This window comes from Engystomops pustulosus, chromosome 1, assembly GCF_040894005.1.
Source record: "Engystomops pustulosus chromosome 1, aEngPut4.maternal, whole genome shotgun sequence".
Classification (NCBI taxonomy): domain Eukaryota; kingdom Metazoa; phylum Chordata; class Amphibia; order Anura; family Leptodactylidae; genus Engystomops; species Engystomops pustulosus.
Window position 1 is genome coordinate 108,404,514 of NC_092411.1, and position 288,358 is coordinate 108,692,871.

The 288,358-nt window shown below is 40.6% G+C and overlaps 1 protein-coding gene across 2 annotated transcripts; it reads right to left on the reverse strand.

Annotated features, from left to right (window-relative positions):
* Positions 1–35,735: 35,735 nt before the first annotated feature.
* Positions 35,736–169,794, reverse strand: ERCC6L2 (ERCC excision repair 6 like 2). Of its 2 annotated transcripts, XM_072150832.1 has the most exons (19): positions 169,536–169,794; positions 162,998–163,419; positions 158,278–158,400; positions 126,096–126,289; positions 124,728–124,889; positions 121,383–121,590; positions 117,150–117,290; positions 110,713–110,829; positions 108,541–108,660; positions 88,543–88,614; positions 85,245–85,390; positions 84,602–84,697; positions 84,399–84,498; positions 76,938–77,090; positions 72,187–72,267; positions 65,032–65,926; positions 63,847–64,001; positions 44,206–44,363; positions 35,736–37,955 (listed from the first exon to the last, which is right to left on the reverse strand). In XM_072150832.1, the coding sequence occupies exons 1-19, from the start codon at positions 169,573–169,575 to the stop codon at positions 37,097–37,099; spliced, it is 4,242 nt and encodes a 1,413-aa protein (XP_072006933.1). In that variant the 5' UTR covers positions 169,576–169,794; the 3' UTR covers positions 35,736–37,096. The 2 variants fall into 2 exon arrangements, with proteins under 2 accessions (XP_072006933.1, XP_072006934.1); XM_072150833.1 differs by lacking the exons at positions 162,998–163,419; positions 169,536–169,794 and adding an exon at positions 161,941–162,009.
* Between the last annotated feature and the right edge of the window lie 118,564 nt (positions 169,795–288,358).

A 288,358-nucleotide genomic window follows, 5' to 3' on the forward strand; every position in this document is an offset into this window, starting at 1 on the left:
AAATGGGGGACAGAATGACAGGACTAGGGTTCTCTCATCTCTAATTCTGACAGTATACTTCCCCCATCTGGTCAGCAGCTACTAGGACAAATCTGTTTATTTGTATAAATGTATATATCGATGCATAAATGTGTGAGTATACAAATATGTATATTTTCTGAGGGAGTTGGGGGCCCCGTTCATAAGTCTGTTTTGGGGCCCTGCCTGTCCTAGTTATGACCCTGGTCAAGACAACTATAAAACTTGAGTATGTCTGGCCTTTACTTACCTTATTACATCCAGAGTTAGATTCACTAAGTCAACAACATACTTTACTTTTTATACCTCAAACTAATGAAAATGAAGAGTGGAATCTACTTACCTTAGTAGATCTAGAGGTAAATTCCCCATGTCAACTACATACTTTACTTTTCATACATCAAACTAATGTAAATTGAAGAATCGTATGGTATACTGTAATGTGATTCTATTACAATACTGCTCCTTCTGCTGCATTACTACTACATGTATTGAGCGTATTATCGGTCCATGGTTATATTTGCAACACCTTACACCTCTTTGCTTTATTAAAATAGTATTTGATTTCATTATTACCAATTACAAAACACTTCAATTTCTGAATGCATTTACATACCTCCCTAAACTTTTGTACAGTACTGTATGAAGCATTATATTTTTTGTGAAATATGCAAAAATAGTGCCTGGCATGCCTACATTCAATATGTAATGGCTCGGCAAAGCAAGGGAACTTTGCTGGTGAACTTCCTGGTGAGCTGGAGTGTATTATAACCATCTCATTGATCTCACCATCTCTCTTTTTCTATGTGTCACTTACTAGTAAAATGTTCAGAAGCTGTAGATAAACCATGTGCCCTGCTAATCTAAGCACTTTGTCAGCACACAGCATCTCAATCACTAGATGAATGATTAGAGTCCCTGCCCACACTCTGGGATCTTACACTGACCATTACTGAGTGATAAGAGCTAAAACAGCAATAAAACTGACTAATATTGTATAGTAAGGGGGTTAAAAAGGATCATTATTGTGTAAACATCACTAGGGGATTAAAATTTGAGAACTTTGTTTCAAGGCCAAATCCCTTTAAGCATTGATCAGACACTGCTGTGATTTAACAGATTAATACCTGTTGCAATTGCACTGTAGAGTGGTCACTTTGTAAGGGGGCATATTTACCAACTAGATTGTGATCTGTATACTAGTGTTGAGCATGTCCGTATTGACAAAACTAGGAAATTCCTTTGGGGTGTAAATATTGAAAATGCTGTATCAAGGCCTGTGCAACACCCCTGCCAATTCATAGGCAGGGTGGTTGTTGTGAATAGGGCCCTCTCCTTGTCAGAATCTATCTGTTGAGCCTGCAAAACTTATCCAGAAGCTATTGCTAGGTAAACTTAGTAATTGCAGCTGTAGCCACTGCCTGGTAAGGCAAGATTTGACACAGTGAAATGTTTTTGTCCAATGATATGTCCTGTGATACTGTTAAGCAAACTGGAAGATAACTGGAGATTGCTACCACCGGAACAAGGGAGCATTAAAACCCCTGGTAGGCGTGAGCACATGGTCTTGGATTGTAGTCAGTAGATAGAGAAGCAGGTCCAGTGTGCAGCTCCTGCCGAGCTGCCATCCAGACCCGCTGCCTGATACCTTAGGGCAAGTCAGGAGACCTAAGCCCCAGAGCAGAGGTTCCCCATCTGAACTCAGCTCCATCTCTATCAGCCCAGCCTGAAGCTACTACCAGGCTATGAACAACCTTCCTGTGGACCAGCTATCTCCCACCAGCTCACCAGCCTGGTGAATCTGCTGCTACCGTTTAGCCATTGCCTGCTGCTTAAAGTTGAATAAAGAACTGTAAGTTGATTTTCACAATGTTGCCTCCGTCTAATTCCTGGATCAGGCTCTATCACCTTCATGGGTCCATCCTCCAGGGATTCATCCTATATACACCTCAGGGGTTGCCCCAGGGAGAAACCATTGCATCAGCCTCTCCCACCATATTTATTGCACACACCTCCTGCTGGAGATTTGCCAGGCTGTATGCCCGTCCTCCGGTCCCAATACCAAGCACCGTGACCGTAGCGTGCCCACGGCCGCATAAGCCAGCCACTCCAATATTTTGGGCCCGGGCTGTCTACAGCCAATGAAGAAAAGGCTAGGCCCCAGTGGGGGATGTTGCAACAGGAAGCCTGTTTTTATTTTCTTTACAGATTTTTAATAAAATATATTTAGAAAATCATTTCTTATGGGATTAAAATACAGAGGTTTCCAGTGATTTTTGGTACTTTTTAATAATAATAATCTTTATTTATATAGCACCATCATGTTCCGTAGCACTTTACAAAAAAATCATAGAGAACATATACAAATAAAATACTACATTACAGGGTACAAACAGTCATATGGAACAATAGGAGTGAGGGCCCTGCCCACAACAGTTTGTGGGGATAAAGATAACTGGGATACCACAATATTTGTTATGTATTGAAATGAACTAACTATACTACATCAGACTGAAATCCTGTGGAAATCATTACAGTTCTTCTCAGTGCTAGTGGACTCTCTTTGTCTGTCTTCTTGCAGTGTTCTTGATCACATACTTGTGAAATGTAATCAGGGCTCACATCTTTTTTTATTTAAACGTGTTTAACAAACGCCCCGAGTTCAATGATTCATTGATTACATTTTCCAAAAGACCTAAAGACTGAAGTTAAAACAATAAATAAAGTTTGATTCTGTTGATGCAACTTTCAGAGCATATGTCATTTTCCCTCCTTCCTTGTTTACATACTGGTTTCCTATGTCCCATATGCCGACATCATGAGCGGAGAAGCTTAAACATCTAAAATATACATTCACAGCAAGTTAAACATAAAAATAAAAAGGAAAAACCTAACCAGCAACAATCAGTTTAATCATGATGTCAAGAACAATATTGCTTTTAGACTTCAAATAAATTTATATATTGCTAATACTAATATGGTATAATAAAAGTATATAAATTAAAAATTAGAGGTGAACTTTATCCTTGGCAACCTCCTAAAAATTAATTGGGGGATATAAACAAAGCAAAATGTGTCACAGTGGACTAAAGTATGACATATAGGGGGGAATGCCTGTAATGACTTGTATACATATTTTGAGGAAGACGCGGCATGTAAAAAGCCCCATTTTTTACTATTTTGTTGGAATTAACCCGCATACCTCTTTGGGGTGTGACCAGACCTGGTCTAAACTATTCTGACCCTGCAGAGATGGCTTCTGGATATACTAATAGGCCAGGCTCTTAGTCTATCAGACATACAGAGCTTCAGTGGGCAGGAATATTAAGACTAGACAGTCTGCCATGAACTACGGTACATTTAACTAGGTAAGGTTATACTAGACAGTCGTAAACTAACACAAATTTATCTTTCAATATTAGACACTTTGATACATCTGATGCAGTATATTTGACAGTATACAATACAATACACTCCTCAAAAAATAAAGTGAACACTAAAATACCACATCTTAGAGCTCAGTAAACAAAATATTCCACTTGTAATTTATTATTCATTAGATATAAAAATCAAAATGAATATATCATTGAGGTTTGAAAATCTAAATCTAAAAATCGCTGAATGACTGAAAATCAAAGTGGAAAATTATATTTTAGACTCATCCAACATCATTGGAAATGGCTCAAGAAAAGCAAAAGATACTCAAAAGTGTGTGTGGCCTCTACATGTTTGTATGACCTCTCTACAGGCGGCAGATGTTGTCCTAAGGGATCTCTTCTCCACTGGGTAAAACCACTGTCATATGTGTGGTATGTAAACCTGCTCTCAACCGTTAAGAACCCAATGTCTGTTGTTGGGCTGTTGTTTGGGGTGTCGGATAGTGTGCACTGGTTGGGCCAACATGGTGTCTGGTGGGTACTTGTGAGCCTATTGTGTTTGATCTTTTTTTGATGGTTTGAGGTACATATTTGTGATATTGGGATTCACTATTGGAATACAGTGATTTGTAGTGGCGTTTTTCTTCTGAATTTACAGCTTCAGTACCCTGAGTAGAAACACCAGCGCCCAATTCTTATACATCTTTGTTTACCTCCGATATCCACTAGTGTCCTGACACCGCAATGGAAGGGAAGGAGGTCAGCGCGCATCGGGGGAACGATGGAAAGTGCGTATAATTTTATTCTTTTATTTAGGACTGTGTATAGTTATTATAGAGGGATTGTATACATTTATTAAGGGAGAGTGTATATAGCTATAATAGGAGTCTGCATATACTTATTTATTATAGGGGGACTGTATGAAGCTAATTCTTATAGGGAGGCTGTATATAGTTATTATAGGGGGTGCATATAGTTATTATAGGAGGACTGTATATGTTAATTTAGGGGACTGTATATAGTTATTATAGGAGATGTCATGGATGCCCTTGTGATCCATGTCTCGGGTCACAGGCGCACCTGTGTACCACCGTGTGGCCCACTGTTCCCTCTGCCTCACTCATCTTGCAGGGTTCCAGCGGCGTCTCCTGCAGCTCATCACGCAGCTCCCCTCTCCTAGGACTGGCTCTGTAAAATTTAAAGGGCCAGCATGCCGATAATTGGCACTGGCCAGCTGTCTTCCCTGATAAATTCCCAGCCCCTTCCTGTGTCCCCTGCTGGATCTTTGTGCTCTATGCCTGCGAGAAAGCTTTGTTCCATGCCCTTTGCGATTATCCTAATTTCCCATTGTGAGCTCGATTCCGTTCCGCCTGTCCTGACCTACCACTACATCCCAACTCTGATCCTGTTCTGCCTGTCTTGACCTCCTGCCTGCCCCTGACCACTTAGACTACAGTCCCAGGTATCGGCTTACGTCATCATCCGCGGTGGTCCAGAGGATCCACTACCACCGAACCTGACAGGAGGGCTGTATGTAGTTATTATAGAGGGGTGTATATAGTTATTATAGGGGGGCTGTATATAGTTATTATAGGGTGGTGTATATAGGTATTATACTGGGACTGTATATATTCACTATAAGGGGACTGTATATACTTATAGGGAGGCTGTATATAGTTATAGTGGGTGTATATAGTTGTTATAGGGGGCTGTATATAGTTATTATAGGGGGACTGTATGTAGTTATAAGGGACTGTATATAGTTATTATAGGAGGTGTATATAGTTGTTATAGGGGGACTGTATATAGTTATTATATGGGGACTGTATATAGTTATTATAGGGAGGCTGTAAGTTATAAGTGTCCGTATATAGTCATAGGGGGTGTATACAGTTATTTTAGGGGTCTATATATCATTGTAGGGAGGCTATAGATAGTTATTATAGGGGGCTGTATATAGTTAATGCTGTGGGACTGTATATAGGTAATGTTGGGGGCTATATATAGTTATTGCTGGTGGTTAGTATACAAGTATATAGCGATTGCTGGTCCCTGTCTGGACTACATTCAATGGGGGTCCCCAACAGATTTTGTGCCCAGGGGCATGTTGAAAAGCATGTTGCTGTCGTAACATACAAGAAGGATTTGCATGATAGATAGTATGTGATTTCATTTTACAAGGTTATGTCCGAACTCTTGTTAGCTCTTAATAAATCTATGTTCTATGCCTAAAAGAAATGGAGAAATCAAAGGAACATAAAAAGATAAAAAAAAAGATTAAACAGAACAAGTAAAAGCAGCTATTAAGCCTGTTATCCATCAAAATTACTGACTAACCGCTTACAGCACAAATCACAAACACTGAGTATTCAGATTTTGACTGTTCTATCTTCCTAATTTTTAGGGTGTTACTACACAGAACCAACAATAATAGCACAGAATAATATCCATTAAAATGATTTAAATAAATATATTTGAAAACACCTCTCTCTCTATATCATTATCAATATTTTTCTTTGAATCACCATCATGTGTTTTACTCTATTACCCAGGGCTTTTCAGGGGCATAAACTTCCTGTTATCACCAGGACAAAAATACACATATTTTACTTGGGAGAGTAAAATTCAAAGTCACAAATAAAAAATATGAAATCAATCAAATCACTTATATGGCAAGTTATATCCTTTCCAAGAAGAACTTTAACCCCACATCATGTCATTAGACTTCCTGAAAGTCATGTTTGATGGTAAGGGGGTTCCCTTACAAGGTAGCAAAAGAGGCATTTTTTTCCTTGTCCCAGCCTGGAAAACGTATTTGCATATTTCCGACAATCCCCTAGTAGAGTATAAATGGCTATAAGTCTGCACAAGCATGCAAGGTGGCCTAAATTGGCAAATGAGAGCTCTTACTTCCCAAACCTAGTCAAAAACCTCTCACTCAGCTAAACCGGTTCCCTACACTGTACTGAAGATGAGATGCAGCTTTGTCAAAACAGTGCTGTCTGCAGGTGGGAATCTGTTCCTTCTGTAATAGATATACTGGTTTTGCTTTAATCTTACATCATGTTATTAGGCTGCCTTACAAGGTAGCAAAATAGGTAATGTTTCCTTTTCCCCATCCTCGAAAACTTATTTGGATATTTCCAGCAAGAACATAAAATTAAGCGACTAAGTAGAAACACTTAGTAAGAGATATCTCCCCTACATATAATGTATACTGTAGCCTTTCCTGGTTTGATAACCTTTAGAGCAGAAAGGCAATAGACCTGAATTTGCTCTTAATGCAATCAACACAGCAAATCCTAAAAAAAGCCCCATTGCTTTCTTGCCAACTGCATAACTCAGACTCTATGACATTGCTAATATGCTAGTCATCAGAAAGCAAGACTAACTCATTACATATAATGATTAGTTTGAACTAACCTATAAAACAACAAAATAATATTCAGGAGATTCACGTGTACCATTAGAAGCAATTTTAAACTCCTTTTTACTATATTTTGAGCTAAATTGATAAACAAAAAAATCACGTTAGATACATTTTGTTACAATTTGTTCCTATGTATTTGGACTTGTCTGATGCCGGCACTCAGCAACAGCACTTCCCTGTTAAATCTGAAAAATGCCATCAAAGCCTCTACCATAAGTTGCATTACGTATTGCACAGAATATTTATTATAAAGCAAATGGGGCAGATTTATCATTGGGCAGGTCTCCTATACCAGTTTATTGGGGTGTCACATGAGGTGTTAATGTTTGTCATGGATTTGTTTGGCACACATTGGCTGATGAGACGATTTGGAGACATTTTGAAGACAGAAAACTGATGTAACTGCAATAATAAGTCAGTGCTGTGTGTGAATACACACCAAACGAACCTGCTCAAAACTCCAGGTGCACGATCCTCTGAGAGAACTTCTCTTCTCACAAGCAAACATAAACTTTGGAACAAATGAGGTCGGAACTTTTTGAATTATCGGAAATCTTGAATCCTTTATTCATACATGGTGACACAGCAAGTTAAAGGTATTAACACATAAGTGCATGAAAAAGCATCATCTTACGCATTTCTGATCGATAGGGTTTCTATGACTAAGGACCCTAACGGTCAAAAATGCGTAAGAAGGTTGTTTTTCCCTCCACTTATGTGTTAATACCTGTAACCTGCTGTGTCACCATGTATGAATAAAGGATTCAAGATTTCCAGTGAATCAAAAAGTGCCGACCTAATTTGTTCTGAAGTTTATAACTGCAATAATACATCCCCATTCTATACAACAGATCCCATGTATTACTACTCACCAAATATTTGCTAATAGCAGGCTGACTTTCAGATTCACACTGAAGTGCAGTAGAGAAAAAATAGATGAAAAATAATTGGGACCATTCTTTTCCTGCTAGTTCTTCATTTCTCTAGTAGTTATAGTAGGAACACGTTCATTAATTGCAGAATAGAGCAAACTTTAGCTACACAGTGCATTTTTTTTTAACTTGCTTTATTGATAAATTTAAAAAAAAACATACTTTTAAAGTACACATGGATTAATTTGAAATCATCACATTTCATAAGCAAGAAACATTTATGCACTTCAAAGGAAAAACAAAAGGGAGACTGTGCACATCTTACAGTAAATGGTTTTAGAGGGTTCAATTACAGACTCCAACATTTGCATCAGTAATCTCTACATGGTGAGCTATATATCAGGAAGCATCACTGCTTCCCCACCATATAATTCAGCTTTCAGCCATGTGGTGCAATGTGTGGAGAAAAGCCAACCCTGAATACACCATAGAGCAAGCTGCTTACATCGACGCAGGATAACCTGCTAGAGGCGGCACAAGTCTTCACATTGCACAGTATAAAACCCTAAACAAAGAGACAAAGCCATAATGGAGTGGTGTAATGCATATTCATGTGTTAAAATGACCCTGTCAAAAACATTCACCAACCAATCAGACCAAACTAGAACTACTTGGCTGGTAAAAATGCCAATGCCTATATGTGCAAAGCTGGAAGTGACATAGTCCAATGGACCTGCATCTGTTATTGCAGCTATCGCTGGATGTACAATGTAGCGGGACTGAATACATATGCTCAACAAACTTTTACATTTTTTTTAGTTAGCAAAATCGTTTTCTTTACCCAGCACAAATTCTTGGTACTTTGAGTTCTGCTAACACATATGAAATAAAAGAACCACAACCCAGTTTGCGGCGGCAGCATTTAAAAACTAGGTTCAAGAGATATGAATATTTAAATCCCGTTGATATGTTGTTTCTACTGTACTTTCATGTAGAATTTCTCCTCCTTGTTTTCATGCTTGCAATATGATTGTGATAGGTTTAAGCTTTGAAATAGAACAAAAAAGCGAAGCACAACTCCTCGCAGTTCTCTGTTGTGTAGGGTAGTGTGTCTAATTTTTTGCAGGTGTACCTGTCATTCATTGATACCCTTTAGGGAAAACCTAATGACTTGATTTATTAATTTTTTTAAGTGTGGTGAAATGACATTCAAGCATTTTTTCTTACAATATGGGCTAAATACTTTGGAATTCCAAGCCTTTTGGAATGTCAGGATACACCTTGGGATACATTTCTCAGAGCTTTTTCACCTGAAAATTGGCTAATTTTGAAATTGTAAGTAACCAGAAATAGTGACACTGAAAAGTACAACAAAAAACTGGAGCCCACAACCCACATTAATCAGCCCCACATATGCTTTGTCCTCTTCTGCTCATGGCTGCAAAAAATTTTTTTTCCATATATGTAGCATGAGATTGTGAATTGAAGTGCATATACGGTACTTGTTTACAATATGCATATATTTGGGGCAACAGAAATAAATATTTAGACAGTATGAAATGTTTTGACAGAGCAAACTTTTATTGGCTTAATTAGTAAACTCAACTGTGGAATTCTTAAGTATATGGAAAATATAGGGAAAATGTGAAAAATATTAGGCTGGTGTCCACCTTCCTGTTTATAAATGTAACACTGCATGTTTAAACCAGTTGTGAACATATAATGTACAATGATGGAGAATACATCTGCTAATAGTGTCTCATTGCATTCCGATCATGACGATATATATTCCCGTAGTGTAAACACATGATTTAAACTTATCATACAGAATTCAATGACAACAGAAACCATGATACATACTATAAATATACACAAAAACATATAAGCTTGCAAACAGCAGAAAGGAATCTACACTAACATAAGCAGTAAGGATGTTTTGCAGCTGTTGCCTTAATTATGGACTGCAACTTATTAGTTGCCACAAATCCTAAGCAAGAATAGCAAAACCTGGTAACTAACTTCCAAAGTCCCCTCTCTAGACCAAGGCAACCAGTAAAAAGTAATTGGGACTAATGCCAGGAGCTCAAGTACTGCTGAGGAAGAAGGTTCAGTTAAATTAAAAAGGCTTTTGTGATAAGGACTTTCAGGCCCAGACAATGCTCTTCTACTGGTACCCCAGCAATATCCGGAATCTAGCAATACTTTACCCTTCTAACACTCCAGCCATTTAACATATTTGTGTTTCCATTTTTTTACTCCCTGCATTCCAAAAGGAATAACCTTTTTATTTTTTAGTGGAATGAAGTCTAAGTCTAAGCATATTACCACCATTTAATATTCCGTGCCAGTTAGCCAGCTGAAGAAATTCCTTTTGCTTTTGATAGGTCAAATAATAATGTTCTTCAAATTGTTATACCTTTAAATGGCTAACTAAAATAGAAGATATTGCAACCTAGGCTTTGGGACTAAGGCATGATAAAGGGCCTGATGAAGTGACCTTGGCACACCCAAAGCCTTGGTTGTAATATCTTCGCTTTCAATTAGCCTTTTAAAGCTATCACAAGTTTTAAGAACGTTATTTCATTTGACCTATCAAAAGCATATATTGAATACATGCAATGCACTGGGAAACTGAGACATATTAAAATCTAGTGAGACTGATAAACACATTCAGCTGTGCCATATTATTACAGGCTTTATTTTTATGGCTTTCACTGTTATGTCCAATTTAAATATCCCATTTATTCATTGAGTTGGCATGAGCACAGAGATTCAATTGACATTATTTTATTACCTCTAAAAAAATGTAATCTTTTTAATAAAAATGTATTTGTGGTGCCACGTTCCATAACCTCTTTATTCTTCAGTGTATGAAGCTCTATTAGGTGTCATAGTCTTACTGCTCTATCTGTGAAGAATCATTTTATATGAAATAGTGAAAACATGTTTCCTTTATACAAAGAGGATGCAATTGTTACAGGTATAAGTGGCATGAGGGTCGGAAGACATGACAAAGTTGCAATTGCCTGGCTATATATCAGGAATTGTGACATTTTCATGTTTTATACACTAGAAAACTGACATAAAAATTGTCAAAAAATTCCCTACTTTTATGGCTATACTGCTGCAACATTTTTATGTGTAATCAACGTTTATTAGAAAGAAAAAATAGCAAAAAGAAATCTATCCAAAGGCACAATACAGCTGATCATGCAGCATCAAGGAACTTATCAAGTAGGCAAACATCTTGGAAGAAGGTGCATTAATACACAACATGAAGTATAGACTTAATAGGCCTTAAAAATGACCGTAACAGCATGTCAATGGATTAACGAAAGCATCTAAGATAGAAAAAGACAGAGGGGAGAGAGACTTGTGGAGCGGTGACCACTAATTATAAAAGGAAGAGGTCTTGGAATTCCTGGGGACATTGATATGTGTCCCATGTGGTAATCATTTTACCCGGGTCAGCAGAATCATCAAGCATCATCTCCTCCATTCTACAGATGAAACTTAATTTTTGAAGCCACTCTACTACCGTAGGGGGCTGCAGGCCCTTCCAATGTCTTGGGATCACAGTATGTTGCGCAGCTAGGAAGGGGCGGATGAGGCCATTTTTGATAGAGGAGATGGAGCCAGGTAGAATTGACAGTAAAGCTATGTGAGGGGATAAGATTACCCCTTTACCGATAACCTGATGGTAAATATCAAAGACTATATTCCAAAAGGGCTGGAGTAGTGTACAGCTCCACCAAATGAGACACATCAGAGATGATCCTATGAAGTTGAGAGGGCCATCTATACCATCTGGACAATATTTTATAATTCTTTTCCTGGATACTATAGGGAAGAGGCATCTTTCCCAGGCTGCTGCCACATTTTTAAAAAGGTAACCTCAATGTTTCTCTGTCAGACTATTTTTGTATTGTCTTTTAAGGTAGTTTAAGAGAACATTCTGGTGACATTACAATAATTCTGAGCTTAATGTAACCTTTATACTTGTGGTCAAAATTCTTGACTATCATTTAATCAATAATGTTCATTCCTTTTTTACTTAGTCCTCCTTCTAGCACTTGAAACCATAGTCCTATCTTGACAATGTAGGCATGAAATGCTGAAATGGACCCCTCTGTTCAGAATTTGTATTGAAGGCACAGCTGTAATCTTACAATTCTTTCAAAGCTACTAATGTGGGTTCCTGTGCAACCAGAGCACCTCTACCTGGGTGAATTTTTTGTTATAGAAACACTCAACAACCCATACTAGGCTATTATAGGAATACCTCTGTAATTTCAAAATTGGTATGGTCCTTAGAAGGGCTTATTACCACTGCAACCAGCTTTCAGCTCTATAGCAGTCACAACCATGCCTGATTTGAGCAAGCCAAGCAAGACATGTGACACTTTTATACTACTGAATAATAGCTGATTGTTAAAAATGGCTCATTGTGGGCATCATTGTGACAGTTGGAGGCAACACTGTAACTACTGTGAACAGGCACTGGTGATACTGGGGATAAGCTGGATATTGGGGGCAGGCTCTGTGTTTACTGGCTACAAGGAGTATCACTGTGACCTCCAGGGGTGGATGGGCCATAGATTTTGCTGGGAGGATTGCCGGTGGGCTGCAGCTCTTAAACAGCAGCATAAAACAGCTAATTTAGCGACATGTTTTTTTGTGTGGGTATAACAGCTAAGTGTGAGGCCTAAGTTCACATATTGGCCTCAGTACACATTATATGTTTTCTGCATGCAAATAACAGATTAAAATGGTCTTACCTACACCATTTCTTTGTTTTTTTTCCAGTTACCAATGGGTCCAGCACACATAGCACTTTCATTTAATAAATACATCTGCTACAACTATAGTAGCAACATATCACAACACAAAATATACTTACAACATAGTGGTGGAGGACATCTCCCACCAGTGACATCATGAATAAACATGAGCAAGGACATTACATCTCCTTAAGTGCCCACTGGGTTAATGTAGTGGTGGCTGGGCGCCAGTGCTAGCAGTTTTAGCAAAACCATGGGGAAACAGCAGCAGGAGTGAATGGAAGGGTTTGTGGTTTCCATTGCCTCTTTTAATGCTATCACAATAACTCCAAATCCAAAGGACCTTTTACCTCAATGACATTAACAACATTTATTTTTCATAATTTTTAAAAATGTTTCTTTTTTTGTGTTATGTTATTATTTTAATTACTGCTCTGTTCCTACCCCCATTTCTCAGTCCTCTCCCACTTACTACCTCCGTTTAACAGCCATTTTTGGGTTTTATAATTCAGTTCATTGATTGATTAAGTGCCATGTATGGGGCTTGTGTTCTGGGTCAAGTTTGGGGTCAAACTGATTCTTTTTCCCTACGTTTGACCGTACTCGTCGACCCAAAATTTCGACAAATCCGCCAACACTAATTTCAGTATATTATATGATGAGTTCTTAAAGAAAGAAGTCCTTCTATCCTATTGGAGGTTCAGTATCGCACAGAAAAAGAACTGCAAAGACATGGGAAAAGGCTAAAAAGTGCAATTTAACTGCAGTAGATTTAAATCTTAAAATTCCCTTTTTATTTTATTGTTGAAATTTCAGATTATTTCAACCTAACTATGCTCATTGCATTGGGTTTTGTTCTCTACCAAAGGGAAACTGCTCAGATTATTGTTTAGTTATAATGGTATGAGGAATTTCACAAATAAGAGTAATTGAAGCTGACAAAAACTGTCTTACTAATCAATGTAGTTTTTTGCATAAAGTCCTGCAGAGGCCAGCAGAGGATCAGCAGAGTAAGCCTCATTTTAAAGGGAATCTTTGTGAAAAAAAATCGTGTTATTATAATAAAAGTCCAGACAAAAATGCAATTCTTAAACATTACTTTAACTTAAAAGGAAAATTAAAGATTTGATCAGATGCTTCGAAAAATTTACTGAATAATTTGATTTAATGAACTTCACATAAAATCTGTAATTTTTCTTTTTTAACTATTTGTTTCTTAGAAATATGGACAAATATTTTATGAAAGTTACTCAACATGTATTGAACATGATAATTGTAAAGTAGAATTAATTGTAATTCAATATAAACACAACAATTGTGTATGACATTCTGTTTTAGCAAATGGTCTGCAAAAAAGTGTCTCTAAGATGTGTTGTTAATATTGAGCTCCATTATTTACTGTATTTTTTTAACTATAAGATTGTGACATAAAAAGGAAAATATATTTGCCGCCAATTAAAAATTTCCTTGTGGTCACACACACACCTGTGCAATATAAACAGTACTGCTGCATGAGTACACATGCGTAACTCTGCTACATATACATGCACACATAGACAGCTCTGCTACATGTCCACATAGACAGGTACACACAGACAGCACTGGTACATGCACTACCCACACACCATAAACCCTCAACCCCTAATAATTTCTAATCCTTCCTCATCCCATCTGTATAATATCTTTCCCAGCTCCTTATCCCCTCTGTATGACCAGTCTCCCAGTCTCCTCCAGCACCCTCCAGCTCTCTAGCCTGCAGCCACACTGCTCCCCACACTCTCCATGTAGTTGAAGAGAACAGACAACTCATTCTGTGTAACCAGAGCCTGCCATGTTGCCAGATTATATCATTAGGTCCTTCTCCATGGAATTTAGCAACTGTTCCTATACGAGGTAAAAGCCCAAAACTAAAACTTTGTGTCATGTTGGGACAGGTATGGAGAGAGTGGTGCAGAGGTACTGCTCTGTTGGTGATCAGGTAAAACACTGTCAGGGCTTCACCCGATCTTCAGAACATTGGTTGGAATGGTCAAATACTACTAGATTAATAATAATTTCTTTACTTATATAGCGAACACAGATTACGCAGCGCTACACTGAGTTTGCCAAATCAGTCTCTGCCCCTCCCAATCTAATCAACCTACCAGTATGTTTTGGAGTGTGGGAGGAAACCAGAAAAAATGAACGCAAAGAGAGCATACAAACTCTTTTCAGATGTTGACCTGGATGGAACTTGAACCCAGGACCCCAGTGCTGCAACCACTGAGCCACCGTGCTGCCCATAACTGAATCGTCATGACTTTGGGCTACAAGATGCAGGCACTTTTTAGCAAGACCTTTTATTTTTCTTTGCAAGGAATCTCATCATGGCCCTACAGATGTTGATGAATCTCAAACAATAATTGTAAAAGTCCACATATATCGAAGGCTTCAACCACAGGAGATAAAATTTCCCAAATTCCCAAATATATTGTCCAAATCAGTTCCACAAGTTTTCTATTGTAGGAGTTGATAAACATCCATGCAGATTTCACAGTTATGCTGTGTTATTCCACTCCAAGGCAGCCTTTCCCATCAAGTTCTCCCTTCATCGGGTAATTGCTATCAAGAACGTTAAAAACCCAATACTGTTAGATAACAATTCACACACTTTTATATTTACTACCTACAAGTAGGTTGAAAAAAAATCTTAAAATCAATGTCTTGCATGTTTGCTTTCAAGTCCTTGCCCGATCCTGGTTTTGCCCTTGTTTACTGCTTCTTCCATAAGTGTAACATCTCTTAAATGTTGTATTTTTCTCTCAGTTCTTCTTTTGTAACCTCGCCTGCTTAAGGGCCCTATATGCCCTGAAAATATACAGTACAAATATAAATTTTCTGGTTAGTCAATAAAAGTATAATTTCTTAATGGATATCTACCATCAAATCAAGCATGATAAACCAGAGGCACATAGATCCAGGCACCATGACTGTGGTAATCTTCTTATATTTGTTATCCATGGGCACTTTCCTTCTAAAATCAATGTTTAAAATTATGCTGTGATCCGGACGGGCTTGGTAGATTGTTACCAGAGGGAGGGGAAGTGCTAACTATGACTACAGCCACACTTCCTGGATTTATGAATAAGTGAATTGGTTTATCATGCTTTATTTTGATGGTAGATTTCTTTTAAGCAGTTTTGTATTTTTTACACAAAAGCATATAACATCCTAGAATAGTTTTTATTTTAGCTTCAAAGTGGAACTCAATGTTAGGTACAATAAAGCTGCAATATATATATTAAATATTTATTGTCAAATGGCACAAATGGCTCAAATAAAATGTACTATTACAATAACTTTTAACTAATTTAATTAGTAAGGCCAATAATTGATTTTCCTTTTTATTTTGCAACTGTTTGTGTATGTGTCATATGTATATTCCTATTAACCTTTTTTACATTACAATTGTATGCTTTTTATGTATGCACTGTACTTTTTGTATCCTAAATTTCAAAACTTAATAAGAACCTACATTTCTGAATAGGTAGTGTTATCAGGATTAATTTTTAGTGATTGTATATAGAATTGTGTTATTTCTAATCTGTAATTTAGGTTTCTAAATTGTTGTGGCAAGTAGTCAGGTGCCTATTTGCCTTATAAATATTAATTATTAATTTTTCACAGGTAGGAAGAGCTTTATGTACTAAAGTTGAGACTATCTAGTGTAGGTGCACCCTGTGACAGCACTCGAGAGTGGGAGTTTGGTCACAGGAGATATTTGTGGTTTCAATCACACTAGGCGATAATTCTAAAAGCAAGTGGTTAACATAGACATAAGTTATAAAATGGTTTCCCATTGAAAAGCTTTGATACATTTGATACATTATGGTTGAGTGCAAGAACAATAGTTTTTCCTGCACAGAAATGTTTACAGGATCTTTTTATACAATGCCTAAGGACAAAAAGAAATTTTGCACCTCTTTGCTATGTTTGCCAGGGCAGGGGTAGAATAAAAAAAATCAAGTTACTTTCCTAATTCCGGCTATTTACTCTGTCTAAAATCCCACCTGAGATGAAGTTCTAAGGCTCTCATGACCTCTGTAGCCAATTACTAGGCTCGGTGGTCACATGAGAAAGAATGGTGACATCAACACTGAATGACAAGCCCAGAAACCTCCTATAATGTGTTGCTGTAAAGCTATTGAAAAACAACTGTTGCAAAGTAGAGCTAAATGTTTTGTGCAATAATGCTGCAATTTCTTGTAGGACTAAAACAAGCAATGACATATTTAGGTGTTGTAATATGACTGAGTGATGAATAGAGTCTTATAGAATGTAAACGAATGCATTTTTCCCAAGGCAGACTAAGAAAATATTTTATTAATATGAACTCCATCACTTAGAGTATCTGTTGAAAAGAATGTGCATTTTCTTAACTTACCCTCAACTCGAAAATGTTTGCTTTATGATAGCATATGTTTAAGGAAGCAAGCTACAATGTTATTTGCAAATTGCATTTGACAGCCTACTAGGACTGCATTATGAGCTGCAATTCACACAAAGATCTCATTTTTAAGGTACATTTAGGTTTTGGCCAAATTGCAGAAAACATTTGTGTTGATTTTTAGGGAAATTTACAGATATAATGACTCGCTGTTTACTTTAACGGTTCATTAACACACATAAATATTTATATACACACTATTTACCTTAGAGACAGATGACGTCTATATTAGCATTTGGAAATAAATATTTCTGAACTGCTGACTTATATGATTCAATAAATTTCTTAGGACAGAAGGAGATTGGATTTAATTTAATAAAATGCAAGTTATACAAAATATGTTTCCACAAAATTTTACATCAATCTGCTCAGCTCAGCTGCAATATCAAAGTCAGGTGGACTCCTTTACCCTAACAGGTTGTAGAAATATTCTGTTTTAGCGTTTCCGTTGTTCACTTCCTGTAATTCACCATTTCTTCCCCATAATTATTGTTTTTTTTACAGCCTTACCTACTCTGTTTCATTAGTTTTTTTTCTAGTGATAACCTGTAATGATTTAACACAGTAGACATTTCCAGTTTTTGCGATTCAGCATTTTAACAGGACATATCTTTTATTTATTTTCCAGTTTAAAGAGATGTATGAAAACTTGTATACTAAAGGACAACTTTCCTAGTGGCGCCTTTTGAAGCATAACTAAATATTTAACAAAAATGTATGAATCAAGACGGCAAGATCTTAAATATTAGCTTCCTTTTTTTTGTACTTTATAGTCCAGTGAAACCTGTACTTTGTATGTTATTTGACGTGTTCTGTAATTACTGGGAGAGTGAACTGGATTAAGAATTAAAAAATAGGTCTCTTAATAGTAAATTAAAAAAATAGTCAAGTAAACTTATTCTGACTTACCACATAACCACTCATCCAGGGGTGCACCAGCCATTTGGCGAGTTAAGCCTCTTAGTTCAGGTCGCACCACCTGCAGCAAGGCTGGGGACAATATCAAGGGCACAGTCACCTTCTACACAGCAGGACCTGACACTTTAAAATAGCGTTTCTTCACATCCAATGTCAGCAAAGATGTGAGACGCTGCATGTAGAACCCACTTACTAAAAAAACCCACCTCATATATTACTACTGGATGGGAAAAAGGGTGTGCCATTGTATAGCTCACTTCAGGCAGCAAAATTTTTTGCTTACACCTGTACTCACCACTCCTGTTTAGGTCAGCCATGTCAAAATACAGCAATTGGTTGGACATAATGGGTAGTCTAGCGTGCCGATCAATTTGATTAATTGTACAGACAGAGGACCTGTCCCCAAGTACAACATGGTAAAAAGCACGTCTATGTTAACTTCTCCTATGCCCTGGTTTAATTCAGAGTTACATTTTTTCAATTTGTAATTTTTATTCAGCTTAGCACACATACACACCCTCCAGAGAAAAGTAAAGGTTACCACCTATTGGGCTATTAATTCTAATTCATAATTCATATTTACGATATAATATTTGAACAGTTCCTAGGAGTTATAAAAAAAACAACACCAACTTGATTAGGAGGACATTGGAAATCCAATAAGGAATAAATATAAAACAGATCTTTATATAGCGCACCATAAGAATAATAATCTTTATTTATATAGCGCCAACATTTTCCGTAGCGCTTTACTAATCATAGGGGACATATACCAATAAAATACTACATTAGATGGAGACCCCAAATTTTACCACCAAAAACGATTGGTAAAACTCGACTCGAGTATAAGCCTAGGGTGGGAAATGCATTGGTCACAGCACCCCCAGTATATAGCTAGCCAGCCCTGTAGTATATAGGCTGCCAGCCCCCAGTGTTATACAATCAGCCAGCCCCATGTAATATACAAACAGACAGCCCCCAGTAGTATACACCCAGCCAGCCCCCAGTAGTATACAGCCAGCCCCATGTAATATACAACCAGCAAGCCCCCAGTAGTTTACAGACAGCCCCCAGTAGTATACATCCAGCCAGCCCCATGTAGTATACAGCCAGCCCCATGGAGTATACAGCCAGCCACATGTAGTATACAGCCAGCCACATGTAGTATACAGCCAGCCAGCCCCAGTAGTATCTAGCCAGCCAGCCCCCAGTAGTATACATCCAGCCCTCAGTAGTATACAGCCAGCCCTCAGTAGTATACAGCCAGCCAGCCCCCAGTAGTATACAGCCTGCCAGCCCCATGTAGTATACAGCCAGCCAGCCCCCAGTGGTATACAGCCAGCCAGATGAGCACATAAAAAAATTTAACTTACATACTTACCAGTCCCGATGCCCGGCAAAGCTCCCCGAAGTTCCGATCCCCGCGCCTTCTCTTTTTTTTTTCTTTGTCCCAGCCGGCAGAGACATGTCCATGTGATCTGCCAGCCGGCGCACACTATGATGCGCTGGTGTCGCCCATGATGATGTCTAATCATCATAACAGCATATAGAAGAGGAGCCCCGCAGAGGAGCCCCGCAGAGCATTGCGAGCCGTGGCGAGCATCGGGTACACCAGAGGGTGAGTATGTAAGTTTATTTAATTTTACTGACTCGTTTATAAGCCAAGGCGAGGTTTTTCAGCACATTTTTTGTGCTGAAACACTCGGTTTATACATGAGTATATATTGTATATCGAACGATATGCTTACAGTCTATGAGATATGTAATTCTGTTTTTAATAGGTAGAGGCAAGTTCACTTTTAGCCTCAGCCTTTATGTCACTGTGAAAAAGCGGAATGACACTAGGTGATCCTAGTGTCAAGGGAACTGACAGCTAATCAGTCCAAGGTCATGTCTTAAGGTCAGGAATAATATTCCAGAAAAGCTGCTTAAAATAAATTTTCACATTGATAAATATCAATATGAAAAGTAAACCTGTTTCCATGATATTAACATTTATAAATAGATGTTCTACATTACTAATTGCTACCTCGAGCTCCACTTAAAGACACCCTGCAATACAATTCTTCTTCAGAAGTTAGACACAGGATATGAATATTGCATATTTATCTTTCCTTGTCAGCCAAAACTGCTCAAGTTTTCCACTTCGATTATTTTGTTTAACTATTAAAACAGCCTAACTAAATAAGCAGTTTTCTGCTGATAGTAGAAGTCTGCCCACAGAAAGCTGGATCTTATGCTGCTATAGACAGTGGATAAGGAGATCTTTCAATGATGAAAAAACTCATTCTCTCCTTAAGATTAGAACCTCAGACCACACACAGTGCTGCATCATGATTGCAGCTTCCTCTTTTTCTCACACCGACATAGTATGGTCACCTCCCGAAACATGCACATGATGACAGACATTGTTAAACTATTTAAGCCTAGAGTAAAAAGTACTGATTGAAAACATTGCCATTTTAAAGAGAACCCGTCAGGCAAAATAACCCACCTAAACTAAATATATATTCATAAACTGCCATTAGAGAGCATTGTCTCTATCCCTTCATTGTCCTGCTACATGCCTGTAAACCTAAGCAATGAGGTCCTAAAGCTGTATGCAAATGACCTGTGAGATGTACAATGAGTCATTAGCACATTCAAGCTGTTCAGCTTATTCATGAGTGGGAGGCACAGCCACACCCACAGTGCATGACTGACAGCATGTATAATGATGTGAGGCTGTATAATGATGTGCTTCCTGGTGCTGGTGGCCCCTGCAGCCTGTGTGTGTATAGGAGAGATACAACAGCTCCAGGCAGCCATGCTATAGCATAACATGTCTCTGTGTATTGGGAGGATGCAGCATGACAGCAGATACAGCACACACACTAGCAATGCTTTACTATACATTACACACAGACATGAGCAGGGGGAGGAGAGGGGAGGGGTAAGAGGGGTGACATCACTGCCTCTGACCATGTGACCAGCCTCATTTACATAATAAAGAAATGATGATTTTACAATGATTAATGTATGAATTGACTAGATAAAGGCTGTGATGGATCCTTGTGAGCTGCTCCAACAGGTAGTGGTGACAGAAATAGTGACAGAGACCTGATGACAGGTGTCCTTTAAAGTGTGCAAGTGTATTACACCAAGAATTCACATAAAAATCAAATGAATATTCTCCTACCCACCTCCACTTGATTCCTTTCTTTACATCACATAAATAGTGTACAGTGGCGGTGCTGCAGTCCAGCCAGCAGATGGTAAGTCGTTGCATCATATTTTGTTATAATGCAAAGACTCCCCTTCTGTACAAGGTATGCAGTCCATGGGCCTCAGACACAGGCCCTTGTGCATGGGTTGAACATGATTGAGTGAAGGAAGCAAACATTGGATATAATTTTTGCTACAGATAACCATGAACCTTTTAACCCCTTTAGAACTTGGCTCTTTCTCACTTTTTGTTTTCATTTTTTGCTCCCCGCCTTAAATTTAATATTCCATGCTGTGTACTGGAAAAAATTTTCTAATGTGGTATAATTGAAAAAAAAACATGTTTGCGCCACTTTCTTGTAGACTCTGCATTTATGGCTTTCACTTTTTGTTAAATTTATTCCTTGGGTTTGTACGATCAAGTGAATACCAAATTTATATAACTTTTAATATAGTTTAATGGATTTTACAAAATGAAAACCTTTAGTATAAAAAAAATTTGCCATCTTCTGATGCTAATAACTTTTTCATACTACAGCATAAAGATATGCGGATGGTCTTATTTTTTGCAGGATGAGATGATGTTTTCATTGGTACTGTTTGGGGGACTGCCCAACCTTTAAATCACTTTTTATTACATTTTCTATGAGATGTGAAATGGAGAAAAAGTGGTGATTTGGACATTTGAGCGCTATTTTATGTTACAGGGTTCAACACTGAGAATGACAGTTTTTATATTTTGGTAGTTTGGCATTTAGGGATACCAACCATGTTGATGATTTTTTGTTTATTTTATATACGTTCTAGGGAAATGGGGGTGATTTGAACTTTTAGGTTTTATTAATTATTATTAATAAATTATTTTTTCCAATTTCTTTTCACTTTTTGTTATTATTATTTACTATTTTTTAGACCTTGAACCCTTGGGTGCGAGTATTGCAGTATATGGCAATAAGTCGGGCGGACGGCACTCAGTTGGTGTGGAGCACGTGGACGAGCGACTAAACGCTAAAGCAATCCACAAAGAAATTGTCCCGGCACACAACAGGATCTTCTTGCTCAAATAAAGATCCATTAGCACAAAGCCATATACAATGTATCAGAACGCATTTTGGCTTACACCTAAGCCTTTGTCAACTGAATAGTGAACTAACAATGATGCAAACAAAATAGACAAAAAATCGTGTCTCCTACTATTGACGTCACACCACCGGCACCTTGCAGTCGAGGTGTGATGCCATCACGGAGTTAACGACTGACGAAAGCATAATTCATTTCTGACTTTTCTAGAATTAAGGGAAAGGTAGGAAAATTAGTTACATGTAACAAAAAGCAATTAATTATGCCTTCAATGAATTACATCCTATCTCATACATGGATTACATACTGAGTCAAAACACATAAATTATCTAGTATATGAAGTCATTTTTGTTATGTCAAATTCATTATAAATGCGTAATGTTATATTCACCGTTTAACCCCAAGTTCCAAAGTATTGAGAGTATGGATCCAGAACGCCTCACAGCGTAGAAGAAGTTGTTTGGTGTTACCTCCTCATCTCGGTAACTTGACTTTTTAAGTAACCATAAATTTTATTTGGGCTATGATATGGCCATGTTTATAAAAGTGTTGAGGTATTGGTTGGAATAACTCTTTGCTTCTAATAGCAGACTTGTGTATCCCGATCCTTTCACGGACCTGCTGTATCATTTCCCCAATGTAAAATAGACCACATGGACACTTAATCAAATATATTACATTGGTTGATTCACAAGTGAAAAAAACAGTCACTTTAAAGGGGCATCCAGAGTAGGAATGGTAGAATGTGTCCCCCTGAATGATATTTGAACACTGGGAACAATTCAGACACGGGTATGTACCGTTACATATTTGATTACGTGTCTGTGTTCATGGCATCACTCCCCCATTAATCAGACAGCATGGTATATTGTCACTGTTTGTCACATGTGGGGGAGCAACTAGTTTCTGAAGAGTGGGAAGATGAGCTCTTGTACCCATCTTGTGCCTTCTAATTTTTTGCCCAAGCAGTGACTTAGGGAGACCTCTCTGATTTCTGCGTACATTGCCGCATGCCGCAGTATTTCTGGAAGCGAGGCACTTGAATAGTGTAGTGCTGGTGTAGTAAGTGTCCAGGTGGAGGTGGTAACCCTGGTCCAGCAGTGGGTGCACCAAAGAATTTAGCTGATGGGAGTGCTGTAGGTTCAACAACCACAATACAAGTCACTAGATGGGTCATTTATTGATGCCAGTTCTATAGCAGAAAATATGATTCTCCTCAGTATTTTTTGTGTGCATGAACTGTGACTAGATTGCTGCTGTTTGGGACAGATTGAACTAGATCCAGCGTCTATGCAGCCCAGCCCTGTCCAGCAAGGGTTACTAAAATTGTGCAAAACCAGTCCAGTCAGCTGCTCTAAGCGACGTCCAGGAACTCCTTAAAAATACATGCCCAGTTTGATTACACCTTCCTGGTTCTAGTAGTCTTCTCATACCTTTTCCTGACCACAGCATGTTTTTACTTTGCTGTGGTGTGTATCCAACCTCTGCTGTGTTTACTGGACCTCTCTCTAGTAATTCGACTCTTTGATTCATCACCATTTTGATGTTCCTGTTGTTTGTTTCTCTGTGTCCTTGTATGCATACTGGATTATAGCTGGCTTCATCTTACCCATCTGCTCCACCATCCAGCAGCTGCCAGATGAAGTATATTTTCCCTATCACCTTGCAGGGTCTCTCAGGGTCTGTTTGCAGGTTCCTGATAGGGTGAGGGTGAGTTGGCTATCGCTTGCCCAGCCTGCACCAAAAGTCGGCTAGTTTTTGCTGCAGAAATCCTTTGCATGCTCACATATTTCAACCGTTGCATTCATAAGAATTTGCAGTCAATTTGTGCTGGAGTTTTTTTAATGGAGCATGTAGATGTCATCCCCTATGCTGCAACAGTAAATCACTATAAGTTGGCTGACAGCAAATTTGCAGTGGCTAATCAGTAGCTTGATGCTTTATGCAGTCTTAATGTTTTTAAGCCATTAAGTTTAGATTCCTGTTTTTCAAAAAGTGGCATTAAGGTGAAAATTATAGACAACAGCTCATCAAATCAATCATCAGGATTTCTGTTTTCAGGAAGTTTCCGTGATTTAGGCATCCATTTTTTCAAGTATGGTAATCAATATATTTTACAACTTTTTAGACATTTCCTTTATCAATTTCTGGGAATTTTAAGAAAATATGTACCTTATATACTCGAGTATATGCCTAGTTTTTCAGCACAAAAAATGTGCTGAAAAACCCAAACTCGACTTATACTCGAGTCAAAAATAAATCAAAACTCACCTTTCCGGCGGCCCCCGTAGATCTTCTGTGCTATCCATCCGCTGCAATGGTATTGTTGTGCTGCACAACAGAGGGGGTGGGTTATATACACTGGGGCAGGGGCTGGCAGGCTATATACTGGGGAGGCTGTGACCAATGCATTTCCCACCCCCGGCTTATACTCGAGTCAATAGATTTTCCCATTTTTTTTCTGGAAAAATTAGGGGCCTCGGCTTATACTCGAGTATATACGGTATGTATATGTAATATGTCTGCAATGTATGAACTCGAAAAGTTAAATACAGGGTTTAATAAAACGTTTTAAGGAGGAATGACACAATCTCCTAGCCTTTGACCACCCATTTAACAGTAGTAACTTACCTTAACAAATTAGGTACTAAAACATTACTAATTTGTTTCTCTATTGTCAGATAAGTGGTCCTGGGCTGGAGCATACAACCTAGCTGTGTCCATCTGATAGTAGATCAGAACATAAGAACATTTTTACATTATTACTCAGGAACCAATGGGAATAATTCACTGACTACTTATACATGATAGGGATTCCGTCAAAAACTCAAATACATATCACTGATATAAACGGAAAGGACAGATAAAACTTAATATTTATTAGGTGTACTTTGATAAAAAAAAAAAGGAAGGGGGAGGGATATTTCTGGTATCAGTGAATTGTCACCCTAGATCAGTGGTGGCGAACCTATGGCACGGGTGCCAGAGGTGGCACTCAGAGCCATTTCTGTGGGCACTCAGGCCATTGCCCCAGGACAGAGTTCACCAAATAGGACCAAATCTTCCTGCAGTCCCAGGCAACTTAAGCGACACTTCATCAACTGTTTGGAAAAGTGAGAAGGTGTTGACAAAACTGCATTATCTTTGGAATCCATCCGCTGGACCCACCATTCTTCCTCTACAGAGAGACCCTGGAGAGACGCTACAACGAGAGTCTGAATTTTCCCTTCTTCTTTCAACTGTATTGTATTTATTGGGAGTTACTATGATTTCAGTTATATTTAATAATTTAGGTGACATGTGGTGCACAATATCCTAAGATGTATGGTAGCAAAAGGTGTGTATTTGTTCAAGATTCTTATTGCTTATTTCAAGTGTACAGTGGTTACATATCTTTCAATTATCTGCGCAGCATCAGGTACTTGGGCACTTTGGTACTATGTAATATTTAATTGAAATTTATGAAAACCTAAGATGAAAACCGGTCCTAAAACAATTTTGTTTTAAAAGAAAGGTTGGTAAAAAATACAATATGCTGCAAAAAACTGTATTGGTTTAATAAAAATATTTAAATGAACTTTTGCTTAAATTTTTTTTTTAAAAAACCATAAAATACATTATGCTCCCAGTAATAGGAAAATAGTTGTCTCACTTTCCTACCACATTTGCTTATTTTCCCCTGTGGTGAGACTGCAGGAAATTTTAACATTTACTATTAGGTTTCCCCAAAGCTGATTGCTGGATGTCTGCTTTTTGTAACTATTTTACAGTGGAGAACCCTTTTAACGGGTGTACAATTATTATCTTTCTACGGGGGACATGTGTCTATTACTAAGGGTCAAATTACTAGAACCCCAAGCAATCATGATAGTATGGGCCTATAAATGTCCATACTCATAAAGCATGCCATTCACTTCCATGGGACTTTAGGGTTAGCTTTCTTTGGTAGTCCCATCATAGTGGAACAGTTGCAGACCCCTCTTTTTGTGGTTTTGTGGTTCCTGTGGGTCAGACACATATATGCAATCACAACAAATGCTGTGTCGTTTAAAGTGGATAAACCATAAAAATGGGAATTTTTTAAATTTAACTTCAATCCATGTTAGCAGACATAAAATACATTAATGTTTTAATATTTAGACCAGTGCAGAGCAGAACCAGACAGCACCAATCAGGTGCAGTATAAGAATGGTGAGTCGTACTTTGCACCTCCTTTTAGTTGGTCTAGTTTGTTGCGCCACAATATTGAATTTTTTGGCACACAGACAGTCGGAAAACAGCCTAAAATTCATCTAAAACCTTTAGTAAATGTGGCGCACAGCATTTCAGGTGCAAATTACTCCAGTTGTCTAGAATAGACAGATTGATACATCTCCCATATTATACATTCAATACTTTATCTGACTTTAGGGACTCTGCTTTCACATAAATTTTGTACTGTCTTAGTTATTAAGACTTAAAGGGAACCTGTCACCAGGGACCTCATTTTTCACTAAAGACAGATTGTCAAAGCCCATGACACCTGCAGTGCAAATGCCTTTTCTAAGCATTTGCATTACAATATAATTGTGTGTTATAACTTACTCTTGCATCCTGACAAATTCCTTAGATTAGTCACAGGGGCTGGACTTTGGTTTGCATGCATTTCAAAAAAACAACAAGTGACCTGTTTGAGCTGCAGGCTGTCCTCCATCTTTGTGCTCCTGTACAACTTGTCCCTCCCCCACTGATTTCAGGTTGACCAGGCTGTGACCTCTGAGAAGAAGCAGTAGGTGGAGCTAGACAGGAGCACAAACGTGGGGGCCAAGCTCTGATGAGTGGGTAACAGACAAGCCACATGTTGTTTTTTGAAATGCATCCAAACCAAAGTCCAGCCCCTATGACTACCCCAGGACTTTGTCAGGGAGCAAGGTAAGTTATAGCTCACAATTATATTGTAATGCAGATGCTTAGAAAAGGCAGAAAGGAAGATTTGCACTGCTGGTGTGAAGGGCTTCTGCAACCTGTCTTTAGTGAAAATGAGGTCCCTGGTGACAGGTTTCCTTTAAAGGGAACCAGAAGGCCTTTTTTAGCTGAGGGTCGGTTACCACAGATATTGTAATGCAGACTTATAAATGTTTTATAATCAATCTTAGTGGTTCCAGAAAGATATAAAATCATGCCTTCTGGCGACAGGATCCCTTATTTAATTATATAGGATTAGCATTGTAACAAATATAGATAATCAACAACTGCTCTTGACATTACCTTATAATATAGGGAGTGAGCAAAGTGGTAGGAAGCAACCCCTATAAATCAGTCACTCACCATAATTGGTCATTTCCTTACCTTCATCCCCATAATAAATGACCATTACTTATGCTGAGCAAGAGTAAAATATAATATGGATGATATATAAAGTGTTGGAAAAATGTACAGAATTGAGTAATGATTTACCTGCTTTACGATTATGACTGTCAAACAAAGAGAAAGTTCAACCCAAAGTAATAAATGAACGTGGATTAGAGCCTCTATCTGCAGCTTAATTTGTTATGATAATATACTTGTGATTTGTGTGTTCTGCTCATAATGTAACCATAATATAATTCCTGACACAATTAGCTGTGACCCTGTCTCCCATCCACCACTAAGCCCCCAAAAATTCCAGCCTCTCTGTGGTTTGGATCTGTCTGTGGCGGTTTAAAGTATGGTTTACTCCCAAGGTTGCTGGCTGGGAATGAATGCAGTAATTATACTTCGCCAGTCACCCAAAGAAAATATATATTTATTCTGCATTAAACCAAGACATGCTGATAAAACAGTATATGTCAATGAATATTCAAGACAGAAACAAACTGATTTATACCTGTTGCCATGGCAGGATTTAAAAGAGCTTTTGTGAACATTCAAAGAATTCCGGTCTTTATCCAACCTATGTTATTGATAAAATACTCTTGGATTCTCCTACCAAAGCTAAAGACATTTCTACCTTTTAGGTAAAACAGATATCTAACAGACATCACAAATCTTTTCAGTTTTAATGAAAACTTTAGGAGAAGACTGTACTAAATAAAAAGTTAAACATTCATTACCATCTAGTTAAGATAAAGCATATGTATTTTTACCTTTACCAAAATTGATTACAATCTTACCTTGTTATTGTAACCATGGTCTAGACATGTGCAGCTGGTGACATTCTCAGCAGACGTTACAATGGTATGTCTATAGCGCTAAGTAAAGTACATGGCAGAGGGGGAGATTTATCAAACGGGGCTGAGGTAAAACTATTCTAGTTACCATTGGAAAACAATCGGAGCTAAGTTTTAATTTTATAAACAGCTTTGAGAAAATCAAAGCTGCCCTCGGAAACTAGAACAGTTTTGCTCTCAGACACTTCTGATAAACCCACCCTTTGTTTTTATGCCATTACTAATCATCAAGAAAGCCATCCATTCACCAAATATTATTTTTGTTCATGTACGCAACTAGGCTGGGCAGTTTTCATTCACATTATGTGTCCAGCTTTTCTTATGATAGACATTTGATTGCTACAGATTAGGAATTAAAACCTGTCAGGCCGATTTAATATAATAAATCCTTATAAACACGCGGACCCTCCCGGACAGTGGCAGAAACTCCACACCTCTACTATCGGGTAAGAGCTGACTATTATTCCCCCAAAGTCACAGATTGTGATACCTAGGCAAAGGGCAACTTACTCATCACATATCATATGCGCCAGAGTGGTCGGTTTTTATTACCACCACTCGGCTGATACAAACCCAAAATCCTTGCAGCAAACTGCCAATGTGTTTGGCGTATTGGTTCAGTCTCTTACCACGATATAAGTTATCTTCTCTATAATCTTGCCTTGTCCGGGTCGGCCCGTTCTTTCTTTATGTACTCCACCACCTATAATTTTAATGCATTTTTAATTCTGAGCATTGTTGTTACTAATAAAGATTTTGTTGTTCAATATGCATCCTTTTAGTCGATCCTTTTCTTTCCTCTCCTGTGAGAGGTAGCTTTTGTATTCAATATGATTATTGTGGATCAATATTGACTAAGTGTGGTACATTTAGGGTGACCGAACATTGAGCCATACATTCAGGCTCCGGTTTAATTTGGGGGTATGGTATCTAACCTCCCCATTACCCAATCTCCTGTATCCATTTTGTTTATTTAGATGAGGAATTGACCACATTAATGTGGATTTGAGGGGTGGATCATTTATGAAAGGATTACTCCAACTCGAAACAAGATAAATTTGGAAACTGAAAACTATGCGACCTTTAGGCTTCAATGTGTGTCTAATGTTCACATCTTATGACCAGGTATGTCCCACTTGATGTATTAGTTTCATATATTCATAGTTTATACGGTTGAATATATAAATTTATATGGAACTCACCGGCTGTGAGTCACACTAATTGAGTCTGCCTCCTTGTTTCTGATTGACAGGCTATGATATTCTGCTTTATGGAAAGCTCTGTTACATCATTGGGCACTTAAAGTCATGTGACCATGATGACATCATCAAAGGTCCTGTTACATCTGCAACATCTACCGCATGTATGTATCTGATCACATGACATCACAGCATACCTCAATGGAAGAATGGGATAAGTAGAAATCCATGGAGGCTTTTGTGATTTCATGTGATCAGATATATCCATGGTGTACAGTTTGCTAATTTTGAGAGGCTAAAGGATCTGTGGTGATATCGCTCTGGTCACATGAAATGCAGGGAAGAGGCAAGGTGTAGATGCGAGGGGCTGGCTGAGCAGGACATGCTGATGCCAGGGAATATAATATAAAATTGATTTATGTGGATGTAAGGGAAACAATTTTTAGCTAAAAGTAGGGTGTCAGTTAATAGAGCTCTATAGGAACCTGTCACTAGCTGTATATGTGAAAATGTGTCGACAGGCTCTCTTTAAACCACTTCAATGCCAACAAGTTAGGTCAGATGCACATGACCGTGTATTTTGGCTAGCAGGTTTTTGCAGCTCGCAGCCTCATTGGACTCTGTTGGACTTGGTCATGGGAGTCATTTTCTATTGGCATGGGGGGTACTACTAGGGCGTGGAGTAACCTGGCCGGGGGTAGAGGCTACTCCACATCCCATGGCCTCACACATTCCTATATACACTCACCGGCCACTATATTAGGTACACCTGTCCAACTCAGTGCATTTAGGCATGTAGGCATGGTAAAGACAATCTCCTGCAGTTCAAACCGAGCATCAGTATGGGGAAGAAAGGTGATTTGAGTGCCTTTGAAAGTGGCATGGTTGTTGGTGCCAGAAGGGCTGGTCTGAGTATTTCAGAAACTGCTGATCTACGGGGATTTTCACTCACAACCATCTCTAGGGTTTACAGAGAATGGTCCGAGAAAGAAAAAACATCCAGTGAGCGGCAGTTCTGTGGGCAGAAATGCCTTGTTGATGCCAGAGGTCAGAGGATAATGGGCAGACTGGTTCGAGTTGATAGAAAGGCAACAGTTACAACCAAGGTAGGCAGAAGAGCATCTCTGAACGCACAGTACGTCAAACTTTGAGGCAGATGGGCTACAGCAGCAGAAGACCACACCAGGTGCCACTCCTTTCAGCTAAGAACAGGAAACTGAGGCTACAATTTGCACAAGCTCATCGAAATGGGACAGTAGAAGATTGGAAAAACGTTGCCTGGTCTGATGAGTCTCGATTTCTGCTGCGACATTCGGATGGTAGGGTCAGAATTTGGCATCAACAACATGAAAGCATGGATCCATCCTGCCTTGTATCAACGGTTCAGGCTGGTGGTGGTGGTGTCATGGTGTGGGGAATATTTTCTTGGCACTCTTTGGGCCCCTTGGTACCAATTGAGCATCGTTGCAATGCCACAGCCTACCGATTGTTGCTGACCATGTCCATCCCTTTATGACCACAATCTACCCAACATCTGATGGCTACTTTCAGCAGGATAATGCGCCATGTCATAAAGCTGGAATCATCTCAGACTGGTTTCTTGAACATGACAATGAGTTCACTGTACTCAAATGGCCTCCACAGTCACCAGATCTCAATCCAATAGAGCATCTTTGGGATGTGGTGGAATGGGAAATTCGCATCATGGATGTGCAGCCGACAAATCTGCGGCAACTGTGTGATGCCATCATGTCAATATGGACCAAAATCTCTGAGGAATGCTTCCAGCACCTTGTTGAATCTATGCCACGAAGAATTGAAGCAGTTCTGAAGGCAAAAGGGGGTCCAACCCATTACTAGCATTGTGTACCTAATAAAGTGGCTGGTGAGTGTAAGTTGTTGGTAGCAGTGGCATAGACCAGGACAGGAGTTAAAGCTACGGTTTGTGTGCAGTAGCTCACACGTGCAAGTGGACGTAGCCTCTCCACGTATTACTTTTATAATTTTTTTTTAAAGTTACATTACTTTTATAAAGTTTTTTTTAAATCTACATTAGGTTTTAAGATTAGTAAAATAAAGACTAGGGCAGATGTAGTTAGGAGGAATCTACCATCAGATCTACTTCTGATGGCAGATTACTCATGGCAGGTTTTCTTTTAGACATTAGCCATTTGTTAATGTCTTGTAAATACTCAAATCAAAGTATGGCACATTGATATATTCTACTTAATAAGTACTTCTAGGTGCAGGTACAATGTGATAAATTACTTTTTCATGGAAACATTTAAGTAAAAATTTTGTGTTGCAATAAATTTATGTCATTTTTCCAGATAGCTTGAGTGAAGCTTGAGTAAACTTGCTATCCTTAATTTAAAATGTACATATCAGATTTGAGATGATTTTATTCTGGGCTTCATTCCAGACCACAAGATCTAGCACCACTTCATATAGACAAATGCTGTAGGTCTCCTCTGTCCAAAGTTCAAACATGTCAGAACATCGGAAAGACTGGTGTGTTTTTACAGAACACTTTCAACAGTAAATTATGATTTCTACTTGAATGAAGTTAACCCCATAGTTAAATATCCTGTACCCAGCCCACTGACACTGAAAAATTATTCTTTATGGCATAGTCAATAGCTGGCAAGGTCTGCTATTGTAGTAGGCCTTAAAACCAACAATGATCATAACATAATTATTTTTCTCTTAAACTGTAAAAAAAAACATGCAGGAAAATCAAAAACATTGAATTTTTAGATGCCTAATTTCTTGAGATTTAGGGCGGCACTGCAGAATATAACCTGGGATTAAGATACTGTCTCATGATTATATTAATGTTAAATGGGAGACATTCAAATCTATCCTGGGTCTTAATCTAAATTTATCAATTTAACAAGTACAGACGGGCTAGATTACACCACGTGTGGTTTACAGCTACAGTTAAAAGGGCAATAAATGATATAGAGAGGGCATTCAAAAAATATAAATCTGACGGGTCATCTGAAGTTTTCAAACATTACAAAATACTTACCAAAATCTGTAAGGAAATAAAATCATCCAAAATACAAAATGAGAGACAGGTGACCAAAGTTAGCAAAGCAGATCCCAAGAAATTCTTTAAGTATATCAATGCGAATAAAAACAGATCAGAGCTGACTGAGACCAAGAGAACCTCTGACGTGGGTGGTGCCAGTGCGGGTCATGCATCCTGTAATATACTAGACTGGCTGAATTCAATCTAAGATCAATAAATTAGTTATGTACAAGGCTCCTGAACTAGAGTTCTTAAAGAACTCAGTTCTGTTATTGCAGTTTAAAATCTACAGAGATTCCCTAATGACTGGTACATGCCTGGTAAAACTCTATTACATGACCGATGGCACAAAGATGGACCTACCAATATACCATTAACCCCTTGCCTTTTTGGAAAACAATGACATACAGTTAACTGTGATTTACATGTATTTATATAGAAATATGGTTGGACATTTAAACTATAACTGGTTAATTTTCTTTGTAAAGGAAAGTTCAGGTGAATTTAAAAAACTTATGTAATATTTATTTTTATAGAAAAATGCCACCATCCCCTGTTTTCAGTCTTCTCTTGCTTGCTTGCTTGACTGCTTTGTTCAGTGATCAGATCTTTTTTAAGTGAGCAGACTTTACTTACAACTTCTAAAGACAAATGAAGTAGAGGAGAAACACACACACAGAAATGTTGCAACAGAGTATAAATAGTGTTTATTAGAATTCCAGCAGTAGTATAGCACTAGTAAAGCTCTGGTGAGACAGACATTGTACAGTTATCTGCTCAGACACTTCCTTGTATGCACTTGCCATGCGTCATCAAATATACACACTGGAGTATATTTAGACATACAACAAATTTTAGCGAGTGCCCTGGCCATCACATAATATATTGGTATCACAGTCAAAGCTACCCTCATACACATCCGGCAATGTTGCGACCGTACACCGCGCACCCATGCCGGCTATTTCTCCACTAAGCCACACCTATTAGGGGTATTGCCATTACGAATCCTCCAATCATTATAGTCACTATCCCCAGTGACTCATCAATGGGCTTGTCTCTCATCCACCTATCGGAGCACCCCTAGGCGTCATCACAACATGTGAATATACTTTCAGGAGGATCTTATAGCGGTATATCATTATGGAGAGATATAGACAGACTGGAAAACTTACTTAAGGAAGAAACAGGTATGAATTAACCAAATGTGTTGGATACTAATCGTAGGCAAATTACAAATATCCACCACATATAAATATGCAAGCTGGTGTGCACATCAGCAGACACGCACACGCGTCTACATATTTCGGAACGGTTCAAGCACATCACTGCATTAAGGTGACCTTATGGAACTGCAATATAAATAGGACTATGGATCAGGCAGTCAGCCCAGATCCATTTATATTGCTATTCCACCTTAAGGTCACCTTAAAGCAGTTATGTGCGATCACTGCAGGATCCCGGCAATACGCGGCTGTTTAACCCTATAGATGCCGCGATAGTTGCCATAACAACCCTGAGGTCTGATAGGGACCACAGGGCTGCCTTAAGTAGCAACATGTTAGGATTGTGCTTATTCTGCAAAGCAGAATAGTATTGCAGCATATTACAATGAACATGTGATCAAATGATCACTTGTTCATGTCCTACCCTGGGACAAAATAAAACTGTGAAAAAAAGTAAAAAATGCAAATAAAAAAATTATTAAAAAAGAATAAAAGTCCCCTGAAGTCCCATCCCATGCAATAATCAAAAACATAAAAAAGTGAAATCACCCAAAAAAAACACAACATATTGGGTATCACAAAGTCCGTAACAACCCATACGGTGTAAAAAAAAAGCACAAAAATGCAGAAATTTTCAGATATGACCACATAAAAAGTGCATAAAAAGTGATCAAAAAGTACCATTTACTTCGACATGATACCAAGAAAAAGTACAGCTTGTCCCGCAAAAAATAAGCTCTAAAACAGCTCTGTAAACAAAAAAATATAAATGTTATGCCAATTGTTACATGGAGATGCAAAAACAAGAAAATTTGGCAAAAAATTCGTTCTATATTCTGCAAAACAGGTTAACCATAAAAAAACCTATATAAATGCAGTATTGCTGTAATCGTGATGATCCATAGTATAAAGATGACACATTATTTTTATGGTACTGTGAACGTCCAGAATACAGTATTTTTGTTACTGTATTCACAGCACAGGTTCAGTAATGATTTTATTGTACGGATTACAGATGCTGTGATATATTACATATTCTGTTTGTGTTGTGAGTTTCACTTTTTTAAACGTAGGAGTTCGGTCCGTTTTGGGGCATTTAGGGGACTTTTATTACTTTTTATTTAATTTTTGTATTGTAACTTTTATTTACATTTTTTTTACTGTCCCACTTTGGGACTTCAACAAGCAATCATTTGCTTGGTATTTGAAAGTAATACAGTACACTGTCATACTAATGTATGACAGTGTATTACAGCAGTCAGCCTTTGCATATGCATAGGTTGATATACACACTCCCAGATTCGGTCTCTAAAAGGACCTATCATTCTGCTGCTGAAGGCAGCTCTCGGGTCCTCATCTGGATGCATATCCAGGGATGTGTATATAGGGACAAGGTCGTTAAAGGGTTAAAGTTACACTTGAAGCCTGACTGAAGGCTGTATTTGGTGAAGCCTATATAATTTGGTATATACCACTGACGTATCTTCTGATTTATGTGTGGTGTGATATTCCTAATCCAAACTAAATAAAGTTGTGTATGAATCCAACGTGGCTTGAATAGTGCTACTATGAGAACTACACTTGTTAGGTCTTTTAGAACAAAGTGAAGGCGATTTTTGTTCAATCAAAGCAATCTCATAGATTATGAAGTCTCTGAACCCCACAGATGTAAGCCATTTTTCATATTCCTTGTCTTTTGTTTTCTTTAAAAAAAAAAAAAAAAACATATAATTTTTCAGATTTATACTTTATATAGGTTGTTTACATGCTACTGCCAAAGGTTAATTGCTGGATGTGACAGATGTCAGTCACATCAGTTGCCCAGTTAAACAAATCAATTTATTTAGATATTGATCTGATTGGACAGATATCTGTACGTGTAATTGCACCATTGATCTTTACTGCAACTAATTGTTTATTAGAATAACAAAGTAATAAAATTCTTGAGGCTGCATAATTTCCCATGTTGTCACACACATAAACTGAATGTTCTTTATTAAAAGATTCTAGGGTGTCACTTTGTATATACAACAAATATTTTTCAAATTAAAATATAAAACTAATTGATCCCTTAATGCCTTATAATTCCAAGAACATATGTGGTCACAGAAGAACATTGAAGCAGACTGTTTAAAATAATATAAAACTTGTGAGTTAACATTTTATTTTGGAGCTGCATATGTATGTCTGGTCAACAGACAAGTTCAAAACTGCAGCTGTACAAAGGCCTTGTCTAAATAACAATGTCTCAGGAATGTATATACATTTTTTTTCTTTTTTTATAAAAAAAAACAAAAAAACAAACAAAAACAGTAAAACAGCTTGAACATGCTTTCAGTCCTTTAAAGAAGTTTGCTCTTATATTAATAAAAAGGTTAAATACTTTACTAAAATACAAATAAAAACATTTGTTGGCTACTCTTGTGAAAAATTATGCTTTTGCATAAAATAAACCTAGGCAAACTTTGAAAACTCGAAATACTAATTTAGAAAGCAAAGTTATTTCTAGAGTACCACTGTTATCCCTCGATCAGGCACTGTAGCTCAGTCCTATTTAAAGGGAACCTGTCACCAGACAGGTTGCTATATACAAAGTACTGCATATGCCAAATATTTTTTAAAAAACTGTCTGTGTTATATGGTGTTTGAAATAAAGTGAAACTTTATCAGACTCTCTGACAGATGCCTCAGCTTCCCAGAGAGGAAAATTTAAAATGACAAGTTCCGTCGGCTCTATAATATATTCAATGCTCTCCAGGTCACTCATGGATCATGCCCCTTCCTCCCCCTACCAGGTCCACTTCTCTCCTTACACTGGGATGCTGGAGGGAGAGGGTGAGCAGTGAGCTGAAAATTCATCAGGGGAGGGAGGGGCAGGAGCTCCGAGTGACAAGGAGTGCAGTGAACATATTACAGAGCAGACAGATGTTGTCATTTGAAATCCTCCTCTCTGGAACTTGGCTGAGGCATCTGGCAGGGAGCCAGGTAAACTTTAACAAAATTTATTTTACACATCATATAACAGACATTTTTTAAAAATATAATTGACATATACAGTACTTTGTCTATAGCAAACTGTCCATTGATAAAAATAGCACTCTGTTGACATGGTCCCTTTAAGTTAAATGCACCACATGCCAGAAATGGCTTATAGACAAAAGTATCACTATTTCAGAGAAAGAAAAACATCCTTTTCTCTGTGTAATATGAAATACAGCATAATTTAATTTGTAAGACAAAATAATTAAACCACAGCAAGCTAGCAGTTAACTAGAGAAATACGAGGTCAGTCTGGTGCGTTTTCCTTTTTCTTCCACAAGAACTTGTCATTCTTTACCCAAAGTGAGTCATTCCAGCTGTCTGTTTTAGACACTGAAGGCAAAATTGAAGTCTCACAAGCTTTCTTAATAACAGAAAGGTCAGTGAGTCTGTTGATACTTTCATCATTCTGTTCACCAAGAATATCCCAGAAGTCTTTAGAACGGTGCTTTGGTTTGGTTGTTGTAGGTTCACACTGAGAAGGTACTGGCTGTTGATTTCTCTGAGAGGTAAAAAGGTCATCCAGTATAGATGTGTCACCAAGTAAGTCTGCAACAGAGTCTCTCTTCAAGATCTCTGGTGGATTTCTATGTTTTGACAAGGGATCTGCTGTTACAAGTTGGACTTCATTGGAAAAACTTGTACCAGGCTTTGGCTGTTCTATGTTTTCCCATTGAGGCTTTTTACTATCATGGTAGTTACTGTTTTTTTCCATGGACATACTTAAAGATGGTTCAGTATTTCTTGGGTCCTTGAGATGATCTTTTTTGGTTACAATAGCTTCATTTCTCCATTCACATTTATCCCTATTATTTAAATCACCAGATTCAGGTTTCTGATTCTTCAACTTAGGAAACGTAACCACACATTTCTTGCTTCTTTTCGTTTTGATCTCATTATTTTTGGTCTTAGATTTCTTTTCTTTCATCTCATTTGTATTTAAAGAAATTTGACTAGGGAAAAGATCTTCCACTTCACAATGTTTTTGAGTATAAAACTCTCTGAGCATAGCTTGTCTTTCATGTGCCTTCATGCTGACAAGATGGCGAGAAAGCTCCTCTGCAGAAGCCATTTTGAAATATGCTACCATTTGCTCAAAATGTCTCCTATAAAATAAATGAAAAAAAAAAAAGATTTCAATTCCAGTATATGAAAATATAAACAGTTTGTATTGTAAAATTAACTTGTGATCCATAAACCGTTTGCACTGGTTGGCTCCTCACTGTAATAGTCCAGCAATAATGTTTTCAAATGATTTAACCAGTGGTGTAACCAAAGTCCAGCAGGTGAAATGTGTTACAACTGTGAGAAATTGGCCATACAAAATGGTATTGGCCAAGATATACTTTCATTTTGGTTTATACATCCATTTTTAACCATGTCACGAACTTTTACATACTGTATGAGATGTTGGTTTATGAATGCATGGTATTTTTGGACTTCTGCTTTTGTTTGACCCTAATTAACCTCTCTACACTTGGGACATATATTTAGACAGCATAGTTAACCGTTTATGAACTGCCCTGTTTTCATTATACATACAGAAAATGATTCCAACTGGTACAGGACTTTCATACATACTGCAGATCAATATGTCTTTGTCTGGGCGCTGGCAGATCTTTGAAACAACATTAATCTTAAATGTGTGGTAACCATATATAGTAAAACAGAAGAACAAAAGAAAATATGTTATCAATAGATGTGTAAACTGACGTATAACCCAGGTTTTTTTTAAATTTGCAAACGTTTAGATATACTTTGTTGCGACGCCTTACTTTTCTCAAAGCGGTAATTACACAAAATGCCTCTCAATGTTAATCAAAAGCACATTTTTCTTGTGACATGCAAACAGTTTTCTGATCACATATAAGCAAAGTTTTGATTATGTTTAGAGTAAGAACAACCAGTGCCAACAAGGGCACATAAATATCCTTGCTTTTCTCCATGTTCCTTCACATTCAATGAAAAGTCCACAGCAGCAGCTCAAAACTTTCCAAACATTGATTTATATTCATATACATTTGTTGGACAGAGCCACTAACAAAGGAAGCACTCTATTGTGTGCACCATTTTGTAGAATAATGGTTAATAAAAAAGCTTTACATTTCAAAATAGTATAAACTACTGTAATAGCTTTGTAGTACACAAAATGAACAATATCAGCAAAGTGACTAATAAATTATAAATTGATTAAACGTAAAATTTAATAACTTACGGTATTTTTAAAACAAGCTCATAAGAAAAAAAACAATATTTTCTATAAAAACTTTGAGAAACGCACATACAAGGGTAGTTACAATATTTACAGCACCTCTCAGGCATAGAAGAGCAAAGTGACCAATAAACCATAAATTGATAAAGTGTAAAGTTTGATAACATATTTAAATCCAGGTTATAAGCCAAAAAACATTATTTTCAACCAAAAACTGTGAAAAACTCATATACAAGGGATGTTATATAAGGCACCTCTCAAGCCTAGTAAAGCAATACTGATATGTAAGGAAAATTGGGTTAATCTTACCAAAGTCTTGCAGTCATGTTGCTTGAGGGAGTACAATTATGATTCATTCAGGTGCCAATACAGTTAGTCGTGCCACGGCATGAGTTAGACTTTTCAGCTGTAGATGGGCCAAAGTCAGCTTTCTCTCAAAGTCAGCTGGGTACTTAACCCTGTCTATTCCTGACAATGACTGCACCCCTGAATAATCTGGCCACATTACCAGACGAAACGTGTAGGCTGGCATATGAGGAACGTCTGAGATAAAACTCAGTTGCAAACGTATAGTCCTTTGCCAACTTTCGAACCAAACACATTGGGGTTCATTTACTAAGGGCCTGACTCGCGTTTCCCCGAAGTGTTACCCGAATATTTCTGATTTGCACAGATTTTCCCTGAATTGCCCCGGGTTTTTTGGCGCACACGATCGGATTGTGGCGCATCGGCGCCAGCGTGCATGCGACGGAAATGGGGGGGGGGCGTAGCTGAACGAAAACCCGACGGATTCTTAGAAACCGCTGCATTTTAAAAAAAAAGTGTCGCTTACCTTGACCCAGCAATGGATCGTGAACTCTGGCGGACCTCGGCAGACTTCAGCACAGCAGCGACACCTGGTGGACGTCGGAGGAACTGCCTTAGTGAATCGCCGGAAGACCCGAATCCACTGCAAAGAACGCGCCGCTGGATCGCGAATGGACCGGGTAAGTAAATCTGCCCCATTGTACTCCTTCAAGCAACATGACTCCAAGTCTATGGTAAGATCCATTATTTCTTACATGTGAATATTGCTACAGTAGACCTAAGAGGTGCCGTAATAGACTACCCTTGTATGTGCGCTTTACACAGTTATATTGAAAATATAAATTTTTCACTTATGAGCTGGTTTAAAATATTAATATTTAAATGTTATTTTTTATCAATTTATGATTTATTGGTCACTGATAATGACGTTATGACTTTCAGGAGACCCGGATAGATGGTTTATTCCTTGTTTTGCTTTTTGAAAGGAAAATGATCATTTCCTATTTCATTAGAAGGGCAGATTTCCAATAAGCATATTTAACACATCATTTTGTGTACTTTTATGGTTCATATCATGGTTAAGCACTAATAAATATTTTCCAAGCTGCTGCACATTGTAAATGAATATCAAATAAATATTTAGGGTTTTTCTGGAGCTTAAGGAATCTTACAAATGAAGTACCCTTACTAAGCCATCAGTCTTACCCTTACAGTGTAACCATCTCTAAAATGTGCAAATGCTTTATTATCACTATATAAATGCAAAGTTGAGTATGTTGTTGTTAATGTGAGGTTTGGTAACACATTTTGTATTTCTGTTCATTAAAGTTGGTCATTATTAACATTTTAAAGACTTTCTAGATACTTCTATTTTAATTTTACATTCTTTAATATGCAATAACATAAATATCAAATGAAACCATTCAACATATAATTGTAAAACAAAAGTTAGAGTAAAGCTAAGATTTTTCAGAGACACGACCATTTTCCTATTTTATAGCAGAGCCTATTAGAGCATAAGAAAACTTTCAACAAAATTGCATAAATCACCACTGTCAATAATTATAAAAAATGTATAATACAGGCAATCCCCGATTTGAGGACACCCGACTTACAGACAACCCCTATTTACGGACGGACCACTCTTTCCACTATGACCTCTGGGGAAGCTCTCTGGATGCTGTACCTTAGTCGCATCAGCTGTAAGGAGTCTGTGATGAAACTATTGATAATGCTTGTTCCCATGACAGCACAAAATATTAAAAATCCAATTGTCAGAGGGACTAAAAATTTTTTTTGCCTGGAGTTAAAAAATATACCAGTTCTGACATACGAGTTCAACTTACCATATATACTTGAGTATACAGACAGTTGATTAAAAAAAAAAAATCAAAACTCACCTTTCTGGCTTCCCTGCAGGTCTTCTATGCGATCCGTCAGTCAGCGGCACGTCCATGTGGTGCACAGCTTTGGCGTCAGCCACTGCCACCACACGTTTTTCAGCACATTATTTGTGCTGAAAAACTCGGTTTATACTCGACTATATACGGTAAGTACAAAGCTAAAGAACCTAACTTTTACATAAACTGGGGGACTGCCTGTATAATTTATTAAAGAAATATGTTCATGTGTCCTCCTTCTTCTCCTCTAGTCTTTCTTGCTTATTAAAGCTTTCTGTTCCCATACTCCACATACATGACTTAAATCTTTACAGACAATCACTGTACAGTCTAATCATCTCAGAGATGAATTATTAAGGAAATATAACTTGTATTTTTAACCCCTGCAAGACCTTTTTTCTGTGCCATGTACTAGGAATCTGGAAAAAATTCCAAATGAGGTGGTGTTGCCAAAAAAGCAAAGTTGTGCCATATTATGAAGGGCACTATTTTTATGGAGAGGACACCTCTTCTATTCTCTGGATCATTACGATTGCAGAGAATATCAAAAATTGAGTTATGTCTTAATACCTTTACAAAATCTAAAATTCAAAAACCTTGCATTAAAAAAAGAAACTCCTTGCATCCCCATATACTGACACTTATAACTTTTTTTTTCAGTTAAAAGATTATTTTAAGGTTACAAGACCATCTCCAAGCAGCTTGATGTTAATGGGACTGCAGTTGCAGATATTATACAGAAATGTATCTATGGGACTGTGCCAAGTGCAATCTTCCTGTACTTGGCTGCAGGGGGAAAATTGATGACAAATAGAAGAGACAAATAAATCGAATGGTAACAAAAGCCCAGAAAATCTTTTAAAGAGATTAAAGGTGAACTTCAAGCTCAAGGAACATCAGTGTCAGAGAGCACCATCAATCATTGTTTGAGCCAAAGTGAACTTAAACCCTTCGCATTGCCGTGTTTTTTTCATTCAATTTCTCCACCTTCCATTTTTCCAGGTACAGAGGTGTGTGAGGGCTTAATTTCTGCGTGACAAATTTTGATTTGTTTTTGCATTTTGGAACGCGGCGATACCTTAAATGCCTGTGATTTTTTTCGGTTTACTCCCTGATGGCATCACGGGGAGCGGCGATCTCAACAAAGCTGCCGACAGATATCAGGGGGATAAAACTTGCGAACGGCGCAGAGCGTGAAGAGGTTAATTGGAGACGACCCAGGAGAATGTCCTATGGACAGATGAAACTTTTTGGCAAGGCACATCAGCTCTATGTTCATAAACAGAAAAATGAAGCATATATTGAAAAGAACAATACTGTGAAACATGGAGGCGGCTCCGTTATGTTCTGGGGCTGCCATGCTGCATCTGGCACTGGATGTCTTTAATCTGTGCAGAGTACAATGAAATCTCAAGACTATCAAGGGATTCTAAAGACAAATACGCTGCCCAGTGTCACAAATGTTAGTCTCAGTCGCAGGCCATGGGTCTTGCAATAGGATAATGACCCAAAACATATAGCTAAAAACACCCAAGAATGGCCAAGAGGAAAACCTTCGACTATTCCGAAGTGGCCTTTTATGAGCCCTGACACAAATACTACTAAGCATCTTTGAAAGGAGTTGAATTATGCCGTCTGGAAAAGGCAGCCTTTAAACCCCAGACAACTGGAGCAGTTTAATCATGAGGAATAGGCCAAAATACCTGTTGAAAGGTGCAGAAGTCTCATTGACAGTTACAGAAATTGTTTGATTGCATCAAAAGGCTGTTTTGTGAGTTTTATTTTATTTTTTAATTCTGTTGAAGTGTGGTTGAAAAGCAAAGTCTGCCTTTCATCTGTTCATTGAAAATTCTCTGAAATTTAATTCCATATTGATAAAGAATGCCTTATGAATAAATTCAACACAAATTCGGGATTAGTCCTCATGTACCTGAAAGTTGTTTTTGTCCGTAAGCTATCTGTAGTTTCATCTGATAGCATACAGTCAAATTCATTTATATGTGTTCATACATAGAAGTCTGGTTTCTACCGCTCTGTGTGCGATTTGACTGCTTGAGACACAAAACACAGAGTAGGTCCTAAACCTGCCCATGTTTGTGGCACAGGTAGTCTTCAATGCGTTCAATGGCAGGTGATTGGCAGTCATAAGGTTGCAAACAACGGATCCATGGCGTGTATGAGGGTTTACACAAAAACGGATCTTACGTATTAACTCCTTTGCGCACTAGAACATACTATAACTATGCACAACGTGTGTCAGCTCTATAATACAGCCAACACCCACCTACTATTCCCGCGATCGGTGCTGACACCGGCAGTTAACCTGTGAAATGACACAGTTGAACCTGACCACAGCACCTAACATTGCGGCCTATGGACACTGCCATTTTGGATGGCTAATCTCCGCCCCTGTGATGTCATTGGAGGGGGGTGATCAGTTTCCATGGCAGCCTACAGTCTCATAGAGACTAATAGGCTTGACATGTATAATGACCTCCAATAGCCAGTCAATAATCATCAGTAAAATAATAGAAATACTAGTATAAAATAAATGCGAAGAGAAAAAAAACTAAAAATTGACACCTTACATAAGTCTGTACACCAAAGTGTGAAAAAGTTATTGGCCTCAGAATTTTGCAGGATGAAAGCCATAAAATCAGAGCCCACTACCCACTAGAATATGCCACGAATGCGGAGGGGTACTAGGGGCGTTTCGGGGTTGTCAATTTCACTGCACATGGAATTTTTTTCCAGCTTTCTAGTACGGTATTAAATTTCTCCTGCAGGTAACAAGCCCTTACACATCTCTGTAAATGAAAAAGGGCTGAGTCCTCTAAGGGCTTGATGGGCAGATCATCAAATTTTCTTTAAAATAATTTTTTTCTTTTCTATGTATGAACTTTACATATTGTGGTTATGAATAGATATATTACTTACTTTCTTATTACTTTGGGTGTGTCACCAACCAAAAACATAGTATCCCCAACATGAAGAACTTTTTTCCCTTTGTGTACCACTGGACACATTGTAAAGCCTTCTGATGCTGTAGCTCCACTTTGCTGCAAAAATTCATCTTTGTTGGCCAAGTTACATTTCTATAATTAAGAATAAACATATATAAGTTATACTAACAGACCTGTGTTCTTCCTGTAATACAATCTTAAAGGACATCTACCACCATAATGAAGGACAGTACACCAAGCACCCTGAGATAAAGGTGAGCGCCCTCTCTGGCAGGATCTGCTCTTCTTTTAGCTTCTTATACCTTTGTTTTTAAGAAAAAAAAACGTTAACAATTATGCAAATGAGTCTAAGAGGATCCAGGCACCATTAACACCTATAAAGCCCGGAGACCCTCAGGCTCATTTAAATAATTTTTATTAAAAAAAAACGAGTATTAGAAGCTAAAAGAAGAGCGGATCCTGCCAGAGGGAGCACACATCAGTATGTCAGAGTGCTTGGTGTAGAGGAAAATTTTATGAAAAATAGTAGAAGCAGCAAGTACTGTACATATGCACTGGTGGTAGAAAAGCAATGGTTAAAGGACATCTACCATCAGATTACCCGATGGTAGATGACTATTACATATCTCCCACCTCCCGTCCCAGTGTGTCCCAAGCTTCATTTGTTATATCATTGCAAGGCCGCATTTCTGTAAAAAAATAAGTTCATAAGATATGCAAATTAGCCTGTAGTGCTGTGCAGAGCACCATCAGGTTCCACCGTAATATAATCCCAGCCATGTTCTGAGAGATGGTAATATCAGAATGCGCTGGCACAGCCCTGGTGAGAGAATAAATTAGATTACAGTGGAGCCTGATGGTGCTCTGCAAAGTACCATAGGCTAATTTGCATATCTTATAAACAGACTTTTTACATGAACGCGGCCATGCAAAGATATAAGAAATGAAGCTGGGTACACACGGGGATGGGACAGGAAGGTACATACTAGTCATTTGCCATCAGGTAATCTGATGGTGGATGTCCTTTAACGTCATTAGTCCTCTATTATGTCAGTTTGCTTTTACATCACTTTAACAGATCAGTTACACTCTTCAAGTAACATACAAAGACTATTTAACAATTCTTTATACAGCTTGTTAAAAGCGAGTCAGTGTCACCTAACAAAACACCACTGAGCAGCTTGCTTGAGCTAGGAGGTCTTAATGTTAAAAACAGTCCTCAAAATTATCTTTGGATTTCATATTAAGCTGCTGTATTTCACATTTTGCGACAATGATGGCAGGAAGAACACACCATCAACTCCAGCGTCATATATATTATATGTCAAGTTTTCTTCAAGTACTAAGAAAGCAAAGTTTTACTGTGTGTTAATATCCGACATTGACATTTCATTTTCCAATGAACCAATAATGCAGACTGCTAGACAAGAGCAGGAAATTAATTTTATGAATATGAAACCAACTACCTATAAAGGTAATTTTCTCAATAGAGTATAAAGTGAGAAGTATGGAGAAATTGAATATGTTATATTGATTATGAAGATGTATGACTAGAGCTTACATAAAGAAGTAGGTGAGAAGAATTTACTTACCTTAAAAGAAAGAAAAAATATCCTTCTATAGTTACCAAAACTTAGGTATGGTAAGATAGTGTTAGGGGGTTTCATTTCCTTTTTTGGATGAAAATGTATTTAATGATTTCAATTATAGATGAGGGTGAATGTATTTATATACAGGCGGCCCCCTACTTAAGAACACCTGACTTACATACGACCCCTAGTTACAAACGGACCTCTGGATTTTTGTAATTTGCTGTTCTTTGGTCCTAAGCTACAATAATCAGCTGTAACAGCTATCAGAGGTGTCTGTAATTAAGATTTATTGTTTATCCCAGTTCTAATGACAACCCAACATTTTTAAAATCCAATTGTCACAGAGACCAAAAAAATTTTGACTGGGTTAACAATAATAAAGTATACAGTTCCGACTTACATACAAACTCAACTTAAGAACAAACCTACAGAACCTATCTTGTACGTAACCCGGGGACTGCCTGTTTAGCAAGAGTTATGTGTAGGTTACTTCCCTACTAATAAACCATGCCAATTATTTACAATCTTCAATATACGTATCATAAGAGACCCCTATCTGTAATAAGACTCTTAACAGTGTAGTGTTATCAATCTATTTTTCTGTCCAGACCGTATACAACAATACAGATGCATTAAATTAGAAATCAAGGGTGAAGATAAATTATTAAAAAAAAAAAACAAGCAAAGATATATGTTACATAAATTAACCCCTTAATGACCGCCATATTTACAACTTTACAACTTTATTGACAACTTTACAACGGCCATTAAGGGTACTTATTCTGATGCACCACCTTTCTACGTTAGAAGATGGCAGGAAATCGGGTCACGCAAGTGCCAGGATGTGTCATCCAATCCCAGACCTGGGACTAACACCCGGGATCAGTAAAACTCCAGTGTTTTTAACCTCTTACACACCGCTGTCTTGGCAAGACTGTGGTGTGTAAGCGCTTTCCCCCTGTATTGGACCCCCTCAGTGATCCTACCGGGTAATCCTACGGCAGCCCCGGGGTCTGGCAAGCGTCCCAAGGCTGCCTGATGTTCTGTTCAAGTTTTCTCTGTACAATAAAAAATTAAATAAATATAAGTCCCCTAATCTCCACAGTTACATATAGAAACCAAATAAAGTATGAAAAACAGAAAAAAGTGTATATTTGGTATCGCCGTGTCCGTATTAATGTGTACAATAAATCTAAAGCAATATTGAATGTGCACGGTGAATGGCGTAAAAAGAAAACACAAAAAATTCCCTTAATATATAATTTTTCATCAAATACCCTCACAACAAATGTTGTAAAAAGTGATAAAAAAAGTTATGTTAAAATGATACTACTGAAACAAAACACCTCTTGGCGCAAAAAATAGGCCCTTAATCAGATCTGTCAACAGAAAAATACAGAAGTTAAAAAATGCCATTTTCTCCAATATTGGTTTTGCTCAGTAAAATTGAGAGAAGATAAGAAAAACTATATAAATGAGGTATCAACATAATCATAGTGAACCAGAGAATAAAGATAATATATTATTTTTATGTTACGGTGAGCAGACAAAAGGAATGCTAAAAACCCAAAATAAAAATTGATGATTTTGTTTGTGTCCCCCTTAAAATAGTTAATAAAATCTCATGAATAAGCTCTAGACCCCAAAAATGAATTATTTATACACATTGGGGGTCATTTACTAAGGGCCCGAATCGCGTTTTCCCGACGTGTTACCCGAATATTTCCGATTTGCGCCGATTGTACCTGAATTGCCCCGGGATTGTGTCGCACGTGATCGGATTGTGGCGCATCGGCGCCGGCATGCGCGCGACGGAAATCGGGGGGCGTGGCCGAACGAAAACCCGACGTATTCGGAAAAACCGCCGCATTTAAAAACCGAAAAAGTGTCGCTTGGGGACCGCTTACCTTCACCTGGTCCGAGGTGGTGCATTCCGGCGCGTGGAGATGATTTTCAGCGCAGCAGCGCCACCTGGACGGCGGAGGAACTGCCTTCATGAATCCCGGCCGGACCCGAATCCAGAGCAGAGAACGCGCCGCTGGATCGCGAATGGGCCGGGTAAGTAAATTTGCCCCATTGTATCTCATCCCGCAAGCCCTCATTACCAAAAAAAAAAAAACATTTTATAGCCTGTACAATGTAACATTCCATGGCCATGTGCCCATATATTAGTTTACCACCACATATGGGGTATCGATACACCCGGGAGAAATTGGGTACGCAAAGCATTTCATTATTTCATTCATTGTGAAAGTGTAAAAGAATGTATTTTCCCCCCCAAAATTTAAAGGTTCTACATCGCACTTCCATTTTGTTTAACCCCTTCCCAACATTTGACGTAATAATACTGCATGGCGGGAGGTGTGTTCCCGCAATTTGCAGTATTATTACGTCATGCTTCTGGTACCGGCTCCTGTCCGCGGCGTTTAGATCCTCCGCTGTCATCCCCGGGGTCTGCCAGTGCCCCGGGGATACGCAGTGCCCCGGGGACCCGGCTGTGACACACTGAGCATGCGCAGCATGCTTAGTTTGTCACATAATACAGTGTAATACATCGTAATACATCTGTATTACACTGTATTATATGAAGAAGAGCTTGAACAAGCGATCAGAGGATCGCTTTTTCAAGCCAACCTGTTAAAGTAAAAACACTTGATATATACATTTATTAATAAAAAGAATTAATTAAATAAAGTTAAAGTCCCCTAAACACAAACATTCCCTATACATATCTAATAAAGTAATAAAACACAAAATCACCAGAAAAACCCCACATATTTGGTATCGCCGTGTCCGTATCCATCTGTAACTCAGTAACATTACTGGACCCGCATGGTGAACGCCGTAAAAACAAAACGCGAAAAATGTCTGTTTTTCATAAAATCTCTTCACAAAAATGTTCTAAAAAGTGATCAAAAAAAGTTATGTACGCCAAAATGGTATCACTGAAAAGAACAACTCAACACGCAAAAAAATAAGCCCTAAACCAGCTCTGTCAACCGAAAAATATTAGCGTTATATCTCCGTAAAGATGGCGATGCAAAAACAAATGAGATTTCCTCTATATTAGTTTTTTTCCAGTAAAATTGTAAGAATAAATGAAAAACTATATAAATGAGGTATCACCGTAATCGTAGTGATCTGTAGAATAAAGATATTATAGTATTTTTAGTGTACGATGTAAAACCCCAAAAAAATACAAAAAGAAAATTGACAATTTTCTTTTCACCCATACATTCAAGAGTTAATAAAATCTCATCAATAAGCTAATGACACACTAAAATGAAGTATTTGTAAAGTGCATCTGATGTCTCAAAAAATAAGCCCTTATATGTCCAAATTGCCAAAAAAATAAACATTGTATAGCTAATAAAATGTGACAATGCATAATCTGCTCTGAATGGTGCAGCTTCCACTCCATGCCCTGGCGTGCGCCCGTACAGCAGGTTACCACCACATATGGGGTATTATTATACACGGGAAGGATTGGGTATCAAATTTTGTGGAGCGTTTGGTATTTTATCCACTGAGAATTTGTACATTTTTTGAAAAACACATAGATTTAGACCAAAAAAAATTACTTTCAAAATTGTATCCGATTTTGTTTTAACCCCTGTAAAACAATTAAAGGGTAAACAAACTTCATAAAAGTTGTTTTACATATGTTGAGGGGTGTAATTTCTATAATGGGGTAATTTATGGGGTTTTACTTTTATTTAGGCCTTTCAAGTGACTTGAAACCTGAGCAGGTCCCTGAATAGCAGGATTTTGGTTTTTTTATGAAAATGTGAAAAATTGCACCCAACGTTCAAAGGCCCATAACATCCTACAAATATAAGAGTATGCATAAAAACCATGGACACATAAAGTAGACATTTGGTGAATGTTAGTTATTAAGTTTTTTTGCTGTTATGACTATGTGTGGAAAAAGTAGAACATTTTGAAGTTCAAAAATCGAGAATTTTTCCAAATTTTCACCAAATATCTGATTTTCTCACAAATAAATGCAAAACATACCACCAAAATGTTTCATCTAACATGAAGTACGATGTATCACGAGAAAACAAATTTAAAATCACTTGGATATATAGCGTTTCAAAGTTATAACCACTTACAGTGACACAGGGCAGATTTGAAAAAATGGGCCGTGTCAGGAAGGTGAAAAGTGGCTTCAGCGTTAAGGGGTTAAACCCCTGTGAAATACTTAGAGGGTTAATAGACTTAATAGAAGTTTTTTTTACATACGTAGAGATGTGTAGTTTCTATAGGGGTAATTTATGAGGTTTTACTATTATTTAGGTTTCTCAAAGGCACTTGAAAGCTGAATGGTCCCTGACAATGAAAAATCACACCTAATATTCTAAGTCTCATAACATCCTAGAAAAATTAGAGGACACATAAATTCCATGTCATCATGAAGGAGACATTCCAGAAATGTTAGTTATCAAGCTATTTGGGTAGTCTTCCTGCCTGGAAAGTAGAACATTTCAAACTTTTTCCAACTTTTTTGTATTCAGAATGAAACGCAAAACTAAAATTTTACAACTAACATGAAGTAGAATGTATCATGATAGAACTATCTCAAAATCAACTGGATATGTTAAAACATTCTGAAGTAATAAACAATTACCGTGACACATGTCAGATTATAAAAATAGAGTCTGGTCATTAAGCTGAAAACAAGTGTCGGTGAGAAGAGGTTAATAAGGCAGGTGATAATAGTAAACTGCGTACTATACAAAAGGACACGGTTTCTGTGTCATATTTTACCTCTGCTCCCTCCTTGCAGGGAATAAGCTGAAAACAGGTGTGAAGTCCATTCATAGCAGATAGATAAGGACTAGGAGAACAAAGTTAATCTTCCTACAGAAGTATATAATATAAGTGCAGACAATGAGAAAGATTTACACAAAAATGTAGCATAAGAAAGTACAGAGCTTGACTAGTTAGTGCAGTGATGGCCAACCTATGACACGCGTGTCAGCACTGACACACGTAGCCATTTTCAGTGACACACGGCTGCTGGAGAAAAATTGCTGTAGTGCAGTTTCCTGGGGCCGGTGAGGCCGTCGGTCGGTGATGTGGTCCGCACCGAGCGGCTGCATCTCATTCAGAGAGATCGCAGCTGCTGCTCCCGTCCTCCAGTCCTGCTCTGCGGAGGCCGCGCAATGACTCCAGAGTGAAGCAGTCCCAGTTTGCAAAGAGGAAACCTATGCTCTGCCTCCCCGGGAACATCTACACAGGAGCTGAAGCGGCCTGAAGAGGAGTAACAGAGGTCCGTGGTGTCATTGGAGCCTGTGCCAGTTAGGTAAGTTGATTTATTGAGTTGATCTCTGCTGGGCTGGGCTGTGATGTACACTGCTTTGGGGGGCACTTCTCAGGACACAAATGTCCTTAAAACTAGCTGTTGCTGGACTGCCACAGGTTCGCCATCACTGGAATAATTCCCCATCACTTATCTTAGTTCATGGCACCCCACACAAGTTAAATAACAGCAAGACCAACAAAAGAAACCAACTGACCAATTAACAAAGAAGTCACTAAGCAGGTAAGTTAAATAACTATACATATTTGTTATTTAAACTCTAAATATCACAAAATAAGGCTTTTTTTTCTAAAGGTGACACACCACCCAAGTTATGGATGGTTTTTTGGCGAATTTTGACACACCAAGTTCAAAAGGTTGCCCATCACTGAGTTAGTCTTATGCTGCACCAGGTTTATCCATGTGTCTAATTCTGGATGATAAACGTGGCACAGTACAGGCGGTCCCCTACTTAAGAATACCTGACTTACAGACTACCCCTAGTTAAAAACTGACCTCTGGATTTTGGTAATTTACTCTACTTTAGTCCCAGGTTAAAATAAACAGCTATAACAGTTCTCAAATGTATCTGTAATTAAGCAATCAATAAAGATAATCCTGGTTCTTATGACAACTCTACATTTTTAAAACCCAATGGTCATCGAGACCAAAAAAAATTTTGCCTGGAGTTTATAATTATAAAGTATACAGTTCCGACTTACATACAAATTCAACTTAAGAACAAACCTGCAGAACCTATCTTGTACGTAACCCGGGGACTGCCTGTATAAGACTTTGCCCTCCTACTAGTTTCCTTAGTTTATGCAGAAAGCTGCAACAAAATTCTGTCACGTTAGCACAATTTTTGGCACACTTTCTTTTCGTGTGACATCACATCCTCTTTTCAAAGGTCATGCCCCCTTTGTCGTGATCTTTGTAAAGGTGCATGAAAACTGTATATAGCCCTTGATAAATGTGATACGGACACTTTTTTGGTGCAAATTATGACACAATTCTGTCAACAGATTGATAAATTGTCCCCAATATTTCTGTTGACTCTGTAAGTGGCAGTCTACCATGTTAGTAATAAGTTAAATAATAAGAAACGTTAACAAAATCTCTATATCCACCTGGTATGTGTAAGTATAGAAGGAAAACTAATTTAGATGCAGTGATAAGTTCAAAAAGAAAAATCATTTTTGTATAAAGAGAACTTGTAAGGTCGACTAAGGCAAATACAGGCAAGTTTAAATGAAATTGTGGTTCAAGGTTAAAACCTGGGGAAAAAGGGTGGGGCTTAGGGGAAGAAGTACAAAATAACAAAATAAGAGGGGGCATAGTATAGCGCAGTGATGGTGAACCCTTTAGAGACAGAGTGCCCAAACTACAACCAAAATCCACTTATTTACCATGAAGTGCCAACATAGCATTTCAAGCAGTAACTTATTGCTACCTGTTCTTCAACATCATTCAATTGTATTGGCTCTCCTAAGGCCACCAATGCAGTTGAAAGAAAGTGGGCAAATTCAGACCATCATTGTAGCTTCTCTCCAGGAAGAATGGTGGGTCGAGCAGGAGGACCTCCAAAGACAATGCAGTTTTGTCCACACCTTCTCACTTTTCCCGCAGTTCAAACAGACAATGAAATGTCGCTTTAAAATAGCTCTGAGAGCCGTATCTTTTAAGTTGCTTGGGACTGCAGGAAGATTTGGGGGATATGGTCTTGTTTGGTGACATTTGGACAATGGCCTGAGTGCCCACAGAAAGGGCACCAGTGGTTCACCACCACTGGTATAGGGGGATAGGAAGTAAAACATCATCAGTAACAATGGTAACCAATGGCTAAAACATAAAGTATAGTTTTATAGATTCACTAAATCCATTCTGCCTTTATTCAACACAGCATTATCTGGCATACATATTCCTATGCCATTTCATATAAAGTCATCTAAAATAGAAAAATAAAATGATAAAACATAAGGATGTTTTTCTCTCATATACAAGAACACATATTAAGCCTTCCTCAATATTTTCTCTACATGTTGATTGAATATTCCCGCAACTTAATACATTGATCAACATCAAGCAATTCAACAGCCTGGAATGGTTCAGAATTTACTGGTGTGTCAATTACATGAACTGGCATCAAAATTAGCAAACTGAGCCCATTTGGTATAATACTAGTGTGAAATTTCACAGGGTACAAAAGGTGCAATGTGATACTGATTGAAACCAGAAAAATTTGTTCTGTCATGTAACAAAATATGAATCTGAAATTTGAATGAAGTGATTACATTGTTTTAAACATCAGAATCATAATTGAGTTCTGTCAGCAATTCCTGGTAACTACTGCTCGGTACAGATATACAGTGGTAAATATTCAATTGAATAGTTACCTTTAAGTATTAGGAATTGTAATGCTTGATTCATTGCCGGTCTAGTCTTGCCAAAAAATGTTGTTTTTATTAGGCTTAAACTTTACTCCTTAAAAAAAAAGCTATAGTACATGAAGCAACAATGCAGTTTATTTACACATCTGTTCAAATAAAGGAGATGAAAACATACTTATTAGAATAACATCCAAATCCAATAAAATAAAAGTCACTCACTCACTTGTCTCTGCAAAGAAAAAAGAAAACCTGATGACTGTAAAAACATGCATTGTAAATAAGTCAACACAGATGGCATTCAGAACTCAAAAGAATATAAAAAAACTTTTAATTACATTTGTGAAAACATGTTAAGAAACTCTTGCTCTTTACAATTTAACTGGTCAAGGATTTTTGCCTGGGGATACAAAATGTAACAGTAAACATAATATTGTAAGGTTTAATGCTGGTGTAAGCCTCAGGCAACCATGAATTATCCTTGAATTGTCTTAAATCAGCATTCTGGGATCCATGCCAATCAGTTACAAGACCTACCGCAAACTCACACTGAAAGAGAGTTCATTTAACTGTCTGTTGTGTTCCCAGTGAAAGGAGATCTTTCTAATATCTTCATTTTCAGCAACCCATTTGACAATCTGTGGCTTGCTAGAGAAATCTAAGCACATTATTTCAGGGTATAAATGGCTCATGGACAAGGCTGATCATGCTAAACCGGTATCATTCATGACCCTTTTATTATTAGCTTCTTGTAGCAAAACAGAAAGATTATAATTTATTCCTTTGTTTTCAATAAAGTTCTCTATCAAGACATGGTTCTTCTTAAAAATAAAGATTTGTACATTTATAGTATATAATTTATTATTGATATCTGTGTAAGATACAACCCTTTATAAGTACATCTTTAGGAAAATCTTTTACTGCTGTGTTAATCAGTTAATTTGTTTTCCAATTTTTATAGCCAGGTAAAATAAAATTCTAGTTGCTAATTTAAAACAGTCAAAAAGCATGTTATTAGCATAATCTCCTTAATGACGAGGCCTAAATATACTTTAATAACCAGGCATTTTGTGGTTTAAGGGCCATAACTGCATTTTTTGTTGTACTACCTTAAAAATTTGTGTCACGTTTTTTTGCGACACAGAGGGTTAGTAAATATTATCAGGATTTAAAAAATCTTTATATTCTGTGTATCTCTTTTTTTAACTTTATAATGTCCAGATGACATCATAAAAGACCCCTGGAAGGCATTTTCCCTTTTTTTTTTTACAAGTATTCCACTGTAACTGAGCATTTCCAAGAGCTTCAGTTACAGGGGAAAACTATACTTGGTCTGCTAAGACCCAACAGCTCTGCTTAACTGTTTCACACACAGCAATCATGTGATCGCTGGGTTTATTCACTGGATAGTGCTCAATCGGTGCTATGTATTGAAAAAAGGAAAAGGCAAAAGTGGTAATAATCCGCTTCTACCTTCTATCGAGGGTCTAAAAGTATGTAACCATAGAAGCTTTCTATGAAAGGACAGCAAGCTGAGATCTAGAAAACAGTGAAGAATTGATACAAAAAGTATATTGGAAAATTGTATAAGTTTTCATCATACAAACAATAACATTAATTTGACAAAATAGGAATACCCCACGCATGATAAACTAGGGACACTGTGACTGTGGTAATCTTCTAATATTTTTATCAAAGGCCCATCCTTCTAAAAAAAAACTTTTACATTTATGCCTAGGAGTCAGAAGGGCTCTGGGGGGTGTTATCAAAGCCCCTTTGTGCTGCAGATTCACAGGCTGTTAGCGTGTGGAAGGAGGACTCCCCCCCCCCCCCCCAACTGTGCTGGAACTAACTCAGTTGCGGTGAGATTACATCAGACAGAGGAAGGAGGGAAGTGCTGAGGAAGCCCTTCAGGTTTATTAGCATCATTTTAAAAGTTTATTAACTTTCAAGTAAGGAGTTCATGGTTAACAAATATAAGGATTTTGTCACAGTCATGGTGCCTGGATCTATGAGTAAGTGAGCCTGGTTTATCAAGATTGATTCCTAGATTTCCTTTAAATTACTTCACCGATTATTTGTAATCCCATAATTGCATTTAATTAAAAAATGAATTTCACTATGGGTGTTAACCAGCAAACCTGTTCTGTTGTACAAACATATTTAATGTAATGACTCAATATCAATGTAAAAAGGTGCAGCACTTCAGATAAAATCCTGTGAAAAACAACTGAAGGGTTATTAGGCAATATCAGAGCAAGACTGCAGTTGCACAATGGGACTTTTCTAGTAGCAGGCTGCACTTGCTGGCGCCCACCACATATCTTTACATAAAGTGCCTACTGATCATTGTTAATGGCGTATTACACAGGTGTTACTGAATCAATAGTTCTTTTCCACCATTCAATAGCGTATAAATATTTTTTTTATTTTGGTAAATCGTTACATTTCATTATACATTTTTGGAACTTATACATCATTTGGTATATATTTTATACAACAAAATTCGCCATTATTGTGAATTACCTTGTAAATCCAATGTACCTTAAGACTGAAATGTTTTCAAGAAACATTTTGTCCAGTCTACGTTCCCTAGCATAGTACAAAAAAGTTGAGAAAAACAGAACTAGCTGAAATGAAATGATCATATCCATAAAAATTGGGGCGGAGCCATGCCACAGAGTGTAATGGCTTGATTTTAAAGCTCCGAGTGCCTCTCACCCAAACCTCAGCTAGAAAAGCAATTTAAGCCACACAGGCGGTGAAGTACAGGAACCCGAACATCCGCACCTGACGGGGCACAATAAACCTGCCGACAACAGCAGGAGCTACATAAATTCCTAAAAAGGAAGCTGCGAACGCCGTTGGTCAAATCACCCAAGATGGGGCTAACACTCATGCTGCAGGAAGACAAAAGCATGGGTGAGTGCTCTGACATGCAGGAAGAAAATTGTGTCAGCCGTGTCTCAAGAAATTTTATAAAAAGAACACTTTTCCAGGCACTCAACCCCATTGCCAAGGAGCGGGAAAGCGCCCAAACCACGTTCATACAATTTAATGAGGCGGTGCGTACCATCATTTTACAGCACAAAGTGCAGCTTAACACAGCACTCTTGTGGGTCGAAGACCAAGAGAACTGCAATAGGCGGAAGTACATGAGACTAAGAGGGGTCCATGAGAACATTATGCTATTATGCTATTATTTGTGGGCTGTTGAAATACACAGATGCAGCAGACACACTTAAGAAAGCCAATGAGCATAAAGACCTTATCTATAACTCCCAGCCCATTGCAACATATCAAGATCCGGCCCTGACAACTCTGGGGAAGCGAAGGATAATGAAGCCCCTGATAGATGACCTAAGGGCGAAGCAACTACTGTTTCACTGGCTGTTTCCTTTTGGACTCTCCATTACTAAAAATAGAAAGCAGATCATTATAAGAACAACAGGTGACCTGGAGACGGCGTGGAGCTACTAGAGATTTCCCCAAAGGAGATTCCCTCTTGGTTGCCGATTCCAGAAGAAGAAACCCTCCCTGAGCTTCCAGTGACTACGGTGGGCACTCCGAGGTCCAGCAAAAGGAAGAACATTCCTACCTGAGTTGCTACCTCTCAGGCCTTTGGGCCACTGGTTGAAATGGACACTTGAAAAATTCCTCTACTAGAGGTTTTGCTTCGTAATGGAATGGGAGAGGAGTTCTAGTCTCCACTAGACAGTTTGTTTTATCCCTTTTGCATGGGAGAACGTAGTGCAGATATTATTATTATTAAGGATTCTTAAAGGCAGCTGGGTCCAGGAGAAAGTACAGGTGGTCCCCTACTATTTGATTTGATGCATTATGAAGCAAACATACCTTGAGAATGCGGTAGCTACACTGATGTAGGATCATATCTTGGTTAAACCCTGAGCTGAGTGGTTTTGCTGAAAAAACAATTATAACATTAAGGACCTTGGGAAAGCGGAGTCTGGCTGGCTGCCTAGATCAACACATTAGAAACTGAGCTTGTAATTACAAATGGAGGTTAGTCAAGCATGAGTAACCAAACTAAGCTGGATCACTCATACACAGCAGCTGGGGGATGGTGCAGCAATTGATTATTCTGCCTTCAGCCACAAGCCAGGGATTACATAATCCTCTCCTGCAGAGAAAAACTTACATTCTAGTAGAAGCTCTTAAGGGACAGAGCTTAGTTATCATGTTATATCTGTTTTATCAGCAAAACCACTCAGCACAAAAGGGTGTTTCCCAATGGTTTCACAGCTCTTTTACCTCTGCGGCCAGAGGAGTTATAAACCAACATGTCCCCTCTAACCTGGTGGTAGAACTAAATGATCCAGAAGTTGCTATATTTTTTTGAAAGGTAGAATAGCCAATCAATCACGGTGGCAAATTTATATGCCCCAAATATGGCTTCTATGGCTTATTCAGGCCATCAAGACCCTGACAGACTTCAAGGAAGGCATTGACATCATAGGCGGAGATCTAAACTTGTTATTAGACCCCCTTCTAGACACTATGAAAGCTAAGCATCACTCCTCCAGGGAACTAGCTACTCTAAACTTGCTCAATGTAAAGTCAGCCAATTATCTAAATACAAGTTTTACATGCATGGTGACAGGGGAAATAAGTTAATGATCTACTGGTCAAGAAGCAGAGGGAGAAAGCCTATGTCCACTCTATCGCAACTCAGAAAGGTGAAACAACAGCAGATGGATGCAAGATAGCAGATGCTTTTTGGTCATTTTACTCCGACCTGTTCAACCTTGCACCAAACCGTGCACAAACCAATCATTCCATTACTAAATTCTTAACCTCATGCTACCCTCTTTGACGGTTTCAGAAAAAGCTTCTCTCCTACTTCCATTCACAGAGGAAAAACTTAAGAAGGTTTTAGAGACTAGCTAGCACTTGAGATTATTTGCCCCAATCTGCCACCTTCACGCCAGTGGGGCCGGCCAAGCGGAGGCCGCGGCTGACCGGGAGTGGGCCGGCATGGGATGTTACTACTGAAAAGTTGTGGGGTGTTTTTATTTCTGCGGCAGGCCCTGCTGGTGTAGGATAAACGCTGTGCGGCACCCTGCCTAATACAGTAAGAGGCGGTAGCTGCGAAAATGCAGCGGCGGGGTTATCATACGCTGGCACACAAGCCAGCGTATGATAAATATCCCCCATAGAGTGGAATTTATTTGCAATAATATACCTTAATTGATACTTCCACAATTTGAAACCATGTGGTTACTAAATTTTACCTCTTAACCCACCAGGCGCAAGTGGGTATATGCCAAGATTATTTCTAAACTTGTGGAATTACAAACAGACAGGGCCCCTTACTTATTTAGATAGATGCAAAGGGATTTAAATATCACCTTCACATTTAAGGAGATTAATCAGATTCTCCAAAATGCCCATGGGTTCTCTAGATGTATCAAAGTCCAAGAAAACTTGTATAAGTTACTCACTAGATGGTATAAAACTCCAAAGTTGCTACACACTATTGATAACGCTATTCCTGTGGAGTGCTGGGGAATGCGGGGTAGCAGAAGGAGACATTTACCACATATGGTGGACATGTGCCATAATATTGCCTTTTGGCCCTCAGTGATACCAACTGTCAATTTTTGTCAGTTTATGTGCGAAAACCATAGCGCTAGAACCTGCTGCAATATTACTCTGGAAGCCATCTGAGTTGTTTGAACCGAGAAAGCATGATTCCCCTACTAACCTGATAGCAGCAGAGAGTTTTAAAACAAACATATCCATACAGACTGATTTCTGTTTTTCACCTGGGTTCTCATGTTGCTACAGTCATGGCCAAAAGTTTTGAGAATGACACAAATATTATATTTTCACATGATCTGTTGCCCTCTGGTTTTTATGTGTGTTTGTCAGGTGTTTTTATCACATACAGAAATACAAGTGCAAACATATTATGAGTAACAAAAGCTTTTATTGACAATTAGAATGAGTTAATGCAGCAAGTCAATATTTGCAGTGCTGACCCTTCTTCATGACCTCTGCAATTCTCCATGGCAGCTAAACTTCTGGACGAAATCCTGACTGATAGCAGTCCACTCTGGCACAATCAATGCTTGCATTTTGTCACAATTTGTTGATTTTTGTTTGTCCACCTGTCTCTTGACGGGAGGCCATGGACCCAAAATCTCTATGTTTTGTTCCCTGAGCCATTTAGTTATCACCTTTGCTTTATGGCAAGGTGCTCCATCATGCACGAAAAGGCATTGTTGAACACCAAACCGCTCTTGGACGGTTGGGAGAAGTTGCTCTTGGAGGACATTCTGGTACCTTTCTTTATTCATGTATGTGTTTTTAGGAAAGACTGTGAGAGAGCCGATTCCCTTGGCTGAGAAGCAACCCCTCACATGGATGGTTGCAGGATGCTATGCAGTTGGCATGAGACAATACTGGTGGTATCGCTCACCTTGTCTTCTCCGAACAAGCTGTTTTCCAGATGTTCCAAACAATCGGAAAGGGGATTCATCAGAGAAAATGACTTTACCCCAGTCCTCTCCCTGTACCTTTTGCAGAATATTAGTCTGTCCCTGATGTTTTTTCTGGAGAGAAGTGGCTTCTTTGCTGCCCTCCTTGACACCAGGCCTTGCTCCCAGAGTCTCCGCCTCACAGTGCATGCAGATGCACTCACACCTGCCTGCTGCCATTCCTGAGCAAACTCTACACTGCTGGTAGCCCGATCCCAAAGCTGAAACACTTTTAAGAGACGGTCCTCGCACTTGCTGGTCCATCTTGGGTGCCTTGGAGCCTTTTTTGCAACAATGGAACCTCTCTCCTTGAATTCCATGATGATGCGATAGATTGTTGACTGTGGTGCAATCTTTGTAGCTGCAAAACTCTTCCCTGTTAGGCCAGTTTTGTGCAGTGCAATGATGACTGTACTTGCTTCTTTAGAGATAACCATGGTTAACAGAAGAGAAACAATGATGCCAAGCAACAGCCTCCTTTTAAAGTGTCCATTTGTGCGATTCTTACTTAATCATGACAGATTGATCTCCAGCCCTGTCCTCATCAACACCCACACCTGTGTTAATGGAGCGCTAACTGAAACTATGTTAGCGGCTCCTTTTAAGGCAGGCCTGCATTGAAGTTGAAATGTGTTTTCGGGGAAAAAGTTAATTTTCTAGGCAAATATTGACTTTGCAATTAATTGCTGTTAAGCTGATCACTGTTTATAACATTCTGGAATATATGCAAATTGCCATTATAAAACCTGATGCAGTACACATTGTAAAAATTAACATTTGTATCATTCTCAAAACTTTTGGCCATGACTGTACACGTATGCACTACACAGTAACTCTATGTAGATTCACAAAATGCAAAGCTCAGCTAAGATTCCTAAAGCAGCATTCTCACAAGGGTTTTAAAACATACAAACCAGCAACAGCAGAATTCTGAATTAAGCTCTGGGCTATAGTAAATGCACCATGTAACTCTACAGAAGTGAGGCCCTTAAAAGCTCATATCAAGAAAAAGGGTATAATCTTGGGATCACTCAGAGAATATATTTTTGGTGTCCAGGGAGTAATAAGCATATGTTTATTTCCTTTATCCTAAAACAGCACATCCTTATAAGTAGCATTATACATAATAGTTTCAGTCTTTCAAACTCTTTCATTCATGTTTAGACTGGATACATTTAGGAATATTCCACTGGAGAGATTAAAACAATTACTTATAGGCAAACACATAAACTCTGTATATACAGTTATCTGCAGTGGTCCGTATATAAATTGATGACAGCAGGCTTAGAGCTTTCATTACACCACACTGCAGTAACATAAAGAGAGGTTTACTAATAATCCAGCTTTTACTACAAAGTATCCTGCTATACGTTTGTCATACACAGAAAGTGAGCCAAGTGTCTGTCGTCCAGTATGAAGGATTAGGTCTTTTTTTATAGTGATACTTGTAGCAATTTATAAAAATATATAGATATGGTTTCTTAGTCCTCTGTTCCCTCTGTACTTTGGCTGAAGCGCTTACCACAGAGGTCACATGTGACAGCTGGTAGGAAACAGAGAGGACTGCAACCTTCCCCCATTTCACTCACCACACTTCAGTTGCTATAGTGATTAATCCAAAATTGAATGGTTGTCTTTGTACATTTTTTTCAGCAAAACTTTATGTAAACTTAAACGAAAATCATGCAACTGATTGAAAAAGCTTGTATTTAACAGTCGGGTACAGTTGTGAGGTTGTGACCAATAGACTTTGTATATTTAAGTAGTAATGTGATGCTAACTCAGGATAAACTCTTTTTCCATAATGCGCCCGTGGCTTATAACTGATTATTATAGAAGAACTTTGCAAGACATTCCAAAGATAGTCTGATCTTTTCTGTGTTGTAAAAACAAAAGTGAAAATGTAGATTGTAGATTTTTTTTTATAGGCAGTCCCTGGGTTATAGACAAGATACGGTTTGTAGGTTTGTTCTTAAGTTGAATTTGTATGTGAGTCGGAACTGTATACTTTATCATTGTAACCCCCAGCCAAATTTGTTTTGGTCTCTGTGACAATTGGATTTTAAAAATGTTGGATTGTCATTAGAACCAGGATTAACAATAGAGCTTCATTGTAGACACCAGTGATAACTGTTATAGCTGTTTATTGTAGTCTAAGGCTAAAGTACAGTAAATTGCCAACATCCAGAGGTCCGTTTGTCGCATGTAAGTCAGGTGTTCTTAAGTAGGGGACCTCCTTACACCTGGAGCCTTTCTCAAGCAAAGGTGCATACAACAATGTGGCAATTTAAATACAATACACAGGAAGTGACATCATTGCCAGGAAGTGTCAATGCACAGGAAGTGACATCATTGCCAGGAAGTGTCAATGCACAGGAAGTGACATCATTGCCAGAAAGTGTCAATGCACAGGAAGTGACATCATTGCCAGAAAGTGACAATGCACAGGAAGTGACATCATTGCCAGAAAGTGACAATGCACAGGAAGTGACATCATTGCCAGAAAGTGACAATGCACAGGAAGTGACATCATTATGTTAATAATGTGATCAAAGTAAACATTCATGTTACAAAATATACAAGAGCTTAGTTACATCGTTGGATCAAAGCTATAAAGTGCTTATAGATTAAAACGATCTCTCGCTTACCTAAGGATCAGTTCTGACCGGAGAGAGTGCCATCGGCATCCTGCCTTGGTCACTGCGCATGTATCCCGGTCATGTGACTAACTAACAAGAAAAAGGACGATCACGTGATCACTACAGCACGCACGCGTTAGGGTGCTGAAGCTCGCATCGCCATATTGTAGATGGGAAGACTGCAATGTGTCAGGTAAGCGAGTGCCATCAGCATCCTGCCTTGGTCACTGTATCCCGGTCATGTGACTAACTAACAAGAGAAAGGACGATCACGACGATCACGCGCTCGTGCCCGTTAGGGTGCTGAAGCTCGCGTCGCCATATTGTCTGAGTCTCGAGGCAACTCTGTTACGGCTGGGTTTTTTTGGCTCAAACCCAATCCTTAGCAACTCTTTTAGGGCTGAGACAAAGAAAACCCAGCCGTAACAGAGCTGCTGGTGTTACAGCACTTACTCCCTGGTCCCTCGAGACTCAGCACCTTATTCATTCATTAATTTTGGTCGGAAGTGGATTTTTTACACTTACCTGACACATTGCAGTCTTCCCATCTACAATATGGCGACGCGAGCTTCAGCACCCTAACGGGCACGAGCGCGTGATCGTCGTGATCGTCCTTTTTCTTGTTAGTTAGTCACATGACCGGGATACAGTGACCAAGGCAGGATGCTGATGGCACTCGCTCCGGTCAGAACTGATCCTTAGGTAAGCGAGAGATCGTTATTAATCTATAAGCACTTATGCACTTTATAGCTTTGATCCAACGATGCAACTAAGCTCTTATATATTTTGTAACATGAATGTTTACTTTGATCACATGATTAACATAATGATGTCACTTCCTGTGCATTGTCACTTCTTGGCAATGATGTCACTTAATGGCAATGATGTCACTTAATGCCCACATATTTATCTATGAGGCTATGAGTTCCTGCAAGCAGATGTACTACAGCAATGATATAATACTAAAGTCCCACAGGGAAGCATGGATAGATATCTATGCAGGAGCCCCTGGGGCAGCTTTCCGTCTGTGAAATAAACTTGGAATCCCGTTATGTGAAGAAGCCTTTTGGAATATGCTACAAAAACTGTAGCCGCAGGTGTAGAATAGGCACGCAGTATAACTGTTTAATTGCCAAGCTTTAATAATATAATTATGCAAAATGAAAAAATTTTATATATACGATTCACTCACCTCAACCTTTTGTGCTGTTATATTTGCAGGTAGCTGGGAAAACTGATTTAATTCAAAAACATCCTGCACTGCCCGATGGCTCATGTGATTCTCTGCTTTGCTTGATCCAACCACATTTTGATTTGAGTGAATAAAGGCAACTTCAGCAACCCCATCTAAATAATAAAATGAAAGAATAATAAAAAAGTTTTAGAAAAAACGTTTTCAATGCAATGAGGAAAATGCTCTTAAATTTAAGGGAAGTTCATCTTATAGTAAATCATCTTATTACATGTTTGATGTTCCCCTTCTGTGTCATGTGTCATGTTCCTTTGTTTTCTAACTAGAAAATCTTCAGATCTTTTCAACCTTCATGTATTAAGGTCATCACTACATTGCAACATGCCACAAGGCAAATTACTTTTTTGGTGGAAATTCATAATTGCTCCGTGTGTGAAAATGACAGATTTTGTGCCCAAAAAATAGTCTAAAATGCCATTTCTAAAGGTTAGTAGACCATTTTTTTGCCAGTTTTACGATTTGTCCGACAAAGGGAGCATGGCCTTGTGAAAGTGGGTGTGGTCATATTGAAATTAGTCTGTATGCTAAAAAATGAAGGAGAGTGTGCCAAAACAAGTAGAACAGATTCGTTATCACAATGATTAAGTTGGTGCAGCACAACACAAGTGGTGACCAGCTCTGTATTGCCGGAACCTGAGACACATTAATGAATTCCCACCAATGTGTTTGTACTTAACATTGAACCTTGAGAAACAAAAAATATTGACAAAGCTACAGCGATTTCCGCTTGCTTATACAATTCCTGTGTGTGCTGACTGAATGCATAACAGAGGAGTGGGAGAAGTGCTATTTGTCTTACATTATTCAAAATGGCAGCATCCCTTCCATATACATTCTAAAGGGACAACTGTAAAAACTGTAGGAAATGTAAATTCTTTCAAGATTTGTGGATTATTTGTAGATGGTTCTAACCCATAGCGACTGATCTGATCTTTTTTTAAGAAGGCTGTGTTGTTATTCCTATAATTTCTCCTAAATAAATTTGGCCACTATTGGTTCTCAATCTATAGGCATGTGTCCTGATAAAGTTGCCTGATTGTCAATATGTAGGAGGAATAACAAAGAAATAGCACAACACTAAAGCAAACATGGCACACAACTTTATTAATATTTTTTAATATTTACCTAAAATTTGGTCCAAAGTCCCCAAATTCCTTTGAACTTTATCTTCGCTAACATAATGTTCATGTTTTTTCCTAAATGATTTCAATTTCAAAACCTTATTCTTTTCTCTACTCTTTCTGGTTTTTAGTGTCTGTTTGTCATTATCAAAACGCATCTTCTTTCTCTCAAGCAGATCATTATCATCAGAGGAGGAAAATGCTTCTATTGTTTGAGAATTTTTGTCTTTATCTATATGGCCATGACCATGTTTACGACTAGGGTTTGTAAATTTTGCTTTATCTGTAGAAGATTTACTTGGTATTGGAAAGTCATCAGACTCGTCACTAATCCAGGCATTACTAGAGTCTGTTTCTACTTCAATATTTTTCTTTAAAAATGGAGATTTCGATTTTTCAGGCTTTGGAAGCGTTATTCTTCTGCTTTTAAGGTCTTGCGTAGGAAAGACAATGTCATCACTTTCATCTGAGGTACACCCAGTTTCCCTTACTATGTGCTTAACTCTAGGAAACTTTCCCTCACTCTTAATTGAGTCTGATTCTTCACCCGAGTCAGATGAAATGTTCCAGCCAAACATGTTGACTCCAAGGTCTTGCTCAGGGCTCTTTACACAGCTCTGAATAGTCAAAGTCTTTGTCCTTCTACTATCACTCAGTTTACTGGTGGAGGTTTCAGAATTTTCATGTGGAATCTTGGGGGCTTTCTGTAGAAATACTGAAAGTCCACATTGCTGTAGCGTAAGTTGTTTACCATGTTCAGCATTTACAGAGATTCTGTTATTTTTGTTCTTTGTTTCCCTAGGATCATCACTGTCACTACTAAAATCAAAAGCCTCTTTCTGAAAAGGTAAATTTAATTTCATGTTCATGCTTTTCTCTCTTTCATCACTATTTGCTTCCTGTAAAATAAATCATAATGTGTAAGCAATCTAAGTCATCACAAATGGCAAAATGTATGGAAATAAAATATATTTTCATCACAATCACAACTTAATTATTTCCAATTAACAAGCAACTTTAGATGTAGGGAAATATAGTAGTAAAAGATTTTGTTAGCTGCAAAAAAACTTTTCATCAACAGTAAAAAAATTGCAATGAAAACCAGATTTTTAAAATACTGTGAAACCTCTTCAAAAAGACCACCTCCCCAGATCTTTGTTTCGCCATAATTCCATCAACCTTTCTCCAAGTTCAGCTATATATGCAGAGGGTGCATTTCTGTAATTCTGCAAACATTAAGCCAATTCTTTCCTGCAGCTCCTTCTACATTTTGTGCATGTGAGAACCACTGTGGATGTATCTAGTATATATCCCTAACATATATACTATATATACTATAGACTCAAGACTTAGTTAGCTCAGGCCTTTAAACACAGACCTAGTTAGCTGTATGTTGACAGTCTACAGGGGAAATGCGAGTTAGGAGTGACTAGGTCTGATGGTCCCACTTCTGGTGACACTGGTCTGTCATTAAATACTCTCGGACCAGGAGAAACGCGTCATGTGTCTAAGCGAAGAGTGGCTCCTCTACCAACAAATGTAGGGGTGTAAACTAGACGTCCCAGAAGAGCAATACACTAAGTAACCGAGTTTGATTGCTGTGGCACGCAATACCATTGTACCCCCACTATTGATTGTGGGATTCACCTAGTAGGCTCAAGCATACCTCAGTGAGATTATCGGCCATTTCACCCCTCATTTATTTGTGTATTTAAACATATAGCAAGCTAACTGCTTATCTACACCTAACATGCTGCTATGTGTACAGGTGCCCTATACATTTTTTTAATTGTAAATAAAAGTTATATTTTAATATCCCTTCAAGTTCCTTCTAAATTCTGCCTTCGCCTAACAAGCTGGAGGGGGTAACAATTTAATATCTTCTGAACTCTGAACCACAATTTGGGTGTCATATTTAACAGGAGAATCTCCCCTTTAATATGATACTGCTTCATTCAAACAGAAATATACACTCTTAAAGTTGTAGTAAAATTTTTTGATTTTATATACAGCTTTCTATTTCCGAGTGTTCCAATATCTCTGGTTCTGTGAAGCATTCATACACAATTCTGATATCATATTAAAGGGGGGGATTCTCCTATTTAATATGACACCAAAGTTGTGTTTCTAGGTGTCGGGGTTTTAAATGTCCTTTCTGCACGGGGAATGTGCTAATAGGACGTATATAGCCGCATAGCAGTCGTGAAGGGATTAAAATACCAATTTTCTATGTAAAATTGGGAAGTCTGCTTAAAGAAGCTTCACTATACTAAATAAGAAAAAAAATGTTGCATTCAAATTGCTTGTTTTTAATTTGATATATATATATATATATATATATATATATATATATATATACTGTTCAACACAGTGAACAAGAAGAATAATTTTTAAAACACCTAAACTTAGACCAATACTGAAGCAGTGTCAACACCGAGTTTCAGAAAGCTCAAACATCTGAGAACGAAGTTCTTTTCACCCCGTCATGATCTCTGGCTAATAAGATGATTTAAAGAATAGAATCATTCATTTTAAATGCACTGTTACAACATTTTAGGTTATACAACTAAATAATGTTTCAAAGCCAAAACACTACATAATCAAGTCATTTGCAAGAAAAACATACAGCAGGGGTGGGCCAGAGCGACAGCAAAGTAGAAGCTAAACATAACGTGCTTTAAACAGTGAAAACAACCACATATAAGTAAAACAATTGTGGCAAAGGGCAGAACATTTCACCAACATATTGCAGGTTACTTGGTTATTGAAGTATTATAAAATGCCAGACAGATATATGAAATATATTCCCCAAACAATAATGTAACAACCTGAGTTAATAGGATTTTAACACAGTGTGTAATGTCCTTTGAGGCATTACATCACTTAAACTATTTTATACTTCACAATATAAAAACAATGGTTTGTTAAAAGGGTCTTGTATGTTAAGCTCCAATTTTTCTGTTAGTAGGTCTTTGTGCTTAAAACATAATACACACACCTAAAGATAATAATTTTACCTAAAACAAATGTATCAATTCTCTTTTCCTAAAAAAAAAGTAAATTTTAACTCAAGCACAAGAATCCGGTATCACAGTGAGGACTAGAGATGAGCGAACCTAACTGTTGGCTTTGGCCATCTGACCCAATCCGTCAAATTGACGCCAGATTGCAAAGGCTATGATTGGCCTGGGGACAACTAGCCATGGCTAGAGGCGTCAATTTGCCAGATTGGCTGTTCGACCATCAATTCAGCAATATGTCTCTAGTCAGGACCTATGAAGTTGTATAATATCAACAATTGTTACATGCCCCAATTGAGTCTTTGGTCAGATCCAGTTATCTGCCTCCACTTTAAGTTTGAAGCTATCCCTTATCCACAAGATAGGGATTACAAGGTGTCAGAGTGGCTCTGACTGCAATGCTCCAACCGATCAAGAAAACAAGACCCTCATGATGCAAAATGGGACCGGAGGGAAGGCCAAGCCTGTTCCCTGCCACTCTATTCTATTCTATTGGTGTGTCCGAGATAGCTGAGCTATGTGGATATTGTTTATGACTTATAAACTTGGGACAAACCCTTTTAGACAAATAAAAAAAATAAAATGAGAGATTTTCTGAGATTATCCACAATTAATGTTACTTTGAAAGAATGTTCCCTTCACAATTGTTTGCCCTTTGCCTGGTGTCACTTAAAATATATGAACATGTTTGGGCAACTGTAAATTGCAAAAAGGACATAGTGTTGATTTTCAAGCCTCTACTGGATCTACCACTCTTTCTGTAAAATGAGTTTTCCTGATACAGCTTTGCTTTATACATGTAAAATGTTGATCTAACTACAAACTTCAATTACCATTATGGGTTATTTTGCACTAGAGTATCCAATTTATTTTTTGCATTATATTAAAGAATTGCGATACATGATATGGAGTAATTATATGATTACTAGGGGTTAGAAAACTGGGGTGACAAGAATGGAGGGTCTGAAAGTCCCCAAAAGTGTTTCATGTCAATGGAGAGCAGGGACACCTGATCAACTTCCCTTTCACATGTCACACTTTACGGGACCTTGCCCCTTTGTTCATCACTAAGGTCCCAGCAGTCGGACACCACAATCAGACGCTTATTCCCAATCCTATTATAATGGCAAGTAATGCACTATGTTATGTTCACTAACACTAAATATTATTATAATCTAATGGCACATGCTAACTTTTACTTATTACTTGTATTTTAAAGGACACCTGTCACCAGGTCTCTGTCACTTGTCCTGTCACTACTACCTGTTGGAGCAGCTAACAAGGATCCCATCCCAGCCATTATCTAGTTATTTCATACATTATTCATTGTAAAATCATCTATTTTTTATCATGTAAATGAGCCTGGTCACATGATCAGAGGGAGTGATGTCACCCCTGTTCCCCCTCCCCTCTCCTCCCCCTGCTCATGTCTGTGTGTAATGTATAGTAAAGCATGGCTAGTGTGTGTGCTGCATCTGCTGACATGCTGCATCCAATATACAGGTGAGAGACACAGACATCAGCTACACATTAATCTGACATGTTCTGCTGTAACATGGCTGCATCCTGGAGCAGTTGTATCTCTCTTATACACACACATTCACACACAGGCTGCAGGGGGCGTGGCCTCCAGCACCAGGAAGCACATCATTATACAGCCTCACATCATTATACAGGCTGTCAGTCATGCACTGGGGGTGTGGCTGTACCTCCCACTCATGAATAAGGTGGACAGCTTGAATATGCTAATGCTTCAGTGGACATTTCACAGGTCATTTGCATACAGCTTTAGGACCTCATTGCTTAGGTTTACAGGCATGTAGAGGGACAATGAAGGGATAGAGGCAATGCTCTCTAATGGCAGTTTATGAAAATATATTTAGTTTAGGGGGGTTATTTTGCATGACGGGTTCTCTTTAACCCCTTAAGGACGCAGGGTTTTATCACTCATTTCTCGCTCTCCACCTTCAAAAATCCATAACTTTTTCATTTTCACGTGTACAGACCTGTATGAGGGCTTATTTTGTGCGTAACAAATGTTACTTTCCCGTAATGTTATTTATTTTAACATGCCATGTACTGCGAAGCTGAAAAAAAATTCCAAATGTGGAAAACATTTTTTTTAAAAACGTCACGTTCTTGTGGGCTCAGTTTTTACGACTTTGACTGTGCACTCAAAAAAACACCTCTACTTTATTCTTTGGTTCGGTGCGATCGCGGTGATACCAAATTTATATAGGTTTATTGTGTTTTAATACATTTTCAAAAATTAGACGAATGTGTACAAAAGAGAAAAAAAATTTTTTGCCATCTTCTGAAGCTAATAACTTTTTCATACTTTGGCGCACGGAGCTGTATGAGGTGTAATTTTTTGGCAAAATGCGCCGACGTTTGCATTGCTACCATTTTGAGGTCTGTGCGACATTTTGATAATTTTTTATTCCATTTTTTACGTGATGTAAAAAGGTGTAAAAGTCGCATTTCGGACATTTGGGCGCCATTTCCCGTCTCGGAGGTCACCGCTGGCCGTAACCGGGTTTATATTTTGATAGATCGGGCATTTTCGGCCGCGGTGATACCTAATGTGTCTGTGATTTTTACTGTTTATTAAGTTTTATATCAGTTCTAGCGAAAGGGGGGTAATTTGAATTTTTAATATTTTATTCATTTTGTTTATTTTATTTATTTATTTATTTTTTCACTATTTCTTAGACCATCTAGGGTACATTAACCCTAGATGGTCAGATCGCTCCTACCATATACTGCAATACTTTTGAATTGCAATATATGGCATTATTGCAGCTCATTCATTACAATGAGCCACTGGCTCATTGTAACGAATCTGCAGAAGCCAGATAGCCTCGGGTCAAACGAAGACCCGAGGCTACCATGGCAACCGATTCCCCCCTCCCCCCCTGATGACTTTCGGGGGCGCGGCGATCAGAATAACGGCGATCACCGATCGCGGCTATTAACCCTTTCATTGCCGCTGGCAAAGTCGCCGGCGGCATTTAAAGACGGCGGCGGGCGGGCGCCGCCATCTTTTAAATGCCGCCGGCGACTTTGCCAGCAGCAATGAAAGGGTTAATAGCCGCGATCGGTGCAAGCACCGACCGCGGTTATTAGCGGTGGGGATTTGCTGCAATATGCAACAACTCCCACCCTTGTATGAAGAGGATTCAGCCCGTGAGCCCTCTTCATACATTCCCTGTACCTCTGCGCCGTAGTGCTACGGCGCAGAGCGTTAAGTGGTTAAATAAAGCTTTGGTTATTGATAAGTTACTCAAAGGGCTTCAGATTGGAATCTCCTTTCAAAGTGTATTCCTATCTCAAGGACAGGGTTCACCTGATCCCTGTCTCGACCATCGCTCCTATATAGAGATAGAAGGATATAGATAGATATAAAATATTCTTTGCTAAATTCTATTTTGTAATAGCTAAGAGCAGTTATTTATTATCCCGGGCAACACCGGGAGCTACAGATATATATATATATATAGCCATTATATATATATGGAAGATGACAAACTTGTAGTTTCATTTCAATTTGTCCTTTACTACAGCTACATGATGATTGCTCGTGGCTTACAGTATTTATTCTATACCAGTGACTCACTAGGGTGAGGTGTTAAAACTTGGTATGTCCATATATCAAAGCTAGACAGAATATCGTTACACATCTGCAAATCTGGCAGAAAGTACATTTTTAGAAGGCAATACTGTCATCTATTTATATGTCTAGTGTGCTATATAAATGTGTGTATTTAGCTTGTGGCACAGACACATCGTAATGACCAGCAGGTGGTTAAATGGGAGACATGCTGTGAAAAGGAGATGAGAAAAACCATAAATACAAAGTTAAAAAAACCATATTAAAAACCAATAATACCATCCACCGAAGCATATATGGAAAGAAGGGTACAGAATGTTTCATGAATGTGTTAGGTGATAATACCTTTGAACTTTGCAAATACATTGGATTACTCATCAACTGCATGACAGCATGTATACACCTCAGAGCTTATTAAGCATAACGTACTGCACTGCAGTGCGGGAGCATTAATAGGCTTCTACAAGTGATATATATTTATATACACACACACAATACATTTATTTCCTTTTTTTCTTTTACAGCTTACCGTGTTGGTGTCACCTGAACTTGACTGCTGACTTAGATGCATAGTGGTACTTCTAATTCCAGCTTCTACTTGACCTTCACGCTGGGTCAGCATGTTTTTTTTATTTAAAAAGAAAAAAGGAAAGGTTTCAAAGTATAAATTAGTTTCTTACAATGTCTTTTCAGCATCCAAATAACTTCTATACTTTGGACCGTGTACAGTTAACCCTTTTACTTCCAGGCATTTAGGCCAACTTTGGTCAGAGCAATTTTTACAATTTTAATGTTTACAAATAAAAGCAAAGTTACAGCAAAAAGAATTACACCAAACCCCAACAAACCATATATACTAAAGAAAAGGTGTTCAAAATCGGGGGGGAGAACACTCATGATGTACACCACCTGAAAAGACTTATTATAGGATTAAGAAAGAGATTAATGGAAAGGGAAAGTTGCGAGTGTATGTAATTAAAATATAACCTTTATTAAATCATGTAAAATTATAAGAAAATCTCACACTAATCTGTGAAAAACTAGTATGGCATTATTAGTATTGCCATACTTTATTATAGTCACAACCTGTGATACCTCTGCAGGAAAGAGTCCCCTTATTAGTTGTTTAACCTTCCTATTACAATATAAAGTCCCCCTGAATGTGAATAATTTGGGGCAATGAGGAGACAGGCTGTATGGCACTATTCCCTCCAATAACAGACCATTAGAAGGGCAGCAGGCCATTGGAGAAAACAGTATTTCCCACATATACATGTGTATAGGCTGACACTGCTAATACCCTGAAATACATCAGTACATCAGATGATTGCTTGTTCATGTCCCATGGTGGAAACTGTGAAAAAGTATCTTATTCAATAAAAGATAAAGCAATAAATCAATAAAAATGCCCATAAGCCCCATAACATGTAAAGAGACATATAAAACAAAAAAAAGTCTAAATCGTAACACAAACCCCACGTGTATAGTATTAACGTGTCCGTAACAACATGTAGAATAAAAGTAAATCATTTTTGAACCTGCACGATGAACGCCGTAAAATAAACTGTAAAAAAACTGAAAATTTAGATTTTTACCTGTTGAATCCCACAAAAAATGCAATAAAAAGTGATTAAAAAAAACATATGTACTCCAGACTGATACCGTTGCAAAGTACAACATGTCCCGCAAAAACAAGCCATCAACCACCTCTGAGATAAAAAAAAAAAAGTAAAAATGTTTTGCCACTTGGAAGATGGCAATGCAAAAATTATAGATTTTTCCCTACATTAGGGTTTTATTTGTCAAATTTAGTAAAACGTAAGAATATTCAAGTACGGTATAAAGATATCATGATTATTAGGCTATACAGTGAACACGAAAAAAAGTAAAAAAACCAGTACAGACTATTCGTTCCCTCAAAAAAAAGTTCCTAAATTTTCAACAATAGGGGATGCCAACCCCAAAATGATAACACTAGAAAAAGCATCTCATCCCGCAAAAAAAATAACGAAAACAATAACGAAAAAGAGAAAATTTTATAACCTGAAAAATGCGCCAATGAGAAAAATAACATCCTAGCAGCTGCAGGGCACTTCTTCCCTTCTAAACCACGCTGTGCACCCATAAAACAATTAACGGCCACATGTGGGGAGAAATTGAATAACAAATATAAAAGGAGGGTTTTCTCTTTTAATATTTTGGAAATGTGTAAATTTTAGGGCTAAATGAATGAATCGACAAAATTTGTTGATTATATAGGGGTTTTTTTAGTTAAATTTGTAAAATTTTATTCAAAACCGTATTTATTCCCCAAATAGTGAATTCTGAAAATACGTAAAATCGCTATTCGATTTGTAAGCTGCGTGACATCAAAAGAATTATCCAGACATTTCAAAAATTATGAAAATGTAAAGTAGAGATATGGGAAATGTTATTCAGCAAGTTATTTAGGTGGTAAATTTAACTGCCTGAAAACGCAATGATTTTGAATTTCGAAAATGGCAAATTTTACAAAACAATTCATGATTTTTTCTTTTTTTTTGTAAATAAAACTCAAACCTTATCAGCCAAAATTTACCACTAAAAAGTAAGTACAATGTGGGCAAAAAACAATCTCGGAATCGTTTTAGACAAGTAACAGTGTTCAAAAGTTATAACCATATAAAGCGACACAAGTCAGAATACAAAAAATGGAGCTGAGCCTTAAGCTATAAATTGGCTGTGTCCTTAAGGGGTTAAGGTTACATAGAAAATGCTCCACTCTCGAAAAGTTCAAGGTGGGGCAATTGCCATGAAAGATCATCTCAGTCAAAGACATTATTCAGATCACTTGATTAAAAGAGCTTACAATGCAGCATACTGACGGAGCATTTTAAGAAACTCCGCAACTGTAACCCCAGAGGCCTCAAAGGATGGGCTATCACCCAAATAACCTTAGGGATTAGATGGAGGTGGAGATTTGGTCACTTTACTTCTCCAAAACTGAGAGTCATTGCATTTACAGGATGGGGAGTTTGAAACCTAATGGCCTAAATGACAATTTAGGCTTTGGCTGTTTCCTGTGACTATTTCTTTTTCACATAATGCACTTGTGAATTACTTTTCCCATAACTAAAAATCTGGAAGGGGGTCACACTTCAGAGGGCTATATCTTTGGCTCTGTGGCACCTAGAAACTCACTTCTTTTTTCCTAAGAAAGATGAGAATATTCTCATTTATATGAATCATTGTTGTGTTTCTAAGTTTCAGCAAACCGGGGATACCAACTGTCAGAGTGCCATTGGGAGGGATTCACATATAAAAATCGCTCCCGAAATTCTCACTTTAAAGGTGAATAGGTCTTTCATAGGTAAAAAGTGAGTTACTAGGTACCATAGAGCCAATATTATAGCCCTCTGAAGTGAGGACGTATCACATACTTCCTTGGCTATACTTATGCCACCCTGAGGACATACGAGATTGGCTCTGTGGCACCTTTCCCTGCCAAGGACCTATGTTATAGCCCTCTTTAGTGAGGACGTATCAGATACTTACTTGGCTATACATATGCCACCCTGTGAGGACCTATGAGTCCTTGGCAAGGAAAGTTTTTTTCCATTTTAGCAAATAAAGGCTACTTTTTGTATATCTTTTCATTATACAGTTTTACAATATACTTTCTGTATCACTGTCGCACTATCACTTTTACACTCACCAAATTTTGTACAGCTGCTCCTTGTGACTCAAGGAATGTCATAGACTAGGTTTTGAGTTGAAATTTTCTAGCAACCATTTACAGCTCAGTTTATTTTACCACAGCTCTGTGAATAGTTTCTATATGCAATGAGTATAAGACAGTTTATGTGTCAGGTATGTGAGGCCATATGTGAGGTTATATGTCAAGTAATATGTGAGGTAAGGTAATATGTGAGGTAATGTTTGAAATAACATGTGAGGTTATATGTGGAGTTATATGTGTAGTAATATGTGGGGTGATATGAGGTAATATGTGAGGTCTGACAAAACGAAAATTTAAATGTTTGACCATAATAACCAATAGTAACTTTTGTAGGAAAAAGGGGAAGCAGCATCAAGTTGTGGGGTTGTTTTGCTGCAGGACGGACTGGTGCACTTCACAAAATAGATGGAATAATGAGGTAGTTACAAGTAGTTACAAAATGGCTTAAAGGACATTAACCACCAGGATGAAGGATTGTAAACCAAGTACACTGACATACTGGTATGTTCGCCCTCTGGCCGGGTTCACTCTGCTTTAAGCTTCTCATGCCCTTGTTTTTTAAAATAAAAGGCTATACAAATAATGCAAATGAGCCTGAGGGACTGCAGGCTCCATTAAAACCTATGGAGCTCAGAGCCCCTCAGGCTCATTTGCATAATTCTAAAATCCTTTTTTTTGTAAAATCCATGGAGTAAGAAGCTAAAAGAAGAGCAGATCCTGCCAGAGGTGGCACACAACAGGGTGTCAGTATGCTTGGTTTATTAATCCTTTATACTGGTGGTAGTCAATGTCAAGTCAATGTTGCCTGAGCTCAATCCTATTTAAATGTATAGGCAAAGCAGAAAAGGCAGGTGAGAGCAAGGTGGCCTACAAACATGGCTTAGTTATACCAATTCTGTCAGGAAGAATGGGCCCAAATTCCTACCAACTATTGTCAGAAGCTTGTGGAAGGATATCCAAACTGTTTGACACAAGTAATACAGTTTACATAGAATGGTACCAAATACTAGTGAAATGTATATAATCTTTTGACTTTTATGACATAAAAATGCATTAAAATTCTCTCTCTGATTTTTGTAGCATTTGGTAATTATAAATAATTTTGGTAATTCTAACGGACCTAAAACTGGAAAGGTTTATTCTGATTTCATGTCAGATAGTGAGAAAAATATGCAAATGTGTCTTTTTATATAGTGTGTGCAAACTTCTGGTTTCAACTGTACCTCTAAGCTGATAACAAAATGTACAGACAATGCAGCAGTGAGGTCTGCAAAATGATTTTATAATAAAATACATTTCACTCAATAAGTATTAATGTAAATGACTTACACCAATAAAGTGTTCACACTGTACCCAGTGGTAAATAGCTAATTGTCGGGATTGCCAGGTGTTACGCCTCCCACAATTACATAACCCCCATCCCTAAGTAAAAGTGTGTTACTATACAGGGCTAGTAGTACTTTTTTGTCTGGCATTTTAAACAGAATCTGCTGCTGAAGCTCCTGTGCAGTTACCTGGACCTAACCTTAAAATATTACAAAAAGAAACAAACTTAAAATTACCTCTAATATTTCTCTTGTTAGGCAAGTTCCTTGGAATCTTAGTTTGAACAGATTGTGCACACCAAATAATTCTCCTTTATGCTCCTTTGATCCTTGCACAGCTTTGAAATAGCGCTTAGCATTTTCAGTTCCAATCGCAGCACAGTGAAGTTGCTGTGAAACACAAAACTCTATGTGACTTCAATGTATTTTATGTTGTAACACACAGCTGCAAAACATAGGAACTAACAAACCGTCTTCTACTAGTCTTCCAGTATTCAGTGCTGTGTATCTGCCAGGTGCTTATCACAGGAAGGATTAACCGACAAACAAAAACATCTGAAATTATTCTAGACTATGGGAAATAACTGTAAATACTTACCCATTGCCTGCCAGGCGTTTTTGGACATTTTTGGCGCATTACTGGCCAGTGCAATTTTTACAATTTTGATGAATACAAATAAAAAAAAAATTACAACATAAACATTATACTAAACCCCAAACCAAACTATTTTCTGAAAACAGATGTGTGCCCCATTTTCAAAATTGCAGTAAAAATTTTATAGACATAGGCACCTTCATGCAATTTTGATTGAACAAGTGAAATTGCTCAGACTGATTGCATTTGCATTTTCATCGAAACACATGGGGGCACATTTACTTAACCGGTTCTGTCGCGATCCCCGACGTGCGTTGTCCGGCGCAATTCACTAAGATCGTGTGCCCGATATCCTGCATGTGTCGCAGGTCCGCTGGAGTTCACCTTCTTCTTCCCGGTGTATTTGAGTGCATGTCTTGCGACACAATTTGAATTTTAAATCCTGCACTTAGTCCGAATTAGTTAGTTGTCCGACGGCCAAGCCCCCTATTTGTGTCGCACGAAAGTCGTGCCCCTGTTAAATGCGTCGAAATAGGAAATAGTCAGAAAAACCGACGGAAATGCAGTGTGCGGACCCTTAGTAAATGTGCCCCATGCAATCAGTAACGGTCAACCAGTGAGTTGCCAGGAGAAGCTTTAGTGTTTTATGACAGTGTAGTAAATGTATCCTGGTTAATATAAAATAGTATACCAAATAATATCATTTAGGGCTCATGTAGATGGATGTTTTTGGTGTCTGCATGCTATCCTTTTTTTGTGGATGGCGAACCCACTGTTTCCTATGAGTTTGTTCACATGTCCATTTTTTTCCTAGATGTGCAGACAGTGAGAAAAATTTGCAGCATGCATTATTTTGTCTTGCATGTGGACCATGTACATCCATAGAAGTCAACGGATCTGCCAAAAAATTGACGGCACATGCATGACATCCGTATGCAGAGTGTTATTTCTTCAAATGTTGCTGGGCAACCAATATGGACTGATCACAGACATCATGTCCACATTGTATGCAGATGAGCAGCAGCGCACGCCTCTCTGAATGAGCCCCTATTTTTTGTCTTATACATTTTTATTATTTTGACCATATTATTTGCTTACAATATAGTAATAATAATCATCTCCATAATAATAATCATCATAATAATCTCCGTGATAATAATAATATTAGAAGATTATTATTACTATGATGATTATTATTGATAATCTACATAATAATAATAATAATCTCCATAATAATAACAAATCTCAATAATTAACTTGTGTCATAGTGTAACAGTGAAGCTCTTAGTTACATAAACTCTTCCCATTGACAGCCAGTAAGCACATTGACAGCCTAGTGCAGTGGTGGAGTTCACCAGGCAGAATTCACTACCTCCTCCTGCAGTCCCAGGACATGCCACACGCTGCACCATTTTAAAGCAACACATCTTTAGCACCATTGGACCACAGGTGTGGATTGGGTGTGTGGAAAGGGCTGTATTATCATTACAGATCCTGCTCCAGACCCTACTATTCTTCATGTTCAGGAGACCATGGATGGACCATACAGTAACAATCCTTCTTTCTACTGTATTCATGTCCTTGGGATGCTGATAGGATTGAAAACTGTAACAGAGCAAGGAGCAATAATTTACAGCTTAAAATTATTTAATTTAATTAAATAGAGACTTGGTGTCTGGGGAAGTCCTGGGAGATGTAGAGACACCATATATGGACAGATGGTGATGTTTCCTTGATGATGCGGTCCCTGCTCTGCCGATAATCCGACACATCGCTTAAAAGGATTCTCGGCCCGATGTCTGTGGATGTCTTTCAGTACCGTTAGTAACAGAAACCTGGTACTGAACCATTCTGACTTTGAAAGTATTGTAGAAGATTTTGATGCATCGTGCAACTCTAGTATAAACCTGTACCCTGATAATCTAACCACAATGTCACAACACAGGACTTGAGGAATCATGAGGTGCCTGCCCACACTGACCACCACTAAGTGATAACCGCTAAAACAACACTAAAACTGATTAAAATTGTAAGGTAATGGGTTAAAAATGATCTTGTAAACATGATGAATTGTAACCATCACTAGTGGATTAAAATTTGAGAATTTTCTTTCAAGGGCAAACCAATTTAAGAAAGTCACAACCTGCAAACTATAGCAATAAAACAGATTAAAAAGTAAAGGCACCCATAAAACCTAACTACTGTTTGAAAGGGGACAATCTTTGTGACACACAAAAATTATTTTTTAAAAATGCATTGAAAATTCAATGAAAACCTATATATTTTTTAACATAAAACTGACATCAAAGCAGAGGTCTATGCACAAAAAAGGAATGAAAACAAGTACAATAACAAGTAAGCAGATTTAAAGATTTGAAAAATTTTAATATTTACACTCCCAAGAATGCTAAAACAAAAACAATGCAATATTTGGTTGCAATCTACAAATGTGTTTAAAAAATATACAACACACAAAATAAAAAAGCTGCTATTATGTGAAAATCATATTTTTTTCAGAAATCACTGCCTACCAGGTATATAAAAATAACTTGATTCATACACAATAATTCATACACAATAGCACCTACATGCAACTTTGCAGCAAACAGTGATAAAATGCAAACATCCAATTCATGCAAGTAGAGGTATTCCACACTAATAGCACATCTTCATACTCATCATGTCTTTTTATTTGAAGTTAAAACATAACAACATAAACCACACGTTTCGGCAATAGACAAGCGCCTTCGTCAGGTTGGTAAAGTAAAAGCAGTGAATGACAAACAATGCATGAGTGATGTCTTTTATGTTAGTACTTATTCTCAATTTGGGATGTGCGTCAGGATGGTGATAGTAGTATGATAGGAGAATTCATCTATCTATCAGCACCATCCAAACTGGTATACAGGAGATCATGAAACATGGGTTTCACAATATACTGATATTTCCCAAAATGTACATCTTGTGCATAATATATAAATATACCGTATACACCGGCGTATAAGACGACTTTTGAAGACAGAAAAATCTTCTGTCTTCTCTGGGGTCGTCTTATACGCCGGTAATCGTCTTATACGGCGGCGGTCGGGTCCTGGTGCATGGAGAGGGCTCACGGGCTGAGCCCTCTCCATAGCCGGTAAGTCTTTGCTGCATATTACAGCAAAGGCTTACCGGTAACACCCGCGATCGGTGCTAGCACCGATCGCGGGTGTTTGCACAGCGATGGCTGCCGGCAGCCTCAAAAAGCTGCCGGCAGCCTCAAAAAGACATCGGGCGCATACTCACCCTCCGTTGGCCCCGATGTCCGCATGGCTCGTCTTCCGCGCCATCTTCTGCTGGGCGCCGCCAAGCTTTTCCCTGGGGCGGCGCCTAGTATGACGTCAGCAGCGGCGTGTCATACTAGGCGCCAACCGGGGAAGATCAATGGCGGCGCCCGGCAGAAGAAAGAAGACGGCGCGGACATCGGGGGAGCAGCGCAGCACATCGGGGCCACCGGAGGGTGAGTATATAAGTTTTTTTTTTTTTTTAATGCTGGGCTGTGCTGTATACTACTGGGGGCTGTATACTACTGGGGGCAGTGCTGTATACTACTGGGGGCTGTGCTGTATACTACTGGGGGCTGTGCTGTATACTACTGGGGGCTGTGCTGTATACTACTGGGGGCAGTGCTGTATACTACTGGGGGCAGTGCTGTATACTACTGGGGGCTGTGCTGTATACTACTGGGGGCTGTGCTGTATACTACTGGGGGCTGTGCTGTAATGGTAATGTTGTTGTTGTATGCCTTATGTTTATGAGCGACAGTTTTCCTGCTATATACCTGCATGTCATAAGAATTTACATTAAAAAAAGGACCATGTTAAATTCAAATCAGTTTTTTATAAAATTTTTACCGGTGTTTTGTATGCGTTGGAAAAGGGGTAGTCTTATACGGCGAATATCTCTTAAACTCTATATTTTAAACAGGAAAGTAGGGGGGTCGTCTTATACACCAGGTCGTCTTATACGCCGGAATATACGGTACATAAGAATTATTAATGATAATAATAGTCTAATAACTTTAAAGAGAACCCGTCATGCAGAATAACCCCCCTAAACTAAATATATTTTCATAAACTGCCATTAGAGAGCATTGCCTCTATCCCTTCATTGTCCCTCTACATGCCTGTAAACCTAAGCAATGAGGTCCTAAAGCTGTATGCAAATGACCTGTGAAATGTCCAATGAAGCATTAGCATATTCAAGCTGTCCACTCTATTCATGAGTGGGAGGCACAGCCACAACCCCAGTGCATGACTGACAGCCTGTATAATGATGTGAGGCTGTATAATGATGTGCTTCCTGGTGCTGGTGGCCACGCCCCCTGCAGCCTGTGTGTGTGTGTTTAGGAGAGCTACAGCAGCTCCAGGCAGCCATGTTACAGCAGAACATGTCAGATTCATGTGTAGCTCATGTCTGTGTCTCTCACCTGTATATTAGGAGGATGCAGCATGTCAGCAGATGCAGCACACACTAGCAATGCTTTACTATACATTACACACAGACATGAGCAGGGGGAGGAGAGGGGAGGGGTAACAGGGGTGACATCACTGCCTCTGACCATGTGACCAGCCTCATTTACATGATAAAAAATAGATGATTTTACAATGAATAATGTATGAAATAACTAGATAAAGGCTGGGATGGGATCCTTGTGAGCTGCTCCAACAGGTAGTAGTGACAAGACTAGTGACACAGACCTGATGACAGGTGTCCTTTAAAGAAGAACTTTGGGACAAACAGTAAAATTTAAAATGGTATAATACAGTACCATAAGCTGCAACTAGCAAGTTGCGTTTATTAAAAAGTAACTAATAAGTGGCATCTATTAAAACCCTACAGGACTCAGCCCCTTTAACCTTAAGGACGCGGTCCCATTTTTCAGATCTGCCCTGTGTCACTATAAGTGGTTATAGCTTTGGAACAATATAAGATATCCAGGGGATTTTGAGATTGTTTTCTCGTGACACATTGTATTTCAAATTAGTTTAAAAATTTGAATGATATCTTTTGTGTTTAGTTATGAAAAATTGTTTAGTTAAAAAAAATGAAAAAGTTCTAAATTCTCTACTTTTGATGCAGATAGTCATAGCTCCCAAATAAATCCATAACTTGCATTTCCTAAATGTCTGCTTTATGTTGGCATGGCTTTTTAAGATTCCACATATTTTACTAGAATGTTATGAGGCTCAGAATTTGGGTGCCATTTTTTAAATTTAGATGGACCTGCTCAACTTCTAATTGACTGTGAGAGGCCTAAATAATAGCGAGACTCATAATTTACCCCATTATGGAAACTACACCCCTCACCATATGAAAAAGCACTTTTAAGAAGTTTGTTAACCCTTTAGGTGTTTTATAGGGGTTAAAACAAAATGGAGGTGTGGTCTACAAATTGTAATATTTTTTGACAATACACTTATTTTGGGTGGAAAATTAAACATTTGTAATGGATTAAATGAAAAAAGCCTCCACAAAGTTTGATACCCAATTCCGCCCAAGTACACTGATATCCCATATGTGGTGGTATCCTGCTGTATTGGCACACGGCCAGGCATAGAAGGGAAGGAGGCGCCATGCAGAGCAGATTTGCTATGTCACATTGTACAGGCTGTATTTTTTTTTGTCTTTTTATTGTGGACCTATAGGGGTTTATTTTTTTGCCACATGAGATGCACTTTTATGGTACATAATTTTGGGGCATCTATAGCTAATTAGTGAGATTTTATTAACTCTTTGTTGGTGGAGGAAATGAAAATCATCAATTTTTAGGAACATTTTTTGTGTTCACCATACTGTAAAACTAGTATATTATTTTTATTCTATGGGTCTCTACGATTAAAAAGACCTAATTTATATATTTTTTAAATTTTTTTCCCATTTTTACTGAATAGAAAGTAATTTGGCAAAAAAGCTAATTTTAGGATCACCGACTTTCATATGCATAACAGAAGAGTTGGTCTTTTTAGTGGTCTCATATTAGAGTGCGTAACATTTTTTTAATCACTTTTTAGAGCATTTTTTAAAGGTATTAATGAAAAATTATCTTTTTTCGAAACGTTTTTTGCATTTTTTTCCCTGGTGTTTACCGTGCAGGTCAGTAACGATTCCGTTTTATTATATAGATTGTTACGGATGCGGCAATACCAAATATGTGGCGTTTTTTTGTGTTTGTGTTTTTATAGTTTATTAAGTGTTTTTATGGGAAAGTGACATTTTAGGGGCTTATATTTTAATGTATTTATTTTTTATTTATTCTAATGTGTTTACTTTTGTGTTTTTCCCTTTTTTTTACTTATACATAGTTGAACTTGAACCAGCGATGCTCTGATCGCTGGTTCAAGTCCAATACACTGCTCTACAATACTATTTTATTGTAGAGTAGTGTAAACTGTCTGAGCATGCAGACTCGGACATCGTGCAGCCCCAGAGCACATGGCAGTCTTCGGGGCTGCCCAGAAGAGGATCGGATCCCCCGGTAAGCGACACGGGGGATCCGGTCCATTGCAGAAACATCCTTACACGAAGCGGTCATGCATGACCGCGGCGTGTAAGGGTTTAACACCCGCGATCGGAGCCAACTCCTGTTACAGCGCGGTGTCATCTGTGATCGACAGCTGACAGCCGCTGCTTCTGGTGCCGGCTCCATTCGTGAGCCGGTGCCAGAAGCAGGACGTTATATTGCGTCCTGGTGCGCTAAGCATCTAGCCACCGGGAGGTACTATAACGTCCAGGCTCCATAGATGTTAATGGAGCCTGGAGCCCCTCAGACTTATTTGCATAATTTTAGCAGCCCCTGCTAGCAGCCAAACGCCAGCAGATAGCGAAGTTTGAGAACTGCTTATTTTGCTTAGTGCAGAGTTAGGCAAAAGTTTTTATACCTTACAGTTGTACTTTAAATATAAAATTCAAGACTCATGTTTTAGACATGAGACTGGTGTAAGTTAATTATTTACTGTTCAAATCAGAGCTGAAGGGTGACAAATGTTACTGTATGGCTGTAGAAGCAACGTAGTTTTATGGCAGTTCTGGTAGTATTATAAATTGTTCACTAACAAATTTACCTGTTTGTAAACCTGTCTTAAATATATAATTTCCTCCACTGTGCCCAGAGATATTAGCCTTAAAACTTTGACATCTCTACACTGTCCAATTCGATAAGCTCTGTAAGATAAATAAACAATATTAAAATCTATGCTACAGATTATAAGAAAGCAAACCCCCTCCATAAAAAGGAAATGAAACGGTTTAAAATAAGTAATATTACCTGTCAATCGCCTGAAGATCATTGGCTGGATTCCATGTTGGATCAAAGATTACAACTACATTGGCTCCAACAAAATTAAGACCTAGTCCACCAGCCCTTTATGAAAAACCAAAATAAAAATTAATGGAAATTTAAGCATTATTTCATTCAACACTGCTCCAAGATATGTACATCTGTCATGAGCAAGGGCAACATTGTGCTTTAAGAATGATAAATAGCGTAGATCAAACTAATTGAACATTGGCAGTGATCACACAACATCTGTGGCAGGAGAACAGGTTTGTGTCCCCATTCCTGTGATGAGAGATAGCAGTTTAATCCTGTAGTAATCAGTTGTAGAGAGGAAAAAGTTTCCCTCTGGCAGATGACTGGCTCCTATACATCAATGTGATTTACAGGAGCTGGACAGCGGAGTAAAAGGAAAAGTTAAGTTATAGACCTCAGAATACGGAGAAACAAATACATAGGATTGCCTAAAAAAGAAACTCAATAAACTAATCAAAAAGAAATAAATAGATATGGCTCTTGAAATACAAGAAAAAAAATTACAAAAAATGCTTGGTAAAAAAAAACTAGGCCTGGTTGTAGACCAATCGACAGATATGCACTAAAATTTACATTCTGGAGAAATAAATGTACTCACATAGTAGAAACTAAGCAGATATTCACATCTTGCATATCATTAAATTCCTTCACTATTTTTACTCGATCCTCTGCCTTAGTGCCACCATCAAGCCTTCGATATTCAAGCCCTGAGGCCATGCAGTATCGCTCTAAAATATCAAGCAGCTGAAAAACATGTAAGACTGGAAAATAAGCTCAGCCTATACAGCACTTATTGGGTTCAATGTAGAAATCGTAACATTATTTTGTCCCTTTTTACATGCGTGTAATTCAAAGTTGTGTTCTCTAAGTGAACAACAATACTGTAGTCACATAAATCCCTTGACTTCCTATGGAGTATCTGTGAATATCATAAACGCCACACAAATGATTTTCACTGACTCATAGAATTACTGGCAGGAAAATTAAAACACAATAGACATAATAATATAAATTAACATCATTTGTCTTACCATTTCAGTTACTGGAGACAGACCTCAATTGACAATTGGGAGTAGACAGCAAGTTAGTTACAAGGGGGAACATCTGCAATCAGATCATTTGCAATTGACAAACACTTGGTTGAAACAACCCAAACCATTTAGAATCATGTTTTTTCTCTAATTATATTAAATATAAAAAAATATTATTAAATAGGAAAATTAACAGTGGCGATCAGACCTTGTATGGCATTTCACAAGACAACTGCGGAATAGAAGCTGCAGCAGTATGATTTTGATCGAGGATTGTAAACCAAACATATAGACATATTGGTATGTTCCCCCTCTGGCAGGATCTGCTGTTCTTTTAGCTTCTTATGCCCTTGTTTTTTAAGAAAAAGGGGCTTTAAAAACTATGCAAATGAGCCTGAGGGGCTCCAGGCTCCATTAACTCCTATGAAGCCTGAAGGGGGCCCATAACAGTATGTCAGTGTGCTTTAAACACAATGCTGATAATAGCAGCTTTTAGTTAGACAATCCCAATCAGTTATGAGTCCAAATACATATATACCAAATTGCTACAAAAGAGCTTAAAGAAATGGAAATATCACTATTTGCAAGACTTGTTATTTTCTTCTGGTCAATAAGAGAAAAATCCTAGTAATACTCACTTTATACAGCCTGAGGATTAACCGATTAAGCACAAAGCACATGTGTAACTGTCATTTTTAATGCTGTGTGTGGCGGGATGTGGTGAACATTTTTCTAATATACTTCAATTATTTTGCTTAGATTTAAAAAAAACAAAAATAAACAGCGGGTCCTACCATATGTGATAGGGTCGTCTCCGCCTGCGGCATCATCTTTTAAGTACATGATGTTAACTGGTCCGAAAATGTTAATACGGTGACTCATGGCAAGTGGAATTTTCAAAAATGTCTCTTGAAAATGCATACTGGTATTCATTACATTTATGTTATAATGTATTATTGTTGTGTGATAATAACCCAAAAAAATGTGTTTTAAAAAAAAAACAAAAACAAACAATGCTACCCCCTCCCATAGAGATCCGTATTTCAGCCTGTACAGTATATGTCTATAGAGGCTTCGTGATCTCACAACTAATCTGGTGAAGCAGCTCTGAGTTGGAAGGAGTAACCCTTTCACTTTCAGCTTGATCTTTAAAAATAATGCTCCTAGCATAAAACAGCCAGGGAGAGAGCCAGAAAGGTGAACACTCACTGCTGTGTAACAGGTCTCTATCCTGTAGACAGATTTTCCACAGCAATGCAGAAGTAACACTGTAACTAAGGGGCATTAAGCAGTCTGTTTCTGTACAAAATAATCAGAATTTCCTAATGAAGTAGAATATCAGAAAAATGGTCAACAACCCACCACCACCACGCACACAATATCAAAAATCTGAAATGGCGGATATACCGTATATTCCGGCCTATAAGACGACTTTTGAAGACAGAAAAATCTTCTGTCTTATCTGGGGTCGTCTTATACGCCGGTAATCGTCTTATACGGCGGCGGTCGGGTCGCACTGCATGGAGAGGGCTCACGGGCTGAGCCCTCTCCATAGCCGGTAAGTCTTTGCTGCATATTGCAGCAAAGACTTACCGGTAACACCCGCGATCGGTGCTAGCACCGATCGCGGGTGTTTTCACAGCATTGGCTGCCGGCAAAGCTGCCGGCAGCCTCAAACAGTGGCGTACCGAGGCCCGCACCTGACCCCTGTGCTGCGCTGATAACTCGGCCAGCACAGCGGGCAGATGTTTTGAATTGTGACAGCCGCGGGCCTTTCCCTTACAGCGCACGGACTTTTCTGCATCTGGTCCGTGCGCTGGATCAGGAGGGCCCGGAGCTGTCACAATTTAAAATTTGAACGGCCCCTGATCCGCCCCCGTCCCACCCACCTTCCCACCCACCTCATCCATCGACGCCGGCACAGGCTTAATGACGCGCCTGCCTGCGCCGGGTCTGCTGAGGTCTATGACCCGGCACCTGGCAGACGCATCATCAGCCGTCGCCTGCGCCGATCTTTAGAAGAGAGAGAGGGCGCGAAGAGGAGCGGAATAACTAGGTAAGTGTTATTTTTCATTTTGCTTAAATCTATGGGGCCCTGTTTCTATTTGGGGGGGGGAGGCATAGGTGAAAGTTAGGAAATGGCTATTTGGGGGGGGATATTACCTATGGGGGACATTAATCACGGCTACTGGTGGGGGGGACATTGATTATGGCTACTGCTAGGGGGGACATTAATCACGGCTACTGCTGGGGGTGGGGACATTGATTATAGCTACTGCTAGGGGGGACATTAATCACGGCTACTGCTGGGGGTGGGGACATTGGTTATGGTTACTGGTGGGGGGGGGACATTAATTATGGCTACTGGTAGATGGGGGGACATTAATTATGGCTACTGGTGAGGAGGTGTTGAATGTTTTTATGCATACCGATGGTAATGTTGTTGTTGTATGCCTTATGTGTATGAGCGACAGTTTTCCTGCTATATACCTGCATGTCATAAGAATTTAAATTAAAAAAAGGACCATGTTAAATTCAAATCAGTTTTTTTTTAAATTTTTACCGGTGTTTTGTATGCGTTGGAAAAGGGGTAGTCTTATACGGCGAATATATCTTAAACTCTATATTTTAAACAGGAAAGTAGGGGGGTCGTCTTATACACCAGATCGTCTTATACACCGGAATAAACGGTACTTTAATTCATTATGACTTAGATAAATAACAAAATCCAGGCAAGGATCATTATGTTTTTTAATGCGCCTTCACAAAATGTGCTGTACAGCTGTTGCAGGAAGATCATTTGCTTTATCAATCAGAAGTTATGGCCCAGGAAACCATCCATGGCAGGCATCATATGGTGCTCACCTTTGTGGAGAAGGAGAAAAGAAGAACTTTGTCCATGTTTTTCCTGCAATGATTTAGGAGCTGCTGAAGGACCTGTAAATGAACCACAGGACAGCAATGAACCAAATAATCCGAAAGTTACTGTGAATTCTTGAAAACATTTTACTGGAATATTGATGATATAAAATTGCGTTCTAAAGAAAATGCTACTTTCAGGATGCTTCAATAAAGCATCACTAATAGGGTCTAAGTGCAAAATGTAGGTTCATTTCTAACTCTAAAGTACTGAACAACTCATTAAGAGGGTTTTTTGGAAAGCAATGTTTTAAAGAAATATGCAATGTGAAGTGAAGGCAGTGTAGTATGTTATAGAGAAGGGATAACTTGTTTCTGGTGAATAATTTAAAAGTAACTGTAAAGTTACTTGACAAAAATAGTTTTAGCACAACTAGAGAGAGCCTTTGACAACAATTCTAACAATAACTTTATCATGCTGCTGGCTTCTTCCTATCCTGAGAGGCTATATGTGAGGCTATCTGTAATATCCTCTCAGCTTTTCCTGAAGTGGGCGGGACCTCCTGGTTGTGACATCAGCTATGGACATTGATACCAACAGGACATTCACGTGAACATGCACAAAAAGCTCCAGGACACAGAATCAGTGTTACAGCTTGTACAGAGATCTAGAGCAAGGCAGGGAAGACACAGAGCACAGGATCTCTGCATCACAAAGAAAAAGATTAGTGCTGTGTTCACATGTGGCATTAACACATGCGTTCTCAAACGCATCATAACAGCCAAGTAACATCTTACTATGCTTTTGCACTTTTATCCGCCAGGTGCCAAATTATAACACATTTATTTACCGTATGTTTGTGTAAAAAGCTACATAGGGTCCTGAAAAGAGTAACTAAACTGTGCAATTTCTCACAAAATAATACTATTACCAGATCAATTAGTTAAGTAGGTAGGTAATCAGTTAAAAAATACAAACTTTATTGAAAAATATTCTAAAATATATATATCAAAGTGATTGCTCACACTTGGGAAAAGACACGTCCCCAACCATCCTAGTGCATACATACACAATAGGATCTAGGCTCACTTATAGACAGTATTTTTGAAAAAAATTTATCTACTATCAACTGGAAAGAGGTGTATATCCCCTTAAGGACGCAGCCTGTTTGCAGGTTAAGGCTCGCAACTTTTTTTGGAAATTTGACCAGTGTCTCTTCCTGTGGTAATAACTTTTCAACGCTTTAAGATATCTCTGTGATTTTGAGATTGTTTTCTCGTGAGACATTGTAGTTTATGTTAGTAGTGTCATTTCAGTGATCCGTTCCTTTTTTGGGGGGTAAAAATTCAAAAATTTAGGAAAAATTTGAAAAAAATGACTATTTTCAAAGTTTCAAATGTTATAATTTTTAGACAAAAAGTGATACCACAAATTTTTTTTGATAGAAACCTTTTGCCATTGGTCTTCTTTTTATATCCATAATTTGTTTTACGTTTCCATTATTTTTATGGATGTGAGAAGGTTTGAAGTTTTAGTAGCAACTTCTCAGATTTTCTTGAAATTTGAAAAATGCGAACTTTTTGGTGATCAATTCAGTTTGGAAGTGCTCTATAAAGGCTTATGTACTATATACCCCCACAAGTAACACCAATTTATGAACCTAACATCTCAACCTATTCAAATCAGCATTTAAGAAGTCTGTTAACCCTTTAATTATTTTTCCGGAAGCATATGAAAATGGAGTGGAAATTTTGAAATTTCAATTTTTGATTTCAATCTTTCCAATTTAGCCCTAAAACGGATACATTCAGAAGGAATTTGAGGTAAATATATATTCCTAATTTCTTGCCCTGCTTCTTCCGAGTACGGCAATACCAGACATGTGGATGTCAGCTGCTGTTTCCCCGCACATCGATGTCCAGAACAGAGTTAGCGATACCGGGAATTTGGAAGGCCAATTTGGCTGCAAATATTTTGTGGTGCCACAGTGTAATTGAAGAGCCCCTGAAGTAAAAGTACAATAGAAAACCCCCCAAAATGTCACCATTTCGGAAACTAGACCCCTCAAAGAATTTATCGGTGGTTGTGGTGAGCATTTTAACCCCCGACACGCTGGTCAAAATTGAATGCAAAGTAAATGGTGCAGAGTAAAAATTGTGTTTTTATCTCAAAAATGTCATTTTAGTGCCTCATATACTGTGCCCAACCCATGCCACTTTAGACAAACACCCCAAAAATCATTCTGCGGGTTGTCCCGAGTACAGCAATACCACACATGTGCCAATAATTTACAGACTGGGCGCACAGAAGGGATGAGAACGGAAGGAGTGAAATTTTGATTTTCCAGCTCCGTTTTCACATGTTTGGATTTGGAGTGCCATGTCATGTTGGCAGGGCCCGTGAGGTGCCAGTGCAATAGAAACCCCCAATAAATGATACCATTACGGAAACTAGACCCCTCAAAGAATATATCGGTGGTTGTGGTGAGCATTTTAACCCCCGACACGCTGGTCAAAATTAAATGCAAAGTAAATGGTGCAGAGTAAAAATTGCGTTTTTATCTCAAAAATGTCATTTTAGTGCCTCATATACTGTGCCCAACCCATGCCACTTTAGACAAACACCCCAAAAATCATTCTGCAGGTTGTCCCGAGTACAGCAATACCACACATGTGCCAATAATTCACAGACTGGGCACACAGAAGGGATGAAAACGGAAGGAGTGAAATTTTGATTTTCCAGCTCCGTTTTCACATGTTTGGATTTGGAGTGCCATGTCATGTTGGCAGGGCCCGTGAGGTGCCAGTGCAATAGAAACCCCAATAAATGATACCATTACGGAAACTAGACCCCTCAAAGAATTTATCGGTGGTTGTGCTGAGCATTTTAACCCCCGACACGCTGGTCAAAATTAAATGCAAAGTAAATGGTGCAGAGTAAAAATTGCGTTTTTATCTCAAAAATGTCATTTTAGTGCCTCATATACTGTGCCCAACCCGTGCCACTTTAGACAAACACCCCAAAAATCATTCTGCAGGTTGTCCCGAGTACAGCAATACCACACATGTGCCAATAATTTACAGACTGGGCACACAGAAGGGATGAAAACAGAAGGAGTGAAATTTAGATTTTCCAGCTCCGTTTTCACATGTTTGGATTTGGAGTGCCATGTCATGTTGGCAGGGCCCGTGAGGTGCCAGTGCAATAGAAACCCCAATAAATGATACCATTACGGAAACTAGACCCCTCAAAGAATTTATCGGTGGTTGTGGTGAGCATTTTAACCCCCGACACGCTGGTCAAAATTAAATGCAAAGTAAATGGTGCAGAGTAAAAATTGCGTTTTTATCTCAAAAATGTCATTTTAGTGCCTCATATACTGTGCCCAACCCATGCCACTTTAGACAAACACCCCAAAAATCATTCTGCGGGTTGTCCTGAGTACAGCAATACCACACATGTGCCAATAATTTACAGACTGGGCACACAGAAGGGATGAAAACGGAAGGAGTGAAATTTTGATTTTCCAGCTCCGTTTTCACATGTTTGGATTTGGAGTGCCATGTCATGTTGGCAGGGCCCGTGAGGTGCCAGTGCAATAGAAACCCCAATAAATGATACCATTACGGAAACTAGACCCCTCAAAGAATTTATCGGTGGTTGTGGTGAGCATTTTAACCCCCGACACGCTGGTCAAAATTAAATGCAAAGTAAATGGTGCAGAGTAAAAATTGCGTTTTTATCTCAAAAATGTCATTTTAGTGCCTCATATACTGTGCCCAACCCATGCCACTTTAGACAAACACCCCAAAAATCATTCTGCGGGTTGTCCTGAGTACAGCAATACCACACATGTGCCAATAATTTACAGACTGGGCACACAGAAGGGATGAAAACGGAAGGAGTGAAATTTTGATTTTCCAGCTCCGTTTTCACATGTTTGGATTTGGAGTGCCATGTCATGTTGGCAGGGCCCGTGAGGTGCCAGTGCAATAGAAACCCCAATAAATGATACCATTACGGAAACTAGACCCCTCAAAGAATTTATCGGTGGTTGTGGTGAGCATTTTAACCCCCGACACGCTGGTCAAAATTAAATGCAAAGTAAATGGTGCAGAGTAAAAATTGCGTTTTTATCTCAAAAATGTCATTTTAGTGCCTCATATACTGTGCCCAACCCGTGCCACTTTAGACAAACACCGCAAAAATCATTCTGCGGGTTGTCCTGAGTACAGCAATACCACACATGTGCCAATAATTCACAGACTGGGCACACAAAAGGGATGAGAACGGAAGGAATGAAATTTTGATTTTCCAGCTCCGTTTTCACATGTTTGGATTTGGAGTGCCATGTCATGTTGGCAGGGCCCGTGAGGTGCCAGTGCAATAGAAACCCCCAATAAATGATACCATTACGGAAACTAGACCCCTCAAAGAATTTATCGGTGGTTGTGGTGAGCATTTTAACCCCCGACACGCTGGTCAAAATTAAATGCAAAGTAAATGGTGCAGAGTAAAAATTGCGTTTTTATCTCAAAAATGTCATTTTAGTGCCTCATATACTGTGCCCAACCCATGCCACTTTAGACAAACACCCCAAAAATCATTCTGCGGGTTGTCCTGAGTACAGCAATACCACACATGTGCCAATAATTTACAGACTGGGCACACAGAAGGGATGAAAACGGAAGGAGTGAAATTTAGATTTTCCAGCTCCGTTTTCACATGTTTGGATTTGGAGTGCCATGTCATGTTGGCAGGGCCCGTGAGGTGCCAGTGCAATAGTAACCCCCAATAAATGATACCATTACGGAAACTAGACCCCTCAAAGAATTTATCGGTGGTTGTGGTGAGCATTTTAACCCCCGACATGCTGGTCAAAATTAAATGCAAAGTAAATGGTGCAGAGTAAAAATTGCGTTTTTATCTCAAAAATGTCATTTTAGTGCCTCATGTACTGTGCCCAACCCATGCCACTTTAGACAAACACCCCAAAAATCATTCTGCGGGTTGTCCCGAGTACAGCAATACCACACATGTGCCAATAATTTACAGGCTGGGCACACGGCAGGGGTCAGGAATAAAGAAGCACAATTTAGGTTTTCAAGCTTCGTTTTCACTAGATTGGTAATGGGGGGTACCCCCGAGGTACCAGTACAATAGAAACCCCCAAGTAGTGAACCTATTTTGGAAAGGGCACCCCTCAAAGAATGTATGTAGGCTTGTATGAGCATTTTAACCCCCAACACGCTGGCCAAAATTGAGTGCAAAGTAAATGGTGCAGAGTAAAAATTGTGTTTTTATCTCAAAAATGTCATTTTAGTGCCTCATGTACTGTGCCCAACCCATGCCACTTTAGACAAACACCCCAAAAATCATTCTGCGGGTTGTCCCGAGTACAGCAATACCACACATGTGCCAATAATTTACAGGCTGGGCACACGGCAGGGGTCAGGAATAAAGAAGCACAATTTAGGTTTTCAAGCTTCGTTTTCACTAGATTGGTAATGGGGGGTACCCCCGAGGTACCAGTACAATAGAAACCCCCAAGTAGTGAACCTATTTTGGAAAGGGCACCCCTCAAAGAATGTATGTAGGCTTGTATGAGCATTTTAACCCCCAACACGCTGGCCAAAATTGAGTGCAAAGTAAATGGTGCAGAGTAAAAATTGTGTTTTTATCTCAAAAATGTCATTTTAGTGCCTCATGTACTGTGCCCAACCCATGCCACTTTAGACAAACACCCCAAAAATCATTCTGCGGGTTGTCCCGAGTACAGCAATACCACACATGTGCCAATAATTTACAGGCTGGGCACACGGCAGGGGTCAGGAATAAAGAAGCACAATTTAGGTTTTCAAGCTTCGTTTTCACTAGATTGGTAATGGGGGGTACCCCCGAGGTACCAGTACAATAGAAACCCCCAAGTAGTGAACCCATTTTGGAAAGGGCACCCCTCAAAGAATGTATGTAGGTTTGTATGAGCATTTTAACCACTAAGGTGCTGGCTCAAATGTAATACAAAGTGAGTAGTGCAGAGAAACAATTGTATTGCAATTTATCAAATATGCCATTGAAGTGACAAAAGTATTTTGCCCAACTCATGCCACTTTAGACAAACACCCCAAAAATCATTCTGCGGGTTACCCCGGTTAGGGCAATACCCCATAGGAGGCAATAATCTGTAGGATGGAGACACGACAGGGCTCAAAAGGGAATAACTTGTTGGAGCACAGACATTGTACTTTTTTTTTTCTTTTTGGCATCATGAAAGATTTGTAGATGGCAATAGGGGCCAGTACAGTAGAAACCCCTAAGAACTGACCCTATTTTGGAAACTACACCCCTCCATGAATTAATCTAGGGGTATAGTTAGCATTTTAACCCCACAGGTGGACCCCTGAAAAAGTGCATAATGGATAGTGCATAGTAAAAAATATCCATTATGTCATTTTGTGCCCAGCTGCTGCCACGGGAGACAAACACCCTAAAAATCATGATGCATGTTTTCCCGGGTAAAGCATACGGGACAGTAATCTACAGGCTGGGCACATGGCAGGGCTTAGAAGGGAAGATGCGGCATGCGGCATGATGTATAAGCTGTGCGTCAGGGTAACAACAGGGTACTCTAAAAATCCAGGGATGTATGATAAATTCGGAAGCAATCTTTCATACATAACCCTGGTTTTTCTGGGCATGTCTCACAGTGATGAATGGTGTCCTTCCTAATGCCATTTTTGGAGCACACCCTGCACCTCTTTTGTGACCTTCCCTTGCTGGCTGATTGGGGAACTACTCCTGGAAAGTGCTGCCCTGGTACAATACGTGATGTGGCCTCACTTCCAGATGTGCTAGCACTCTCCCCTTCCTGGTCTCCAAAAAGAAAGTACTTTATTACCACCTCTTGAAATTCCAGGAAAGTTCCCCTCTGGCCGGCATATCGATGCAGCACATAAGCATTATACAATGCCATCTGCATGATGTGCACGGCCAGCTTCTTGTACCACACCCTCGACTTCCGCATGGCATTGTACGGCTGAAGCACCTGGTCAGACAAGTCCACCCCTCCCATGTATTTATTATAATCTAAAATACAGTCTGGCTTGGGGGCTTCTGCACTGGCACCTCGTACTGGGACAGGGGTGGTGGTGTGCTCATGTATTGTGGTTAATACAAGGACCTCTCTCTTGTCCTTGTACTTAACACACAGTACAGAGTCGCTGCATAGTGCCCTGCTTTCGTGCCTTTTAAGTTTTTGCCCAAGCAGCGACTTAGGGAGACCTCTCTGATTTCTGCGTACAGTGCCGCATGCCGCAGTATTTCTGGAAGTGAGGCACTTGAACAGGGTGGTGCTGGTGTAGAAATTGTCCAGGTAGATGTGGTATCCCTGGTCCAGCAGTGGGTGCACTAAATCCCACACTATCTTCCCTGTAACACCCAGGAAGGGGGGGCATTCTGGGGGCACTATAGTGGAGTCCTTCCCTTCATATACCCTGAACTTGTATGTGTACCCTGATGAACTTTCGCACAGCTTATACATCTTCACACCATACCTTGCCCTCTTATTGGGCAGGTACTGGCGGAATTGAAGTCTCCCTTTGAATTGTACCAGGGACTCGTCTATGCTCACATGTTTGGCGGGAGTATATGCCTGGGCAAACTTGGCACTAAAATGATCTAATATGGGCCTGACCTTAAATAACCGATCATAACTGGGGTCACCTCTGGGTGGGCACTGTGTGTTGTCAGTGTAGTGCAAAAACTTATGGATGGCTTCAAAGCGCATCCTGCTCATTGCCATGCGGAACATGGGGGTGTGGTACAGTATGTCTGTGCTCCAGTAGTCCCTGATTGAAGGCTTCTTTACTATCCCCATAAGGAGTATTATGCCCCAATACTTGTGCATCTCTGCTGCAGTGACAGGGGTCCACCTGTAGGGTTGTGCATAAAAGGACGTGGGGTTTTGGGCAATATGTTGTGCAGCGTAGAGATTTGTCTGAAATATAATAATATTCAGCAGCGCCTCATCAAAAAAAAACTTAAAAAAGTCCACAGCTCTGAGCCCTGTCGTGTCAAAGTTAATTCCAGGATGGCCCGTAAAGTCAGGGACCTGAGGGGTATAATTATCTGGGGCTACCCATGTGGGGTCAGTGGAAGCCCCAGACGCTTCTCCTGCAGAAGTCCCAGAAACTTCTCCTGCAGAAGTCCCAGGCACCTCTCCTGCAGAAGTCCCAGGCACTTCTCCTGCAGAAGTCCCAGGCACTTCTCCTGCAGAAGTCCCAGGCACTTCTCCTGCAGAAGTCCCTGGAACCCTACGGCGCCTTCTTGGGGGTCCTTCCAGGTCACTAGAAGATGAGCAGGAGGATGATGATAAGTAAAAGGGACCATCATCCCCACTAGCTGACTCGGTGTCAGAGGCAAGCATGTTATATGCCTCCAACACGGTGTACGTCTTCTGAGACATTGCACACAAAAAAAATAGAGAACTAGAAAAATTAGATAATGTGCACCAAACTACACGGATAAACCGTCTAGCAGGCACACAAAAAAAAAAAAATATAATGCACACCAAACTACACGGACAAGCCGCACAGATAGCACACAAAAAAAATAATGTGCACTAAACTACACGGACAAGCCGCACAGATAGCACACAAAAAAAAAAAGAGAATGCACACCAAACCACACGGACAAGCCGCACAGATGGCACACAAAAAATAATGCGCACTAAACTACACGGACAAGCCGCACAGATAGCACACAAAAAAAATAATGTGCACTAAACTACACGGACAAGCCGCACAGATAGCACACAAAAAAAAAAAGAGAATGCACACCAAACCACACGGACAAGCCGCACAGATGGCACACAAAAAATAATGCGCACTAAACTACACGGACAAGCCGCACAGATAGCACACAAAAAAAATAATGTGCACTAAACTACACGGACAAGCCGCACAGATAGCACACAAAAAAAAAAAGAGAATGCACACCAAACCACACGGACAAGCCGCACAGATGGCACACAAAAAATAATGCGCACTAAACTACACGGACAAGCCGCACAGATAGCACACAAAAAAAATAATGTGCACTAAACTACACGGACAAGCCGCACAGATAGCACACAAAAAAAAAAAGAGAATGCACACCAAACCACACGGACAAGCCGCACAGATGGCACACAAAAAATAATGTGCACTAAACTACACGGACAAGCCGCACAGATAGCACACAAAAAAAAAAAGAGAATGCACACCAAACCACACGGACAAGCCGCACAGATGGCACACAAAAAATAATGCGCACTAAACTACACGGACAAGCCGCACAGATAGCACACAAAAAAAATAATGTGCACTAAACTACACGGACAAGCCGCACAGATAGCACACAAAAAAAAAAAGAGAATGCACACCAAACCACACGGACCAGCCGCACAGATGGCACACAAAAAATAATGCGCACTAAACTACACGGACAAGCCGCACAGATGGCACACAAAAAATAATGCGCACTAAACTACACGGACAAGCCGCACAGATAGCACACAAAAAAAATAATGCGCACTAAACTACACGGACAAGCCGCACAGATAGCACACACAAAAAAAGAGAATGCACACCAAACCACACGGACAAGCCGCACAGATGGCACACACAAAAAGTAGCTACGTACGGGTACACCTACGGCGCTCTGAAAAAAAATATTACCAGGCACCGAAAAAAAACCTATGTGCACCGCGCAAAAAGGCGCTACAAATGCACCTAGCTTGCCCTAAGACAAACTAACTACCGCTAAGACTGCTAAAGATTCTGTGCAGCGCTATTCACACGGCGCACTGAAAAGTGCGTCCAGTGCAGAACAACGCTAACACAGCGCACTGAAAAGTGCGTTTGGGTTCAGAAGGACAAGACAGGGAAAAACGGAAGACACGTGGGATCACACAAGGCGATCACACAGGGAACACACAGGACACAGGAAAAAACAGATAGGATGGGAATTTGTAGGGAACAATAGGGATCAGATAAGGATCAGAACACTATTTATAGTGTAAAAGTGTATTTTGGTGCACACAGTAACGCTCTTTCCTCTCTCCAGCGATACCAAACCAAAATGGTGCCGCTGGAGGAAGAGGAAGGGGCTAAAACCACGTTTTTCAGCCCAAAATCGCTGTAATTGGCCAGTCAGGTTTGACTGGCCAATCACGGCGATCGGCGGGCGGGACCGATTTGATTGGTCGGGTGACGGAGACAGGAACTCCTCCTGCCTCTGTCACCCAATTCTCGTCCCGATGTCACCACGTCGCGAGACGTGGTGACAATTCTAAAATCCTATGCGCTCGCGCCGTAGCTGTACTGCGCTGAGCGCTAATCGTCGGAAGCTGCGCAGTACAGCTACGGCGCGGAGCGCTAAGGTGATATACATATATAAGAGGGTGTACCTACCCCAGAAGTGATATATATCAAATCCAAGAAGGATCCCTCTTACCAATGTGCTTGTCCAATGCCAGTATATGCAGTAGGGCTGGAAGGGAGCCCTCTATTCCTGCCCTAAATGTAAAACTTATCCCGACCCCCATACAGACTCCCACCCTTACAAGTGCAGTCCCAAAACTCTGTCCCTTGTACTTAGTATGCGTCAGACCTCCCTGAAGCATTTCGACAGTAGTCTCACCAGAGGGAGTAGAAATATTCATAAGTAGCCCTGTAGGTAATGAACATAAAAAGACTTTCTTTTAGTCTCAAGCCATACACGATATGCCCACACTTCTCCCCAATTACGAGCCAGAACATGTTTACCGTGCATGGACTTATCAAGACATGAAGATGGTGATGTCACAAAGCGACACCAACCACATCCCAAGTATCCCGTAGGCATGGTAGAATGGAAAACGAGATACTTTTACCAAATCAGATCTAAGCACGATAGGTTCCAATTTGCATATAGTATTATTATTGGACCAAATGACCATATTGGAAGTCTACGTTATCTACAGGTCCATCTGTGACAAATCCAGTCTACCCAGGCCCGAATGCACTTATCATATGTATGGGGTACTGATGGTATCGCCCCCCCCCATGATGATAACAATCATATTTATTAGATAAAACAGGCATATTGCAACTGTACATTGAGACCACCAGGTGCCACAGTGTTCAGCAGGTATATCCACCTTGCCTCTCTCTGTAGCAACCTACGATCTCAGTCTCCTCCCCTTTGTGGGACCGATACCAATTCCATCCCTGTGAATTTCAGGGAGGAGGCTTGTCCATTATGCATTGCATGTATATGGCGTGCAATTGGGGTATCACCATCATTCTCAATATCCCCAAGTTGAGCCCTGATTCTTCTCCAGAACTCTTGAATGGTTTTACCCACATATTCCAGTCCACAAGTACAAGTTGCTTTATAGATAACCCCCTTCGACTTACAGTTAATGAAGTCCCTAATTACATAGGTTTTATTGGTGTTCTTTCCAACAAATGTTTTGCCTGTTTTAATATACAGACAAGCTATACATCCGCTGCATTTAAAACAGACGGTTGTTTTTCGATCCAGCCATATACCGGAGGGATTTGGAGCCCTGTAATGGCTATGCACCACTCTGTAACGTATAGACCTGCCCCATCTAAAAGTCACCAGTGGTCTCTCCCCTACTACATCTTCAAGATCGGGGTCCATACAGAGGATAAGCCAGTGTTTTGTCAGGACTTCCTTAGCTAGATCTGCCCTGTTATCAAAAGTGGCAATCATTCTTATCAATTTCTGGGGGTCACCCTGTCTGTCCGTTTTTGTGGTTAGTAGGTCCTGTCTCTCCTTCCCCGATGCATGCTGACAGGCTGTATGTTAACAGTGATCAGGATATCCCCTCTCTCTAAACCTATCCCCAAGATCATCTGCACATTTTAAACTCTTTGTTATTACTGCAGTTCCGTTTCATCCTTAGATATTATGCCTTAGGGATTCCTTCACGTAGGCACTTTGGGTGATTGCTCTCCCAACGTAGGAGGGCATTTGTCGAAAATGGTTTCCTATATACTGTAGTCTGTAGAAGGCCTGTGATGTCTTTTTTAATCATCACGTCCAGAATTAATTTCACAGGTGAATCTTAGCCCGATGTAGTTTTTATCCAATTTCTTGACAAAGGTCCAGAAAGATTCCATGTCGCCCCTCCATAAAACAAATCTCCAAAATACATGGTCTTCTCCCACCAGCCCAGGAGCAGGTTAGCATATGTGGTAGCACAAGGGCTCCCCATTGCAGTGCCCCTAAGCTGGTGGTCGAATTTTTTTTTTTTTTCGATAGCCTCTATCCCTTTGTTGTGAGGGATAAAGGAGTACAGGGCCTCAACGTCAATACTCCCGAGGCATGCCTCACTATCCACCTGGATACACTCCAATTGCCTAAGCAGGTCCGTGGTGTCCCTGATGTATGAGGGTAGTGCAAGACCAAACGGTCTCAAAATCTTATCGATGTACACCCCTATGTTCTGGCATAATGAGTTTACCCCAGACACTATGGGCTTGCCTCCCAATGGGTTTACACCCTTGTGAATTTTGGGTAAGGCATAGAACAGTGATGGCAAACCTTTTAGAGACAGAGTGCCCAAACTGCAAACCAAAATCCACCTAATTACTGTGATTACCAACATGGCATTTAAGCTGTAACTTATAGGCCATCAATACAGTTGAAAGAAAGCGGACAAATTCAGACTATCATTGTAGCTTCTCTCCAGGATCTCTCCGTAGAGGACGAATGAAGGGTCCAGCAGGATGGCCTCCAGATAAAGTGCAGTTATGTCAACACCTTCTCACTTTTCCCACAGTTACAAACAATCAATGAAATGTCGCTTTAAAACAGTGCTGAGAGCAGGATCTCTTAAGTTGCGTGAGACTGCAGGAAGATTCGGTGGATTTCGTCTTGTGCCATAGGTTCGCCACAAGGAGATAAGTGATCCGGGGAAAGGGGAATGCAGGCAGGCATATAGCTGTGAGACTGAGAACAGAGATGTAGCACAGCTGACTCTGTAATAGGCATCTAATTGATCTCTTCATCTCTAATCTGTCTCACCTCTAGCTATGTGTCAGTGTGTTAGTACAGTGTCAGGAGCCAGATGAAAGTACATATACACCTTGCACCCTGATAATCTAACCACATTGTCACCGCACAGAACTAGATGGATTATAATGTGTCTGCTAGAGAGTTCCCGCCCACACCCTGGGATTTTGCACTGAGCACCATAGAGAGTGAGAGGAGCTAAAACGGCAATAAAACTGAGTCAAATTGTAAATTAAGGGGTTAAAATGATATTTATTGTGTTAACATCACTAGGGGATCAAGGGTGCAGTCACACGGCGCGTTTAACGCATGCGGTTAAAACGCATTGCAACAGCTTAAGAGAAATTTGCCTAATTAAACAGCTGTTAACACTTGCTTTTAAAAAAAATGCATGTGTTAACGTGATATAAATACATGTGTTAACAATGCATTAACAGTCAGGCTTTGTAAACGCAAGTTTTAACAGCTGTTTAATTAGGCAAATTTCTCTTAAGCTGTTGCAATGCATTTTAAACGCATGCGTTAAACGTGACGTGTGACCGCACCCTTGATCCTGTTTGCTTGTCTAATTAAGCAAATCCCTCTTCAGCTGTTGCAACGCGTTCTAAAACTCATGCATTAAGCGCAACGTGTGACCGCACCCTGAAATGTGAAAATTCTCTTTCGTGGGAAAACCCCTTAAACTTATTTGCATTAGTAATTGTCAGAACAGGACAGGTGCAAGTCTTTCCACTGACAGCTCAGTAAAAGGCCACACGTGGCGTTTTGAACCTGTTTTTGGGCCGTCTTTAAGCAGTCCGGTAAAAAAGCATTAAACTATATCCGTTTTTGATCGGTTTTACCAATTATCTTAAAAAAAAAAAGGCATGTGTTTTTGACCCGTTCTAATTAACGGACTGCTCCTGTTGTGTTTTCGACCACACCTGGTTTTGGATCACAATAACTGATGCAAATAACTGAAAACATAACAGAGATGTGAATTTGGCCTTACACTAAATGTTACTTCTGAATGATATTAAAAACACACAAGTTATTTTTTTTTTTACCTACAAGAATCAATGATTGTTGGGTGTTTATACCTCACAAGCTTTGGGCTATATATTACATAACCACACACATTACAATGGTAAAACATAGTTTTCGAGGAGCAAGGCTTGATTAATATTAGATTAGATGTACACTCTCGACTAACGCTGTACTGTGTTTATATATGATGTTGACTTCTTGTACACTTGTCATACTTTAAGATGCCAACTGCCAGCCCTCACAAGATGTTCCTTTGTTGATGTGGGGAAGTATACAATGTGAATACTGTAATTTTTTTTGAAAAGCATGTCCACATCTGGCAATGAGAGTTTCATGTGACTTGTAGACGCAACGCTTTATGGGAAAGAGAAATTCTACTATGCTAGTAATGCTGGCTGTTCCCAGTGGGTCATAAATGTTTAAACCATTAGATTTATTCTGTTATAAATATTTACATCAAAGTTACCCGGTGGCAGAACTACAATTTGCACTTCTGCAATGCAGTTTAAATAATGGCTACAGGTGGGAAGGAAAATACTTAAACTGCTCTGTTATAACTACAGCTATATATGTAAGGAAAATTGAATACAGCCACCGTTCTTCCTTTTATAACCAGGCAATTTTAATTTCAGTGAGCGAACTTAAAGAGAACAATGCCATGCAACTTAACCCACCCAAAATAAATAATTAAAAACTATGATTTAAAAACATTGCCTTTATCGCTAAATGGTTCCTTTTAATGACTGCAATGTTAAAAAAATCAGTTTGTAAACGTATATGCAAATCACCTGATTTGAATCCAATGACACTGAGTCCAATGAACCCCTGCATACTCAGTGGCTACTGCGTTGCCCTGCCTCCTTGTTCCTGATTGACAGGCCTCACTGCTGGGACATGCTGCTGAGTGGCATTCATGTCATCTGACCAGGGTCATGTCATCTAAGTTCCTGTTACAGCCATGTATGTATCTGATCACATGAAATCACAGCATGCCTCCATGGAGGACGAGTCCATGGAGGCTGCTGTAACATTATGTGATCAGACACATACATGAAGTAGATATTGCAAATACAACAGGACCTTTAATTACATCAATCTGGTCTCATGACATGGGAAATGGGGAGGAGTAGATGGGAGGGGTAGGCAAAGCAGGACATGCCCCCTCTGATACCAGGTAATATAAGATAAAGTTGATTTATGAGGATGTAAGAGAAACAATTTTTAGCAAAAAGAAGGGTGTAAGTGAGTTCATATGGTTTTCTGGAAACCTGTCATTAGCTGTATTTGTGAAAATGTGGTGACAGGTACCCTACAAAGGAAATCTGCCATCAAATTCAAGCATGGATAAATCAGGGACTCTTACTCATAGAGACAGGCGCTGTGACTGTGGTAATCTTGTTATATTTGTTATTCATGACCTTCCTTCTAAAATCAACTTTTATAATTATACTAATGAGCCAGGTTTGTTACAAGATCCCCTACGTGCTGCAGCTTCTGGGGATGTTACATTGTACAGGAGCACTTCCCTCTCTCACTGTGTGCTGAAAATTCTTGTGCTGCAGTGAGGTTACATCAGGCAGAGGGAGTGGTGAAGTGCTGAGGGAAAAGAGAGGTAAGGGGAGACAGTCTGTGAAGCGGCAGCACTGGTGGGGTTCTAGTTAAGCTCCCCACAGCCCTTCAGACTCATTAGCATAATGTATAATTAATACTACCAGAATCAAACTATTCAATGACATGCCTGCTACTATATTTAAAAATACCTGTCACCAGGAATGTAATTTCTTACTGTTGACAAGTTCCAATAGTTTATGCTGTGCCGATTTTAAAAATACCTTTGGTATCATTCATTTCAGTACTTTAGAAAACTTTATTGCCTATTATCAGGCTCCCTGCCAGCACCATGTTGTGGGGGTGCAGCTGCAGCCTGTGACTTATTTTACTCCACACAATCCCCCTCTGCCCCCTGCTTGTTCAATGCACATGACAGGTGGTGGGGAAGGGGGAGAGATCTGGATGTGTGAGGAAGAGAGGAGACTGAGACACAGGCCGTAGCTTTTTTCCCCCAGACTCACCACACACTGCTGACAGGAAGCCATTTTATTTGAAAGAAAATGCTGAAATGATTTAGCTGGCTACCAAATGCATTTTTAAAATTAGCATAGCACAGGTCAGTGGTGGCGAACCTATGGCACGCGTGCCAGAGAGGGCATGCAGAGCCCTCTTTGCAGGCACGCATACCATCTCCCCAGTCTTATCAAAGTTACTCATTGTAGCTCCGGCCAAGATCTGTCCATTGCAGCCTGAAGCTGATCGGCTCTGCTCTCACTAGTTTTGCCTTAGTAAGACAGTAGCAGCAGATCAGTGCCCGCCCCTCCTCCTCTTCAGACAATTACAAAAACAAGACAAGTACAAACAGAACGAAGCCTACAGCATCAGAAGAAGATAAGAGATCAGGAGCTGCTGGGGCTGTTGTGTGTGGTTTTCACATCAGCAGTCAAGTGCTGGGAATGCCTAAAGAGGTTCTGTCAGGTGGCTTTGGTACACTAGACAAACTATAGATAACTGTGATTTAGTGTCCCGAATCGCCCCGTATGACAGCTGTCTGTTGCCACATGTATACTGGTCTGTGTCTGAAACGCTCATCACCTGCATAAAGCTGCCCACGAAGCCAGCATAGCTTCACAGCAAGCAGCACATGCACAATGTAACCAGGTGCTATGGTGCATCACTGTCCGCGCGGCGTATGTGATGAGCGCTGCAAACAGAGGCAAGTATATATGTGGCCACAGACAACTGTCATACGTGTGATTCCAAATCCACCTGTGCCCACACCTTCCAAAACATCAAAATACCACTTTTTAGCCATTTTGCAACATGTAATAAAAAGTGATCAAAAGTCTGTATGGTCCTCAAAATGGTAGCATTAAAAACATCAGGTCATCTCGGAAATAATTACACTACACACAGCTCCGTACACTGAAGTATGAAAAAGTTAGTGCCAAAAAAAAATTTGCCTAAAAAAAAATAGCAAAATATTTTTTTTCCCAGGTGGTTTAATTTATGTTAATTTATGAAAATATTATAAAACCTATAGAAGTTTAGTATCACCGTACCGACCCAAAGAATAAATGAGATATGTAATTTGGGGCGCACATTGATAGCTGTAAAATCCAAGCCCACAAGAAAATGACACAAAAAGCGCTTTTTCACCAATTTCACTGTATTAACCCCTTAACGCCGAAGCCACTTTTCACCTTCCTGACACGGCCCATTTTTTCAAATCTGCCCTGTGTCTCTATAAGTGGTTATAACTTTGAAACGCTTTAACATATCCAAGTGATTTTAAAATTGTTTTCTCGTGACACATCATACTTCATGTTAGTTGAAAAATTTTGGTGGTATGCTTTGCATTTATTTATGAGAAAATCAGATATTTGGTGAAAATTAGGAAAAATTCTCGATTTTCGAACTTCAAAATGTTCTACTTTTTCCACACATAGTCATAACAGCAAAAAAACGTAATAACTAACATTCACCAAATGTCTACTTTATGTGTCCATGGTTTTTATGCATACTCTTATATTTGTAGGATGTTAAGGGGCTTTGAACGTTAGGTACGATTTTTCACATTTTCATAAAAAACGCACAATCCTGCTATTGAGGGACCTGCTCAGGTTTCGAGTCACTTGAATGGCCTAAATAAAAGTAAAACCCCATAAATTACCCCATTATAGAAATTATACCCCTCAACATATGTAAAACAACTTTTATGAAGTTTGTTAACCCTTTAATTGTTTTACAGGGGTTAAAACAAAATCGGATACAATTTTGAAAGTACATTTTTTTGGGCTAAATTTATGTGTTTTTCAAAAAATTTACAAATTCTCAGTGGATAAAATACCAAAACGCTCCACAAAATTTGATACCCAATCCCTCCCGCGTATAACAATACCCCATATGTGGTGGTAACCTGCTGTACGGGCGCACGCCAGGGCATGGAGGGGAAGCTACACCATTCAGAGCAGATTATGCATTGTCACATTTTATTGGCTATACAATCTTTATTTTTTTAGCAATTCGGACATATAAGGGCTTATTTTTTGCGACATGAGATGCACTTTACAAATACTTCATTTTAATGGGTCATTAGCTTATTGATGAGATTTTATTAACTCTTGAATGTATGGGTGAAAAGAAAATTGTCAATTTTGGTTTCCTCTCTTTTTGTATTTTTTGGGGGTTTTACACCGTACAATAAAAATACTATAATATCTTTATTCTACAGATCACTACGATTACGGTGATACCTCATTTATATAGTTTTTCATTTATTTTTACAATTTTACTGGAAAAAAAACTAATATAGAGGAAATCTCATTTGTTTTTGCATCGCCATCTTTACGGAGATATAACGCAAATATTTTTCGGTTGACAGAGCTGGTTTAGGGCTTATTTTTTGCGTGTTGAGTTGTTCTTTTCAGTGATACCATTTTGGCGTACATAACTTTTTTTGATCACTTTTTAGAACATTTTTGTGAAGAGATTCTATGAAAAATGGACATTTTTGGCGAGTTTTTCGTGTTTTGTTTTTACGGCGTTCACCGAGCGGGTCCAGTAATGTTACTAAGTTATTGTACAGATTGTTACGGACGCGGCGATACCAAATATGTGGGGTTTTTCTGGTGATTTTGTGTTTTATTACTTTATTAGATATGTATAGGGAATGTTTGTGTTTAGGGGACTTTAACTTTATTTAATTAATTCTTTTTATTAATAAATGTATGTATGAAGTGTTTTTAACTTTTTTTTTACTTTAACAGGTTGGCTTGAAAAAGCGATCCTCTGATCGCTTGTTCAAGCTCTTCTTCATATAATACAGTGTAATACAGATGTATTACACTGTATTATGTAACACACTAAGCATGCTGCGCATGCTCAGTGTGTCACAGACGGGTCCTGCCAGGAGGCAGGACCCAGCTCCCGGAAGAAGCTGCGTATCCCCGGGGCAGTGGCAGACCCCGGGGATGACAGCGGAGGATCGGACCCCCCCGGTAAATCCCACAGGGGGGTCCGATTTGGCGCATGGGACCCTTGCACGCCGCGATCACACAAGACCGCGGCGTGAAAGGGGTTAATGCCCACGATCGGAGGAAACTCTGATCGCGGGTACTAGAGACGGGTGCCAGCTGTAACATACAGCTGGCCCCCCATGTTTCTGGTACCGGCTCCGTTTAGGAGCCGGTACCAGAAGCATGACGTAATAATACTGCAAATTGCGGGAACGCACCTCCCGCCATGCAGTATTATTACGTCAAATGTCGGGAAGGGGTTAAGCAGAAAACAGACCTTCAAATAGCTCTTTACATGGAAAAATAAAAGTTAGATTTTTAAAGGTGCTGAGTGAAAAATGGAAATGCAAAAACAAAAAAGGGTTTAAGATGGCAATATTTGGTCCATAAGCAGGTTAACTTATCATAGTCCCCCAGTCACTGTTGTCACTGTATGGGGGTAATGTTAACCATTATATGACGGTAATATTCGACACTGAATGGCAGTAATACAGTATTCATCACTATATTTGCTTCTAGTATAATGTTATTATTGGTAATGTTGGCCTTTCTATAGTGGTCTTTATTACCAGAATTGTGCTATTTATGTGGTTGTAATGGTGGTGTAAAGATGTCAAAGCGTTACACTTCTCTTATATAGTGGTATTGTGGCACTATTGGGCTAAATTGCTGTGTTGGCACCTTGCAATAGAAACGTTGGCTTTGGTTTGCAGTTTTGGCACTCGGTCTTAAAGGTTTGCCATCACTGGCATAGGTTATTGGAACCTGTCACCAGCTAAAAATCATATTCCTGGTGACCGGTTCGCTTTAAGTTTGCAAGAATAAAAAACATGACAACTATACCTTCATTTTTCCACTATATTTTGGGTCGGATATTGTTTCAAATGCAGCTTCTTTACTTTGCTGAATGAATTCTGGAAACTTGGAAAATACTTCAGTGCAGATTCTTTCAATATGAAATTCCTGTGAAAACAGTCATAATCTAACTATGCATAAAAGTAGTATGACAAACAATAAGAACAGCTGTTTACTAAACATGCTTGTTTTTCATGAAAACTACTGAAAAAAAAGTCTTAGCCCTAAATGACAAAAGCCAAGCAGACTGACCAATTACAGGCGGTCCCCTACTTAAGAACACCTGACTTACATACGACCCCTAGTTACTAACGGACCTCTGGATTTTGGTAATTTACTGTACTTCAGTCCTAGGCTACAATAAACAGCTTTAACAGTTATCAATGGCGCCGGCAATTAAGATTTATTGTTAATCCTGGTTCTTATGAGAATCCAACATTTTTAAAATCCAATTGTCATGGAGACCAAAAATTTTTTGACTGGGGTTACAATAATAAAGTATACGGTTCTGACTTACATACAAACTCAACTTAAGAACAAACCTACAGAACCTATCCTGTATGTAACCAGGGGACTGCCTGTATTACACATTTGTGACCTGAGTGGATGGATTGTGAACTGTGGATGCTGCCAGTGTTAGTGAAGCAAAAACAGTATTTTCTAAGGAAATTTTCCCTTTTTTCAGAGATCTAAATTTTGAGAAAATTATCTTTATTTTTACAGTGCTGTACAGCTGGCTGTACTTGTTGGTGAAACCGTTTTTATCTTTCTCCACCTTATTTCTACAGTGGATGCCAATGCTTCTGTAAGGGGTTGCGCTTGCTGGCAGTGGGCATCATGAAGAGGAAGATGTACCAGCAGTCAAAGTCAAGCCCCCAATACAGTTGGATCACTTACTGTCCTGACCTGGATTCATCATTTTGTGATGAAAGGACTCTACTGCCCTTAACTCCAAAATACAATGTACTCAATGTCGGCAGTTTCTACTTGACAATATTATCGGGATCTGAACATGTAATTTACTGCACAAAGATCAAAACCTTATAATATGATGACTGCACAATACATGAGACTACAAAACTTGATTTAGCCCAAGCCAACACACCTTTCCCGAGATATCACTGTGAACACAATGGGGAAATGTGTATTAATGCATCAGCCTTTGGACCAGTGGAGAGTAGAATTACAAAGTTCTCTGCTTTGCCAGAATAATCACTGTGTCTGATGCTGCATGATTAAACTGCTACAGTCATACTTTGTACCTTCTATTAGTTGGTCTAGTTGGTCTGGCGAAGGCAAAACCCCTTTTACTGAGGACAAGCCCCTTTTTCGCAGTAGTCGGAAAACAGCCTAAAATTGGTATAAAAACCTTCTGTAAATGTGGCACAAAGCATTACAGATGCAAATTACTTCAGTTTTCTTGAGAAGACAGATTGATAAAACTTCCCCTATTGCTCATATAAACTGGCTGGCTCCACATAAATTGTTTTTAAAAGCATCAAATATTCCTGTTCTACAAAATATAAAACAATGGAGGAGAGTTATCAATCTGTCTACAGCAGAAAATTCAGTCTGTGCACCCAAAAAATTCAATAAGTAGACCAACTAAAAAGAGGTGCAGAATATAACTCTACAGTCTTATACTGTGCCATATTAATCATCCAAACCAAAGCCCAATCCCTGGGTCTACACAGAAGATTCTGTCAGGATGCAAGGTAAGTTATAACATACAATTATATTGTAATGTGAAGATACACAAGGTGTCGTCCCGTTCTGGTAGGCGCTGCAACAGTCAGTTAGTTGGTCAGAGTATTGTATCCATAAAAACATTTAATTCAAAGGTAAAAGACAACTCGTCTGTAAACTGTCTTTAGTAAAAATTAGGTCACTGGTAACAGGTTCTCTTTAAGAGTGGTCTACTGGGTGGTAAAAAGTAGGTTAAAAGGTGAGGTAGGGTCAATTGGTGGCGAGCGTAAAGTGCCGATATTTAAGTGTCGGTATTTAATTACTTCCTAATATAAAAAGCAATTCAGTGTAACAATCTATACAGAGCACTGGTTAAATTTCTGGGCGCCATTACAGCGGGTATTTGATGGGATTCCATTTATGACAAAGCTTTATGACATGATGCACATACACAGTACCTAAACACAAACTTACCTGCTTTTTGCTGGTATTGGAATCTGACCTTAGAAGAGCCGCATGGTTTGCAACCTTTCGAAGAATAGCTAGATAACTAAAATACAGGGTCTTCACACTGTCTCCATACTGATTTTTCTATAGAAAGAATTACAGCTCAATATTAATTAACATATCTTGATTTTTTTATGAAAAACTTATAAAAGGTACAAACTGGTAAAACTAACTTCCTTTTAATCTTAAATGAAATCTGTCAAACATTTAACCTTTACAAAGCATCACCCTTGCTTTGTAGAGGTTAAAAATCAGGATGCAGGAATACTTTTATCGAAGATTATTATCGGCTTACAGATGAACCAGTCATCAAGAAACTATTTTTTACATGACAGGTTCCAACAGCCTTTGGCACGTTGATTAAAAAAAAGGGCTTTGTTGTGCATCTGAATAATTCTAGTGCTTTTTAGTTGTTTCTTAAACATTACCTGACTCCCTGCCAGCAGCATGTGGAAGTGTGGTAATTGTCATTTTATCACTTTGTAGGGCATTACTGTCTGATTGCTGGGTGTCTGAATAATGGGATTCCCACTTTAAATTTGTAAGCCACTGAGGCTTGACAACAGATTACAACATTTGTGGAGATGGGAAGACTCCCTTTAAGCATGCATTTTTTTAAAATGTATTTTTATTTTATTAATTTACATTAAGCATTTACCCTTTAAGCATGCATGCTGCTGCTGCTCTATGTCACTATTTATTATTTTCTATGGGATAATCGTTCTAGATATAGATGCTTTAAAATTAGAATTTCTGGTACATCATATGTTTATATTCATTGTAATAAACGGTTCCTTTTTTTAAATTTATATAGCACACACAGATTACATTTTAAAATGTTATTAATTGGTGTTGAACCCAGCCTATAAAGGTTAAAGGAATTCACTTGATGCCTGTTATAAGTATACCCAGAAAGCTCCTAATATGTAGTACATGCTTCCAAAAGGTTCCAAAGGGTTAGAAAAGCCAAACAAGGGCTTTTTTGTTCTCAATGTTCTGGCTGTTATAAACTAGTATACCGCCAATCAGAGGTTGCATTAACACCTGTACAAGCATCAAAGATGCTTGAACAGACGGTTATATTCCTTAATTTTATTAACTGCTGTTAGATCTGGCCTACAGAGTTAAAAGGAACACAAACCATCCAGTTATTAATTTGATGCCTATGTTATAAGTATATCCACTAATCTCCTAATAGGTAGTACATGGTTCCAATGGGTTGGTAAAGCCAAACAAAGGCTCAAGAGTATTATTTTGTTCTCAATGATCTGGCTGGTATAAACCAGTATACAGACCAGACGGTTATACTGCTTGAAAAAAAAAGTACCAAGAGTATAAGTATGCTTAATACTTCCCAGAGCAGCATCACAGTACGTTTTGGCCAACCTCAGCAGAAGAACTGATGCAGTGCGGACACAGCCAATAACACGAATCCTAACACATTATTAATGTTAGAAAGCGTATGGACATTTTTTTATTGGCTGATGGTAGATCAGAGGCTGCACTTGGTACATTAGCCGGTGCTGCTGCAGACTCTGAGCACCAATGTAGATATGCAGACCACAGCTCTGGGTTCTTTCCTCTACACTGGTTCCTCCACAAGTGCATGATCGATGGGATGGGGGAGAGGGGTATGAAGATATTTGTGGGTGAGAATTGCCACATTTCTTTTCTTTATTTTTTTGTTTTTTTTGGTATATGTGGACTACAGTTTTGAATTCCTTTTTATCCCAATACAGCGCCACACTGTTTTAAACTGCATCTCTTGTAGGCTGTACACATGGTTATAATGACATCAGATAATGGTATGTTTCCTTAGTTAAGCCTGAACGAGTGTAATATTCCAACCTGCCAAAAACAACAGGCCCCATATATCACAAAGTCATTAGCTCAATAGACAAATCATAGGAACAGACGCTTTAACAGCATTTCCCAAGACATGACTTTATAATTTTTCCACTGCACTGGAGGGTATGCTTTATTTGTCTCTCTACTAAAGCTGGCAGACTCATAAACCAGAAGGTCACAGTTGTGTCAAACGTATATAACTGATGAGATAGACAAGTCCATTAATGGGAGTGGGGGAGCTATCAGCTTTTTAACAAAATACTGAAAATCGATTGAAACTTTTCTTAACTTAAAGTGCCTAAAAGATACATCTATTTATGTCATAGTGACAAGTGCAGACATAGCAGAAAAATTTACTAAGAAAAATGTACACAGAAGTATGTTTTCAGCAAGGGAATGTACTGAACTAATTTAAAGAAAATTAAAGAATAGTAACACAATAATTTAGCTATACTGACTGAAAATATACAAAAATATAAAAACTATTACCGTTACCTATAATGCTCTCTAATATGATTGCAAAATGCAGGGCCGGCGTTGGGGGCGGCAAACTAGGCATTTGCCCAGGGCCCCATATCCTAAAGGGGCCCTCTGCATGTGGACTTTTGTGGGCAGAGGATGTATTGCTTTTTTAAAACCCTTTGATTAAAAAGGTATTCCAGCAATCAGCATAATTCATATACAAGTGGGTCCTTAAAATATAAGCTAACTAGCTGTAGCTCCCGATGTTGCCCAGGATAGTAAATAACTGCTCTTAGTTATAACAAAATAGAATGGGTTAACAAAAAGTATTTAAAGAAAATGCAATGAAGCAGCACTCTGTCTGTTTATACGCTCATTAAGTTACGATTGGACCGCTATTTTCAATACCGGACCTTTGTCTGCCCCTGAGATAGGCACTTCTTTCTTTATTCACCTTGTCATGGTAATGGCTAATTCCAGGTAAGAGGTCGCAATACGATCCCCGGTAACCAGCTTATGTATTAAGTTTGGGCATCAACCGACCGCAAAATATTTAGACCTGAGGTTGTTGTCCATTCTTGCCTTCTCGGAGTGACGAGCATCTTGTCGCTTGACTGGCAGAATCCTCGGTGCATTGTAATTGGCTTACCGCAGGACGAGCCCTCTTTCAATGTAGCGCCGTGATAGGCCCTCAACTGAGGTCGGTCTAGCTCCACCCTTCGTACACGGCCGCAACAGTGCCGGACAATGTTTGACAGGTGCATGTGAAATGGTCGCATGTACCAATATACCTTTCCTATAGGTTTAATCTTAGGCCTCTGATGACACATTTCCCGGATGGGAGATGTAGAAACGCGTCAGGCGGAGGTTAATTATAGGATTAGTTTGAGTGTGTGAACACCAATGTGAACAACACTTGACTGGGTTATGTGTTACGTGGCAGAGTACAGTGATCATTAATTTAGTAAATAGGCTGAACTATTACCACACACGTTCTTGCTCAGTAGTATCCAGGAACACAAGTATGATCGGGACTGCTTGAATCTCGGGTTCCCGATGCCTGTGCATACACTGAATGCCTGATTGAATCTTTTGGCTGTTGAGTGGCCCGATTTTAATAGGTCTTAATAAAGTATTTGTATTTTAAGTGTTCACATTTTCAGGCAGTTAATATCTTTACACTAGAACACTCAACTAGGAAATTTTTGTAAAACTTTTTTTTTTTTTATTTAATGAAGCAGCACTCCAATAAGTATAAAGGCGATATTTATTCACCCATGGCAAAATAAGGTGCAACATTTCGGCTCATCCGTAGAGCCATTATCAAGCCTCATTGATAATTATAGAGCCTCATTGCATTTTTTTTGGATATCTGACCTTACAAACCGGTGGATCGGGTTTGTTGGAAGCGTGCACCATGCATCAAGTAGCTATTTCCATGTTAAGAGCTACTTGATCCGTTATACTCACTGTGCTCCTCCACAATCGGACTATTTGCAAAAAGTATTTTATATGTATCAATTTCTCTCTCAGACAGTCTGTGTGTGTATGTGTGTGCGTGTCTCTCTCTCTCGCTGTCTCTGTGTGCGTCTTTCTCTCTAGCTGTCTCTGTGTGCGTCTCTCTCTCTAGCTGTCTCTGTGTGCGTCTCTCTCTCTAGCTGTCTCTGTGTGCGTCTCTCTCTCTCTCTCGCTGTCTCTGTGTGCGTCTCTCTCTCTCTCTCGCTGTCTCTGTGTGCGTCTCTCTCTCTCTCTCGCTGTCTCTGTGTGCGTCTCTCTCTCTCTCACTGTCTCTGTGTGCGTCTCTCTCTCTCTCACTGTCTCTGTGTGCGTCTCTCTCACTGTCTCTGTGTGCGTCTCTCTCTCTCACTGTCTCTGTGTGTGTCTCTCTCTCTGACTGTCTGTGTGTCTCTCTGTCTGTGTGTGTGTGTCTCTCTCTCTCTGACTGTCTGTGTGTGTGTCTCTCTCTGACTGTCTGTGTGTGTGTGTCTCTCTCTGACTGTCTGTGTGTGTGTGTCTCTCTCTGACCGTCTGTGTGTGTGTGTCTCTCTCTGACCGACTGTGTGTGTGAATAACATGCAATGAAGCTTTATTGTTAATTTTGGTTCTTATGACAATCTAACATTTTTAAAATCCCCAATTCCCCATGAGTCCGTGGGGCACTTCCACTGCACAATAAATGGGCAAGACACTGGTCTTTATATATAGGTCTACTGCTAATGTGCATATTGGCGACTACATTTTGTGATGAATTATTGAGGTGACACTATCTTGTAGGCATGTTCATTGATAGCTTGGAGATATACCCCTTATTGAGCTTGAATGATTAAGCCCGGTTGGACTTGTTTATTGGGTTCACTCAATTGTATATAATGTACCGTATATACTCGTGTATAAGCCGAGTTTTTCAGCACAAAAAATGTGCTGAAAATCCTCAACTCGGCTTATACACGAGTCAATAGGCAGCCCAGCACTTAAAAAAAAAAAAAAAAAAAAACTTATATACTCACCCTCCGGTGGCCCCGATGTCCGCGCGGGTCCTCTTCTGTCTTCTATCTTCCTCTGTCTTCTGTCTTCCGCATGGCGCCGTCATGTTCTTCTCCGGCCGTCGCATAGTATGACGTCAGCAGCGGCCCGGGAAACATGGCGGCGCCCTGCGGAAGACAGAAGAAGATAGAAGACAGAAGAAGATAGAAGACAGATGAGTACCCGCGCGGACATTGGGTGAGCAGCGCGGACATCGGGGCCACCGGAGGGTGAGTATATAAGTTTTTTTTTTTTTGTTAGTGCTGGGCAGGCTGTATACCTAAGGGGGGAGGCTATTTACTACTGGGGGCAGGCTGTATAAAGGGGGCAGGCTGGGCAGGCTGTATACTTAAGGGGGCAGGCTGGGCAGGCTATATACTTAAGGGGGCAGGCTGTATACTTAAGGGGGCAGGCTGGTCTGACTGTATACTTAAGGGGGCAGGCTGGTCTGACTGTATACTTAAGGGGGCAGGCTGGTCTGACTGTATACTTAAGGGGGCCGGCTGGGCAGGCTGTATACTTAAGGGGGCCGGCTGGGCAGGCTGTATACTTAAGGGGGCAGGCTGTATACTTAAGGGGGCAGGCTGGGCTGACTGTATACTTAAGGGGGCAGGCTGGGCAGGCTGTATACTACTGGGGGCAGGCTGGGCTGGCTGTATACATAAGGGGGCAGGCTGGGCTGGCTGTATACTACTGGGGGCAGGCTGGGCTGGCTGTATACTACGGGGGGCAGGCTGGCTATATACTGGGAGGCTGTGACCAATGCATTTTCCTTATACTCGAGTCAATAGGTTTTCCCAGTTTTTGGTGGTAAAATTAGGGGTCTCGGCTTATACTCGGGTCGGCTTATACTCAAGTATATACGGTATATTTTTTTAAAAACCATATATAATAAAGCTTGTATTCTTTTATATTAAGAACATTGTAACTCCTGTTTTCTTATGGTAGTACATTTTTAAAATCCAATTGTCACAGAGACCAAAAAAAAAAAATCGGCTGGGTCTACAACTGTAAAATATATAGTCATGACTTGCAAGAATAAACCTACAGAATAATGATAAATCCTTCTTTGGTACTATGATATATGCATAGAATACCAGATGCATACATGTAAGGGAGTACAAGCGGTCCCCTACTTAAGAACACTCGACTTGCATACAACCCCAAGTTACAAACGGACCTCTGGAAATTTGGTAATTTATTGTGCTTTAGTCCTAGGCTACAATGCTCAGCTGTAACAGTTATCACAGGTGTCTGTAATGAAGCTTTATTGTTAATCCTGATTCTTATGACAACCCAACATTTTTAAAATCCAATTGTCGCAGAGACCAAAAAAGTTCTGGCTGGGATTACAATGATAAAATATACAGTTCCGATTAACATACAAATTCAACTTAAGAACAAACCTACAGACCCTATCTTGTATGTAACCCGGGGACTGCCTGTATAGAATATTTTAGTATTTGGTCCACCACATTTTTAAGACAAAAAAGTGTCAACTCTGTAAAAATGTTAAACATTATATATCCACAAATGAGGGATCAAAGAAACGAACACAATAGTTTTCTCACCCTGTAACAACAATTCCTTCTTCTCTTAGAACTATTACAACTACACAATTCACTTCCCCTCAGAACCAAGCTGACATCGGAGGTCTCCAGCACGGTTTGGTAAACTGCTTTTTGAAACTCTGACAAGGCACAGTAGACTATCTGCAGATGAAAACAATAAAGTGGATATATTATACATATTTGGTATTCTTACTATCCATTTAATGTACAATAGATTGGATACAAACACTCATTTGTATTATGGAGATACCATATATACTTGAGTATAAGCCTAGTTTTTCAGCACAAAAAATGTGCTAAAAACCCAAACTTGGCTTATACTGTTATTTATCCTCCTCTTAAACCGAGTTCACACCTTTGTCGGCCTCCTTGTATCCCGTTCAGTTGTTTATAATAGAGAAAACAACGCTGCAGTGCATATAATTTTCAACGATCTAAGTAGAGAATACTTGACAGAAGTTAGCCTTCCATTTATGCAACGGAAGGTGGATGAAAGACTGTGTATAGTTTCTGTTATGCTCTTCTATGTGTGAACTTACCTACTCACACTAGGGGAGATGTATCAATATGTCCACACCAGAATACTAGAGTAATTTTATTTTGAAATAAATGCTTAATAGAAATTCTAATTGATAGTAGAACAGCAATTCAATAATGCGCCACAACGGGTCCTTTATCAGACAATGAAAATAATTTTACAATATTATGGATATATCAAATGACAAGGTATTAAATGCAAACATCATATGGTAATACAATGCATAAATGTATATAACATACAAAATTATATACTTCATTGTAATTGATAATTGACTGCCAAGCTTTGGCAACCTATACTTTATTCAAGTAAGGCCCCTTGCATCAATGCCCCCATTGAAGTCTATGGCACCCAATCATGATCGGTGAGTGCATGCTGTCTCACCATACCATGACGCAGCCACTTGGTTTTCAATGGAGAGAGGAAGGTTGCACTCACCCATCCTCTCTCCTGCACGAGGCTGTATGCTTTCCCAAGGGATTACGTTTGTGTACAATGAACCTTATATCTCTATATAATATACTATGTAATTTTGTATATCATCATATGCATTGATGCATTGTATCATCATATAATGTTTGCATTTGATAACTTAAAGCACCAAAAAAAAAGCTAAACTAAAATGTATGGGGGAATGCTGCAGAGTAAACAGCTATGTGACCAAATGGTCTATGTTCAATTGCTGTCAATACACACAATTAAACAATAGTAAACAATAATGTTTCGGTACCATTTTGCACAGTTAAATGTTCTTATCTATTAAAAACTAAGATACATCAACAAGTTGTAGTGCATCCACAAAACATATAGTAACATACAATCCAAAAGAAAAAAAATATTCCATAGATGCTCAAGTTATGAGTCTCAAATTAATAACCGTAATATCTCATGCAAATAATAGCTTAACTTACAGTATAATAATATTATTATAAAATATGAATGCAACTATAGCTAGCAATACCACAAATATCACTCAATAATAACCACTGTAAACCATGTGGATAACATTCAGTTTTTGACTAAATGGCCATAAGTTACACATGAGTAGTATCCGCTAAGTCAGTGTAATACTTGCAGCTGTAGTATAAACACTTACAGTTTTGTTGCAGTGCCTAGTGTAATTCCAGTTGTAACGTCAGTAATAGCATTTAACTCTACATGGCCTCCGGCATTACAGAGTGTGAACAGGTATAGTAGATGATTGATCCATGCATGTGCAAGACTTATAGAAACCGTAATACAGATAAGTCACTGGTGCAGGAAGCTATAACAAATTTAATTGCCTCCAATGTGGTAATGCTCAACGTAATAGTATTAAAGAATGACCTGGTTCCTGCCGATCAGGGATGCTTCAGTAAGTAAGTAATATACTTAAAGCCTCTTCCACATATGTTCAATGTCTTATATCATGTTCTGACATATTTGTTTACATCATCTAGGTAGGCGTGTACAATCTTTTTCCCCTGAAAAGCCCACGGGGTTATGTCGGGAACGTATTCTCACATTCCTACTACTAATTTTCACCTAAGCAATCAGACTGGGAAGACCATTCACCAGTTAGTTGTATTAGGCCTATTTGCCTTCCAGGGACAGGTTCCTGTTGGGGTGGTAGTCAGTGACTGAGTTGAGCTTATAAAGCATTCCAGGCCTGTTTCGGATAAGTTTAACAATGGGAACAGGTACCCTGATCCATACCCAATCCCTGCAGTAATAGATTATTTTGACCTCATTACCAACACCTTCCTTTACACAATCCCTTTCATATTGACTAAATACTAACGATAAAGGAACGATTTTTGGAGCAAATCCGAATACCTATAACGAAGGATTTCAATGAACCTGATCCCTTTCTTCTGTCTTTTAATTCATTGTGCGTCAGACGAGGGTAAGCACCCATTTTTTTGGACACATCTGTATCTTTATTGCTATGCCCACTGTACCTGACAATTATACAAATGCTGATATAGTATATACCAGTGATGGCAAACCTTTTAGAGACTAGGTGCCCAAACTGGAACCAAAACCCACTCATTTTCCATCAAGTGCCAATATGACAATTTAAACAGCAACATTTTGCTCCCTGTTCTTCTACAACATTCAAGTGAATTGGCCTCCTGAGGACACGAATACAGTTGAAAGCAGGAGGGCAAGGGGACCTCCAAAGATAATCCAGCCCTGTTCACAACTTCTCACTCTTCCTGCAGTTCTAATCTGTCAAAGATGTGAGATCTTAAAAGAGCATTGAGAGCAGCATGTGGGTGCCCACAGAAAAGGCTCCAAGTGCCACCTCTGGCACCCCTGCCATAGGTTCGCCATCACTGGTATATACTCTATATAACTGCCACTTATTAAGCTGTTTTTATCATTGCAAACCTAGTAAAAGTGACATTTAAATTTTGCCTGATCCACCACTTGGAATTCATATAAGCAATATTGGGGAGGCAAGATTTTGAGGGGACAATTCTGCCCATTCATAATAGTACTTTATTCCATAAGGAAACTGTGATACGGAGGCATCCATAATCGACAAGTACTAGGTCTTATTTTAAAGCTATTACGTTGAGAAGACATTGGAAGCAATTACATATCGGATGTACAACTACGAGTTTGTTATACCTTTCTGCACAATCAACTGTATTAAGGTTTACATAGGTCCTGCACATGCATGGATTTATCATCTACTATACCTGTTCACTGTGCACTAGATATACCCCCGCTTCACAAAAAACATTTAATTTTCAAAATAATTTCCCACGACATCCTAATGTAAACAGAGTCCTATAAAAGTGCTAATGCAGTGCATTTATGTACCAGTGTACTTATAAAGTGTCAGTGCATCAGGATTATCAATAAATATGACTCATAAAAGCCTACATAAGGGTAAAGACTGCGGTTTCTATTAGTATGTGCACAGGCCCCCTGACGAAGCGGGGATATGCGAAACGCGCTTTGGGGCAGCGCACCCTCGTCACTAAAACATCCATATAATATGGTTAAGTGGACCTAGAAGCAATTTTGTCTGGGAAAACTAATAGAAACCTCAGTCTTCACCTTTATGTAGGCTTTTATGAGTCATATTTATTGATAATCCTGATGTACGGACACTTTATAAGTACACTGGTACATAAATGCACTGGCATTAGCACTTTTATATTTTAAATGTTTTTTTGTGATGCGAGGGTGTATCAAATGGATCTGCGGAAACAATTTATATTGTTATGTATTTCCACATTGTAGAGGTCTTTTTAAATTCAATTTAAACAATAAAATGATTTATATATTTTTAAACTGCATTGTGATGAACTGTTTATGAACCGTTGTTGCACTCATAAGTTCTTTTTTGGTTTAGTTATTAAAAAGGTGTTTGTAATGAAGCTTTATTGTTGATCCTGGTTCTTACGACAACCTAACATTTTTAAAATCCAATTGTCACAGAGACCAAAAATCATTTGTCTGGAGTTACAATTATAAAGTATATGGTTCCGACTTACATAAAAATTAAAATTAAAAACAAACTGTAAAACATTCAGTCTTTATCTGGACACAGCTGAAATTGTTACTGGTTTAGATGACGTCTTCAAATGGGTTTAGCCTATTAAATAAACATGTAAGCAAAAAGTGTACATAATATTTGTACATGGTTCGTGCAATCTTTTTCTATCATAACTAAACAACAAAACAAAAAGGTTACAAACCCGATCTTCCTTTTTCGGTAACTGGTCACTTATCAGTGTCTTAGTACGTCTGAGGAACAATGAAGACATTTTCAAAGCCAGCTTTTGCATCATTTTTCTTCCTGTAGCTAGTTCTCGCTTTGTGGCATTATGTCTTTGGCCAAGTTCAATTGGATGTGAATATTCTTCAATGAATTGGTGTTTGCCACCTAAACATCCAGGCACTGCCCTACAATAAAATAAAAATAAATTTGTCCATAAATAACATACTTTCACCGCTAACCTGTGCAGAATTACAAGATTTGTCTTAACATGTATAAGAAGTGCAAGAAATATAAAAAACATATACATAATAGTCACGCTGACAGTTTTGTTAAATATGTTTAATTAATTAATTATTTTTTAAACTGGTTTTATTAAAATATACACAGGCATTCCCGGGTTACGTACAGGATAGGTTCTGTAGGTTTGTTCTTAAGTTGAATTTGTATTTAAGTCGGAACTGTTAAGTTTATAATTGTAACCACAACCAATCTTTTTTTTCTCTTTGACAATTGGATTTTTAAAATGTTGGGCTGTTATCAGAACTAGGAATCACTATAAAGTTTAATTACAGACACCTTTGATAACTGTTACAGCTGTTTATTGTAGCCTAGGGCTAAAGTACAGTAAATTACCAACATCTAGTTTGTAACTAGGGGTCATGTGTAAGTTGGGTGTTCTTAAGAAAGGAACCGCCTGTAGTACAAAGGTTATGAGTATATTTACATAATACATTGTGTTTACTACATCTTAGTATTCTATGTATTTTTAATTACTGAATTTAAAAGAAATCTAAAATTAAATTAATCTTTTCTCTTCAAAGCACCACCAACGCTTTGTAGAGGTTAAAATCTTTATAGTAGCCATATTAGGGATATAAGCATGTTTGTTTTGTATGAAAATGACTATCCTTATACAAATGCGGCTGAACGGGGGGTTGTTACCAGGCATCACTCCCCCAAAGTCCTTCAGCCAAGCCTGCTCCTGCCACCCCCCTTCTGCTACTTAAAGAGAACCCGTCATGCAAAATAACCCCCCTAAACTAAATATATTTTCATAAACTGCCATTAGAGAGCATTGCCTCTATCCCTTTATTGTCCCTCTACATGCCTGTAAACCTGAGCAATGAGGTCCTAAAGCTGTATGCAAATGACCTGTGAAATGTCCAATGAAGCATTAGCATATTCAAGCTGTCCACTCTATTCATGAGTGGGAGGCACAGCCACACCCCCAGTGCTTGATTGACAGCCTGTATAATGATGTGAGGCTGTATAATGATGTGCTTCCTGATGCTGGTGGCCACGCCCCCTGCAGCCTGTGTGTGCATGTGTGTGTTTAGGAGGGATACAGCAGCTCCAGGCAGCCATGTTACAGCAGAACCTGTCAGATTCATGTGTAGCTGATGTCTGTGTCTCTCACCTGTATATTAGCAGCACACACACTAGCCATGCTTTACTATACATTACACACAGACATGAGCAGGGGGAGAAGAGGGGAGGGGGAACAGGGGTGACATCACTGCCTCTGACCATGTGACCAGCCTCATTTACATAATAAAGAATAGATGATTTTACAATGATTAATGTATGAAATAACTAGATAAAGGCTGGGATGGGATCCTTGTGAGCTGCTCCAACAGGTAGAGGTGACAGGACAAGTGACACAGACCTGATGACAGGTGTCCTTTAAAGACTAGCAGACAACAGTGCATTGGAAGGGCATAGTGAATATTCTCAAGAGGTGGTGACATAACCAGGTCTCGGGAATACTCACGCATGCACACTATAACCCCTCAATGCAATGCCGTCTGCTACTCTCTGTGGTCGCCGCTTTGTGCGGTAATGGAGAGCAGAGGAGAGAGCAGACATAACTAAGGGGCTCCGGATGTGGGATGCCAGAGCTTAGTGGGGATTTAAGTAACATCACTCATTTGATTGAAAACAAAGCAGTGTAGAGCAGCACCGTGATTAAAGTTTTGGTGGGTGCAGGTCTTCGTAGGGGTTCTGACAGAAACCTCGCTTAACTAGTAACAACGATGAAGCAGCACTCCAAGATGAAGAAAAACGGGTTTTATTCCACCATCAAATAGCAACGTTTCACCTTTTCCATAAAGGCGTTATCAAGCTTGATAATGCCTATATGGAAAAGGTGAAACGTAGCAATAGGTGCAATGTACGGCTCTTAGGATACAAAGGAATCAAGGGTCATGAGACCTGGTAGGGATTTGATAACAAGAACAGTAGTACAATATGGGGTATGGCATAGTGCTGGAGAATTAGTATAATCGCAAAGTGATTTAAATTACAAAATGCTGTTACTAAACTTCAGGCAAGATGGACTGAAGTCATATATCTAGTAATCTTTTTGACAAAAAAAGTTTGCCACACATTTCCTATAAACAGGATGGAGTCTACATTGAAGGAAATCCAAGTTCACAATAAAATTTATGTAAAAAAATCAATGCTAAAAAATTAATATCCGATGCAGTAGTTGCATCTCCCGGGTGTACCAATTTTACCTGTGATTCCATAGAATTGTTTAGAGATACGGTTTCATAAAGAGGAGGGGCTGCTCCTCCATGGAGCAAGGAGGGGGAGGTTATGTGATAGTGCTCTCTGTGTGTAGCCAAGTAGCCATTGGATTTACAGCTTAATTACTTAGAGAACCAAAGATATCATGGGCACTATGGACAGCCTAAATTTGACTCAGCTTCAGGGCAGATACAGAAAGAGGTTAGTTTCCCCCCACTTCACTACTGCTGAGAAAGATTTTTACATTATAAATGCAGAACTGAAAACGCCACAACATAATTCTTTTTTGTTTAAAAAGAGAGAGCCAATTTAGTAAAAACGTTATAACATTGGAGTTACGCTTTAAACACACAAAAAATATGATTTATTGTATTCTAATTGCGTATTTCTTTGGAGCTGGACATTATTTGCTTATTTCAATAGGATCTTTCAGTCATTTTCCAACGTTGTCTTTGCTCGAAAGCCATATGTGGTGGTCTGTAGTGAAACTCAGGTGAGCTGATCCTCTTGCACAATACTGTTTTACCACGGTAAGCAAACTGTGCTTTTTGTGGCTTGTTCACATCCCATGTTTTTCTGTTAGCTCTAACACACAGCTAAGGATTCCTAAGCCTTGTGTGGGCCTAGTGCCCCTGAGGCAAGACGCCATATGGTTGCAATACATTTGTGGCAGGTTGCTGTGTAACAATCAAATGACTTCATTAGCCAGCCTTCCAGGGTGCCAAGATATAGCTATAAACATGGAGTAAGTGAAAAAAGAATGCAGAATGTCCCAAATCACAAAGACACTTACCAGTCCATAACACACCACAGCTCCTCCATATTGTTTTGTAGTATAGTTCCAGTCAGTCCAAAACGAATTTTGCACCTCAGAGATTTCATGACTTCTGTTACTGTCGCTTTTGGATTTTTTATTTTATGTACTTCATCCACAATAACGGCTGACCACTCTATACTGCAGACAGAAAAAAAAGAACGTTATCCCTGTCATAGGATTCAAGTTCCACATGCCTAGGCTTTTCTACATTCTCTGACAAACAAGGCATTAAAATGGTCACCATTTTTCAGCCCTAAATTCAGTTTAATAACTTTTACACATTAGTTTTTCCACAGCTAATTCCTTCCTGCAGCTCCAGTCCCACTCTAGGTCTGTGCATCAAAGGAAGGAGAAAAAAAATCCAGCATCTCCATTAAAATGTCATTTTTATTGTAAATCCATTATAAAAAACATCTACAGTACAAATTTCCAATTATCATGGCAGAAGTGATGGTGACATTCTGTCACAGTGACTCTACAGGCAGATGGGCAGTAGAAAATAGAAAGGAAAAGAATTCTGCGTTCCTGTTTTTTTATCCACTGCATCTTAAAAGTATGAACATTGTTTTTATTTGAGAGCCATGTGAGGGCTTGCTATATGCAGTATAAATTGTACTTCCAAGCACCAGTTAATATTCAGTGCAATGTACTGGAAAGATGGATACGTAATTCCGAATGTAGGGGAATTGCCAAGAAAAAATGGATGCACCATAGTTTTCACATCCCCTTTATTCTCTGTGTCAGAGAATTCGTAAGGTTTATTTTATACTTACAGGTATGGAGTTTTGTAATTTCTTTTGTGTGACAAGGTGCCATTTACATTATTGCTATTCAGGACAAAGGAGGATAAAGGATAAAGGAGGAACTATTTAATCATACAGTGGCTAAAGCAAAGGACTAAGTCACTGCCTCATTCCCCTTCCCCCCCAAACCCTCGCCCCAACCCCCAAAAATTAAGGTAGTAACTGTAATGTTATTTGTGTTGTTTATTATGTGAAACACTGTTCATGCCTTGCCTGGAGTAATGATGCACAAATCAATTTCCCAACGGAATTAATAAAGTTATTCTATTCTATAAGAAGAGGGCTCAGCTACATGACAATGTTATATAATAGTATGGTTACTTGTTAAGGGGTTAAATATAAAAACCCTATCCTGACCCCAACTTGTCGGAAGATTAACAATAATTAAAGGTATTTCAATGATTCCATACATAATTAAACATTGTAAATGTATAAAGTGTGTGAACACATAAATACAATGTGTGCTTATTTTCTTTGCCAAGGGAAGAAAAAATGGTCCCCAGAATGCTGTACATTTGAGAATAGAGTGTGTTCCACTTACCTGTTTAGATCATCTAAACATAGACGAAGCGTCTCATAAGTAGTTAAAGCTATTTCATATTTCCCCTGTTTTAGTCGTACAATTTCAAAATCCTTGCGATTTCCATGAATGACACTGAGCTTGAAATATCCCCATGTCTCCAGCTCATCTCTCCAGTTGAAAAGCACAGATAAGGGAGAAACAATCAGAAATACCTGAAACGGTATAAACCAACAAATAAAAAAAATGAAATCTAGAAGGCATCTGCTAAGGGTGCATTTACATATTTAAACATTTTTGCATCTGTTGAGCTAATACAAGGATAAAAAAACCTGTTGCAGCCAACAAATACTAACCAAAACTGCCACACAGAAAATCTTCAATTTCCATTGTATTTACAAAGGGATTAAAATAATTCCACCAATAGGGATGCATCTATAATAACAGCTTAAAAATAAAGCAAACTCCAGCAAGAATCAATACAATCCAAAATTAATTTTATTCCATTAAAATGTATGGTGCAAAAAAAAAAAAAAAAAAAAAAAAAAAAAAAAAAAAACAATCCCCCATCTCTGCATTCAAGCATTACACGTGTCCTTACTCATAATACCAGAGAGATTGTACATTGCAAGTGAAAAACATAGGGGAAGATTTATCAGGGCTTATATGGCTGAAAGTGCTGAGATCTCAGACAGTTCACAGTGGTCTCCAGGTAAATGATCACTGTGACCGCCTGTAAAAGTGATCATCTAGTAAAGAAGGTAGTGCAGTGAAATCGAGCTGTCTCTAGATATGCAACGCTCACAGACAGGTTACAGAGGTCTCCAGGCAAATGATCACTGATGACAGCCTGTCAGAGCATAGGGAAAAATGGGAAAATATGTTTTTTACTTTTTTTGCCATCAATGTTCAAAAAATATATAATTTGCAAAATCTAATTGCATAAAACAATACTCTTATGTATCCTGAAAAACATATAATTCAACGTATGTTGAATTAAAAATGAAATAGTTACTGTATATTGAGTATAAGCCAAGTTTTTCATAAAAAAAAAGTTTGAAAAACCAAACTAGGCTCATAAAATTGAGTCTATAAAAAATGTAAAAAAAAGTCGATACTCACCTTATCGATGCCCCCGGGCGGGTCGTCTTCTTTCCTCCAGCAGTAGGTCTGGATGGCTGGCTATATACTAGGGGCTGGCAGGCTATATACTGGGGCATGGGCTGGCAGGCTATATACTGGGGCATGGGCTGGCTGGCTATATACTGGGGCATGGGCTGGCTGGCTATATACTGGGGCATGGGCTGGCTGGCTATATACTGGGGCATGGGCTGGCTGGCTATATACTGGGGCATGGGCTGGCTGGCTATATACTGGTGCATGGGCTGGCTATATACTGGGGCATGGGCTGGCTGGCTATATACTGGGGCATGGGCTGGCTGGCTATATACTGGGGCATGGGCTGGCTGGCTATATACTGGGGCATGGGCTGGCTGGCTATATACTGGGGCATGGGCTGGCTAGCTATATACTGGGGCATGGGCTGGCTAGCTATATACTGGGGCATGGGCTGGCTGGCTATATACTGGGGCATGGGCTGGCTGGCTATATTCTGGGGCATGGGCTGGCTGGCTATATTCTGGGGCATGGGCTGGCTGGCTATATTCTGGGGCATGGGCTGGCTATATACCAGGTGGAGGCTGTGAGCAATGAATGCATTTTCCACCCAAGGCTTATACTCGAGTCAATAAGTTTTCCCAGTTATTTGTGGTAAAATTAGGTACCTTGGCTTATATTCAGGTCGGCTTATACGCAAGTATATACAGTATTTGATGTTAAATAGGGCCATTGCAAAAACTAAAAAAAATGGCCTGTAAGGAAGGGAGGTAAACACTTCAGTAATAAAATGGTGAAAGTGTTATTCCCACGAAGACAAGATTCTTAACCCCTTATCACCGACACTAGTTTTCAGCTCAATGACCATACTCGATTTTTCAAATCTGACATGTCTCGCGATAATTGGTTATAACTTCGGAACGCTTTAACATATCCTGATGATTTTGAGAATGTTTTCTCGTGACACATTGTACTTCATGTTAGTTATAAAATTTAAGTGCTAAGTTTTGCGTTTCGTTCTGAAAAAAAGTGAAAATTTGGCAAAAGTTTGTAAAAATTCTTCATTTTCCAAGTTTGAAATGTTCTGGTTTCCAGACAGGAAGTAAAACTACCCAAAAAGTTTGATAATTAACATTTACAGAATATCTGCTTTATGTTGGGATGATATTTTATGCTTCCGGTCACTTTTCTAGTATGTTATGAGGCGCAGAACTTTAGGTGCGATTTTTCTTATTTTCATGAAAATTGCCAAAACTCACATTTTGAGGGACAACTCAGCTTTCAAGTGACTTTGAGAGGCCTAAATAATAGTAACACCCCATAAATTACCCCACTATAGAAAGTTCACCCCTCAACATATGTAAAACAACTTCTATTAAGTCCATTAACCCTTTAAGTGTTTCACATGGGTTAAAAAATATGGACCTGCGATTTAGAAACTAGAATTTTTTTGGAAATACATTCATTTAGGCCAAAACTGACATTTTCAGAATAAATTAAATGATGAAACGCACTGCAACGCTTGATGCCCAATTCCTCCTGAGTTTACTGATACCCCATATGTGGTGGTAAACTGCTGTACGGGCGCACGGCCGGGCATAGAATGAATGGAGGCACCATTCACTGCGGATTTGTATTGTCACATTGTACGACCTATACATTTTTATTTTTTTTGGTAATGCGATCATATGGGGGCTTATTTTTTATGGGATGAGATACAATGTATAAATAATTTATTTTGGGAGTCTAAAGCTTATTCATGAGATTTTATTAACTATTTCAAGGGGGACACAAACAAAATCATCAATTTTTATTTTGGATTTTTAGCATTTTTTTCCCCCCGCTCACCGTAACGTAAAAATAATATTTTATCTTTATTCTCTGGTTCACTACGATTGCGGTGATACCTCATTTATATAGTTTTTCTTATTTTTGCTCAATTTTCCTGAGCAAAACCGATATTGGAGAAAATCGCATTGTTTTTACTTTTGACAACTTTTCAGGGCCATAACTTCTGTATTTTTCTGTTGTCAGATCTGGTTGAGGGCTTATTTTTTGCGAAAACAGTTGTTCTTTTCAGTCGTATCATATTAGGTAACGTAACTTTTTTTGATCACTTTTTAGAACATTTTTTGTGATGGTGTTTGATGAAAAATTGTATATTATGGGAAGTTTTTCGAGTTTTTTTTTTACGTAGTTCACCGAGCGGGTTCAATATTGATTTAGATTTATTGTACAGATTAATACGGACACGGTGATACCAAATATGTACGTGTTTTTGTGTTTTATTTACTTTATTTGCATTTTATGTGTTACTGGGGAGATTATGGGACTTTTATTTTATTTATTTATTTAATTATATTATAAAAAGATTTAATTTTTTTTTTTTACTTTTTTACATTTTCTACTTCTTGGCTTGAATAAGCGATCATCCGATCGCTTATTCAAGCCTTTAGACTGCAATACACTTGTATTGCAGTGTATAGTGAAAGTAACTGAGCATGCCGCGCATGCTCAGTTACTTACAGCCTGGTCCTGCCAGAAAGGAGGAGCCGACAGCCCCGGGTCACTCGTCGGAACCCGGGGCAGCGGCAGGAGGGATCGGATCCCCCGGTAAGCACACCGGGGGGGTCCGATCCACGGGGGACCGCAGCGTGCAAGGGGTTAAACACCCGGGATCGGAGTTTTTCCGATCCCGGGTGTTAGTGCCGGGTCTGGGCTGTGGTATCACAGCCCGACACCGGCACCAGCGAGACCCGATGCCCCGAAAAGTTCTTCTGATGCGCCGCCGTAGAAAGGCGTCGCATCAGAAGAAGTACCCTTAATGACCGCCGTAAAAACCCGATAGGGCGGTCATTAAGGGGTTAAATATACTCAGGATAACAAAAACACACATTCTCTAATAAAAAAATACAGCATTTTACAGATATAATTCCAACCTGTCTCTATCAGTCCTGGTCTACAGAATTTCAGTTACCCCTGATTCTGGCCATTAATCTTCTGACTTTAAGATCGGCAAGACATATTGGGGCATATTTATCAAGCTGTCTGAAAGGCAGAATATTCCTAGTTGCCCATGGCAACCAATTACAGCTCAGCTTCCATTTTACCAGTGCTCATGAATATTTTAAAGGAGAGTTGTGATTGGTTGCCATGGGCAACTAAGAATATTCTGACTTTCAGACTGCTTGATAAATCTGCCCCATTGTTATCCTGTCTGAGGCAGCACTGAGGTGCTCCAGCCCCCACCCTTGCATTCCAAGACAAGCTCACACAGAGACTTCCTGCCGGCAAACAGCATCGTGAGGAGAGTAAATCTCCTCACGAGCTACAGCTACAGGCAGATAACGTCTTTATCCAGGGGTAGGGGCACATTATATCTGACAGTATGTTGTGGCTGAGATGTAGCAGTGCTGAGAAGGTTATATGAATCTCATGGATCTCATCATCTCTGATATGTCTTACCCTGATAATCTAACCACATTTTCAGCACACTGTATCTCACAGCACTAGAGGGATTATAATGTGTCTGCATAGAGAGGCCCCGTCCAAACTCTGTAATTTACACTGACCATCACCGAGTTATAGGAGCTAAAACAGCAATAAAACTGTAAAGTAAGGGATTAAAAATTATCTTCATTGTGTAAACATCACCAAGGGATTGAAATTTGAGAATTTTCTTTCATGGACAAACCCCTTTAAGCACTTACAAGCAATCTGGTTAGTCTTACTTTTTATTTTCTCATTTTTCCCTATTTAAAATGTAGTATAAAGACATGAAAAGAAACCAAAGAAGAAGATGTCCAGCCAAAAGGACTGTTAAGAAAGTTTTCTGTTTTTGAAGTAAAGAGCAGCAGCAGATGACGTGAATATTAACATAATTCACTCAATGTAACTGCTCAATTCCACACTTTTTAGCAATATGAATAATCATATCACTATTAATGACAAAAAAAATTACATTTTACTAAAAACTGGCAGCACCCCAGCCCCATGGAAGAAATATGGCATCTGCTCCATTACAGTACTACCAGATGCCCTTTTCATACAGGATGAAATTACTTTATTACTGTAAAATCACATTGGCACTTACCCTCTTCCCTTTAACCCATTCCTGCCCTGAGTGTGTGTATATAGCTATATAACTACACACACACACGTATATTTATTTTTCCATACGGTAACCTCATGTGTTTTGTATTACCTGCGTATTTGCTGTGTCCACAGTGTAGGAAGTATTGTAGGGTATTCGATTAAAGAGAACCCGTCATGCAAAACAACCCCCTAAATTACATATATTTTCATAAACTGCCATTAGAGAGCATTGCCTCTATCCCTTCATTGTCCCTCTACATGCCTGTAACCCTAAGCAATGAGGTCCTAAAGGTGTATGCAAATGTCCAATGATTCATTAGCATATTCAAGCTTTCCAGCTTATTCATGAGTGGGAGGTACAGCCACACCCCCAGTGCTTGACTGATAGCCTGTATAATGATGTGAGGCTGTATAATGATGTGCTTCCTGGTGCTGCCGGACACACCCCCTGTAGCCTGTGTGTGTGTGTATAGGAGAGATACAACAGCTCCAGGCAGCCATGTTATAGCAGACCATGTCAGGTACATGTGTAGCTGATGTCTGTGTCTCTGTGTATTAGGAGGATGCAGCATGACAGCAGCACACACACTAACTATGCTTTACTATACATTACACACAGACATGAGCAGGGGAGGAGAGGGGAAGGGGAACAGGGGTTACATCACTGCCTCTGACCCTGTGACCCGCCTCATTTGCATAATAAAGAAATGATGATTTTACAATGAATAATGTATGAAATAACTAGATAAAGGCTGGGATGGGATCCTTGTGAGCTGCACCAACAGGTAGTAGTGACAGGACAAGTGACACAGACCTGATGACAGGTGTTCTTTAAGGAGAATCTAATACCTCAATGCCAAAAAAAATCTGTTGTAGAAATGCCTTTCCAATGCAGAATTTTCATCTGCAGGAAATAAGTGACATAAGAAACAATAAAATAACATTTCTAACAAACTAGCAGCAATACAACGCAATGACAGCAATATATGCCATCTGCTCCAATACAGTACATACCAGATGCCTTTTTCATACAGAATGAAATAGGATGTTCTAACCACTTAAGGTACTATATAATTATCAGTATAGATCACGTTATTAACAAATGAAACACAATTGGCAAAGACAGAACTACAGATATGATTTAGTCCTTGTATAATACCAAACAAACTGACTTTGGGGCTTATTTACTAAAGGTCACGGATCGCACTGTTCATCGGGCTGTTTACAGTTTTCGGGATTTGCACAGCTTTGACAGGTATTTAACAGGGGTTTGCGCTTGGATTGTGTTGCACGGATCGAATTTTGGCACAGCTGTGTGGCTTTCATGCGTCAGAAAACGGGGGGCAGGCCGTCAGACAATTTGAATGATTGGGACTGTGCACGTGATGTATGCACTTACATAAACGCGCACGATCTTAGTGAATCGCAGCACAGTGCATTATCATCGGACAATGCACTTTCGTAAACTCTGCAGGACCAAGTAAGTAAATGTGCCCCATTGTCTTCCAAGTGCCCGCCAGAGAAATATTCAGAAATGAAAATACATGACTATAAAGCCTATGAAAGCAGCCTCTTAAAAGGGGTCAACTGTGTATTGAGTATACTTACTTAGGTTACACACACATATGTGTGTTTTTCACGGCCCACAAATAATGGTGGGTAAGCTCACAAATTCCACAGCCCTTCTGGCTCATTAGCATAATTTTTGAAGTTGATTTTTGAAGACAGGATCCCATGGATAACAAATATAAGAAGATTACCACATTCATGGTGCCTGGATGTATGAGTAGGTGTTTCTGATATATCATGATTGATTTTGATTGCAGATTCCATTTAAGGTAAAAAGAATATACTTATATAATATACTATACAAGTTGGTAATTTACTAATGGAAATCTACCACCAGGATCAAGGGTTGTAGACCAAGCACAATAACATGCTGAGGTGTACCCCTCTGTCGGCATCTGTTCTTCGTTTAGCTTCTTATGCTCGTTTCTAATAAAAATTTAAAAATTATTCAAATTAGCCTGAGGGGCTTTAGGCTCCATAGCTGCTACTTGCGCCCAGAGTCCATTGGGCTTATTTGCATAAATGAGGCCATAAGGAGCTAAAATAAGAGAGGATCATGCCAGAGGGGGCACAGCAGCACCTAAGTGTGCTTGGTTTACAAACTGTCTGTTAAACCGATAACCTGAATACAACCTCTAATATTAAGTACCATAAGAGGACAGAATTATTACTGCACATAACCTGTCACATATCATTATTAATGTAACATGCAAGTCAATATATAACTAACTACATCCGGCCATGTAATCACAGATGTTATTTTTCATTACAAAAATCAACCTAATAGGTCAAAAAAATGACATAAAAGAAAAAGTATTTTCCCAGTTCACTGAGAGCACATTTTATGAATTTTATTACATATGTCCCAAGGTCTAATATCCAGCTAAACCTGGGGGCGTGGCCTGGCTATGGAGGAGTAAGGAAGCAACCTTGCTTAGCTCCCGGGTTTAGCCAGGATTCCGCCACAGAATCCATATCCATCCTGCCTGATCCCTCCCCACATGGGTCCCAGAAAGAAGAGGGGAACAGGGCCTGCCGTCCCAACCCCATCGAGGCCCGTACCGAAGGGAATCGACCGGTACATGGTCCCTCAGGCCTCCCAGGACACGCGGCCTCCGCCAGCAGATGCGAGGGACCTGATTGACCTGGCCCCCCCCGACGACCCACATCAAGGGTCCATCCTCACAGCCCTCCCCTGCTCACCGGGAAATGGTCCGCAGCCAGCAGAGGGACTCGATGCCGGGAGTCCGGAGCGGCAAGGTGAGCGCGCCATAATGGCGGATGTCGCGGCCTCCTCTTCCACTCAGGCGCGGGCCTGCACTTCCGCCGGGCCTCCGAAACTCCGCGCACACTGTGCTATAAAAGAGGCCGCCGACGCTCCGGTGCTGAGGACCCTGAGCGGGAACGTCCCACCGCGGCCCCTTGAGAAGTCCCACGCCGTATCTCCTGGCCTTGTTGCCCTCCGGTCAGGACTGAACGGCACATGCCTCACTCCAGTCCGGGGGGACACCTCTCCACAGCACAGCCCTTCTACAGCTCCAGAGGCGACAGGTGAGAGGCAAATCCCCCCTGAGGTTCTGGACTTTGACCCGATAAGGGTCTCACAAGTGCAGGAGGCCACAGGAACCCACCCAGGGAAGGCCATAGCCCTAAGTCCCTTGACCCCTGAGTTCTATCCCCCAGGAGCTGAGGGGGCCGCTGCTTGTGGGTCAGCAGCAGATACATCTCCCCTCCATGCAGGGTTATACCCAAATGTGACGGTCCTGAAGGCCCCTCCGCTGAGCGGTGAGAGAGGCTCGTCGCCCCCACCCCTACCTGCTGGCACCATCAGGGGTCCCCCAGGAGCCTCTCCAGATTCTCCGGGTATCTGGCATCAAAGTGCACAGATGGCACAGTCTCCTGGCCCTCCAGAGTCCTCCTTATCAAGGAGCCCGCGTTTATACTACAACAGCACCCAGGACAGTGATCCTGATCAATCTCTTGGTGAATCGCCCACAAGGGCAGCTTCAATCTCTCCGCAGCCTTTTTCAAATTATCAACGCAACCCGCTTGAAGCAGGTGTGCTGGCAGACATACGGGCTCTCCGTAACCATATCAGAGCCATCCCAACCAGAGAGGATATGGAGAGTTATGTGGCTCGCCTTGAACAATCGTACAGAGTGGAGATGGCCGGCCTGCGTGAGGAGGTCCAACAGATTGAACAAAGAGTATCCACCAACGAGTCCTCCTACCGCACCGTTACTGAAAGACTCTCAGCTCATGATACTCAGATCTCTCTTCACTCACAACAAATCCTGGCCCTCTCTGAGCAGATGGATGATGCCGAGAATAGGGGCCGCAGGAATAATATCAGAGTGCGGGGACTACCAGAAGCTATCGACAACCAGCAGATTGATAGTACCCTCAGAGCCATATTCAACAACATTCTTGGGGTCCCTGTGGACTCTCCGTTAGAGCTCGACAGAGCCCACCGAGCCTTGGGCCCTCGTTCGAATGATCTGTCGCGACCTAGGGACATCATCTGCAGAGTCCATAGATACCAGCTCAAGGAGCAAATTATGAATAGAGCACGGGAGGCCGGCAGAGTACGCTACCGGGATGCAGAAATTCAGCTGCTGCCTGACCTGTCTCGCTTGACACTCCAGAAGCGTAGGGCCCTTAAGCCCCTCCTGAACATTCTACAGGACAGGAATATACCTTACTCGTGGGGCTTCCCATTTCGCCTCCAGGTCAGGCGCGACGGCGTAACAACAGCACTTCGTCATCCTGGAGACCTCCCTGCATTCCTTGCTGCTCTTAATTTACCAGATGTTCTTATACCGGACTGGCCCTCTTTTCTCCCACCCAATCTACCCTTCCAACCAGCAAGGCCTCAGAGATTCCCTCGCCGGAGGGGCAGGAGACGCTCTCCTGACAGAGTAGGAGACGACGTCCAGGGTCCCCCCCAACCGAGATGAGGACTCATTGCCTTTAATTGGACTTGCACTCATCCTCCAGGACATCTTGGGTCTATACCCCCCTACTCAGGAACAGTGCCTCTGGTCCTCAAACGTATCCTTTATGTTGGCCTAGTGATGGCTGCCTTGTTATATAATTACAGCATTGCACCGTTACATTGATTGCTTATATACATGTTCGCTCTGCCAGTGTTTTGTTTAAAGTAAGGCATGGATAATTGTACATTGATGTTCTTTTCTCTTGGCGGTCCCTGGCCCCCGGGGGCGTCCTGCATAGACAGCTCGTTTCCCAGTGGGCCCCACGACTAGCAGGTCTACTCGTGGTATAACCTGACCCCAATAGGCTCATTTCTGTCGTTTTCGCCAGAATTTGACCCTAGAACCTTGGCGGCCTTTGAAGCTGCCTTATTATTGTTTTATTTGTTGCTTTTGAATCCCCTTCCCCATCGTTTGACCTTCCTTGAAATTCCCCTACTGTTGTCCCCCTACCCCAGTGTTATCCCCCACCAGTGCACACCTATCCGTTAGGACTGAGCCCATTTCCTCACACTAGACACGACTATGGCTCCGATCACTTGTTACTCCCTCAATGCTAGGGGGTTGAATATTCCTCAGAAACGCAGCCAGATATTGTTCCGTATGCATAAACTGAGGGCTGACCTACTATTCCTACAGGAAACCCACTTCCGCACCGATAACATACCCAACCTCAGAGATAGATACTATACGACTTGGTTCCATAGCACTCACTCTGGGGCTAAATCCCGGGGGGCATCTATTGCTATCCACAGGCACCTACAGCACGAAGTTATTGACTCCCGGACTGACCCCGAGGGTAGATATGTTTTTGTAAAAATAAAACTATGGGGTCACCTGCTGACGCTGGCTTCAGTGTACCTCCCTAATAGAGATCAGATAAGAGTCTGCCGCAGATTTCTGACTAGGCTGCGGGACTTCTCGGAAGGCATAGTGATTATGGGGGGAGACTTTAATTTCCCGATGGACCCGACTGTTGACTGTTCCGTGACACGACCCTCTCTGGCTCCAGCCCAAATGCGGAAGCTACGTAAAGCCTTGTGGGAATCACAACTAATAGACGTTTGGAGAACCCTCCATCCGCAGTCCAGAGACTATACTTATTACTCCCCGGCTCATCGGTCTCACAGCCGACTGGACATGTTCTTTTTGAGCCATCATGCCCTCACGTGGAGGCCCGCAGCGTCAGTGGCTCCTTCCTTGTGGTCGGACCATGCCCCGATCTCTCTCGCTCTAGATATCCCAGGCCCATATGCCTCGCCATGGCGGTGGCGTCTTAATGATAATTTGCTCAAGGACTCTGTTTGTCTTGCGGACATTCGTAAGCAAATTGCCGAGTTCCTTACTACTCACTCCGGACAACAACCTTCAATTCCAATACAGTGGGAGGCCCTCAAGGGTATGCTTCAACTTGTATTTATTAAGCACGGGGCCCGTCTGAAGCGGGAGAGATCGGCCAAAACCCTAGCACTCTTGTCCAGGATTAGTACCCTGGAACAGGAGCACAAAAGTGGTGGGTCCCAGGCGGTATTGAATGAACTCTTGAATACCCGGGAGGAACTGAAGGAATTACTGAACCAGAACTACTTAAGATCTGTAGACAGGAATAAACGTTTCTTCTATGAGTATTCTAACAAGTGTGGGAGAGCCCTGGCTAGGTACCTCCACCCCCGTACAACTGGTACATATATTCCACAGGTTAAGGACCGCTCAGACAGACTGACTCACGACCCCAACGAGATTAATAAAATTTTTCAGAGCTACTACGAAAGTTTATATAACTTGCAGGGCCCATTATCTGACTCGGCCGGGGCCAGAGAGCTGGAGAGAATACAAGCGTACATCAAGGATACTGCTCTCCCGAGACTAACTAAAGAGGGTTGTGAGGACCTGGAGACTGACTTCTCTGAATCAGAGGTAATGGAGGTCATCAAAACCACGCCGGCCGGAAAGTCCCCAGGCCCCGACGGCTTTACTCCCCGTTTCTATAAGATATTGAAGACTGAATTAGTCCCATTCTTGACGCGTATGTTCAATTGCATCTCCTCCCAGGCACCCCTTCCACCGCAATCGTTACAGGCTTCTATTTCCGTGATCCCCAAACCCGGTAAGGATCACTCCATCTGCGCTAGCTACCGCCCAATTTCCATTATTAACATGGATATAAAAATACTCTCTAAATTAATGGCCAACCGCTTGGGGCCTTTACTTCCAGCTGTTATCCACAACGACCAGGTGGGCTTTATCCAAGGGAGGGAAGCACGCGATAACACTAATAAGACTCTGCTTCTTATCTCCAGGGCTAAGTCGACTAGACAGCAGATGTGCTTGCTCTCGGTGGACGCAGAGAAGGCTTTTGACCGTGTACGCTGGGGTTTCCTCTGGGCCTCACTGAAACAGCTGGGCATTGGCCCTCGCTTCCTGGGCTTGGTACAGGCGTTATACTCGGCCCCCACGGCCCAGGTCCGAACTAATGGTATCCTGTCTGATCCCTTCCATATTAAGAATGGCACCAGACAGGGCTGCCCCCTATCGCCCCTCCTGTATGTTATAGTTATGGAACACCTAGCTGTTGCCCTCCGCCGGAACCCCAGTGTACACGGTCTTCAAATTGGAACCCACCAGTATAAGATGGCCCTCTATGCGGACGATCTCCTTTTATTTGTCTCGCAACCCAGAATTACTCTCCCCAATATTCTGGAAGAATTCTCAAAATTCGGCTCCCTTAGTAATTTTAAGGTAAACCTCTCGAAATCTGAGATCTTAAATGTTTCCCTCCCTGGGGCTGAAGCGCTCCATTTGGCCTCTCAATTCCCCTTTAAATGGAAGAGCTCCCACATACGCTACCTGGGTATTGATATTTCAGCAGACCTTTCCTCTCTGTATGCCCTGAACTACAAACCTCTCTTAGAGAGAACCCTTAGCGACCTCAGCCAGTACCGTGGCCGCCACCTTTCCTGGTTCGGCCGAGTTAATGTTTTAAAGATGGACATAATGCCCCGCTTTCTGTACCTTTTTCAGACATTGCCGATCCGACCCCCCAGTTTTTTTTTCTCAAAACTCCGTAGCGCTTTTCGGAGGTTTATCTGGGGAGGCGGTTCTAGTCGCATTAGCTTCTCCGTGCTGTCCCGAACGAAAGCTAGGGGGGGGGTGGGACTCCCTGATCCACGGCTATATCATACAGCGGCCATCGTTCAGCGGTTGGTAGACTGGACTTACAATACAGAGACTAAACAGTGGGTCCGGCTGGAACGCGATTTAGTATCTCCTACTCTACACTACCTTCCCTGGATTCCGGCTAACTCTAGGCCACCGGACCTTGTTCACTCACTATTCTCCCCATACTTTTTTTCCACGTGGGACGGACTGATGAGCAAGAGTACATTACTCAGGATGGGGGGCCCTTTGACTCCTTTATTTCATAATCCTGCATTCCCTCCTGGCGTGGGTAGACAACGATTCCTCTGTTGGGAGGCCTCTTCTGGCACCCGTCTGGGCCAGATTGTGGTTGATGGAACCTTACCCTCTATGGAGTCTTTGAGGGCCTCCCACCCTGATATTTCACTATCATGGCTGGAGCATAGACAACTAGCATCGTACATAGCGGCCGACCCTGATCGCACCGCGTTCGGGTCGTCTCCCACGGCCCTAGAAGCATTGTTCAGATTGTCCTCCTCACCAGCCCATGCTCTTTCAACCATATACGGTCTGTTGCTAGAGGATGCCACTCCAGGTAGGCCAAACTACATTGGAGCCTGGGAAACAGCCCTCTCTACGGAACTAACAGATGAGGAACTAGATAAGGCCTTTCTATTCTCGCACAAAATGCCACTTCCATGTAGTGCTCAGGAAAAGAACTATAAAATACTCTCCAGGTGGTATAGATGTCCTTCGTGGCTTCATAGAATTTTTCCCGAGATTTCAGATGTGTGTTGGCGATGTGGTGCGGAAGTGGGTACTCTGCTCCATATATGGTGGAGCTGTCCGATTCTCCAGCCATTTTGGAACAAGGTCTTTGACGTCTACCATCAGGTTACCGGTAAAAATGCCACTCCCTCTCCTCAGTTAGCACTATTGTCGATTATACCCGGTACCATCTCCACCATCAAAAAAGGTCTCCTTCGCCACTTCTTAACCGCAGCTCGCACAGTCATTCCTAGACATTGGAAGAGCCCTCACCCACCTACAATAGTTGAATGGATTCAAGAGCTTGGGTTTATTCGTAGAATGGAGGAGTTAGTAGCTTATGACTCAGCAGACCCGGGCAAGGCAAATACAGCCTGGATCCCATGGGAAACATTCCTGAACTCTCAGGAACTTCATGATCTCCTATCATAGGCGGGCATATGCCATAGCCCTTCCCCAGTCGCTGGAACTCGGTCTTACAAATCCTCGCACCTTTCCCTCCCCCTTCTTCCCTCCCCCCCCTCCTTTTCGTTCCCTTGTTCTTATATTATCTGTACATGTTTGTTAAGTTTATATTCCCTTTTTATGTGACCATGTTGGTCGTATTGCGATAATTACTCTGTACAAGCTGTCACCGCGGAGCTTCTTATTCATTGTAATACGGATTAACTCCAACTCCTAATCTACAACTTATCATTACCAAATGTTTCCAATATTTCTGATCCTGCGCGATCAGCCTTGTACAGTTATTTCCTCATCATATTTTATTGTACTGTTTGCATCTCTGTCTTGTCTAATAAACGTTGATTATACATAATATCCAGCTAAACCTGATCCAATCACCTTGTCATATCAAGGACAAACACACATTCATTTCCGTTTCCACTACAGCAACAATATAAGAGGTCCGCTCTAGGGAGAGTTCATTCATCAGTGTGCAGCCTTCACTAGACTTTCTGTGGCCAAGAAATGATTCCAAAATATGCCCTTTACATGCTTTAGGAGGTAAGCTGACGTGGAGACAAGTTTTATCTGGTATGTGCTGCTCCGAATCTGTAGGTCAGTGAATGAAGGTTTTGTTTTTCCACTTCATACTGTGGAGGGAACAGGGGTCACTTATAGGAAGTGTTCTACAAGGAGTTACAGAATGACAGCGGAAAAAGACATCAAGATTAACACGGCTGTGGAAAAGTCTCACTTTTCTTGAAAAATGTCAAAAGCCTAATTTCAGTAGTCAGATAATTTGCTATAGGGAATCAACAGTCCAGAAAGGAAAAAAATATTCGACAATTTAAATCCATTTTTTTTCTTTTCCAAATGGATTGTTTTTGAAAGAATCAATACTTGTTCCCAAGAGGTGATGGGGAAAAATAAAAACACTTGCATTGCTGGCAATGCACAATGGTTACCTGGCCCCCTAATCTATTCTTCCCTAATTCTATAATACTTTAATATAATCTACACTTTATCTACCTGATATGCCAATTTTCCGTAAAGGCTACTGGGGCGAGGGAGTAAGTAGCCTCTGCGGAAAATTAGCATATTTTCCTACCTACTTACCTACCTGTGTGTCCTAGTCACAGCTTCTGTCACAGGAGCGACATTGTGCACATGAAGCACTAAAGAGCTCCGGGACTCTGGCGATGCGACCAAAGCCTCCAATAGGGCCCGCATGTAGAATAGATTGCAGAGGCTACTGGGGCATGGAGTAGCCTTTACGCCTGCTCCCCAGAAAGCCTTCTCAATGTCTAAGTATCCTCTTCGACAAAATTAGCATTTTAATTGTAGATTAGGTTATAAAATGTTGTAGGATTAGGCATTTATGGTGCTACTAATCACCTACCCTCAGATCTATCCTAATAGGTAGATTCCTGATGATGGGTTTCCTTTAAGATATTTTAACCCCTTAACGCCGCAGCCCTTTTTCGTTTTTGTGTTTTAATTTTTCACTCCCCACCTTCAAAAATCTGTAACTTTTTTATTTTGCCATGTACAGAGCTGTGTGACGGCTTATTTTATGCGTAACAAATTACACTTCAAAATGTTGGTTTTAATATTCCATGGCATGTACTGGGAAGCGGGAAAAAAATTCCAAATGCAGTGAAATTGGTAAAAAAAACGCATTTGTGCCGTATTCTTGTGGGCTTGGTTTTTACGGATTTCACTGTACGCCTCAAATGGCACGTCTACTTTATTATTTGGGTCGGTGCGATTACAGGGATAACATATATAGGTTTTATAATGTTTTCATACATTTAAAAAAATTAAAACCTACTGTACAAAGCTAATAACTTTTTATACTTTGTTGTATAGAGCTGTGGGTGGTGTCATTTTTTGCGGATTTTGATGACGTTTACAATGTTATCATTTTTAGGACTGTGCAACCTTTTGATCACTTTTTATAGAATTTTTTTATTTTTTTTAAATGGCAAAAAAGTGCCATTTTCGACTTTGGGCACGATTTTCCGTTGCGGGGTCAAACACAGTGAAAAACCATTATCATATTTTGATAGATCGGGCATTTTCGGACACGGCAATACCGAATGTGTTTATGATTTTTACTGTTAATTTATATTTATATCAGTTCTAGGGAAAGGGGAGTGATTTCAGTTTTTAGGTTTTTTATTATTTTTTTATTTTTATTTTTACTATTTTTCAGATTCCCTAGGGTATTTTAACCCGAAGTTGTCTGTAATATCCTATCATATACTGGTATACTACTGTATAGCCGTATATGGGGATTTTACTCCTTATACATTACAATCTGTAATGCATGGGTTGACCCGAGGCTACCATGGCGACGGATCGCTGCTCCCCGATGACGTCACGGGGAGCGACGATCCTCGGAAAGATGGTGACGCCCATGTGCCGCCATCTTTTTGAAGCCCCTGGGAGCTTTGCCAGCGGCGATCAGCAGGAAAACACCCGTGCTCGGTGCTGGCACTGATCGTGGGTGTTATCGGTAAGCCTTTGCTGCAACATGCAGCAAAGACTTAGCGGCTATGGAGAGGGCTCGGCCCGCGAGTCCTCTCAATGCAGCGGGAGCCGGCATGTGACGTCATACTACGTCAAATGTCGGTAAGGGGTTAATTCTCCTGTAATGGACAGGTCACATGAATGCACATGGATCCAGATCCACTAAAAACAACATATAGCATGTATATAACACACAGAGAATCTGACTGATTAAATGTGCTTGTGTAATTAGCTTTAGTCTATTATCATTATAAATGGCTAAAAGAAATTGTCAGGATGTGTTTTTAAAATATAAAATATAGTGGCATGCAAATTTAAAACGAACTGTCAGTTAAACTGACCCACACTAACAAAACATATCTTCGAAAACTGCTTTTATAAAGCAGTACAGCTTCTATATTGTATACCAAAAACTCCCTGCTGACCGCACTAAGGACATTACTAGAGCCCTACAGTCACTCCTAGATGAAGGGGTTTATCTTGGAATTTTTGATTAAAAAAAAGCGACATTTTTGTTACCCAAGGACCCAGTCACCCCCTTCCTTCTATGCCCTTCCCAAATCCTATAAGGCTGTCTTCCCTCCTCCCATGAGACCCATAGTGTCCAGCATAGGTTCACTTAACGAAGGTCTTAGTATTTGGTTGGACAAGATTCCAAGGCAGTACTCAATACTATGCAAGGGCTTACATGGAATGACATATCAGGGTGGCTAAGACATCACCTTAGCAAATACAGCAACTATGATCAAACACTACAGGATTACATGGTCACTGTACTCACATTTCTACTTACAAATAATTTCTTCATGTTCAGCTCTCAATTCTTCATACAAAAAACAGGGTGTCCTATGGGGGCCAGTTTCTCCCCATCTCTGGCCAACCTCTATATGGCTCTTTGGGAAGAACAATTTCTCTTTTATTTTCAGAATCCCTTTTCCCAACACATCACCTGTATCACCTGTATCATATCACGGTAGATACATAGATGACTGTCTCCTGGTCTGGAATTCGGACCAGGAAACAGTCACCAAATTCATTCATTATATCAATTCGAACTCTTTCAATCTGAAATTCACCCATGACTACCAAAAAAGGGAGATTCTGTTCCTTGACATCTTGCTTACTGGCGATGTTAGTACCAACAGTGTGCACACATCATTATACCGTAAGAGTACATCTGGAAACACAGTATTACATGCCTCCAGCTGTCATGCTCCACACACGGTTAAGAATCTTCCCATTGGCGAGTTTATACAGGCCAGGAGATCATGTACACTAAACAGTAGTTATGAACAGGAATGTCCTACTATTACCCATCGACTTCAGGGCAGAGGATACAGCAGGAAATCATGCAAAAGCCCATGGGTATAGTTAATAAAAAATCACGTTCTACATATTTACAACCCAAAACTCACAATACTCGTAACCAAAAGCCCAATCTAACATTCAGTACCCAATATAGCACACAATTCTATGCCATTACCAGTATTATCAAAAAACACTTACCAGTACTTTAACATGATCCAATTCTTAGGAGATTGCTAACGGATGGCATTTCCTTTATTTCTACCAAGGCCAGAACTTTAGGGGACATATTATCTCCCAACACCTTTTCAGATAACAATTCCAAGGGTACGTGGCTACGAACCAAGGACAGCTACTGCTGTGGGGGTGCCCGTTGTAACATCTGCAAGTTTATGCTAAAAAGCACTTCTTTCACCTCCATATACTCAAATACTGTCCATCACATCAAGTCTTACATTAATTGTGAGTCTACCCACATAGTCTATTTAATACAATGTTCGAAATGTCACCTGCAGTACGTAGGATGTACAGTCCGCAAACTGAAGGACCGTATAAGCGAAAACATCACAGGGGCCAATCCCGCTACCATTACCAGCACCCGGAATCTATCCGGTATTTCCAAACACTACAGGGAGCATCATGGTGGGTCCACAAATGGCATGACAGTGATTGCCATAGAACAGATCAGGCGTCCCAATAGAGGAGGGGACTGGAAAAAAGCCCTGCTCTCCAGAGAGGCATATTGGATCTTAAATCTGGAGACCCGTCACCCCAAAGGTTTGAACCATAAACAGGACCTATTGTATTTTTATTAAGATCAATCCAAATTTTCTTTTGCCATGCTTTGCTTTGAAAAATCTCTGTTTTTGCGCAAACTTGTTCTTTCTTTACACTTAACACGTCCACACCGGACTTAAGCTTTGTGGTTTTGCAGACACTGTCAGAAGGCGTTGCCGTTTCACACCGGAAACTTGCAACTTGATTCAGGGCTAACCTTCTATATATTTCTCATGCGAGCCACAGCACCGACAGGTATGACTAAGGACTAAGATGTAGAAGTCCGAAACGCGTTACCGCTGCTGTTTTTTGTCTTACATTTTTTGTCTTTTTTTGTGTCCATGTATTTTTCTTGCCGGTATGTGTTTTTAAAACATGAAGATTAAATTTTTGATGATGTTTTAATTGAATCTGTGGAGTATTGCTATGCTAGTTCCCCTGCCCTCCTAACAGACCTTCATTACAGCTTCTATATTGTTCCTCTCCAGGCCTGTAAAGTTCCACAGTCCATTAGTAAAGTTGACTCACTATCTATGTCCATTCCTCGTCTTTCAGTCGACTCTGCGGAGTCCGATTCACATTCAAGTTCTTCCAGCTTAGCCACCCCACAGCTACCTCATTGACGAGTGGCATCTTCTCTTTTCCACCGAGTAACTGGTCTCAGCTACTTCATCACCCCTTCCTCAGGAAAGAGAGACACTAGCCGTGTGTGACCTACTGAAGGGACTTCCTGAGGGAAGGGGAATAAGAGAACTGAGCTTAGTAACACAATGGGGCTCATTTACTAAGGGTCCGCGGTTTCCCGACAATTTCCATTTTGCGCCACATTTAACAGGGGATTTTGACACAAGCAATCGAATTTTGGTGCATCGGCGCCAGCTTGCACGCAACACAAATCGGGGGCGGCCCGGTGGACAACCTGACGAATTCCGACTATGCGCAGGATTTAACATTTCAAATTGTGTTGCAAGACATGCATTTACAAGCACCGAGAAGAAGAAGGTGAACTCCAGCAGAACTCGGCGGGGAAGCGACGGATGCAGGAACTCGGACGCATGAGCTTCATGAATCGTGCCAGACTTCATCTTCGTCAGACCGTCCGGATCGGGGATCGAGACAGGAACGTGTAAGTAAATTTGGCCCAATGACTTATCAATCAAGAAACTGGAGGCTTGGTTGAGCTGGAAGAGCATAAATGTATACATGGTGACTCAATTTTACACCACAAAATAGGGTGTACTGCTGTATAATATTTTTTGAAGATATATCCAGTTAGTATGGGTTAGTTTAACTGACAGGTTTCCTTTAAAAAAAATATATAAATATAACCAACTTTTTTTTTATATATACAATGAAGGGCTGCAGGACATTTCATTGCTAGAGGGGGTGCTGTTGCAAGAGACAGTAGTGTGGGAGGCTGTTGATGCTTGGCCATTTCTTTACTAAGATACCTAGTTATTTGTGATAAAATTAGGAACCTTGGCTTATACTTGGTTAGGCTTATTCTTGAGTATAAATACAGTAATTATTTTGTCCTTCATCAACCGAAAATGGCTGTGAATGGCTGACATTCACTATAAAAAGAACCATTTACCACCCACCTCAAGTTATCCAAATTTAGTACCCCACACAGAAAACTGACAGTTCTTTACTAATGGATTACAATGTAAATGACATTGAACACTAGCAAAGATAAAAGAAAATAATCTCAGTCTTCCTCTTTAAATGGAGTAGAGTCCTGCACCTCAGTAAAACATTAAAGATAATCACGCAGGGTTAAGACTATGTGTTCAGCTCCTCATTCAGAAAGAAGCAAAATGGAAAACCATGACATTTTACAAATCTTTCATTCACACACCACAAAGCAAACACAAAGGAACGAGGCCCCCCAGCCCCTCACAAATGGAAAGTGCTTGTACTAGGTTGCCTTAAGCTTCCATGCATTTAGAATGGAAGGGTGGCAAAGCATTCATCTCCATTTCATGCACCTCAAATATTCGAGGGCAGATTTAAGCACAAAATGAAGGCAAAACACATAACTCTGCTTTCATACTGAGATTTCATCAAACAAAGCAAGGCTTTGGCAGACAAATTCAATCCTGTCCTGAACCTCCTGAATCCATCATTGAATAACACCTATAATCTCTACAGTACATACTCTGTGTGTAGCAAATCACACGTGACAAAAGATGACATTTTTATCCTCTACAGACAAAACCTAAAGAAAAAAACAAACTAAATAGATTGTGAGAGGATGTATTGACAAGGTCTACACAAACATTAAGACGCTAATTCTGTGGCTAAGAGGAAAATGAATTCTGCTGAAATTCTAGGATTAGAGTACAAACTTCTCGAAGCACAAACTCAAAATCCATGACAACACTTCAAATATGTGACTTAGCAAGTAAGGATGTGCCCACACTTGAAGATGGACTTGGCGGTGCAAAGGGGTTTCCAAAAGTTTCCGAACAATGTTCAATCTGTTGTGCTTTTACACATATTTTTCCTTTTCGTCTTCTGTGCACAGGCTGTCATTCCTGTATAAACTTTACCTTTAGATACATAATTTTTTATCAGAGCTCTTTTTTTGTACTCAAATTGGGTTACAAATGGAAAATGCTTAAACCATGTCACTGAAGTGAATAGCATGTTCCTTTCTGAGAAGTAACAGAAAAGAAAAAAAATGTACAGGCGGTCCCCTACTTATGAACACTCGACTTACATATGACCCCTAGTTACAAACGGACCTCTGGATATTGGTAATTTATTGCACTTTAGTCCTAGGCTACAATAAACAGCTGTAACAGTTATCACAGGTGTCTGTAATGAAGCTTTATTGTTAATACTGATTCTAATGACAATCCAACATTTTTAAAATCCAATTGTCACAGAGACCAAAAAAGTTCTGGCTGGGATTACAATGATAAAATATACAGTTCCGACTTACATACAAACTCAACTTAAGAACAAACCTACAGACCCTATCTTGTATGTAACCCGGGGACTGCCTGTATATATTTGTCATTGGCGATGTATTATTAGCATTGTCCTTGAAATTCCATTAAAGGGGAAAAATAATGAACAACTGCCCAAAGCACAAGCTGTGCATCATAAAGATGCATTGACTGAACCAAGTATTTCAGCGGGATCATCTAAAGTGTATGTGACGGGAGGAAAAAGTGATGGCACAATGCTATTGCTTTAAAAGTGGGAGCATTCAGTTGTGGGACTGAAGCTAGCATAACCACTTTAATAAATTGGCAAGTATACCTTATTAAATAAAGTTATATAAATTTGAAAAATAATACAAAAGTACAATTCAACAAATATATCCCAAAATATTTTGCATAATCTAAAATTAAAAGTCCAAGTTAAGTATACAGTATATAGGTCTTCAGTGAATGTTGGATAAGCTGGAAAAGGTCTAACATAAAACATACTTTTTGGTGATAGAGTGTGCATTGTGGACTGGACATGTGACAACATAAACTTTTTATCGGTTGTGCTTCAAGATGCTTTATACAGCAAGTATACAGAAAGGGTATATTTAATAATTGTAACTCCAGACAAAAAATTTTTTGATCCCTGTGACAATTTCAAATTGAAAATTTTGTGCTGTCACAGGAACAGAGATTATTGATAAAGCTTCATTACAGACACCTTACAGCTGATCATGGCTGCCTGGGACTACAGTAAACCATCCAGAGACTTCTCCAGAGGTCACAGAGGGCAGAGGGGTCCGTCTGTAACTAGGGGTCATATGTAAGTTGGTTGTCCTTAATAGGGTTTTCCCCACGAGCAGAAGTTAGGCCCTATCCACATGATAAGACCTAACTTGCTGATCAGTGGGGATCTCAGTGAAGAGACCCCCACAGATCATAAAAACAAGGGGTCGCCAGAGTAATGGAGAAGACGGCTATGCATGACCGTTCTGCTCCATTAATCTCTATGGAGCTGACGGAGATCGCCGAGTAAGCAGGCGGAGGTTAACGAGCGTGGCGTTCAACGATCGTTGTCAGCTCCATAGGGATTAAAGGTGCAGAATGGTCATGAGCGGCCGTCTGCTCCATTACTGTGATGGAGCGACAAGGGGTCCAACAGAGGTTCGTGGGACCCCATCGGACCCTTTGTGATCTGAGGGGCTCTCATCATGGAGACACCCACTGATCAGCAAGTTAGGCCCTATCCTGTGAATAGGGCTTAAAGGGGTGTTCCCACGACAGAAAATTCTCACATTTCAATCCCCTAGTGATTTTAACACAAGGAAGATCTTTTTTGTGTTTAAATCTTTTTTATTGAGACCATCAAATTATATTAAACAGATTTTACAGCTCCATACATTATGTACAGTCTCTTTTTTCACTTAAAATTAGCTTATAACAGCAAATCTTGTTAAGCCAAGAACAATAAAGAACTAAATCAGGTGAGGGAACTTAAGAATAAAAGACGGAAGGTGGGGGGAGGGAGGGTAGGGGGAGGGAATTGGTTTCACCAGGGATATGATTTTTTTTTTTAATCCCAATTTCAGTCTATCGTTATTACATTGCGAGATGAATTATTAATATTGGAGACTTCAATCCAAGGGTCCCACATGTTGTGGAATGTATTTAAAGTACCTTGTCTCAGGGCAAAAGTTTTTTTCCAGTAAGCAATGTAGGTTTGTAGTGGCATAAAATTCTGGAATTTATAGGGAATTTGGTGACTTCCAGGATCTTGCAATCAATAACTTAGAAGATCTTTTTAACCCCTTATTTTACAATTTTATTGCTGTGTTAGCTCCTATCACTCTATAGGCTGCTCAGTGCAAAATTCCAGGGTGTGGGTGGGGTCTCTCTAGGCAGAACATTATCATTCTTCTAGTTTTGTGGGGTAACAACGTGGTCACATTATCAGGGTACAGGTGTACTTACACTTTCATCTGGCTTCTGACATTGTACTGACACACAGAAGTAGAGATGAGACAAATGAGAGATACATGAGATCGCACATAAACAGAAAGAGGCTGACAGACTTTTACACTGTTACACTTTTAGCTCTGCTACATCTCACCGATATGTGCCTGCCTCCCCCTTCCCCCGGATCACTTATCTCCTTGTAGTTTGTAGCCTCTATCCTCACGATGTCCTGGCAGGAAGTGATGAGTGATGCAGGGGGCGTGGCTACAGGCTCAGAGCACAGAGGCAAAGAAATCTCATATTCACAATTTCCCACAGAAATCCAAGATGGCGGCCACCTGACCGAAGTCAGAAGTTACAGGGTCGTGTCTAGGGGCAACTGAAACTGTGTACAGCAAGACTGATAGAGACAGGTTGGACTTATATATGTGAAATGCTACATTTTTGTTAATAACAGTGAATTATAGAATGTTTTATTTAGTTATCCTAAGTACATATAAGAAACTTTGTGGGAAAACCCCTTTAAGTCGGGAACTGCCTGTAATTCATGAAATGTCATGAAACTTAAAAAGCTGGGGAGAATAATAAATTATATCCCTATGGAGCTAGGGATATGTTTGACAAGTTGGTTTAACCCCTTCCCGACAATGCCAATTTTTCTTTTTAGTTTCTTGCTCCCCTTCTTTCAAAAACCAACAGTTTTTTTATTATTTCATGTACTAAGCAGTATGAGGGCTTGCTTTCTGCGTAAGAAATTTTACTTTCTAATGTGAGTATTTCATATCCCAAGCAATGTACTACACAGCTAGAAAACAATAAATGACAGATGCAGTGAAATTGTTAAAAAAAAAAAAATGCCATTGCGACATTTTCTTGTGGGTTTTGTTTGTAAGGCTTTCATGGCATGCTGTCATATGACACATCCGCTTTATTCTTTGGGTCACAAAAATACTAAATTTATGTAGTGTTTATTATGAATTTATACTATTAAAAACTGTTTATCTTTTGTACATAAAGAAAATTCTTTATTTCACCATATTCTGAAATCAATAACTCTTACCGTTATAAACTCGGCTCATACACGAGTAAATAAAAAAAATAAATTTAATAAACTTCCATACTCACCCTCCGCGCCCAGATGCTCGGCGTGGCTCCTTTTCCATCTTCTCTATGCTGTATTAGCCGGCAGAGATGCGCCCATGCGATCTGCCGGCCGGCGCACACTATGATGCGGCGCTGATGTTGTCATTGTGTGCGCCGGCTGGCAGATTGCGTGGACGCTTCTCTTCCGGCTGTTACAGAAAAGAGAAATAAGAAGAGGAGCCGCAGGGACCAGAGCATCAGGGAGCTGCGCCGGGCATCGGGACCGCCCAAAGGTGAGCATGTAATTTTTTTTTTTTATGTGCTTGGCAAATTGCGGGCTGGCTATATACTACATGGGGCCGGCTTGGCTGTACGCTACTGGGGGCCGGCTTGGCTGCACGCTACTGGGGGCCGGCTTGGCTGCACGCTACTGGGGGCCGGCTTGGCTGCACGCTACTGGGGGCCGGCTTGGCTGCACGCTACTGGGGGCCGGCTTGGCTGCACGCTACTGGGGGCCGGCTTGGCTGCACGCTACTGGGGGCCGGCTTGGCTGCACGCTACTGGGGGCCGGCTTGGCTGCACGCTACTGGGGGCCGGCTTGGCTGCACGCTACTGGGGGCCGGCTTGGCTGCACGCTACTGGGGGCCGGCTTGGCTGCACGCTACTGGGGGCCGGCTTGGCTGCACGCTACTGGGGGCCGGCTTGGCTGCACGCTACTGGGGGCCGGCTTGGCTGCACGCTACTGGGGGCCGGCTTGGCTGCACGCTACTGGGGGCCGGCTTGGCCGTACGCTACTGGGGGCCGGCTTGGCCGTACGCTACTGGGGGCCGGCTTGGCCGTACGCTACTGGGGGCCGGCTTGGCCGTACGCTACTGGGGGCCGGCTTGGCCGTACGCTACTGGGGGCCGGCTTGGCCGTACGCTACTGGGGGCCGGCTTGGCCGTACGCTACTGGGGGCCGGCTTGGCCGTACGCTACTGGGGGCCGGCTTGGCTGTACGCTACTGGGGGCCGGCTTGGCTGTATGCTACTGGGGGCCGGCTTGGCTGTATACTACTGGGGGCTGGCTTGGCTGTATACATGAGTATACACGAGTATATATGGTATATACAGGCGGTCCCCTACTTAAGGACACCCGACTTACAGACAACCCATAGTTACAGACAGACCCCTCTGATCTCTGGTGAAGCTTTCTGAATGCTTTACTATAATCCCAGATTGCAATAATCAGCTGTAGGGTATCTGTAATGAAGCTTTATTGTTAATCCTTGGTCCCATTACAGCAAAAAATGTTTAAACTCAATTGTCACTGGGGCCCAAATTTTTTTTGTCTGGATCTACAATTATAAAATATACAGTTTCGACTTACATACAAATTCAACTTAAGAACAAACCTCCAGACCCCATCTTGTACATAACCTGGGGACTGCCTGTATATTTTTTTTTTTCTGTTGTTGTCCTACTAGGGTACTTGAAGCCTATGGGGTCTGATCGCTCCTCCAATTTAATTATATTGCAGTTTATGGTGATTTGGGGCACTGGAAATATAACCCGAGTCTTATCCAAATTGTTCTATGACAAGCCTCAGTTTTATTGCTGTTTTAGCTGCTATCACTCAGTGTTGGTCATTATAAAATTACAGTATGGGCGGGGACTCTAAGCAGACACTTCCTAATTCCTTTGTGCTATGAGATACAGTGTGCTGACCATGTGCTTAGATTATTAGGTTAAAAGTTTATATACACTTTTATTTAGCTTCCGAATCAGAGATCATAGAGATGATAAGATCCAAGAGAAGGATATAAAACACAATGACACTCTCAGCATTGCTATCTCACCTATAACACACACAGAGTCAGCTCTGCTATACGTCTCCCTCCCAGATAAAGACCTTATTTGTCTGTAACTTGTAGAGCAAGTCCCTGCACACTGCTGCTTGCTGCCAGGAAGTGCCTGTGTCTGAGCTGTGTCTTGTATGGGGGAGGGGCAGGAGGAAGAGAGCAATGCAGTGTACAGACAAGAAAAGCTATTGATGAGAAGAATCCGACCATAGTGAAAAGATTCACGGTCGGATCCTGATGTGATATCAAAAGGGGAGATACGCTTTTTAAAAATAAACCAGAACTGCGTTTCTAGGCGTCATTTATCACATGTATGCATTTGCTGCACATGATATGTGGAATTAGGATGCATATAGCTATATGGCAGTTGTGAAGGGGTCAAATAAGGCACCTGTGACATTTATATTAATGGATACCCTGGATTGTGTCTGTGCGAACACCAACACAATAATATTTTATATCTGTTGCATTCCTCCCATTGTTTCCCCATCCATTCACATTTGTAATTTGCATGTTACCTCTACAGGGCATCTGAAAAATGTCAAAGGCTGCAAGGATTTACATCATTATTATAAATTACTTCAAATATATTATATTTACCGTATATACTCGAGTATAAGCCAACCCGAGTATAAGCCGAGGTACCTAATTTTAACACAAAAAACTGGGAAAAGCAGTATATAGCCTGCCAGCCCCTGCAGTATATAGCCAGCCCCTGCCCCCAGTATAAAGCCTGCCAGCCCCTGCCGTATATAGCCAGCCCCTGCCCCCCTAGTATAGCCTGCTATCCCCTGCAGTATATAGACCGCCAGCCCCCCAGTATATAGCATGCCAGCTCCTGCCTCCCTAATATATAGCCTACCAGCCCCTGCAGTATACAGCTAGCCCCCCAGTATATAGCCTGCCAGCCCCCCTAGTATATATAGCCTGCCAGCCCCCCAGTATATATAGCCTGCCAGCCCCCCAGTATATATATAGCCTGCCAGCCCCATGTAGTATATAGCCTGCCAGCCCCCTGTAGTATATAGCCTGCCAGCCCCCTGTAGTATATAGCCTGCCAGCCCCCTGTAGTATATAGCCTGCCAGCCCCCTGTAATATATAGCCTGCCAGCCCCCTGTAGTATATAGCCTGCCAGCCCTTCCTCTTCGGCTCCTCTTCGGGTCATTCGCGCTCGGCTGGCACACACAATCACATCAGCCGTTTGCCGACGTTATTGTTTGTGAGACACCGGCATTGTGAGGGGACCTGAAGAGGAGCCGAAGAGGAGCGGAAGGACTTAAAGAGGCACCGGAGCATCGGAAGCAAGAAGAGGACCTACAGGTGGCATTGGAAAGGTAAGTACAGTGTTCATTTTTTATAGATTTGATTACAAGCTGAGTTAGTTTATTTTCAGCAAATTTTTGTGCTGAAAAACTCGACTTATACTCGAGTATATAAGGTATGTTATATTTAATTATAATTACTTCAAATATATATTGTTTTTGTTCAGTATCCCATTTCCTACTTATGCAACCCTTTTTCTAAATTTTTTAAATAGTATTTCACTACTATTTCATTTCAAGAAATGCAATAAGCCCTTACCCATCTTATCAGGTTGGTGAACTGCAAAGTGTATAATATTCATCAATTAAATATGAATTTACTTACATCTAACAAGCACTATAAAAACTTATTAGTCAAATATAAGGAAACAGCCATACAGCAATTCTTTTTACATTAATAATTTTTATTAAAATGGATACAGTCAAATTAATCTGTAAACAATCAGGGCAATCCTCCCATTATTGTCTTCCCTAGCAAAGCTGGCACATATCAGCCTGGCATCAGCGGGAAGCAAACCTCAAGCATGGCTGAAGATGAAAAAGTGTATGTCCAGCTGATTTAAAGCCTTAAAAAGGGGCCCCTAACTGTACTGCCAAGTCTTCATGCTTGTGAATAATAACATGGTACATGCTGGGTAATTATTTGTTCCAGGTTCATCTGAATCCTCAGCTGCTGAGATAGATGCTATCGGAGTTATGCAGCAAAAGTAAACTAAAGAGAATGCTCCAACAATGGCACAATGTGCAGTGAACCATAAGAAAACACTGGCACAGCTTCAGAGAAAGCACACAGAGAAGCACTGGATGACCAGAAGAAACAGGCCACAGAAACTGGCACACAATCTGCTATGGGACAGATCTCATTCACCAGAAAAATGTCGATTGTTCAATGATGGAGACCACCCTAGGTCACACAAGGTCATAGCAGTACCACATGGAGAGTAATGAAATACTAATACAGTAAATCCAAAAAAGTAAACCCAAAATCATAAGACCCCCTACATCATGGCATAAAATATTGTAACAAACATATGTCAATAGAGAGCAGAGCAGCCAAATAAATCCAAGGAAATAAAAATTCAGACCTTCCACAATGGAACAAAATCTTTAGAGAAAATAGCAGTACTTCAGTGCATTCAATCTACATACATGTACAATGGGCATTACTTTTTAAAAAGTATACATAAATTTAAAAAATCTTGAAACACGACTGTATCATGAATTGTTGTGACAAAAGTAGCGGAATCCACACAAAGTATAGTATCCATAAACCACAATATTGCTAACAGTCACAAATAGCATGGTATAGGTGTCGCAACCACATAATAATGACAGATCACAGAAGAAAAACATACGGTACACAATCACTCCCTCCCAAACATTGAAGAGAAACGGAGAAACCCAGGGTAACTATATAGCAGTAGGAGGAGTTTTATACCACCATGACTAAATGAGTTACAACTTGTGAGGACACCGTCTGTTGGTTTGTACCATAGTGTACTGACTGTACCATACTGTCGGTAGTGAGGAATAAATGTATTAATTAGCAGAATTCCATGCTTCAGAGGACAATGCGAAAACACAGAATTTGACTAGCCGGTAATTCCCTTTTCCATAGGTCCACCTGGACAGCCCCCTGGAGGATGCTATCTGACCTTCTGTAGGGACAGGAGACAGAGTTTAAATACACTCCTCCCACTAGCTCCCTCAGTTTAAACCAAATAACTACACCAGAAGGAATGCATCAAGGAGTTTTTCTTTAAATTTTACTCCTATACAACAACAAAAATAATCATACAAGAACCAAATGGAAGGGAGAAAACCAGGGCGTCATGGTGGACTTATAGAAAAGGAATTCTCGATTAGTCTAAATCTAAGTTTCCATTTGTTTCCATTGTCCCTTATGATGGTCCCCTGGAGACATACCAATTGATATCTCATTTAGGGAGGGATTATGGCCTTAATGAGCTTTGTCCCCAAAGCCAAGTCTCAGGAGAAGGAGATATCCAGTCTATAATGATGGGCAAAGGTGAGGCTGCTTGACCATGTTGCGGTTTTAGAAATTGCATCTAGTGAAGCTCCCCATCTTGCCGCCCAGGAGGTGGATACCTGGTCGAATGTGCATTAGGGTTCTGGGTAAGAACGGAATCTTCTAAATGGTAGCATTCTTTAATTGTAGGTGTATTGCAGCATATTACATAGTCAGCCTATGTTTTCTGCGTAGGCTGACAGCTGCACTGTTAGATTGTGCTGTAAGCACGATCCTAACAGTCTGCTACTAAAGGCAGCCCTGGGGACCTGTACGGAGGGTGCCGATCATCGCGGTGATGCACTAGGGATGCCGCGATCACTAAGATCGCATCGTCTATAGGGTTAGACAGACTGGATTGCAATTCTTGCTGTTACTGCAGGATTCTGGTTACTGCGTACCACCAGAATCCCCTGACGATCCCACCGCCTCAACTTCTGTACCCGGGCGATCGTCATGATGTAATTCTACGTCAAGGTGCGGGAACTACCAACATCCTATGACGTAGAATTATGTCAGCGTGCGAGAAGGGGTTAATCCTGCAATATGTTGGAAATCACCAACTGAATGTTGGTCATTTTGGGGAAAAAAAATCTCCGGTATTACAGGTCTGCTCTGGGTGGTCTCCAGTCTTACAGATCTGGTGTGGGCGATCTCCAGTAATATAGGTCTGGTCTGGTTGGAGTCTGCAATATTATTATTTGGTTTCCCTTGTTTTTGTAGTCTGCTCTGTATTAGTTGTACTGGTTATTAGTGCGGCCATCTGAAGTTAGGCGGTATGACAATACGGCCCTTTACAACCGATAAAGGTTGTCTGTGTGATTTACTGAGGAACTGCTTGCTACAGCTTGTCAAATGGAGAACACAAAGATCTTAAAGAGAACCTACCACCACGAATCTACCTATAAAGGTAGATCGGGTGGTAGGTGGATGTAAGGGACGTGAGGATAGCTCTTTTTAGAGCTAATCCTCACGTCCCCGCTAACTTTTGGGAAACTTTATTGACCTAATATGTAAATTTCGTTATGCGGCTACTGGGGCGTGGAGTAGCCGGCACGAGGCTACACAGCGCGGCTACTCCACGCCCCAGTAGCCACATTACTCCTCCTACCCTGTTGTGTGCGGCGCGCAGCTCCTCGTAGCTGCGCGCCCTCGTCCAACAAGCTGGCTACTGCGCATGCGCAGTAGCTCCGGCCTCGGAGCTGGGACTGCTCAGCCGGCGTTCTGCGCATGCGCAGACCGCCATCATGACGGACGAGGGCTGCACGCAACAGGGTAGGAGGAGTAATGTGGCTACTGGGGCGTGGAGTAGCCTCGCTGTGTAGCCTAGTGCCGGCTACTCCACGCCCCAGTAGCCGCATAACAAAATTTACATATTAGGTCAATAAAGTTTCCCAAAAGTTAGCGGGGACGTGAGGATTAGCTCTAAAAAGAGCTATCCTCACGTCCCTTACATCCACCTACCACCCGATCTACCTTTATAGGTAGATTCGTGGTGGTAGGTTCCCTTTAATGACAAATATTCCAAGATCTTGGCAAAAGAAATCTGTGCATTTAAATTAAACCAAAAACAAATTAAAAGTGTTCAATAAAAGGAATGCTCAACTAATCTCAGAACTCCCTTAGAAGTGGATGGACAGAGACATATATATCCATTTAATCAACTACGCTACAAGAAAACGTTCAGGCATCCCTGCTCTCCAGATAGATGTGCTTGAAAGGTAGGACTTGCATCTATATTCTATGGATATATCATAAATATGCAAGATGGGAATGTCCCTTATCAAAAAAACACAGAAATCCAAATCTCAGTTTTGTATGCAAGGTTGCTTCTGTATTTTTTCACGAAATGATGCAAATTGAAACCTGTATAGTTGAATTCTACTGTCACAAAACAGCATCCAAAGTGATATCAAATTTACCATGATTTACCACGATTTTATTTGTACAGTGGAGACCAGCAGCAATAGGATCCGAGTTTATATGGGCTGTGTGATTTCTTAGCAGTCCACATTATCTGCCCATAAAGCTGTAGCTAAAGTGGCACTTTACTCAATAGTCCATCATTAAATCCAAACACAATGAGAATTTATCTGCTGGGCAGTATACATGAGCAGAGCTCGGCCTATTAGTGCCTCCTATAACTCAGTATTTGTAGTGCGAGTATCAGTGGCCACCAAAATCCAGACAGAAATGTGGGTGCATGCATTAAGCATCACCAAGCTTATTCGCAGAAGCAATGAACAACCACAGCTAATAGGACCCCACAATGAAAACCATATGTTTAATATCCATACCCTTTTAGTAGATGATGTAGAGTGCTCCTTTCTCATTGTTCTCAGCAGAAACTCAGGCATATTATTTTCAATGTCTTCTCTTGTGCCCTTCTTGTGTAACACAGCAGCTAGGAAGGATATGACCTAAAGATAAAAGTTGCAATTTAGCAAGAACCTACATATAGGTATTTTTGATTGACTTGTCACAGTTTTAGTCTTGCAGACTTTGTTTCATTGTATATATATATATATATATGTATATATATATATATATATATATATATATATATATATATACACACACACACACACACACACACACATATTATACACACACAAAGGTAGAAAATCTGTAATATTAAGATTCATAGAGAGTACAATGGGAAATATGCCTCCTTTTGCTACCTTGAAAGGCAGGTTATTTAAAGGGGTATTCCAGAAATAAGTATAATTTATGTTCAAATGGGTCATTAAAATAAAAGCTAATATGTAATTAGTTATTTAAAATTGTGCTCGCCTTAGCAGAAATATGTTATGGCCATACACTGTAACGAAGAATTAAATGCTATTGGAGGAGACACAGGACAGAAGATGGTCACTGGTTACATGTCCACTTCACATGTCCTGCACCCGGCTGGGCAAGCATGCGAGTCTGCATTCGGTTGCTTGCAACGGATACAGTATGGCCAGCGGTGAGATGTTATCTCAATGCTATGTGCAGTGATGGCCGATACACCTCAATACTATGGTAACACATCAGGACAATCTGTTAGATCATCAGAGCATACGATTGAGGAGCTGTTACTGAGAACTGCGGGATTATGGGACTTGTAGTTGTAGATGGCAGCCATCTTAGAGATAACTACGCCTACTTTAAAAAGCCCATAACATTTTTTGAATCACAAAGGCAAACTATTTAAATTTCCATTTTGTGTTTAATGACACTGAGTTTTGTTGTATTCATTTATGTATAGCATTATGGGTTTTTGTATCAGATGTTAATATTCCGGAAATACTCCTTTAATTAAATATTTTTTTGCCCAGCTGCGATTTGAACTCACAACCTGCATTCTGTACCTGCCATAGAGATACAGCACCTCTATACACTACATAGAGATCTCTCTATCCACTACAACATCCTTTTTTTAACCACATAATTAATACAGTTAAACTGAATTAATAAAAATGTATAAGACAAAAAAAAATTCATACTAACATTACCAGTGCAACCTTCACAATACATATACAAATAATAAACTAATAAACTGTCATAAAAAGCTAAAGCCCTCCTAGCAAAATGCTAGTTGATCGTTACTGATCTCATACGTTTCATTGGAAATACATATGCGATTGGGCAATTCAAACACCTCCAGACGTTTGAATTGCATTTCAAAACACAATGTAAACACCCCATGTGACCGCACCTTTAACCCCTTAATGACCGCCCTATCGGGATTCTACGTCGGTCATTAAGGGTACTTCTTCTGACGCGGCGCCTTTCTACGGCGCCGCGTCAGAAGAAGATTTCGGGACATCGGGTCAGTATAGTGCCGGTGTCGGGCTGTGATATCACAGCCCAGACCCGGCACTAACACCCAGGATCGGAAAAACTCCGATCCCGGGTGTTTAACCCCTTACACGCCGCGGTCAAGCATGACCGCGGCGTGCAAGTGTGTCCCCCGTGGATCGGACCCCCCCGGTGTGCTTACCGGGGGATCCGATCCCTCCTGCCGCTGCCCCGGGTCCCGACCAGTGACCCGAGGCTGTCGGCTCCTCTTCTCGCCGGGTCCTGCCTTCCTGGCAGGACCCGGCTGTAAGTAACTGAGCATGCGCAGCATGCTCAGTTACTTACACTATACACTGCAATACAAGTGTATTGCAGTGTAAAGGCTTGAATAAGCGATCGGATGATCGCTTATTCAAGCCAAGAAGTAGAAAATGTAAAAAAGTTAAAAAAAAAAAAAAATTAAATCTTTTTATAATATAATTAAATAAATAAATAAAATAAAAGTCCCATAATCTCCCCAGTAACACATAAAATGCAAATACAGTAAATAAAACACAAAAACATACATATTTGGTATCACCGCGTCCGTATTAATCTGTACAATAAATCTAAATCAATATTGAACCCGCTCGGTGAACGATGAAAAAAAAAAACTACGAAAAACTTCCCGTAATATACAATTTTTCATCAAACACCATCACAAAAAATGTTCTAAAAAGTGATCAAAAAAAGCTACCTTCCCTAATATGATACGACTGAAAAGAACAACTCTTTTCGCAAAAAATAAGCCCTCAACCAGGTCTGACAACATAAAAATACAGAAGTTATGGCAATAAAAAGTTGTCAATAGTAAAAACAATGCGATATTCTCCAATATTGGTTTTGCTCAGGAAAATTGAGCAAAGATAAGAAAAACTATATAAATGAGGTAACACCGCAATCGTAGTGAACCAGAGAATAAAGATAAAATATTATTTTTACATTACGGTGAGCGGGGGGAAAAAAATGCTAAAAATCCAAAATAAAAATTGATGATTTTGTTTGTGTCCCCCTTGATATAGTTAATAAAATCTCATGAATAAGCTATAGACCCCCCTAAATGAATTATCTATACATTGCATCTCATCCCCTAAAAAATAAGCCCTCATATGTTTGCATTACCAAAAAATATAAAAATGTATAGGTAGTACAATGTGACAATACAAATGTGCTGTGAATGGCGCCTCCATTCATTCTATACTCGGCCGTGCGCCTGTACAGCAGTTTACCACCACATATGTGGTATCAGTACACTCGGGAGGAATTGGGCATCAAACGTTGCAGTGCGTTTCATCATTTAATTTATTATGAAACTGTCAGTTTGGCCTAAATGAATGTATTTTCCAAAAAAATTCCATAGTTTCTAAATTGCAGGTCCTTATTGTTTTAACCCATGTCAAACACTTAAAGGGTTAATGGACTTAATAGAAGTTGTTTTACATACGTTGAGGGGTGAAGTTTCTATAGTGGGGTAATTTATGGGGTTTTACTATTATTTAGGCCTTACAATGTCCCTTGGAAGCTGAGTTTTCCCTCAAAATGTGAGTTTTGGCAATTTTCATGAAAATGAGAAAAATCGCACCTAATGTTCTGCACCTCATAACATCCTAGAAAAGTGAGAGGATGCATAAAATATCATCCCAACATAAAGCAGACATTCCGTAAATGTAATTTATCAAGCTTTTTGGGTAGTTTTACTTCCTATCTGGAAAGCAGAACATTTCAAACTTGGAAAATGAAGAATTTTTACAAACTTTTGCCAAATTTTCACTTTTTTTCAGAACGAATCGCAAAACTTATCACTTAAATTTTATAACTAACATGAAGTACAATGTGTCACGAGAAAACATTCTCAAAATCACCGGGATATGTTAAAGCGTTCCGAAGTTATAACCAATTATCGTGAGACATGTCAGATTTGAAAAATCGAGTCTGGTCAATGAGCTGAAAACTAGTGTCGGTGATAAGGGGTTAAAGGGGACAAGAAGACAAGATTCTTAAATATACTCAGGAAAACAAAATAATGCAATCTCTAATTCAATGTTAATAACAAAAATACAGCATTTCACAGTTGTAATTTTCTATCAGTCCTGGTGTACACAATTTGGTTGCCCCTGGATCAGCAATTCCAACGATACCCGTGTCATTCTGCTGGCTTCTCCTTTTCCTTATATACAGCCTGGTATATCCATAATCCCTTCTTATAAATCATATTCAGCTATTCCTGAAGTTGGATGACACTTCCTGGTTGTGACATCAGCTAAGGGCATTCATATGAATATGAATTAGCCGACCTGAAGCATGTGATGAGTCACATGCTTGTGACATCACTGCAGGTCCTCTTTTCTTACACTACTCTACAACTGCACCTCCCAACAAGCCTCCTCTCGTCATATATACGGTTTCCCATGGTTAACAGAAAGCATGGCCAATGGAGAGCAGATGGAGGGGCAAGATAAAGGCTAAAAAGTAAATTAGAGAATTGCTAATTTTTGCTTACTGCATAGCTAGGCAAAAATGGCATACTTTACAGTTCTTTAAAGTGAAACTGTTACCAGGGACCTCATTTTCATTAAAGACAAGTAGCAGAAGTCCATTACACCTGCATTGCATATATTTATGCATAAATATTATATTGTAATGTAAATGGTCAGAAAATGTGAAAGGCATCTTTGGAATGCAGGTGTAATGGGCTTCTGCATACTGTCTAGTGAAAATGAGGTCCCGGTGACAGTTTCCCTTTAAGGATGCTCAGAATCATTAGAATCAGTAATTCTACTCAGCTCTACCAGTATGGTGTGCCCTGGGCATCCTGCACTGCATAGGTTCCCTTGCATGCCTTTACCATCCTGCTTTATATGCTCTAAGTGAGACGAAGAGCAGAAACTGGGGACTGGACCAAAAGTACAGTGATAATGTATAGACAAAATATATATTGTTTATTGTTCTTTTACTGTATGTAGTATGCACAGGAGCATATTTATACTAAATGTACAGTGCTTAGTCTGTCTACACATCATCACTGTAGTCAGTAGAGTGGTGATTTGTACAGACTATACAGTTTATTAATACAGTACTCTCATTGTCAAAGTATGTAAATAGCCTTTTCATCATCAGTTTATTTCATACAAATATCAAAACTGGGAAATGTAGAATAGGTAGAAAAATAACATTTTGGGGGTGAGTAATACACACCTGTATCGTTTTTCCAAGTCCCATGTCGTCACCAAGGATGCACCCCCTTGATCGAGCATAGTGTTCATACAGAAACTGGACACCTTCTCTTTGATAGTTGCGTAAATACCGATTTATAGTATGAGGAATACAAACTCCTGTGTCCGTTAATGGGAAAGCCTTCGCCGGGGCTGTAGGTTTTCGACTGGGGAAATTAGGTTTTTCCAGATCTTCATCATCAAACATGGATGTGTTCCAGGCACTGCTGAAGCCTGAGACTTTACAAAGCTGTGAAGTAGGAAGCTTCTTTTCTATGCCATTCAAGAATGAAACCACTGCATATGGTCGGTCTAGCGCTTTATATTCAATGGACTTTATTATGGCTTCCTGCAGCTCCCCATCTTCAGTGTAAGGGGCTAAGCACTGATCGTTGATATTCCAGTCTAGAAAGGCATGTGAAACACAATATGTAAATCTAGGTACTGCTATTAATCATAGAAAGTATGTTTTCCCAAGAAACACTCTCTGTGACACAACATACGGAAGTTTCTTGTAAGAACACTTCTTACTGTACTTAATAGTTATATAAAGTAACCATTACTGAACATAATGTAAGAATAAAATAAAGGAATAATAGTATCTATTGCATTATAAACGGCAGCATATTTTTTTGTGCTGTCCATTCCATTAACAAGTTCCCTGCCGCATTTATACATCACAATTTTGTTTATGAATGGAGAGTGATTAAAGTTTTTTGTATACAGAGCAGTGTCCCATGTCCCATGGGGTTGGCCAGTGGGGAGTGGTTTCCCCCCACCCTAGGGAAACCACTCTGTCATGCGTCTATTTAAAATGTAAAAAATATCACATTTGCCCGATATCTCTTCCCCTCCCCAGTTGTTCCCCCTTCCAGGACATCATGCATGTCTGCCCCACTCCTCACTGGCCACTGCCATGGGACTAGGGACACAGCTCTGTAAACTTTTATCTAACTTTTATTTGAAAAAAGACAGTTTTATTATAAAAACTCTTTGGAAATGTGTACACTATTCTCTATAGGGAAGCCACAAAAGGGCTCCTGATGACAGGTTCCCTTTAAAAAAATATTCAAATCTTAATAGACATTCCATTAAAAATGTAAAACGAATTTTAAATAGTATGTCAATAATGATTTGAGTATTTTTTTTACCTTTTGCTGAATTTTCCACTTTGGACTATTGCCACTTTGCACTCTAAAATGTCAGTGAACTCTGTCTTAGGCTATATTCACACTGCCGTTGCCCGCCCGTACCGTACCGTAGCGGGCAACGGCAGTGTACGGGGAGAGGAGGAGGAGGTGAGCGCAGCTCACCCCCGCCCCTCTCCATAGCAACCTATGGCGCACGGCCCCGTATTACAGGAAAAGATAGGACAGGTCCTATCTTTTTCCCGGGTATGGAACGGTACGGTGCCGCACGTGTGCGGCACCGTACCGCTCCCGTAGGGTGCCGTGCGCCCATAGGAGTGTATGGGGGACGTATATCGGCCGTATATACGTCGGCCGTATATACGTCCCCCATACGTTCGTGTGAATATAGCCTTACAAGCAACAAAGGCACAAAGGGGGCATTTATCACACTTTTTTAATTTTTTTCTCTTTTATATTTTTAACTTTTACACTTGTCCTACAAAGTTTGCCGCTACAAGTTTTTCCCTGTCGTGCTTTATTTATCTTAAGAATACAGGTGTGGACGTATAAAAAAATTTTGCACAATCTCAGTAAAATGATACTATTTGTGCCACAAATAAACTCCAGTCTAAAACAGGTGTAGGCGACTTTTGTGTGACTTTTCAAAAAAAGTCTCAAAAAGCCAATTCACATAACTCATATCAACCAAATCAAGCAAGGCCCATACCTTAAAGGACACCTGTCATCAGGTCTCTGTTACTAGTTCTGTCACCTCTACCTGTTGGAGCAGCTCACAGGAATTCCATCCCAGCCTTCATCTTGTCAGTGCATACATTAATCATTATAAAATCATCTTTTCTTTATTATGTAAATGAGGCTGGTCACATGGTCAGAGGCAGTGATGTCACGTTGTTCCCCCTCCCTTCTCCTCCCCCTGCTCATGTCTGTGTGTAATGTATAGTAAAGCATAGTTTGTGTGTGTGCTGCATCTGCTGACATGCTGCATCCTCCCATACACATGTGAGACACAGACATCAGCTACACAAGTACCTAGTTTCATAGTTTATACGATTGAAAAAAGACACTTGTCCATCAAGTTCAACCAAAGAAGGGTAGGGATTGGATGAGGAATGCATTTAGAACCTGACATGTTCTGCTATAACATGGCTGCCTGGAGCTGTTATATCTCTCCTATACACACACACAGGCTGCAGGGGGCGCCAGCACCAGGAAGCACATCATTATACAGCCTCAAACCATTATACAGGCTGTCAGTCATACACTGGGGGTGTGGCTGAGCCTCCGATTGATGAATAAGCTGGACAGCTTGAATATGCTAATGACTCATTGGACATTTCACACGTCATTTGCATACAGCTTTAGGACCTCATTGCTTAAAGAGAACCCGTCATGCAAAATAACCCCCCTAATCTAAATATATTTTCATAAACTGCCATTAGAGAGCATTGCCTCTATCCCTTCATTGTCCCGCTACATGCCTGTAAACCTAAGCAATGAGGTCCTAAAGCTGTAGGCAAATGACCTGTGAAATGTCCAATGACTCATTAGCATATTCAAGCTGTCCAGCTTATTCATGAGTGGGAGGCACAGCCACACCCCCAGTGCATGACTGACAACCTGTGTAATGATGTGAGGCTGTATAATGATGTGATGGCTGCTCCATGTGCTTGCTGGTGGGCACGATCCCTGCAGCCTGTGTGTGTATGTGTGTATAGGAGAGATAGAACAGCTCCAGGATGCAGCCATGTTATAGCAGAACATGTCAGGCACTTGTGTAGCTGACGTCTGTGTCTCACATGTGTATTAGGAGGATGCAGCATGTCAGCAGATGCAGCACACACACTAGCACTGCTTTACTATACATTATACACAGACATGAGCAGGGGAAGAGAGGGGAGATAAAGGTTGGGATGGATCCTTGTGAGCTGCTCCAACAGGTTGTAGTGACAAGACTAGTGACACAGATCTGATGACAGGTGTCCTTTAAGTTTACAGGCATGTAGAGGGACAATGAAGGGATAGAGGCAATGCTTTCTAATGGCAGTTTATGAAAATCTATTTAGATTAGGGGGTTATTTTGCATGACAGGTTCTCTTTAAAGGACACCTGTCATAGGGTCTCTGTCACTATTTCTGTCACCTCTACCTGTTGTAGCAGCTCACAAGGATCCATCCCAACCTTTATCTAGTCAATTCATACATAAATCATTATAAAATCATCTTTTCTTTATTATGTACATGAGGCTGGTCACATGGTCAGAGGCAGTGATGTCACTCCTGTTACCCCTCCCCTCTCCTCCCCCTGCTCAGGTCTGTGTTTAATGTATAGTAAAGCATTGCTAGTGTCTGTGCTTACCTGCTTATACCTCACACCATTATACAGACTTTCAGTCAAGCACTGGGGGGTGCTGCTGTGCCTTCCACTAATTAATAAGCTGGACAGGTTGAATATGCTAATGACTCATTGGACATTTCACAGGACATTTGCATATAGCTTTAGGACCTCATTGCTTAGGTTTACAGGCATGTAGAAGGACAATGAAGGGTGGGCAATGCTTTCTAATGGCAGTTTATGAAAATATATTTATTTTAGGGGGTTACTTTGCCTGACGAGTTCTCTTTAACCCCCTAAACTATATATGGTGTAATGGCTCCTCCATGTGCTTCCTGGTGCTGGTGCCCACGCCCCCTACAGCCTGTGTGTGTATAGGAGAGATACAACAGCTCCAGGCAACCATGTTATAGCAGAACATGTCAGGTACTTGTGTAGCTGATGTGTGTATCTCACACATGTGTATAAGAAGGGAGAGCATGTCATCAGATAAAGCACAGACAATAGAAATGCTTTACTATTCATTACACACAGACATGAGCAGGGGGGAGAGGGGAGGGGTAACAGGAGTGACATCACTGCCTCTAACCATGTGCCCAGCCTCATTTACATAATAAAGAAAAGATGATTTTATAATGATTAATGTATGAATTGACTAGATAAACGCTGGGACAGAATTAGCTGCAAAGACTTGATGACAGGTGTCCTTTAAATGACAATATCTTTGGACACGCTTTACATATCAAAACATTTTTTAATTTTTTGCATTATTATTTCATTACATGTGAGATTTTTACTTGATAGGATAGTTCTATTAATTACAAATTTTCTCTTACAATTTTCTAAATACAAGCTCATCATTCTTTCCCCAAGTTCAGCTACAGACGCAGAGGATGCATGTACTTCTACAATTCTGCAAACTGTGCGCTAATTCTTTCCTGCAGCTTCTTCTACATTCTGCCTTCAGCTGACAGGCTGGAGGGGGCACACTTCAAAAGCTTACATATCCTAAACCCTGGTGCCAAAAAACACAATTCTGGTGTCATATTAAACATATTTAATATGATATCTGGATTGTGTATGGATGCTTCACAGAACCAGAGATATCCACTCTTAGGCTGTATTCACACGTACATATATGCTGCAATGGAGAGGAGGAATAGTGACCTCCCCTCTCCACATCGATGCATAGTGCACGGCAAGACAGGGAGAGATAGGACATGTCGGACGGTGCCTCACCGTATCGCTCCACGTGCCCATTGCTGGCCTACGGGGGGGAAGTATTTAGGGCCCCCTATGGTCGTGTGAATGCAGCCTTAAAGTTACCATCGGAACTCTCAGAAATAAAAGTTTGTATATAAAAATCACATTTCTAACTACAAATTTAAGAGTGGATATCTCTGGTCCTTACACAATCCAGGGAGGAATATCATCATATGATGAATGTCCACCTTTACTTTTATAATTAAAGAGCTCTAATGCGCTACTGAGGTGTGAATGAGGGTTTTTCTAACAGAAGTTAGGTCCCATTCACATGGGTGCATTCATACCAGTTGCCAATAAACAGTTAAGACAGCGTTGGCACTGCATTTTGTCTGGCAGACAATGTGCAATGTGTGCAGTCCGTGGGATCAGGACAATGTATGGGAGCGGTCCCCATGTACGGAGCGGTACCTGTATTGCTCCGTGCGGCCATTGCTTTCTATCCATATGGGCGTGTGAATGCGGTCTTAGAGTGTTACCTGCGGACTTGCTTTCCAGAAAATCTGTGACATGATACAGTAGCGCAGTGGTGGCGAACCTATGGTAGGGCTGCCAGAGGTGGCACTCAGAGCCCTCTCTGTGGGCACCCAGCACAATGATCACCATTCAGGACCCAATACCTTCTCCTGCAGTCACAGGCAGCCCAGGACGTGCCATGTTCAGCGCTATTTTAAACCTATAAAGGTAGATCGGGTGATAGGTGAATCAATGGGACGTGAGGATATCCCTTTTAAGAGCTAATCCTCGCGTCCCCGCACTTTTTTGGAAACTTTTATTACCCTAATAATAGTAAATTTTTTTATGCGGCTACTGGGGCGTGGAGTAGCCGCATCTGAGGTTACACGAGGCGGCTACTCCACGCCCCAGTAGCCACTTTACCCCTCCTACTCACCATCTTCGGCACGCAGCTCCGCGTAGCTGCGCGCCCTCGTCCGACGATCCTGCCGTCTGCACATGCGCAGAACAGCAGGCCCGTGCCTGTGCGGTCACTGCTCCGAAGCCGGGGAGTGCCTGCGCAGACGGCAGGACCGTCGGACGAGGGCGCGCAGCTACGAGCAGCTGTGCGCCGAAGATGGTGAGTAGGAGGGGTAAAGTGGCTACCGGGGCGTGGAGTAGCCGCCTCGTGTAACCTCAGATGCGGCTACTCCACGCCCCAGTAGCGGCATAAAAAAATTTACATATTAGGGTAATAAACGTTTCCAAAAAAGTGCGGGGACACGAGGACCTCACGTCCCATTGATTCACCTACCACCCGATCTACCTTTATAGGTAGATTTGTGGTGGTAGGTGCCCTTTAAAGTGACTGGATAGCTGGATTATCATTGTAGACCTTTCTCTGGACTTGTGATTCATCCTGTTAAGGGACCTTAGAGGGAAACTACAATAATAATCTGAATTTCTCCTTTCTACTGTATTGGTGTCCTCAGGATTCCAATACGTTTGAAACCTGTGAGCTACTTGAGTTACTTTAAATTGGCTTTTGGCACTTTGTGAAAAATATGTGGCTTTTGATTGTAGTTTTGGCACTTAGTCCCTAAAAGGTTCAGCATCACTGCAGTAGCGAGTAGTGTATGGGGCTTGTAAAAAGCTCACGCAGGGGAAACAGCCTTCCACTGTGGATTTATGATCTGCAGGATATCATATACACCTGCGGCAGCATAGAATGCAGGAGAATCCAGCTGATGTTGTCTGGTTAGTGAGGCTTGAAGACAAGCTGGGGTCAGGTGCATCAGTGAGTGGCACTAGCAGTATATAACAGAAGACACATGTACTTGCCTTGTGCATCCATGTTTATGGGAGCGTCACTTGTCATCATGGATATCTACAGGGCACTGAAGCGGTTATACTGCAGAGGATGGGCAGCTGTCTGCCTCTTCCAGGGCAAGGTATTGTGGCTTCATAGCAGCACACATGGTGCCACATAGTACCGCTGCCCCTCTGCCTGCCATCGTACACTGCTCCCTGATACACTCATCTCATCCTACAGGAAAACTTCCTCACACTACAACAGCTGAAGGACCTGCAGTGATGTCACGACCATGTGACCAGTCACATGACATGTAGAAGCTCTGCTGTGGGGGCACAGTGTGGATGTGTTATGAAGGGAGGACATAGTGTGCGCTGTGTTATCAGGCGGCTGAGCTCGCAGGGGGGGGGCACAGTGTGGATGTATTGTGAAGGAAGGACATAGTCTGCACTACGTTATCAGGGTTAACGTGTAACATGTAAGACAATGCAGACAATAGTACAAGTCTCAAGTAAACTGGAAGGAGAAGAGGCGCCGAAGATTCATCTGGATTTAGGACTAAAGTTTTAAGGGTTAGCGGAATGTGTCCAGTATGGAGGCCTGCAGGTAATAGAGACCTGTCATGTGAAGCTGAGAGAATCCCTGGAAACGTGTTAACTAGACAAGGCTCCTGTGGCGAGCTGATGACCTGTGTTCTTTATGGCATATCCCCCTTCTGCCATAGTGAGAAAGGGTCCATTTCTCAAGTACTGGAGGAATAGGTCTTATTGTGGAGGTGCCCCTAAAGGGATTGCACCAAGTATGTTATCCTCTGAACAAGATAGGGGGCTAACAATATGATTGGGGGGGATCCCCACCTATGGCGAGAACTAATTGAATGAATTATCAAGTCGAGACGTACGAATGGCAGCTAGCGTACAACCACCATTGAAGTGCATTGTACACAGCACGTTACTGTAAAAAAGATAGAGCATGCGCTATCTTTTGCTGGAAATACAGCTAGGCTGTGCGGCTCCCTATAGGGAGGGGTGAGGAGTGCTCACCTCTCCAGCCAGCCATGTGCTTCGCCTGGGCTCCGGCCTAATTCATGTGCATGAAACCCAAGTGTTGGAAATCGCTTGGCTGTCTCATAGCAGTGAATAAAAATGCAACCCCTTTAATCAGCCTGAGATGTACCTTATTATTGGTAAGGTTTAGAAATAAGCCAAAAATGGATGTTTGGCTAAAAGTGGATGGGGGGAATGTTTTAAGAGCCTGATATAAGAGGCTCAGGCTATTACTAATGGTCAGCCAACTCTGCACCCCTCCCCACCCACTTGGCATGTAGGTGGCATAACTGAGGGAAAAGTACGCCAGTGCATGATAAATCCAGACCCCCCCCCCCCCCCCCGGTTCTCCAGCATCATCTTAGAAAAAAACAGACTGCACACAAATTATATTCTTCTGTCTGTTTTTTGTTCTTTGTTGCAGATTCTTTGACTTCTAAGGAGGATAGTGTTCCACATGTGAGAAAGAAACTACACCAACTGTGATATTTAAAACACAAATCGGTGAAAAACACATAGGAAATTAGTCGGAGTATGGAATCTGTGAAAAATCATGGGTGCGAACGTGAATCACTCAAGTGCGAGAGAGCCCTAATTGTCATCCCTGCCCAAGGCGCTACACCCTTGTTCTGCAGTCTGTTCTGCTTACGTCCCTCAGTAGCAGCTCTCTGTCCTGCAGCCGACAAGCCAATATTTGGTTCTCTTTCCTGTTGTTAGTAGCAGTTATTCTCAGAAACTAGTCAACTGATTATCAGTTCCTCTTTTTCGTATATCTTTTTTTTACATTTATTAGTATGCATTCACCATATAGCAAATATAGTAAACACTGCATTATTGCTCCATTGGTAAAATAGTTTGTTGCCTTTATTTACCACAACAGTTAACAAACGAAGAAGCAGTTTTAACCCCTTAATTTTGAAGCCATTTTATAGGTTCAGGACCGAGCACAATTTTTAAAATCTGTAAGTGTCACTATTTGCGGTAATAAATTTAGGATGGTTTAACTTGAGATTTGTTTTTTTATTGTGACATGATGTACTTCATGTAAGTGCCATATTTTGGTTGATATGTTTTGCATTTATTTATTCATTAAAAAGTGGGAAATTTGGTGAAAATTTTGAAAAAGTTATATATTTTTTTTAAATGTAATTCCCATTGTACAGTTAGTCTAACAAACCAAATTGGTTACTAATTAACATTTACCAATAATCTACTTTCCACCTCGTCCCCCATTACGGCCCACCTGGAGGATGCCCCTTGACCTCTATAGGGATAGGAAGAAAGATTCATAGGCCCCTCCCGCAGCCATTCTCCAGTGTTCTTCCTGTCCCTACGTCGATCGCAAGAAGAGCATGCACTCCTCTCTCTCACACCATTCAGGTCCAGGTTCATCCAGTTCCTATCTCGATTAGTCCTCATGCAGTGTCAGACTTCAGACATAGCAATAGGTCAAGGCAGTCAGCAGAGGAGCGTAATCAGAAACGGAACTGGGGTCACAACAGGAAATCACAAAATCAGCAAAGGGCATGGAACACAGCTTTCTCTAGGGCACGAGGCACGGAGATTCAGCAGGGAGAGGCAGGTTTATATAGAATTCTGGGAAATGGCCAGCACCAATTAACGGTGCGCTAGCCCTATAAACTCTTTGAAGCCGGCACGCGCGAGCCCTAGGAGACGAGGAGGCGCGGGCATGGCCCGAGGACCAAGTTCGTGAGCAGGGAGAGTATACAGAGGGGCATGGGTGAGCCATATCCCTGGTCGCGGGAGCACCCATGACATGCTGGTTTTTCCTGGTGCTACAGGAGGCTGTATTATAGGGGCTATACAGGTGCTCCACTCTGGGGTTATTGTTGCAGATACTTCTAAAGAACTCCTACTAGTATCAATCCCTGTTCTTGAAATAGCCACAGGGTTTCTCGCTGACTCTTCTGCTGAGTGTCTTAGATTTGCAGCAAAAGAAGGAACCCTATCTATTGTGGCTAGAAGATCCGTGTAGTCAAAGTAATAGACGGTTGTCATCCGCTCTGAACCCAGGCTGTGTAATATTCCATTTTGAGGTGATTTTGTCTTTAGACCCGAGTTAGACTATATCTTTGAAAAAGTGGCAGACAAAAAAAAAGGTTTCCCCGAAATTCAAAAGGATCAGAAGAACAATCCCTCTCCGGATAGCAAAGATCCTTTCATGGAAAAGGTAAAAACGGGCGCTGAAGTTATCCAGAAGGTGGAAAAGGCAAAGGTTTCCTCATTAGCTTTAGTAACTCCGGTGCTCAGAAAAAAATTACGTTACAGTGGGGGGAATATTATTGGACTTTGCTTCATCAGGGAACTCTATTACCTCACTTGGGTACTAGATATTGTGTCCAATGGATCCCGTATCGAATTCTTCCAACTTCTCCCCCAACAAAAGTTTGTTGTTACCCAAGTTTCCTCATGTTTCTCTTACCAGTAGATCTGGGCTGAGCTGCAAACTTTACTTCTCATGGAAGACATCAGAGAAGTTCCTCAAGAAGAATAAGGTCAGTGATTCTACTCGCCCATCTTCTTGGTGAAAAAACCCAATGGCTCTCACAGACTGCTCATCAGTCTGAGGCATCTCATCCAGTTCATCATCTACTGCATATTCAAGATGGAATCTGTGAGTTTAGATACCCCCTTAATAAACCCAGATTCTTTTCTTTGCAGAGTAGACTTAAAAGATTCCTACTATCACAGACCTATATACCCTTCTTCACAGAATTTCCTAAGAATGGCCATTCACACTCTACCTAATTATAATTCCATATCTAGACAACCTTTTGATTGTGGCAGAATCAGATGTGGCCTTTTGTTTCTCTTCACATCAGACTTTAAAATTGGGTTGGTCTGGTCCAGTAGATCCAATTGTTTATAAAAAAAAAAAAAAAAAATACCAAGTATCCACCTGGGTAGCCATGATGCTCCTTAGAAAATTGACCGTCTGCATTCAGTCTGTGTCCTAGTCCCAAAACAATTCCAGAACCCTTCCGTGCTGGATCCTTTCATCATTCGACAAAAACCTGTATCCCCTGAATACAGGCGGTCCCCTACTTAAGGACACCCGACTTACAGACAACCCATAGTTACAGACAGACCCCTCAGACCTCTGGTGAAGCTTTCTGTATGCTTTACTATAGTCCCAGGCTGCAATGATCAGCTGTAAGGTGTCTGTAATGAAGCTTTATTGATAATCCTTGGTCCCAATACAGCAAAAAATGTTTAAACTCCAATTGTCACTGGGGCCAAATTTTTTTTGTCTGGATCTACAAATATAAAATATACAGTTTCGACTTACATACAAATTCAACTTAAGAACAAACCTCCGGACCCTATCTTGTACGTAACCCGGGGACTGCCTGTATAAAAATAAAGATTCCACATCAGGTCTTCAAAAAGGTATTTATTGGCATTGCCATCCACAGATTACTATCCAGACTGATGCAAGCCACAAAGGTCTGGAGCCAAATTCCTTGATCAACTGGTGCAGGAAAGATTCAGAATCAAACTTCAGGGAACTCAAAGCCATCTAGCAAGCTTTAAAATCAAAACCTCTCCTGTTGACCAACCATCATATAAAGATACTTTTCAATAACATGACGCCAGTCTCCTAAAATAAAGAGACAAAGGAGTACAAAATCCGAAAAACTTCTCAATCTTTCCCAAAGAATTTTCTCCTGGGCAGAAGAAAATGTTCTCTCCCTGACAGCCCCTCATTATTTTTTGAGCAGAAAAAAACTGGACCTTCACAAATGGTGCCTAAATCAACAAGTCTTCTGTTCCTTATCTCTAAAATGGGGGAGTCCCCAATGGGACCTAGCTTATGCATATCCACCAATGCCTTTGATAGCAAAAGTGCTACAGAAGATCTGCTTGGATGGAAAAAGTGCATTAATTTCAGACTGGCAGAAGAGGAAGTTGATATTCAGTCCTGAATTCAGTCCTCTACCTCTAAGGGAGAATCTTCTCTATCAGGGACCAGTTATGCATCCAAAACCAGCTAGCCTCAAGTTGTCAGCATGGATCCTGAACGGTCATTGCTCGAATCCAAAGGTCTCTCATTAAAGGTAATCCAAGCCATGAAGGTAAATAGGAAACCAGTTACCTCTGCAATTTATTTGAAAATCTGGGAAAAAGTTTGTGTCCTTCTGTAAAAATAAATGTAAACATTTTAAATATTTTACAAGTTTTATATTTTGTAGAACTCCGAACAAATTATCACATTTTTAAAACTGCACATCTCAAATTACTTAGAATAGCCTTTGATAGGTTTGTGAACCCTTCAAGTGTCTCATATGAATTAAAACAAGATGGAGTTTCTTATTTAGCTCTAAAATATATATGTTCATGCCGGATAAAAGGTAAAGACATCTCAGATTTTGAACAGTTTCTATGGCAATAACCCCCATGTGGATGTAAACCGCTTTATGGGTCAACAAGAGACCACACTAAATATTTTAAAATACACTTGTATTGGGCTCTTAGTTTTTTTTGGAACAGATGTGCTGAATATCTGAAATATTGAAACACATTTTTTTTTAATCTAAAATGTCCTCTTCTGAACATCATTTTCAGGCAACGCCATAAATGTAGAAAAATATATGCAGACATTTAGAAGGTTTTTTCTCCTGCTTTCATTAAAATAAACCAAAAGGGCCCTGTCACGGGTGCTGCTGCGACCCATGTGTCGGTTCGCAGGCTCATCCGTGATCCTCAGTGTGCCCTTGCGCTCCGCCGCACAATCTTACCTCTCCCCGTTCCTGATCTTGTCAGGCGGCCGTGCACGTGATTGGTGCTGGCCCTTTCAGGAAATGCTTAAAAGCAGGCGTCTCCCAGCATTCCCTGCCGGATCTTCATGCTCTTTGCCGTCAAGAAAGCTTGCTCCTTTGCCTTCTGCCTGTGATTGGATTCCCCATTGTGACCCCGGACCCGTTCCCGTTTATGCTCCTCTCCTGCCAGCCCTGACCTTCTGCTTTGCCTCTGACCCTGAACTTCTGCCGCCTGTCTCGACCTCCTGCCTGTCCCAGACCATGAACTTGCCTACCTCGCCTTGGCTGCCACCGCTGACAAAGTCGCACCTGTGAAACAACATGTTGGTACCACACCGCAGCAGGTCCAACGTGCTTTGCGGCAGGCTCTGGTGAAGACTGGGTGCCACTTAGACTCCGGTACCAGGTGTCAGCTTGTCACATCGTCCGCGGTGGTCCTGTAGGTCCATTACCTCTGAAGCCTGACAAGCCCTAATATACTGCAATATATGCTTGACAAAGATTCATGGCGAATCGAAACATTGCAGTTTTTTCTATGCCTGTGTGAATAAAGGTTTAACCTTTTTTCATCATATTGGATGCTGTGGCCTTCTCTCTCTTTTTTTTTTTATATACTGCCTGGACAAAGGGCAGAGCCTGAAAGTGATAGAACGCCACAAGGATTCTGATGCTAACTTTTACTTTATATTCATCTATCGTTATAATGAGAATTTTGGAGGTGGACCGCTGGAAGAAACATACACAGGATCGCGTAGTATGTCTTGAAAGTTGAAATTTAATAGCATAAAATCTATTAACAAACATCAAATAAAAATGTGCATGTAAAAGCTTAGACGGGACGCCAGCCTCCAATGTTCTCCCGACCCTGGGTTTCGCCAACGCCTCGGAAGGCGAGGTTGACGAAACCCAGAGTCGGGCGAACATTGGAGGCTGGCGTCCCGTTTTAAGCTTTTACATGTGCATTTTTATTTGATGTTTGTAAGTAGATTTTATGCTATTAAATGTCAACTTTCAAGACATACTACGCGATCCCATATATGTTTCTTCTAGAGGTCCACTGTGGTGATTGGTGGCAATGGTGGAAGAATAACCACATTGTGGTGGTCTGAATAGTGGGCTATTCTTGTCGTAGGATTTCTGCTTTTTATGCTATCAAGCGCAAAAATTAATTCCTAAGACGGAGAATTGTGGAACATCTTACCGAAGGAAAGTGGAGTGGCGGCAATATTTGGAGCTCTGGTCAGATAAGAAAAACCTTTCTACCTTCAGTATTTAGTAGTTAGTATTTTGCAATCCAATGCTAAAACCTAAACATTGCTTAAATATATACTTACAAGCTTCTCTTCTTACATTCCGATGCTGATATTTAGTAGGTATGTTTTAGAAGCTGTATTGTAGATGCATTTTGAGAGATTGCTGAGGTACAGGGGTTTTCCAAAGAATACACTTTTATACTTAGTTCCAAGGAAAACTTTTACATGTGAACCAGATGTTTTACTTCCATGCTGTAGAATTTATGATCAGAGCTCTCATTGAACCAATGAATTCATTTGTTTAGGACATATTTCATAAATTCTCTCATAAATCCTCCAGGTAAACATATTGACCTGATTTGAGGATTTACAGCATGTGTTTTCAGTGATATAGATTTTCAATAAAATAGCAGTTTGAGGTGTGTTTGTTTCTGATCTTTCAATAAAAGATTAAAAGACTAACTTATTAGACGTTGCTGACTTGTCAGTCAAAACATTTGTGGTGCAGCACACTTTATTCAAATATGAGCCCAAATAATGAACAGAGTAGTTACCGACTCTACCACAAACAGCAGAACCGAGTACCATCTGTGAGTATATACTAAAACATAACCTTTAACCCTTCCTGCACCTTGACGTGATACTAAGTCATAGGATGCGGGTCGTTCCCGCACCTTGACGTAGTATCACGTCATGGCGATCACCCGGGCTCAGAACCTGAGCCCTGGCGGTCGCCACGGGATCCCGGCGGTACGCGGTAGCCGGGATCCCGCAGTAACAGCCAGGATCGCGACTATCGCGATCCCGGCTTTTTAACCCTATAGACGCCGCGGTCATTGTGACCGCAGCGTCTATGGTGAATCACCACGACGATCGGCACCCTCCGTGCAAGGCACGGAGGTGCCGATCGTTGCCATGGCAACCCTGAAGCCCGATAAGGACCCCAGGGTTGCCTTCACTAGAAGCCTGTTAGGATCGTGCTTATAGCACGATCTAACAGTGCTGATGTCAGCCTGTTAGAATGCATAGGCTGACTATGTAATATGCTGCAATACATTAGTATTGCAGTATATTACAATGAACAAGTGATCAAATGATCACTTGTTCATGTCCCACCCTTGGACGAAATAAAACAGTAAAAAAAAGTTTTTTAAAAAAAAAGTGCAATTAAAAAAAAATTATTAAAAAGAATAAAAGTCCCTTGAAGTCCCATCCCATGCAATAATCCAATAAAACATAAAGTGAAAATCACCAAAAAACCCCACAACATATTGGGCATCACAACGTCCGTTACAACCCGTACAATAAAATAAAATCGTCACTGAACCCGTACGGTGAATGGCGTAAAAAAAAACACAAAAAAACTTGCAAAAATTATGACATTTTCACATCTGACCTCATAAAAAGCGCATAAAAAGTCATCAAAAAGTAACATTTACCCCGACATGATAACAAAAATAAGTACAGCTTGTCCCGCAAAAATAAGCTATAGACCAGCTCTGTAAACAAAAAAAATATAAATGTTCTGCCCATTGTTACATGGTGATACAAAAACAAACAAATTTCTCACAAAATAAGTTCTATACTCTGCAAAACAAGTTAACCATAAAAAAGCCATATAAATGGGGTATCGCCATAATCGTGATGACCCATAGAATAAAGATAACACATTATTTTTATGGTACGGTGAACGTCCGACGAAAAAAATGCTAAAAACCATAAACAAGAATTAATGATTTTTTTAACCACCACCAAGAAAGAGTTAATAAAATCTTATTATTAGCTATTGAGCCCCCCCGTAAATGATTTACCTGAAAAGTGGATCTCATCCACAAAAAAAATAATCTCCCATATGTCCAAATTACAAAAAAATAAACATTTTATAGCCTGTAAAATGTGATATTGCAGATCTGCTCTGAATGGCGCTGCTTCCCTTCTATGCCCGGCCGTGCGCCCGTACAGCAGTCACCACCACATATGGGGCATCCACATACTCGGGAGAAATTGGGTATCAAACTTTGTGGAGTTTTTTGTCATTTAATACTTTGTAACGGTTTAATTTTTGTCCAAAATTAATATATTGTCTAAAAAAATTACAGCTTGTAAATTACACCTCCATATTGTTTTAACCCATGTGAAGCATCTAAAGGGTTAACACACTTCTTAAAGCTGATACACATTGAGGGGTGTAGTTTCTAAAATGGCATGATGTATGGGGTTTTACTGCTGTTTAGGCCTCTCAAAGTCAATTAAAGCTGAGGAGATGCCTCTAAATAAGGGTTTTGGCGATTTTCATAAAAATGTGAAAAATTGCACCCAAAATTCTGAACCTTCTAGCAACCTAGAAAAGAGAGGGGAGGTATAAAACCCTATGCCGATATAAAGCAGACATTCGGGAAATGTTAGTTATGAAGTTACTTGGGTGCTATGACTATCTGCCCGAAAAGCAGAAAATTTTGAACTGTGAAAATGAATAATTTTCCAAAAAAATTTCTAAATTTCTATTTTTTTCATAACTAAACACAAAAGATATCATCAAAATGTTATAACCTCCTATAATGACACAGGGCAAATTTAAAAAATCAGGCCTGGTCCTAAAGATCTAAAATGGTTTAGACATGAAGGGGTTAATTGATACAGATTAAAACAATAACAAGTATTTAAAATTCCATTTCGGAACACCATTAATCATAGTGAGTCTCAGGTTTGCCTATTTTTGCCCCCGGTTTGTCCTTTTCTTTGGATTGTGATTTATGATGGATTTAGTTCTGCCTTGGTAAATGCGTTTTTGAATTGTCGCATGTCCAATTCATTCGCGCCTTATTTTGTGCCAAATTTGTCTCTAATTTTTACTCTACAAAGTAGATCTCATTTGAGACTAATAATGGAATGAGATTAAAAAAAAGTGACAGATGCTCAAATGAGTCTTTGCCTTTTTTATTATAATGTACAGGAAATGGAGTCTGATAATATTTTTAGATCTGTACAATAAGACAATCACTCACAGAGATGAAATAATATAAAATAATGAAGTCGTTACTTGAGAAATTTAACATTTTAAAATTGAGCTAAAGTATTTTTTTATGTTGCATAGAGGTAATTTTTCATTTGGCAAGTGAAAACCTTTGTTTTGAGTAATGAAAAGTGAAGTTTTTTTGAAATGCATCTACTCAGAGTAGGTGTATTTTTGTGCCCTCTTTGCGACTTTTTAGGTGCAAAATTGTGATTGATGCCGTGCAAACATCTGTATAGCAGCCACTCACTATTCAGATAAGGTGCAGGGACCAGGCCCGGCTCCAGCACCCGGCATACCTGGGCAGGTGCCGGGGCCCAGAGAGCTGCCGGGGGCCCACACACGCTGTGCACATCTTCAATCTCTACTTCCTGTGAGGACGAGCTGTGTCCTGCACTGTTCCTCCCCCACTCAGACAAGACACAGCACAGGCAGAGGCTGCAGAGCTGCCTGTGTGGTGCAGCACATTATGGGTTAAACCCTCCCCCCATCACCTCTTCCCACGGAGCTGCAGTAAAGCTGAAATCCGGCAGCTCAGAAATCGGGACGAAGAGGTGGAGGAGGAGGAGAAGCCTGAAGACTCCGGAGGAGGAGAAGCCTGAAGACTCCTCTGTGTGATGCCAGAGCTGCTGCAGACACCACAGGGTGTGATGGTATGTGACATGTACGGATGTGTATATAGTGAGTGTATGGTATGTGTGATGATGTGTTTGCCTGCATGTATCTGTCTGTCTGTCAGTGTGTGTGTGTTTGCCTCCATGCTTGTCTATCTTTATGCATGTCTCTGAATCTATCTGCATGTACCTGTATCTGTATGCATGTCTGTCTGCCTGTATATATGTCTTGCTGGTTGTGTGGATGTGTGAATGATATTAATCATGTACATGAGAAGCAGAGAGGGTTCTGTGTAAGCAGGGATGTGTGTTATGAGGTTCCGCAGCAGCTCAGGTGTGTGTTATGAGGTTCCGCAGCAGCTCAGGTGTGTGTTATGAGGTTCCGCAGCAGCTCAGGTGTGTGTTATGAGGTTCCGCAGCAGCTCAGGTGTGTGTTATGAGGTTCCGCAGCAGCTCAGGTGTGTGTTATGAGGTTCCGCAGCAGCTCAGGTGTGTGTTATGAGGTTCCGCAGCAGCTGAGTTGAAGTTTCAGTTTTATTACTTGGCAGAGTGGAGGGGCACACATTTTTAGGTTCGCCCTGTTGGTTAATAGACCTCAAAACTGCCCTGACCGTGACACGACTGTTTGGGATGATAAACTGGGGAATATTTCAGGGAACAGGAGACAGTTTTTTAGTTTTTGAATTTTTAATGCTGGCACGTGAGTTCACTGCAAAGGGGCCCACTGAGGCTCTTTCGCCCAGGGGCCTACTGATACCTGGAGCCGGCCCTGGCAGGGACTCAAAACCACTAAGTGCTGAACTTTGACGAGCACCTGAAAATGTTGCAAAAATGTGCCAAATTAACTAACTGCGCCAGATTTTTGCGCAAAAAACGTCAAAAACAGTTTAAAAAATTTGATTAATGTCTCCCCATATGTCCAACCAAAACAAGAATAAGTCATCTACTCATCAAAAAGATACCAAGTAAGCCTCCCATATACTTCACATCAATCATAGTTGAATTAAAAAACACACGTACCTGTTGTTATAATTAGTTTCAACTAAATGTGAGACCCAGCATGCCATGGCCACTGTATCTTAATGTACAATTTTCAGAGGGAGGTTTATTGAGTGGTGGTAAGAAGAGTGAACAGAGGACAAAAACAAGTGAAAGCAAAATAGAAATGCTCACAGAGTGCAAGGGTGTTGGGACCCGCTGTGGAGCACCGTACTGCCCTCTACTCAGGGGTGCAGTCCTAACTGACTGCCATTCCTACTGAAACCTGCCCATAAATGGGCACAAGATTGTCCTCAAGATTCTGATTCTCCACAATAAAGATGGGTATATCCCAAGAAATGACAATCAATGTCAGTAGGTTATGTCATATCCCTACATGAAATGTTTCACCTGGTTAAACAGGCTCATTATGGGCATATTGATAGGCCACTGAATCCTGCATTCGGTGTGCTGGCAGACAGCTATGGAGGCAGGTTTTCAGTAGGAGACAATCCGTAGTATGACAGTGGCAGTGGCCGCTCATAATAAAAGTCCTAGTAGTGGGAATAACATTTGGCAGAAATTGTCATAAGTGACTTGGACCCATCTACTCACATTGATTGTCATTTCTTGGGACACACTCATCTCTATCATGGAGAATCAGAATCTTAGGGACAGTGTGCCCATGTATGCAGTGGTTCCTGTCGGGGTGGCAGTCAGTTAGGACTGTGGCCACAAGCTGAGGCTAGTAGGGTGTTTTAGGGACTCTTTCCGCCTAGACAGGGTTTGGTAGGGTGCTCCATGCTGTGTCCCATCACCCCTACACTTACACTTACTTGGAATCTTGATGATCAAATGGCTTATTATCGTTTCGGTTGGCATTTTATGTTATGATATGGAATTCTAAATACTTGTTATTTTTATCTATATCAATTTAAGGTTATGTTTTAGTATATACTCACCGATTGTATTCACCCGAGTGGCAATGTAGGGTGAATAGAAGAGGAAAAAAGGTTCCCACACTTCCCACAATGCATTGGTACTGCTTGGTAGCTACCAGCAAGATGAATAGAGCAATAAGCTTATAGGAGATTTATAGGACAGCTATCAGTATATAGGAGATCTTCTCTTGTAGTTTAGTTCAAAATGAACATTAATCCTTTTGTAAATTAAGTGGAAGGGCCCTGGTGGCTTCACCAGAGCCCCTCAAAGCTTTGGATCCTCTCCCCCCTTCTTTCTCTGAACTCTACTCCATCCTCCCCTTGTGGCACCACAGAGTATGTGCTGCCTGTTCTTCTGTGAGATTACAGCAAGCAGAGGGAAAGAGAGAGTGAAGAGTGGGAGAGAGCCAGATCCCTAGAAATCGGAGGGGGTTTAGTGACACCCCCAGAGCTTTTCCACTCAATTTTCCACTTTTTCCACTCAATTCAGTTACGTTTTAACCAAACTACAGGAGTGCAGCTCCTAATAAACATATAGCTGTATTCAGCCTTCTGGGAGCTACCCAGCAGCATTATGGCTGAATACATCTATAAACAAGTGGTAAATTTAATTTTAATCATTTTATTGGCACATAAATGGAAAAGTACTGCATCACAAAACAAGGAGCATTAGCTGAGGTACATTATTCGTCATGTGTGATCAATTCTGCACAAAAGCGGCAATCTAATAAACCCCTTCCTAACATATATATAGAACAGTAACCAACCTGATCGAATCAAGAAAGCAAAAAAGTTAAAGAAAAAGTAGTAGCAATGGTTAAGCAACACGGTAATCTGCCAACCTACATCTGGAGATTAAGAATTCCCTCCTGTGGACAATAGACAGAGGAGGGCAGGAAGGGTGCCCCTACTCAGTTACAATTGTAGTATGTAAAGTTATACCACCTACATCAAGTATAGCACTCATTGAAAAGGGACAAGAGATTGTCTCAGACTGCGGACATTAAAAAGGGTATCTGGGGAAGAGCACCAGGAGCCTCACACTCTTCAGAACTTATCCGGGCAGCCGCAGTATTTGTAAATTATATTCTCGTAAGGTAAAGTGAGATTAATTTCTTCCACTGCGAGACAGTAGGAGAGCGATCAGCCATCCAGCATATAGCAATGGCCTTACGGGAAAAAACAGTGCTCCCTTCAGAAAAATAGTTTCATAATGGGATCAGTCATCCTCCTGGGTAATTCCCAAAAGACATAGGGCCGGCAAGGCAGGAACCAGTTTATTCAGGATATCAGACAGCAGAGAAACTATTTCTCTCCAGAATACGGCTATGCAGCCACAAGCCCATATTAGATAGATGAAATCTGCACTGTCCACTTGACATCTGTGACATCTAAAGTTCAGCAATCTTTGCATACAGAACATTTTGACCGGAGTTATATAGCATTGATGGATGATGAACAACTGAATAAATTTATTATCGGCTGCCGATGATACCGAGGCGTGAGACTCCTGAGCCAACCCCCAGTCTATGTCCGATAGTGAGAGAATGAGAGCCTCCCATCGGGCTCTGACTGGCATAGGGAGACCCTCTAACAGCTCAGAAAGGAGGTGGGTATAGATATCAGATACCAGACCTCTAGGAACCTTAGAGCGTGGAACACCAAAAAGTGGAAATGAGGAGAAAGCAGGGAACTGAGCCAAAAAGTGTGTCGCAGCTGCAGGCAATGATAGACATCAAAAGAGGATCTAATTGCCTCCACAGAGAGAGCCTCTCCATCGTCCCCAAAAAGTTGAGTAATGTTCACTAGGCCCTCGTCAGTCTAGTATGAACTGCCTTGCAAATCTGTAAAATGAAGCAACCTTGGGTGGGACCAGAGGGGAATATGAACGAGCGCAGCTGACAGTTTCTTAACATGAGACCAAACCTGCCTGGCCAGGCTATGCAGAGGGAGAAGATGGTCAGGCTTATAATCAACAGGCACCAATGCAGGCCACAAGGAACGTAGACGGAGGAACCGGCAAGGTGGCATTTAGAGTCTAGAGGTGACACAAAAGTGGTAGATTTTAAAATCTAGCTTTAATAAGTGGTAATTTAGTAAGTCCATTGAGATTCCTACTAGTAAATCCACTAAACTTTGCATTTGAGGGTATGTTCAGTACATTTGAGTGACTAGCCCCGCAGCTTTCATCACATGGAGGAGCACTGAGCATTCAGTAAATAGTAAAACTAGCAGTGAAACAGTTACATGAAGTGTTCAGTCTGTGATATGTGAACACTAAGGGTTAACAGCAGGGCATTGGAGACAGAGACCATTTTGGTTTAGTCAGAGTCGGTATAAAATGGACAATATATATATATAAAATGCAAAGTCCAAAGCAGCACAAGCCAGTAGTTAGTAGTTGGTGCAACAGCCGATGATCCATTGGCATGGGTCCTTGATATATGTAGTGAAGAGGCAGCACTCAATGAATTGTAGAAAAGTGGTGAACTTTTATTCCATCACACAGCGACGTTTCGGAGCTAAAACCGCACCTTTCTCAAGCATAACAACAGTGAAACAGATCCAACTATTTAAGGACCAACAGCCCTGCTGATAGGTCAATCATTATGTAAAACAATAGTTGATACAAAATACAAAATTGATCCAATAGTGCATATCAGAATGCATATAGCATTATTAAAGTGCAATAGTATTGATACATCATAATAAACAGTGTAAACGATACAAAGGTGACATAGTGCTTTATTAAAACCAGTGATCCCGCCCATCGGTATTCAGACCTGCCCCACATCTCCTGAGTTTCATTCATAAATAGTTTTTTGTTTTCGGAACCGCCAGCGGCCATACGTCATGGATCCACGTGATACCGGAGGTGGGTGTGTGGAAGCGCCGGAAGTGATGACATTGTTGTATACGTCACCACTCGCACAGGCGTGTAAGACATGTGCAGGTAGCGGTGGCCATCTTGGAATCTGGCAGCCCATTTCCACTAACAATACTTATGATGAAAGGAGGTAAGTCACTGGTCCATCAGTCGACAGACCTGTGTGCTTATGGGACAAAGTACTATACACCTACAACGTGTTGTTGCCCCTAGGGATAATAATCCCACCTCCAATTAACATCTGTGTATGTATGGGGACAAAATTACCAAAAAATAAGACTCATATAGGAGACGTGAACAAAGTTGGTCCGTCCGATGGGGGTTATTAATGAACAATTGTCTTGACATCTAAAAAGATAGAAATACACGGATTAGTTGGATAAAGAAAAGGGGGTTTCTCCCCGTACAATATACATCATATGAAGGTAGAGAAGAAACATTGGGACGAACAAAGTGACCAGCAGTCCCATGCGTTCCACCATGACATGAAGAATGAAATAATCTAAATAATGCTCGTGAGATTATACTCAATGTTGAGGCCATGTGGTTGTAGCGTATTTAGGCGATGTATCCATTGAAGCTAACGTTTCCTCAATAGTAGTGTCCTGTCGCCCCCTCGTCTCAAGGGGGGACATGATCAATGAGGACAAACCTTAATTGAGATTCTGTGTGACCCTTTTCAAAAAAATGTCGGCTTACAGGTAAATCCTGTTTTTTCTTCCTGATTGTATACTTATGATGCGTAATTCTCGTTTTAAAGTCATTCGTTGTTTCGCCAATATATTTAAGTCCACATGGGCATGATAACATGTAGATCACGTAGTCACTATTGCATGTAAGATAGTGACGTATCCTATATGTAGTGCCGTTGTGTGAAAACGTTTCTCCCTTGTGCATTAATACACAGTTAATACAGGCTCTACATGGAAAGCTACCCGTACGAGTTATGCCCAATATACCCCTTTGTCGGGACATTTTTAAAGGTCCTACATCAGATTTAACCACTCCGTCCCCAATGTTCTTAGCCCGTCTGTAAGAGAAAAGGGGAGGGTTTTTGAATTCTGGGACTCCCGTGGTTTCTTTACTTAACACTTTCCAATGTTTTTTTATGATGTTAGAGATTAAGTTGCTTTTGTCGGAAAAAGTAGATACAAAGGGGATTCTGTCTGTTTTGCGTACTTTGTTCTTAGGTTGGAGTAAGTCACTTCTGTCATGTGTATCAGTCAAACTGATGTTCTTATCAATTATTTTTTTAGGGTAACCTCTGTCCAAAAATTTTTTTGTCATTATTGTTTTGTTAGTCTCGTAGGCCTGTTCATTGCTAGAGATCCTCTTTACTCTGAGGAACTGGCTTAGTGGAAGTGACTCAAGCATATGTCGTGGATGTGCACTGTCATACCTTAATAAGGTGTTTCTGTCTGTGGGTTTTGTAAATAAATCCGTATGTATTGCGTGGTTTTCATAATGCACAGTGACATCGAGAAACTGTAAAGAATAAGAAGAATGCACAACAGTGAACTTTATATCATCATCAATAGTGTTGAGATATGCATGGAACTGCTCAAGTTCCTGAACAGTGCCCGACCATAGAAGGAAGACATCATCTATGTATCGCCACCACTCCCTAGCATGTTGGACACATAGATGAAGTCCTCCTCAAGCATTGCCATCATGATATTTGCGTAATTAGGGGCCATGTTCGCCCCCATTGCTACCCCCTTTAATTGTTTGTAGAACTCATTGCCAAACAAAAAATAATTGTTATATAACACCACCTTTAACAGATCTATGATAAGTAGAATAGTTTGTGGAGAATACTCCGTAAGTTGTAAACATTTTTCTACAGCTTTTATAGCTCGTAAATGATCTATCGAGGTATACAGAGATACCACGTCAAATGACACCAGTAAAAATTGATCCTCTTTTGTAATATTGATGTTTTTTAGTTTGCTCAAAAAGTCTGATGTGTCACGGACATAAGACTTGATTTTCTGTACTGATTCCCCCAAAATGACATCCAAGAAGATGGCTATATGTGAAAAGATGGAATTGCGTCCAGAGACTATAGGCCTACCGGGTGGATTTTGTAAACTTATATGAATTTTTGGGAGGATATATATCACCGGTGTAATGGGGTGTAGTACAGTCAGGTATTTGTGCATATTTTCAGTAATAAGACCTGCAGATAGTGCGTGCAGTGTCCAAAATGTTTTTGATCTTGGTGAATTTTGGATCTCCTGATATGTATCTGTAAACTGAAGTGTCACTGAGTTGTCTGCGGATCTCTGTAATATATGCTGAGGTGTCCATGATGACGACAGCTCCGCCTTTATCGGCTTGCTTAATAGTGATGTCGCCATCATGGACCAATGTTTTTAGAGCATCTATTTCAGCGGATGTCATATTGGCATGTTTTAACTTGGTGTCTTTGGTTAATGATTCAACATCATGTTGTACTGCTTCGCAAAAAGTGGTAATGGCGGGTGCATCTATGCTCGGGGTGAACTGGCTTTTATTGTACAACCCAAACTGTTTGGGGTCTAATGCCCTATCCGTGCTGTGTTTTGGTATGGGGTTATTATGGAACCAATTCTTAAGTCTGATGTTACGAAAAAATCTGCATAAATCTTGTTCAACCTCGAACCAGTCAGTTTGTGCACATGGTGAAAATGATAGACCTTTTTGCAAAACAGACATTTCATGTACATTAAGAGTACGAGAGGAAATATTTACCACTATTGTCTTTGGCTCTTGTTGACAGTCCTTTGTGGGTGATTCCGACTTCTCATGGTTCTTGCTTTTCCTCCTTCGGTGCCAATGTTGTCCCCCCCGCCGGGATCTTTTGTGTTGCTTTGATCCTGTTCTAAAAAAGAATCGCCTGTGTTTGTGTCCAGAATATCTGGATTATTGTCCATGTGAGTGGTGTTCCTTGTAGGGGTACTTTTTTTCTTTCTTGCCGTTTCCTTCTTGGAGGCGGTGGTTGTGTTCGTTTTCCAGGTGTAGATCTTTCCAGACTTGTAATCCTCCTCGTCTCTTGACCATTTGGATCTCTTGATTAGTTCCTGTTCAGACTTAAGGCGTGTCAGCCTTTCAGAAATAGTATCCATAAAGGTTTTTAAATCGGTAGGATTAAGGGCTTCCCGCAATGATGTTTCCAGGGTGGTTGTTGCGATTTGTAATTTTTTAATTTCTTGTTGTAAAAATTCAATGTTTAATAGCATCAAGTCCATAGAGAACTTATTGGCAATATGCATAAATTTAGTACAAAAGTTAGAATCTTGGGAGAAAAGGTTCAGGCGCACGTTTGATCTCATTCCTCTTGGAATCCTTTTGTTTTTAACATATTCGCACAGCGTAAGCATGTGAAGTTGTAGGGATATGATTCTTTTAGAAATAAATTCATATTTACGTTTCATTTCTTCTGTGGTGGGAACGCTAAGAAATGCTGCATCACCCTGAGCGTCCTGCAATATCTGCTCCTGATCTTCATTGGTGTAAGTAAAGGTGTGGAATAAGTCACCTGGTGTAGCTTCCATGATGAGAAAACAAGATGAATCTGGGAAAAGAAAATGGTGTGCAGGTCTCCGGTGCCAGTTAAATAGAAAATGCAAAGTCCAAAGCAGCACAAGCCAGTAGTTAGTAGTTGGTGCAACAGCCGATGATCCCTTGGCATGGGTCCTTGATATACGTAGTGAAGAGGCAGCACTCAATGAATTGTAGAAAAGTGGTGAACTTTTATTCCATCACACAGCGACGTTTCGGTGCTAAAACCGCACCTTTCTCAAGCATAACAACAGTGAAACATATCCAACTATTTAAGGACCAACAGCCCTGCTGATAGGTCAATCATTATGTGAAACAATAGTTGATACAAAATACAAAATTGATCCAGTAGTGCAATATCAGAATGCATATAGCATTATTAAAGGGGTTATGCCACGAAACAATTGACTACAAAAAGCTGTCAAAGAGGTTAAAATATTTCAAAAATCTATTTGTAATGGTTACCTGGAAGTAAAGATACCTTTCTATTTGTTATTATGATGCGTGTTCAGCCTCTACTCTGTTCCACACAGAAGCAGATGTGGGAGGGGCCAGGCACATGCACAGCACTGACAGCTGCAGTTATTGCACAACTCAGTGCTACAGAGCGCTCAGCCTTCAGAGTCTCCTTCCACCTGCTGTGCTCAAATAGTCCCTGCATTTACTGATCCAATAGAAGTCCAATAGAAATGTGTCATACGCCCCATGTTAAAAGTGCACCAAAAAAAGTTGGTGCAGTCTGTCAAAGCAGTGCAGGGGCACCAGATTCATGAAGAACATGCGCCAGAAATCCTGAATCTGGCGCCCCCTGCACACTACACAGGACACTGCACATAGTACACATGTACTATGTATTCTCACAGCATCATGGTCGGTCAGGTTGACATGCATGGCGGAAGTCTAGGTGGTTGCAGGGGAGGCAAACCCCACGTGTATCGTCACTCCAAAGTGCCACTTACCCCTGAGGAAGTCACTTTGAAGTGAGGATACGCATGGAGTTTGCTGTCCCTGCATTTTTCTAGACCTCCGACATATTTACACTTTACTGTCCGCCTGACGACCATGATGCTGTGAGAATACATTGTTTTGCTCTTCTTGTATGCATTGATTGTACAAAATTAGGTGCAATAGTTGTTTTTATGACTTTTACTAATAAACTTTTGTATTTTTGCATGTTGATTGAATCTCTTTTTGTGTATTTTGTAAGGAATTGCAACCAAATCACTAGATAGATAGATATGTGATAGATAGATATGTGATAGATAGATATGTGATAGATAGATAGATAGATAGATAGATAGATAGATATGTGATAGATAGATAGATGGATATGTGATAGATATGTGAGAGATAGATAGATGGATATGTGATAGATATGTGAGAGATAGATAGATAGATAGATAGATAGATAGATAGATAGATAGATAGATAGATATGTGATAGATAGATAGATAGATAGATAGATAGATGGATATGTGATAGATATGTGATAGATAGATAGATGGATAGGAGATAGATAGATAGATAGATAGGAGATAGATAGATAGGAGATAGATATGTAGGAGATAGATATGTGATAGATAGATGGGTATGTGATAGATAGATGGATATGTGATAGATAGATGGATATGTGATAGATAGATGGATATGTGATAGATAGATAGATGGATAGGAGATAGATAGATAGATAGATAGATAGATAGATGGATAGGAGATAGATAGATAGGAGATAGATAGATAGATGGATAGGAGATAGATAGATAGATAGATAGATGGATAGATAGATGACAGCTTCTCACATGTTGCTGATGTTTAGCGACTTCCCTGCTAGTCAGGCACAGGGGCCCCTTTGCAGGAGAGCAGGGTAACATGGAGGGACAGTGCATGGAGGAGAGTACAGGAGGAGGACTGCAGGAGAGCAGTGTAACATGGAGGGACAGTGCATGGAGGAGAGTACAGGAGGAGGACTGCAGGAGAGCAGTGTAACATGGAGGGACAGTGCATGGTGGAGAGTACAGGAGGAGGACTGCATCAGGAGAGGTCAGAGCTCAGCCTGTTACTTGTGTTATCTCTGCAGCCTCCTGTGTGACCTGACTAATGGTGGAGGGAGGAAAAGGCTGCTACATTGCTATGATCCATGTTAGGGGAGGACTCCTCTGAGCAGACATGTCTGGCTGCAGTTACCTTGTATCTGCTGCTGTAGGCTCCTGTGTAGCTGGTGAGCAGTGGCCATCACAGCACAATCTCTGCCCCTCCTCCTCTCTCACCTCCTATTGGCTGCAGTGTGTCAGGTGATCTCTCAGTGTGCAGAGAAGCTGTGAGCCCGTGGAGTGATCTGTAGTGGAGAACAGCTGACTGACTCCCTGTGCGCAGACTCGGCCAGATCAGCTGTTTCTCAGGACGGGACACAGCTACCACCGGGGGGCGCAAGCAACCAGAACAAAAGGAGTTATCTCAGTAAGCCTGCAGATTTTGTAATAAGTGTAAATGGTGAAACAATGCATTGGACCCAATTACAGCAATGTGCAATGGTGACACAACCCCTTTAACCCCTACGGGACACAGCATCTTTTGGCCTAAAGGACGCGGACCCATTTTTCAAATCTGCCCTGTGTCACTATAAGTGGTTATAGCGTGGGAATGCTATGAGATATCCAGGGGATTTTGAGATTGTTTTCTCGTGACACATTGTACTTCAAATTAGTTTAAAAATTTGGATGAAATCTTTTGCGTTTAGTTATGAAAAAAAACAAAATTTGGCAAAAAATTGGAAAAATTCTATATTTTCAACGTTCTAAATTCTCTACTTTTGATGCAGATAGTCATAGCACCCAAATAAATTCATAACTTACATTTCCCAAATGTCTGCTTTATGTTGGCATGGTTTTTTTAAGATTCCACATATTTTACTAGAATGTTCTGAGGCTCAGAATTTAGGTATCATTTTTCACATTTTTTGTAAAATCACCAAAACCCGTATTTAGATGGACCTGCTCAACTTCTAATTGACACTGAGAGGCCTAAATAATAGCTAGACTCATAAATTACCCCATTGTGGAAACTACACCCCTCAACGTATGAAAAACCACTTTTAAGAAGTTTGTTAACCCTTTAGGTGTTTTATAGGGGTTAAAACAAAACGGAGGTGCAGTCTGAAAATTGTAATATTTTTTCACAATACACTCATTTTGGGTGGAAAATTAAACATATACAATGGATTAAATGAAAAAAGGCTCCACAAAGTTTGATACCCAATTTCTCCCGAGTACACCGATACCCTATATGTGGTGGTAACCTGCTGTATGGGTGCACGGCTGGGCATAGGAGGGAAGGAGGCGTCATCCAGATCCAATTTGCTATGTCACATTGTACAGGCTATAATTTTTTTCTTTTTTTATTGAGGACCTATAGGGGCTTATTTCTTTTGCCACATGAGATGCACTTTTCTGGTACATAATTTTGGGGCATCTATAGCTAATTGGTGAGATTTAATTAAAGCTTTGTTGGTCGAAGAAATGAAAATCGTCAATTTTTAGGAACATTTTTATGTGTTTTTTTTTTGGCCGTTAACCATACCATAAAAATAGTATATTATTTTTATTCTATGGGTCGCCACGATTACAAAAATACTTCATTTATATATATTTTTTATTTTTTTCCATTTTTACTGAATAAAAAGTAATTTGGCAAAATTGTTGTTAATTTTAGCATCACCGTCTTTCATATGCATAACTTTTTTATTTTTTACCTCACAAATCTGTTTAAGGGCTTATTTTTTGCGAGAAGGATTGTTCTTTTTAGTGGTCTTATTTTAGATTGCGTAACTTTTTTAAATCACTTTTTAGAGCATTTTTAAAGGGCATTAATAAAAAATCATCTTTTTTTCAGAGAGAGTTTTTTGAGGTTGTTTTTTACGGGGTTCACTCTGCGGGTCTAATAACGATTTTGTTTTATTATGCAGATTGTTACGGACGCAGGGATACCAAATATGTGGGGGTTTTGTGTATTTTATTCAATTGTACTGAATAAAAACTAATTTGGAGAAAATCGTATTCATTTTAGCATCACCATCTTTTCATATGCATAACTTTTTTTATTTTTTGGCAGATAAATCTTGTTAGGGGCTTATTTTTTGCGAGAACAGTTGTTCTTTTTAGTGGGCTTATTTTAGAGTGCATAAAATTTTTTAAATCACTTTTTAGAGCATTTTTTATAGGGTATTAATTAAAAATTATCTTTTTTTCGGAACGTTTTTTGCGTTTTTTTCCTCCGGCGTTTACCGTGCGGGTCCAGTAATGATTCTGTTTTATTATGCAGATTGTTACGGACGCGGCAATACCAAACATGCGGGGGTTTTTTGTGTTTTTATGTTTTTTATACTTTATTAACTCCTTAACGCTCTGCGCCGTAGCTCTACGGCGCAGAGGTATAAGGAGTGTATGAAGAGGGCTCACGGGCTGAGTCCTCTTCATACAAAGGTGGGGGTTTTTGCAAAATGCATAAAACCCCCACCGCTAATAACCGCGGTCGGTGCTTGCACCGATCGCGGCTATTAACCCCCTAAACGCCGCCTGCAAAGTCGCAGGCGGCGTTTAAAAGACGGCGGCGCGTGGGCGCCGCCATCTTTTTTTTGATCGCCAGGCCCCCGAACGTCATCGGGGGGTGGCGATCAGTTGCCATGGTAGCCTCGTGTCTTCTCTTGACACGAGGCTATCTGGCAGCTGCATATTCGTTACAATGAGCCAGTGGCTCATTGTAATGAATGTGCTGCAAAAATGCCATATATTGCAATACAGAAGTATTGCAGTATATGGTAGCAGCGATCTGACCATCTAGGGTTAATGTACCCTAGATGGTCTAAAAGATAGTGAAAAAAAAAAGAAAAAAAAAAGTTTAAAAAATAAAAAAAATTAATAAAATATTAAAAGTTCAAATCACCCCCCTTTCCCTAGAACGGATATAAAACATAACAAACAGTAAAAATCACAGACATATTAGGTATCGCCGCGTCCCAAAATGCCCGATCTATCAAAATATAAAAACGGTTACGGCCGGCGGTGACCTCCGAGGCGGGAAATGGCGCCCAAATGTCCGAAATGCGACTTTTACACCTTTTTACATAACATAAAAAATGAAATAAAAAATGATCAAAATGTCGCACAGACCTCAAAACGGTAGCAATGAAAACGTCGCCTCATTTCGCAAAAAATGACCCCTCACACATTTCCGTGCGCCAAAGTATGAAAAAGTTATTAGCGTCAGAAGATGGCAAAAAAATTTTTTTCTTTTTTGTACACATTCGTTTAATTTTTGAAAATGTATTAAAACACAATAAAACCTGTATAAATTTGGTATCACCGCGATCGCACCGAACCAAAGAATAAAGTAGGCGTGTTATTTGGAGCGAAGAGTGAAAGTCGTAAAAACTGAGCCCACAAGAACGTGACGCACGTGCGGTTTTTTTTCAATTTTTCCACATTTGGAATTTTTTTTCAGCTTCGCAGTACACGGCATGTTAAAATAAATAACATTACGGGAAAGTAAAATTTGTTACGCACAAAATAAGCCCTCACACAGGTCTGTACACGGAAAAATGAAAAAGTTATGGATTTTTGAAGTTGGAGAGCGAGAAATGAGGCGAAAAACCCTGCGTCCTTAAGGGGTTAAGTGTTTTTATGGGAAAGTGACATTTTAGGGGCTTATATTTTTATGTATTTATTTTTTATTTATTATAATGTGTAGTGTTAAGTGTTTTTGCATAATTTTACTTCTACATACTTGAACTTAAACCAGTGATACTCTGATCACTGGTTTAAGTTCAATACACTGCTCTACAATACTATTTTATTGTAGAGCAGTGTAAACTGTCTGAGCAAGCTTGCGCATGCTCAGACAGTTTACAGCCAGACCCGGAAGGGTTCTGGCTGCCATGGAAACCGGGCAGCTCCGGGGCACATGCCAGTCCTCGGAGCTGCCCAGGAGAGGATCGGATCCCCCGGTAAGCGGCACGGGGGATCCGATCCATAGGGGGAAGACCCTTACACGCCGCGGTCATGCTTGACCGCGGCGTGTAAGGGGTTAACACCCGCGATCGGAGTCGGCTCCGATCGCGGGTGTTAGCGCAGGCTGTCAGCTGTACTAGACAGCTGACAGCCGCTGCTTCTGGTACCGGCTCCGTTCGTGAGCCGGTGCCAGAAGCAGGACGTTATAGTGCGTCCTGGTGCGCTAAGTATCTAGCCACCGGGACGTACTATAACGTCCTGGTGCGCCTAGGGGTTAAAGTGCAATAGTATTGATACATCATAATAAACAGTGTAAACGATACAAAGGTGACATAGTGCTTTATTAAAACCAGTGATCCCGCCCATCGGTATTCAGACCTGCCCCACATCTCCTGAGTTTCATTCATAAATAGTTTTTTGTTTTCGGAACCGCCAGCGGCCATACGTCATGGATCCACGTGATACCGGAGGTGGGTGTGTGGAAGCGCCGGAAGTGATGACATTGTTGTATACGTCACCACTCGCATATTATATATTTATATATAATAAATTGTTAAAATTAGTTAAGATTAACAAGCTGTGAGAACATGTGATATGACCCCGGTTATCTACCCAAACTATTGCATGTGATCTGCCTGGTCACTAAATGATGTATACTGCAGCATTGGCTAAGGGCAACAGTGCCCACAATCAGACTTATTATTGACAAACTGACTAAACTCTTACATATAAAACAAATGGAGACAGAGCAGAACAAAAGTAGACTGGCAAAGAATTTCTTTAAGAAATGGCACATCTATATTACAAACTGCATGTTCCCAACAGAAAAAGTGCAGGTAATGCAACCATTCACACTGACGGAATGGTATTTGACTGAAAGTTTGAGGAAAGGATGTCAATCAGATTTTGTCATAAGTCACTTCTCTTCCTGTGGGATCACGTGTTGGTCTCAAGTGGTCTTTTCACAATTCCTGAGGAATTGAGTAGGTTCAAAAATAGCAAGGTCAAATAGACATGTTCTATCACCTTCAGAGAAAATTAGTTTTTTTATTATGGGGATGGGAATTTAAGGGTCTACGAACCCAAAACCATTTGTAATGTGCTATGTCAGTGATAGGCAACCTTTGTGTGTCAAAATTCCCAAAAAACCGAGCATAACTCGGGCGGTGTGTCACCTTGAAAAAAAACATAATTTTGTGATATTTATAGTTTAAATAACAAATATGTATAATTATTTAACTTCTAGGGTACTTTAACCCTAGGTTGTCTGATTGATCCTACCATGTACTGCCATACTACAGAATGGGGATTTCCCACATCTATTTATTACAATTTGCAAATTGCACATTGTAATAGATGGGCTACAATCGGACAGGTGTGGAGGAAATGCTTAGTAACCTGCAAACTTTCAGTCATGAAAGTTCACAGGTTATAGTGAGTCGCAGGCGCCACTGTCTGTATCTCCTTTATGAGGAGCAAAATAATCACAATGTCTGGCGATTTGCAAGGCGTTGCAATTATTTCAGGGCTTGTACATCACAAAACTGACACACAAGCTCTGATGACTATCTTTCATCATACAGTACACTGACATTACTCACTGTATGATGTCTTGTATGTATGATGAGAGTGGTTGTCCTCCCTCATCCCTGCTGTGGAGATGGTCAGTGTAGAGGTAGCAGCTGCTGGGACATCACACAAGGCAGCAGGGATGTAGCCTCTGTCTGTGCTGCCACCCTCCCCCCACCACAACTACCAGGAGCTGCAGAGGAGTTTGTAGAGTTGATGGCCGGGTCACCTCTCCTGGTGCTGAGCCCCGGGATGATACCTGGGCTGACTGGAGACACGAGGCACAGCTCACACAGGATGAAACCTAACTCTCCAGCATCCGCGTGTCACTGAAGATGGCTACACCATCACTGACACGCGTGTCATAAGTTTTTATTGAAGTTTTTCAAACCATAACATAGCCCAGTGATGTGCTATGTTATGGTTTGAAAAACTTCAATAAAAATAAATATTAAAAAAATTAGTTCAAAGCAGTATGTGCTGAATATTTTTTTTCATTAGAATTTAGGGAAATGGTCCAGGCAACAAAATAATTGAGGAAGCAACAGCACTCCAATATAGTTAGAAAAAAGTAATTCCTTTATTTACCTGATGGCATAGCTGCTAATTTATCATGTGGCTAAAGGAATTACTATTTTTCTAAATATACTTCCGTAATGTTACTGCTTCCTCAATTTTTTTTTGCACTTCTCTTAGAACTGCTAGAATGTATGTTCTCTCTGTATACTGCTTTATGTTTTAGTTTGCTTTTCCTCCAAGTTCATGTTTGTAGAGGTTATCTTCTCAAATGGATTTTGTACATTATACACACAAAAGTTATAGTTCTAAAGTTGTATTCCAATAAATATTTATGGTCTACCTAAATAACTTGGTTATTATATCATAATGGTAATAAAAGGCCTAATTATTAAATTGTAAAAAAATTGTTGGAGTCGGAGGTTTGGCTTACTTCACAGCAGTGGTTAACAGCTTCCCTGCTGTGTAAAAAGTTTCAGTATTTTATTGTTTGCATAGCTCTATGAGGGCTTGTTTTCTGCATAAAAATGTGTTCTTCAATACTTAATGGGGCACATTTACTTACCCGGTCCCGATGATCATGCACTGTGCCGTGATTCACTAAGATTGTGCGCCCGATATCCTGCTTCTGTCGCTTCCCCGCTCAGGTCCGCCGGAGTTCACCTTCTTCCATGTGTATGTAAGTGCATTATCTTGTGACAAAAATTGAATCTTAAATCCCGCACTTAGTCCAAATCAGTGGGATCGTCCGATGGCCCGTCCCTCAATTTCTGTCGCATGAAAGCTGGCGCAGCTGCGCCAAAATCCACTCACATGTGACAAAATCCTCTGCTAAATACCTGTCACAGCCGCGCTGGAAGCTGGAAAAAAATCTGAATGCAGTGAAATTGACAAAAAATGCATGTGTACATTTTTCTTGCAGGCTCTTCTTAGGGGGCTGTATGACCTTTTGATAATTTTTGTTGTAAAATGGACAAAAGTGGTGATTTGAACATTTTTTATATTACAGCGTTTTCTCCCTCGAATTATTGTTTATTTTTATATAAGTTCTAGGAAAAGGGCAATGATTTAAATTAGTTTTTTTATTTATTTATTTTTTTTTATACCCTACTAAGGTCTGATCCTTTATGCCATATACTGAATAGTTAATTGCAGTATATGGGGATTTTACTGATGATATGTAATAAATCTGTTACAGATCCCTCTAAAAGGCAGGCTGGAAAGTCTCACAGAGACTTATGGCTTTTATGACAACGGATTGCTGCCCCCTGACAACCTCAAACGGAGCAAGATGGTTGTGCACATGCCAGCAGCATTTAAATGGTTAACAGCATCAATTGTCGGTGGTAGCCAAGATTGTTTGCAGCATAATGCAGAAAACACACGCAATCTACGGAGAGAGCTTAGCCATGTGCTCTCTCTATATCTCTTAATAATGCCAAGGAATAGCGCATCATGGGTCATTAAGGTTAAAGGAGTTGTAACATGTGCTGTAATCCCTTCACTTTCCACAAAGCACATATTACTTCATATTACAGCACAGCTTCATGGCCATGGATCCCGTCGAAGTTCCGCTACCTGTTATGGCTTCACTTACCACCATTGTGGCTCAGTAGACCAAGTTGCTGTGCAACTCGGACAAGTCACCGCTATGCTACAGCAGCTATTGCCTTCCCGGCGACAGCAGCTACGCCCCTTTGGGGACAGAATTTTGATCCATCTTTGAGGAACCAGCCAGGCGTCATCTGCTGAGACTGCCCTGGTGAACTTATGCCATGGGGACTCTTCTGTCGTTGACTACGCGGTTCAATTCCGTACCATAGCTTCCGAGCTGGACTGGAATGGGGCAGCCATACTAGCAACCTTTAAAGAGGGTCTTTCTGGACCGATCAATGACGCCTTGTCTGCAAGGGAACCTGCCGTTTTCCCTGAGGGAGCTTATCTCCTTGGCTACTCAGATAGACATCCGGTTCTTTCAGCGCCTCGAAGAGCAACGTCTTGATCAAGCACGAGTCAAGACTCGACGCCTATGGTTCTTGGGAGAAGCGTCCCAAGGTGAGAACAATGCATCTTCTCGCCTGGATATTCCTGTTCTGTTTAGTTTTGGAACCATTAGTCCTATTCAAGTCTCGGCCTTCCTGGACTCTGGCCTCCGGTGGCTGAGGAAGCATTCTCTAAACAGAAGTCTGCCTTTGCTTCTGCCCCTGTTCTGACTTAGAGAAACCGTTCCAGCTAGAGGTTGATGCCTCCTCAATAGGTTCTGTAGCTGTTCTCACTCAGAAAGGGCCCAAAGGCCAAATGCTTACCTGGCCATTAAACTTCCCTTGGAAGAGTGGTGCTATCTTCTGGAAGGAGTTCCTCACCCAGTCGGTGTATACACTGACCACAAGAATCTCCTGTATTACCAGTCTGCTCAGCGTCTCAATCCATGACAAGCCCGCTGGTACCTTTTTCTTTTCCTGTTTCAATTTTTTGATCCATTTTCATCCTGCTGAGAAGAATGTCAAGGCAGATGCCCTCTCTCAAGCCTCCGATGTTGTTGGGGAAGAACCGGCTCCTTGGCATATAATCCCTCCTGAATGGCTGGTTCAGGCGTCCGCCCGCACAAAAACTCAGGCTGACAAGAAACGAAGGTCTCCTCCCTTCTTCTCTCCAGGAGACAAAGCATGGCTGTTCGCCAGGTATGTTCGGTTGAAGATCCCTAGTTACGGACTGGGTCCACGTTTCCTGGGATCGTTCGAGGTGTTACAGCACATTAATCCAGTGGTGTATAAGCTCCGCCTTCCTCCCACCATGCACATCCCAAATTCCTTCCACGTCTCCCTGCTGAAACCCTCATCCTGAATCGATTCTCCCGGCAAGTACCTCCTCCTGCACCCGAAGCTTCTGATGTCTTTGAGGTGAAAGAGGTCCTTGATAGGAAGACTGTCAGAGGGAAGCGATTCTATCTTGTCAAATGGAAGGGGTTCATCCCAGAGGAAAGGTCTTGGTAACCCGAGGACAACTTCCATGATAGTGCTATTCTACACAGGTTACTCCAGTCCAAGAAGAGGGGGAAGGGTGAAGGGGGGTACTGTCATGGCCACGGGTGCCCTTGCAACCCATATCACAGGTCACAGGCGCATCTGTGTGCCTTACTGTGCCCCGGAGCCTGCCTGGTAACATACCTCTCCCAGCACCAGTGGCTGCTTACTTGCTCCCTGTGGTCCGCTCTGTAATATTTGAAGGGCCAGCGTGCTGATAATTGGTGCTGGCTGGCCGCCTGCCAAGATAAATTCCTGCCCCTTCCTGTGTCCCATGCCAGATCTTTGTGCCTCATATCCTTAGAGAAAGCTTTCCAGATGCCCTGTGCAAATATCCTGACTTCCTGTTGTGACCTCGATTCTGTTTCTGACCTCGCTCCTGTGCTGCCCGTCCTGACCTTCTGCTACGTCCCTGACTCCGATTCCGTGCTGCCTGTCCTGACCTACTGCTACATCCCCGATTCCAATCCTGTGCTGCCTGTCTCGGCCTCCTGCCTGTTCCCGACCACGAGTTTGCCTGACGATACTGTACTATGCCTTGGCTCCCACCGCGGACAAAGTCGCACCTGTAGAATGACCTGGTGGTATCATTCCGCAGCAAGTCCAACCTGCTTTGCGGTGGGCTCTGGTTAAAACCGGTACCACTTAGATTCTGGTCCCAGGTGTTGGCTTACATCATCGTCCGCGGTGGTCCAGAGGATCGACTACCTCCGATCCTGACACATGACCTATGGACATGATGTCAATAGACTGTGATGCAGTAGCAGGGCTCAACAGCAGCTTCACGGAACTGTCAATTGGCGTGGGTGTCCCTCATATTCGACTTATTTTTGGAGCTTATTTTTTTTGTGTTGCCATCTTTTTTTTGCAAACAAGCTTTAGTTTTATTGGTAAGGACTTAAATTAACCAACATTTAATGTTCATTTAAATAAAGAAATGCAATTGCACTTTTTTAATCCATGCTATTTACCAATCACTATAAATATTGGGGCTTATTTACTAAGGTCCCACGGCCGCAGTTCCATCTAGTTGTCCAACGTTTTCGGGGATCGCGCCAGGGATTGTGTTGCACGCAATCGCACTGGACTTCATCCTCATCGGACAGTCCGGATCGGGGTTCGTGACAGGACCGGGTAAGTAAAAGTGCCCCATAGTGTTTACAATATTGTATAGGTTGTCTTTGCTCTTTATTCAAGAATTCTTTTTTTGGCTAACAGACATGTTACTTATTTCTGTCCTTACCACAGGCCTGTTACCACAGGCCTCTGTTGATATACAGAGGCTCAGTGGTGATGTCACGTCTACAGGCTAATACACTGCAGCATGCAGCTGTAGTCTGTAAGATACTTTCACCCATCAGCTTGCAAATAATATTATAACAGTGTAGCAAAAACCATGCCATCTATATTGTGGCTGCCACGTTTCTACAGTGCAAATTTCAGTTTACACTTGAATTACTTTCTCATAGCACATTAATTGCTTTAGAAATATTGCATTCCAAAAATTCTATGAAAATGTAACATTTTTCTAATTACTTTTACAACAGGAAATGGTCCTGTACATCTGTTAGTAAAGAGGCTGTAGAGACTATTATGAATCACCAAATCCAATTGCCAAAATGAATTAATCCAAGGCCAAAAATGACATATAAGTTTAAGCAATGTGCTATGTTGGGGATTGGGTGGAGAAAACTTCTACAATGGCAACATTCACAATTTCATCAAACTCTGATTTACACATTTAGTAACAAAATAATTTAGTTAAATTAAGTAATTACAATGATTTCTTGAAGGTCCCTTGACTTCATAATACATGAAAATATGTTGATCCAATTTAACACAGTTCCAGTAAGAAACAGCACACATTATGTGTTTTAGCACTGCAGTTTTAAGGGCTGTAGGGATATGGAGAGATTAGTGCAGGGTATTATAGCAGGGACAGATCAAAATCAGCAACTTAGGGACAAGGTCTGACTAGCTGGGCAATGCAGAAATGAGTATACTGGCCATTGAAATACAGAGTTCACCACTTATGCCATTCTAGATGTCCAAAGCTATCTGCACAGCTTACAGACTTTCATGACAGGTAATAAAAAGCATGCAGATAATCCACAAAAAATAAGTATCAAATACACATGGTTTTGATGTGCAATTTTGATGGAGATTTGTGTTATCAAAAACTTGTCTAATGACATCAGAGACAAACTTGTCTAAGAATTTGTATAAGGGCAAAACTATGTCTTTATCATGAGAATCTATTCCTCTCTTGATATATCCCATAATTGTATTAGCGGCAGCCGCCTGGCTCTGGTTACTAAAATTAAGTTTACCATCCACCAATATCCCCAAGTCTTTTTCAGCTTAGTTTTACCAAGTAATTGACTGTTTAGAACATAATTATACTTTTTGTTTCCATGGCCCAAGTGCATAACTTTACATTTATCTACATTAAACCTCATCAACCATTTATCTGTCCACTCCTCAAGCCTCCACAAATCCCTCTGTAATGTTAAACTATCGACTTCAGTATTAATTACTTTACACAGCTTAGTATCATCTGAAAATATTGAAGCTTGACTGTGTAAACCCACTACAAGGTCATTAATAAAAATATTATAAAGAAGTGGCCCCAATACTGACCCCTGTGGCACTCCACTGGTAACGTCAACCCAATCTGAGAATGCGCCATTAATGACGACCCTCTGTTTTCTATCACTAAGCCAATTACTTACCCAAATACACAGATTTTCCCGTAGTCCCAGCAGTCTCATTTTATGTACCAACCTTTTATGCTGCACAGTGTCAAATACCTTTGAAAAGTCCAGATATACAACATCCACAGCCTCACCACATTTTGGTTGCTTTTCTGCAAATTTAACAGGACAACTACATTGTATTGAAGGAAGGATAGATGGGTCCATGCATTGTGAGAATTTTGGCCAACAAACTGCCCTCAGTAAGAGCCTTAAAGATGGGTTGTGACTGACAAAGCGCCATAATACACCGCCAGTGCAACTAAGGAGTGATTCCGTAAGAAGTATCGTAAGAAGTGCTTCTTTTGTCTCTCACAGTTGAGGTGTACTTACGTTACAAATTACAGAATTATCGCGGGGGCATGTGTGGCATGACGTAACACGCTGCACTCGTGGAGCCCTCCCGTGCCGATGAACGCCGGTGACCATGATTAGGAGCTTCCTGGTGGACTCCTGTAAGCCAACGAGAGATGAGCAGAGGAACACGTTAATGCCTTCCCGCAGCTTGACGCAAGCTGACGGGATCTATAACGGGAGCTCCCCAGCTGGGGAATTGGCGCAGTATTACTAGTCTCTCTTGGACAAAAGTGGCGCAGAGCCGCCCATACAAGATGCCTACAAAGGAGCACAGAGCTATGCAGGCGCTCACAACACACTTCAGCTCCCTGCCGCTTGGCAACTAACACAGGTCAGGACAGTCAAGATGACCCACATCAGAGAACCAGCACCGTTGACCCGGATGGAGAGCTTCCCGGTTACGTAAGATGACCTACTATCCAGTACCAGCCTGTGTTTTCGGTTAGGAAGTATTGACTTATTTGTGCTGAATTGTGGGACGAACTGTCCGGTGAATAACTTGCCTAGCATGTATATGCTTGCAGCTCCTTTTTTTAATTCCTACTATTGATCTCTCTGCGGGCCAGACTGTTTATATATGGTCAAGAAAAGCCCCCACTATTTAAATTTGCCATCATCTTTTGGGGTGTTTGTGAAGACTGGACAAGCCCAGGTTTTCTGTTAAATCCTTCGACAAGTGGACAAGGACGGACCGACTGTTCAGTAAGTCGGTTCCTCTGAATCAAGCTGGCGGCAGGGCCCTGTCCATAGAAAAGAAGGATTAGTGACTGGTCCCCCCACCCCCCCCCACTGGAGCACTCCTGGATCATGTACTGATGAACCCGAAAGTTTTTGGGTGGTGTTTGTTTCTTGTTCTTCTTCTGGACTAGTTTTTTTCGCTGTACAATTGACTTATGGTGGAAATCTGTTACAGGAGGTTATTTTTACTCCAGGAAAGGACCTGGTGCTAATCTAGGCCTGTGAATGCAGTACTGAAATTGGTTGTTTTTTCACTGAGAGGGTCAATGGAGTTTGGCCATATATAAAGAGGTCCGAGTGTATGGTCAATATTGGTAAATTTTTCAGATATGTGGCAATACACCACCTAAATGTAACGCTATGTGCATAAAGGGACACGTAAATCCATGGAAGTTACGAGAAACAAACACTACCAAACTAGACAAATATCTGAAAACTCCACCCGGAAAACCCACAAAAGACTGCTCCAACAGAGTGTACCAAATTTTTTTGGTGCACCTTTAACATAAAGCATGTAACACAATTCTGTTGGACACTGCATGTTAAATCTGGCACACAATCTGGAAGTGAACCTAAACACCTCTTTCAGTGCAGCATTTTGTGTTGCGTTAGGTATAGACATTTTATAAATACATGTGCAAGCAGTTGTCACTGAAAAAAATGTGCAAAATTATACAGAAAACTGATGCAGGGGTTTTTAATAAATATGGGTCAATGTGTCATGAAAAAACAATCTGAAAATCCCCTGGATATGTTAAAGTGTTCCAAAGTTAGAACCACTTATAATGACAGTGCAGATTTGAAAAGCGGGTCTGTGTCCTTGAGGCCAAAATAGGCTGAGTTAATGACTTATCTTAATTTGTATGACCTGAAAAAAAAACCCTTGATACAAATGTAGAAAGCTCACTTTTATGTCGCAAGTTCTGCAGCGTCCCATGAAAAACACATGGTTAGTACACAACTAGTGAAAATTATTTATTTTTGTATTAAAATTTTAGTACTGCTATTTTTAGATGTATGTAAATGTATAATTTATATTGTTTTTATGCAGGCTCTAATTGTGTTATTTTTTTAGAGTATGTAAATGTAGCAAAAAATAACTAGTGCATTCATATTACCTCCAAATCAGATCCGGAATTACTTTACATTAATTCTTTTGCATCGATTTTTTTTTTTTTGTCAAGTGAAAAGCTCAAGGTTACTGACATTAGCCTTGTCACAAATCCTGGACTGCCTGCTTCCCATGAAATACACATGATAGAGAAACAACTGATGACAGAAATTATTTTTCTCATCAATTGATGATGTTGCAAAGTGTTGACCTGAATTAGGATGCTCCTCTTTGTTCTGCAGTGGAATGGAAACATTGTAAACGTATTTACAACTGAACTGTGTCTCATTATACAGTGACCCTCTAAAAAACCTTTTGTTTGAGAAGCCGAGACAAAGTAAGCTTGCCAGCCAGAGAGTATGACTGTCTGTTTCATCTATCTTTTCATGAAAGGCCTTTGAGCCTATCTTGGCTACAGCTACAGTAACAGTTGAAGCAGGATGGAATTCTATACATATGAATGAACACCTTGCACGAGAACCTGACCACAGACACGCTATACTCATCCTTATTCATAGGTCATGTACATATAAAATTGCACTTCAAATAAGTAGCTGAAAACCTTTTTCCCTATTCCATGTCAGTTTTGGCAGCCAGACTAATAAACTGTTAAACATTACTTGTTTCATTTCATGATGGGAAACTAGTGTAAAAACATATAATTCCTCAATGGTACATTCAAAATATAACTGATACATATATTATTTTATGCTTACAACTAAATTATTTCATTATACTTTGTTAACTGCATTATATAATTGACTCTTAGTAACAAAAACCTCTGTTCTGTTTAGAAATAGGTGAACAAATTAGAAATGAACGAAGAGGTCATGGTGAATTTGGGCTTTTCCTAATAAACTTCACTTGTGGTTGTTGGTAACAAATTTCCACAAAAAAATGCTAAAGGTAATGTGGCTACCTTGTTAGTGACAAATCAATCTTTTATAACATATTAAATGAATAGTTTATGTAAAGAAAATTTCTTTATTGACAAACATACAGATTAGTTGTTTAGTATAAAGAGAGCCCAGGATTTTTTCACAGAAATGACCTAAGATCACATATGAAAATAAAGGTGAAAAACCACATGGAAATGTCCATCAAAAACTGTAAACACACTACACATAAAACAACGGCCATACAAACTTGCATATTTTGTGCGGGTTATGCCTGCTTTTTTCTGCATGAGAATACACTGCATGTGCAAGTTGCCTAAAATAAATTTTCAAAGATCCCACATCCACAAGAAATAAATAACAATAAAGTAAATCCACGGTTCCGTTCTACTTCTGATCTTTGGGAACTTCTCAGGTGTACCCCGAAAAGATACTTGGATGAGAATAGACCACTATTCAGACAGTTCCGCTGCGTTTCTTTATCTCTTACAACCACTTATCTTATTACGGGTTGCTGCAGAAAGATTTAAACAGCGATAGTGCAATATGTTCAATCAGGTAAAATTTATTCCCTTAAAAACATACTCACAAAACAAAATGTTAAAATTGCGCATATAAAATCCACCATGCGGACGGCAGTCTTGCTCGTTCGCCTGACCCAGGGTTTTGCTACCACGGCTTCTTCCGGGGCGTTACTGGCCAATATCCATTTGGATCTCCTTATATCCCACACATAGTCTAAATTACATTGTTTCATTTCAAAAATTACAAAACAACCTATTACTCCTTACATAAATGTTATATCTCAAATAAAAGTATATAAGTTGTCATATGTTATACCAGGACAGACAAAGAATTCATTTAAAATCTCCCGTTGTTGCACACCTTTTTCCATCTACTATTCAAAATGTTCCGCCCCCTCCTCTGTAGTCTACACATACCCCCAGTACTTCCATTCATCCACAAATCTTCTAATATCTTCTCCAATCCGCATCAAGGTGGGAAACATGAACATCACAATCCAGAGGTACGGAAAGTTCACTCCTTCTATGTGACGTCATACGTCAATCAAATCCCTAAACCAAGTCCATTCCCAGCCAATGAACTGCTGGGTGGGGTGTTCAATCCCTCCTATCCCCTCTCGTCGACAGATCACACCTCTTTCATTCTGCATCGTGTTTAGCAATATGCAACGGCCACTTGGTGCCGCTATACTATTTACAGGGGTATATATTTGTTTCAAAGGTTTATTTCTAATGTAAAATAAGATTTTTAGATTTTTATTGCTTTTTATAGCTACTATACATTTGAAACATCATTAAAACCTTTTCACACATATGAAACATTGTGTAACATAACACTGTATTACATTATCTGCCAGGACAAAACAATTAATTATCCTGTCTGGACAGAGAACAGTAAAACTAGACTTCTCCAATAGTGATCCTCTTTACAGTGTCGACTACGTTATTCCCCTAATCCTAAAAAAGTTGTCTAAGTGTCCCCCGGGTATTAGCAGTACCCTTAAAGGAAACCTACCATTTAGAATGGTCGGTGTAAGCTGTAAACACCGAGCACCAGCTCAGGGTGAGCTGGTGCCGGTGCTTAGTTTCGTTAGTGTTAAAACCGCGGTATCGCGGTTTTAACACTTTTTAAACTTTATAGCAGAAACTGCTTCGGCGCTGTGTGCGCACGATCGTGCGCGCGCCTACATAGGAAATGCCGCAGGCATTGCGCGCGCACGATCGTGCGCACGCAGCGCCGAAGCAGTTTCTGCTATAAAGTTTAAAAAGTGTTAAAACCGCGATACCGTGGTTTTAACACTAACGAAACTAAGCACCGGCACCAGCTCACCCTGAGCTGGTGCCCGGTGTTTGCATCTCATACCTACCTTCAGAAGTGGTAGGTTTCCTTTAAACTTCATATGAGGATGTGGACTTTATTGCAGGAAAACCTTCAAGTAAATATTTCATAATGCATGAACCAAGGCCAGACAGCTGAAATTACATTGAGATTCAGATGACTTTTTCAATGTTCTAGTTGATGACTGAGGCATGCAATTGTAATCACAGTAACCTCCACAGAAAAGGGCTTATGTATTCTAGCAGGATGTTAAAGATGATCTTCATGCATAAAGTCTCTCACCTAAGGATCACTGGGTTCTTAGACATACCGGATAGGCTCCGGAAGGCACTGCATTAACAGAAGCTACATGGCTTCTTAATGGAATATGGTAATGGGTAGCTAGGGCCTGACACATAAAATTACTAGCAGAAACAGAGTTCAAACAGTCGTGTTTAAAAAAGCAGATGTAACCATCCTTTAACTTCAGGGATACCAGCAGGTTGCTATCACTTAGTGAAAGCTGACGCAGTTGAGTCAAGAAATTCCGGCACATCACTCTGAATGCACTGTCAGAGTTTATGCAATATAGCAAATCAGGTAATAAACCAGGGCAAGCAGAATAGGGAAAGTCAGATAACATGCCAAGATCAAACACAGGTAAATGGAAAATGCAACCCCATGATATAAACTAGAAAACATTTTGATCATCCACCTTCCTGTAATGGGGGAGAGGGGTGTTGGTATAAAGGAAATCCAGCAGTCATTTTGACTAGTACCAACCATTTACATTGCAGGTAGAGTGCTGCTCCTGTACTTAAAGGGGCTGGCCACTTTACCTTGTGTATTTTGTAATGTGTGTGTACGTGTGGGGGGCAGGATATTAGGTAATTTACCAATATATATTTTTATTAATAGTTCTGCATCAGTTTCTTCATATGTAAAGTGAAGCACCCGGTGTTTTACCTCATCAGCCAGACATTATTGACCATAAAATATCTGTGGCTGGAGGGTCATGTGATCTCTAACTGTGCATGGACTATCACCCTGCCAGGACCTGATGATAGTATTCATGAAAACAAGATTAAGGTCTAGACAGGGTGATTGTTCATGGACAGATAGAGATCACATAATCGTCATAATCACTCACCTTTGCCAGTGACCGCATCGAGACAGATGTGAAAAGAAGCACGGCAGTGCAATTACAGACGCCACCACACTTCCGAGATCAGAGTGTGATGCGGGTAGGGGTATTATCTGTCTGCACTGCCTGCTATTTTAATATCATCTACATCTCTTAACCCCTTCACGCTCCGTGGCGGATATATCCGCCACGGAGTGCAGTGACTTAGTCCTCAGTGGCGGATATATCCGCCACGGCGCTTATGCCGGCTCGGCTCTGGATCAGAGCCAAACCGGCATCGGGAAACACGGGGTGCCGGCTGTAACTAATAGCCGGCACCCCAGTGTAACACCCGCGATCAGAGTTGTCTCCGATCGCGGGTGCTTAACCCGTTAAATGCCGCGGTCAGCGCGACCGCGGCATCTAACATGCATCTGGGGGGTCTTTCCCCCACGATCGCCCCCCCGAACCGTTTTCGGGGGGTGCCGATCGTTGCTATAGCAACTCTGGGGTCCGATCTGGACCCCAGAGTTACTTGCAAGAATTGCCGGTAAGATGGCGTCTGTGACGTCATCTTACTGGCACAGTGCCAGTCTATGCAAGTGTATAGGCTGACACTGATAATACTCTGCAATACATCAGTATTGCAGAATATTATCATGAACAGGCAATCAGATGATTGCTTGTTCATGTCCCATGGTATAAAAGTGAAAAAGTAAAAAAAAAAAGTTATTCAATAAAAAAATAAAGTCATAAATCACTAAAAATGCCCCAAACCCCCAAAACATATAAAGAGACATATAGCTCAAAAAAAAGTCTAAACCATAACACAAACCCCACATATATAGTATCACCACGTCCGTAACAACCCGTAGAATAAAAGTAAATCATTATTGAACCCCCACAATAAACGTCGTAAAAAAAAACTGTTATAAACCCTCCAAAAATTATGATTTTTACCTTTTCAATCCCACAAAAAATGCTATAAAATGCGATCAAAAAACCATATGTACTCAGACATGATACTGGTGCAAAGTACAACATGTCCCGCAAAAAACAAGCCATCAACCAGCTCCGTAGCCAAAAAAGTAACAATGTTATGCCACTTGGAAGACGGCAATACATAAATGATAGATTTTTCCCCACATTAGGGTTTTGTTTGACAAATTTAGTAAAACGTAAGAAAAAGTATTCATGTCTGGTATCCCTGTAATCGTATCAACCCATAGAATAAAGATAACATGATTATTAGTCTATACGGTGAACACCAAAAAAAAAAGTAAAAAATCCAGTACAGAATTGATGCTTTTCTACTCCTGCCCTCAAAAAAAGTTCCTAAATTTTCAACAATAGGTGATACCAACCCCAAAATGGTAACAATGGAAAAAGCATCTCATCCCGCAAAAAAAATGCCGTCACATGGCCCCAATAACGAAAAAGCGAAAATTTTATAGCCTTCAAAAGGGGCCAATGAGGAAACTAAAATCCTGGCAGCTGCAGCGCCCTCCTTCCCTTCTGCACCTCGCTGTGCGCCCATAAAACAAGTCACAGCCACATGTGGGGGGTCTTTGTACTCAGGAGAAATTGCAGAACAAATTGTATGGTGGGTTTTCTCTTTTTATATTTTGGAAATGTGTAAATTTTAGTGCTAAATGAACGTATAAGGGAACAATATGACCATTCTAAATTTCACCTCCATTTTGATTCAATTACTATGAAGATCTCAAGGGGTTAACAATCTTCGTAAAAGCTGTTTCTGATAGCTTGAGGGGTGCAGATTTGAAAATGGGTAGATTATATAGGGGGTTTTGATGCTAAATATGTAAAATTTCATTCAAAACTGTATTTATCCCCAAAATAGTCAATTCTGAAAATCCGGAAAAGCGATATTCTATTTGTAAGCCGCGTGACATCAAAATAAATTATCCAGACATTTCAGAAATTATGAAAATGTAAAGTAGACAAATGGGAAATGTTATTCAGCAACTTATTTAGGTGGTAAATCTATCTGCCTGAAAACGCAATGATTTAGAATTTCGAAAATGGCAAATTTTTCAAAAAATTTATCATATTTTCTTTTTTTTTGTAAATAAACGCAAAACTTATCAGCCAAAATTTACCACTAAAATGAAGTACAACATGTGGGGAAAAAGCAATCTCAGAATCGTTTTGATAAGTAACAGTGTTCAAAAGTTATAACCATATAAAGCGAAGCAAGTCAGAATCCAAAAAATCGGGCTGAGCCTTAAGCTACAAAATGGCTGCGTCCTTAAGGGGTTAAAGACACAGATGCACCTATTGCACCTTCAGGAATAGCCGGTCAAGTACCATTCTATACTAGCAGGGGTGGCAGATGACAGCAGCAGCAGCAGTTGTGAACACTGGCCTTGCAGTTCAATAGGCCAAAAAGGCAAATCCTGTTATATGAAACAATGACCGCTGGAAGCCTTCTCTCCCACAGGGCCGGTTGAAGTATTATGCCTTTGGTAAGGGCACTGGCTGTTACACTCCCCCGAAGCTGTTGTTTTTACCATTTGTAATACTTAGCAGTCCCTGACCTAGTGGGTGTAGACATGCGGAAAATATTGTAGAAGCACATAGCGTATACTCACTGCTGCATTGAGGAGAGCTGAGAAGCAAGAGGGTGTGGTACAAGGGCTTTGGGGGCATGTAACAGCCAGAGCCCTTGTGCTTCATTTGCTTAAAGTTAAAAGTAATTTTTTTTTCACCTTAAGTACAGGAGCAGGGCTCCTAATAAACCTATTACTGTATGCATGCTGCTGGTAGCTTCCCTTTAAATAGTCCTCATATGGAAGGGAATGGCTAAAAGCAAAAAAGAAGAGCTTTACCCTTTCTTATGGATTGTCAGATAGAGCAGACAGTGGGCAGAGAGAGGTGGTCAACAGCTACAGTCAGGCAGTGTTACGCAAGATTTGTAAGAAACCAGTATTACAAATAGAGTTATATAATGGTTAGTAGTCAGTGCACACAAGACAGCTTATTCTGAAACTTCTTCCTAAATGTTATTTTTGTGTTAGATATGTTAAGAATGTTTTTCTATTCTTTATATTCAAAGCAAAGTCCAATGATGATATTCAGTGGTATTAGAAATTAAGCTTGTATGCAACAACATATGATTAATCAGGCCATTCCTAAATAAAATATTCATGGCATTATTACCCAAATTATAACAAAACTATTTTGTCATAACTTTACCGGGTTTTGTCTAACTAGTGAACGAAAGTTATTAATGGATATTCTACTTTCCAACCATCTTTCAGCAAAGGAATTTACAAACATTGCGGGCAATGAAGATGATAAAGTCTACTTGATTGTATATGGTAAATGGTGTGAAGACATTCTAAAGGAATGCAAATGACTCCTCTATAAACTGCTTACATAGCACTGTGTATTAATTTAAGTAAACATTTATAAGCACAAATGCTGCACAAGCAGTATAACTGTTCCCAGCTGTATGTATGTTTTTTTACCTCTTTGTAATTAAATTTGTTAGTAATCGCCTCTACATCTAAAAGCATAAAACCTATGAAAAAATTTTCATATTTAGTCATTTGCTATTAGAGTCACAATGTTATGTAAGCCATATTGCCAAAAAGCACAATTTTCCAGCAGCCCTGAAATATTACAAAATTAAACCCCTATAAGCCCCCTAACCTTCTAGTTATGCACAATGCAATTAAAATATGTACCGTAAATGTGAGATTTTAAGTTTCTAAACATTTCTAAAATTGTGGCTATATTCCATATTATTATATGAATTAGGTGTTATATGTGAGTACTCTCATGGGATTTTCTAAACTTTGGCTCCATTTTTTTGTGCTTGGTTCATGCAACCATCAGATATGTGATATTGTTAGATCTGACTGTGTGTTTGACCACAATGTAAGACAAGGAATTTCTCTTGTACGTAAGCCAATGTTCTCTACCACCAACAAACATGAAATCAAATGCAGACAGTTACGAGTTATATCACCTAATTTATCTGTAGTTTCCTTCCACCATTAATGACACAGTATTGCCACATTTACGTCATTTGTGGCTGCTGAAAAGGAGCCTTGAATTGACCAAAACTGTTTTTTCAGTCACTTCCATATGCAAACTGAGTTAAGCGTTTGAACTTAGTCCAACCACAAATTCCTCCATTTAAACTAAATCAAGTAACAACAGACAGCATAAGCGTCCGGGAAATCAACATCTTTCAGTCTCACCAAAACCCCAGAAATTGGGTGTTTCTGTGTAATGTAATATACAGTAGTTAACTATTTTTACTTTACCATTTTTTCCATCCACAATAAATAATTTCCAAAGGAAACCTTAAAATGCAGAGTCTATATTTGTTTTAAATGCCCTTATAAAATGGGATAAGCAACCTATGTTTTTAAAACACCTAAGTGATTTTTAGTTGTGGTTTCAGACCTAGAAATACTAAAAAACACACATTTAAGTCTGTAATGTGGTTAAACATACATTTACAGCCCCGGATGCTTTGTAAGGATTCAAAATGTGAAATGTTCATTTCTATCTAGAATCTGCAAATGAAACCTTCCATTAAATTGGGCAGCAGTCATTCAGCAGTATCTTAAATTTCGGTTCCATTGAAAAACAATATGTTGGTTGAAGGAGACTAAACCTATACTTTGCAGATGTTGGGTGCAGTGTTAATTATAGACCTTGAGTTGCAACCTGAAATCATTTTTGCCTTTGATATACTTACTTCCTTATGCACCAAGTATATTATTTGCTGTCATCCCAACATCTGATAATATATCTTTTGAGCAGGTGGTGAAATCTCAGAAAAGATCCATACGACAGTGTATGTTTTTGTCTGTGTGTGTTTGTGAATGTGTGTGGTCAATAAACTGTATAACCTAGTGCCCACCCAAGAAGATCTCTTAAAACGTGAACTGTATGATATTATCTCAAATGTACTTCTTATCCTGATAAAACCAATTCCCTTCCTCCAGTTTACAAAGATGTGTTGGCAGTAACTAGCCTGGTGTTAGTCTAAAACATCTGTTCAAAAAACATTACAATAGGTAAGTTTTTTTAAATCTCATTTGAATTCATTCTGAATCTGAAATCGCAGCAGCTGTTACAACAGTGTACGGTACAGGATAGAATAACAGAGGATGAATCAATGGGGGATATTTATCAATGTGTCACAATTAAAAGGGTAGTCTGATGCTTGAAAAACATGGCTGCTTTCTTCCACAAACAGTACCATACCTGACCATGGATTGTGCTGGTATTGCAGCTCAGATTTATAGAGATGAATTGAACTTAGTTGCAATACCAGTCACTACCAATGGTCACAAAAGAAGCTGTTTTTTTAAGAACAGCCCTTTAAGACTAGAGCAGAGAAAGACCAGTGCGTAGTTGAAAACTTAAGTTGCACTTTCCACCATCTATTAGTTGCTCTAGTTTAATTTGGCAAAATTTTTGGCACGCTGACTTTTTGTTTTGTGAAGCCAAGCTCCATTTTCCGAGATGATAGGGCACATTTACATACCAGTCCATGGCACGTTCCCCAATCCGGAATGTCCGACTGGAATGCATTGTGCCGCGATTCACTTAGATCGTGCGCCCAATTTCCTGCATGTGACGCTTCCCCGCTCAGGTCCGCCGGAGTTCACCTTCTTCTTTCTGGTGTATGTAAATGCATGTCTTGCGACACAATTTTAAAGTTAAATCCAGTGTTCAGTCCGAATCTGACGGATCGTCTGGCGGCCCGTCCCCCGATTTGTGTCGCATAGCTGTCACAGCGGCACAAATCCTAAAAATTTTCAAAATCCGACAAATATATACAGCTTGATAAATCTCCACCAGTGTTTCTGGAACTAAAAAGGAGTTTTTGTTTTGCCGACTGACGTTTTCTTAAATTACAATGTAATGCTGTCTTACTGTATAGATCAGTACTTGGTTGAAACCGGTATTATTCTGATGACCAGTTAGTCAAATTTTCGAAATGCATCATAAAGGCCAGCTAATCAGAAAATAGTCAACAACTAACCCACAGTGATTTACAATAGTGGCACAGTGAAGGGATTAAAAAATACCTATTGCCTCGGAAAATGTGAAGCCCAAAATGACTTGTATTACATGTTCGACTAACAGTTTCCAAACATTTAACCTACATGTAATTAGCGTTTAGAAAACTATGTAGAGAACTGTAGAGCCTAAATGGTACAAAAAAAAGCTTAATATTAGCTCCATAAAGGCAAAGGTGACAAACTGCTAATCTAATTAGCATTTTTTCAGCCTGTGGACCTGAATACTCCATTTAAATGAAACATGCCAGCTGTTCCCTGCCTCTTAATCTGATACCCCAAGTTAAAAAGGGTATTCCCATGAAGAGAAGATTCTTGTCTTCCCATGAAGATGTACTGACCACAATATTGACCAGAAAATTATCTAAATGAGTATTTCTAATCACAACAAAATAAAAGACATAGACAGAGCTATCAGGCTGCTTCTGTAATGGATCTCTCTGGATACAAGTATGTAGTCAATGTGATAAAAAGCATCTACAGAAGATAAACCAAGCAAAGTTTTATGAAACCCCATTAGGAAAATTAATTATTTTCCACTACATATGCTGTAAAAAACTAAAGATTCCCATAGGTGTACATACATAACTGTACATAACTATGTACAGGAAAACTTTAAGAAATGAACTGAAATTGACCTATAACTTACTGTTATACCAACAGAGGCCCTTATGCTGGAATGGAGCTTAGAAACACAATTCTAGCACAGTGGGGAACAGTTTGTCCCAATTACAAATGTGTGTTGAACTAAATGCTTCCAATCAGGAATGAGCAGCACATTTTTTGCAGCGTTTTTATTGTTTAGTTAAACAATTGTTTAATTTTTTTTTCTAAGTACTTAAGATGCTTTTAGGGGTGCACCATCCATTAAGCCTCTTGCCTCAGGCAGCAGCACCTGCAGCAAGGGGGCCCTGACACCTAAAAATAGTGGGGCACATTTACTAAGAACAGCCCAAACTGCACTATATGCAGTTTGTCTGTGTAGTCTGTAGAGGTTGCCAGATTCAGCATTTCTAGTGCAGGTTCTGCATGAATCTGGCGCACCCTGTACTGCCCTGACAGCCTGCACCACTTTTTTTTTGGTGCACCTTTAAAATGGAGCGTGCAACCAGAGACAAGTCCATTCCTAATTTTATTGCACATGCATTACAAAATACTGTATACACATGCCGAAAGTAATCTTACGGATGGATGTAGACAATTCTAGCTTTTTTATGGCTGTAATAGAGCAAATAATTGAGTTAAAATTAATATCTGTGGTATGAGGATTTAATTTCTATAACCTTTAGTAAATCTCTACATCATCTAAGTACTGATGATAACAGCACTATGAAGGTGATGCCTGTAATACTTCAATCAGTAATAATAATGATTATGGCTACCTGAATGTCTATAACAACATTTGTCTGTTTCCTTTGATTATCCCACTATACCTACTTGTCCATAAATCTGTTCAGTTGTTACATTATAAAGTTGTTATATAAAAGCGATGGCATGTTCTGTTGAAAGCTATTCAGAAGACAATTTTCTAATCCTGCTAGATTTAGAAAGGTAGCGCATACCAGGCTCTGTCAGCATTAGTGCTAAAGAGAGAAACTCTGCTCCAATAGACTAGGCACAGAGGCGATGATTTGGTAATGTTTGTTTATACTAATAAGAGCCCATATCAAAGAGATTACAAAGTGTGTGGTCCACCGAAGAGGCCACCAATGAAGATGTTCATGATTCATTTAGAAAAAATAAAGCTTGCTTCAGCATAGGTATGTTAAGTCAGAGGAAATTTTCATTGTGGGTAGGATTAATCTATTATTCTAAATCCTGCATATCTGAAGCTTAGCTCTTATGAAATGCATTTATGGTAATTGGTGTTAAATAAAATTTCCTAGAAAGCTCAAATTCTAACTAAAAACACTTAACCACATAATGAGTAAACTGTTATTCTATATTAAAAAATTATCTTCTTCGTAAATTATATTTCCCTGTGCCTATTTGTAGCTGTAGCTTTTTTTATTGGTTCACTCTAAATCTGAGAATAATAGTTTATTGTAGAAGAAAATGAGAGCTATGATTGCCATTTTTGATTTTTAAGAACAACAGTGGGGATTTAAGATAAAAAAATACAGTTAAAGTTTAAAAAAAAAACGCTGCACCGTAGTCTGATGCTACAAAGTGTTATTGTTAGATTTAAAAATGAAAAATTCATAAATAAAAACTTTAAAAAAAAAAGTTTAAAAAAAAGAGAAACCTTTGTAAATAAATTATTGTACTAGCAACATTATGTTGTGGAGTGAACTGGAATTTTTGGGTCTGTTGGGGGTGAATTGTAAGATGGATCTAAATAGCATCAGGGTTGCATACCAAATTATACCCCCGAAACTGCTGATGGAAGGTGAAACCCTTGGTCGGTTCCCTAGTCCTGTATTAGTGTGCCATATGAATCTGTATATACGTGACATTTTTCATCCATATGTACTTGTACTGTATGTCACTGTGTCCGTACTGTATCTGTTTAAAATACTGTGAGCTGGCAAATGATGGTTGACTGATGGCTGTCAGAGTATACCTCCCGCTTGTTCTGGTCTCCCTAAAAACTGCATACATATATACGGCAGCATATACAGCAACAACTATATATCATGCCTGAGTATTTTGTTCTACTGAATTTTCTATAGTCCAACAATTAAGGCTGGGCACCAACGGTATGCAATTAAGTAATCTTTTGAAGAACACACTAGAATAAAGCATTGAATTTTCTATGTCTCCAGTACTGTATGTCACCTTTTAATATGTCATTTGAATGCTCTTATTCTTTAAATAAACTCTTTTTTTCTTAAACATCATGATGACCTACCAATTTTCCATTTCAGATGGCTGCCTCATTAATGCTCCCCAGCATGTCCCTTCTCAAACGATACCAACATTTGGAAAGAGTAAGATTTGGACTTCACAGCCACACATCATACATTGATTTATCGCTGCTAGGCTACATTAACAAAACAAACAAAGTTTCTTAGTTACATTTTGGTAAGATTGTATAAGCCCACTAACCACTTCACGGTGACCTCCTCCTAGTGTGTCCCTACACTATAAGGTGCAGCATCACGTGGTATCCAGCGCCGCTGAAACACAGCTCAAGCAGCGACCAAGAGCCAGCCGCCCCCATTAGCCTTACAGACAGGCAAAGCCCCCATGGCTCTGGGCCCCATTCCATGTCGTCTCTGAAACTGACTGAAAGCAAGTAGGTGGGCACAATACAATTTGTATATATAGAATTCAAACTATAGCAACATTTGAAGAAAGGAAGATCTTTCTGCACATTCACACATTATATATTGGTCTCTTGCCTCTAGTCTACGTTATGAAAGTGAACTTGAGGTTTTGATCACATTGGATAAGCCCACTAACCACATCACGGTGACTTTTTGTGGGTCCCTGTGCTAATGGTTGCAGCATCACATTGTGTGTGCAGTCACTGCAACACAGTGCCACTAGTACTAGCAGGTCACATTTCCCCTGGCAATGTTTGGGGATGAGCCCTCTCCATACCCGTAGGTTGTTTGCAGCAAACCCCCACCAGTAACACCTGCGATCGGTGCTGTGTTTTCAATGCCATCACCACCGGCAAAGCTTGTGACTCCCTGTGACTTCATCGGGGAGTGGCGATCTAGTCACATGATAGCCTTGGGTCATATGAAGACCCGAGGCTGCCTGAATTTGCACATTGTAATGAATGATGAGGAAAATCCCCATATACTGCCATACTGTAGTCAGGCAGTATATGGTAAGATCAATCAGACAACCTAGGATTAAAGTATCCTAGGGAAGGGGTCTCAAACTTAATTTACCTGGGGGCCGCTGGAGGTAGAGGCTGGGCCGCAAAAGTAGACAAAAATAAACACATTTGTGGCATTTTCTTGTGGGCTCTGTTTTTACGGGTTTTCTTCTGTGCTCCAAATGACACTTTCTCTTTATTCTTTGTGTCGTTACGATCACAGGGATATCGAATTTATATAGGTTTTATTAGGTTTTAAAAATTTAAAATCTTTTGTACATAAAAAATATTTTCCATTTTGCCAAGGCCAATAATTTTTTCACACTGTATGGAACTACGTAAGCTGTCATTTTTTGCGGTACGTGCTGGCGTTTTAATTTATATCAATTTGGAACCTATTGATGTAAAAAAAAGGGACGATTCGGACCTTTGGGAGCTATTTTCATTATGTTGTACACAGCTGGGAATATTCTTTGTTATATTTTGATAGAACAGGCATTTCGGGATTGGCAATGTCTATCATGTTTATGATTTTTACAGTTTTTTTTGTTTTATATGTGACTTAGGGAAAAGGGGGTGATTTAAATTTTTCCTTTTTTTACATTTTTAAATTTTATTTTTTTTTTACCATTATTTCAGACCCTCCAGTATACTTAAACCCTGCAGGGTCTGATTGCTCATATTATTTCCTGCAATACCACTGTATTGCAGTATATAGCAATTTTACTGTTGATCTTTTATCTGATTAGAGATCATTACACATGGCAAGACTCAATCGTCCTCCGATGACGTCACAGGGGCATTGCCCATGAAATGGTAAGTTAGGTGCCGTGGTCAAACCCTCACAGGTTAACTGCCAAGATCGGTGCCAGCACCCACAGCGGAAGTAACAATATTATACAGCTGACACCCGCTGTGTATGGAGAGAACTCAGCCAGTAAGCTCTCTCCATACTTCCCCTGCAGCACCAGGATGTTATAATATGTCCTGCTGCGTGAGGTAGGGTCCCCAAACGAGTCTGAAAAACTGTAAAAAAAAACACTAAAAATAAAATTACCCCATTTCTCTACAACTGATATAAATATAAATAAACAGTAAAAATCATAAACAAGTTAAGTATTGCCGCGTCCCAAAATGTTGGATATATCTCCGGCGCCACCGTTGTCCCGCGCCGCGGTCCCTTCGATCCGTGCCCCTGTAAACAAACAGCCGCGCACAGGGAGCTTCCGGTCCATGATGTGGACGGCTCCTCCCATGCGTCCCTATCTCTCAGCGTTGTAAGCGCTGAGAGATGGTGCGCATGGGAGCTTCCGGCCGGCCGGAAGCTCCCTGTGCGCCGGTGTAATGAAACCGGCGCACGGAGAAGACGGGCCGCGGCGCGGGACATCGGCAGCACCGGAGGAGGTAAGTACATGTTTATTATGTTTAACTAGCCCTCCCCAGCCCGAACATAAAAAAAAATTTAAACCCGGATAACCCCTTTAAACACACTTTTTAAAAAAAGAATTAATTAAAATAATAAACTTTTAAAAAAATCACCAAAACCCCCCACATATTTAGTATCCCCGTGTCCGTAAGATCTGTACAATAAGTCAGAAACATTATTGGACCTGTACGGTGAACGCCGTAAAAACAAAACACGTTTTTTTTCCAGTAAAATTGTAAAAATATATAAAAAACTATATAAATGAGGTATCACCGTAATCGTAGTGATCTATAGAATAAAGATATTATAGTATTTTTAGTGTACCTCGTACAACCCCAAAAAGATACAAAAAAAGAAACCCAAAATTGACATTTTTCTTTTCCTCCATACATTAAAGAGTTAATAAAATCTCATCAAAAAGCTACAGACCCACTAAAATGAAGTATTTGTAAAGTCTCAACTACTCATGTCGCAAAAAATAAGCCCTTATATGTCCAAATTGCCATATTGAATAATCTGCTCTGAATGGCGCAGCTTCCCTTCGATGCCCTGGCATGTTCCCATACAGCATGTTACCACCACATATGGGGTATTGTTATACACGGGAGGGATTGGGTATCAAACTTTGTGGAGGGTTTTGGTATTTTATCCACTGAAAATTTGTACATTTTATAAAAAACACATTAATTTAGCCCAAAAAATTTAATTTCTAAATTTCATCTGATTTTGTTTTAACTCCTGTAAAACAATTAAAGGGTTAGCAAACTTCATAAAAGTTGTTTTACGTACATTGAGGGGTGTAGTTTCTATAATGGGGTAATTTATGGGGTTTTATTTAGGCCTCTCAAAGTGAATTCAAACCTGAGCAGGTCACTCAATAGCAGGATTTAGCTTTTTTTATGAAAATGAGAAAAATTGCACCTAACGTTCAAAGCCCCTTAACATCTTACAAAAATGAGAGTATGCATAAAAAAACACAGAGGCATAAAGTAGACTTTCGGTGAATGTTAGTTATTATGTTTTTTGCTGTTATGACTCATGTGTGGAAAAAGTAGAACATTTTGAATTCGAAAATTGTGAATGTTTCCAAATTTCCACCAAATATCTGATTTTCTCATAAATAAATGTAAAACATACCACCAAAATTTTTTAACTAACATGAAGTACAAAGTGTCATGAGAGAACAATTTCAAAATCACTTGGATATGTTAAAACGCTCCAAAGTTATAACCACTTATAGTGACACAGGGCCGATTTGAAAAAATGGGCCGTGTCACGAAGGTGAAAAGTGGCTTCGGCGTTAAGGGGTTAAGTTACAAAATGGCTGCGTCCTTAAGGAGTTAAATTGTGTTGACCAAATAAGTTAACTATTTTTTATATTCTAATAGATCTTAAATACTTAGACTTGTTTAAGAATTGTTTTGGTAAATTTATTGCTGTATGTGTTCTAGGGGGTGATTTGAATTTTTTTAATTTTAGCAAACACATTATGGATGTATATAAGTATGGATATTAGCTGGCATTTTGGAAAAAAAAATGATGCTGTAAAATGAGTCATATAGATAAGCTATAGGCCTGTTGGATTCTAAGAATAAGGTCATAGTATGCCACTATTTGTTGCCAAGAAAACTCTGGAACATAAAGTTTTTAATAAGCAATACAAATAAAGCTTTGGAAGTAAAGTCAAGTAAACTTAGCTTTTTTGGCGATTATTTAAAATTGTAGTAATTAAAAAAAATTAAACTGCCAGAGTTAAGACAAGTTTATGATCAACATTGAATTCCTCATGTTAAGCAACAGAAATCCAGATCTGTCTACAATGATTGTTCTCTTTTGCAATGATCTTGGCAGCAAGCTCAACATATATTGTATAATGTGTTTTACATTACGGAGAAAAATCCCCCACCATGATGCAGAACATTATTGATACTTGAGACACAGGAGATTACATCTGAGGAACAGAAGACAGCACCCTGAAAGCAATAAACATAAAATCCTACTGAGTGAGAGAAAATACAGAACATGTAGCAAATCATTGACTGGCATGTAATACAAAGCCATTACCCTTCACATCAAAGAGAATAGCCATTGTGTGTTTGGTTAATTTTAACATTTTACAGTCTCCATATATTCACTACATTGATTGAGATTATGGGGGTTATTTATCATTAGAATAGCTCCTCAGGGCAGCTCTATGTCTATTTTGGAGCACTGCACACCATAAGATTCATTAAAGTGGCATTGGCCCTTTAATCAGACTTAAGGTCTACTTTCTGTCTGAGATTTTTATTCAAAAAGTCCCCAAAAAAGTGTCTCAAAATGCATAAAAACTTTTAATGGGACTTTTTGCAAAAAATGAATCTGGCTTTGCACAGTGTTGCCATGCAGTAGTTCTATGTTTACGCCAGATAAATGAAGAGGTGTAAATAGTCCTGTGAGACATTTTAGTAGTGAAAAGTCCCAAAAAACCTCAATGCAACTTTTTTTTAATGCTACAATAGCCAAGGAAAGCCAAAAATAAAAAAAACCCTATGGGGCAGATTTATCAAGCAGTCTGATAGTCAGAATATTTCTAGTTGCCCATGGAAACCAATCACAGCTCCCCTTTAAAATATTCATGAGCACTGGTAAAAGGAAAGCTGAGCTGTGATTGGTTGCCATGGGCAACTGGAAATATTCTGACTTTCAGACTGATTGATAAATCTGCCCCTATGTGTCTATAACAAGCGTCTTCTTAAATGATAAAAATATTCCATGGTAGACTCATTTTAACCTTATTGCCTAAGTTAATTGAAATGAGTGATTTTAATAATCCTTGCTCAATGGAAAAAGTAAAAGTGCTGGATAGCATGGTTGTTGGAGTCATAAATCCTGCGCATCCTCACAGAAATGATGAAAAAGAAAAAAAGTTATATTTCACACCATTTAAAAATACTCAAACAGACGCTCTAGAACATGCACGCAGATACAGCCCTGCTACATTCACACAGAACTGTGCTACTTTGAGGGCGCATTCACACGATGTGTTGCTTTGCGTTTTTTGATGCGTTTTTGATGCATTGCAAAGGCTTCAGCCTTGATCACATGCTAAGGTTACATTGCGTTTCCACTGCATCCGCTAAAACACAATGTGACCTCAGCATGTGCTCAAGGCTGAAGCCTTTGGAATGTGTCAAAAACGCATCAAAAACGCCACTCATCGTGTGCAAGCGCCTTAAACCTTCCCCCACAATTAGCTTTCAACCACATATAATTATTAAACCCTCTCTGTTCTTTGTCTAATCTTTGACCCCCCCCCACACACAAACATACATATATACCATCAGCTCATAAGCACTTTAAATTAATAACTCCCCTCCTTATCTTTAACTTTATCTGTAAAATCCCCCAGCATAGCCTGCCCTCCCCTTCTCTAGCAGCCCACAGCCATCTACTCACAATCTCAATTCACAGCTGTAGGGCTCAGGAAGCTCGTTCCCTGGAATCAGAGCCTCTGCTTCCTGGTCATATGACTTAAGACACATGACCCAATGATGCCAGGTAAGGTCCTTTTAGGTCCTGTCAAAGCTCTAGGAGAGAGAAAGAGATCGGGTGAAATGCTTTATCAGTGCTTCACCAATCTCCATTACAGCGGTCAGGACTATAAAACACAGGCACTTTTTAACACAAATTTTTCTTTCTAAAAAATGCATCTTATAGTCTTAGGCCCCTTCTCCACTGGCGTTTTTCACGCGCGAGTTCTGCGCGTGCATTTGACGCTCAGAACTCGCATTGCACTCTGTCCCATTGTATTCAATGGGTCTTTCTCCATTTGCGTGGTTTTCAACGCGCGTGCTTGCGTTCGTTTGCACGCGCGTCAAAATCGCAGCATGCTCTATTTTTGCGATTCACGCGCATTTTTCACGCCCCATTCAAGTCTATGGGGACGTATCAAAAACGCATTGCACTCGCAAACATTGCAAGTGCAATGCGAGTGCAATGCGTTTTAAACGTAAGGGTTGCTAGGTGACCAGTATAACAGTATTTCCCCTGCTCGCGAACGATCATTTAATTAAAAAAACACAATGAAGAACAGTGAAGAATAGAATAAAAACAGTGAACACAGTGAACACAGTGAACACAGGATCATTTAAGATAAAAACACAGTGCAGAACACAGTGCAGAATAGATTACAGATGTTCGGCACATCTGCTTACTTGTCGGGAGATACGCGCGGAGCGGTGCGAACAAAATAGCATGTGAAGAACAATATATATGTGTGAAGAAGACATTGCAGATGTATGGAAACATCTGCAATGTGTTCTTTACACACATATATATTGAAGAAGTTTTCAGGTTTCTAAGCTTTAATGTGAATTATTTTTAGTACATGAAAGTATTGGTATCTGTTTCATGATTCGAATCTATTGGTGATTTTATTTATTTACACTTCATTTGGACTGAGATGTTAAAACTTTCATTATACTATTATTATATACATTCACATTAATGCGACCCTGTCACCAGATTCGCCCCCATTTGTAAAGGGGAATGATAGACTCCTCTCCACATGCTCCACAGAATCTTCTCTCCTATCCCAGATGTTCAAAGACGACATACTCAATAACCTCTCAGGATTATATATACTATCATTATAACCAAAGTCAATCTTTTAATTTTTTTAAATCCTTCAATTTATTCTTGCAGTGTTTAAATCACTGAAACTCTGCAGCCAGGATACCTTAACCCCTTAAGGATGAAGACATCTTGTAGCTTAAGGCCCCTTCCACACTTGCGTTTTTCACGGGCGTTTTCTGCACGTGCTTTTGACGTGCAGAACTTGCATTGCACTCTGACCCATTGTAACCAATGGGTCTTTTCAGACTTGCATTCTTTTTCATGCACACACGCATGTTTTTTTTAACGCGCGTTTAAATCTTGACATGCTCTACTTTTGCAAGTCACGCGCGTGAAAAACGCACCATGCAAGTCTATGGAGATGCATCAAAAACGCATTGCACTCTGAGGCACATGCAAGTGCAATGCAAGTGCAATGCGTTTTTCACGCATCAATTGCCATAGAAAAGATAGAGCTCAGTCCTGAGTCCATTTCACGCGCAATTTATGCGCGTGAAAAACGCATTGAAGTTGCATTGAAATTGCATAAAAAACGTGCGTGAAAAACTGAGACACTGAACAAACACTGACTGAAAACTGATTGCACTCTGATGCAAAATGTGCGTTTTTCACTGACCAAACCCTGATCGCATCCTGATCAAACTCTGACGTGAAATGCAACGTGAGTGTGGATTCTGACATGCATCGCTTTATATGGTTATAACTTTTGAACACTGTTACTTAATAAAGTGATTCTGAGATTGTTTTTTCCCCACATGTTGTTCATTTTAGTGGTAAATTTTGGCTGATAAGTTTTGCGTTTATTTACAAAAAAAATTATGAATTTTTTGAAAAATTTGCCATTTTTGAAATTCGAAATCATTGCGTTTTCAGGCAGATAGATTTACCACCTAAATAAATTGCTGAATAACATTTACCATATGTCTACTTTACATTTTCATCATTTTTGAAATGTTTGGATAATTTATTTTGACGTCACGCGACTTACAAATTTTCAGAATTGACTATTTTGTGGATAAATACAGTTTCAAATGAAATTTTACGTATTTAGCATCAAAAACCCCCTATATAATCAACCCATTTTCAAATCTGCACCTCTCAAACTATCAGAAACAGCTTTTAGGAAGATTGTTAACCTTAAGATCATATTAATTAAATCAAAATGGATGTGAAATTTAGAATGGTGAAATTTTGTCGGTTATATGTTCATTTAGCCCTAAAATTTACACCTTTCCAAAAGATAAAAAGAGAAAACCCACCATACAATTTGTGCTGCAATTTCTCCCAAGTACAGAGACCCCCCCACATGTGGCCGTTACTTGTGTTATGGGCGCACAGTGAGGCCCAGAAGGGAAGGACCACCCTGCAGCTGCCAGGATTTTAGTTTCCTCATTGGCCCCTTTTGTAAGCTATAACATTTTAGCTTTTGTGTTATTGGGGACATGTGATTACATTTTTTTTTGCGGGATGAGATGCTTTTTCCAGTGTTACCATTTTGGGGTTGGTATCCCCTATTGTTGAAAATTTAGGAACTTTTATTTGAGGGCAGGAGTAGAAAAGCATTGATTCTGTACTGGATTTTTTACTTTTTTTTTTAGTGTTCACCGTATAGCCTAATAATTTTGTTATCTTTTTTCTATGGGTCGATACGATTATGGGGATACCTGACATGAATATTTTTTCTTATGCTTCACTAAATTTGTCAAATAAAACCCTAATGTGGGAAAAAATCTATCATTTTTGCATTGTCGTCTTCCAAGTGGCATAACATTGTTACGTTTTTGGCTAAGGAGCTGGTTGATGGCTTGTTTTTTGCAGGACATGTTGTTCTTTGCACCAGTATCATTCTGGAATACATATGTTTTTATGATCACTTTTTATAGCATTTTTTGTGGGAATGAATAGGTGAAAATCATAATTTTTGGAGGGTTTCATCATACAGGTTCAATAATTATTTACTTTTATTCTACGGGTTGTTATGGACGTGGTGACATTATATTTGTGTTATGACTTAGACTTTTTTATGTTATATGTCTCTTTATACGTTATGGGGCTTATGGGCATTTTTTTTTTTATTTCTTACTTTATTTTTTATTGAACCTTTTTTTTACATTTTTTTACAGTTTCCACCATGGGACATAAACAAGCAATCATCTGATTGCTTGTTCATGATAATACTCTGCAATACTGATGTATTGCAGGGTATTAGCAGTGTCAGCCTATGCACTGGTCTAATATGGGCCTAACTTTAAACAAATAATAATAACTGGGGTCATCTCTGGGTTGGCACTGTGTGTTGTGGGTGTACTTCAAAAACTAATGTATGGCTTCAAAGCTTATCCTGCTCATCACCATGCGGAACATTAGGATGTGGTACAGAATGTCTGTGTTTCAGTAGACGAGCCCCATAAGAGGTATTATTGCCCCAATACTTCTCCATCTCTGCTGCCGTGACAGGGGTTCACCTGTGAGGTTGTGCATAAAATGAAGTGAGGTTTTGGGCAATATGCTTTGCAGCATAGAGATTTGTCTGGACTACAATTAAATTCAATAGCTCCTCATCAAAATAATACTTAAAAAAGTCCACAGCTCTGAGCCCTGCCATGTCACATGTTACCCATGTGGGGTAAGTGGAAGCCCCGGACAATTCTCCCCTATTTCCCAGGCACTTCTCCAGCATAAACCCTACACTGCCCTCTCGGGGGTTCTTGCAGGTCACTGGAAGATGAGGAAGAGGAGAGGTAGAAGAGGGCATCATCCCCTCTAGCTGACTCGTGACCATGTGATATGACATGGTGACACGCAATGCAATGGGTGTGCTGGCAAATCGAGGAAGCCCAAGGGGTTAAAGGGCTTGTCCAGGATTTAAAAAAAAACCTCAAGACTGTTAGGGAAGTTTTTTTTACAGCCTATGGCCCATGATAGTCCTAAATGTATGTTTATGATGTAATAGTATGAGATGGGAAACTAATGTGTACGGCGGCGGGTTGGAGGTCACGAAATTTGAGGGCCTCGAAATTCCTAGTGGCCGTACTGAGTAGGAGTTCTAGAAGTAGACAGGAATGTAGTGATGACAAATCTTTGCAATATACCTTGACTATAACATTAGAAAACCTCATTACAGCAGCACATTTTTACAAACTTAAATGTATTTTCCCTTGTAGAAGATCCTTTTTTATAAACCACAATAGGGAATATTAAGCAACTAGATAAGGGTGCATTCAGGTTCCTCATCACAGAGACGGGAACAGCTACAAAGAAAACCCTTCACATGGGAGATCAGCTATGCCGGTGTATAACAGCCTTTTCCTTTACACTGTAGCTATACATTTCCTCATTTACTCCGTGGTGCGGCAGAGTAATGAAACATTTCAATGAGAATAGTGCTTGCAGTGAGTTAGCATGGCTGCTACACTATGGACAGAGCTGTCTGCTTGCAGGGCACTCTGTAGTGTCATACAACTGAATGACAAGGGTGCTGGGTGTAACACCCACCTATCACTATATCTTAAGTAAACTCATTTATAGTTCATGCCTGGTAAAAACCCTTTACCAAATAAAAATTGATAAAAAAGCAATCGCCCTTTGCCTTACATAATTATTACATGTACTGAAACTTTTGCAGCCTTTTTTATGTAGAACTATTTGCTGTAATTGTAACTTAGGTGTGTTGAACATAAACCAAATGTGCTATTTCTTTTCTTCTATTAATACTGACAGATTTTGGGAGGTTTTGGATAAGTACTCCTTTCTGGTGGCCGTCTTATTGGTTGTGTGTAAAATATTTGAGCAGCTTGATTTATACATATTTGGGAGGCCGTTACTTTTGGTGTATGGCCAATACTTTAACCACTGCAGGAACCATATGCTGCCTTATATGTGTATTACTCATGTAAAAAATTCTGGCTTCCATTAAAAGTTTGTTTTAGTTGAGCTAAGGTAACAGTACAAATTGTTTTATGTTTTGTGGATGTAATATATGACCTAGGAGATCCACTCAGCCCACAAAACATGTTTTACCAATATATCCTTTAAGAATACATCCAGACTATAGCTAAAACAAATCACCTTACATTTCATGTCCTTATTTCTTCTCCGCACTTATACTTTATCTTAAATATGTGAGGAGTTTCGTTAACATGTTTGATCCTTTTTTACATATAAAAAAAAACAGATATCAAGATTACTACTAAAATTAGTACATAATATTTTAGATTGATAAATGCAGAAAGATTCAAAATGCATCTAAAATATAAAGTACACTTTATTCCTGTTTTTTGACAAGTTTCAGATGGGTGACCCACAGCGATTTACAATAGCTGCATACGGGATGGAATTATGCAAACTCATCCTTATTTTGTGACTTTCAGGTTTTGAACCTGCAGCAGGTAAATTTTTACCTCAGGATGTGGAATTCAGCCTTCAAAACCTAAATGGGTTGGCCACTTTAACTATTTTGTAATGTGTGTGTAAGTGTTTGTTGCAGAATATTATGTAATTTACCAATATACATCTATTAACCCCTTAACACCGAAGCCCCTTTTCACCTTCCTGACACGGCCAATTTTTTCAAATCTGCCCTCTGACACTATAAATGGTTATAACTTTGCAACGCTTTAACATATCCAAGTGATTTTGAAATTGTTCTCTCGTGACACATTGTACTTCATGTTAGTTAAAAAAATTTGTTGGTATGTTTTGCATTTATTTATGAGAAAATCAGATATTTGGTGAAAATTTGGAAAAAATTCTCAATTTTCGAAATTCAAAATGTTCTACTTTTTCCACACATGAGTCATAACAGCAAAAAGCGTAATAACTAACATTCACTGAATTGCTAATTTATGCCGCCGTGGTTTTTTTTATGCATACTCTTATTTTTGTAAGATGTTATGGGGCTTTGAACGTCAGGTGCAATTTTTCACATTTTCATAAAAAAAGCAAAATCCTGCTATAGAGGGACCTGCTCAGGTTTCAAGTCACTTTTAGAGGCCTAAATAAAAGTAAAACTACACCCCTCAACGTACGTAAAACAACTTTTCTGAAGTTTGTTAACCCTTTAATTGTTTTACAGGGGTTAAAACAAAATCGGATGCAATTTTGAAATTAAATTTTTTTTGGCTAAATGAATGTGTATTTCATAAAATGTACAAATTCTCAGTGGATAAAATATCAAAACACTCCACAAAGTTTGATACCCAATCCCTCCCACGTATAACAATACCCATATGTGGTGGTAACCTGCTGTATGGGCACACGACAGGGCATCGAAGGGACACTGCACCATTAAGAGCAGATTATTCATTGTCACTTTATAATGGCTGTACAATCTTTATTTTTTGGCAATTTGGACATATAAGGGCTTATTTTTTGCGACATGAGATGCACTTTACAAATACTTCATTTTAGTGGGTCTGTTTTTGATGAGATTTTATTAACTCTTTAATGAATGGAGGAAAAGAAAATTGTCAATTTTGGGTTACTTTTTTTGTATCTTTTTGGGGTTATACGTCGTACACTAAAAATACTATAATATCTTTATTTTATAGATCACTATGATTACGGTGATACCTCATTTATATAGTTTTTTTTTATATATTTTTACAATTTTACTGGAAAAAACAAATATAAAGAAAATCTCATTTGTTTTTGCATCGCCATCTTTTCGGAGATATAACTTTAATATTTTTTGGTTGACTGAGCTGGTTTAAGGCTTATTTTTTTACGTTTTGAGTTGTCCTTTTCAGTGATTCCATTTTGTGTAACATAACTTTTAATCACTTTTAGGAACATTTTTGTGAAGGGATTTTATGAAAATTTACATTTTTTGGCGAGTTTTTCGGGTTTTGTTTTTACGGCGTTCACCGTACGGGTCCAATAATGTTTCTGACTTATTGTACAGATTGTTACGGACGCGGCGATACCAAATATGTGGGGGGTTTTGGTGTTTTGGTGAGTTTTTTTTACTTTATTAGATGTGTATAGGGAATGTTTGTGTTTAAGGGACTTTAACTTTAATTAATTCTTTTTATTAAAAAGTGTGTTTATTTAGTGTTTTTAACTTTTTTCTTTACTTTTACAGGTTAGCTTGAACAAGCAATCCCCTGCGATTACACTGTAATATGTGCTGCGCATGCTCAGTGTGTCACAGGCTCCCCGGAAGAAGATCGCGCAGCCCCGGGCACTGGCAGTGCCGAGGCTGCAATCAGAGCCACGGACCCCCCTGGTAAGCGCTACAAGGGGGGGTCCGATTCCAGTTAAATGCCCCTGACATGCCATGGTCTGATCGCGGGTTTTAGAGGCAGCTGTTGGCTATAATATATAGCCGACACCCGCAGCTTCTGGCGCCGGCTCCGTTAAGAAGCGTGACGTAGTGTCCCGCCATGCAGTAATAATACGTCAAATGTCGGGAAGGGGTTAAAAGTTCTACACTGATTTCTTGATATGTAAAGTGAAGTCTCTTGTCTTTTACCTCATCAGCCAGACATTCCTGACCATAAAATGGCTGCAGATGGAGGGTCATGTGATCTCTATCTGACCATGAACTATCGCCCTGCCAGGACCTTGATCTTATATTCATGAATTAAGAGGGGGAGATTTAGAGCAAAACTGTTCTCGTTGCCCATAGCAACCTATCAGAGTACAGCTTTCATTTTCCCACAGCCGTTTTTAAAATGAAAGCTAAACTCTGATTGGTTTCCATGGAAAACTAGACAGTTTTACCTCAAAAACTTGATGATAAATCTCCCCCATAGAGTCAGGCACGGTGATTGCCCATGGACAATAAGATATAACAAGACCCTCCATCTGCAGTCATTTTATGGTTAGGAATGTCTGGCTGATGAGGTAAAAGACTAGAGGCTTTACACAAGAAAGAGTGCAGAACATGTAATAGATGTATATTTGTAAATTAACTTAAAACTATCCACACTATTACACACACATTACAAAAACATGATGTAAAGTGGCCAACCCCTTTAAGTATCACACACCTGCAGCAGTGAAATTGCTTGTTTGTTACAACAACATGACAAACAGTACAAAACTTTTCATGAAATTGTATTTAATGGCTAAGAACACCAATAGATACAAAAATGTTCACCATTGAATGCCCATAGTAAGGCTACATTCACAAGACCATAGGGGTGCATATGTACGGCCCCCAGCTTGCGACCATACATATGTCTCCCATAGGCTGGCAATGGGCGCACAGAGCATCACAGTGCCACACATGTCCTATCTTTCCCCGTGTTATGGTGACGTGCGCAATGGATCGCTATTAGAGATGAGCGAGCACTAAAATGCTCGGGTACTCGTTATTCGAGACAAACTTTTCCCGATGCTCGAGTGCTCGTCTCGAATAACGAGCCCCATTGAAGACAATGGGAGACTTGAGCATTTTTCAAGGGGACCAAGGCTCTGCACAGGGAAGCTTGGCCAAACACCTGGGAACCTCAGAAAAGGATGGAAACACCACGGAAATGGACAGGAAACAGCAGGGGCAGCATGCATGGATGCCTCTGAGGCTGCTTAATCGCACCATTATGCCAAAATTATGGGCAACAGCATGGCCATGACAGAGTGACAGAATGAAGCTAGATAGCATCTAAAACATCCAATAATTGACCCTGACACTATAGGGGACTTCATGCAGAGGCAGCGGCAGCAGCGGCAGGCTAGAGAGTGGCATGGCGACATACCCTAAATGGACTCAGGCTTCAAACCAATGGGTGGCAGAGAGGAACCAAAGGAGGTGAGCAAGAAGCGCTCAAATAATATCGGTACATGATAAAAGTTTGCCAGTATATTTTGTGGATTACACAGCAGGGTTGCGACAAAGTTAACATGGAAGCCATGAAAACAACCCAAAATTCTGCCTGACACAGCTCGTTTGATAAGGGGACCATGTATGGAGGCAGTGAACTAGTAGTAGATTAAAGGTGCTGCAGTTAAAACTATGTTAGTTGGATCTTGGCATGGAGCTGGCGCTCCGCTGCCAGGCGAGCTTTCGCCAATCCAAGCCCCTGTCTCTAGGCTACTCCCCAAACAGCACTTCTAAGAACCTTTTGTATAAGATCAAGTGTAATAGCGTTCTTATAAGTTTAGGATATGGCGGGTGAGGGGAATGTAAACAGATGCGCAAGAAGCGCTGAAATAATATTGGTAAATGATAAAAGTTTGCCAGTATATTTTGTGGATAACACAGCAGGGTGGCGACAAAGTTAACAAGTTTGTTGTGAAAGCCATGAAAACAACCCAAAATTCTGCCTGACAAAGCTCGTTTGATAAGGGGACCATGTATGGAGGCAGTGAACTAGTAGTAGATTAAAGGTGCTGCAGTTAAAACTATGTTAGTTGGATCTTGGCATGGAGCTGGCGCTCCGCTGCCAGGCGAGCTTTCGCCAATCCAAGCCCGTGTCTCTAGGCTACTCCCCAAACAGCACTTCTAAGAACCTTTTGTATAAGATCAAGTGTAGTAGCGTTCTTATAAGTTTAGGATATGGCGGGTGAGGGGAATGTAAACAGAAGCGCAAGAAGCGCTGAAATAATATTGGTAAATGATAAAAGTTTGCCAGTATATTTTGTGGATAACACAGCTGGGTGGCGACAAAGTTAACAACTTTGATGTGGAATCCATGAAAACAACCCAAATTTCTGCCTGACACACCTCGTTTGATAAAGGGACGATGTAAGGAGGCAGCTATATGGACGACTTTTGGAGGTAGCAATGGAGACAACGTGTGGAGGCTGCTATGGAGACAATTTAATTTGGATAGTGCCTGTATGTGGCAGTCCAAAAAAGTTTTCAAACCAGAGGAGCAGGTAGGTGGCCCTCCAGAAAAATGGAATAGATTGAGTGCCTGTATGTGGCAGTCCAAAAAAGTTTTCAAACCAGAGGAGCAGGTAGGTGGCCCTCCAGAAAAATGGAATAGATTGAGTGCCTGTATGTGGCAGTCCAAAAAAGTTTTCAAACCAGAGGAGCAGGTAGGTGGCCCTCCAGAAAAATGGAATAGATTGAGTGCCTGTATGTGGCAGTCCAAAAAAGTTTTCAAACCAGAGGAGCAGGTAGGTGGCCCTCCAGAAAAATGGAATAGATTGAGTGCCTGTATGTGGCAGTCCAAAAAAGTTTTCAAACCAGAGGAGCAGGTAGGTGGCCCTCCAGAAAAATGGAATAGATTGAGTGCCTGTATGTGGCAGTCCAAAAAAGTTTTCAAACCAGAGGAGCAGGTAGGTGGCCCTCCAGAAAAATGGAATAGATTGAGTGCCTGTATGTGGCAGTCCAAAAAAGTTTTCAAACCAGAGGAGCAGGTAGGTGGCCCTCCAGAAAAATGAAATAGATTGAGTGCCTGTATGTGGCAGTCCAAAAAAGTTTTCAAACCAGAGGAGCAGGTAGGTGGCCCTCCAGAAAAATGGAATAGATTGAGTGCCTGTATGTGGCAGTCCAAAAAATTGTTTAAAACAGAGGACCGGGTCGGTGGCCCTCCAGAAAAATTAAATGCATAAAGTACTATAGCTAGAGCCAGTGGGCCCTGTCAAAAAATAGCCAGTTTCCTCTGCTTTACTGTACAAAGAGGAGGAGAAGGAGGAAAATGAGGAGGAGTGGATAAATTATTCAGGTTGAGCTTCCTTCACCTGGTGGAGATTGGAAATTATGAGAAATCCAGGCTTTATTCATCTTAATAAGCGTCAGCCTGTCAGCGCTGTCAGTCGACAGGCGTGTACGCTTATCGGTGATGATGCCACCAGCTGCACTGAAAACCCGCTCGGACAAGACGCTAGCGGCAGGGCAGGCAAGAACCTCCAAGGCGTACAGCGCCAGTTCGTGCCACATGTCCAGCTTTGAAACCCAGTAGTTGTAGGGAGCTGTGTGATCATTTAGGACGATGGTATGGTCAGCTACGTACTCCCTCACCATCTTTCTGTAAAGATCAGCCCTACTCTGCCGAGACTGGGGACAGGTGACAGTGTCTTGCTGGGGTGACATAAAGCTGGCAAAAGCCTTGTAAAGCGTACCCTTGCCAGTGCTGGACAAGCTGCCTGCTCGCCTACTCTCCCTCGCTACTTGTCCCGCAGAACTACGCACTCTGCCGCTAGCGCTGTCAGAAGGGAAATACTGTTTCAGCTTGTGCACCAGGGCCTGCTGGTATTCATGCATTCTCACACTCCTTTCCTCTCCAGGGATGAGAGTGGAAAGATTTTGCTTGTACCGTGGGTCCAGGAGAGTGAACACCCAGTAATCGGTGCTGGAATAAATTCTTTGAACGCGAAGGTCACGGGATAGGCAGCCTAGCATGAAATCTGCCATATGCGCCAGAGTACCAACGCGTAAGAATTCACTCCCCTCACTGGCCTGACTGTCCATTTCCTCCTCCTCCAACTCCTCTTCTTCTGCCCATACACGCTGAACAGTGAAGGACTCAACAATGGTCCCCTCTTGTGTCTCGCCAACATTCTCCTCCTCTTCCTCCTCATCCTCCTCCACCTCCACCTCCTCCGATATGCGCTGAGAAACAGACCTAAGGGTGCTTTGGCTATCAACAAGGGAATCTTCTTCCCCCGTCTCTTGTGACGAGCGCAAAGCTTCCGACTTCATGCTGATCAGAGATTTTTTCAACAGGCCAAGCAGCGGGATGGTGAGGCTGATGATGGCGGCATCGCCACTGACCATCTGTGTTGACTCCTCAAAGTTACTCAGCACCTGACAGATATCAGACATCCACGTCCACTCCTCATTGTAGACTTGAGGAAGCTGACTGACCTGACTACCAGTTCTGGTGGAAGTTGACATCTGGCAGTCTACAATCGCTCGGCGCTGCTGGTAAACTCTGGATAACATGGTCAGTGTTGAATTCCACCTCGTGGGCACGTCGCACAACAGTCGGTGAGCGGGCAGCTGGAGGCGGCGCTGCGCTGCCCTGAGAGTGGCAGCATCTGTGCTGGACTTCCTGAAATGCGCACAGATGCGGCGCACCTTCGTGAGCAAATCAGACAGATTGGGGTATGTCTTGAGGAAACGCTGAACTATCAGATTTAACACATGGGCCAGGCATGGCCCATGTGTCAGTCTGCCGAGTTGCAGAGCCGCCACCAGGTTACGGCCGTTGTCACACACAACCATGCCTGGCTTCAGGTTCAGCGGTGCCAGCCACAGATCAGTCTGCGCCGTGATGCCCTGTAATAGTTCTTGGGCGGTGTGCCTTTTATCGCCTAGGCTCAGCAGTTTGAGCACCGCCTGCTGTCGCTTAGCGACGGCACTGCTGCTGTGCCTAGAGCTACCGACTGATGGCGCCATGCCCACGGATGGTAGTTCGGAGGAGGAGGTGGAGGAGGGGTGGGAGGAGGAGGAGGCATAGTAGGCCTGAAACACCTGGACCGAGGTAGGCCCCGCAATCCTTGGCGTCGGCAGTATATGACCAGCCTCAGGGTCAGACTCGGTCCCAGCCTCCACCAAGTTAACCCAATGTGCCGTCAGCGATATATAGTGGCCCTGCCCGGCAGCACTCGTCCACGTGTCCGTGGTCAGGTGGACCTTGTCAGAAACGGCGTTGGTCAGGGCACGGATGATGTTGTCTGACACGTGCTGGTGCAGGGCTGGGATGGCACATCGGGAAAAGTAGTGGCGGCTGGGGACCGAATACCGAGGGGCGGCCGCCACCATGAGGTTGCGAAAGGCCTCGGTCTCTACTAGCCTATAGGGCAGCATCTCCAGGCTGAGCAATCTGGAGATGTGGACATTAAGGGCTTGGGCGTGCGGGTGGGTTGCACTATATTTGCGTTTCCGCTCCAGCGTCTGGGGTATGGAGAGCTGAACGCTGGTGGATGCTGTGGAGGATCGTGGAGGCGACGATGGGGTTTTTGTGCCAGGGTCCTGGGCAGGGGGCTGACTATCAGCTGACACAGGGGAAGGAGCAGTGGTGTGCACGGCCGGAAGTGAACGGGCTTGTTGCCACTGAGTGGGGTGTTTAGCATTCATATGCCTGCGCATACTGGTGGTAGTTAAGCTATTAGTGGTGGAACCCCTGCTGATCCTGGTTTGGCAAATGTTGCACACCACAGTCCGTCGGTCATCCGGTGTTTCCTTAAAGAACCTCCAGACTTCTGAAAATCTAGCCCTCGCCGCAGGAGCCCTCGCCACGGGAGCTTCACTAGTTGACACATTTGGCGCTGATGCACCAGCTCTGGCCCTGCCTCTCCGTCTGGCCCCACCACTGCCTCTTCCAACCTGTTCTGGTCGAGGACTCTCCTCCGTCTCAGAAGCACTGTGTTCACCCGGCCTATCAACCCAGCTTGGGTCTGTCACCTCATCATCCTCCGATCCCTCAGTCTGCTCCCCCCTCGGACTTCCTGCCCTGACAACAACTTCCCCACTGTCTGACAACCGTGTCTCCTCATCGTCGGACACCTCTTTACACACTTCTTCCACTACGTCAAGAAGGTCATCATCACCCACAGACTGCGACTGGTGGAAAACCTGGGCATCGGAAAATTGCTCAGCAGCAACCGGACAAGTGGTTTGTGACTGTGGGAAGGGTCCAGAAAACAGTTCCTCAGAGTATGCCGGTTCAAATGCCAAATTTTCCTGGGAGGGGGCAGACTGGGGGGGAGGAGGCTGAGGTGCAGGAGCTGGAGGAGTGCCGATTTCGGTGACATGGGTGGACTGCGTGGAAGACTGACTGGTGGACAAATTGCTCGAAGCATTGTCGGCAATCCACGACATCACCTGTTCGCACTGTTCTGGCCTCAACAGTGCTCTACCACGAGTCCCAGTAACTTCAGACATGAACCTAGGGAGTGTAGCTCTGCGGCGTTCCCCTGCTCCCTCATAAGCAGGTGGTGTCTCACCCCGCCCAGGACCACGGCCTCTGACCCCTGCAGTAGTTGGACGCCCACGTCCCCGCCCTCGTCCTCTACTCCTAGCCCTCGGGTTAAACATTTTGAAAATGAGAGTTATAACTTTAATTTTTTTTTTACTTTTTTTTGTGTTTTTTGTTTTTTTTTGTGTTTTTTAGTTTTTAAAACCAAACGATGCTATCTTATTGCTATGGCTATTTTCTAGCCAAGTATGAAAGCACACTGCTATGCCAGATGAGATGACGCTGAGTTATTAAAAAAATAAACGTAAAATAAAAAAGGAAATGGCAGACTGTGCCTAATTGAAATCCAACCCCTAATAAATTTTCCCACTTCGGTCTTTGCGATGGATATGTGCGTCACTAAGCGCAAAACACAGCGGTCGCAAGTCTCACTACAAATTGCTCACAATTTGCTAGTAGATGCACTGCAGCAAGGACAGCCACCAGCAGATCAACCAGAAATCAAATATATATAACGCTACTGTAGGCGTAAGTAAGCCGTTTGGATTCTCCTATGGCTATTTTCTAGCCAAGTATGAAAGCACACTGCTATGCCAGATGAGATGACGCTGAGTTATTAAAAAAATAAACGTAAAATAAAAAAGGAAATGGCAGACTGTGCCTAATTGAAATCCAACCCCTAATAAATTTTCCCACTTCGGTCTTTGCGATGGATATGTGCGTCACTAAGCGCAAAACACAGCGGTCGCAAGTCTCACTACAAATTGCTCACAATTTGCTAGTAGATGCACTGCAGCAAGGACAACCACCAGCAGATCAACCAGAAATCAAATATATATAACGCTACTGTAGGCGTAAGTAAGCCGTTTGGATTCTCCTATGGCTATTTTCTAGCCAAGTATGAAAGCACACTGCTATGCCAGATGAGATGACGCTGAGTTATTAAAAAAATAAACGTAAAATAAAAAAGGAAATGGCAGACTGTGCCTAATTGAAATCCAACCCCTAATAAATTTTCCCACTTCGGTCTTTGCGATGGATATGTGCGTCACTAAGCGCAAAACACAGCGGTCGCAAGTCTCACTACAAATTGCTCACAATTTGCTAGTAGATGCACTGCAGCAAGTACAGCCACCAGCAGATCAACCAGAAATCAAATATATATAACGCTACTGTAGGCGTAAGTAAGCCGTTTGGATTCTCCTATGGCTATTTTCTAGCCAAGTATGAAAGCACACTACTATGCAAGATGAGATGACACTGAGTTATTAAAAAAATAAACGTAAAATAAAAAGAAACTGGCAGACTGTGCCTAATTGAAATCAAACCCCTAATAAATTTTCCCACTTTGGTGTTTGAGGTGGATATGTGTGTCACTAAGAGCTAAACACAACGGTAGCAAGTCCCCCTGCAAATTCCTCACAATATGGTACTAGCTGCAAATAAAAAAAAAAAAAGTATAACGTTATTGTAGCCCTAAGAAGGGCTGTTGGGTTCTTGTAGAATCACTCCTGCCTAACAGTAAGCTAATAGAACACCCTAACGCTTTCCCTGACCAGCAGCAGCTCTCTCCCTAGCGGCATCCAGACACAGAATGATCCGAGCAGCGCGGGCAGCGGCTAGTCTATCCCAGGGTCACCTGATCTGGCCAGCCAACCACTGCTATCGACGTGTAAGGGTACCACGTCATGCTGGGTGGAGTGCAGAGTCTCCTGGCTTGTGATTGGCTCTGTTTCTGGCCGCCAAAAAGCAAAACGGCGGGAGCTGCCATTTTCTCGAGCGGGCGAAGTATTCGTCCGAGCAACGAGCAGTTTCGAGTACGCTAATGCTCGACCGAGCATCAAGCTCGGACGAGTATGTTCGTTCATCTCTAATCGCTATTCTTTACGGTGAAACTGCGAATGGCTCATTAAATCAGGGCTCAACCCTCCTCCTCTCCATGGTGCTGGACGTATGCCCACCCGGCTACGACCCGGCTTGCATACGTTCGTGTGAATTGAGTCTAAGCATAAGGTGACTTACTGGTACATCATGGAAATGTGTGTATGTTTTTATACCTGGCACATATCTTTGTACACAGATTTCAATGTATTTACAATAAAATATTCTTTGCATTCAAATTCGTGGAGGTGCCACAACATTTCATGTTTGGATAATGGATAACTATGTTGTCAGCTGCCGGTGTGCAGCCTTTCATGGGACTTTTCTGCTTGTAGAAATATTCCTCCCTTCCCCACCATGATTGTCCACTTATATACTGTCCTATTTTCAAAGATATACCGTGAGAACATTTTTTAAATGTTTACAAATAAAAGGAATGTATCAAAGTGTCACAGATTCCCTATCCATTATAAAATTACCAATTAACATAAAAAAATTGAAAGTCACCAAACAAACAACGTATATTTGGTATCCATAGAAACCGGTGCAATAAAATTAAATTTGGTGGCATGTGCTGGTCATGAAATGTTTGGTACCGCAGAGACATTTGTCATGGCACTTGAAAACATTTTATCAAAATCATCCCTCCAAAACCCCAATGTACCTCTTTCCCTTCTGTGCCCTTTTGTGGGCCCATAAAGCAATTAATATTCACATGTGAGGTATTATCCAAATTAAGGACGAATAAAAACAATTTTTTTTTTCATTCATGTGAGATGCTTAAAGGGTTAACAATTTTATTGTTCCTTTTTTATTGAATATTTCTCACCCTCATTTATTTTACATCCTCTTATATTAGGACAATCACATTGATCCACTGTGTTGTACTGTTCTCGCAATAATATATGTATCTGCTTCTTATGTTATAACTGTCATTTTCTCTATCCACTGCTTCTTTTCCCTTTCCTCCCTACCCTTCCCTATATGTTCTTATTATATACTTAATGTTTGTTTCCTAAGGCCCATTCTACACGAGTTTGATGAACTCACATCACACTCGCAATGTGTGCTGCCGGGACCCCCCGGCCCAACGCTGCAAACCGGGACAGAACTGCCATGCTGAGTTAAGTCCCGGTTTGCAGCGTTCGGGCCGGGAGATCCCAGCAGCACGCGCTGCGAGTGTGATGCAAGTTCATCACATCACACTCGAAAGTGTAGAAAGCGCCTAAAGGGTGTTGTATGACATACAATGCTTTAATAAAGAATGTTAAAAAAAAACTCAAAATGACTTTGGTAAGTTAAAGCTAATTCTATTACCAAATATACTATGAGTACAACATTACAAAGTAAAGTGTAATGTAATATTTTACAAAATTGGGCTTGATCCAAGGAATATAACAAGGATAGGCAGGGCCCCACAGCAGACTTCTAAATAGGGCCCTCCTTCCAGCTTTAAACCCTTAACGACCGGCCCCTTTTTTGTGTTCTCATTTCCATTTTTCACTCCCCACCTTCAAAAATCTATAAGTTTTTTATTTTTACATGTAAAGAGCTCTATGATGGCTTGTTTTCTGGATAACCAATTGCACTGAATTCATAGTGACGGTATTTAATATTCCATGCCGTGGGAAGCGGAAAAAAATTCCAAATCCAGTAAAAATGGTGAAAAAATACATTTGCACCGATTTCTTGTGGGCTTGGATTTTACGACTTTCCCTGTGTGCCACAAATTACATGCCTACTTTATTCTTTGGGTCGGTGCTATCACGGGCATAACAAATTTGTATAGGTTTTCCAATGTTTTCATTCATTTACAAAAATTAAAACCTCCTGTACAAAATTTTTTTTTTGATTTTGCCATTTTCTGGCACTAATAACTTTTTTATACTTTGGTGTACAGAGCTGTGGGTGGTGTCATTTTTTGTGATTTTTGATGAAGTTTTCAATGCTACCATTTTTAGGACTGTACGACCTTTTGATCACTTTTTATAGATTTTTCAAAATGACAAAAAAAAGTGTGTTTTTTGTCTTTGGGAGCTATTTTCCGTTACGGGGTAAATGCAGTGAAAACCCATTTTTATATTTTGATACGTCAAGCATTTTTTAAATTTTATTTTTAGTATTTTTCAGACCCCTTGGGTACTTTAACCCTAGGTTGTCTGATCGATTCTACCATATACTGCCATACTACAGTATGGCAGTATATGGTGATTTTCCTCATTAATTACAATGTGCAAATGAATGGGTTAAAACGAGTCAGGTCTTCGGAAGACCCAAGGCTGTCATAGCAACGGATCGCTGGTCCCCGATGATGTCACGGGGAGCGACGATCTTCACCAAGGGCGAAAGGACATGGGCGCGCCATCTTTCTGAAGCTGCAAAGCTGCCGGCTGCGATCGACGGGATAACATCAGCAATATGCAGCAAAGACATCCCAGCTATGGAGAGGGCTCAGCCCATGAGCCCTCTGTATGCACCCGTACCCATTCTGCACCGTACGGCAAGTCCGGAAGGGGTTAAAATATACATATCCCACTCATAAATACACACACATTTATATAGCTATATACTTAACCGGTTAAGGACCAGGCCCTTTCCTGTTTTTTCATGTCCATTTTTCACTCTCCACCTTCAAAAATCTATAACTCTTTTATTTTTACACATAAAGAGCTGTGTGATGGCTTGTTTTCTGCGTAACAAATTGCATTTCATAGTGATGGTATTGAATATGCCATGCCATGTACTCGGAAGTGGGAAAAAAATTCCAAATGCAGTGAAAATGGTGAAAAAACGCATTTGCGCCATTTTCTTGTGGGCTTGGATATTACGTCTTTCGCTCAGCGCCCCAAATGACAAGTCTACTTTATTCTTTGGGTCAATACGATTAAGGGGATACCAAATTTGTATAGGTTTTGTAATGTTTTCATACATTTACAAAAATTAAAACCTCCTGTACAAAAATTATTTCTTTGATTTTGCCAACTTCTGGCACTAATAACTTTTTTATACTTTGGTGTGCGGAGCTGTGGTTGGTGTCATTTTTTGCGAAATTTGATAATATTTTCAATGATATCATTTTTAGGACTGTACGACCTTTTGATCACTTTTTATAGATTTTTTTATATTTTTCAAAATGGCAAAAAAGTGCCATTTTCAACTTTGGGTGCTATTTTCCGTTACGGGGTGAAACGCATTGAAAAACCGTTATCATATTTTTTTTTTAAGAGTATTTATTTTTGCAATTTTGAAATTTTATACAATTAAAATAAACAAAATCGAAGAACAAGATTGTCTGTCACATATTTCTTTCCCCCCATTACAGGATTATTATACAACAGCCATGGTAACAGTCAGGTTCTTGCTGCGTTCCAAAATTAACTGAGGGATATTACACAGTAAATGACAGCAGATACTGTAGCCAGACATCTTGATACAACACAAATAACTATTGACACAAAGACAATCAGTCACACACACACACACACACACACATACCAGCACGCTCAGTCTCCTTCATCATGGAGAGGAGTGTATATCACATGTGATTATAAGGCAGTATGGGGAGTCGCGCACCATCTGGACCAGATGCGATCAAACTTCTGGGGACACTTCCTGTTGGCATACAGGGACCGGTAGTGGGGAATGACACTGTTAATAAGTAGTATCCATCTTTTTAATGGAGGGGGCTCCTGGTCCTTCCAGGTCATCACCACCACTTTTCGGGCGTAATATAAGACAAACCTAAAGAAAATTTTGTCATAGTGGCCATTGACAACTTCATTTATGATGCCGAGGAGACACACAGAGGGAGACAGTAAGCGTGGGAAATCAAAGTGTAGATTTAGGAACTCCAGCACTTCGGACCAGAAGACATGAACCCTAGGGCAGGACCAGACACAGTGCAGGAAGGATCCGACTTCAGCCCGACAGCGAAAGCAAAGGTCATTGGGCATTGCTCCCATGCGGAATAATCTAGCAGGGGTGAAGTATACTCGATGGAGGAGTTTAGATTGGATCAGGAAGTCCCTCGCACTCACTACAGATGTGAAGTAGGACAGTTCGACCTCCCTCCAGTCATCATCTGACAGGTCCGGGATATCCTGTCTCCAGCGTTCACGGGCTCTATCAAACGGTCTGGACTTTTGCTCTTGTAGGAGAGCATAGCACTGAGTGAGTGGCTTAGGGAGGTCCGGTGTACTCATCAGAGTCTCTAGTTTGGAGAATTTCACTGTCAGGCTGAAGGAGCCGAATTGGGCTTTGAATGCGTGTCGCAGTTGCGTGTAATGGAAGCTGGCCGCAGTGGCGTAACAACCGCCATAGCAGCCGTAGCGGTTGCTACGGGGCCCGGGAGGTTAAGGGGCCCGGGATGCACGGACTCCGTGTGTCCCTGCAGTGTCGTTGCCTACCGGATCGTGCCCCCGGGCCCCTACCTCTGTGTCCATTCCTAAACTGACCCCCTCCGGAAGCCGCCGCCCCCTCCGTGAGCTGTCCGCCCCCTGCACAGGAGACTGTCTGCCCCCTGGCCATCCCCCTGCGTGCTAGCAGGGATGCCCCTCCTCCCCACTCCTGCGGTCAAACAAGCAACCGCCCCACTAACACACCCCCCGCCCCGGCGGACGTACAAGCCACCCGCCCGAACAACCCCCCGTGCGCGGTCGAACAAGCGCACCTCCCCCCCCCCCGCCAGGGCCGAACAAGCAAAGGCCCCCCGCGCCGCGGAACAGGCACCCGCCCGACGCCCCCAGAATGTGTGACCTCCTCCCGGCCGATCAAGCCCCCGTCCGAACCCCACTCCTTCCCGCGCACGTCCAACTCCCCCTCCCCCCCAGGGCCGAACAAGCAAAGGCCCCCCGCGCCGTGGAACAGGCACCCGCCCGACTCCCCCAGAGTGTGTGACCTCCTCCCGGCCGATCAAGCCCCCGTCCGAACCCCACTCCTTCCCTGCGGACGAACAAGCACTGATGCGATCACCCACCTACACGCCAGAACACCTGCCTGAAGCCACGGCCGGGTGTTCACCCATACAGCCCCAAAACATCTGAAAAGGTAAGTATATACTATATACATATGTATTTATCTGTGTGTATATGTGTATATACTATGTATATGTGTATATACTGTGTATATATGCATATACTGTGTATAAATGTATATATGTGTATATATATATATATATATCTACTGTGTATGTTCTGTGTATATATGTATGTACTGTGTATATACTGTGTATATATGTATGTACTGTGTATATACTGTGTATATATGTATATACTGTGTACATACTGTGTATGTATGTATATACTGTGTATATACTGTGTATATACTGTGTATATGTGTATATACTGTGTATATGTGTATATACTGTGTATATAATGTGTATATACTGTGTATATAATGTGTATATACTGTGTTTATGTGTATATACTGTATATATATTGTGTATATGTGTATATACTGTATATATACTGTGTATATGTGTATATACTGTGTATATACTGTGTATATGTGTATATACTGTATATATACTGTGTATATGTGTATATACTGTATATATACTGTGTATATGTGTATATACTGTGTATATACTGTGTATATGTGTATATACTGTGTATATATGTATATACTGTGTAAGAAAGAAAAAATACTGAAGCAGCACTCCGTGAATGTGTATTTATTCCACCTTCATGATGCGACGTTTCGTCTATTCAATCAAGACATTCTCAAGCATGTCTTGATTGAATAGACGAAACGTCGCATCATGAAGGTGGAATAAATACACATTCACGGAGTGCTGCTTCAGTATTTTCTTTCTTGGATACGAGGGTACTTAGTGGACCCTGCTGTGAAGACCTGCACACGAGTTTTCCTCTCCCCAACGCGGTGCTGCTCTTTATTTTTCTTTTTTTGAGCTGTATATACTGTGTATAATCACCAAAATAGGCAGCACTCCAGCATTAGGTGAAAAAAATGTTCTTCTTTATTCCACGTTTAAAAAATACAACAAAGTACGGCGACGTTTCGGCTCGCTAGGAGCCTTTTTCAAACATGGAATAAAGAAGAACATCTTTTTCACCTAAAGCTGGACGTCTTGGAGTGCTGCCTGTATTCGTGATTCTATATTGAAGGACCTAGGGCCTGGTCCTATTGAGCTTGCACCCGCTACTCTCTACTTTTGTGTGCTGTTTGTATTTTCCTTGAGTATATACTGTGTATATGTGTACATATGCATCTACTGTATTTATAGACGCACATATTTATATAAGCATATATATGTGCACATTTAAATATATGCACATACATGATGTATGTGTGTTTTTGCATATGCTGTGTATATGGTATGCATGTATATGTTCTATATACTGAATGTGTGTGTATTTCCCGTATGTGTGTGCTTATGCTGTATGTACTGAATGTGTGTGTATTTCCCGTATGTGTGTGCTTATGCTGTATGTACTGAATGTGTGTGTATTTGCTGTATGTGTGTATAGTCTGTATGTATATGCAGAAGTGTATGGTACAGTGTATACTGCATAAATGTGTGTGTATAAGTGTATACTTGTATGTATACAGGTGCAAGTATACGAGTGTAGAAATGTATGTGTTTGTATATAAGTATATAAATGTACGTAAATAGGAGTGTATTAATGTGTGTAATTGTATAAACATGTCTGTATAAAGATACATTCATAGGAACGCATGAGGGACGTATATCTGGCTGCAAATTTGCTGCCGGATATACTTCCCCCATAGGCGTCTATAGCCTGGGCTTGGTACGGTGAGCACAACGAGTACTCACTGTTTCGAGTTGTGGCCGCAAAAGAGATAGAGCCTGAACTATGTATGGCCGTAAGAACGACCATGCGGCTCCATTCTCTATGGAGAGGGGAGGGGTGAGCCGCGATCACCTCTCCTCCTCTCCAGCGCACCAGACGTGTGCCTGCCGCGCTATAGCCAGGCGGACACACGTTTATGTGAATGCTGCCTAAATATGTATATTTTTTTATGGGGAAGGGGGGCCCCGTATAGAAATCTGCTATGGGGCCCAGCCTCTCCTAGTTACGCCACTGGCTGGCCGTATTGGGTACAGTATGTCTCTCCCTTAACTCGTTAAAGCTGAGTAATTCTGCTTCCGGGGATAAGAGCTGACCTACAAATTTCACCCCCCCGCCCCCCACATTGTCCAGCCCGGGAGGGAGAGGAAGTGAGAAAGCCACAGATTGAGCCACAATGGAGTCCTAGGCGAGAGAGGGGGAGGGCTGCCTGTTTCTACCAGGGATTGCGCCCTACGCCAGCACACCGCTACCGTACGTAGGGGAAGTGGGGTATCAGATGGGGACTTATACCTGTACAGCAAGTTTGTAAGGGCCTCGTAGGAACCTACCAGGGCACCAGCCAGTGCAGTAGCTGCATTACCCATGTCTATATCTATCCACCACTGGGCATATACTAGCTGGGAAGCCAGGTAATAAAGATACAGATCCGGGGCAGCCAGTCCACCCCTAGACTTGGGAGCTTGAAGCAGCGCTAAACTGAATCGCGGGGCACTACTCTGCCAGTAGAAGGACCTGAGAATGCCGTCCAAGCGTTTAAATAGGCTCTTAGGAAGCAGTATAGGACAAGCATGGAAAAGGTATAGGAATTTTGGAAGAAAAATCATTTTAAATATATTAATGCGCCCGTACAGAGACAATGGGAGAGTGGACCAGGCTTTTAGACGCGATTCGGTTGCAGTTATCAGGGGTGTAATGTTTAACGCCGTAAATGCCTGGACCTTGCGTGATACCTGGACTCCCAGATATTTAAATGTGGACACCACCTGGACTGGGACGGGGAGGGAGTGTACCCCTACATCAGATAAGGGAAAGAGGGCCGATTTGTCCCAGTTAACCCGAAGGCCTGAGAACCCCCCATAACGTTCTATCAAGGACAGAAGGGATTCCAGTGAGGGGCCCACATCCCCAAGGTATACAAGTGTATCATCAGCATAAAGAGATACCTTTTCAATGATAGAACCTCTAGCAATGCCCTTAATGCCCTCGGAGTGGCGGATCGCCACGGCAAGGGGCTCAATGGCGAGTGCGAAGAGGAGGGGAGATAGTGGGCAACCCTGTCTAGTGCCCCTAGCCATAGGGAGAGTAGGTGAGATGTTAAGATTAGTCCGTACCCTAGCCTTGGGGTCGTTATACAGTAGTTTAACTAATGCTGTAAATCGAGGGCCAAAACCCATTCTAGGCAAGAGGGTCCATAAATATGTCCATTCCACGGAGTCAAACACCTTACAATTGTCTAAGGACAATATAAACCCGGGGTCTGAAGACTTCTCTGCCTCTGCAATGTTCAGGTGTAATCTTTGTATATTTATGTCAGTTCCACTCCCAGGCATAAAGCCTGTCTGGTCTGGGTGAACCAAGGATAATATTACTTTGTTAAGCCTTGTCGCCAGAATTTTTGCTAGTATTTTAACATCTGAGTTTAGGAGGGAAATTGGACGGTATGAGTCGGGAAGTAGCGGGTCCTTACCAGGCTTAGGAAGAACTACAATAAGGGCCTCTCGCATGGAGTCGGGGAGGGAACCGCTGTCAAACGCATCGGAGTACAGTCTAAGGAGATGGGGAACCAGAGTTTCACAGTTATCCCTATACCATTCACCACCCAGTCCGTCAAGTCCAGGTGTCTTACCGGGGGGCAACGATTGGATGGCCAGTTCCACCTCCTCCGCTGAGAGCGGAGCATCAAGCTCCAATGACTGTGCCGATGTGAGTCTCCAAATTGGAAAACTGTCAAGGAATCTGGAAATCTCGACGGAAGAGGCGGACAATCTGGAGCTGTAAAGAGAGGAATAGAATTCATAAAATACCATGTTAATGGCCCGGGGTTCTGTGATCAGGGCTCCACTACTGTTAAGGATAGAGGGAACGGAAGCACAAGGACGTTCAGCCCGCGAGAGATATGCAAGCAGCTTCCCATTTTTATCTCCAAATTCAAAGATAGACGCCTCCCTGGCTAGCAGGCGCTTGCTGGTGCGCTCCTTCGCTACAGCTAGATGGTTCCTCTGCGCCTGAGCCCAAGCCTTTTTATTCCCCGGATTAGGTTTCTTTAGATACTCCTTTTCTGCGGTCACCAGTGCGGCGGTCAGCCTTTCCTCCTGACCGTTATCATATTTTGATAGATTAGGTATTGACGTGTCCGAAAATACCCAATGTGTTTATGATTTTTACTGTTTATTTATATTTATGTCAGTTCTAGGGAAAGGGGGGTGATTTGAAATTTTAGGTTTTTTTATTATAATTTTTTTTTTTTCCTCCTCATTCATTACAATGTGTTATCAGCACATTGTGATGAAGGGGTTAAAACGAAATAGCCTCAGGTCTTCGGAAGACCCGAGGCTACCATGGAGACGGATCTGCGCCCCCCCCCGATGACGTCACGGGGAGCGGCGATCCCAGGTAAGATGGAGGCGCCCATGTGGCGCTATCTTTTTGATACTGCTGGCAGCTTTGCCGGCAGCCATCGCTGTTAAAACACCAGCGATCTGTGCTAGCACCCATCGCGGGTGTTACCGGTAAGCCTTTGCTGCAATATGCAGCAAAGACTTACCGGCTATGGAGAGGGCTCAGCCCGTGAACCCTCTCTATGCAGCGCAACCCGACCGCCACCGTGAATACACGGCGGATGGTCGCGAACTGGTTAAACATTCAGTTTTTCACTCCTAAACATATTTAGACACTCTTACACACATACGCACACATATAGAGCATATACACATCAAATATACACACACACAATGCCATATAGAGATGTACAGTATATATACACAAATACAGTATATACACATCGTATACCATAGGCACATACAGCATATACACATCACAAATACACATACATATACAGCATATATACATCACATATATGTTATATACATATCATGCCGTACAATTAGCAGCATAATATTTATGTAATGGTGAGCATCCTCCCATCTTTAGTATCATGTCGGATGATGGGACCCCCTGAAACAGGGGGGTTCCATGGTGGCTGCTGGTGGCATTTTTATGTACAAAACACCAAAAGAAAAACTCAAAATACATTCTACACTGAGACATTCTTGCAAATGCTTGTGAGAGTACAGAGATGTAACCTGGCATGTACCTACAGGAAACCTTACTTCTACAGAACGGTTTGGTCTGGAGACTTGTTTGTCCAGCATTCTGTCTTTGGAAAATAGAGAACTTGGTGAGTGAATCCAACTATCCTAAATTCCCTCAAACTTAGTGGGGCCATTTCAATGGTAGTATATCCATTTCTTGGGTGGAAGCACATGATTCACTGCTACCATGCATTCCCTAATATAATGGGGGGGCTCATTTTCAGATATGATTTTTAGATATGTTTAAAGGAAATCTAAAACCAGGATCAAAGATTGTAAACCAAGCCCACTTACATGGTGGTATGTGCTCCCTCTGGCACTATCCATTCTTCTTTAAGCTTATGTCCTTGTTTTTACAATAAAAAACTTTACAAATTATACAAATGAGCGTGAGTGGCTCTGGGCTGCATAGCTGATAATTGAGCTCAGAGCCCCTCTGTCTTATTTGTAAATTTTTTTAACCTTATTTTCATAGAAACAAGAGCTTAAGAAGCTAAAAGAATAGTGGATCCTGCCAGAGGAGGCACAAACCAGCATGTAAGCGAGTTTGGTTTATAATTCTTGATCCTGGTGGTAGAGTTCCTATAACTAGCTGTGTTTCAGTCTGTTATTTTGGTAGATAAACTAGTCCACACCTACATCACTTTGATTGCACCATAACAAAACATTTAAAGCCATTTTTTCAGAAATAAATAGTGTAGGTGATAATAGTAAACTTTGTAATATACTGTCACATAATAAACTTACTAAGCTTAATTATCAAGTCCTACTATACTCAGGTCTGTAAGGAGTTACACATGGACTTCAGGTAAAAATAGGACTAAAAAAATGATTTTTTTCTTACATTACATAGCAAGGTTTACTTTTAACAACTGCACTGGAACTCACTACTCCAACATATTATACTGGGGCCTCAGTAGTCAGAACTTAGTGATGCCTTGTACCATATCCTGCACTAATTATTTGCTTTTCTGGGTATTGCATTTTCTGATCAACGTGCATGATACATAGTTACAAAACCCTGGACAGTTTCTATTTTATCATTTGTATGGTTTGCATTCAGCAGAGATCGATGGCTTAGTCAAACAGCTTGAAAATCTATAAATGTTATTTTTTTAAACATTCAAATCAAGTAATATATAATTATCTAGAATTTTATGATATTTCTACAGTTAAATATATGACAATATTAGCAGGCAATTAAGAGTTTCCGATGAATGTTATGTGCATATGGAGTGCTTTTCTTGGCTTGTAATTTTGGCCTTGAGAAAGTGATTAGTAAGGAATGTACATTCTTTGAAGATCTCCATGTACTACACTAAAAATTTCACTGTTTGCTTCCTATACTCCATAGCATTGTTGTTTATAGACATTTTCAAAAAAATTAGCAAAAAGTCAGCTGAGGGGGGCCAAGGCCTGAAGTCATGGTGATCGAACATGTGTGAGCAAAGCTCTGTCCAAGGCACAGGGCACAACATCCTGATGTTGATGTGAACACCTTAAAAGGGCACCCAGAGCTCCAGGCCTTACTTGCTCTCCTTTCTACGAAAGTGGATATGGACTATTTAGCTTTTGATCAAGAAAAACGCCTGGTGCCAGGACCTGTTCTAAGCCCAGCTTCTTTTTCTTGTCTGCTGTGACAAGTCCTTGTCCACTGGTTTGGAATACTCACACCAGTTCCTTCCTAGACCTTTTGCCTCCCTCCCCATTGTTCCCCTTAACCAAGTCTCTAGCCCACTTCCCAGGTCTTGTGGGTGACAGGGTGTGTACCTTTTGTATCGGGTAGTACACAGCCAAAAACAGTGCATGTCGACAACTATTAAAATTGCCTCATTTAACTTGAGAGGCTTAATACCTTAAAGAAATGCTCTCAAGTCAAAAACAGTGCACCTACATTCTATCCTTGCAGGAAACGCACTTTCACTCAGCACATGCCCCCAAGATCAAATAAAACCATTATCCTACACATATACAATGGGGGTCATTTACTAAGGGCCCGATTCGCATTTTCCCGAAGTGTTACCCGAATATTTCCAATTTGTGCTGATTTCCCCTGAATTGCCCCGGGATTTTGGCACACGCGATCGGATTGTGGCACATCGGCGCTGGCATGCACGTGACGGAAATCAGGGGGCGTGGCTGAACGAAAACCCACGGATTCGGAAAAACTGCCGCATTAAAAAAAAAAAAGTGTCGCGAGACTCGCGCTTACCTTCACCAGGAATAGGCCAGTGAACATGAGTGCATTTCGGTGGGCCTTGGGGAACTTCAGCGCAGCAGCGACACCTGGTGGACGTCGGAGGAACTACCTTAGTGAATCCCGGCTGGACCCGAATCCTCCGTAGAGAACGCGCCACTGGATCTTGAATGGACTGGGTACGTAAATCTGCCCCATTGTTAATCCTGACAGCGAATCAAAAAGGCGTGTCTGTTTTCTTTCCTGATGATCCCTAATGTATAAGCCCCAAATGTTAACCAGATTGAGTATTTTCGATTTAATGCTTCAGCTCAAATGCCTACAAATCTGCCCCCCTGACACTTAAATGGGAGGGACTGAAATCCTCTCTGAGAGGTATACTGACAATGTATGGTGCCCATATAAAGAAAGCAGCCGGATTTAAGATACAGGCCCTTTTGTCTCAGCTGCAGCGACTTGAATCTGAGCACAAATGTTACAACAAGAAACTCCACGGGAACTGATAAAGGTTTGTCATCAACTAAAAGAGCTATTAAAGCATAGCCATAGAAGACTCTATCAACTCTGTGTTCACTCGTATTATGAATGGCTAGAGCGCTGACAGCCAGGTAGACAACAACGTATATATATCCCCGTCATCAAAAATTCTTCAGGGGTGCAATTACATAAAACATGGGAGATTCCTGATGCTTTTACTGCCACCTACAGCGAATTATATAATCTCCCCCATCCTCTACCTGCCTAACTCCACCAGAGACTTGAACACGTACATCAGAGATGGCTCTACCCACGCTTAGCCATGCCGATATAGCTGAGGTGAAGAAGCACTTTATGCAAGGCCCTGTCCCACCCCCCCCCACCCCCGCTCTCAACATTAAAGGTGTGCTCAGGATAACAAAATAACACTTTCTCTAATTCACTGTTATCAACAAAAATACAGCATTTCACAGATATAAGTCCAACCTGTCTCTATCAGTCCTGGTGTACACAATTTCAGTTGCCCCTAGACACGATCCTGTAACTAAAGGATTGAGATGTGAGAATTTTCTTTCGTGGTAAAACCCCTTTAAACTACATCTCCCGGAGTAACACGTTCCACCCATCCTTCCTACATGCCCATATCATGGTTATCTCTAAGGAGGGAAAGGATGTTCGAGCTGTCGCCCAATCTCTCTGATACACAGATACCAAAATTTCTGCCATAATGCTTGCTAATCAGTTGGCTCGTCTCGTGGGGTTCCAGGAGCTCCTTTATCACCAGCAAATGGAGGAGATGCTGCTGACTCCTGATAAATGCCCCAAAAGGTATTACAAGACTTTGGAGGCCTGGATCACATTTCAGCGTTTACCCAACTTTGCCACCTACTCTTCAATTTACAACAGCCATATCTTGTTTTTATTAATCAACCTGATGCATACCTTGTCTCCCCTCCCCTCCTGGACTACCTTCCCTGGTCCCATCCTTTCTAGACTTATTGCTTACCGTCACTACTATACCACCTCCATCCTGGTTTAGTGAATATTCTTTCTATTATTCTTGGCACACATAAAACGTTACTCCTTTTTTTACTGGCAACATTTGAATAGCATATTGTTACTGACCTATGTCTGTATTTCATACATGCATATTATATTTACCTGCCTAGTATGTGACCTTATGCTACTTCCTTTTTTATGCTCTAGTTTTAATCTAGATGTTCCGTGTGTTTCAAATTGATGCACCATGTATTTCATATTTTTATTCAATAATAAAACCTTTGAATGATAAAAAAAAGCCAGCTGACTGCTAGTGAATGGATAAAACCTATGTTTACAGTGAATGTGGGTGGGCAGCCTCAGTAATGTTTATGTATCCTGGACTGAAGAAATACAACACTGTGCATTCCAACTGCTGGGATCCAGATGAGAAGGTATATCACACAGAAGACTGTCCAACCGCACCGACTATGTCTTATTACTGTACATTAGCCCTTGTTGAACAATATAACACTGGCTAAACTTTTTGTAATATTTCTAAACTGTGAATTATTTCCCTGACATCTAATTATTATCTGCTGAAATAATCTTATATAAGAATCTTACTACTGTGAGTTTTATCTTCAAAATGTTGAGCCAAGAATAAGCACACATGAAATACTGCTTAGACTATGTGGGGAAATGATCAGAGAATATGTGCAGCCATCACAAGTTGTTAACCAAACTCCCTGCATGTAGATAGTTTAGGGATATTGACTGTCTAATATTTAGATAAATCATGTGTGAATTTTCACTAAATGTATCATATTTGCTCATGCTGGATGATAAATTTGCTAAACATCTTAGATACATCTTAGAACTTTACAGCACAATCCTGCCAGCTTATTTTGTGCATTATATTATTTTAAACAAAAAGTACCTAGAGATACAAAAATATGGCACAGGACACAAATGTTTGTTTTGTAGCATTAAAAGCAGAGAAATTCTACCACAATTATCTCAAATAGTCACACACTACAGCGCCCTATGACAGTAGGCTGACACTGCGAGAGAGAAGGAGGTTGACGCACGTCAAGGGAACTGGGGAAGGTGAGTACAATGCTATTATTTTATTTGGGACCGTATTTAGATGTATTACTGGTCAGTGGATAGGTTGAATGGGCAAGGGGGTAGGGGTGTACATATATATTTATATATGGATAGATGCATTACTGAGGGTGAGGCCACTGTATTTAGATGTATTACTAGGGTTAAGGCAGCTGTATTTAAAGGTATTGCTGGAGTTGAGGCGGCTGTATATAGATGCATTACAGGGGGTGAGGCGGCTGTACATAGATATATTACAGAGGGTGAAGTGGCTGTATAGAGATATATTACTGGGGGTAAGGCGGCTATATATTGATGTATTACTGGGGTGGGGCTATATATAGATGTATTACTGGGATGGGTGGCTGTATATAGATGTATTACTGAGGGTGAGGTGGCTTTGTAGATGTATAACTGTGGGTAGGCCGGTTGTATATACATGTATTACTGGGGGTAGGGCGGCTATATATAAATGTTACTGGGGTTTGGGCCGCTGTAAATAAATGTATTACTGGGGTAAGGCGGCTGTATACAGATGTATTACTGGGGGGTGAAGTGTCTGTATATAGATGTATTACTGAGGGTGAGGCGGCTGTATATAAATGTATTACTGGGGGTGAGGCGACTGTATATAGATGTATTACTGGGGTGAGGCAGCTGTATATAGATGTATTACTGGGGGTAAGGTGGCTGTACATAGATGTATTACTGTGGGTGAGGTGGCTGTATATAGATGTATTATTGAGGGGGAGGCATCTGTATATAGTCTTATTTATGTTCACATGATAAAATCGCTAAACTGAAATAACAAAAAATTGCCCTTTTAGCTCGAAATTTTAAAAAGGTCACAACGTACTAGCTGCAGCCGGCAACTTTTCATACGTGAAGACTCCCCAGTTGTGCTTGATGTATCCAACTGCGCCTGGAGGGTTGGTGGGGCTATCATACACCAGCAAATAAACGTCAGTGTACAATAAATATCCCCCAATAAGTCAATATGTACAGATTTATATACCATAATACTCAACAGGAATTTAAGCTCTCAAAATGTTCTAACAAAAGCCATCCAATAGTTGGTTGTAATCTACAAAAATTATATGATGCACAAATTAAAACTATATCTTATTAGCACAGCCAACCATGTATAAAAACATGATGTAATTAATACAGACAACCACTTTAATGCAACTTTGCAGAAAACTGTAGTAAAATGCAAAAAATACATGACATTTTTTTTCCCAAGCATATAGTTTAAGCCACAAGTTTACATAGACTATATAAAAAGACACATGCTTCTGTCATGAAATCAAATCATTTTCGGTCAATTGGGATTACCATTATTATTTATATTTGACAAATGTGAGAAAAATGAGAGAGACAGAATTTTTTAAGGCATTTTTATTGCTTCATGCAAAGTCAAAAGTTTACCTACATTTCTTAGTATTTGGTACCATTGCCCTTAAACTTTATAACTTAGGTCAAATGATTTGGATATCCTTCCACAAGCTTCTCACAACAGTTGGTAGGAATTTTGGCCCATTCCTCCTAACAAAACTGGACTCATGCTTGTAGGCCGCTTTGCTTATGCCTGCCTCTTCAGCTTTGCCCATACGTTTTCAATAGGATTGAGATCAGGGCTTTCTGATGGCCACTCCATAACATTGACTTTGTTATTCTTAACCCTTACTGGATTCAGCCCTTTTTAGTTTTTGTGTTTCAGTTTTTTACTCCCCTCACTCCAAAAATACAATTTTTAAGTCTACAGAGATGTGTGAGGGCTTGTTATTTGTGAGAAAATTTTACTTTTTAGTGGCCCTATTTAATTGGAAAGCGGGAAATAAATTCCAAGTGCATTGAAATGGACAAAAAAACACATTCATAGCCTTTTCTTGGGGGCTCTGTTTTTATGGCTTTCATTCTGTGCTCCAAATGACAATTCCTATTTATTCTTTGGGGGGTGATTTAAACTTATTTTTATTTTTTAAATATTTTTTATTTTTATTTCAGAACCTTTAGGGTATTTTAACCCTGCAGGGTCTGATTGTTCATACTATATGCTACAATACTACTGTATTTCAGTGTATAGCATTTTTACTCAACAGGCTATTGTAGATCATTATGCATGGCAAGCCTACAAGTCTCTGAGACCGATTGCCACTCAATTACCACCCTCCGATGACATCACAGGGGCAAGCAATCGGCCATCTAATGGCAGCACCCATAGGTTAGTGCCATGGTTTGATTCGACTGTGGCATTTAAAAGGCTACCTCCTGTGATTTGTGCCAGCACTAACAGCAGCGGTAACAGGCAGGTGTCAACTATATTATACTGTGTATTGCACCAGCATCATCCAAACGTAAACGTTCAATTTTAGTTTAGTCAGAACAAAGGACAGGTCTCCAAATATTTTGCTCAATGTTCCTGTGGCCTTTTAGCCCATGTCGATGCAGCACTTGTTTTACTGTTGATAATAACACACTCTGACCAGCTTCAGCCAGCACCCAAGGATGAACCAGAATCACTGTCAGTTTTACTGGATAATGACTTCAACATGCACCAAATTTATGAACTGTTTGGTAAATCTAGTGCTTCTTTAAATCTGTCCTGAGATATTAATCCACTTTCAATGCTACCCCCTTGACAGTCTAACCACATACACTTTCATTACTAACTAGTATCCATTGTAAAACCAGTAGTGAATCTACATGTGAAAAGTAACAATAGTAGTTAACATTGGAGCAACTGTAGCCACAACTTTCATTAAAAGCGAATATGGATCTGAATACAACTGCCCACACTGGGCTACTGGGCTAACTGCTTTGGCTTTGTGTCCCTCTCCCCCGAGATTATTTATGTTGGTTCCCAACTGATAAACATTACAGCTTAGTTTTTTTTTTATCTAACTTGTCAGGATATCACAAAGTGTTTGTTTTATAGCATACAAATGTAGCAGGGCAGTATTTGTGTCGTATGGATCAGTAAAGTGGATGTACCTAGTACAACTCGTGGAATTATATCTTTTATATTCAGTCTACAACAAGTTGGATTGTATTTTAATGGGAGATGATAAATAATAAATATTCCTAATATGATATTATAGAAAACTTTGACTCGGATAACTGTGGTTAAGTTGAGATTAATTTCTTTAACTCATTTAATAAAAAATATTGCAGTTCTGCTTCAACATTAATTTCTGAAGCCAAGCAACACACAGTAGTATTTGCTACCTCATCATATTTCAGGTTGTTTGGCAAACTAAAGATCTTTTTCTTGCACAGCACAAATATGAATGTACTACTGATTCCTTTCCATTCTTCTTCTCTTGTCTGTCTGCAAATGTCTCCAAGTAATACAGCAGTTAGTTAACTGATTAAACCCATTTCACCAAAATATTCTAAGCAATGCACAAAATCAGGATCTTTCACACACTACAAATATTTTATGGTGTACATGTACAAATCAATGTTGTGTTGTAAATAAGAGATTTCAAAGCAGTTGGATAGAAATACACTTAGTATAATTGATAGTGACTACATATTTTACAAATGACATGAGTAAGTGCTGCCTATGCTGAACACCAGCGCCTAGCCTTTTCTTGGGGGCCTAGAGGCAGCCGGGGCCCAGAATACCAGGGTGGTTGGCGATTGCGGTCTAGGGCACACTCTGGTCACGGTGCTTGGTATGGGGAGCGGAGGGTTGATCTATAGCCTGGCAGGTCTCCAGCAGGTGGTGTGTGCAAGAAATAAGGAGGGAGAGGCAACCTGAGGTGTCTGTAGGATGAATCTCTGGTTGATGGATGGGGAAGCCCATGGTGGTAATCAGCTGTATGCAGGGATCAAACTGAGGCAGAGTTGTGCAAATCAACTTACAGTTCTTTATTCAACAGCAGGCAATGGCCAAATGATTAACAGCAACTTTAGCAGCAGAAGTGTCAAGTTTTGAGAGTTATGGAGAGCTGGTCCACAGGAAGGTTACACGCAGCCTCAGGCTGGGCTGGTACAGGTGGAGCTGAATCCGGGTGGTGGATCTCAACCTGAGGCACCAGTGGTTCCTGGTATTAGGATGCTTGCTGCAGCAGCCCTGACATATACGCCTCTGGTCATTTGCTAGGCCTTCTCCAATCAGCTTCCAGCTTGCTTTAAAAGTACATAATTGAACAACAGCATTATGCATTGTTAACTCTTGCCTTACCATGCAATGACTACAGCTGCAGTTACAAAGTGTTCTAGTTCCTAGAGACTTCCTAGAGAGGTGATGAGTCTCCCTTACAGTTCCTGACATGGAGAGGGCGCTATTCACTACTACCACCTTGCCCATTCATTGGCAGGAGTGTTGCATTAGGCATTATAGTCCATTTCTATAACTGCAGGTACTGAATGTTGCATTTTCAAAGATAATCGGTTGTGTATACCCACTGCGAAAAAAAAACAAATGTACCATGTAGAAAATGTTTTTGGAATTGAATGAAACTTGGGTGAGGATGGAGGAAAACAGGTTTTATATGGTATCCTGCGGCACATTTTCCAACAGCACCTGGCCATGTAAAGCCTGTATATTCATAAGTTGCCAAACAGTCACGACAGCTGGTGATACATCTAGAGACCAAGACGACCAAGGAAGTGTTGCAATCAGCAGATAAATTCCTAGGAAACCCTGCTGTTTGTTTCAGTGAGCATCATCCTGCTGAAAAATACCATTTGGAAGCCCTGCTGTAAGAGGCACCATGCATGCCCTCAGAGTGTCCTAAGCTATTAATGTCTCTCGTATCACTACTTCAGTCATATACAATGGCTCCCCGGATTATCACATAGAACTTTCGGGCCATTTCTCAAAGATATCCATAAAAAGTATTGTTTAATGTTTGCCGCAAGCCACCTGGAAAACACACCAAACATAATAATAATAGCAATTTATTGTCCCCAGGGGGAAAAGTTTATGTCACATCCAAATAAAACACATAATACATAAAAGCATACAATATACTTACAATTTATAAAACAACATTAATAAAAAGTATACAAAACACATCCAATATTAGCACTTATATACCCTTACTACAATAATACTAATTCCTTTATTTATATAGCACACATAAATTACACAGCACTGCACAGAGCTTGCCAAATCGGTTCTGATATATCCCGGTTATTCATCAAGTGGAGAGTACTTGGCACTAATTATTTTTGTACATATCCATTTAACATTTCATCTTTATGAATTGGGCACTAAACTACTTCTCCATGAGTGTAGTAGGAAATGAAATGGGTGGGATGGAGTTGTCAAAAACTGATTTTTGGATGCACGACAGAGTGACAGAATCTCCCAACCTTTGACTTTTAAGCCAATTATGTTTGTCACCTTCTTCAGTATTTTCTTACACTTGCTTTATTCCCCCGCAGATAAACAAGGACCCCAAACACTTGCGCACTTGCTTCATAAAATAACGCACCAATTATCACTGATTAAAAATTATAAGGAGCGTAATGACCGTAGGAAGAAGAATTTCCTTGCTGCCTTCCTGTACACCTGACTACTTGCAACTGGCAGTTTAGTTTATTATAAAGTATTACCCACATATATGTGTGGAAGAAGGTGCTCTGGTGATATGATACCTAAATTTTACTTTTGGCCACAATACCAAACGATATGTTTGGTATAAAAGCAACACAGCTCATCACTCTGAACACACCATCCCCACTATCACACATGGTGGTGGCTGCATCATGGTTTGGGCCTGCTCTTCTTAAGCAGGGACAGGGAAGATGGTTAAAATTGATGGAAGAAAACCTGTAGGAGTCTGCAAAAGATGTATCTTTCAATAAGACAATGATCCCAAACATAAAGCAAAATCTACAATGGAAAAGTTAAAGAACCCTGGTGTGAGTTGAATTCTATGACTTGGTACATTTAAAGTATATTCGCAGGTGCCAGATTTGTTTAATACATTACTGCAAATACTGTACCACTATTTAATATGTTATTGCTTATCATTGCAATTATAATTAGAGCCTATTATAATTGTTCATGATAGGCTCTAAGTTGCATATTTTGGGATATTTGCTCTTATAAATTGAACTCGTAAAATTACTCTAAAAATGTATAAACTCCAGTCCTGTACTTTATATTTTTTAATAAGTTGTATAGTAATAGTAATGTTGATTTTTAGTTATCAATAAGTATTACAATCATTAATAGATTAAACAGTAGAGTAAATATTTATCTTTACTAAAGAGACTACAATCATTTATTACATTTTAATGTTTATTTTATGTTAAGGAAATAAAAAATCTAATACAAGTCAGACTCTTGCAATTTATAAAATATTCCCTCCAAATTAAGACTATTCCTTCTTTACTATGTCAGAAAATAAAATCAACCTCCATTGCTGCTTCACAATTCTTAGTTGCCCAGAAACAGATCTTTTATAGGAAGTTTCTAGGGATACAGTTGTAAACAAATTCGTAAATCCCATTACTAGCTTAATGCTTTTCACAAGCTTCTGAGCAAATTCTACAAATGAAAGACGTTATGTTCCAAAGATACATTGGATGGAAGAATATGAAGAATATGTTCATCATTAATCTCAATTTTAATATTAATAATACTTATAATGTATTGGGTTGCTAGAGTTAATATTAACATATTTATGTGCAATGTTATGTAAACATAAATAACATAATATTTTTTGCTGCTTTTTCAGATGTAATTAATACATGACATTGCTTTAACTACCAGTAGATTTTTCTTTTAGGTAAACAGATTCCAAAAACACATAATAATTCCCTATCATCCTTAAATATGCATAGGTTGCTCAGCTTAGATTTGCATCCCAGAAGAACTGAATATAAGGTGAATGTAAAATTAGATTCAGGCATAAAAAACATCTGCAAAGATGTTTGTTATGGATTCTGCACTTACAATGTAGGGCTCTAGACTAGGAAAGGACAGATGAGACCAAGAGATCTAAACTGAACGCCCCAAACTATCACCCACCTGGTTGCGTCTGTGTGTCCTAAGTAATACAGGACAACTTGAAGACAGTTGCTCCTAACGTCATAGTGAGGACACAAAACAAGACCAACAAACAACACAAAGGTCAGGGGTTCAAGTCATAGTGATATAGCAAATAAGGCACCAAATTGAAATTTACAGGGATGGTCTTTATAAAAAAGCCAAGATTGGTAAACCAGACATACAGAGAGATAAAGAAGAAACGCAGGAGCAGAAAATATTAAGATAGCTATGGAATATAACCAGCACCATACCACCTGTGGGCAGAAAACATATAGGTATTTAGAGAGCCTCTGCAGATGATTGGGTTTGAGCTCTGTCAATCACAGCAGTTAAAGGAAAACAATATCATAAAGAAAAACCTACAAATACTCACCCCCACTCATCTTCATCTTGATCCCGGCGCTGTCCGTCACTAGTATTGACTTCCCGGATCACATAGAAAAATATAATTAGCAAGATTATTGCTCCCAGCATGAGCGAGGGAAGTGACGAGGGCACGCATGGGAGAGGGAGGTGATGAGGCTGTGTCTAATTACCAGCTTAGAGCACCAACATCTGAATTAGATGAGCGGGATCATCTAATTATAACTTTCTTTTCTAGATGATCCCGGTGTATCAAGATGAAGGAGCTGAGTTGAGTATTTATAGGTTTTTTTGTTGATTTCCTTTAACTACCCTCCTAACAGCCAGCAACATAAAGTACAGTTTACACTATGAAAATTCAAACAACCACCTAAGCCATATTCTGTGGACAGAGGAAGACTTGGGCATAGGTGTTACAAATAATCTGCTATAAATGACAATCTAATTGATATACACACTATAAGTATAATGTAATACTATTAGACAAAGAAATAAAACATTACAATGTCAATAAAAGTATGCTCGTCCTTATCAAGAAATTTATGATTTTCATTTTGAGATTAGACAAAAAATACTTTTTTATTGAAGCGGTTGCTGACACTTTACTCCACCATTATGTGATATAGCTATAGCTCCTCCAATATTGGTATTTGGGGTTGGGGTAGTGAAACTTTAATGTTAACATACTTCAAAGGCATTTTACAGCAATAAAGGTCTATAATTCATTTACTAGCGGGATGTGTTATTTTTATTTCTTTTTCTTAAAGTAAAGGCTAATGAAACTACTGGCTCTAGGTCTGCAGTAAATGCTTGCACTCAGCTTATTTATCTTTTAACTGACAGTTGTTATCCATGGATTAGTTGAGCAGGTCCTTGTAATTATGGTTGCTTTTCCATTTGTGGCTATCTGCATGAGGTCGGTGGATCTTAAAATTACAGAATGGCCACCCTTGAAAAAGTAGATTGAATCAGCTACATCACTGTGAGGACTACAGTCAGACGATTATCCCAAAATAAAACCTGGTAGCCAAAGAGGTTTATGTTTTAAGCCCCATAGTCACTTTTCAGCTCCTTGGGTAGTTAGAAGGTCAATAAAACCCGGGTGGCCTCATATTAATGCTTTCCAGTTAAGTCAAATGTGTGGTGGCTCTGACAGAAAACTTTTCAGAAACTGTTCATTTGAATTCCAGAACTCTTTTCAGTCAGCTCTTTCAGAGACTCTTTGTTCTGTTTTTGTTTGAAGTCTGTTTGTACCACAGAAAAAAGCTTGCAACATTTCCTATTATTAGAATAAAATGATCTTGACATAACAAATCCTTTAACTAATCTCCTTACTCCATTTTATTCCTCATTATGTGTGCCTTCATTCTTGAAAGCATTTGTATATTGTGTGATACTGTCATGGTGCCATGCTGGCATTTGAGTTATATCTATAGATGAGGATGCTAATATGAAGACTGTCAGCTTATTGTGAAGAAAACACATTCATGTACATACACAAGTACTGGCTACATCTGGATTTCATTCATATAACAAATAATGTGTAACTTTATCAGATGCAAAATTACCTATGTTAAATTTAATATCCCATCTTATAAAAACTCTAAACATAAAAAAGCTGGAGTATTGGTATTGATATATTTTTATAAATACCTGTTGATAAACTTGTACTTTATTTATACTCATTCTTATTAGTAATTGTATTATTCTTATATATGATTGAATTGTAAGAATGGATGCAGCAATAATATGTCAACATCCCAAGTAAGAATATTACTAGTGATTTATCATGAGGGCAATTTAAAGTTTATAAAATGTAACAACTACCATACAATATTATACAATAGCACATCTTTAAAGGGAACCTGTCACCAGGAACCTCATTTTCACTAAAGACAGATTGTAAAAGCCCATGACACCTGCAGTGCAAATATGCCTTTCTGCCTTTTCTAAGCATTTGCATTACAATATAATTGTGTCTTATAACTTACTTCTGCATCCTGACAAAATCCTTGGGTAGTCAGAGGGGTTGGGCTATGGTTTGGATGCATTTCATAAAACAACATGTGACTTGTCTGTGTTACTAACTCCTCAGATCTTAGCCCCCACCTTTGTGCTCCTGTACAGCTCCTCCCTCCCCCACTGATGTCATCTCACCAGGCTGTGACCTCTGTGAAGGAGCAGGAGGAGGAGCTGTACAGGAGAACAAATTTGGAGGCCAAGCTCTAAGGAGTGAGTAACACAGACAAGGCACATGTTGTTTTTTGAAATGCATTCAAACCAAAGCCCAGCCCCTGTGACTACCCCAGGATTTTGTCAAGGTGCAAGGTAAGTTTTAACACACAATTATACTGTAATGAAAATGCTTACAAAAGGCAGAGAGGTATTTTTGCACTGCAGGTTTAATAAGCTTCTGCAACCTGTCTTTATTGAAAATGAGGTGACAGGTTCCCTTTAAATCTGTCTTACACCGTTCCCACCCACCTTCCAAAATTGGAGGAAACAGCATTATTTATAAAATGCATAATCCAATTGGTTTCAACAATACTTTTCATCAGTAGTGGATTATAATATTGGCGGTTTGGGCGGTAGCCCAGGGCTCAAGGCTTATAGGGGGCCCACGGCCACCTACTGAATTTTATACTGAGAAGGGCCTTCACCCATGAATTCCTAGTACATCTGTTCCTGATCTCAATACTCATGTATACAAGAGCCATTTCATGCAGCTTATACTTGGGTATATAAAGAAATAAACTCAGTACTGCCCATAACAACTCTCCCTGCAGGTCCTCTTCTTGATTCCTGTGCGCTTTGGCTGTGCAAACACTATGATGTCAGCAAGTGGCTGACATAGTGTTTGCATGGCCAGCATGCATGGACCTGGGAGGGAAGAGGTAGAAAAAGTGAGTAATGAGTTTATATTATGTGCTGGGCATACTGGGGGCATTGGGCTGGTTGGCTATATACTGGGGGCAGGAGGCTGGCTGGCTATATACTGGGAGCTGGCTGGCTATATACTGGGGGCTGGCAGGCTAGGAACTGGGGTTTGCAGGCTATATACTGAGGGCTGACAGGCTATATAGTGGGAGCTGGCTGGCTATGTATTGGGGTTGGCAGGCTAGATACTGGGGGACTGCAGGCTAGATACTGGGCGCTTGCTTGCTATATACTGGTGGCTGGCTATATACTGGTAGCTGGCTATATACTGGGGGCTTACAGGCTAGATACTGGAAGCTGGCAGGCTAGATACTGGAGGATTTTCAAGCTATATACTGAGGGCTGGCTGGATATATACTAGAGGCAGAAGGGTGGCTGGCTATATACTGGGGGTAGGGTGCTGGCACGCTGTCTGTATACTGGGGGCAGTTGGCTGGCTAGCTTTATACTGGGGTAAGACAGGCTATATACTAGAGGCAGAAGGCTCTCCAGTTTTAGTTCGCTATTTTAGTCCATCATCTTTCTTTTTTTTCACTCCCTTTTTCTCCCAAATACATTATATATCTAAAATACAGTATAATAACATGTATTTAATTTGGAAAATTACCAGTGAAAGTACTGTATATTTTATTGTGATCCCTCAAAATAAGATTATTTTAGTTTGAACGTTTGTTATTTTGTTACTTTTGTAACTTTTATAACTTGCCTTATTAGCAAGCAAAGATTCCATGTTTTCACACATGGACAAGAAAATTATATTCAAATGAGAATGAATAATATATTAAGCAAACAAATTATGCCATTATCCTTCTGAATATGGATATGCTTAAGCTGTGTAATGCACAGCATACCAGGAATTTATCACCCCCAGTAGTAGACCCTTAGGAGATAATTATAAGTGCACATGGAAACTGGCATACTGCAAGAATATTTTAAGAGCTGGATATGTGTGTGGGATTTTAATGTTTAACTTGAGAAGAATGCTTCTGAGATTCATGGTGCTGAAACAACTTTGACAGTGTATTATTTTACCAACAGATATAGTCCAGTTATGACTTTGTTGTATTCGTGTATTTACGCATCTTCAGAAGGAGGCTTGCAGCAGGGAATTAAAAGCCAGGGAAGCAGAGAGGCGCTCAGGGGACGTCAGCCTGAGCGCCTTCCGCTGTTTTAAAATGTGTTAAAAACAGTCTTTCCGCCACCTAGACTGAATGAGCAGTCTAGTTAGAACACTCTACCACCAGTAAACTGGTGGTAGAGGTACTTTAAAGGAACTTTACCACCAGGATGAAGGATTGTAAACCAATAACACTTAAGGGCTGGTGTGTGCCCCCTCTGGCAGGATTTGCTTTTCTTTTAGCTTCTTATTATGAGCCTGAGGGGCTCCAGGCTCTATAGGTGTTAAATGAGCCTGGAACCCCTCATTTGCATAATTGAAAAAGACGTTGTTGTTTTTTTTTGCAGTTAGAAGTGAATAAGAAGCTAAAAGAAGACCGGATCCTGCCAAAGGCGGCACACCTCCATGTGAGTGTGCTTGGTTTAAAATCCTTCATCCTGGTGGTAGTTTTTCTTTAAAACTAAAAGATTTTCTTTAAAATTTGTTATGAAATGCATTATTTACAAGCACAGTTGCTTATTCTCTAATTTAGAATGCATTTCTTTTCTGGTTGTACTTTCATTTGTACCTCTAGAAGTATAAGTTTGCCATCTCTTTTTGAGCAGCAATGCAATTGTAGATATAATAAATATTCTAGAAAACTGTGAAAAAGCAATATAGATTAAAAAATATTTTCTTCCATATAAAGATATTCCTTACAACCACAGTGGAACTGTAGTTCATAATGTCCATCACTTGAACTGCGGCTGTACCTATCCATGATCTTATATTATTTGTGTGGGAGCAATAGAACTTGTCACAATATTATAACAGTGAATTTACACTCAAGCCATGTGAAGCTACAACAACATGGTTTGCTAAATATTGTCTGTTACTCTAGTTAGCAATAGTAGACTTTTCTGTGCATATTGTAGATGTTGTTTATATTTTTGGAAATATTATTTTTAAAACATTTCTGCTTAATTTTAAATGGGCAACGCAGAGCATCACATACTTGGGGACCCAATTGCCAGCTGACCTATCCAGGCTCTACACGCTTAACTTCTTACCCATACTTAAGAGAGTACAAGAGGCCTGCTCCAGATGGACCAAGGGCATTTTTTCATGGTTTGATAGATGTGCCATATTCAAAATGAACATTCTTCCGCGTTTGCTCTATCTTTTCCAAGCACTACCTACCAAATTACCAAGAGCGTACTTCCGCTCTCTGAACACCATTCAGCATAAATTCATTTGGGCTGGTAAACCCGCTAGGATTCAACGTACCACCCTCTACCGCCCGAAAATTTGGTGTTGTAATTTTGACCTGAAGCCTTGGGTACGGCTGGAGCAGTTCTTTACGACAATCCCATTACAGGTATTACCATGGCTGTCTGGAGAGCTCAGCAACTACGGCATTATATGACTTCCCTCCCTCCCTGCTCTCAGTTCTCCAAAAATCCAACCTCGTTCGAATGCCTCTGCTCTACTACGGGGACCATACGACATACACTCTCCTCCTCCTACTCATGTCTCCTAGCGGTTCCTGATGACCCTAGACCCCAGTATTTGACGCAATGGGAAACAGATCTAAAGATCACACTTACACCGGAACAGAAAGAGCGCATTTTTGAGCTCTGTCATTGCACCTCAAGAGGCAGGATACAAACTCATGGCCAGGTGGTATAGGGTCCCTACGCGACTACACACCATCTTCCCGCTGGTCCCTCCTACGTGCTGGAGATGTGGAGAGGAGGAGGGGTGTTTCTTCCATGTATTCTGGTCATGTCGGATTCTTGCCCCATTCTGGCAGAATCTGCAACGCCTTATCTCCTTGGTCTGTGGAGACTCTGTGAGGCTGGATCCTCCCCTCCTCATTCTTCATCACTGTGACGTTTCAACACAAACATAGAAAAGATCACTACTGCGCTTCTTAATCCTAGCAGCCCGTTCTTGTATCCCAATACTATGGAAACAAACCACTCCCCCAACAACGAATTTGTAGATCAACAAAGTAAATGTTTTCATGCACATGGAGGACCTTAAATCCTCCTTGCATGGCACTTTTAGCAAAACCTGGCAACCATGGATTCTCTTCCAACAATCCGATGAGTACAGACAATCTATATGAAGACCTAGAGCAGTTCTCCTCCCAGCCTGTCTTGGTCGCCCCTTGTGCCTCCTGTCTTGGACGCTCCAACCTTCCTGCCTACCCTCTTGTTTTTACCCTACGACCTCCCTCCTCCTCACTCTATTACCAATTTGTGCTTTCTATTTTTTGTTTCTTTAGGGAGCCCCTAAGGGCACTTCAGTGGGTCTGGGGACTTCATAGTAGTTTCATTTCATCTGTAAATCTTATTACCAATTATGGCTTACACTTGGCTTATTGTTTGTAATGTTATAAGGACTGTGTTCCCGCTCGTTTGTACTTTTGCTACCAATAAAACAAATTAAAAAAAAAAACATTTCTACTTGATCATAAGGAAATACAGTATATAATACAGATAATTTGTGTGCAGAAGGGGTGGTCCGAGACTTATATAATAAAATAGCGAGGTGGCCGGTGGGGGCCTAAATGAAAAAATTAACATGTACTTACCTCATCAGGCACTCCTTTTGGTCTCTCCGTGACATCATGTGGGCGGCCCGGCCGCCCGGAAGATATCTGAGCAGCATGGAGGGACCACATGGGGGACACTGGGAGAGCCTGACCAAGTAAATACAGGTTTAATTTGTTATGCAGCCCCATCTTGCTATTTTTTCGTACTCCTACAAACCCCTTCAAATAGCAAGTTTAATATGGCTAAATTTGCATATGCATTTTATGTATGGCTTTTATACACATAATACTTTAAAAGGAGCCGTTGAATGAATGAAGACGTTAGGGACACAAAAGATAGAAAACAGAGGCCCTCTTTTATCAAAAACAGTTTACCCGTGAAGCGTTCAGAGTGCGCCGGATTTCCTGAATAGTAGCGCACCAATAGTGCAATAGTGCACCAAATTTTTTGTTGTCTTGTCAGGTATAGTGTAGTCACGACACAAATGTGTCACAGGCAGTTTATCATGTTTTTCGGACTATAAGATTTTCCAACAATTAAAAATACTGTTGGTCACAACAAAGCATAGTACACAAATCAATAATCTACTACATGCATAAACTCACTCAGCTCTGCTACATCTATTCATTCACATACAGCACTGCTTCATCCATTTTTTCACTCAGTTCTGCTACATACATTCACTCACACAAACACACTCATCACTGCTATACACACACACTCACACAAACACACCAAGGACTGCTATACGTAAACAGCAGCACACCCTGCACTTCTATACAAAGCAACACATCCAGCACTGCTATAAATGCACAGCAACACACCCATTACTGCTTTACACACAAAGCAACACACCCAGCACTGCTAAAAATGCACAGCAACACACCAAGCACTACTATACACACATGACAACTCAACAAGCACTCCTAAACAAACACACATAGCATTGTTATACACACAGAGGGCAAAGAACCCAGCACTGCTATACACATAGCACTCATATTAACACAAAGCAACACACCTAGCAAAGCTATACACACACACAGCAACATACATAGCACTGCTATATACACACATGGCAAAAGACCCAGCACTGCTATACACACGTGCACCACTCATGGCACTGATATAAACACACAGGGGTATACACCCAGCACTGCTATACACACACAGTGCAACACACCCAGCACTGCCATAGACACACAGCAACACACCCAGCACTGCTATGAACACAGCAACATCCACAGCACTGCTATACATACACATAGCAACATACGCAGCACTGCTATACACACACAGCAACACACCCAGCACTGCTACACACACGAAGCAACACACCCAGCACTGCTATAAACACAAAACAGCACACCCAGCACTGCTATAAACACAAAGCAATACAACCAGCACTACTTTACACACAAAGTAACACACCCAGCACTGATATAAACAGAAAGCAACACACCCATCACTGTTATACATGCAACAACACACCTGGAACTGCTATTGACACAAACAGCAACACACCAATCACTGCTATACACACACATAGGGCTCATTCAGACGGCCATCTGTGGGCATGTATATGCGGCCACAAATTTGCAATGCCAACATTCTATCTTTTCCTGAGTGTGCTGCCGTGTGCCGCTGTTTCCTATGGAGGGGGGAAGGGCCACCTCATCCTCCTCTCCAGCGCACGTGTGAATGTACCCATACCCAAACGTCGTCTTACCCGGTCCCAGCTTGCAGCATGAGAAACCTTGCTGTGAAGCAGGAAGCATGCGATCAGTCACTCCAGTTCCAGCAAAAACACTTTTTGGGACAGCAGAGAAAGGAGAGCAGTGCAAAAAAGGGGTCTGGTAGTGCTGACTTTTGAATGAAAATAAGTTAAAAATTGGATTTTGGCTGCACACTGTAATCAATATTCGGTGCAGCTGCATACTGTGTTATGCATACTGTATATATGTGTGCACTGTATATGTCTGTGTTGTGCATACTGTATATATGTGTGTACTGTATATGTCTGTGTTATGAATACTGTATATATGTATGTACTGTATATGTCTGTGTTATGCATACTGTATATATGTGTGTACTGTATATGTCTGTGTTATGCATACTGTATATATGTGTGCACTGTATATGTCTGTGTTGTGCATACTGTATATATGTGTGTACTGTATATGTCTGTGTTATGAATACTGTATATATGTATGTACTGTATATGTCTGTGTTATGCATACTGTATATATGTGTGTACTGTATATGTCTGTGTTATGCATACTGTATATATGTGTGCACTGTATATGTCTGTGTTTTGCATACTAATAGTGGTGGTAAACATGTGGCAGTATTATTTGGCCCTTATGTAGGTAATATTGCTGTAAATTATCATGTTGGCACTTTGTGGTAGATAAGTGGGTTTGGGCACTCGCTAAAAGGTTCGCCATCACTGCCATATAGTGTAGGAAAATCTTGGACTCTGTGGCCACTGCTGGAAGAGTATGGCTGTGGCATTCAAGGACAGTCTCGTTTCTGAAGGTGAGGTCACAAGGTGCGTACTTGGTCAGTTCTTTTCAGCATTTTTCAATTATATTATTATTATTATTATTATTAATAAAAGTAGTGATTATTAGCAATCAAAGACCACTACAGTCTTCTTATTATAGTTCAAGCTAGTTTACTTAAACCTGCATAGTATGTTACATTTTACTACTACACTACCTAGCTTTTTTGTAAAAACAAAAATCAAAAATGTCTTAGTAGAAGGCTAAACAAGAAACTAAGAAGTTGAAAAGGCAATTCTAAAATGGTAGAACACAACTTCTATGGAAAATTGTCAATAGTGGAGACGCTAGGGTGAGCTCACTTCCTAAGGAAATTACTGCAGGGGGTGTCTGCCAGAGAAAATCAGGCATAGCAAACATTTTAACTGATCACCTTATTCCTGCACAGCAACCCAGCATTGGCAGTCAAAATTATGCCAGCGTATGTGTCTGCAAAATGTTTAATTTAACAGCCTCTAGGATCTCTATTTTATTGACTGCCATACAAGCCATATTACTCCTCTGCATGTTTCCAGAGAGCACACCATGAACTGAAGTCTGGAAGTAAACATTGAAAATAGCTCTGAATAATAAACATAGGGATCATTCACTAAGAAAAGTTGAGGTAGATATAAACTGTTGCTATCACACTATATATTTTCTTACATTGATAATTCTTCAATAATCTGATGGTTAACTCTAAGTTTGAATTGAGAGTCATGGAGGCACTCCACTAAGAAAAGTTGGTTATGTTTTATTGACTCAATGACTGTTCTTCATTAGGGCATTATGCATGGTTGCTCAGGCAATGTTACTTGTGGGTCCATAGCCGCCCCAAAACGCCCATGCACATATAGTCCGCCTGCGCTCTGACGAGAAGCCGGCAGCTATATCTGTAGGCTGTGGAGGAAAGGGCTTTCCTAAACAGTGCTGTGCTGGGAAGCAGCTGCATGTGTTACACTGTGACCTCGCCCCTCCTCCACATTAGAACGGAGCTTCATGCAGTCAGAGGGAAGGAGGGAGCTCACTACACTGATGTTTTTCAGCAAGCCAGCAGCAGGGTAGTGTATACTGTATATATGTGTCCTGTAAGTGCATTGTATGTGTGTATGTAGTGTACGTATGTATGTATGTATGTGAATATAGATATATGTCTGTGTTTAAAGAGGTGCTGTCACTTAGAACACTGTTATGTGTATCTTCACCAATCAGTAATGATCTGGGTTTTTCCACTAAGAATCTGGATTTTTACCCTATTACTTCTAGATCATCTGTTCGTGATACTTTCCAGGAATTAGTGGAGGAGGAACTTGCCCTAATACGTCGGTCATCAACGAGGTCATATCACCCCAATTTTAGTAGCTCAAAGAGTAAAGCACTGATGGAACTAAAAAATTAATAGTACGGTATTATTGGATGTAGCATTGTGCAAGAAATTGAATGAACAAATGCTTGGTGATCAGTTTACCTATCGGGCACTATGGGGAGTTCCCCCTCAGGACTGTTTAATAGCTTTAGAGTGTCTCCTAGACGAGGGCTTAACCCTTGGGGTCTTGGATACTAAATTACGGGACTATTTTTTGGTGGATTGTCCCTCCCTATAGACCTATAGTAGGTAGCTTAGGAGAAAGCCTACATACATACAATAGTATGTGAAGAACAATATGTGTGAAGAACACAAGCTAACTAAAAAAAATTGTTAGAAAAAGTCTGAAAAATGTAATGATTATATTTTAAAAATGATCTGGATACATAAAATCAGGGGGAAAAAATGCATGCTCCCTTACGCATAAGTATAGCGAAGACTCCGGAAGGTTGCTGGGATGATGTCAGCCCTGATGCATGTTTCAGCTTGGCAGCATATTTCTGGGACCTATTTAAAAAGAACTCTGACCCCGGGCAACCCCTTTAATAAAAGTTAATAAGGCTTATTTACTGAGGGTCGCGGATCACATTTCCGTCAGACTGTTCATGGTATTTGGGGATTGTATGGCTGTGACAGGTATTTAGAAGGGGATTGTGTCATATGCGATCAGATTTTGGCAACTTTCTTGCGTCAGGGGGATGATCCGACTGATTCGGACTGAGCGAGGAATTCAAGAGTCAAATTGTGTCGCACCAATGCACTTACATACACTGGGAAGAAGATGGTGAACTCTGGCGGACCTGAACAGGGAAGCGACACATGCAGGATATAGGGCGCACGATCTTAGTGAATCGCGGCCGACGACAATGCACTTTCGGAAACTCCTCTGGACGGGTAAGTAAAAGTGCCCCAATCACTTAGTTCCATGGACCTAAAAACCATCATCTCAAAATTATAGAAACACTCCTAGTGCAGGGTCTGAAGGGAGCAGAAATAAGGCAAGCTCAACTGTTCATTTCTTTGGCACACTATTAATCTTTGAGTCATGAGTAAATGTATCATACACCAGCACATGTGTGGTGGTGCCGTGCCCACCGGATACATCAGGAAGCACTGGCCTCTTTACATATCTGTCTGGTGGCTGCACTAGCAGGAAATTATATGCCAGGTCCTGAATTCTATGTCAGGTCCTGAATTCCGTGCAGGTGCTTTCAGGAGAACCTGATGTTATTTCAGATTCCCTTTTGGCAGTGATTGTAAGTTTTTTAGTGCCCAAACTACTGCCAAAACCCCACTTTTCTTTAATCACAAAGTGCAGACACAGCAATTTATTCAGAACTTATTCCCACAGCCTTCAATCGTCTTGAGGACACCAATACCGTTAAAAGAAGGATAGAAAATTTGGATTAGCATTGTAGCTTCCTGCCAGGGTCCCTTTGAACAGGAAGAATTGTGTGGCAGGGGCTCCAGTGATAATCCACCCCTGTCCACACTTCCTTGCTCCTCCTACATCAAGTAAAAACAGAATAGTACAAATCATGTAAAATTAACTATAGGTGGAACTTGCTTGCATTGTAGAAACATCTAATAGATGATGAATAAAGATATAAGTTACATTTTAGATTTTTAATTTAAATAGCTAACATTTTATTTCTAAAACTTAGATTTTACCTTCTCATTATGGGGTATTAAGTACAAATCATCATTCAAAAACTTAACAAAACAAAATATGACAAAAGTGAAAGGATCCAAATTAGAGATGAGCGAGCACTAAAATGCTCGGGTACTCGTTATTCGAGACGAACTTTTCCCGATGCTCGAGTGCTCGTTTCGAGTAACGAGCCCCATTGAAGTCAATGGGAGACTCGAGCATTTTTCAAGGGGACCAAGGCTCTGCACAGGGAAGCTTGGCCAAACACCTGGGAACCTCAGAAAAGGATGGAAACACCACGGAAATGGACAGGAAACAGCAGGGGCAGCATGCATGGATGCCTCTGAGGCTGCTTAATCGCACCATTATGCCAAAATTATGGGCAACAGCATGGCCATGACAGAGTGACAGAATGAAGCTAGATAGCATCTAAAACATCCAATAATTGACCCTGACACTATAGGGGACGGCATGCAGAGGCAGCGGCAGCAGCGGAAGGCTAGAGAGTGGCATGGCGACATACCCTAAATGGACTCAGGCTTCAAACCAATGGGTAGCAGAGAGGAACCAAAGAAGGTGAGCAAGAAGCGCTCAAATAATATTGGTACATGATAAAAGTTTGCCAGTATATTTTGTGGATTACACAGCAGGGTGGCGACAAAGTTAACATGGAAGCCATGAAAACAATCCAAAATTCTGCCTGACACAGCTCGTTTGATAAGGGGACGATGTATGGAGGCAGTGAACTAGTAGTAGATTAAAGGTACTGCAGTTAAAACTATGTTAGTTGGTTCTTGGCATGGAGCTGGCGCTCCGCTGCCAGGCGAGCTTTCGCCAATCCAAGCCCCTGTCTCTAGGCTACTCCCCAAACAGCACTTCTAAGAACCTTTCGGATAAGGTCAAGTGTAGGAGCGTTCTTATAAGTTTGGGATATGGCGGGTGAGGGGAATGTAAACATCTGCGCAAGAAGCGCTGAAATAATATCCGTAAATGAAAAAAGTTTTCCAGTATATTTTGTGGCTTACACAGCAGGGTGGCGACAACGTTAACAAGTTTGATGTGGAATGCCCTGCAATAGCTCTTGGGCGGTGTGCCTTTTATCACCTAGGCTCAGCAGTTTGAGCACCGCCTGCTGTCGCTTAGCAACGGCACTGCTGCTGTGCCTAGAGCTACCGACTGATGGCGCCATGCCCACGGATGGTAATTCGGAGGAGGAGGAGGTGGAGGAGGGGTGGGAGGATTTGGAGGTATAGTAGGCCTTTGAGACCTGGACCGAGGTAGGCCCCGCAATCCTCTGCGTCGGCAGTATATGACCAGCCCCAGGGTCAGACTCGGTCCCAGCCTGCACCAAGTTAAGTGTAGTAGCGTTCTTATAAGTTTGGGATATGGCGGGTGAGGGGAATGTAAACAGATGCGCAAGAAGCGCATGATGCGCATGGAGCTGGCGCTCCGCTGCTAGGCGAGCTTTCGCCAATCCAAGCCCCTGTCTCTAGGCTACTCCCCAAACAGCACTTCTAAGAACCTTTTGTATAAGATCAAGTGTAGTAGCGTTCTTATAAGTTTAGGATATGGCGGGTGAGGGGAATGTAAACAGATGCGCAAGAAGCGCTAAAATAATATCCGTAAATGGTAAAAGTTTGCCAGTGTATTTTGTGGATAACACAGCAGGGTGGCGACAAAGTTAACAACTTTGATGTGGAATCCATGAAAACAACCCAAATTTCGGCCTGACAAACCTCGTTTGATAAAGGGACGATGTATGGAGGCAGCTATATGGACGACTTTTGGAGGTAGCAATGGAGACAACGTGTGGAGGCTGCTATGGAGACAATTCAATTTGGATAGTGCCTGTATGTGGCAGTCCAAAAAATTTTTCAAACCAGAGGAGCAGGTAGGTGGCCCTCCAGAAAAATGGAATAGATTGAGTGCCTGTATGTGGCAGTCCAAAAAATTTTTCAACCAGAGGAGCAGGTAGGTGGCCCTCCAGAAAAATGGAATAGATTGAGTGCCTGTATGTGGCAGTCCAAAAAAGTTTTTAAACCAGAGGAGCAGGTAGGTGGCCCTCCAGAAAAATGGAATAGATTGAGTGCCTGTATGTGGCAGTCCAAAAAATTTTTCAAACCAGAGGAGCAGGTAGGTGGCCCTCCAGAAAAATGGAATAGATTGAGTGCCTGTATGTGGCAGTCCCAAAAAATTGTTTAAAACAGAGGACCGGAAAGGTGGCCCTCCAGAAAAATTGAATAGATTGAGTGCCTGTATGTGGCACTCCCAAAAATTGTTTAAAACAGAGGACCGTGTCGGTGGCCCTCCAGAAAAATTAAATGCATAAAGTACTATACCTAGAGCCAGTGGGCCCTGTCAAAAAACAGCCAGTTTCCTCTGCTTTACTGTAGAAAGAGGAGGAGAAGGAGGAAAATGAGGAGGAGGAGGAGTGGATAAATTATTCAGGTTGAGCTTCCTTCACCTGCTGGAGATTTGAAATTAGGAGAAATCCATGCTTTATTCATCTTGATAAGCGTCAGCCTGTCAGCGCTGTCAGTCGACAGGCGTGTACGCTTATCGGTGATGATGCCACCAGCTGCACTGAAAACCCGCTCTGACAAGACGCTAGCGGCAGGGCAGGCAAGAACCTCCAAGGCGTAGAGCGCCAGTTCGTGCCACATGTCCAGCTTTGAAACCCAGTAGTTGTAGGGAGCTGTGTGATCATTTAGGACGATGGTATGGTCAGCTACGTACTCCCTCACCATCTTTCTGTAAAGATCAGCCCTACTCTGCCGAGACTGGGGACAGGTGACAGTGTCTTGCTGGGGTGACATAAAGCTGGCAAAAGCCTTGTAAAGCGTACCCTTGCCAGTGCTGGACAAGCTGCCTGCTCGCCTACTCTCCCTCGCTACTTGTCCCGCAGAACTACGCACTCTGCCGCTAGCGCTGTCAGAAGGGAAATACTGTTTCAGCTTGTGCACCAGGGCCTGCTGGTATTCATGCATTCTCACACTCCTTTCCTCTCCAGGGATGAGAGTGGAAAGATTTTGCTTGTACCGTGGGTCCAGGAGAGTGAACACCCAGTAATCGGTGCTGGAATAAATTCTTTGAACGCGAGGGTCACGGGATAGGCAGCCTAGCATGAAATCTGCCATATGCGCCAGAGTACCAACGCGTAAGAATTCACTCCCCTCACTGGCCTGACTGTCCATTTCCTCCTCCTCCAACTCCTCCAACTCCTCTTCTTCTGCCCATACACGCTCAACAGTGTAGGACTCAACAATGGTCCCCTCTTGTGTCTCGCCAACATTCTCCTCCTCTTCCTCCTCATCCTCCTCCACCTCCACCTCCTCCGATATGCGCTGAGAAACAGACCTAAGGGTGCTTTGGCTATCAACAAGGGAATCTTCTTCCCCTGTCTCTTGTGAGGAGCGCAAAGCTTCCGACTTCATGCTGACCAGAGAGTTTTTCAACAGGCCAAGCAGCGGGATGGTGAGGCTGATGATGGCGGCATCGCCACTGACCATCTGTGTTGACTCCTCAAAGTTACTCAGCACCTGACAGATATCAGACATCCACGTCCACTCCTCATTGTAGACTTGAGGAAGCTGACTGACCTGACTACCAGTTCTGGTGGAAGTTGACATCTGGCAGTCTACAATCGCTCGGCGCTGCTGGTAAACTCTGGATAACATGGTCAGTGTTGAATTCCACCTCGTGGGCACGTCGCACAACAGTCGGTGAGCGGGCAGTTGGAGGCCGCGCTGCGCTGCCCTGAGAGTGGCAGCATCTGTGCTGGACTTCCTGAAATGCGCACAGATGCGGCGCACCTTCGTGAGCAAATCAGACAGATTGGGGTATGTCTTGAGGAAACGCTGAACTATCAGATTTAACACATGGGCCAGGCATGGCACATGTGTCAGTCTGCCGAGTTGCAGAGCCGCCACCAGGTTACGGCCGTTGTCACACACAACCATGCCTGGCTTCAGGTTCAGCGGTGCCAGCCACAGATCAGTCTGCGCCGTGATGCCCTGTAATAGTTCTTGGGCGGTGTGCCTTTTATCGCCTAGGCTCAGCAGTTTGAGCACCGCCTGCTGTCGCTTAGCGACGGCACTGCTGCTGTGCCTAGAGCTACCGACTGATGGCGCCATGCCCACGGATGGTCGTTCGGAGGAGGAGGTGGAGGAGGGGTGGGAGGAGGAGGAGGCATAGTAGGCCTCAAACACCTGGACCGAGGTAGGCCCCGCAATCCTCGGCGTCGGCAGTATATGACCAGCCGCAGGGTCACACTCGGTCCCAGCCTCCACCAAGTTAACCCAATGTGCCGTCAGAGATATATAGTGGCCCTGCCCGGCAGCACTCGTCCACGTGTCCGTGGTCAGGTGGACCTTGTCAGAAACGGCGTTGGTCAGGGCACGGATTATGTTGTCTGACACGTGCTGGTGCAGGGCTGGGACGGCACATCGGGAAAAGTAGTGGCGGCTGGGGACCGAATACCGAGGGGCGGCCGCCGCCATGAGGCTGCGAAAGGCCTCGGTCTCTACTAGCCTATAGGGCAGCATCTCCAGGCTTAGCAATCTGGAGATGTGCACATTAAGGGCTTGGGCGTGCGGGTGGGTTGCACTATATTTGCGTTTCCGCTCCAGCGTCTGGGGTATGGAGAGCTGAACGCTGGTGGATGCTGTGGAGGATCGTGGAGGTGACGATGGGGTTTTTGTGGCAGGGTCCTGGGCAGGGGGCTGACTATCAGCTGACACAGGGGAAGGAGCAGTGGTGTGCACGGCCGGAGGTGAACGCGCTTGTTGCCACTGAGTGGGGTGTTTAGCATTCATATGCCTGCGCATACTGGTGGTAGTTAAGCTAGTAGTGGTGGAACCCCTGCTGATCCTGGTTTGGCAAATGTGGCACACCACAGTCCGTCGGTCATCCGGTGTTTCCTTAAAGAACCTCCAGACTTCTGAAAATCTAGCCCTCGCCGCAGGAGCCCTCGCCACGGGAGCTTCACTAGTTGACACATTTGGCGCTGATGCACCAGCTCTGGCCCTGCCTCTCCGTCTGGCCCCACCACTGCCTCTTCCAACCTGTTCTGGTCGAGGACTCTCCTCCGTCTCAGAAGCACTGTGTTCACCCGGCCTCTCAACCCAGCTTGGGTCTGTCACCTCATCATCCTCCGATCCCTCAGTCTGCTCCCCCCTCGGACTTCCTGCCCTGACAACAACTTCCCCACTGTCTGACAACCGTGTCTCCTCATCGTCGGACACCTCTTTACACACTTCTTCCACTACGTCAACAAGGTCATCATCACCCACAGACTGCGACTGGTGGAAAACCTGGGCATCGGAAAATTGCTCATCAGCAACCGGACAAGTGGTTTGTGACTGTGGGAAGGGTCCAGAAAACAGTTCCTCAGAGTATGCCGGTTCAAATGGCAAATTTTGCTGGGAGGGGGCAGACTGGGGGGGAGGAGGCTGAGGTGCAGGAGCTGGAGGAGTGCCGATTTCGGTGACATGGGTGGACTGCGTGGAAGACTGACTGGTGGACAAATTGCTCGAAGCATTGTCGGCAATCCACGACATCACCTGTTCGCACTGTTCTGGCCTCAACAGTGCTCTACCACGATTCCCAGTAACTTCAGACATGAACCTAGGGAGTGTAGCTCTGCGGCGTTCCCCTGCTCCCTCATAAGCAGGTGGTGTCTCACCCCGCCCAGGACCACGGCCTCTGACCCCTGCAGTAGTTGGACGCCCACGTCCCCGCCCTCGTCCTCTACCCCTAGCCCTCGGGTTAAACATTTTGAAAATGAGAGTTATAACTTGTATTTTTTTTTTAACTTTTTTTTTTTTTATTTATTTTTTTTTGTGTTTTTTAGTTTTTAAAACCAAACGATGCTATCCTATTGCTATGGCTATTTTCTAGCCAAGTATTACAGCACACTACTATGCCAGATGAGATGACGCTGAGTTATGAAAAAAATAAACGTAAAATAAAAAAGGAAATGGCAGACTGTGCCTAGTTGAAATACAACCCCGGGCCCTAATAAATTTTCCCACTTCGGTCTTTGCGATGGATATGTGCGTCACTAAAACACAGTGGTCGCAAGTCTGACTCCAAATTGCTCCCAATTTGATAGTAGATGCACTGCAGCAAGTACAGCCACCAGCAGATCAACCAGAAATCAAATATATATAACGCTACTGTAGGCGTAATTAAGACGTTTGTATTCTCCTATGGCTATTTTCTAGCCAAGTATTACAGCACACTACTATGCCAGATGAGATGACGCTGAGTTATGAAAAAAATAAACGTAAAATAAAAAAGGAAATGGCAGACTGTGCCTAATTGAAATACAACCCCGGGCCCTAATAAATTTTCCCACTTCGGTCTTTGCGATGGATATGTGCGTCACTAAAACACAGTGGTCGCAAGTCTGACTCCAAATTGCTCCCAATTTGATAGTAGATGCACTGCAGCAAGTACAGCCACCAGCAGATCAACCAGAAATCAAATATATATAACGCTACTGTAGGCGTAATTAAGACGTTTGTATTCTCCTATGGCTATTTTCTAGCCAAGTATTACAGCACACTACTATGCCAGATGAGATGACGCTGAGTTATGAAAAAAATAAACGTAAAATAAAAAGAAACTGGCAGACTGTGCCTAATTGAAATACAACCCCGGGCCCTAATAAATTTTCCCACTTCGGTCTTTGCGATGGATATGTGCGTCACTAAAACACAGTGGTCGCAAGTCTGACTCCAAATTGCTCCCAATTTGATAGTAGATGCACTGCAGCAAGTACAGCCACCAGCAGATCAACCAGAAATCAAATATATATAACGCTACTGTAGGCGTAATTAAGACGTTTGTATTCTCCTATGGCTATTTTCTAGCCAAGTATTACAGCACACTACTATGCCAGATGAGATGACGCTGAGTTATGAAAAAAATAAACGTAAAATAAAAAGAAACTGGCAGACTGTGCCTAATTGAAATACAACCCCGGGCCCTAATAAATTTTCCCACTTCGGTCTTTGCGATGGATATGTGCGTCACTAAAACACAGTGGTCGCAAGTCTGACTCCAAATTGCTCCCAATTTGATAGTAGATGCACTGCAGCAAGTACAGCCACCAGCAGATCAACCAGAAATCAAATATATATAACGCTACTGTAGGCGTAATTAAGACGTTTGTATTCTCCTATGGCTATTTTCTAGCCAAGTATTACAGCACACTACTATGCCAGATGAGATGACGCTGAGTTATGAAAAAAATAAACGTAAAATAAAAAGAAACTGGCAGACTGTGCCTAATTCTACTCAAACCCCTAATAAATTTTCCCACTTTGGTGTTTGAGGTGGATATGTGTGTCACTAAGAGCTAAACACAACGGTAGCAAGTCCCCCTGCTAATTCCTCACAATATGGTACTAGCTGCAAATAAAAAAAAAAAAAATTATAACGTTATTGTAGCCCTAAGAAGGGCTGTTGGGTTCTTTTAGAATCACTCCTGCCTAACAGTAAGCTAATAGAACACCCTAACGCTTTCCCTGAGCAGCAGCAGCTCTCTCCCTAGCGGCATCCAGACAGAGAATGATCCGAGCAGCGCGGGCAGCGGCTAGTCTATCCCAGGGTCACCTGATCTGGCCAGCCAACCACTGCTATCGACGTGTAAGGGTACCACGTCATGCTGGGTGGAGTGCAGAGTCTCCTGGCTTGTGATTGGCTCTGTTTCTGGCCGCCAAAAAGCAAAACGGCGGGAGCTGCCATTTTCTCGAGCGGGCGAAATACTCGTCCGAGCAACGAGCAGTTACGAGTACGCTAATGCTCGATCGAGCATCAAGCTCGGACGAGTATGTTCGCTCATCTCTAATCCAAATGCATTGTATAATGGTTTTAAAATATATTGTCTGAAATATATTGTAGATCTACTTGGCCAATAAAGCTTATGTAATTTAGTTGTACGACACATTTACAAGTGTATTAAATAAAATGTTCATTGTCTGGTAGAGAAAAATGATGAACACAGAATATTTAGCTTTCTCCTCAAAGCACAAATAGATTTTGTTATTTTCAGAAAGCAGAGGTAGATTTGCATTTATATGATTTATGACTCCCACCAGTATTTAGCTTTCCATATAGAAAACCATAAAGCAATTTTTGTATTGCATTTCTTCTGCCTTTCTGGCAGGTAGCCTGACACAGCCTTCACTGTACCTAACCACAGTACCGCAAACCTTCTAGAAACACCCTGGCCAGAAGCTTGACCTGCATCCATCATCCATCATGTAACATCTCGTTAATGGGCCTAAGGAAACATTTTACTACTTTATCCTGCACCGCTGATGGTTTTACCTTGATACACGGCATCTTTTCATTAGTGCTTAACAGTTGCAGAAAGTAATCTTCTTAAAATTAGTGAATTTTGACTGATTTTCATGTTTTTCTTTAACATTAAATCTGGCAATTCACTTTGGATTTCTCTTAGCTCTGGCTCATATTATAAAATGCTTTTACATCTTGTCACAAGCATCTTTTATATGTAAAAGGGTGTACTGCCTTACACATCATATTGTAGATTTTATAGGAGTTTGTATACTTTTGCTTGGAGGAGTTGACATGGAAACTGCTTATAAGATGACCCAGATAAATAAGGACAATTATCATCTCAGGAGCTACTTGATTTATTATGTATTGTTGACCATATTGAGAACCGCTGTAGGTGCATCAATTTGTGGTTTGTGGTAGACTTGGACCTTTCGGCAAATTAGATCCCTTGTACCTTGCTGGAGCAACCGGTTAGTACTTCTTTGGAGCAGAAAAGCCCTCTGGTCCCTCCCAGTCCTGAGATGTTATCCACGGGGTACATTTTACAAAGACAAGGAACTATACTGAAAGTATAGTATTATAGTATTATTTTTCTATGTGTATTACACGTTGACAAAGCCATACATATCCAAATATGTTTGTTGCTGTTATTATTATATTAAACAAGGATTGTTTTATATGACATAACATATAACATAACAGGATTCTTGAAGCCTTTTATGTTGATTTCCTCATAATTTATCAAATCTGCACCACTCTATTCAACTTGATGTAGCACATTTACTTACCCGTCTGCGGAGTTCCCCGAAGTGCATTGTCCGACCGATGTGTCGCTTCCCCAGTTAGGTCCGCCGGAGTTCACCTTCTTCTTCCTTGTGTATGTAAGTGCATTGTCTTGCAACACAATTTGAATCTTAAATTCCAGGCTCAGTCTGACTCAGTTGGATCGTCTGACGCCCCCCCCCCCCATTTTTTGTTGCATGAAAGCTAGCACAGCTGTGCCACAATCCGATCGTGTGCGACACAATCCCCAGTTAAATACCTGTCACAGTGGCGCAAATCCCGAAAACTGCTAAAATCCAACAAAAGTGCGATCCGCGGACCCCCGGCCCCGATTTTTTCTTTACTGCAGTATCTATCTATACCCTGGAGGTATCTGTGCTTCAGCACAATTTTCATTTCAGAGCAGAGACTACTGTGATGGTACATTGAGACTACTGTGCTGAAACATCATTAACATTAACTTAATTGCCTACCTATTTTCCTATTTCCATCCCCCTCCCTGTTCACCATATGGATGTTTATAGGCGCTCTTTTTACAGACGAGGTGCCCATGGGCATTTTGGGACTTCCTCAGATTTCTCCTCCCCTGCATAGGTTGTAGACATGTCCCCTAGTGCCGGTTTTGGCTAGTGTTTGTATCTCCATGTAGTGTAGTTTTATTTTATTTGTCTTCCCTGTCTTTCTAGATGCATATGATGTGTTGTCTTCCTGGCCTCCCTGTCCCTCCTGATGTATAGAACCTATGGCTAATTTGAGTCACAGCTCCTTCAATGTGTGGGGCCTTAACACTCCTGACATGTAAGGGCAGATACTCTATAGATTACAAAAGAAACATACCAAAGTGTGGTGTTCAGGGAGAGCCATTTTTACCCAATAACCGTAACAAAAGATACAGTACCTTATTTCATGCCCCTTATCTGCTTCGGAAATCTAGGGGGTGTAGATCACAAAAAGCCATCAACTAGCTCCATCAGAGAAAATATTTTAAAAGTTACGACTTAAAATGCTTTTTTTCAAGAATAGTGTTTGAATTGTATAAAAAACAAAACATACATTATATAATTTAGGTATTGTCTGATTTGTACTGACCAGCAAAATATAGATAACATCTCTCCAGAAACATTTAATAAACATCAAATAATTAAAGGCACCCTAAATGGACATGTTCAAAAAGTAACACCCGTTTTGCAAAAAAAAAAAAACAAGCCCTGAATCAGCTACATAAAGCTTTTGATGTTTGTTGGTGTTAATCAGATTACCTAAATGATTTGCTAAATAAATAAAAAAATAATTTTAAAAATCTATTCTATAATAGTTTGCAATCAAAATGGTTTATATTCTATACTAGCTGTAGCTCCCGGCGTTGCCCGGGATAGTAAATAACTTCTTTTAGCTAATAAAACTGTCTCTGTGATCGTTTCCATCTCTGAGTGACTCTGACTCCCTCTGCCTGTATCTATCTGTCTCTATCTACAACGGTCTCTGACTGTCTCTGTTACTGACTGTCTTTGTCTCTGCTTTTTCTGTTTCTGAGCGTCTCTTAGTGTCTCTGTTTGGCTTTCTCTGACCGTGTCTGTCTCTGAGTGTCTCTGACTGTATCTGTCTGTCTCTGACCATTTCTGTCTCTGAGTGTCTCAGTCTGTGTCTGTCTGTCTCTGTCTCTGTCTCCGACTGTCTCTGTTTCTGTCTGTGACTATCTCTGACAGTCTCTGACCCCAGTTTTCTCTGACTGTCTCTGACTTTCATTGTCTATGACTGTTAGTGTCTTTGTCTGTCTCTGACTGTTTCTGACTCTTAGTGTCTCTGTCTGTCTCTGACTATCTTTGTCTGTCTCTGACTGTTTGTCTCTAACTATCTCTGTCTGTCTCTGACTCCGGTTTTCTCTGACTGTCTCTGACTACGGTTTTATCTGTCTGTCTCTGTCCTTGATTGTCTGTCTCTGATTGTGACTGTCTCTGTATTTGTCTCTGACTGTCTTTGTCTCTTACTGTTACTTTGTCTATGGGGAGATTTACCAGTAGTGTCTAAGAGCAGAACTGTTGTAGTTTCCTATTGCAGCTAATCAGAGCTCAAGTTTCATTTTCCCACAGCTGTTTATAAAATTACAGCTGATCTCTGATTGGTTGTCATGGGTAACTGGAACAGTTTTATCTCAGACATTTCTGATAAATCTCAATCTATCTCTGAATCCCTATCCATATTACCTCACACATTAGTTGTCAAAATAGCAACCAATCACGGCTCAGCTTCAAACTGCCACAGCAGCAGACAATGGCTCCTCTACATGGTGGTTAATATTTGTATTTTGAAAAGCGTGGGGTGAAGATTTCAGCTCAAAACCCTTCTATGACATTCCCTGAGTGACAGAGAGCAGCTGTGCAAAATTTGGTGATTGTAAACGTGACATACATACACACACATACATCCAGCTTTCTAAATTAGATATGTCAGAAAATATGTTTTAAATGATCTTGGCTGTTTTTCTATAAACATGAAAAAGCTTCTAATGTTCTTTAAATATATGGCAATAGTGGATAATACGTAGAATTCAATCTGAAAGGGATCTTTTCAGAAATAATGGTCTCATGGACACTGTGTTGTAGGTAAGTTTAATGCTATTTTGGTAAACTGTGAGCTTTGGTGTTTTGCAACATTTACATTTTGAAAATGTCCATGAATGAGCTTTGTTCAATGGCAAGTTTAGTTGGCAAATGGCAAGTCAGTTTGATTGACTTTACCTAACTTTTGGTGCTTTGTGATCATGTGTAAATTATTGTCTATACATTATTATTATGACAGAGCAAGAGTCTAATGAACATCAAATTCAGTGACCGGGTCATTTTTACAATCCTGATTTTATAACTTCTGCATGCAAGTAAACCCATGTACCACAGAGTACATGAAGGTATTCAAAGTTCAAAAAAACACCTCAGTTCTACCATGAACAGTGTTATGTGATCAGTAGTACAGGGTCGTTACTAAGTGAGGGCTAACATTCTCAAAAGTAAATCCTGAGAGTTACCGTATTTTTCGGCCTATAGGCCGGTGTGCCTTAAATATGAACTTATACAGAAATGTACTACAGACAAGATGTACTGTACGTTTACCAGTGTTTAATAGCTCCATCCCCAGAAATTTCCTGCACCTTCCAAAACAGCTCCTGGAGTGTCCTGGCACCACAACTAACATTGTGGCCATCCTGCCCTCCCCTAGCAGGGAGAGACTGGAGCCACCATAGTGCCGACCACGAGGCAATCATCATCATCAGTAAACAATCCCCCATACCTGACAGCCCTGTAACAGGGGAAAGAGAAGGAACCACAGGGAACCCCACAGGAATAACACCCTGGCTGAGGAGGGAAGGAGAAGTGGCAGAGGGAGACCGCTTAACCCCTGCTTCATCACCCTGCATTAACCCCAAGCAGCCATACCTCTGAGATCGGAGCTCTCTGACACGCTGAAGACAAGTTTCCCGGGAAGTGTAGCTGGCTTGAACTGTGCACAGGTCATTTTTAGGTACTGCATTTGCTCCTGCGCCTTATACTCCAGTGCGCCTTATATATGAACCTAGATGTCTTAGTAGGCATTTATTAGAGGTGCGCCTTATAGTCCGGTGCGCCTTATAGGCCGAAAAATACGGTAAGTGAAAACTTATCACGTCCTAACTTTTTTGCCATTTACATGGCATAATTAGGAAAGCTGATACTGACCTATGAGCAAACAGTGAAAAAGTACAGTTGTACATGATACAAATAAGTAAATCTGCTAAGTTTCTAATTTTAGATCAGTACTGTATATCCCCCACTTAAAAAGGTTGATTCTTTTAGGCATGATGATTCTATCAAAGCTAGGACTCATGGCCATGTTAGGGCTATTGTTTTAAAAATAGCTTAACTCAAACTTTACATTGTTTTCTAAAGAATTATACGGGTATACAAAAATGTCTTGTTAACTTAACGTGCATAATATCTAATAAATTCACAACATTTGAGACAACTTGTAATATAATTTACAGCAATTTATCAAATCCTCCTACATTTTGACTTATTACAGTCTAAGGGTTCAATGAAGCATGCAGACCAAATCACAGAAGAGTTTTCATCAAAAGAGAGAAGTGAGTTGGTATTCATGCACACCTGTAAGTGTTGGCACAAGGAAGTCTCTAACTGTGAGGTTCTGTGGGTAAGAAAATAGGAATCAGCAGGCGACTGACCACTGCAGTGTCTTATTTCTACAAGCATTTTACTATAAGTGGCCAAGTGTAACATCAACATCCTGTTCTACAACAGGCAAACATCTCACCCTAGCTCTTTACCATTTACTATGCATCTTCTGACAATAACATATTAATACCTCTCTAAGGAAATGTATTATTAAATAATATGGTAATTGTGTTTATCTGCCAAGTGCCAAATGTAAAAGTAGCCCTGACATAATTGAAAACTTAGGGGGGGGGGGGGGTTGTCCTTAACCTACAGAGTAGAAAATAAGTATTTGATACAAGACCAATTCTCCAAGTTTTCCCACCTACAGAGACTGGAGAGGTAATTTTATTTGCAGCTACACTTCAACTGTAAGATACAGAATGTAAAATAAAACCTAAAATGATCACATTGTATCATTTTCAAATAATGAATTTGCATTTTATAACATGAAATAAATATTTGATCACCTTCCGACCAGCAAGAATTATGTATCTCTAAGACTTATTAGTTTGTCTTTAAGAATCTCTCCCTACTCTGCACTCATTAACTGTATTAATTGCACCTGTCCACATAATCAATCACTCATACTCCTACCTCTCCACCATGGCAAAGAACAAAGACCTGGGACAAAATTGTATACTTTCACAAGTGTTGGCACAATTATTATAAAATGGAATAGACATAAGAAGACTGTCAATTAACCTAGGTCTTCAGCTTCAGAAAATATCTTACCTAATCAGGTAAAGATGCTTCTAAGAAAGGTCAGGAATCAGCCCACAACTACCCGGAAGGACCTGGTCCATGACCTTAAGCAAGCTGGGGCCACAGTCTCAAAGATAAGTGTTAGTAATACACCTAGCCGTCATGGATTTAAATGTCCTGGGCCAATGTCCATCTGAATGATCCAGAGGATGCATGAGAGGTCATGTGGTCAGATGACTGACTGAGCGCTGGCTGAGCGCTCATCACAGCAGGTGAGTGCTGGATATTGCAGCAAATGACCCACTGGTAACACCCTTGCGGGTGTTAACCTTTTGATTGCCGCTGTTACATGGCTGTTAAACCTTTGATCGCAGGTATCGCCATGTTGGCTTAGATTGTCACTCCTCATGACATCATCGCGGAGTGGAGATCTATTGCTATGATAGGCTCAGGTCATACGAAGACCCAAAACCGTCTCATTGTAACCTATCTATCTATTACAATGTGTGATTTGGGGTTGCCCTTTAGTGAATATGCTTCATATCAAAACTGACCCTTTTCGTTCTTTCCAGTTTCTCCAAACCTCTACAAATTTTTTCCTGTTCCCATCTCCCAGTGAGATAGTTCTTTCATTCTGTATAGCTTATTAACCTTATCTACCCACATATCTATTGTAGGGAGATAGTCTGCCAACCATAGCTTTGGTATCAACAATTTAGCCGCAGCAATTAGGGTCGTGGGTAAATACTGCTTTTTTGGAGTGAATGTTGTGCGAGGTTTCCATAATAGGATAGTTCCCAGATTCAATTCTAATTTTGTGTTGCATATAATATTGACATGATCTATAATTGT

Bases quoted from the DNA above. Each gene is read 5' to 3' on its own strand.
- ERCC6L2 (XM_072150832.1), bottom strand. From the start codon at position 169,575: ATGATGACAAGTGACGCTCCCATAAACATGGATGCACAAG. The intron at 163,420-169,535 runs GCAAGTACATGT...ATGCCTTTCTAG, and splicing joins CATAAACATGGATGCACAAG to ACTGGAATATCAACGATCAG. The intron at 126,290-158,277 runs GTATGGATATTA...ATACCGTTTCAG, and splicing joins CTACATCATCTACTAAAAGG to GTATTTCTGATTGTTTCTCC.